The 237,576-nt window shown below is 40.2% G+C and overlaps 1 protein-coding gene across 2 annotated transcripts; it reads left to right on the top strand.

The window, feature by feature from the left end:
- The first annotated feature begins 113,201 nt into the window (after positions 1-113,201).
- unc13c (unc-13 homolog C (C. elegans)) lies at positions 113,202-234,398 on the top strand. 2 transcript variants are annotated; one of them, XM_074665614.1, is made up of 33 exons: positions 113,202-113,908; positions 120,265-124,530; positions 133,112-133,134; positions 133,731-133,777; positions 134,950-135,028; positions 137,869-137,940; positions 142,731-142,950; positions 145,332-145,559; positions 149,155-149,296; positions 151,398-151,567; positions 154,266-154,381; positions 154,700-154,863; positions 159,437-159,593; positions 160,064-160,132; positions 167,400-167,489; positions 168,599-168,727; positions 176,072-176,205; positions 179,355-179,440; positions 202,069-202,195; positions 204,563-204,659; positions 206,756-206,899; positions 207,113-207,190; positions 208,911-208,988; positions 209,699-209,725; positions 214,215-214,303; positions 214,667-214,804; positions 217,149-217,272; positions 217,801-217,860; positions 220,020-220,100; positions 224,807-224,954; positions 228,721-228,813; positions 230,845-231,004; positions 232,781-234,398. In XM_074665614.1, the coding sequence occupies exons 2-33, from the start codon at positions 120,462-120,464 to the stop codon at positions 233,064-233,066; spliced, it is 7,725 nt and encodes a 2,574-aa protein (XP_074521715.1). In that variant the 5' UTR covers positions 113,202-113,908; positions 120,265-120,461; the 3' UTR covers positions 233,067-234,398. The 2 variants fall into 2 exon arrangements, with proteins under 2 accessions (XP_074521715.1, XP_074521716.1); XM_074665615.1 differs by lacking the exon at positions 209,699-209,725 and having other exon boundaries at positions 113,204-113,908; positions 232,781-234,397.
- The last annotated feature ends 3,178 nt before the right edge of the window (positions 234,399-237,576 follow it).

Genomic DNA, 237,576 nt, shown 5'->3' with positions numbered 1-237,576 from the left:
CAATGTTACTTTTGTGGATTTTACTCTTGCTTACTTAGCATGAACACGATATGTGCTCTTGTCGCCTGCAGATGCAGGATGCTACCACCCTCTCTTGCTGACCATCATTGACACTTTGAAGCTTTTGTTAAAAATGGGTTATAATATTTTAGCTATTATGATGAAGATCAAGGTATGTTTTCAGAAATCAAAGGAGTCATTTACTTACTAATTCAATTACTTTTAGGGGAAATTAAAAGTTGCGATAACTAGTTTGTTTTTTTAAAGTAATTTGCCCAACCCTGCTTTTGTTTCACTTTTACTCAACCAAGATAAAAATTCATTGTGATAAAAAAAAAAACAACAACTCTTTTTAAGAGTGTCCTGTAAACTGTGCAGCAGCCAGGCAAGATATGACCATAACACATCAATAACAGGAAATTACAAATTAAAAAGCAAATGTACACTCAACGGCCTCTTTGTTAGGCACACCTGTCCAACTGCTCATTAATGCAAATTTCTTATCAGCCAATCACATGGCAGCAACTTAACGCTTTTAGGCAATGTGGACATGGTCAAGATGATCTGCTGCAGCTCAAACCGAGCATCAGAATGGGGAAGAAAGGTGATTTCAGTGACTTTGAACGTGGTATGGTTGTTGGTGTCAGATGGGCTGGTCTGAGTATTTCAGAAACTGCTGATCTACTGGGATTTTCACGCACAACCATCTCTAGGGTTTACAGAGAATGGTCCCAAAAAGAGGAAATATCGAGTGAGCGGCAGTTCTGTGGGTGAAAATGTCTTGTTGATGCCAGAGGTCAGAGGAGAATGGTCAGACTGTTTGGAGCTGATAGAAAGGCAACAGCAACTCAAATAACCACTGGTTACAACCAAGGTCTGCAGAAGAGCATCTCTGAACACACAACACGTCCAACCTTGAGGCAGATGGGCTACAGCAGCAGAAGACCACACAGGGTGACCCTCCTTTCAGCTAAGAACAGGAAACTGAGGCTACAATTCACACAGGAACACCAAAACTGGACAATAGAAGATTAGAAACACGTTGACTGGTCTGATGAGTCTAGATTTCTCCTGTGACATGATGGTACGGTCAGAATTTGGCATCAACAACATGGAAGCATGGATCCGTCCTGCCCTGGATCAATGGTTCAGGCTGCTGCTGGTGGTGTAATGGTGTGGGGGATATTTTCTTGGCACCCTTTGGATCCCTTGGTACCAACAGAGCATGGTTTTAAGTCCACAGCCTACCTGAGTATTGTTGCTGACCATGTCCATCCCTTTATGGGCACAGTGTACCCATCTTCTGATGGCTACTTCCAGCAGGATAATGCTCCATGTCATAAAGCTGGAATCATCTCAGACTGGTTTCTTCAACATGACAATGAGTTCACTGTACTCAAATGTCCTCCACAGTCCCCAGATCTCAATCCAATAGAGCTCCTTTGGGATGTGGTGGAACGGGAGATTCTCATCATGGATGTTCAGCCGACAAATCTGCAGCAACTGCGTGATGCTATCATGTCAATATGGACCAAACTCTCTGAGGCATGTTTCCAGTAACTTGTTGAATCTATGCCACAGATTAAGGCAGGTCTGAAGGCAAAAGGGAGTCCAACCCGGTACTAGCAAGGTGTACCTAATGAAGTGGCCAGTGAGTGTGTATTTCCATAGATCTCAATCACAAATATTTACGCAGAATAGCAACTGCTATATGTGTCTTTTTTCATGTTGTTAATCATCTTCCATAATGCCACCGCTCTATCGTGTTGTTTAATTTCTCATGTCTTTTTGTTCACGATTCCAATAACAGGTATAAAATTATTTTTGGATAATTTTGGGAATCAAACTTTCCAATATTCGGGGTCCGACAAGATGTCCTGAGAATAGATACATTTCCGTGCAATTGGCCCCATGAACACAAATATGACCAAACATTACAGAAAAACAGTCTCGCAAGACTTAGAAAATGTCTTCATGAGGCTTCATGAGGCCTTTTGTCAGGCACATGTTCACATAAAGATGAGGAGATACTGGTCAAAGGAAGAAGCTCGCCATGAATGAGACTTTCTTTGTTTATCTTTTAGTTCCACCTTTCACAAAGTGCTGCAGAGATTCCCTTTGAGGTATTTATGGAGCCAACCCAGCTCCTGCCTCACAACTCACATGATATGAGTAGAATCAACATCCATGAGATAAATTGCGTTCTGCTGGTCCAATGAATATACACCGCATCTTTTGATGTCCACTGCAGTCCTCTTTTCACTGAAAGCTTTCTGGATCCATACCAGCTCCCTTTCTCTCATGGTGTAAGGAAGGAGGGTGACCTTTATGACTGTTGAATAGTCTAAGGCCACTGAGACCTCTCCACCCGCAGTGCATGGTCTTTGTTGGAGCTGGGCCTCTCTATGTTACAAAGTCCAGAAGTATCTGGTATTATACAGAAAGAATAGAGAGAGAATGTGGAAGAGGTGAGGCAGAGTGAGAGGCAAGCTGCAAGGTGCCGTCAGTGCAGAGAAATGGGAGTGAAAAGGATGAAAACCTATAAATGAAAATCAATACCAGAAGGCAGGAAAGCATAAGAACTGGGGGGAAGGTAATAGAATAGACTAAAGATAAATAATGAGGACAGGAGGAAGGGGAAAGAAATGAGAAGAGAGAGCAGAAACAAGGAGACAAAGAAAAATGATGGCAGAATACAATCTGAGGAATATATTTGTTATTGTGTGGCTGTCCTTCCCATCAATAGAGCCGAGTCAAAAGAAGGACGAATTTACTCTCTGAAGCTTTGATAAGTGAAAAGTGCTCAAGTCTTTTCTTCTGTTTCTGAAGGAGTGTGTGATCAAACATGTTCATGTGTAACATTGAACTCAAAGCAGCAGAAGCTCCTCCTTTCAACACTTACGACTTAACGGGACTAAATGTAGGTTAATTCAGCTGATGACTCTTTCACGTTATTGATTTGGATGAAGTCAGAAGAAACACAATCAGGAATGACATCTAAATCATCACAGAGGGTCAAACTGTTTTACCTAAAAACCAGGGGAGCATAGAAAGTTATTCTTGAACTTGTTGAAGTGTGGACTTTTCTGGTAATCAACTGAGGCTGGGGTTTGAATGATACAGACTAATTCAAATGTAAGTGCTGTCATGAGTGTTGTTGATCCTGCAGTTCACTTTTCAAACTGTCTTAAGAGTATTTCATCGACTGATCGACACGTTGGCACAACACTGACGCACAATTCCTTGACTTAAATGAAACACCTGTGAGCACTCAAAAACCAAGAAATAACCTCACATGAAACTTTTTTTTTAAGCACGTAGTTTTTACTAAATGGAATACAGAATCCTCATAACTTTGTCAAACAGTATGAGCTTATTGATCTAGGGTCTGTCTCTAACAGTGTTGCACAGGCAGTGCCCACAACCTGTGTCCTTCTTGCCTGTGATAACTGTTTATGGATGATATCTGTCTTGTAGCATTTACACTTCTCTGAGGAGTTGCTGAATAGCTATGTCAGTTTAATTTGTGTATTTGTATACATACCTACTTGCTAGGCTTAACCCTGTTGGTAGTGGCATCGCTCTCTTCTTTGACTGTTTCTTGTAATTTTTTCATCTCTTTTTTGTCATCTTTGTATTTGAAGTGGGTCATTACTCTGTATGGCTCATTTGTTGGGCATGGACACCAAACTGGTTTTGTCTTCAGTGATATTTTTACTATTTTTTCTCCTGTGTTTGTCTGGAGATCCTACATGTAACCATGGCTGCATTGTTTACATGTGAACTCAGCTGTTAGCAGCCTGTAGCATGTCAATGCTAACTGGTGCAAGGCCTGATGTCTTCCCACAAGGTGAGGAGAAGGAGGTGAGGACGACGTGCTGGTTCTCAGGTGTGAGCTAAGAAGTGACGACATGGACCTGTCCTTCCATCCATTGTTATTGGGAACGTAAGATCTATCTCCAATAAGATGGATGAGCTAGCTGTGCTATCCCAGCAACAGAGGGAAAACCAGAGGGCAGAGTAGCATCATGCTATTCACAGACATGGCTAACAGAGCTAACATCAGACACCAACGCCATGTTGGAAGAGCCTCACCTGCTGTGGGCAGACAGGATCCAGGAGACAGAGATGGAGCATGACTGAAGAAGCTCAGTCCTGGACCCTGTGGAGGTCCACCTCCACAGGGTCCAGGACTGAGCTTCTTCAGTCTGAACTGGAGAATGATGGACAAGCTGTCATCATCTATTTTCTTATGGACCTTTTTGCACTTTCTATACACTTTCTTACTTTTGTTTTCCTGATTGCTGCTGTGACTCTTGAATTTCCCCTCGGGGATAGATTATTTTCTATTGTATTGTATTCTATACATACATACTTACACACATACATAAATATAATAATCATTATTGTTCAAATTGTTGTTTAAAATGAATAAGCTGCAATAAAAATATTGATCTAGGTCTCTGATTAGTTACATATATCAGGTCATTAATGCAGTTATTTGCTGTCGTGGCCTCCATTGCCTGTCATTGTAAGTTGCATCAACACTCCTTTATACACAAGAAAGGAGCAAATTAATTGTACTATAACACATTACACACCACCAGCCAACAGGTAGTGGAATGTAGTGACATTAAGACACAAAAAGGAGCGAAGTGTCCACCAGATCTAGTCCATTATTTAGTAGCAAGTTGTTGAACCCGAGGAAAGTTGGAGGCTTTAAGTTAAGGAGAGAGAAAGAAAACATGTTTAAGTAGTTGAAAATAATGTCCTATCAGAGGAGATCTTTGCAGGAGAAGCTGAGAAATGAAGAGCTTCAACCTGTTTGAGAGGACATCAAAATGAACCTTCCCACAACAAAGGTAGAAACTAGACTGATTTCAATGAGCACGATCAGATCATATACATTTTGGATTTTCTTACAGCGCCCCCTCTGGATAAATATGCAGCCGCAGCCTATGTTCTGTAATGAGTTGTGCTATGAGCAGTAGGTGTGTGCTCACAGCTCCTTAATAGATCTGCTTCTGCTTATTAACTTCACTTTCAATGCTATGTTACAGACACATTACCCCTGTGTTAGCAGGGACATGTTATGTTTCAGCGTTATTTTCCGTCACACTGAGGTCAAAGGTCATCAAGCCTCTTAAAATATGTCTGTTTATTTACACATTTTACTTCTTAATATTCATGTTTGAGGAGAAGGCTTCCTGCTCTGTTTGTATATGTTACATTAAAGAGTCTGCTCTGTCTCTTTACATATAATACCAGTGCTGACATTTGCGCTGTATATCAATTTTAAAATCTATTCCATTGTGTATGTGTTTGTTTGAATATTCGCCTGTGCACAGTGTATCTGTGTAAAAGAAGCTATTTAATTGCATTTGGAAGCAGAGATGATGGGTGTGTGAGCTTCCAGGCTATTGATATGTTTCCGTGCCTGTGTGAATGCAGCATCCCATAACACCCTGAGATATTTCAACACAACCATCGATCAGCTTCAGCAACACCCAGATCAGATGATACGGCACTCCGTTACAGGAAGCAGGCGTGTGTGAATGTGTGTTCAAGCCAAGGACAAAGACGAAGAAAGCAACACCTTGGTATGTGCGTGAGGGGAAGGAGGATGAATAAACGATGAAGAAATAATAAAAGATGGTGATGGTGGGGATGATGAGGTGTGTGTGTGTGTGTGTGCGTATTGAGGAGGGATGGTGGAGGTGGGGGTCTTTAGCCAACCTTAAACCTCAGCCTCAATCATGAATGAGAGCAGATCCTCCACCATCACACTGTGCAACTCTCTGGACGCTGGCCAAGCAGGAAGGGAGGCTGGCAGCAATTACAGACACACACACACACACACACACACACTCACACACACACACACACACTCACACACACACACACACACACTGATCGCACAGAGCAGTGAGGCCAGTTCCATCTGTGATTCTTCAAAGAGTTTGGCTGATATTGATTTGGTGCCAAGGTTAGCAGCTCATTCAGGCAGAGTGGAGCTTTCAGGAGCAGCTGGAAGGAGCTGAGACCACAGCCGGAGACGGAGGCTGAGACCTTGAGCTGAAACACACGGCAGCAATCCTCTGTTGGGGCTAACAATGTCTCTGAGCGCACCATCACAATCACAGTGCAGACAAAGACAAATAAACACACCAAAACTCTGGCACACACACACAAAACACACACAGTCACACGTGCATACACACACACGCTCCCTCTCTCACAGTCCTGGGTGCAGCATATTGAATGCAGAGTGGGAAAGAGGGCAAAAGAGTGTGAGAGAGGGAAGAGGTGTTGTGTGTGTGTGTTTGTTGTGGAGAGACTGAGGATTAGTTGTGTTTTTGAGAAAGTGATTGAGGCTCTCAAATTCAACTCTCGTCCCCGGCTGGAGGACCTCGGGGCTAATGCTGCGTGCACTGTGTTGTGCAAGATCTGCACACACGCTCCATGGATGTGTTTGTTTGTGTACAACTTTTCTTTGTACTTTCCCTCCCTTGATTTCACAGCGCTAATCCCACATGCTAATCTAGTGCTGCTAATAAGAACTTTGCATTGCTTATTTCCTTCAGTGCACTAGTTGAAGACATGGGAAACTGAAGAGCTACACATAAAATACCAAAAAGGCCTGATATTCTGATGAAATGCCACAAAGTCACACTCGCTTTGTAATGTTATGACTAAAACTTCAGGGGATTCAACTTTAACATTTGGTTTAAAACATGATGATTTTTGGAGATGAAATGGAAACATCTTTCGTTAAAACATTTCTCAAAAGTTTTCCATCAGTTGTTGAAATGGATGCAGAGGTCATTTATTTGTCATATTTTCAATACAACCATCATAAAAACTGCTCACTTCTAGAAGGTTCATTACAGGCTCCAATATTAAAAAAACATAAAAATACATAGATCAATAAATAGATAAATAAATAAATAAATAAATTAATTAATTAATAATGCCACGAGAGTTCCTTTTAAAGGAGTAACTAGGACACACCCAAGCATCTCTGTGGCCTCCTGCCTGTTGGACAAGGTCCCAGCAAACATACACTCCATGATGTCACCCATCTGATTCTGGGAGCATCATGCTGTGGGGATGTTTTGCAGCCTCAGGTACAGGGAGCCTTGTTCAGGTGTATGGCATCATGAAAAATGAAACTTATGTTGATATTTTGAGGGCATGAAGAAATCTGCTCATGGTCTACGCTTAGGTTGTCGCTGGGTCTTCCAAAAAGGCAATGACCCAAAGCCTACATCAAAACTGGTCGAACAGTTCCCAAAGAACATGAAAACCAAGGTCCTGGATTGGCCCGCACAGAGCCCAGGTCTGAATCCTATTAAGAATCCGTGGCATGTGCTTAAAGTGAATCTCCATGTTTGGATATTTTGGACCAGCTGGAACAATCTGCATTGGAAGAATTGACCAAAATCCCTCAGAAGACCTGTGACAACCTGGTAAAGAACAACTCTAAGAGACTGCAGTCAGTTGTGGCTAAAAAAGACACACTATTGACTATTAATGGCCAAGGGGCTAATAGTTTTGGACATCTCATTTTTGCTGTTTTTAGTTTCAACTCAGTGCATCAATAAAAAATCCTTATCAAACTAAGTGGAAATTATGTCTTTGTTATTTTGAAAAGAGATACATAGTAAGCACTTGTTTCTAATGGTCATTTCCATGGAGAAATCAGGAGTTTTGTCTGATTGTATAAGGCACGGCTAATAATTTTGGCCTCAACTGTAAACTCTAATTTGCTGTATATCTTGACATCATTACAATTTTCCAAAGGATTCATTAGATTCCTGAATATCAGCGGTCTTTGTATATTTCTTCTTAAACAGTAACACTTGAGCATGACGTCCGCCATCTTTAAAACGACCAAGCAGTTTCAGTGATCCTGCTGCTAGCGCCTGTAATGGTAGGGGCTTCTACCATTGAATTCAAGGCTCTGTTGGGGTGTTAACCTGGCTCATGATAACCACTCATCACCTTTTTTCATAATTACAACAAAGTCTGTTATCACCAGTAATGGCTGGATATGCCTTGGTAGTTAGTGAACAGAATCTGTGTGAGTGTGTGTGTGTAGTGAGGTGTTTGTCACACACAAGAGAAACAGAACTTTTCATTCTGTGTCATTATATATCATTTTGTGCTGGGTCTCTCAAAGTTTCAGTGTTGGTTGGGCCTAAACTTTTTTTCAGTGGCAAAATTCTCTGTGTTCCAACCACATAGGAAACATTGATTTGTTTTTGTGATTATTTGCATGATAAATGCCTGTAAAGTTTGTTAATGCTGATGTATTTTCAGCAGTCTTCAGTTTTTTGGGTAAGGTCTTCATATTAACCACCACACTTGTCTCATTCGAAGGATCTGTTCGGCACATATGACTGGGGGTCTTTTGTTACTCTTACATTCTTGCAGCAAGGTCCTGTCATCGATCTTTTTTGGATTGTTGGCAGAATAATTCTAACACCTTTAATATTTCAATTACATTTGGAGCAAAGTTAGAAGGCCATGGACAGGGCTAGAAAAAAAAGATTTTTTTTAAAGGACAGTGTACTCAAACAATTCTTCAACGAGGCATTCAGGGATTCAGGGTTTGATGTAGCTCTAGTTTTAAATTGCACATTTCTTTCATAAATTGAATTTAATTGAATACTTTTTTTTTTAATAAGATGTACTTTTTCAAATGATACAAAGAGAGACTGTTCCTATGAGTCATTTAAGTTATGCTTCCTTATTGCACTTTTCTCTTATCTATCTTTCATTAATGCTGCAGTTAGGTCTGCTCTCTCAGGAAATGAAGATGGTTAACTCAAAAGTCTACCAACAAAGTGTCAAGCCATTATTTGAAGGTTTTCCTTTTGAAAAGAAGAACATTTTCTACCATATCCTCATGGAGAAGTCACAAAGTAGGACTGTATTTTGGAAAGAATTAACCAAAGAGTTCATTTCATGGTGAAACAGAACAGTGGAGGAGTAATTTGTCATACTGCAGTCACAGTCTCCTTTAACACCCGTCTCTACAGATATAACTTTGTATGTTAGCCTCTAAAAAGTTCAGTTCTTCTGTTACAGGGTTTTAATACCACCACAGCAACACACTCATGGGCATGTGTGTCCGCGCGCGATCACACACCCACGCACATCACCACCTCCGCCGTCATCATTCAGACTAATCCCCTCACAGACCCCTCGTGTTGCTCTTTGAACACAGTACAAAGCGTGTTCTGGGCTTAAAACAGCAGCACAAAGACACAAATAAAAAACCTGCTGAGACTTTTGACCTTTCAGTCGGGATTACAGTTTTCAAACAGCGTTCAAGGAATTCAGCGTTCGCGTCCACACAGCTTTTCAAACAGGCTCCTTCGCTCCCTCGCTCCCTTCATCTCTGCAAGCTCGGCAACTTAATGGCCTTCAATTCTGTTAAATACCACAAACATGCTGGAGTGAGAGCGATGGGTCCGTGTATTTCACTGGGCTCGGAGCTTCATGGGAACAAGTCACAGCAACATGAGAAGTTTTCAACTTTAATAGAAAACATGAAGTGCAGTGAGGTCTGAAGACCACAATGCAATGGATACGCTATAACCAACAGAGAAATTCTTGTTTTTACACTTTTGTTTGATAGATTTACATTTACATTGCTGAAGAAATATTAGAAAGAAGAAAAATGGAATGCCATATTATTTTCAAGGCATACTTGCAGTAAACCTTTGTACTAATGATGCATATTTATTTTCTTTAATTCAGTTCCTTCTCCCTTTTTTTCTGCTTTTACCATGTCTTATTAAACATAAATTTACCCATTGTACTCTGCCTTTTATGAGTGTGTCTTAACTAGTTAAAACAGATTTCACAAAAAAAGAAAAACAGGAAAGAGATTAAAAGCTTCAACAACAGTAGAAACAAAGTTTATTTCTATGATCTGAAGGGAAGAATCTCCTTGAAGGTTTTTTACAAAATCGCTCTCACATAATTATCAGTGAAGCAGCTCTGGGCTTCTTCCTTTAATGACATCACACACGAGAGATCTGTTTTTTTTTTTTCTGGTTTCCGGCTTTAGGAGACAGTTTTTCATGTGCGCTCATATTGATTAAATTGTCGAGCATACAAGGAATAACATTTGTGGATTCTGTTTCAGGCAGGATCTTTTGCTTTAACCCGTGTTTGCCTACCAGCAGTTTTTGTGCTGAACATCCCCAGGCCCTGAGTTTATCGGTGTATTTAAGAACAAACTAACAAGCATACAAATCATCTTCATCAAAATTTACACACTGTGCTGTCGGAGGCCTCAGAAATCCCCAAGAACTCCAAAGCATTCCTGTAAAGGTACACTGTGCGCCTCTGTGTGTGTGTTTGCATGTGTGTGTGTGCGTGTGTGCGTGTGTGTGTGTGTCATTGTCTGGTCATTCTTCTTCTTCCACCTATATCCCCCGCTCATACACACACACACACACACACACACACACACACACACACACACACACACACACACACACACACACACACACACACACACACACACACACACACACACACACACACACACACACATTTTCTCCTCACTCCTGCTCGGCCGTTGACGCCTCTGCAAATCAATATGTGCAATTCTGGAGAAATACTGCGTCGCCATGGCAACCGGGCCTCCTGTCCTATGGCGAGGAGAGCTGCAAACCGTACAGTCTGGTTTCTGTCCCACCTTTTCCCCTCGTCCTCATCCTTTTATCAACGACAAATACTCTCCTTATGCATCTGTTTGCAAGTTTACCTTGAAAATGAATTAAAGGAAACTTTCCACTTTTTTTCTTTTTTTTTCTTTTTAAGTTTGTCCACCTTATCTGTGGTATCACTCAGACGATCTCCTGTCGCTGCAGATGAGCTACTTCTGTGCTCATGATCCAGACTCACATGTCCCTGATACCAACAGTGTCCATAACTAAGAAAAGTATGGTTGTGTTTTCTGGGTGTAAATATACAACTCTGTGTCACTGTGTGGTGACCAGCAGAGAGCAGGACAGGAGAGAACAGAGGGACACAGTGGAGACTTTTGCAGCAGCATACTGTGGTCCTTTTGGAAGTTAACCACACTGTGGGTAAACATACAGCTACTTTTTCTCCCAACTTTAATCAGATATTAAGCTTTTAAACCCTAAGGTTCCCCAATTAGGAGACTTTAAGATCACTCTGCAACAAAAGGCGTAAAACAAAGCACTTATCACATATGAATATAGTCATAATGCACATCAGATTAAACAGGAGAAACTCAGCTACAAATCCAATGAGGTCATACTTCAACCCAAATTTCTGTTTGTTTGAGTGATACTTGAGTTATTACTCCAAGCCTGTAACATTAATACCAACACTGACACCACTAAAAAAAAACAGGAGTGTTCCCTTTATCATGACAACAAGATGTTTCAAATAGACCCCAAAGATGCACAGTTTACGCTTTTTGAATTTTGTCATTTTTAGCAGTGACCCAAAAAAGAGACTGGGGCTTGAAGGGTTAATCAAGGCCTTGAGACAGAGCTGTCATCCACCCACAGTAAAATACAGAATGAGTGGCACCATGAGACGCAGCCTGTTTTTGAGGGTGTCCCACAGGGCTTAAAAGGTTTCTGCCTGATGGTTTCTATAGCGTTCATTTCTGTGCAACAGTGCAGCTTCTTCTGTTTTCATCAAGCAGAGTTTGCAACCCTTGCTGGTTTCCATTGCAGTTGCTTGTAGTAGTGCGAAAGACCTGTGATGTGTGGTCTTATCTTTAGGGGTCTTTAGTTTTATTTCTTGGATTTTATTAGATTGAACAACAGAAGAGAGTAGAAATGTGGGGAGTAGAGGGTCTGGGCCAGGCGTTGTATCAACGATCACTCTGATGAGGACTATAGCCTTTGTACAAAGACCACATGTTTAAACCACAAGGCCAAACAGAGCCACAGTCGGCTCTATTTCACAGCTATCAGTGAAGTTATATTTTTTTATTATTGAAAGAATTCTGAATGTATCCAGCCAGGAATATTTGCCCCCATCCGATGCCTTTTACTTCTTGTCTTTATTTATAAACATAAGCTGAATCTATGCTCTGATGGGGGATATTTAAAGAAAGCATTGCAACTAGTTTGATGCTTCTCCAAAGGGATATAGAGGTTAACACTTTAAGGTTAGGAGGCTGCACCTTTACTTTACTTTTAGGAAGAACCATGTATTTGTGTATTTGTGTGTGTGTGTGTGTGTGTGTGTGTGTGTGTGTGTGTGTGTGTGTGTGTGTGTGTGTGTGTGTGTGTGTGTGAATGTGCAGTATGTGTGTAAGTGTGTGTGAGGCTAATGATGCAGGCTGACAGGGAGAGAGAGGGGGGATACCTTTCTAGTGTCCAGACTCTCTGTCTCCTCCCAGGAGGCGAGCTGCCTGGCAAAACCCTGCACCCTAAAGACCACAGACAGAAAGACCTGTCAGCACATGATGCTGCTGTCTGTCAGGACACGGGAGGCCATGATGTGTTTATTTTGTCGTTTTAGTTTAGTCTCTGGTCTGCTGTCTGATAAAATTAGCAACAGTTTGTATTATTTTGCTATAAGTTTCCTTTCTGCCATTTTTGCCATATTACCCACCTCAAAGTGTCTATGTAGGCGTGTGTGTGTGTGTGTGTGTGTATGTGTGTGTGTGTGTGTGTGTGTGTGTATGTGTGTGTGTGTGTGTGTGTGTGTGTGTGTGTGTGTGTGTGTGTGTGCACAGCTTGAAGGCTGAGGCCGCCACGCTCCAGAGATCTGATGGACGCCAGCCATCAAAGGCAGAAAGACGTGTGACAGATACGCAGCTAAAAATACACTCGTCCCTTTTTCACTCACCATCTTCCCCTTCTTCCACCTTTCTTTTCTTTTTCTTGATATTCTTTTGACTTTTAAATGACTTTAAATTCCTCTAATTCAAAAAAAGATTTCCAGAAATACTCCTTTTTATTTTATCAATTTAAGGTGAGTAATATCCTTAATTTTTTATATGAACAAAAACACATTATCCAACAGAGTGGTATGCATGTAAAAGCATTCTTATATGTGTCTTCTTTCCTTAACCTTAAAGGAGGAGTCTATATTTCCACTGGGGTTGTTCCATTTTTATGAGGATTATGTGGCTGAAAAAGAAAATTCAAATGCAGTTTTCATTGGAGTGCCCCCTGCTTGAACCAGCTACCTGTAGCTGTTGTTTTCACATAGCCTGAGGAAAAACTGCTTTATGGAAAAGAAAAATCAATGGTGAATTCATGAAGGACATTCAACGACATTCACATTCAACACTCTAAAGGAAGGATTAAAACATTCAACAGTGGCTCTCTGGGCCTTTGGAGACTGCACACATAGAGAGGGAAATGAAAAAGGCAAAACAGCTCGATTAAATATAGACTGAGGATGCGTCGGGACTGTGTGAGCCAAAAGTTTTAAAACATTTATGAAACTTTTTAAATGCTCCTTCAAAAATATATGAGTCTACTACACAGTAAACTCAGAAGCAACAAAATCTACTTTTGAAAAACTTTTCAAGAAATGCTGATATAGTTAGTGATGCCTTTTTATCCTCAGTCAAAATGTACAAACAGGAAGTACTCAATGGCTCTTCAAAGGGAAATCAGTCGGGCTCTGTGGAGGAAATCGATGACAAGATCATCAAGGAGATTCAGAGGCATCATATCCAGCGCTGAGAGAGGAGCCTAAAGAGAAAAATTACCAAATACAGGTGATTATCCTGCACTCTTCAAAGTGACCTGCGGCGTGATGATCAATACTTTCTGTTTGTTGCTGTAATGCACGATGCAGAACATCTTCAAGCTCATGATTCATCTCAGCTCATGTCTCCTCATTAAAGAGCTGGAGACAGGAAACAAGTTTATTTATTACCTGAATGTGGCAAAAACTTGATTGAGATTAGTCAAGCTCCCAACTGTTGTTTATCCCAAACACTGAATGTGTCAGAAGAGAACAACCTGAGATTACATGTCAAATTAAATTAATATGCTGATAAGCTCTGAAGAATCGCTGAAAGGCAAGAGAGGTAATTGTAAAAGTGCTTTACATTTATTCCTCCATCAGGTACCAGGTCCACTTATGAACCACCCTGAGCTCCAACATGATGTTTGTTATGGTCAATCAACTAGCACAGGAGTCCAACAACAAAGCACCACTCTGGTTCAGATCTGGCAGCTGGTTCCTCCCAGTAATACCTCTCTAGGTGTTTCCATCATTGCCCATGTGGGTGCAGAGAAAAACTGGAGCCCCCTGGGGTTCCCTCCCAGAATCCAACCCAAGAACTCCAATACTAAAGCAATCAGGTGGGGGCTTGGGAGTATCCCAGCGCCTGCCTGGTGACTCCCAAAAGAGGAGAGTCCAGTCCTTCTCTAGGAGTTAAGTTTGAGAGCTAAAGCAGCGCATGGAGGTAACCTGAACTATATCTAGTTGGTAATGCTCCATCTCTCACACTTACTCCAACACCCTCCCCCTTGAGCAAGATGACTTTCCATGTCCACACTCCCAGCCTGTGCCTCCAAGGACTAGCATGGGTAAAATACTCTGACTGCCACCTGGCCTCCCATGCATCCAAACCCCCATGCCTATCTTTGCAAGATGTGAACACAAAGGGTGCCAGTTCCAGGTTGATTTTCTGGGCTGTACTGGACCCAAACAGTTTATGCTGAGGTCTTGTCCCTTCACTGTTCAGTATTACCCATAGAATGTAAAAAAAAAAAAAATGGGCGTCATCTTGCTCGGCTTGAAGTGAGGTCTCCACAAAGACTGCTCCCCTGGTGGCTGGCTGCAGTTTAAGTCAAAAAATCAGTCTCCCCAGTCATTCCAGATAAGCTTTGGTCTAACTTTAAGAAAATTAATACACCTCACAGAAATGTTTCTCACGTCTGATAGTTGTGGTGATTTGAAGATATTATTTGGCTGCCTTGTATTCAAGTCATCTTTTTTCTAAGTTTCGTTTTCATTAGTTATAAGAGGTTGAAAACAAGGTTTTATGGGATGTTTAACGATGATTGACAGCTGCCATTCTCATGTATTTTTTACAGGGATTGTAAAATATGTTGGGCGGTAGAGTCAAGAAGTGATTAGACTCTCGAAAGAAAAAAACATAATTATTTTTGTCACCCAGCTCCACTCAGATTCTCCCAGAATCCCTCACTGTCTCTACTGCACAGACTCTGGCTGCACAACTGCTACCAATGGCTGCGTCTGTGACGGGGGTATTTTGGCTTAAAAACCGTACAACAGTAAATAGCGGTCCACAATGTCCACTCTATATACAGTCTGTGATATTACCAAATAATCAACAATATACCTAATTTTCATGCGTATGTGCGCATTTGGTGGGAGCGTGCCTGTTTCCACAGCTCCCACATTTCTACAACTTTTTTTTTTCATAATCTGACTCAATGAAATGAAAACACATCTGTAGTTTCAGCTTCAGATGAAAGCCTGTTTTTTAATTTTTCTTTTCATGATTGTGACAGTTTTTGCTGTTCCTGATTGAAAAAAAAAATTACTCATTCATTCATTTTAAGGTGTTTCAAAAAATCTTGTGGGAGGATAAAATTTATGGGAAATGTAGGAACACAAAACCTAATGTTAGAAATGTCCAAGAAATGTGGGAACATTGAACAGGTGGGAACATAGAAATGACCCCCATTTGGCAAATGCAACAACAAGTAGTTTGTTTCCAAAGCCATTGAAATATGCTTTTTCAATAATATAAAAGCATCACTCCCAATTTGAGGCTACAAGCTACTTCACATAACCCAAAAATTTTAGCGTCTTCCTCACTGATCTCAGTAATCTAGAATTTAACGACAGGAAAAGAAAAGAGAGATTTTTAAAGAATGACTATTTGTGAGGTAAATCTCAACAATGCCTAAAGCATCAAACTTTAGGTTCTGCAGCCCAACAGTACAGTAAGTCTGTTATTTCCAGCACAGACCTGTACAGTTTTACACGTGCCCATCCCTCTGATTGCCTGCTTATGAGATGGAGAGCAAAGCTACTGTAAGTGAATTGGGTGTCTTCAATCTTTCCCAATCACTTAGAGCCTGAGCATCAGCGCATGTCATCCATCATGTGGACCAGAACACGTCCCAGACAAACGATGCGTCAGCTTTCTGCAGGACACTACCACCGCAGTCACTGGTCACTGAGGCCAGAAGTCGAGGTTAGAGTCCCTCTGACCATCGGGGATAAAAGATGACCCTGCAATTACACCCAGACTGATACCAGACACCTGAGCTGGCCTTTGGGAGGGAGCTAAAGTTGAAGGCTTTTGTTTTGCTGAGTGTCAAAAAGGCAACATGGAGCTAAAGCATCAGGCAGCGGGAGGACGAATGAGGTTGCGTCAGGACACACCCGAGAATTCAGGGAAGCGTGGAGAGAGGAAATGTGGAAATATAGAGTTACAGTGGTGCAGAAATGTGTAACCCTCCCTGTCAGTGTGTGTGTGTGTGTGTGTGTGTGTGTGTGTGTGTGTGTAGATATCACCTGTGTGCACACTGTCACAGTATCTGTGCTGTGATGCAGGAACTTGCAGTTGTTGCTTGGACAGGGTCAGTATGGTAACCTTGGTAACGTGTCACCATAGGACAGTTGAGCTTATTACTAAAAGCTTGACCCACACCTCGGCCGGCTCAGAGCGAAGGAGCCATCTTCTGATGGCCTAACCTAATCCAGAGATGGAGGGACTGTTTAATGGATTACTACACCTCTTTCCCCGCGCTCACTTTGTAACTCTCTCTCTCGCTACACACACACACACACACACACGAACACACACACACACACACCAGAAAACCTGGAGATCATCACATAAAAGAAGCTCAGAGAAGTTGATCATGCTAGTATTAATGGGGTTGATCAGTTTTCACATAAAGATAGTTATCTGAATCACAGAGATTAGTTTGCCTCGTGTGAGTAAACCAGATTTTATAACTATAATTTATACGCGCAAAAAAATACAGCATACACTACAAAATTTTATGCAATAACAGACTTTGACAGGGAATGTGTTATTTTTGCTTTATATTGTGTTTGGTAAGAAAATGCCATTGCAGCATGTTTAATTGAACACATTTAAGCCAACATTCAACCCTGGCTTCTGATTGGTCCAGGGCTCGAGCAGGCAGCCCATGTTTTCTCTACTGATTTATTTGAGGCATTCAAGTAGGGGTGCTGCATTAAGACATGTTGATGTTGTGTTTAAAACAAGTAAAAAGTAGGATGGAAAGAAGTAGCTACGGCGAAGTCAAAAGAACGTAGCAAACTAGTTGGAGGAGACGACAGACAAAGACAAGGGACACCACCCAGCCCTCAAAAAAGCTTCCTTGCTTAGGTTTGTTTTAGAAAAATGGACATAAAAGAAGCTGAAGACGTGATCAGTTGACATTTGGCTACAGAGATTTAGAGACTGAGATTGTGTCAATATTATCATTGTTGTTGGATGTTGGGTCTTGTGGATGTTCAATAACTCAATCACTTTTTTTGGAATGAAGATGATGCCATACTAACACCAAAACTGACACCAACACTGAGTTATAAGAACTGCCATCCTGCCCCCAAACTATGCAAACATCCATCTTCTGCTTTCCTTGAGTGACACAACTATGGCATAAGTCAAAGTCTGCACAACCATCAAATACATAGTGAATAAATACACATTTAATGTAATACTTTATCTGAGCCTTTGTGTTTTGCAACATCTGGCTTCTGGCTTCTAGCTTCAGCTCCTTTCCCTGCTCAAAATGAAACAAACAAACAAAAATCTTAAATTTAGTCTCTAAATAAAAGAATTGTAAGATATAAACACAGTGCTCTCCTGAACCATCTCTGTTGTATGTGTGTTTGTGTCCCTCTGAGTGTAGTGCGGTGACGTTTTTGAAAGTGGGTGATGACAGTGTCCCCCCAGAGGAACCTATAGAGCTGTAGCTCCCCCTGTGTACTAACCGTGTGCTGCAAAAATAAAACCTGGCAGACGCAGCCTTTCCTGGGACACCAGCCCAGAAACCTGTGATGCTGTCCCATCAACACATTGTAAGGTGTAATAAAAATGAACATTTAGCAGAAAAGAAAATGTAACAGTCACCTGAATCTGACTCCTATGAGCATGGACCTCCTTTTCTAACCCCACACACCAACCTCTGAATCATTCAAGATATTTAACACAGGCAGTTTAGGGGCCGAGACATCACATATGAGCAGGTCACAAAGGCAAACTGGAGCCCAGTAAGATGGAAACCCCCACACAGTGAGACAGAAGATTCCCCTGAGCAAAGCCATCGACAGGACAAACATCAAGGAGTGCCTCCCTGTCTCTGTCTCTCTCTCCTCAGTATGTCAAAGCACACCCTCCTGACCTCCAGACTCCAGATCGTCTCCTCACACCAGTGGTCACATCAAACATTCAGAGGCTACAGCTGCCCGGACATGAGACTACACACATCCAAACTCATGCACACACTCACACGCACACATATAGGACATGCTGTATTGACAATAATGTGTGCACTGTGCACAAGACTCAACTGACCTAAGAGGGGTCCAGAGGTTGCCTTTAGATTCTGAGCACATAAAGAGTTAACAGCATACTGTGTCAAAGAGTAAAACCTTTACCACTGTCCTTTATAAATATAAAAAAACATATCTTTCATTTGCTTTTTTCCTGCCCTTCATTAATCAGAGTCAATCCTCCACAAACAGCCATATTTCTGCCTCTGTGCCACACTGCGAGACTCACAGCCATAGAGGACTCTGTTGCATTACAGCGCTGTATGACACTGTAATCCTATAGTAGAGAGACAGCACTCCTCCCATCTTCATTAGCAGGAGTTTAAATTCCTCCAGCCTCCCTGAATGTGTACAACCAGGGAGGGGGAACTGTATCCCAAGCCACACTGGGGCAGACGGAGGTGGCGCCTGTGCAATTTCATTTTGTTTAAAAATACTCCCCAAATGTTGTTAGGCCTGCATTAAAGGATCCTGTGTTAAAACAGGCAGGAGGGGAGGATTGAATCAGCTCACCATGGGCCGACACTCCTCACAGCTCCCCTCTGCATTAAAGGCCTGTTGGGTTACACTCTCAGCAGGAGACAGAGCTACAGCGGCCCACGCTAACTGCATTAATTCCTCTGTGTTTTTAGATATACAACAACTGTGGATACAACTCACCTTGACGTCTGTAATTACTGTCTTGAACAACAAAGCAATAAATGCTGGCAGCAGCAACTGAGGAAACCAGGAGATCTCCTCTGAGGACTTTTACATCATTTTCCATTCTCTAAGTTTAGTCAACAGAGTTTTGCTGATTATAATCTTAGGATTAGTCAAAATATGCTCCGACAGGTGTGAAAGAAAAGACCAGGTAGGAGGCCAGTTTTTCCACACAAAAACACACATCTTTATGGTCTTTGTGACAGTCGATGAAATTAAATTCACAGATCCGAAACGTAAGTAATTCATCTGCATCTTCATCTGAAAAGTCACCAAACTTTGTCAGAAAGTGATGTCATGTCTTCAAAGTGTCTAACCAGCTGCCTGAAACACTCACTGCAAATCAAATTTTCCAGAGAATGGAGGCAATTCACTGCCATTTGAAAAGAAAGAACCAGAAAATGTGGCTCATGAAATGACTGCGGCTGTTCAGACCTGCCAAAATCTGACTGATCTGCTGCTAAATTTTCTATGAAGTTACAATAACTTTTAACAGTAAGAATAACAAACAAAGCAATTTAGATTGATTGTGATTTGGTTGTTTTTTTTTTTGTTAGTTGCACCCAAGACTTTTTAAATAGATCAGGCATCTTAATTTGTTGAACTTTGTTTTTCTGCTTTTCAATGGGAGCCCAAGGAATTACACACTGGTGATGTGGCCTGAAAGGGATTTTTTAAAATTCACATAGTATTTGTACGTCTATTTATAAGCTGTGGCTGCATCTTTGTTACTTTGACTGATACATTTTCTGCTTCCAGTAAAAACCGGAGATGGTCCTTAAAAATTTAGCACAGTGTCATAATTGCGACAAACTTCTAATCAGCACCCACAACACATTCCTGGTCGGCACGGAGAGAACTGGTGTGAGCACAGATCTACGCTCAGGGCTGAAACAAACCAGCTCTATTGTCGTTCATCATTCATCATTCAAGGTTTAACAGACCATTCTCTTTCCGAATGTAAAAAATTTAAATCTTTCAGCTGTCCAGCCTTGAAAATTTCATCTGTGTTTGAGGAGGGAAATTATTGATTATCCTGCGGTCTGAATGGTGGAATTGTGCTCAGAAAGCACCGTGGAGTGCAAGTGCGATTTTTGTCTGTCCTGGCTGCTAGCTATTTGTCTCTGGATCCTCTGTGTCCAGATTTACATCTGTCTGCCTGAAAGCAGTCGCTCCTATAGACTGAACTGCATCCAAAACTTTATTATGTATAAATAATGAGTCCTCAAAAAAAATCAGCCCTGTATAGAGTCTTTCTTTTAATTTTAACCTGGCTGAAAAAGTGTTTCTGATGCCAGCCTCAGGCAAAGGCTCCACAAACTGCAGTCGTTAGCTCCCTTGTACAGGCTTCATATTTTTAGAGCAGAGGTTGCTGCATGGTAGCATCATATCGGATGGTATAATGTTTTATTTTGTCAAATGAAATATCAAATTGTTTTGTGTTATCCCATACCATATTGTTCCTTTCACGTCACAGCTTTATGTTGTGCTCTGTACTGTAATGTTTCATGCCCTAATGTAACCCCTCTCTTCATGAGTTATCATTTCTGCTGAGGAATCATACAGTTGTCATATACTTTTGAAATCTGCCTAATTCTTTAATGACTTGAATCACTTTTTTTTTTCACCCCAAAAGCCATGATGGCAAGTCTTCATTTTGAGAGCAGAGACATGTGGACACTGATTTAACTTTGTCTGATTTATCAGTGTCTAAAACATTTTGGTTTTACTCTGAGCTCTATTAACTGATCGTCGAAATGACACTCCAGCCCTTTTTTTCACAAGCTGACAGTAAATAGTAAACTGATAAAGCGCTTCCTCTCGTCTTTTGATCATCAAAAACACTTTTATGTTACACCTTTTCACACCACATTCATAGACTGGTAGCAGCAGCTGCTATCTAAAGCAGCCATGAGTGTTAGCGTCATCACTACACACCCGTGGCACATGGGAAAACACAGCCTCCTCTCTTTGTGTAGATTTCATCAGAAACAAACACCACAAATAAATAGTCTTTCCTTGTCAGAGTCAGAATGAGATACTTTTCTCCTAGTTTCATTCTTGTGTTATACATCAGTCAGTAAATACACACTTTTCTGTCGATCACTACTGCACAATAGGTTGTTGAGTGACCTGTGTACATCTGCCGTGGTCGCCAAAGAAGAATGGAAATACATTAGGGCCATCTTTTAGAAAAGGTTTTCATCAATAAGATGGAGCCCTTACGTCTTAAAGAGACAAGATGCTGGCTATTGAAGGCATTTTTTTCATGTTCCTGCAATCAAGAGGCCCTTCAGGACTCATTACAGAGGCTTAATTGCTTTGAATAACAGCGGATGCTGAGGGACGGGCTGTTGTGTTGCCACAGTGTGTAAGAGCGTGCAGAAAGGACAGAGAGGAAGAAAGTGGGCGATATATGACGATGTGCTGTTAGATCATCGTAGAGGTTCAAAAACACACAGTCCAAGTACGAGGTCAATGGTCTGTCTTACCTCTCAGGCTAACTGATGGACGTTGACCCTCCCCTTATGGACTCCTGAAAACAAGATGGATCTGGTCTTCCTCACATTTGCACTCTGTGAAAATGCCCCGAGCATTCATCAAAGTGACACACAAATGCGCCGTTGCTGTGTGTTTCCAGTGTGGCTGAACCAAACGGCTGAGGGCTCAATTCAACTTCAGGCACTTTACGACTAAGTCAGGCGTTCTGGCTCATTATTACGAGCAAGATTAGGCAGCTCATTGATTTGAGCTTTATTCATGATGATTCAATGATGTGTATTTTGAGAATTAGCAGAGCAATATAGTATTTCGATACACTGACTCTGGTATTCACTCCCCTTCAGGGTAAATTGCTCAGCTTAATCAGATAAAGCCATTCATCACACCGGCGCTTCTTTGAAATCTATTAAGCTTCATCTTTTTATGATTAAGAGCTTTTTAACAGATTTTTCTCCTCTCCTCCGAGCCCCAGGTGGTTCGTGGAAGCTTCAACAAACAGATATGTCTTCTCTGCATGTACTTCAGCATATGTGTGTGTGTGTGTGTGTGCGTGTGTATGAGAGAGAGTGTGTGAGTGTGGCCAGCCTTGTGAGAAATGTTGAGTGCGTGCGGTACAGCTGAGGCGAGCCGAGGAGAACAAAACCCGGCTGGTTCGGAATGAGTCCTTTTTATCAGGCAATTGGTGACCGGTGGGAAACCTTTGGAGCCCAAACTGTGTTTTAAGTGAGACTGCAACTGCTGGGGCCATTATCCTTTCACTCTTAAACCTTTCTCTCTCTGTCTGAATGTGTGTCTGTATATGTGTGCATACATGTGTGTCCATGCCTATGTGTGTGTGTGTGTGTGTGTGTGTGTGTGTGTGTCCTTCCCCTGCCTTGAAAGCCCTCGGAGCCTCAGGGAGCTGTGAAAAATCAATACTCTTCGGCAGCTCTGCCTCTTTATTCATTTAATAACTCACTACCATTGCATTACTGTTCCACTGATCTCCCATCACAGGGCCCAGATTGACACCTTTGTGCTCTTTTACCACACTGGAGTTTGATGTAATCAGTTAAACCTCCACCTCACGCCTGACACATGCATCAAATGGACCTTGAGTATGAACACGGGTGCATCAACAACACTGCAATATGAAAAAGAGGAGTCAAAGTGTAAGTGTGAAGGAGGAATCTGCTTGTGTCTGCCGTCTGCTTGATTGTCTGACTCTGTAATCCTGGAAGTGGGCGTCAAACGGGAGTAACACACACAAATAACACGGCAATGTGTGGAAGCAAGGCTGGGAACGGAGGAACCACCTACTATGCATACTGAAAGAGTCAAACATCAGCTGTGTGTGTGTATGTGTGTCTGAGACAGGGAGAAGGTAGAGAAATCAGAGCTTTATCATGCACAATATGAAAGGTGAAGTGTGGTGACAGTCTGCACCGGGTGACGAGCATGAGTCACGTTTCTAATGTTACAAACTCTGACACAGAAGGGCTGTGTGTGTGTGTGTGTGTGTGCGTTTGCATATGTGTGACTTTGTGTTTACAGTGATTGTGATGCTGGAGGTGGGGGCCGCCTCCCTGTGTGGGACTCGGAGCAGAGAGCAGGTGGGCTCGGGATGGAGCAGAGAATCTGTATTGATTGTTTTTGTGCCTCAGAGCTGTTTAGCCGTTGTCAAAGCTGCCTCCACCAGCTGAGAGGCAAATTGCAGCATTTACACCGGGAGGCGTTTTCTTTTCTTTCTTTTTTTTAATCTATTTTTATATTTATTTATTCCACAATGAGAGATGTATCTACTGTCTTCTGTGTTGGAGGATTTTTCTCTCTGCTTTATTCACAGTATCAGCTAAATGGACAGAATGACAAGAAGGCCTGTGTCTTCTCTCTGCTGGAAATACAAAATCCTCACGGAAACAGACAAAAAGTCAAAATTCACCACTACGACACACATGGGGGAACTTTTTTTTTAAAGTGTGATGTCATGAAGTCAGGATTGCTTCAACCACAGTAGTTACAGATTGTTCCATATGGAATGAATAATAAAAAACCAGACATTAACACTCATCATCGTCTCTTTTGGGTATTTGTTTTAGACTCTGTAGCGCTTTGGCTGAAGGTGTGTGATACAACAGGTATCTTTTTCGATTGATGATGCTCGTGCTTGCATTTTGTACGTTGTACAATAGCCTGTAGAAGACTTTGACCAAATTGTGTACTAAGAACAACCTTAGAAAATAATCCATGGAAGGTTGTATTTATAAAACAGAGAACAGAGCACATGGTCCACTGACAACAAGTCTTTGTACTTACTTTGCATGATTTGATTTAAGTATGTGTTTAGCGTGGTACTGTTGATAGCAGATTGTTGCAAAGAAATCTACAAAACAAAGTAGATGAGAGAACACAAGGGTCTACACTAGAGCCCGACCGATTAATCGGGCGGGCAGATTATAGCCTGTCACCGATTAATCAACATCGGCCAAAATGTAGCCGATTATAAAAATCTTTTGGTCCGCGGAGATTCTGTTGCTCCTGCTCCTGTGTGTTAATTAATATAAGGCTACTACACAGTGTCTCGCTTCATAATGCCACGCAGAATCAACCTGGGCTTCTAAATTCACATTTTTTGTCTTTGTTGAAATAATTTTTGAAAAAGTGTCAATGTAGTTTGTTGTGATTGTATTTATTGCATGTTTTGAAAGCAGCTATGTTGTTACTTAAAATCTACTTTAGTCCCATGCATTAAATGGAAAATGGAACTTTTCAATAGCTAGTAATAATTTGTGTTCATATACAGTATTTATCCTGTGTATATCAATGATTTTATTATATATCTCAGCCAATATATTGGATATCAGTCGATATATCAAATATTGGCCGATATATCGGATATCGGCTTCTTTTTGCCCCCAGTATCGGTATCAGCATCGGCCCCAAAAATACTTTATTGGTCGGGCTCTAGTCTACACTCAGCCAACAATATCAAGCAACAGCCCTGTAAAGCTTAATTGTTGTGCAGTCACTTTTCCTGTTGAATGTTATTACATAAATTTAATATCTGCGCATGCAGGTATTATGAGAATATTATCAGGTACCAAGAATAAGTAAAAGTACAGTCAGGACCAACGTGTACCACCAAAGCCAGCACATCAAACAATCAAATATGGTGATGGATCTTCGGCCTGTACTCAGTCAGTATCTTGCCTTGTGCAGGCTGACCAAAGCAGTTTCAGGCAGTGTAGAAAAACAAGCAGGGAGAAAGATGGAGGGAAGTAAGCAATCAATCAAAAAAGGAAGAAACAAAGAATCTAAGAAAGCAAACAGATGTTTACATCGACCACAGAGCAGCACTGCTCCATTATGCAGCTGTAGGACCCTGTTGGCAGACCAAAGATAAAGACAGAGAAAAACAGACAGAAAAACGATATGTCCAATGTTTTACCACCATAAAGCACAGATTTAGGCCCATAGCACTTTACAATGCCGTGTTTTACCTGATAGGTTGAGTCATAGGAGCAGAGGGCTGGGCGGATGATTTTATGGTGGTGCTTGAGCAGAAGACGTGCACTACAGCGTGTTTGCTGATCCAATAAGGCAGCAGGGAAAGTTAATGACATGAAAGGAGCTGCTGTTTGACAAACACACTGAAACACATGATTGATTGATAATCCAGAAGGCCTCAATGTCGTGTCAGTCAATAATAATATAATAGCATATATGTGGAGTGTAGTAAAGTGATGCATGAATACAGGCTGAGAAACACACAACAGACCATTCAGCGCTAAATGGTGGTTGGAGAAGTGTTGGGGGTGTAATAAGGGGGCTGGTGGGGAAAAATCAAGTGGTGACAATCTATATGCAACTACTCCTGATTTGCTGTTCAGACGGATCACTGTCCTAAAACGGCTTTGAGGGATTCAGTCTCTGATCTATAGCATAAAAGGGCAGATTATAGCAGCAGAATGAAAATATGTAGTTTATTGTTCCTCAACTCATAAATCTATGTTTTTTAATTCATGCACTGAATTGAAATTTAAGAGCATTCTCAAAAGTGACTGATGTGATTAAATGCTTGTAGTATTTTAAATTTTGCAAACAAGGGCATTCTTTTTAAATTGGCATTATTTCAAATTCAAAAAGGAAACAATGTATCACATGAAGATGACCCAGTTGGTTTTTTACTTTTTTTTTTTTTTTTTTTTTTGGAAATTCTTTGTTACAAATTACTCTGTCCTTTGCACCCTTCTACATTTTTTTTTAAATTCAAATGATTTTTTTCTCACTTTTAGGAAAATCCCTGTCAGACAAAGAGCTACAGAGAGGAGATGCTGAGATGAGCCGAGTTAGCGGGTGTGTTGTGTTGCTTCTTGGCTCGGCTCCATGCAGAGAAGCTGACATTAAATCATGCATTGTGCTTGTTTGTGTGTGTATATGTGCGTATAAGTGTGTATGTTTGCATGTGTATGTGTGTGTGTGTGTATTGATTGGCTTACACAGCTTTATAGCGCTGCGTTGTAAATGTCATGTTTTTACAGGCTACTGTTTGATATAAACCTGATTAAAGTATTTGCTTGCTAACACAGATTGCAAGCAGCAAACGGCTACAATCAGACGATTACTCAGCAATTAGGAGCCGACTCAATGACTATATGACCGTCTGATCAAACAAAGTAAACAAAGTGTTTCCGTGCTTCCTTCTCAGTCTTTCTCTGTGTGTTCAAGTAATCACTGCTCTTAACAAGGCTGCCCTCCTGAGCTCATATATGTCTCATTTGACACAAAGCATACATCTGCACTGAGTGTAATTCAACATTACACTAACAGTAGATTATCTCAGGGTGGATCCACAGATTTCCAGAGAGAAAACTGTTTGGATCTCATTGAACCTTGAGGCGTAAGAAGACTGCTTCCTTGTTATCATTATTCTTAATAAACGGGTGTGTGTTAGTGTAATACTCAGGTAGCTTCTTTAAGTATTCACACATTTGTGCTCAGCACGTTTCTTTGATCAAACTGCGAGTTTTACCACAACATGGGATTTATTATAGCACTTCATATTCAATAAAATAAAAGTTAAAAAACAAACATATAGATCAAAGTTGAATTTTTTTGGGTTAAAAATGAAAATGAAACAAATAGAAATTATTTCTCCTGGTTGTTATTTTTCATTGGATCATCTTTATTAAAAATGATCTAAATTCATTTCACACTCTTTGTAACCCTTTTCCCTGTTGATGTTACTGATACATAAGTGATAGTCATCTAGACACAAGATCCTAGTTGTAGAACAGTTTTAACTCATATGAGGTGAGGGTGTGCTGCCTTGACAGTAATCGAAATACACTAAACTGTCAGTACTGGCATTATTCCTACATTTTGGTGGAGTTATTCAGGTAGAGTTTTTTTTTTTTAACTTAAATATCTTTACATCTAAAAATAAGAAAGAGAAAAGGCAATAGAGAAGAAGAAAAAAAAAGAACTTGACTTGATTTATCTCCACTTTCTGCCTCAAATATTGTACTTCCAAGCTCTCTCAGATGCTGCTTTTATTTGCCTTTTCTTCAGATATATTCAGATTATGTTTATGACACCGTGCTGGCATTTCCAACCTTATGTTTCTTATTCCATATTTACATTCCTTGAACACGTGTTGGACACAAACTGTGTCCCCTCAGAAGAGTCTAGTGCGGTCCCTCCCTGAAGACATTTATCTTCGATCTTCTGTGACCGAGCTGCACAGTGACTACGTTACACGCATTGATTCGGTTTCACAGATGTGTGAATGTGTGAATACAATGTATGACCAAAAGCATTGACCAGCCACGTCTCAGATGAAACTGAGGCTTTTCAGCTCTACAGTGTGTGCATTTTAATTCATCGCTGCTCTTAGGCTCGACTGTGTGGACTTAGAGCTACACCCGGTGGCTCAACTACAGAGCTGCAACAACATCAGAGACAGAGAGGGAGATTGGTACTTGCTGGTTTAGGGCCTGTCTGCTGTTAATTACCTCTGCCAAGGAGATAATGTTTTTGGGAGATTTTGTCTGTCTGTTGCTTTGTCTATGAACAACATAACTCAAAAATTAACGAATGGATCTCAATGGAATTTTCAGGAAATGTTCAAGATGGGATAAAGGAGAAGTGATCAAATTTGGAAGTGATCCGAATCACTCGTCTGGATCCTGGATTTTTTTGAGGGATTCATTATTATTGTGAGGTAGGGCCAATTTTCACCATATGTGTATATAACTCCACTATAAATGGTCGGATTGCTTTACAAAACAATACAAGACAAGGTCACCATAATTTCTGACAGATGTTGAAGTATGATCCAGATCCTGGCAATATTCTGGATACTAAGATCAGGAATATGAAATATGTACTGGGTCATCATAGTTTTCAACACCGTCAGGTAATAAATTATTGTACAAACCTACAACTAGCATCAAATTGTAGCAGACAGTCTGCTGAAAGGGAGTATAACATTAAAGTAGGACTAAAGTGTTGGTGACTATCACAATACACTTGGTGGGGGTCTGCGCTCTCTGAACGCTCTTCTATTTTGATGATTAGTTATAAAAATTTTTCACAAAGTGAAAGAGAGGCACTGCTCTGTCCACAGGGGGATCAGCATTAACAAAAAAAAACACGTATTTCTCAAGAGAATTATTTTGAAATATCCCACCAGAGAGGACCATGAATTGTACAATAGATGAACGTTGTTTTCATGATGTTACCTGTTTGTCTCAAGTGCTATTGATGAGGATGATAATGTGACTCATGATGTGGACTCTTGAAGCCTTATGTTGACGGAGACCAAATTGGAAATGCTGAACTGAGCTTTTTTCAAGTCAGAAAGAGACAATAAGGTAGGCCTTTACTGTGTGCCTGACTCTTTGTCTCATGTCCTCACATAGGTATAACTTGTAAGTTTAATAGTTTTGAAAACAACAATTTATTAAAAAATCAACAGTGGGTAGAGTGGGTGCCAACAGAGGAATAAGCTACTATTATTCAGACCCAAGCTGTTATTTTGAGTCTGGATGCTACATGTTTATTTTAACTGGAAAAACCCCAACTTTTCTGAATTGGTGTGTTTGTGATTTCTGGAGTTTCTACAGTTAGCTTCAAACTGATGCTCCATGAAGTGCTTTTTTTGCATTTCTGCAAAAGGGCATCCTATCTTTAGACCAGTAGTTACCTCCATCGAAAGACATACAGCGAAAGAGTGAGACATTTGCAAAATGGAAAGACCAGAGGAGCAGTCTGTAGCTGCCTAATAGAAATAGGAATCTGGAGTGTCTTGTGAAACTATACTTTTATTGAAATTATAAACTAGAAAAGCACTCAGTGAGCGCAGACCTATATTGTGATTGTAACGCAACACTAAAGTTCTACTTTAATATTATACTACCTTTCAGCAGACTGTTTGCAACATTTTGGTGTTAGTTGCAGGTTTGTACGATAATTTGTTACCTGATAGTGTTGAAAATTATGATGACCCAGTACATATTTCATATTTCGGATCTGGGATACAGAATATTGTCAGGATCTGGATCGTACTTTCACATCTGTCAGAAATTATGGTGACCTTGTCTTGTAGTGTTTTGCAAAGCAATCTGACCATTTATGGTGGAGTTATGTACACATATGGTGAAAACAGCCCTATCTTACAATGATAAAGAATCCTTGAAAGAAATCATCTCCAAAATTTAATCACTTTTTCCTTATTCCCTTTTTGAACATTTCCTGAAAAGTTCATGAAGATTTGTTTGTTACTTTTTGAGTTATGTTGTTCACAAACAGACAAACTCTCCCCAAAACATAACCTCCTTGGTGGAGGTAAGAAAAAAAAAAAAAAACCTCAGTCCCTTAGCCTCCATTGTCATAAAAATCATGTTTCTGACAGTTTAAGAGTTTAAGAAACTGAGTCAATCATTGAGACAAGCAGGAAAATAACCTGTGCACACACCTGCACTCCTCATTTTGGAGCAGCACATTGTCCTGTCAGTAGTCTGCAGTTGAAGCATGATTTCATCTTTGGTCTTCAAAAGTCCTTCAAGAAACTATCTGGTGACATTACTGAGACTGCATTCATGTTTGACTTAAACCATGATTATTTGACATCTGAAAACATTTACTGACTTTTAGCCATATGCTGTCTGACGGTAATTTAGAATCACTTTAAAGGCATCCAGGCTCCGCAGACACTAATTAACCACACAGCTGGTTTATAGCAGGCGGAAATCTTTCCCAAGTTTAACATGGACAGTAAAGGCAGTAACTGAAGAAAGACAGTAACCTTTCAAACTTTTTAACACTATAATATCTGTGGGTAAGCAGACCAAGAGTAAAATAAAAAAGTGAGAGCAATAGAGAGGCAGATGATAATATATTATAAACTGACTCGTCTATAGGCTGTATACCCTTTTAAAGGTGACTTTTAGGTTGATGCCAGCACAGAGGGCAGAGCTCTCTGCTTTAATTAAATGCCAGCCTCAGCAGGAGTGTGCTGCTGGAGGCGGCCTCCCTCCAGTCCCACTCAGTCTGTATTTCAACAGAAGTTGTGCTCCTGTTTAACAAAAGGCTGTTGTAAAAGTACATGAGACTCTAAACAAAGAAGGAATATACATAAAACAGCTGAACCCACTCTGAGTGGAAGTATAGGTCTGTGTCAAGCTCATCAACAGTGGTGATTGATACTGCTGGAGAGTTTTCAGGTTAAAAACAGACTGATATTTAGGATCAATATCAGAAACAAAACACTATTGTCTTAGATTGGATTATTTTAAACTGCTGTGAAAACAGCAGCCTAGAATGGACACAACAGAGAGCTACTGAGATTATGGCAACCACACCAGGTTTTAAGGTCTGGCACGACTGAAAGGTGAAACTGAGGGGAAACAGTGTCAGCTGTTCACTTCAGGAACCTTAGTGTTAGAAACTTCTGAATCCTACACTCTGCTCTTCAAACTGAGGTTAAGGTAAAACAGATTTTCTTAAAGAGGAGGTATTAGGTGTCATGTGTTATGCTCTCCCATACTTTAAACATAAATAATATGAGACAAAACTGGATGTTGAAACAAAGCGTGTGAAGATTTTCAAACTGCCACATGCCTTATCTGTTGTAACTTCTCAAAATGGTCATTTCTAAAAATCTCATAAGATCTGTATGAGACCTGATGAGGTCATTGCTTACAGATTTCCAAACTTGTCCATGACATGTTGGAGAGGAGGGCTTCAAACACCGAGATCTTCCCATAGCTCTGCCCAAACAGCCCTCCAGAGGGCTGGCCAATCAGAGGGGAGAGGGTTTGTGGAGCTGGGAGCCTTCAAGAGACAGATGCTAACACTGATTGTCTCATACAGAGCCTGAAAAGGGTTTTCCAAATCACCAGTATGGATTTTTTTTATTTATTCAAAAAAACAACAACAAACACCTGTTTTGGTGCATCAGATATCAAAGTATTATTACTGTACCAAAACTTGGCTAATTGTGCTCAGTTATGGTAAATCAAAGAACAATATCTAAGTTTCACATTATTAATTAATGTTGTCGTATCTTACTCTGTTTAGTAAATGTTAGCAGTAAATTCATTCATTTCACAAAAAAACCTGCTGCAGGTGTGATGAAATACTAAGACTGATAGCACATGTAAAATTCCAGACATTTGTTTTTATTTTTGCATTTTAGTGAGATTTGATTATGTTAATAAGATTTAACAATGTTTCTAATCTACAAGGCTCAAATAAGGGGATAATCAAGAAAAGATCTTCTTTCAGGGAGGATTTTTTTTTCTTTTTTTTCAAATACACTCAATCCATACAACCTTTTCAAGTACAAATGTCAAGCTTTGCCCCTTGATGACAGGCAGGGTGTTCACTTCTCAAAAAAGACTTAGCCAAAGTCTAAACTCATGCAATAACAGCATACACATTATGTCATTGCATCAAAGACATTTCATGCAGCTGTATGTGTAATTATCCTGTGAGTGTGTTTTTTGGTGAGTGTGCGTCTATCTGTATGTTGTGGACTCCCTGCGAACAGATCCCTGGTGGCTTTGTGAATATGCATGGCTGTCTGCATGCATGATTAATTTCTTGAGCAAATGTCAGCGTATGGGATTAGAATGTAAATCTGACTGTAAACCCACAGTGCATATAGCAACCACTCACCTTTGAAATTTTCTCTTGCAGAGTATTGACTCATGTACAATCTTGCTTCTCATCTGAAAGTGAAAGAAAACACAGACATATAAGCATATTTAGTGATTTGTGTGTGCTGTAAAATAAATCGCACAAACATATTGTTTGTATTAGCCTGAACATTGTTTGTTTGCACTAATCAGGCTGTGTGTTTCCACACAGATGATTTTGGATCATTTTCAAATTTCTGTCTTTGCAAGAAAAATGTTTATGTAAATAAAGAGACTCAAGAGCTATTAGTGAAGCCGTGTACTAGTGCCCCCAGGTTACTGTATATGAGGCGATAAGTGATGCTCTGTTCTGTTTTTATTTAGGCAAATTGTATCTAAAAAGCTTTAAATGTAAATTTATTTGAATAAAAGATCAGTCCCAGATATCAAATCTGCTGTTTTGTTTTACAGTGATTATAATTTAGCTCTGTAAAGATACCCGCAGGGCACAGTTTCTTATCATCCCCAACCAGGGAGATCAAAGTGGAGGCTAAGCTGCTCAAGAAACTGAACCCCCTTCTCCCCCAGCCCCCTGCATCTCTAATGCCTTTTTGTCACATAAAGATGGTGTCATTAACTGTTTAGCCACTGCATTGTACTCAGCTGTGCACTGAAGCTTTTAATTAATGCTGGAGCTTAAAGGGAAAACCTGCTCATGCACCTGTACAGCAGAGCTCTTCACTGGATAAAGATGACATCAAGTGAAGTTGGTTCTGGGAAGATTCTCACTGCTTAATTTAAGCTTAATCTATTTTCTTCTTTTCTTTCATTATGAAAAAAATAAACCAGGATGCAACAGTTATTGTGCCAAATGTCAAAATATCTAACAAAGGTGAAGGCTTTAATTAGCACAAAGACTAAAGATTTTTGACTCAGGTAAGGCAAGGCAAGGCAAGGCAAGTTTATTTCTATAGCACATTTCAGCAATGCAATTCAAAGTGCTTTACAAGCAGAACAAATTATAGAAAAAAATTAAAATTCAATTAAAAATGAGATCAATTAAAAAGATACAATAAAACAACAAAAAAAGACAAACAAAAGATTAAAATAGATTTTAAAATAGATTTTAAAAAAGATTTGAAAAACAGATTATAAGATAAAAACAGATTTAAAGATAAAATTTGCAGTGCAAAATTAAAGACTACATATTAAAATGATATTAAAATGATTTGTTAAAATGCTCTAATAAAAGGCAGCTGAAAAAAGGTGGGTCTTCAACCTGGATTTAAAAGAGCTCAGAGTTTCAGCAGACCTGATATTTTCTGGCAGCTTGTTCCAAATATTTGGAGCATAGAAGCTGAATGCTGCCTCTCCATGTTTGGTTCTGACTCTGGGGACTGAAAGCAGACCTGATCCAGAAGACCTAAGTGGTCTTGGTGGTTCATATGGAATCAAAAGATCATTGATGTATTTTGGCCCTAGTCCATTCAGAGCTTTGTAAACCAACAGGAGTGTTTTAAACTCTATCCTCTGAAAAACAGGAAGCCAGTGTAAAGACCTCAGAACTGGACTGATGTGATCCACTTTCTTGGTCTTTGTGAGGACTCCAGCAGCAGCGTTCTGAACCAGCTGCAGCTGTCTGACTGATTTTTTAGGGAGACCTGTAAAGACAGGTGTCAACAGGAAGTATGCGCCAGGCTGCTATTTTGGGTAATCATCACATATTCTGTGAATAAATGTTGCCATGGATTGTGTTTATTTGCTTTAATATGATTGAGCTCTGTGGTATGCTCGTATAGGAAGGTGTTGAAAGAAATAACTGAGCTCTGGGGGTGAGAAAGAGCACTCGCTAATGAACCATGATGGATGAAGAAAACAATTCATTTAGATGAGGAGGAGCTGCACTGCAGCAGCTCTGTAAGTGATTGCAAGATTACACTGTGAGAAGCAGAAACAGAAGGAAAAACACACTTGTGGACTGTCATCACTTTCATTTTGATCTGTGTTTTAACAACAAGTAATATCAAACAAAAACGGCAGAATTTTTTTTTCTTTTTTTCAGTAGAGCCATGGCAACTTGACCACTGGTTGGATTGTTTTCCTTTGTGTTTTTGTATATGCTAAAACGTCAAACAGCAAATATAAAAATACTGAAATGAACTGAACTGTATAAATTAGTTATTGATAAGAGCCAACTCAGCATAAAGAGGCATTGTGTCACATTTACACCACATGAATAATGATTTTATAATGATCTTTCAAATGACTTGCAGTAACAACATTGCTGTTTTCCCTACATGTCTTTACATGCCTTTGCTCACTTTGAAAAGTTTTCTCTCTGTTAAGTGAACTTAATGGTCAGCAAACTACAACTTCAATATTGTGTGATTCACAGTAAGCAAAAACCCCCTGATGTAAATTTCCATTCTGCAGTCTTTCTAGATGAGGCAGAGATGCCACAAATAAAACAATGTCTCCTGAAAAGGGAAAAGTCCAAAGTATTTCTAAGGCTATCTGACCTATGGACTTCAACGGATACAATGCAAAGAGCATCGCTGCTGACCACTTATTTTAGCCTTCAAAGGAGAGGCTGTCCTGGTTGTCCACCAGAGGGCAGTGTTGTCCTTTCTGCTGCCCTCTGCCCAGCACCACTCTGGGCGTTTTCCCAGACTAGGGTGCCTCAACAGAACAGAGCTGATGCTGTTTTTGTATCTTTCTAAACCCTGACACACTAACCCTGACTAATGTGTTTGTGTATGTGTGCTCTTCGAACAAATGTTATTTTCTTCTACATTGTCTAGTTTCATGCACTCATGCAGCTTATATTTACAATAAAATCTTAATACAATAGGAAACAGAGTTGATGTTTTCTCCACCAGCTTACATGATCTCTACCAGAAGTCATGGCTCTGCCTGCTAGTTCCTCCAGACCCAGTCTGATCCTGTCTTGATTTAGGAGATCTAGACTTCAAGGCTGAGAAGATGTCTCTCCAAATAAGCCTGAGAGAGCACAGGCACCTGCTGAGTCCATGCTTCTCTTACAGCGCAGGGGGATTTGGAGGAACAAGTGTCGGATTTATCATACTGTGTGCCTGACAGGAATTTCACTCAATAAATTCTTAATAAAACCTGAAAAATAAGACTTGCTTAGACTATTTAGGAAAATTAGAGTTCAATTCTGGGTCCAAAACTGTAAGGTGTCAAGCTGTCATCCTAAAATTTCAAAGACAGTGGTTTATGGAAATAATATATTTTGACAACTGAAAACAAAGTTATGTAAGTAATGCTTGAAAGAAGATTAGTTAGCCTCTTTCAGCAGATGGTCAATGCCTGTGGAAGAGGTAACTACAGCAATATATGTCAGTCTTATCTTCATATATATATTTATATATACATACACACACACTCACTCACCATCCACTTTGTTACTCACACATGTCCAGCTCGTTAACGCAAAATTCTAATCAGCCAATCACATGGCAGCAACTTAATGCATTTAGGCATGTAGACATGGTCAAGACGATCTGCTGCAGTTCAAACCGAGCATCAGAATGGGGAAGAAAGGAGATTTAAGTGACTTTGAATGTGGCATGGTACTTGGTGCCTGACGGGCTGGTCTGAGTATTTCAGAAACTGTTGATCTACTGGGATTTTTAACCCACAACCATCTCTAGGGTTTACAGAGAATGGTCCCAAAAAGAGAAAATATCCAGTGAGTGACAGTTCTGTGGGTGAAAATGCCTTGTTGCCAGAGGATAGAAAGACAATCAGTTACTCAAGTAACCACTGGTTACAACCGAGGTCTGCAGAAGAGCATCTCTGAACACACAACACGTCCAACCTTGAGGCAGATGGGCTACAGCAGCAGAAGACCACACTGACTGACCCTCCTGTCAGCTGAGAACAGGAAACTGAGGCTACAATTCACACGGGCTCACGAAAACTGGACCATAGAAGATTGGAAAAACATTGCTTGGTCTGGTGAGTCTGGATTTCTGCTGCAACATTCAGATGGTAGGGTCAGAATCTGGCGTCAACAACATGAAAGCATGGATCCATCCTGCCTTGTATCAATGGTTCAGGCTGCTCCTGGTTTACTGGTGTGGGGGATATTTTCTTGGCTCACTTTGGGCCCCTTAGTGCCAACTGAGCATGGTTTAAAGTCCACAGTCTACCTGAGTATTGTTTCTGACCATGTCCATCCCTTCATGACCACAGTGTACCCATCTTCTGATGGCTACTTCCAGCAGGATAACGCTCCATGTCATAAAGCTGGAATCATCTCAGACTGGTTTCTTGACCATGACGATGAGTTCACTGTACTCAAATGGCCTCCACAGTCCCCAGATCTCAGTCCAATAGAGCACCTTTGGGATGTGGTGGAACGGGAGATTCTCATCATGGATGTTCAGCCTACAAATCTGCAGCAGCTGTGTGATGCTATCATGTCAATATGGACCAAACTCTCTGAGGAATGTTTTCAGTACCTTGTTTAGTCTATGCCACCGAGGATTAAGGCAGTTCTGAAGGCAAAAGCGGGTCAGCAAGGTGTGCCTAATAAAGCTAGCTGGTGAGTGTTTTTCTTTTTTCTTTTCAGAGGATAAGTTCCTGTTAAATAAGACAAGAACAGCAAATTTTAAAACCACAGCTGCATTGTACATTGTGGATTGGTTACTGCATTATCAAGTGTGGTGTATTTCTTTTTGATTCAGATTATCTCACTAACAAGCAAACTGTGCTTCAATAGACAACTCACTGTACGCCCCAGAGCAACATGAGGTTTCCTGATTAAAAGACTCACTTCAACATTGACATAAGCCGAGAAGAGGGGCAATGTGTGTCCTTAGGTCATTTGTGTGTTTTCTGTGTGTGCGTCTGCAGCACACACCCACCCACACACACACACACACACACCCACACACACACACGCACACACTTTCCCTCTGTTATCATCCCCATCTTTTATTCCATTGTAGGGAAGAGGGTAACCTTTTCTGTGTTGACAAACAACATATCCTGCTTTTCACATGTATGATTAAGCACTGAATGAGAGTTTGGTGTTACTCAATCTGACGTGAATGTCAAGGATGCTTGTAATCAACATGCTTTCGACGCCCGCTGAAACACACACATGGCCACAGGAACACTCTTACAGATGGAATCTTAATCTTTGTTGCGGTGATACAACGTCCCAGCGGAGATCATTAAGGTCATGGAGATAATTAAGGTTTCAATCTAATCTTATCTGATCTAATCTAACATAATGTAATATGACGTAATGTAATCCCACACACACACAGCACAGCAGTGACACAGACCGGCATTCTAATTTCTTTGCAAATGAAACAGAAAATGCATTTAGAAAGGTCATTACTGGATTTTAACACAGATGTGAAGTTCATGATTTAAAATCTTACTCATGAAGACTGAGTCAAGTTTCTCTTTTCAGTGTGTTTTACTTGTGTTTAAATAAGACTCTGACTTCATGATAGGTGATAGGAAAAGGGGGATTAACAGCTTCTTTTGAAGATTTTTTTTTCTTGTAAATTTTTTTAGTCTCTTTTACGTAATCTTTGTATTTGGAGTGGATAATTCTATTTTATGGCTCATTTGTTGGTCATGGACACCAGGCTTTTTGTGTCTTCAGTGATATTTTTACTACTTTTTCTCTTGTGTTTGTCTTGAGATCCTACATGTAACCATGGCCGCATTGTTTACATGTGAACTCAGCTGTTAGCAGCCTGTAGCATGTCAATGCTAACTGGTGAAAGGCCTGATGTCTTCCCACAAGATGAGTAGAAGGAGGAGGGGATGACGTGCTGGTTCTCAGGTGTGAGCTAAGAAGTGACGACATCGACCTGTCCTTCCGTCTATCACTACTGGGAACGTAGGATCTATCTCCAACAAGATGGACGAGCTATCTGTGCTAACCCAGCAACAGAGGGAATACCAGAGGGCAGAGTAGCATCATGCTATTCACAGACATGGATATCAGACCTAACATCAGACACCAACGCCATGTTGGAAGAGCCTCACCTGCTGTGAGCAGACAGGATCCAGGAGACAGAGACTGAACAGACTGCTGAAGAACTCAGTCCTGGACCCTGTGGAGGTGGAGGCTGGCTGAACTGGAGAATGATGGACAAGCTGTCATCATCTATTTTCTTATGGACCTTTTAGCACTTTCTATACACTTTCTTACTTTTGTTTTCTTGATTGCTGCTGTGACTTAAATTTCGTTGTACTTGTTACAATGACGATAAAGTTCTATTCTATTCTATTGTCTATGGTCTACTTTTTTTTATAGGTTATCAAGAGGCTAAGTCTATTTTCAGCTAAACTGCCGCTCTATGAGTTGTGGGTTTGGAATACGTCATGTTCAACAAACTCCCTCCCTCCTGTAATTTTGTCCTTGTTAAAAAGCCATCTGTAGGTTGGAGGGGAAAACAACACAGCCATCCCCATCCCAAAGCAATACAGATCTGATATGTTTTAGATCAGTTGTGTGGCAGAAATCCATAGACTGTATAAAACATGGACGAAGCATCCGCAACGTCACCCGTCTGTTCCTGAAACTGTGAAATGAAGCCAATCTGTGGACACAGCCACATTCACCACGAAGCCGGCTGTGAGTTTTTCTTCAAGCAGCTAAAGGGCGCTAGGCAGTCACGTGACCTGAGCTGTGCCTCTGATCGGAAAATTAAACGATACTAATAGCTTCTAAACTGCAGTGATAGAAAACAATTCACTAACTGTACAGTGTGTGCCGATAGTGAAATCAGTGTTTTAGACCCAAGCTGTTTTTTAAACCAGGCTGTAAATATGCTTTTTTAATGCCGTAAAAGTCAGTCAGCCTCAAGCGTATTCTCAGCAAACAGCGACTTTTAGCACTTCTGCATAGGCTTCATTTTTATTTACTGCAAAGATCACAGACTGACGCCTACGGTTAAACAAGGCTCAACATGGTCCTTATGCTGAGATTAGTCAATAAGGGAAGTGGAAGTATCACCAGACAATTAAGTGTAGGCTGTAGTATATAGTTCGTTGCTCCCACATTAGCATCTTTTTAGTCAGTCATTTTTGAGAGTAAATCAGACTTTTTTGTTTGTTTTCAACTCATCTGCTTCGAAATCTAGGAACGCAATTTCCTTTCTTGATGTTGTGTTTGCTGTTGTTTACTCAGGCTCTTGATCCTGGTTAGAAACATGTATGCTGTGTTGCCGCACACCAGAAGCCCAAGCTGTGGTGTTTTGATTAGCTGTGGTGTCAACATTTGCACTGGCCCAAGCTTTGGCACCTCAGTTAATCACAGTTCAGGCTCAGGCAACACATGCTGCAGTGGCCAAAAACTCAGAGTTCATTGAATCTGGCAGCCCAGGCTTCATTTTCATTGTTAAGGTGTGGTGAAACCACCATGCTAACTATCATCAGTGGCCCTGGTTCCATTAATGCAGTCATGTGTGGCTCAATCTCCCCTCAAGCATGGTCCAGTTCCTGTTTGTTTGGACAGGTAATTTAAGGGTTTAGTGATCTTCACTTGCACATGGATGTGAAACCAGAGGTTACACAATCTGCATGAGAAATCACACACTGCAAAGAAAATCCCAGGTAAAGGAAAACACATTTGGTTCATTAAAAGAATAAATGCTGAGTGAGCAGAAAGGGATCAAATTGTGTTCAATTATACTTTCCAGGTCGTTAACCACTAAAGATCCATGGGAAAGCATTTGAGATGGATAAACCATGCACTTTAAACAGCCTTTTTGTCAGCATAAGTTTACCGCCTCAAATAAGAGCTCCATGTGATCACAGCTGTGGCGCTTAAGGTCAGCCTTGCTTTTTCATGTGCTGTTCATTGTTATTCAGCTTACCAGACTAAAGTTAAAAGTGTTTTACATTTTCAGTGCCTTACCTTGAGCAGACAACATCAAAAAACACTTTTTTTTAGTTTTTCTCATATACTTTTCTGTCTGGAGAATTCACTCACCCACAAAGTGTGAAAACAGCCTATCCAGATCTTTGTTTGTAATCCAACTTTGTCTGATAACACTCAGTTTGACAGTTTGTTCTGAACCTGTCCACTCACCTGCTTAAGCGTGTTATGGATGAGCTATAATGAGTAGGAACCAACAGGAAATGGAGCTCTCATGTTAACATGCAGCTAGATGTTATCTATAATATTTTTGCCTTCACCTACAGTCTGAATGCATTGACTGTAATTTTCATATAACTTACAAGCTCCACAAACAATCTCTCACTTAGTCCCCATCCCAAACCAATGTTAAAAAAACAGGGATAAAATAACACAAAGACAATTACCAACTATTCAGAAAGATTCAGAAAAGTTTTGTTGCATTCTTTGTCGGTGCTCTTCTCTAATTGCGACTTTGACGTGTAAACAAAATATGTACAGCTGGACTGTGTCCCATACGACACACCAGTGGAAGAAAGGAGCAGAGGAGGGAGGACTTCATTTGGATTTAAAGCTATTGTCTATAATTTGGAAGCTTGGTAATTATTAATAACACCTTTTATGAGGCCGTTATGGTCTGATGGTCAGATCTACACAATATAAAAGCAAAAAGAATGAAAAAAATCCATTTGCAAAACGGCAGAATAATTGACCAATCCAAACCGCCGTACCCCTCATTTCGGGTTTGTGTGTGAGTCCTGTCTCCCCTGCTCCACACTGTCCTGCCCATGGTCCCGCCTCATCCTCCCCCACTACCCCTCTCACGTCAGCTAGCTGCTCAGCTACTGAAGTATCATGAAGCTGGAGAAGACCAAAACCAGGAAGCTGTTACTGTTACCCTCCACATCAACGAGAAGAAAATGCTTCTTGCGCTGTTGGAGGAGGTGTGTTGTTTTTCAAATGTGTCTCATCAGCCAAACTGGGTTTCAGATCATAGACCATAGATTTAAAGAGACTGGAGCTGGTTTAAAACCTCTGGTGCTTGATTTATACAATAATTTGACTGAAACATGGTGAGGAAGAAGTTTCATTCAGCCTGCAGTGGACTATGCCCAATGATAACATTTTTGATAGAGGGTGTGACGAGTCATTTTCAGAGTCTTTGACTAATAACACTTGTTCTATTTTCAAAAAACATTTAAGCAAACTTTTGACTACGCTCCATATTAAAATGGAATCATTTGTCTTACACAATTATAAAGTCCACTGACATGTTTAGACTTTCAAAGACTAATCTAAAATCAAGGAGCTGATGGCTAAATCAGTCATTGTCTAATTCAGTATCCAATTAGTTGAATAACCATTTTAATGATTTATGACTCGTCGTCTCTCCAAGTAGTGGTGAGTTGCTTTATTGGTAAGTCTTTACACAGGCTGTAACATCTCACATCATAGCATGGGGTTTGTATTTATGTCTTAAATTGTTAAAGTATTGATAAAAAGAAAGCCAACATGCACACATGGGGGGGCAAAAGTTACCATAGCAAGGCTGAAAAATTACTTTCTTTCCTGTCTTCAAATAAACATTAGTGAAATTCAGATAACAGAGAAGGATTTTATCCTCTAATTGATTAAAGTTATTCTCTCTCCCTGGCTGTGAAGTATAATTAACAATATGTCGTCTCAGTCACGCTGGAGAGGAAATGAGCCGTAGGATTTCTATTTTTCAAAAACCTGCCTCCAATATAAACTGCTGTGATTAACATGGTTGATCCAAAATCATTCAGGATGCTTAATGAGAAAGAAAGTTTGTTGTCAGACAGTGAATCATGACTAAATCTGCCTCAGTGGCACTGAGTTAGATTTAGTCACACAACTACAAGATCTTCAGTGTTAGTTTATAGAGGGCAATAAATTGCAAAAGTGAAATCTTTCTTGCCTTATTTGTGTTCTATGTATTTAACATATCTTAATATGTCCAGTCGTGCAAAAAGGTTTAGGTTTTTGATCTCAGACTTTGGATTTCTGCTTCTGAGTCAGTTTAACAGAGACAAAGGGAGTGTTCTGTATTGAGCTCAAAGCATTCGCATTTAAAATACAACCAGGACATCTTTTTCACAGGAAGTGTTTCTCTGGTCCCAGATAATCTATAAATCCAGCTGTGGGTGGTTGTCATTGCAACTGTGCACAGCTGAGTTAATGGTCCATGAAGTGTTTGTTCGAGGCGACTGTACAACAAGACAACATCGTAGAGAAATGTACACAAAAACCATATGTCAATCCTTCCCTTGAATATTTTTTTTCTCATATATTGATATATTTTGACTATAAATGTAAAGGTTTTCTTGTGATAAATTACATTCTGTCTGTCTTTTTTTTGGGCCAGCATCTCATGACCTGCTCTATGTTTTATTTTGATCATTACCACATGCTTTTGTTTCTGGTGTTCCTGCCTAACAGCGTCACTGTGACCTTACCTCCGGTACATCATGAATCTTTAAAACCCCATCTCTAAAAGCCTGGAGGAGAAAACTTTACATGAGGCATAAATGTCCACAAGGATTCAAGGATGAACTTCTATGAATATATCTCTCCCACCTCAGAGGGGCTTTAACGGGAGAATTTGTCCATTAATTTTGCCTGAATTTCATAAAAAGTTTAACAATACAACAATAATACAAAAAAATACTTGAATAGCTTGTCTCCATAGTATCAGTCTAACAGGTAAGCTGTATGTTGCTTCCACAACTGAAAGAAAAAAACGAAAACAACCCAAGATGCAAAACAATATATAGAGCAAATAATTTCTTTCTTAAACTCCTGACATGTCCCTGACTAATGAGGAAAATAAAAAAAGAAAAGGTTACCAGAGATCTCTCTGGGTGAATACATGCACTATTGCTCAAACAGAAAAGATCCTAGTGGTATATATTCATGGAGATAGAGTTACACATGGGTTGTGAAATATGAAAATATGAAATATGATAAAAATGAATCTGGAAGGTTATTGAGATAAAACAGGGACTCACTAAATGAATCCCGGCGAGACTCCACTCAACCATCAAAACCGTGAAGGGGAAGATTTCTGTTAACAGATTTCATTTATTTACATTTCACTCTGTGTGCCAGGAGATGGGAACTATCAGCAAAGTTACTGCACTGTGTCTCTCGTCACGGGGAGACCAGCTCATTGATTCTGCTGCTGTGGGATCACTGGTGTTTTAAAAACTCAAGAAACATCAGCAACTCAGCCGCAACTGATCAGAATTTCAACTAACAGAACAGATTCGACCCAGTGGTTCAGTTTGTTAGGAGGCTAGCAGTTAGCATACAGTGCTGTTATCAACAGGCCAAGGAAGCTTCTCACACATTTATCTGGTTGCACAGAGAGAAAGCACATATGAGTGAACACACATGAGCTGGATGGTAAAGACAGACAAGTAGTCAAGCTGCAGGTAACACATGAGGCCTATTTTTTTTTAAATAAAGCACTGTGTGTTGGTCTGTATCTTCATTTATTATTTGTTTTCTGTCTGAACTGACATGGACGTATGAGACAGTCAGGATGCTGCTATGAATGGTTTCTTGATGTATTTGTCAGCAGAGAGGAGCATCACAGGCAAAGCTGTAACAATCCCCTCCATGTGGTATTGGTGTGATTACAGTTATATGGCTGACCTTTCAAGACTCCCTCAATGATGTGAAGGCCTGCAGGGAGCCCTCTCAATATCATATTTATGAGTCTGTGAATTTTCCTGCTCCTTCCCCAACATCTGTATGTGACAGCTGGGATACCTGGTATGTAGGCTCAGAATAATGTGCTCAAAAATAAATCATGAAGTGGGTATTTCCTGATAAGACATTGTCCATATAGGAATGAGGTTCGAATAATCAAACTCAACATCTATGGTTTAGATTTTTTTTTCTTATAAGACCCTCTTTTTTAATATGTTTTGAATGTATATCTGTATCTCATTCACCAAGTATATACTTTTTTTTAAAACTGCAAATATACATTATATTATGATATAAAATGTACAAAAACAAATGGGTTCTGCAGAACTAAAAACAAATGGTGACACCGTAAAGTCTTTTCTCTGTTTAGTCTTTGGGAACTTGGAGAGATGCTTAGATTGGTGGAGTGACACCTTGTAGTGCACACATATATATAAATGCATTTGTGCCATCATGGTTTGGTTGGCTAACATGTAACAGACCCCTATTTGTCTAGCATCACTATGACCTGCCGCCTGTGTTCTTATGTTCTCGGTGTAAAAAGGTGTGTGAAGTTGATCTCTCTCGCCTGCTTATTGACAGAAGTATATCACATTAACCTAAAGAGCCATGAAGCTACAAAGGGTTTTGACCATTTATAATGAGCAAATGGGAAGGTCGCCAAGGTCTGAAGGCCAGAATATGGAGGGTGAATTAGTTCCTGCTCAATATCCTCATGGCAAATGGCACAGGGCTGCACATCAGCTCCATTGTGTTTGTTGACCTTAAAGACTGGAGCCTGATTGATTTTATAATAATGAGATCAATCCAGGTACGTCAGGATAAGTGCGACGTCAGGAAGCCTTCATGTTTGAAGATATGCTGAATCACAGTCTGACATGTACTGAAGCTGTTGAAGGGTAAGGTTCATCTGTGCTCTGTGTGCCATGCACACAGACGAAGCCATTGCTTGCACTCCTGTGTTGATTTCATTGATACACAATCTCTGAAGCCATGAGGATTCAATGCAAACACTGCAGTACCACTGGAAATAATGATGGAAGTGTTGAGGAGTCCAAACCAAAGAAGGATACTTTAAATTATGGTGAAACTTGTGGTTGCAGTTGGTTAAGTAAGGAATAATATGTGGTTAGCAGGCAGTTCTGGGACATAGAACTGACAGGGTGTGACAAGACAAAGGGAGGTCTGGTCAACTCTAATGGGATAACATATCTAGCTTATTACCAAGTTACCAGCTTAAGATACAAAAAGCTTGTCAAAAAACATCCCTTAAAATATTTCAAATTGTCATGTCATGTCATCATCCACCGCTTAGCCGGGTCTTGTTCATAGGGGCAGCAGTGCCATCAGCAAAGACCAGTGGCACCAGTCCCCAGCCACTTCCACCAGCTCCTCTGAGGGGATACCAAGGCAATCCCAGGCCAGTTGAGAGATGTAATCTCTCCACCATATCCTGGGTTTACCCCTGGATCTCCTCCCAGCTGAACATGCCCTCAACACCTCCCCAGGGAGGCGTCCTCACCAGATGCCCAAACCACCTCATCTGGCTCCTCTCGGTGTGGAGGAGCAGTGGCTCACTCCTAGCCTCTCCTGGATGTCCAAGCTCTGAGTCCTACCTCTAAGACTGAGCCCAGACACTCTGAGGAAAACGCTCATTTCAGACACTTATTTCTGGAATCTTGTTTTGGTCAATACTAGGGATGGGTACCGAATTTGGTACTTTTTTAGGTACCAACCAAATTATTTCAAAAGTACCGAGTACCGATTCACATAAAATCAAAAGGTACCATGTTTAGGTACCTAAATGTATCCTTGTTACTGTGTTATGTGAAATTGGAAAAAAAAACATTTCATTGGTTTATTAATTTGTTGGTTTATTTTATGGTTGCTAGGCGCCACCCTGTTGGCTATGGCTGCCTTTTGCAGCAGCTCTCTCTTCTTTGTCAGTTTCTTGTAATTTTTTTTCATCTCTTTTTCATAATCTTTTTATTTGGAGTGGATCATTTCTTTGTATGGCTCACTTGTTAGTCATGGACACCAAACTTTTTGTAGCTTCAGTGATATTTTTACCACTCTTTCTCCTGTGTTTGTCTGGAGATCCTACATGTAACCATGGCTGCATTGTTTATATGTGAACTCAGCTGTTAGCAGCCTGTAGCATGTCAATGCTAACTGGTGTAAGGCCTGATGTCTTCCCACAAGGTGAGGAGGAGGTGGTGAGAATGATTTGCTGGTTCTCAGGTGTGAGCTAAGAAGTGACGACATCGACCTGTCCTTCCATCGATTGTTATTGGGAACATAAGATCTATCTCCAATAAGATGAACGAGCTAGCCGTGCTAACCCAGCAACAGAGGGAATATCAGAGGGCAGAGTAGCAACATGCTATTCACAGACATGGCTAACGGAGCTAACATCAGACACCAACGCCATATTGTAAGAACTTCACCTGCTGTGAGCAGACAGGATCTAGGAGACAGAGATGGAGCATGACTGAAGAAGCTCAGTCCTGGACCCTGTGGAGGTGGAGGCTGGCTGAACTGGAGAATGATGGACAAGCTGTCATCATCTATTTTCTTATGGACCTTTTAGCACTTTCTATACACTTTCTTGGTTTTGTTTTCTTGATTGCTGCTGTGACTTCAATTTCGTTGTACTTGTTACAATGACAATAAAGTTCTATTCTATTCTATTCTATTCTATTCTATTCTATTCTATTCTATTCTATTCTATTCTATTCTATTCTATAATTAAACAAATTGATATTTTTTACAACATAAACACAAAAAAGTACCAAAAATTGGTACCGTTGAGTACTGGTACCGATTGCTAGGAACAGGGCATTGGTATTATATTGTTGGTACCCATCCTTAGTCACTACCCACAGCTTGTGGCCATAGGTGAGGGTCGTAAAATTGGTAAATTGAAAGCCTTGCCTTCTGGCTCAACTCTCTCTTCATCACTATGGACTGGTACAGTGTCCACATCACCGCCGACTCTGCCCCAATCTGTCCGTCAATCTCTTGCTCCATTTTCCCCTCACTCATGAACAACTGTGATTTCAAATTATTTATGAATACATCCCACAGTCAAAAGATCGTCCCAGTAATCACCTCATAACTTCAGGTGTTAACAAACAGAAGCTGAACTCTCTGAACTCTTTTCCACAGATTGATTTAACATGATGTGATTCAGTCAATGCTTCTGACTCTGAATGGGGCCCTCTCATGGTCGTATTAACACCCGCCATCTACATATGTAGTAGTTGTATTGTTTAAAATGTAAGTTTCTGTTTTCAAACTTAAAAGAAGTGTCAATGAGCCTTTATGCAACCTTGCTGTCTTGTAAGTTATTGTCAGTAAGTAAACCTCATCAGAATTCTTCTTTTGTCTGCTCCCTTAATGTAAGTTTTAGTTTAATGAAGTCTGAAATCTCTGTCCTTGACTTTAAATGCACTCACCACGCACTCTTCCTTTCTTTGTTCTGAAATCCTCAGTCAGTAATGCTTTCATTCAATAGCTCTGAGACACATCATGGCCTTTTCCTTGAGAGCACCACATGGGAAAACGCTCAGAAAAGTCTTTAAATGCTTTTCAGGTCTCAATCTTTGAGGCTGCCTTGCTTAGAGCCCCCTCTCCCTCTTTAAATTCAATCGTCTTTTTCAGCGTGTCTTTGTCGACGTTTTTGTGAAGGTGGAGAGCTGACAGGTGAGCGAATACAAGAGAAACAAGGCGAGATAAAGTGAGAAGGAGGTGGTATTACCTGCTACTGTATGTGCTACACGGTGCTGATCCTGAACTGTGATGGGAGGCGACACCTTTCTGAAGCAGTAAAAGTCCCCATGAATCACACTGGGCTCGGCCCTTTCCCTCTTTCTGTATATCTTACTCTCACTCTTTATCTTCCTCTCACTCCCTTTGGGGCTCTGCCTGTTTGCGTGACTCCCACTCTCTCTTTGTTGATTTCACATGTTCCTGTCTCGGGACACTATCAGCGACATGGGATGTGGCAGAGAGAAATGAAGTGCATTTGTCACTGTTTCCCCATTTATACACTCTTCCTGCCACACTCCCTTGTATCTCTTGCTGGGTCTTATTGCTTGTCTCTGTTTTTCCTGTTTGTTTATGCTTCACTGCTGGGTCTCATCACGGCACTTCACATGTTGTAACTTCTTTAGATTACACTAATGAGTTGCACGTCTTTAAGCTCTTCATCTTCCTTGTTTCAAAGAGCAGCACAATTTTGAAACATAAAAAAAAAAAAATCCATGTTCTTATGTTGAGAAGCTTATGATATTCTCTCTGTGACAGGTAACTTTTACAAATGATGCTTCCTTTTCTTTTTATGTCTTAAAAGACAAAAACACACACTGAGAAAACACACATTCAAGCGGCCACAGAAGCTGCACACCCAGCAGACACTTTGAGGTCAAGTGCAGGGACACAGCAGCCTGTTTCTTCCTCTTTTTTGTCTTTACTAACCGGCTTCAGAAGATAACATTGAAATGACAAGTATAAGCAAAGCCTGTTTTTGTGCCTGCTTGCAAAGAGGGAAAGCAGATCTAAAATAGAAGCTCCTGAAGCAAGCAGCAAAACAGTGCTGATAATCCGAGCTGACATGCTACTTCGTGTGTGCAGGGGCAATGGGAAAGCCGCACTTCAGGGTCCTGTTGTGTTGATGTGTACTTTTATGTGTGTTTCTTTTTCTTTTTTTTATGCAAGACTGTTCGGGGGCAGAGGGAAGCCTACTCCAGGGGACGAGGACTTTGATTGATGTGAGGAGATGTGCTCGGTGAGCAGAAATAGGCTCTGACAATCCTAAATTCAACTCTTAGATTTCCCTGGTGGTTTCCTTCCTTGACCCTGGATAAAAGGGTCACCAGTCTCTGATACAGGTGTAGCTGGTGTTGAATAGTTTACATAAATCTGTGCAATACTGCTTTGATGAGTCTTGAGCCTTTTGGGAAAATGTTTTATATTTTGACTTGATATATTTTTCGATTGTGCAATAATATGCAGAAATTTTACACCTTGCATTTCACATTCAGGGTCAGCAGATGACAGCAATCCCGTAAGGAGAAGACCAATAAATCTGCAGCTCGGATTGACCATGCCATTTGCAAGGGACTTTTGCAGAATCAAGTGGAGAAAAAAGGCAGAAAAGAACAAACAGTAGGTGCTTCGAAGATGTGAATGAGATAAAATTAAGTCTGCAGAAAATGATGTCTGCCACCCTGACTGTTCCAGTCACGGCCTGGGAGACGGACACCTTCTCTACGTTTTATGTGACCCATGTGTCAGAGGACCTTATAAAAACTCTGAATAGAATCTAAAAACACTGAAATCCTCTCATATTTAAAGACAAAGTCACAGCAGGTCATGGGAATTTCTGTCACACACTTAGGATTTTGAAAGACTCTGAATCATGTTGGATCACTCCCAGGACAGAGGTAAGAAAGCTAGTTGTATAACTGCTGACGCTTTTTCTGTCCTCTTTTTTTTTTTTTTACTCCTCAACTCTGAATACAAATGAGAGGACATGTCTTGTCTAGTGATGGTAGATTTGATTCTTTTTCAAGTTTAAATGAGTCACTCACCAAGGTGAACTGTTTTTTTCCTGAGTCATTTGAGTCACTGAGTCAGTTACCTAGAGAGTGCATAGAAATCTACATGTGCCAGAAGGTTAACACCTTTCAACACATTCTAGCCCTGCACCATACAGACAAAAGTTAAGTATGGGAACAAAAATGAAAAATTAAATTAAATTAAATTGAATAAAAACATTCAAATATCTCCTTTTTATAACTCAGAGTATTTTTTGTAATGAAAGGGCAGAACTGAACAATGAGTTTCTATTTAGTCCCACTCTTTCATTACATTATTAATTGCAACAGCAGAAAGTTGCGAGTCAGTGATCTTCAGAATAAAAGTAGAACTGACTGAATATACTTTTTCTTTCGTCTGCCTGTTGTCTGTAAAAGACAAACATAATGTGTTGAATTTCACCCTATGGCGTCAGCCGGACTATCAGAGCAGAGCAGCAGACCTTCACCCAGCAGTCAGAGAGCTCCAGTGGCTGCAGCTGGGAGACGGGAGGGTGGAGGTGGTTGAGTGACTTGTACGGGCGTTGAGCCAAGCTACGTACTGTGAGCTAGTGAGTGATTCGAAGCCCACAGAAAAAGGGAGTGAGTCAGTGTGCCGCGAGCTAGTAAATGACTCGTTTGTGCTGCGAGTTGTACTATGAGCTAAAGAGTGATTTGTATGTGCCGTGAGTCCAGCTAGGCTACATACGTACAGTGAGCAGGTGAGATTTTTATTTTATTTTATTCTTTTTTTTCATTAAAATTTGTATTTCTTTAAATATATATCAGACAGTATTACTTTTGATCGCGACATCGAATGGTCTGTGGCAAATATTTACATACAGAACAAACAAATAAGATAATCAATGATTATACTGATATCAACGGACACAATTGGCAATGTTACAAACAAGGAAGCAGTCTCATTAACTCTAAGTTCTCAACATCATCATTGATCTTAGCCAGCATGTCTTCATAGTGAGTGATTCTTTAGTGTTTGGACTGGGATGGGCTATTGTGAGCTTTGTAATGAGTAAGTGAACGAGTCAGTTTGGAAGAGGAATCATGATTCACAAATCAGTAAAGTGTTTCATGAGAATCCAACGATTTGTTTAAAACTCACATAACACTACTCTTGCCATAACTTCTCTTTTTCTGCAATCCATCAGAGCTGCACCTTATTTTGCAGTCTTGTTTGTCCTAGTTAACAGCTGGGCCACACTGGCTATAGACAATGTTAATGCCACTTTTGGATGAGAGGGATTGGGAATGTGTGGCTAAGACTGCCTGTGAACATTTTACTTTGGGTTTTATGACTAGTTCACACCAAACGACCGAGACCACAGCAGCGCTTAAACTTAAACTTTTAGGGTTTCATTATGACTTTGGAAAACACTTGAAGTATCATTATATAAAGCCAGCATAAAAATACTCTTAAATACTCTGCTGCTGTGAGTTTAGACTAGCTTGCTAAGCTCCTGTCGTGGCCTCTCCATCTTTATGCATTTGTTTTATATTACAGCACCTCCCTGACTTCAAACCTTCATGTATCATTGAAGTTACAAACAACATGTCTTTCTGGGAGCTCTTGAGCTTGCTTGTTTTGTGTCTTCATACAGTTTGTGTGACTCCAACTGATGCCTGTTGGTCTCTGTCCATCTCTCTGTTTCTGCATCTCCTTCTGTCTCTGTGTCTGTTCAACATAACCCTAGTTCTGTCTGATGAAGGAGGATTTTTATTGCCACTCTTAGTTTGAAAGCTGTTTCAGTGCTGTGTTTTGCTCACGGTAGATCGGTTTATCAATCAATCTTTATATAGCACCAAATCATAACCAATGTGAAGACTTTCCAAAAAGGTGTCACGTTGGGTCTCTGTACATAAAAAAAGAGTTGAGTTCAGACTTGCTAGTTTAGTGTCTTGTGATAATGTTTGTTATGAACCGGCACAGTAGATTGATTGATTAATTTATGCTAACTTCTTAATTAATCAATATCCACTGTGAATCTGCTGTTTATGGAAATATGAATACTGTGATGACCGATTTTAGGTAGTTTCTAAAAACAGAGACACTCACAACCTTCACAGATTTTAGGGAAAAAAAAGAAATTCAGGAGGCTGGAAAAGTAGCTCTTGCCGCTGCCATATTAATACTGTTGGGCCAGTGTGTGTGTGTGTGTGTGTGTGTGTGTGTGTGTGTGTGTGTGTGTGTGTGTGTGTAAATTAAACAGTAGCTCCCTTTATTACTTTGCAGACTGAAGATCCCTGAGTGGATTTCTGTTTTGATTTAATTAAAATGCTTTCAGAGCATTTGTTCAAGCTAATTATGAATATTCCTTTGGGGTGGTGGATGTGCCAGCGGATCAGGTGACTCCTTTACCTGATCCACCCCTGAGTCACAGCCACTTTTAATTCTCCAGAGCCTGGGCATACCTAATTGATCGCTCTCAGAAATAGCTTGATGAACAAAATCAGATTTAGCTTGTTGCTTTGAGGAAAATCCACTATCTTTAATTTGCTCTTACCCATCTGTTTTTGGAGGGTGAAGACAGAATTTATCTACAGGTTGCTCATCATCATCAGTCAGTCAAAACTGGCAGTATCTACTGTGACCGCCTCCAAGTGCACATCCTCCCGCTACCTTCTGTAGCACCATTTTTTGGAAAGAGCACATTCACCTAGTGCTCTTTTTTAACCATAAATTATTAATCATTAGTATTAATTTTTCCATAAATTACTGTTTTCTTTAAAAATTCAGGTTCCAAGTGACTAAATGTACCAGCATTTCACAGGCGCTTTATTTCCACACTGTAGTTCAAAAGTTTCCCAAGCTCCAAGAGTGGATTTGAGGCAGCAGACTGGTCCAGAATGAGTCATCACAGGGTCACAGCTGAGGCCTCTCTTTAGTAAGGGCCTGCAATCGGAGGCTTTGGGTTACTCATCCAGTTGCTGATGGGGACCATAGTGATTGATCTTCTGAGAGTGTATTGATCAGATGAGACAGAGGGATTGTCTCTCTCAACCCATCCTCCACTCCCCTTAGACTTCACTGATGGGAAGTCTGCTCTGCCTCGTCCAGCTATTGATGAAGCCCTTATTTTTGCTCAGTTGACTCTGAGTATAAAGACCACAGTGTCTGTCTACCTGTGTGTGTGTGTGTGTGTGTGTCTACTCACACTAACTGGAGATAATATGACACTCTGGACTGTGCAGGACTACAAATTCTGCCAGTTAGATGGTTAGATTTCACATTAGTTAGACTTTGTGATATAAAGGTCATTTCATGTTAAGACAGTTTGCAGAACTTTAAAACCAACCGTAAAAGTTTGCAACATAAACAAGGTGTTCTTAATGTTGTTTATTTTAGTTTATCCTATAAAAATGTGTATTTTTATAGCCTTTCACATTGCCTTGTGGTCTTTCTCTGAATGCATTTTATGTCCGACATAAAGCACTTTAAATGGCCTTGTTTAAGGTTTCTACAGCTTACAGTGCATTGCTCTGTCAAATGCTGCTGAACGGTAAAACATCAGTATGAACAATGCATGTGGTGGATGATGATTCAAGATGGACCCAACATCAACTGTTGACAAAACGGGTCAAATAAAAGCGACACAGAAATGTATCAAACAAACATGTATGTAAAAGAAACTAACGACATCCCATCGAGGGAGATGTAACTATAGTAAAAACTTGCAGATTCTGCCAAGTGTTTTTAAATTGTTGATCTATTCATATATAACATGGAGTATGCTCTAATCCTGCTGGAGAAATAACAATTTGATTGTGTCGATGGATTGTTTATTTGTACACCAGAGAATATGGTTGCATTATATTTGTTTATTATCAAGCTAGTTGTTGTACTTTTGATTTATAAGACCATCTGGTTTCCCAGTAATTCCCTTGTTCAAGACTTCAAATAATACTGCTGCATCCACAAAATTATGTGCTGTAATTTTGACTCTAACTTTGTTGAATAATTAGTTGTTAATCATTTTTTGTTTATTTAAAATCCCCATAAGTGTTAGACATTAATGATGATTAAAGAGAACTTGAATGTACAAATACAAAATGTTGTTAAAACAGAAAGCTTTCATAAGAAACATACTTTCTACCTGTGCAGGAGTTTAAAATAACCCCTGATGGAAACTGTTGGATCTTTACTTTGATCACTGAAGCTTAAGTCACCCACTGTGACTGGAGCCAACATGAGAGCTAGTGTGTCAAGGCGGTGAAATACAGGTTACAGTCCATCGGCTAGCTTTGCTTCAGTCTCTGGTCTTGTAATACAGGTAAGATCAAAGTGGGGGATAATACACAGAAGGGAGGTGGTTTTACCAAACAGACTCTCAACAGAGGGAGAAGGACCTTTTTGCCACAGTGTAAACAGGCAGGGGTTGTGCTGGAGGTTTTCTGAAGATTGATTTGATATGATGTTTGGTTAGGTCGTCTCTAGTGTCACTTTTGTTACTGAGTATTGGTAACTGGATTCCGACCAATCAGAACCAAGTACTGAGCACAACCTTGCATTAAAAGTAATGCAGTGCCCTTTAAGGTAGATAGAGTTAGAAATGGTAGAATAACAGACAAATCAAAGGGGATATTGTTTATTGATGCTTGATGGATAAACTTTGTGTTCAGCATTCACTGTAAACTGTCACTGTGAGCATAGCATCGTGTGGTGCATGAAAGTCACCGCATTATGTTTTGCAACTTCCCATAAATACAAATGTTGAACCTTACATATAAAACCAAATGGACTCCAACAAACCACATGAACTTCATCCCATCTGTGTTGGGGGTGTTAAAACTCACTAGCTAGCAAGTTGATTGCTGACAAGCAAATTGTGTCTTAATAAATAACGAAGGAAGATGTGGCGTTGAATAAAGTGTAGTGCTGCACGATTATCGCAATCGCAATGTCAGCACATGCAATTACGTTATCGCAAAAGAGGTGCGATTGTGCAATTATTTAAAAAAAGTGTAAAAAAAATGAGCGTGTTTGTGTGAGTGATGTGTGTGTGTGAGTGGTGTGTGTGTGTGTGTTTGTGACTGAGTAAGAGAGCAAGCGTGAGATGACTAATCAGTCACTGTTTCAACTGGTCATGTGACTACCTGCCCCCCTGGTACGGCAGTTTAATCAGACAAGATGGAGCACAAAGAAGTAAGATAGGCGCTCAAGGCAAAAAGAAACTCTGCTTCTGTTATTTGGTGATATTTTGGTTACCGGTTGAATGACACAGCAAAAAAAGATGTAATTTTCAAAACATGCAAAGCAAAAGTGGCATAAATGTGCTATTTTGAATACAAACAAAACAGTACTGTTGTGCTGTACATTGTTGTTTGTAAACAGTAAGTTTGGATATTTTGAGAATTATTACACAATTAAAATCCTCAGTAATCCATCTCTGCTTTTTTCTTGATTTTTCTCCATGATAACCAAGCAAGTCTGTCGACCCATGACACAACTTTTTTTTATTAAATCGCAAGCACAATCCCAATCGCAATATTGTCCACCTAATCACCAATTGCACCTTTTCCCCAAATCGTGCAGCACTAATAAAGTGTTACTCTCACAGTTCTTATATTAATGTTGTAATCATTCTCATATTAATTTGTGCTCATTGCAGCCATGTGTTAATGTGTGTACTTGCAGAAGGTTGAGAGCTCCTGAGAGGCTACAGATCACTCAGTACAAAGGGAGAATGGACACCATTAACAGGAAAGGTTTTGCTTAAAAGCTAAATGATTAATATTGTTTACCCATCTACTTATCAAATAACTATGAGTACCTCTGTTGAATTTTCAGCAAATAACTGCATAATATAACTGCTGAGTGTGCTGGGTGGGTGTGATGTGAATCGCAGGTAGGCCTTGAATTGGAGACAGATAGAGAACAGAAAGTACCTTGGGAAAAGACAACAATTTTAGTACGGCAGTATAAAAGTGTGTGATGTGTGTGAGTGTGTATTTAACCTTTCATTGTTAGGAAAACATTGGACCATGCTGGGAAATGAGAGGAGACATCACTGGCTCCCCCCAAAGATGACAATATTTCGGATCAGAAACTGAATGTCTAGAATAGGCAGATCTTCAACTATATAAGTGTTCAAGGGCTAGAAATCCAGGTTGGCTTAAAGGAAGAGTCCGAGACTTGTATCAGGGCTGTGAGGGAGAGTTTAAGAAGAGCCCAGAGCTCTGTCTCACATTTTTGACTTGCTGTAATCATTAAATCTGAGTTAACTGAGAACTTGGATGTGTCCTGGTCATCTTCTTCTCCAATCAACAAACACACTGGGAATGGAGAAAAGGTCATTGAAATATTTCGGAGTCACTTTATTAGGACTTTGCATCACAGTTACAGAGTACCCGCTCCTTTTAACAGATATTGCAAATAGGGAAATCAGTAAAATTGTCACTTGGAGATAAATTTCACCACCACTTTCCCTTTCAATGACCTGAACTTATTCCACAGATTACATAGAGTTCAGCCAAGTCTCGCATTGTTTTTGTTGTATTTGCAGTCAAAAAGCCTGAGAAATCATATTGCAAAAATTCTCCTCTATTTTAACATTCATCCACACGACTCTCTGTTCTTTGGGGATTGGCACTCTGTACAGCACTTCTTTTCCACACAACTTAATTTATCTCTCATTTTTCTTGAAGAATGTATTTCCATTTCCCAAAGTCCCGTCTTTTTTGAATCTTCCCATTTACACCTGGAAGATTAGCAGTTTCATTGCGCATTCTTGAAGGGAGTAAAAGCTAATCAAAAAACACTGTCTGGCCCATAATGCATGCACACTCCTGTACACAGAGCAGATTTTAAGATGAAAGAATAAGGCTAATTTAAAAATGTCAAAGAGGAAATAATTTCCTTAACCTCACCAAGCCTTTTTATTTGTCAGGGTTGGACTGAGTGCAAGTCTGTGTGAGATGGCGGTGAGACAGGCAGGGTTGAGCAGCACTGTTGCAGAGAGTCTAGAGAAAGGAGCTGGGTGATAAATACCTCCTTCATTTTATTACATTGGAGCTGAGCCCTGGAACCTGCATGCGTACAGTGGAGGCACAGATTGATTCTTCTTTGATGCTCTGCAACTTGGCAAACTTCCCCTCTGTGATGAGAATATTAATTATGTCCTTCCTTTGCTTGAAATATGAAGCTGGAGATTACTTCTGCGGCATATGTGTGGTTCTCAAGACAGGAGGGTTGCTTTCTTCTGCCAGAGATCCTCTTTGAATAACAAAAACAACACTTAAATGTGCGTCACAGTTTTCCAAAATGTTGGAACTGTCTGCTGGGTCTCGGAGGAAGACAGGGTGTCATGTCATCTACTTTTGATCTGATTAACTCTCCAATCTTTGCTTTTCTTTGCGGGTTATCTGGATGATTAAGATTACAAACACTATCTTTGCTGAAGGCTTACTCAAACCCCTGCCTGCCTGGATTATTCAGAGTGACAGGATAGACTTCCTCAGGTAGCATTATCATATGACTAACATCACTGTGTGCCAGAACTGATCAGCAGGAGGAGCTGTCTATTGAACTATAGTGCCCATCAATCACAAATCAAAAACACAGTCTCTAATCTAAGTTGCTGGATTCCTTAAAATAGCAAGTGAATAAAAGACTAGTGAAGCATGTAGTACATTGTTTACTTGGAGTGGTTTGATAATGACATCAAGTGGCAAACAGAATATACACACTCCAGTGGTTAGTCTCCAAAATGTTTGTGAATCATCCTTTCATGAGCTGAGAAGTGGTTTTAAGAGAAGTGTAGTAGCCAGCACAAGAAAATAAATCAAAACTCTCAAATATAAACAAGTGAAACACCACTTTGATAAAGTTCTCTTCAGTTAAAAGTCTCTTTTCACTGGAATATGTCATAAGACACGAATGCATGATCACAGTCGTGGTTCTCCATAAACAATGAAAAGACATCTGCCAAATCTCCAGGGGGTGAATATTTGACGCTTCAAATTGGATTTTCAGTGAAGCTCCACAAAGAAGATGAGCGTTAGTATGCTGATGCAGATAAACTCAAATTCAAGCACATTGCTCCAAATCACTGCTTTCCACTGGCTTTTTTCTCTATGAGTTTGGATACCTAAAGTTGGTCCTCATTTTCTCAAATACGGCTCATTTTCTCGGCAAATAGCAAAATACAAAATTCAACATTGCGACTATTCTCTCTTTTTAAAACATTGCTTTACAGTTATCTCTTGATGAAAGACTGGCTTTGATGTTGAAAGGGCTTTATGAAATTGATTATATATATATATATATATATATATATATATATATATATATATATATATATATATATATATATATATATATATATATATATAAATATATCCTTCTTAATGTTACCTTTATTGAGACAAAGGAGTATGTTCATGAAGTTAAGGCCCATTTATGCTCAACGTTACATATGGATCAAAATATGGAAGGAGCCTTCAGTCCATGCTCTAGATTCATTTCGTTCATATTTCTGCATGTTTCTATAAAGCTTGTGTATATGGGAAAATTATTATTTAAATGTCTCACCAACCACTGCCTCCTACAAAGCTGCCTTTATTTTTGTCTTTTATGCAAGTGGTACGTCAGCAATACCTCTTCCACAGTCGCCATGCCTGTTTTTGAGTTTGTTGTGGTCATAAACTTTAAACTCTTGGCTGCTCCCCAGTGGATGTATTTGTTAACAGCAATGCCAGCATAAAGGACGCACGCAAGTAGTGTTATTTTTGGCGACCTGTTTTAATTTTAGTTTTAGTCTAGTCTTTGTGTCAAACTATTATTTTAGTTATTAGTTTTAGTCACATTTATACTCCTTTTAGTCAAGTCAAGTTTCAGTTGACTTAAAGTCTGAGCATTTTAGTCTTATTGTAGTCAGAATTATCCATGATTATTTTTGTATAGTTTTAGTCAATGAAAACGGATGACATTTTAGTCTAGTTTTAGTCAATGAAGATTGTACTTTAATCTCATCTCTTTTGAGCAATGCAATTCTACTTAAAGGATACGTTTGGTTTATACAGCTTGTACATTGTTTATAGAATGAAGTAGAACAAAATACTCACCCAGAAGGCTTCCCTGATCCAAGCAGTGCTTCTGGAGATATTTAGATCCAAAATCATGCAGCGGACGTCCGTATAATGGGATCCATTGGGGCACAGACAGCGCCACTCCTAAAACTGCATTAATCGTCCAAAAACTCGTGTTTTTCACCAATATTCCATCATGGTCCACTCCGAGATAGTCCTGCTTGGATCAGGAAAGCCTTCTGGGTGAGCATTGTGTTCTACTTTATTCTATAAACAATGTAAAAAAGCTGTATAAACCAAACTTATCCTTTAACCCACTTAATTTAGTACAAGTACTCAGTATGGATTAGATGTAACCAAAATTTTCTCTAAGTCATCCATTTCACAAGTCAATCATGGATATCTTATAATTATATTAATGTTACCTTATAGACTCAAGAATACATTCAATTCCAGACACGGAAGATGCTCTGATTTGAAACAGCCGCTGAACTGCGACCCAGGAAATGGAAATAATACAAGATAAAAGTGATACTAAATAACGCAATGACATTATGTCCCATCTCGTTTTGGTTAACGAAAATGAAGACGTATATTAGCAGAGTTTTCTTCTTGTTAGTCCTGTTTTTATTCGTCAACAATATTACATTATATATTTAATTATAGTTTTAGTCACATGACCACCATTCATGTCCCGTCTCCTCCCATTTCCGTCACGTGATAAAGGTTCTTTGACGTTGATATTTAGTCATAATTTTCGTTGACTAAAGCAACACTACACGCAAGTATGTGAGCAGTGATGGTAACGTCATTTGAAAAGGACGGATACATTTTTCTACGTAAAGGGAGTATAAATGGGCCTTCAAGGTGTATGAAGTTGAAGAGCGTTAAACACAAGTTGTTTGTGAGGACTTGTTAATCTTATAAGGAAGCGGAGAATTGACGGTCATTTACATCGGAACTGGGAAATGGGGAATGGGAATGGCGTCCTCTCGGATTAATAAGCATTTCAGTTTCCAAGTTGGAAAACTTGCTATAACAGTAATATTACGGTATATTGACATCAAACAATACTATGTGTGTGGCTGGTTAAGTGGGACAAACACAAGTCAGAAATGCTAAAATAAACAGAATATTACAAGAGTTTAATTATTGTTTACACCCGAGGCAGCCATCTTTGATCGCAAACTCGGAGTTAGTGTGGATCCAAGCACTTCCCAGTAGGAAATTTCAACCTCTGTGGTGTTCCAGTTGAAATTTCCTGCTCGGAACTCATAAATCCCGACTTCTGAGTACAAACAAAACGCATCCTGAGTTTGAAATGAAGGTCAGGTTACAGGATTTTTGATTCATTTTGTAGGATATCGTAGGAACCAATCTGACATTTGAAGTTGCCTCGTGATTTGCAAATGTGTCACTGATTTTAAAGTTAGCTAATGTATGTAAAATTCACGTTTCCTTAAAATAAGTGATAGACATAATACTGACCATGCATGTATTTTCTGAAGGATTAGGGCTAAACCAGGATTTAAAAGGGAAGAATAAATAAATAAAGGGCTAAATAAATAAATAAAATAAAAGCAAGCTCAAAGACAAATATCTAGATGTGTGGGTATATGTGTTTTTGTGTGTCCGTCTTTGTGTGTGTAGGTGTGTGTGAATTGCTCTTGGGGAGGCCTCCCAGTGGTGTCCCTCTGAGGCCTGACGCTCTGAGGCATGACCAGGTGTCCCTGCACCCAGAGGCTGTCTGCACGCTGAGCAGAATATTAACAAGCCTGACCACACACATATGCACACACCAATGGGTCTACACACATTTTTCTTTTTGTCACATGCATCGAGACACAGACACACATACACAGCTCCTACACAAAAACATTGCTACACATGTTCAGATATTCCTCACGCTTATCACACATGGCCACAGTACTGATGAGGAACTTTTCATGAAACAAACATGCCTGTGAGTGTCTCTGTGTATTAGACTGTGTACATTGTTGGAACATGGTGTCTCTCTTGACACCACACACACACAGAAACAGAAAAACACACACACACACAAAGTCAAGGATTACGACAAAAACCCTCCAGCTTCCCTTCCCCCCTCTTCCTCCACATTGTGATAACGTAGTCTGAGGAGGAGGTTTTTCTCAGCCCGGGTTTTTTTTCCGTCTCTGATTGATGGAGCGGTGAACAAGGAGAACACTCAGCTGTCCATATCTGCTGCCAGAAGGCTCCTCTGAGACATTTACTCACAGAAACACAGGAGGCTATCGGGCTTAAATAAGCCACACTTACAGGCAAATATGCAAAGACATATGTGAGCACGACATAAACAGGCACTCATACAGAACACATACTTATATATACATACAGAGTGTATATTTAGTATGTATATTCCGTGTTCCCACACAGACAAGATAAGGAAAGTGCATATTCTGTTCTCTATGTGAGTGTATAATCTATTTATTTGGTATGAGAGGTGCACTCGTGTAATGTCTAAGAGTATTTCCATCATTGCGAAGTAGCATAACTTCACTGCTGCCAAAGGCAACTAGCCACAGATTACAGTAAACCCTGTGTGTGTCCGTGTGTACGTGTGTATAAGCCTTGGGCATGCACATGTACACGTGTACACTACAGTAGGCTGTGCTGTATGTGTGTGTGTATGTGTGTTACATGTGTTTGTAGATGTCAGAGTAAATCCTCAGTTTGTAGGTTGGAATTACTCAACATCTCTTCCTCGTGGAGCCATGGTGGGCTTAATGCCCCCCTGGATTATTTCTCCTTTAGATCCTAGAATGAGTGTTTGATATGTAGATGATCATGAGCCTCACATGTAACAAACCGTGTTCTTGTCAGGCATTTGTATCGATTATCATGCTGAGCAAATGTGTCCTATTTTAGAGGCGTATCTCGCTTTGTCTCTGGTCTTCAGGTAGGAGGCAGGAGAAAAAAGGGAATACACTAATAGACCAAGTGTGGGTGTCTATCACCAGAAAATACCTCTACCGCCTGTTCAAACAGGTTAATATTTAAGGTATCAACCCACTGACTTTTCAACACACACAAAGACACATGTTCACACAATAAACAGTGGTGTGGGTAAATATTGCTGAGGCCTACACAAATGGAATCTTTGAGGACACAGATTAAAGGGATATTCAAGCAGTTTAGTGTCACACAGAAACATTAGCAGCTTTGTGCATTACTATGAAAACCAAACGGTTCTAGCTTACGAAACTGGTCCTGAAAAACACTGTCCATCATAGTACAACTGATCCAAATCTCTACAATAAGTTTCTTGGAGTTGAAACAGACATTCAAACTTTATAGCTACAAGAGAAGCTGCAGATTCCCCACTAGGGGCCTTGTCAAAACGCTCAACTTTACAGTTAAACACATGCTTCTGTACACAGTAATCTACAGGTAAGTCATTTCCTGGTCCAGTAAATGAAAGCTTAAAGTCTAACCAACGAGCATGAAGATGAAACAGCACACAGAAAAAAAGCCAAACCTGGGCACAATAATTTAAGACGGCTCGTAGAATCTGTTAACAATGTCAATTGTTATATAATCCTACAATTTCATTTAGCAGATGCTTTTGTCCAAATCAACATACAACACAAGCAAGACTGGAGTGAAAAACCTCAGGAAGTGCGAGAACTTGCTTCAAGTTTGATTGGCTGCAGGTGCTGCCCAAGGTTATAATAGTTTTGGATTTGTCATTATAGTTTAGTTTTAGTTAGTTTTGACATTTTATTTTCCATTACAGTTTAGTTTTAATTAGTTTTAGAGCAGGCAGTTTTATTTAGTTTTGATTTTTGCAATAAGGCTTAGTTTCAGTTAAGTTTTAGTTTTAGTTTAGTTTCAGTTTAGTTTTAGTTTTTTCATACCTTATTAACCAGGTGCAGGATTCAAAAAGATCAGAGTAAATATTTTATTATACTGTTTGTTTTTAGTCCAGCATAGTGCTCACTGCTCAGTCAATGCTGACACCGAAATGTTGGCTGCTGCCTTAAACACAAGAAAATAATATAAACTTAGTATAAAAAATATAAACATAAATTATATAAAATAAGGTTGACAGAAATTACGTAAAAATAATATTAATATAAATTATAAAAAAACAATATAATATGAGCTTCAATAAATAAAAACTTGGACTCAGTAACAATTAAACTATTACAGATGCTCTGATTCATTGCTCCACTATGTTTCGTCGCAGCACAGAGCACAGCCAGTCAGCGCAGTAAACAAGCTCGTCCCAGTACGTCGCTATGATGTTGCTGCACAGCACTGACAACTGCCAGAAACTGTCTAAAATTGGTTGGGAAAATGTGTCAAATTAATTTAAATCCTAAAGGCTATTAATGTTGTCAAAAACTATAACTAAGGGAGTTTTGTCTATCATTTTAGTTTCAGTTAGTTTTGTGAACACAAGATACAGTTTTAGTTTACTTATCGTTTTTGTTTTCTTTTCTAGTTTTTATTAGTTTGAGTTAACTGCAATGTATTTTAAATGTTAGTTTTCGTTTTTAGTTTCATTTTAGTTAACTATTATAACCTTGGTGCTGCCATCTAGTTCCAGAGGAAGTGCAATTTTTTCTTTCTTTTTTTAAACTGTAGCCACAACTAACCACAACTTATCATCATCACCATTCACCAAAAATATCATTCAACATTCAGTATTCAGCATTGTCAGTGCTAGGCATTCACTGAGAGCTGTTTGGGTCTGCAGACATCTCTTATGTCAGATTAGTTTGCAGGGTATGCTAACATTAAGATAGATAGCACCACCAGCCATCTCCCTACAGGTTAACACCCCCATGCCTGTGCTGGTTACACATTGCATTACAAGATGTCATATGTTCTTGTTTACATTTGGGTGAAGCATTATTACATTACTGCTAGCACCATTGACAAGAGCTAAAGCCTTAGCCTGTGCAGTGTGTCTGTGCTATAGCATATGACACATTTGGCTTCTCTAGCACTATATCCAACCATTGATAATTTGTTGAATCAACTTTTCCGGTGACAAACTTCAGTCATAAAGTGGACAAAATTTGATCGTCCAGGATTTGTAGGAGCTGATTTTTTTTTATGACATATCTTTTAAGCTATTACAATAGCTTAAGGTCATATAATCACAAGGTAGGCTGACAGGTGGGTGTAGTGTGATCAATAAAGGGTCAATCCTTCCATTGTTACTTCATTTGAGAGACTGACATGAAAAAAATATAGATGAAGTACATTCAGCAGCTTATTTTAAATCCACTCAAGACATCGTATTAGACACCCCCCCAGGGTTTATACTCTAATCTTTATTTGTATTCAGTAGTTTATGCTATAATTTAGAGTTGTTATAAAATTGTACCTGATTGCAGGGTAGAAACAGGAGACACGGCCCTTTGATTTACACTATTAGCCTCTTATCAATTTCTTTCTCCAGTCCTATCTCTCAGTTAATACATAAATATACACTCTATACGTGCAACAGTGATGTGTCCAGCATAACAAACTTCTCATTTGTACTGCATCCTTGTGTTTTAATAAACATTACAACCATAAATCATTACAGCCTCTTCATATTCTCCATTCACGCAATTACACTGGCCATATCTAAATTTGCATCATTAATTATCCTCCAGTTTCTCATGTCTGTTTTATGCTTTTCACTTTAAATCAGCCTTTTGAAAGTGACGCAAGAATGCATCTCACTTTGTTAAAGACACCGAGAGGATGTTTTAGTACTATAAAGAGCTGTTTTTCTCAAGGCCCATCACTTTTATTTTCAGAGCTCACTTGTTTCAGGCCTGATCACAAGATTTATGTCCGATTGATGGGAGAAACTGTGAAGTGGGAATACAAACTATCATTTTCTTTTCTGTTTCCCCCAAATTGTGTGGTATGTAAGAGGCATGAATATTATAATTTCTTGGAAACGGCTCCGTCTGTAGACGCCCTGTCTCTTTAATAGATTTCCAAATCCCAGGAGCTGTAGATTTAAAGCAGAGTAATCATTTCTGACCATGCCGCCTGTCTTAGGCTTTGAGAGAATCTTTTCTTTGAATGGACCTAAAGCTGTAAATCCTTTACACAGCCGACAACCTCTCTGTGACTTTCGTTGATTTAAAGGACAGATTGATAGCCTTTGTGTCTCTGTTGTTGAGGCATTAGTGATACTTTGCTTGAAATAGTCATTCCCACTTCACATTGATTGAGGGTGGCAGATGATATGCTCCCTTGCTTTTTGCTTAATCGTAAACATGCATGTGCACGTTCAAGGTTTTCTTTACTCTTTTACCCTTTTTGAAAAAACATCCTGATTTATAGACATCTGGAAAGACGTAGATCTGCTTTCCTGTGGAGGGTGGTTTAACACACTCACACTCATACAAGAGTAAACTCCTCAGGCTGCCAACATCAGTGGATTTGCCATTTCATTTCCTGGTTGTGTTAAAAGTTTTAGAAGTTTAATGATTCCAGACATCAGATGTCATAAAAACTAAATATACCACACATCCGACTTAAATTTACCTCTAAAAGGCAGTCAGGGATGTTCTTTTTTTGGTGTGCAGCTTGCTGGAAATTAACATCGGAGAAATCTGTGATGACATGAAGGCAGCGTTTAAATGCTCAAACAGTCCACAGCTGTGTTTGCCCCAGGGTTTTTAGTACAGCTCTAAGGTTAAGAGAATCCAGACTTCTCACTGGAAAAACTCGTTTTTATAGTTGATCTTGAAGCAGCAGAGCTGTAGCTTTAACCCTGATAGAAAAAGAAGGACCAGTTTATTACAGCTGTGTCGATACAATTCCCTCCAAAGTCAGGCTGAAAGTCAGTGAGTGGGCCAAGGGTCAAACATTGATCTCCAGGCTAACTTAACACTGTGCGAGCCCACAGGGGATTGGTGGGCATCAATATTGGTGTTTTGTGTCGTTTAAAATAAATCACTCAGCTATATTTACCTGAGATGTTTTCTAGTTCATCAGTTTAAAGAGAACCGGTGTTTTCAAGGTAAAATCTGAGGGCATACAAATGTAAAGCACTACACTTAGAACACTGTTAGTTATAAAGTACATAATGATTTCATGTGAGCAGACAGTTTGTTCATTGTTCAAGTATGACAAAGGTCAAATGTGTTTTTGTCAAGTCAGCACACAGTATGCTCTATGTAACTCTGACTTTGACCTAAACCGTGACTCCAGAGAAATGAAACCAGATCATGGATGGATACAGTCCACTTCTACAACCATCATGTAAGATGTCCTATTGATAGTGTTGTGGTTAAAAAAGGCCAACCGGGGTCATTGTCTCAGGGACAGATGCTGGGCTTTACATGCATGCTTCATTGGAGACTAAATGTGCAAATGTTTTAGTGTGACATAGGAAAGGAAATAATTTTGGGGCTGTCCAGGGAATTTGGCCATGGTTTGTTGCCATTGAAATGTCCATGAATACCCACACTGATGTCATTGACAGCTATAAAAAGTTGGGAGATAGGTTGGGGAACAGGTCTATCTATTGAGGGCTGTTAAGAGATAGGAGCTTTAAGCTGTATCTTCAATAAACCCATTTGATTCTGAGTCCAGGTGTTCTCTTGGCAGAGGAAATCTACAACAGTAGCTGGTCTAAAGCATCCACTTTGGACAGGTAGTCTGACTTACAAATGAGCGCAAAATGAAAGTAATGGTAGTTTAATAATCAATTAATGATGCCTTTAGTGTCATCTTAGCACAGGGGCTCCACAGGGGAAGGCGCTTTACCCTTTCCTCTTCACCCTGCACACATCCAACTTCAGTTATAGCTCTGATAACTGTGACCTCCAGATGTTCTCAGATGAAATACCAATCATTGAGTTTGCATCCCAGGAGACGAGTGGACTGCACAGTGACTTTGTTGACTGATGCAACAAATCTTAATTCAACTCCAGTGGGATGAAGAAGATGTGGTTGACTCAGCAGGAAAAAACACCCCAGACTGCTCCAGTGAAAATCCAGGGTTCTGACATCAAGATGGTGGAGACTTACAGATTCCTGTGTGTATACCCAAACCATAAACTGGACTGGTCACACGACACAGACGACCCGTACACAAAGGGCCTAAGTCGACTCCACCTGCTGAGAATTCTGTGGTTGTTTGGAGTGTGCTCTGCTCAGGACATTTTATAACTCTGTGCTGGCTTCTGCTCTTTTCTATGCAGTGGTCTGCTGGGAAGCTGGAAGCGAGAGGGACAGGAAGAAACTAAACAGACTAGTCAGGAGAGCCGGTTCTGTCCTGGACCCCTCCTTGGACTCTCTCGGGGAGGAGGGTGAGAGGTGGATGCTGGTCAAGCAGTCACACGCTCACCTCTCTTATCAGTTTGACAGTAGGAATGGGCAATGATTTTCAAATATTAAAAATAGTTGTTAACATAAAAAAAATTGAGTAGTTCATGTGACGATCACTTTGTCCTGTCTGCGGCAGATCACAGTTTTATGGAGGATGCCGGAGCTGTTATGCGTTAGTTTCTCAAAAAGCAGGTCCAGTGGTACAGGAGGTTTTGCACGGAAACCATCTAAAATGCCCAATGACTTTCACAATACAACAAACTGTGGCCAAACCAGATCATATGTAACTTGACCACGACAACAAAATGACATAATAAACAGAGCCAGACCAGAAGTGAACAGGCTGGTGGATTTACAGCCAAAACAAGAACAAGGAGATGTTCAAATATGGATTGGGAAGTGTAGGCGCTCCCTCGAAAAGTCTGGCACATCACAAGTCGTCAACAACTGCACAGCCATGTGAGAGCAAGGCCTGCAGCGGAAAGTGTGGCAGATCAACAGTCACCCAAGAAGTAAGTTTGATGATAGTCGTGCCTCTTTGTCAAACTGTAATGTTGGGGCAAGTCTGTGTGTGTGGGCGGCGGCTTGCAGTAGGCGATCTTTGAATAATCTTCAAATAGTTATGGGCGAATGTCGAATAGCTCTTTTGCTTGAAATGTCCATTCCTATTCAACAGTGAACAATGACAAATCAGGGAGAGAGAAAACTTGGCTGGATGTCAGATGCCAGGAAAGTTGGCACCCTCAGAGGCTTAATTTTTGACATACTCCAGATGATTAATTAAATCATTTCAATTTTAAGATTTGTAATAACAGATTTGTGTCAAATCCCAATCTTCTACCACATCCCACAGTCAACAGTGAACTCTGATATTCAATAGTCATAATTCTTGTCCTAGTCAGCAAACTTCTCTTTAACTGTTTTTTCCCCAACATAGACCAGGGAACAAAATTGCAATTACAGAAAGTTATGTTCAGAATGTCTGATAGGTTCAGTTAGGAGCAGTTCTGACTCAAGCATAATGAAAAGAATTTTTGCAAACTTTGTTACAATGAACCATCATTAAGTTCAGCTTCAATTATTTAAACTGAGGTGAGTTACCAGATGAATCACATTGATTTTAAAACATTGCTGAAGATTAAGTTATTCTCTTGCCCTCAAATAAATCCCAGAAGTCTTTGTCCACAGATATTTCTGGAACTTGATTTTTCTCTGTTTTAAAAGTAAAATGCAATTTGGAAAACTATGTGCACATCATTCTTTCAGAAACATGTCGACTCACCAGTGGGTAGCAAAAAGAAACTTATGAGCAATAAAAACTAGATTAAACTTTTTACATGCAGGTCATTTTACTGTTTCTTCATGAAGAGAGCTGTAGCATGAAAAAGGAGCTCCCTCTGCACCATGTGACTGCCTCAGTTAAATTTAACTTAGAATGCCCATTTTACAGCAAAGTACTGTATTGACTTGAAATAAGACATTTTTTTTTCTGCTGAAAATAATATGAAAAAGTGGAGTTGTCTTATAATCAGGGTCTAACTATTGACACATGCTGATAGTAGTCTGGGTTGGTACATGACCACAACAGCAGAGAACACCAGCCAGTGACCTCACTGTAGCCGTGGTCATCTGCCAATCACAGCAGAGATGCAGTGACCAGAGATGAGATTGTGTTGTGATGACAATTATAAGATAATGGTGTTCAGTGCAGTAGGAACATAAACAACTGTCAGGCAGCCAAAAAATACGGAATTATGGAGTGTAATGTCCAAAGGTCACGGGTCCAAAAAGTATAAAATAGAATATAGAATATTTTTTTATTGATCCACCATGGGGGATTTTTTTTGCCACAGCAGCTCACAGAAAGTGCAATAATGCAATAAAAATAAAAAAAAAATATAGAAAAAAAGAGAAATATTATTTACATCGGGACAAGATAAGTACTAAAGACCGACTGAAAAATGGCAACTGTAAAAGAAAGGTGTATGGTGATCCTCAAAGTGTCTGTTTCCAAAAGGCCGACAGAGGAGTGTTTGAGTTTATTGAGAAACATAACGAAGGCATGCCCATTACCAGAGCTGTCATCAGAATTACATTTGAAACACAGATCTTACTGATTGCTTTTAAAGCCAACACTGAAAGCAGTCTCTACCTATTATTTCAGTGACTTTCTCAGAATTTCGACAAAAAATAGTTCCTTTAAACATAGTAAAGTTTTGGTTATCAGAGTCTTTTTCTGAAGATTGGTCTTGAAAAGAGGGGGTTTGTCATATAACCAGGGCGGACCTATGTTCTGGTCAATACAGTAAAACGTGTTTATAGTGAGACAAAATTGGGATTCCTCTGATTTTGCCGCCAGCATCAAATGTGCACTCAAGGAATGGCAGTTTTTTTTCATTTCCACACTGGTTTTTCTTTCAACACTTAAGGCTGCAGCTTTGTGTGTTTGTGCTGTATGCAGACAATGGAGGATTCACTCTGCAGATTTAAATCATTACTGATGGCAAAAATATCCCATGTGTGTCAACAAAATTACAAATAATAACAAGAATAACAATTGTATAATAACCCCATGGTCGTGAGGTGGAAAGCTTAAAAAATAAGAACTTAAAGTAACTTTCTATTTTTTTTAGTAATTACCAATTTAGCGACCATCTGTTCAATTTATACTCACCATTGAATTTATGCAGGATTGACTGTAGGAACACTCTTAAAAAAGTGGCAATTCTATAACGATAAGCAGCTGTATAATTTACAGAGGCTGGAATGCTAAGCTCAGATACAAACCAGCAAAAATATTACAGTTTAAATCTGTCAGCTGAAGCATATCTTTGCAGGTTTCATGGTAGTCATGTGCTTCCATGAATGTCTGCGAGGTTCTCTTGTTTAACGGAAACACTTTCTTCCACCAAAGTGTAAATGCAAGCATGACTTTTTGAGTGTCTGCATGTGTCATCCCTGTGCTGTGTGCACCTATCCACCCCGCAGCCCTGAAGGAGTGGATGTCACAGAGCTAGCACTGCTATTGAGCAGACTGTCCCTCTTCAGATGATAAGTCATGAAAACGTTGGTAAGCTTGTTTGTTGTCAGAGCAGGGAGTAATAGCACAGTGACATTTGTGGCTGCATTGCACCTTGTCATCATTACTTTGGTCTCTCCTGTGGCAGCAGAAACTCTGTGAGACGTGGCCAATAGAAAATAGATTGCTGCACACATTTGCTGGTCTCAGGCGTGGCAGGTGTGTAGCAGAGGAAACATGTTAAACCAACGGACAGGAGTGACTGGGGTAGAGCTCAAACTCCTGAAAGAGGTTTTTGCTGGTTATGAAATGGACTCAGTTTTGAATTCATGTCTTTTTGTTCACTACACAAGCAAAGTACATAATCAGCAACAAGACGGATTATTTGTGTTGTAATTATCAAAGTCATAAATTGCTGTGGGGGGGTACAGCTTGCCACTGAAAAGGCCTTTTCTATTCATCCAAGGCAGAGATCCTTGATTTTTCATGCAGTGTGACTCTCAAAAGAAAGCAGGACGAGATTCAATTTTGAAAAACAAGATTGGCAAGGTGATGATTTTAGCACTTTGTTCACCGGGATGAAGGAAGATAAAACCAAACTTCTTCACCGGAGATTTAAAAAGGAGATAAATTTGAAAATTTATCCCACTGAAGTATGTCTTAATTTATACCCTTTGGATAATTAAGTGCTCAGTGGATCTTTTACGACATATTTTTAAACACTTGTATTCATGATATCTCGCTCTCATAAATAGATTTCTGTCCATAGCTTACTTCTGAACAAGACATAGAGAGATCAGTCTCATAAGGTTGATTCAAAGAGGAAAATCTATCTTCCCACCACAGGAGCTGTGTTATAATTTCTCCCTGTGACAAAGCAATGAAGGATGTCTAATTGGTTTACAGGTGCAACAGGTGGGCTGGATGACACATGAGACAGAGGGTGTTAAAAACTGTTGTGTAGATGCAACAGATGCAGATCTGGAAAGAAACAGACTGCTTGTCGTATATGTTTTTGAAAGTGAAAGAGAATAATTATATCACTACTTTCATAAACAACCTATGCGTCTAAACATACCGCTGTACTCATTTGTTAAGCCGCACAGCATGAACAGCTTGTTTCCTTCTCTGGTTCATAATCAATGACAACAGTGAATGTATTTACCTGACACTTGCAGTTTGCCTTTTTTTGTTGCAAACTAGAATTAATGACAGATTTAACTCAAATGTAATGAACTACAGTCAGTGACATTGAAGTCTGTGAATGTCACTCAGGCATTAAGGCCCTAAGGCCTGACTGTCACAGGTGCTGATGCATATTCCTGTCACCAAGCTGATACAGCCTTTGAAGTGCTAAATGTGTCATTGTGATGAGAAAACTAGAGAGAGGAAGTGTATGCCAGGCTGAGAAACAGATTAAACATACCAGAAAAATGAAGCATTAAACATTTAAATCTGGCTTTGGTGAGCCATGGTTGTCTTATTTGTGTTTGTACTGACTCAGTTTTACATTTTATGGCTGTATTCGCATAAGCACAAAACTAGTGAAAACTTACAACAGTTATTTGGGGCTGGGCATTTCTAGGAACCTCACAATTCTATTTGATTTCAGTTCTTTAGGTTGTGATTAGATATCGGTTCGATTTGATATTGATTTAAATGCTTCGATTTTTAATGTTTATGCCCATTTGAATATATGTTGTCTGTAACCTCATGTTTTGGAGCAATAAAAAAACCCAAACATCAGACTCTAAAGTTAAAGGAACTGGCTTCATGCTGCTGCTGATGCTTTGGCTGCCATTTTATTGTTGTTACAATGAAGTGAAAAGAATTAAAATAAATACGATAACAATTTAAAAAAGTGCCTCAAGCGGTGAGTGCTAAAATCTGTTGTTTTCGGGTGTTCGCTTGAGGCTGGCTCCGGAAGTACTGGAAGTCACATACACACAAAGCCAAAAAAAGCCATTTTTAAAGCAGAAATTAACCTATTCACAGCCTGGTCCTGTCTGAGTTGCTAATTTTACTACCGGCACCCACTGTACGGGGGTTGATTTTTTTTTTTTTACCTCTACCAATATGGCTGCTAAAGCTGATGTGCTTCATTTTCTGTTTCAGAAACAGACGGGTGACATCGGCGAGACTACGTACATGTTTTATACAGTCTATGTTTAAGACACATTCACGTATGTCTACAATTTAACAAGCAAAAGTGCTAATTGCATTTTGTGCATTAACTCATATATGTGCTCATAACAAAAGTGCACATAGAAGTTCAATAAATGAACTGTTTCAGAGGAGTTTTAGGAGCGCAAGTTTGTCAGCTCCTCAGCAGGCTCTCCTCGTCTACGATGTTTATATCCATGAACCTCTATGCCATAAAATAGTGTTTGAAGGTGAAGGTGCGACTGGAAATTAGCAGTGATGCTGCAATTACATTAAACTTTACTCATCGTTTATACAGTGTAATAGTTGTAATACAGAGGACTGGCTGTGGTGGATCTTAGCATATGCACAGCCATACCGTTTTTGGCTGGACGCAGGAGCTGTGACTCGTGAATTCAGCATAGGGCAGATCAAGCACGAGACAGGAAGTTATGCATGGAATCTATTTTATACAGTCTTTGGAAACTACCTAAAACTCTCAGTGACTTTAAAAATAAAACAAACCGTGCCAAAACCAGATCATATTTAGCTTGACTATACCAACTGACATAATGAGCAGAGCCAGACCAAAAGTCAACAGGTTAGAGGTTTGACAGCCCCACACAAATAAAGAGAGGCTTATCAATGGAGTGGAAGCACAAGAACTCCACAGTCTCTCGACTCCAGCTGTCAGTCAGTCATGCAGCTTGTCGGGCTGATCATGCAGCCTGTGGGACGTCTACAGTCAACACACAATGGAGCGGAGCCGGACCTGATCTGGGACCTGACGTATTTGAACCATCAATGGATCAGCTGAGCAAGACAAATACCCCACACATCAAAATAAGAAGATAAACAATAGAAGGTTATATCATATGGTAGACGTTTTTCTATCGTACTGGGATATATATTGCAATATTGCACAGAACTAGCTGCATGTGTGAATGCAAACTGCCAAAGTCTTAAAAATGTTCCAACCAGCAAACACAAGAGGATAGGGTGAGTAGAAATGATAAAAGAACACACACATTCACCCACACCCACAAACAAAAAAACAAACAAAACAGGTTGACTGTTTTCGAGACGCAAAAGGCAAAGATAGCAACGCACACTTTAACACTTAATGCAAAAAACCATCAACAAAGTGTTGGTCTCTACTGCTTCATCTGCAGTCACTACAAACAATACTCAGTTCTACATCAATGAAGCTGCGTGGGAAGTGAGCAGCTGACTCTCCCAGGGTCAACTCTCCATGCTCAGACATCACCACTGTCCCCTGGGCATGTTCCTGCATGGTGAGAGGTGGCATTTTCTTTCTTCATTATTGCAGCTTCCTCTTCCTCAGAAAGAGATTTAAGGAGATTAGAAGTGATGTAACGTCCAGTGACATCCTGCCCTCGACAGCACCACCCGGGGTGTAGGCCAGAGACTTTAGCTGGAGCGTAATCCCACTCACACAGACAGGGAACCCCAGTGTCACAATGCAGAAGCAGTAAGCATGTGAGCAGTGATGAATAACCACAACATAAAAGGCACACACACAGTAGCACGACTGCAACTAACACAAACATAGCATAAGAAGTGAGGCAATTTCTGTTCAACAGTCTTGTTAAAACAGTTCTTGGCAATTAATCTCATACTGTTGGACAGCCTGCCACATTTGTTAACAATATGCGTTGCAGGATGGACAGCAGAGCAGAGGATTTGGGATGCACCAATGAAATTTCACCAAATACCTTTTCGTTTGCTGGCTCTTTGGATTGTTAGCTTAATTATATCCAAAATAATGAGACTCTGTGGTGAATTAGCTAACAAGCCAGGTATGATGATCCCACACACTGACATCTGCTAATTAATGCTAGCATAAAAAAATCAGAAACTCCACACACGTAGTTTAGCAGTCTGTCAGACTGTTACCATCATTTCCAGCTGTCACTCAAACCAGAAAAGCAATTATCATTTTCAAGTTAAAGTCTTCACAAACTTTGAATGGATGATTTATATAGTTATTTACATCCTGTTTAGGATGGTGAGATGAGTTGATTACGGATATGTGACCATGTGCAGGAACAACACAGGGACATAGGTAGAACGACTGTGAACAGAAGCAATAATGGAAAGAAATATGACCTTTTTACGAGTTGTCTCCACAGGTCAAATCCAAACCAGTAACCAACACAATGATTTTTATTTTCATCAATCCAACATTAGAACCCCATTACAATAGTGTGGTAGTTTTCACTGTTGTACACTCACCGGCCACTTTATTAGGCACACCTGTCCTGCTGCTCGTTAATGCAAATTTCTAATCAGCCAATCACATGGCAGCACCTCAATGCATTTAGGCATGTAGAAATGGTCAAGACGATCTGAAGAAAGGTGATTTCAGTGACCTTGAACATGACATGGTTGTTGGTGCCAGACAGGTTGGTCTGAGTATTTCATTACCTGCTGATCTACTGGGATTTTCACAACCATCTCTAGGGTTTACAGAGAATGGTCTGAAATAGAGAAAATATCTAGTGAGCGGCAGTTCTGTGGGTGAAAATGCCTTGTTGATGCCAGAGATCAGAGGAGAATGGACAGACTGGTTGGAGCTGATAGAAAGGCAACAGGAACTCAAATAACCACTGGTTACAACCGAGGTCTGCAGAAGAGCATCTCTGAGCCCACAACACGTCCAACCTTGAGGCAGATGGGCTACAGCAGCAGAAGACCACACCAGGTGACCCTCCTGTCAGCTAAGAACAGGAAACTGAGGCTACAATTCACACAGGCTCACCAAAACTGGACAACAGAAGATTGGAAAAACGTTGCCTGGTCTGATGAGTCTCGATTTCTGTTGTGACATGCAGATGGTAGGGCCAGAATTTGACGTCAACAACAGCTGGAATCATCTCAGACTGGTTTCTTGAACATGACAATGAGTTCTCTGTACTCAAATGGCCTCCACAGTCCCCAGATCTCAATCCAACAAAGCAGCTTTGGGATGTGGTGGAACGGGAGATTTGCATCATGGACGTGCAGCTGACAAATCTGCAGTGACTGTGTGATGCTATCATGCCAATATGAACCAAACTCTCTGAGGAATGTTTCCAGTACCTTGTTGAATCTATGCCACAAAGGATTAAGGCAGTTCTGAAGGCAAAAGGCAGCCCAGTACTAGCAAGGTGTACCTAATAAAGTGGCCATTGAGTGCATGTAAGCTGTTTGGCACATTTTGCACTGGCAATCTACAAAATCTGGCACTATGCTCTCAAAGTGTGGTGCTAATATTAGTTTTGGGTATGCAGCTCATTTATATATTTGTAAACATGGTACAGAGATGATTTTTTGTAATATCTGCTCAGAGGAGGGTGCATTGTAACGAGATGCATGAAAATGTTACGCCTACCCCAGCTCCAAGTGGTGATCACTATCAGTGGCCTTTAAAACCTCTCCACAGTAAGCTGTGGGTGACGAACATTTCTCAATGATGTGAAGAAATATAAAGTAAATGAAATCAAAAGCACAATGAGATAAGAAAATAATGGAGAGGATCAAAGAGAGGTAAATTCTGACATGGACAACCTAAATGCTGACATTTCAAATTTAAACTCTAAATAATCTGAAAACTGGTCCAAAGAGATAACGTCATCATTGTATCAGTGACCAAGTGGCAGTGATAACAGTGGTGATACAATCCACGATGAAGAAGCTGGTAAGCAGCTGGTTTCTGAGCTGATCCGTGCTGATTGGATACCCAGGCTGACCTAATCTAACCTCTAAACAGGAAATGGATTTTCTGTAATAAAATCCCACTGAACTACACTCAGGCGATGAGATTCATTGACAGGCATGCCTGAGCTCACTCATGGGGAGTCTTTCTCCTGCCCCTCCAGTCTGATCCATCCAGTCATGCTTTGAAAACGACTCTGTGGAGATGCTTCAAATCTCTCGCTGTTTCCTTGGAAACAGGATTACCTGCTTGCTCTGTCTGGCGCGGTTGCCACTGACTTTCATGGACTAACTCTTTAACGCACTGGAAGTCTCTAGGAATATGACCTCTCCACCTCTGGGACTGTAGAAAATTTAACTCTGGCAGAAATGAAAAGCATAGATGTCTATACATCAAGAGTTTCAATTCATTATATCAGTGGCAGAGGATGTATTTTGGTCATTAAGTTAATAGTATGCCTGCTTGACATAGAAGTAACAGAAAGTAACGGAATAGAGTCAGCCCACTCAACACAAATGTCTCTGACTCTGTCCAATGAGGGGAGTCATGTTAAGGGTGCACACACACTAGACAAACCTGCAATAACTGGTGTTCATACAGCTCTACTGGTTCTTCACTGGCCACTTTGCGTACTTCAGCTGTTGCTCTGTTTACCTAACAGCATGTTGACATCTCTTTCAGTCACAAGATTTATACCCTCGTAAGATCCAACTCTCCGTGAGTGTGCAAATACTTTTCACTCCACAAATTCAGCTATTTCACCAGTTACTATGATTTAAAGCTCAATGATTCAATCATTTCACTGCCAGAGATATGAGATGAGACCTCAAAATTGCTGTTAATACATTTGTGGATGTGTGAAAAATCCTGTGACTGAAGCAGATCATTACTCATACCGTTAGGTGAACACATCCAGTGCTGGTTTATAGAAACCTGGGTGGGAGCTAGTACAGAGATAATATCTGCTTCTAATTCTTCGCCTATGTGTTTTACTCCATGATCCATTTTTTCCTTTTTGAAATGAAAACAATGAACGAAAATTTGTCTGTTCTTTCAATATCCTGATTTGTTAATATACACGGTATACACATATAGATTAAAAAAGGGAAGCTGAATCACAGGCCAAAGGCTGATTACCTCCACCAAGGAGGTTATGCTTTTGGAAGAGTTTGTCTGTTTGTTTGAACAGCATAACTCAAAAAGTAACAAATGGACCTTTATTAAATTTTCAGGAAATGTTCAAAATGGGATAAGGAAGAAGTGATTACATTTTGGAGGTGATCTGGATCACCGTCTGGATCCTGGATTTTTTTTTAAGGACTCTTTATCATTGTGAGATAGGGGCCGTTATCACCATATGTAAATGTAGCTCCACAATAAATGCTCGAATTGCTTTGCAAAACGATACAAGACAAGGTCACCATAATTTGTGACAGATGTAAAAGTACGATCCAGATCAGGAAACAAATTATTGTACAAACCTGCAACTAACACCAAATTGTAGCAGACAGTCTGCTGAAAGTGAGTATAACATTAAAGTAGGACTAAAGTGTTGCATGACAATCACATTATGCTTGGCAGTGGTCTGCGCTTTCTGAGTGCTTTTCTAGTTTTGATTTTATTATTTAATTCGTTCAATCATTGTGACCTGGAAGTAGGGCATAGATGAAGCCGGCTTGCTAGTACTTGTAGGCGTGAGGATGGACAGCTACATTTCAGAAGAGATGAGTGACTCTTAAGGATGACAACATGACAACCGAAAAAATTGGCAGGATCTTTCGGGTACGTTAATTTTTTTCTAAAATACACCACATGTTTTGCAAGAAAATCACAGAACATCAATTGAATGAATTATACAAAGGCTATCCACTTCTGCCTTCTCTTCATTTTTTAACCTATGATAGAAGTTTTTTTTTATTTTTATCGGCCTTGTCTTGCTTTCTAGTTCACTTCACTTCACAGCATTGGATAATCACAGATAGATTACAGTTTACTGTGGGAAATTTGAGGACAAGGATCATCTAGTAACATAATCCAGTTAGTAACCTGTTCACACAAAAAAGGCCAGTAGATCATAAATCTCAACCATGCTAAAAGGGATATAACCTCATAATTTGCTACTCTTTCAACAAATGTGGCACCATGGCCACCAAATTAGCTGGGTAGAGGTGGGACTGAGAGAAAACATATCAAATAAGGACAGAACAGTCATTGAGCTTTCCTTTATTGTGAGTGTCTTCCTCAAGTTCACAAGGGAGTCGTTGGGTTATAAACTGTAATGATCTGAGGGGTCATTGTTTGAATGTTAAATTTGAGCTCTGGGTGGTGAAGAGGTGGGGGTCACTACGGCCAGTCTTCACTGAGCAGACTGTGGCCCCAAATGTCATCCCCGCTCCTCATAGAGTCAGTGACATGAAAGTATTTGAAAACTATCTGGTTTTGTACTGGCTTTATAAGTTAGTAAGTTTCTTTGCATTTTGACAGATTCTTCCTGGCAGAATCTTCACTCACAGGACGAGACTCTTTTTCTGTCACTCTGTATAAACATACAAGTATTTTATTAATGACAAAAAATTGGAGGGAGAAAAGGGAAGATGCTGAGATGTGATGTGGCAATGATTCAGAGACAAGCCTTCCGACAGCACAGCAAATGATTCAAGAGAACATTTTCTGAACTTGGATCCATCAAACTTAAGATCTGATTACATTTATGCAACCAGTAAAAACCAACTCAATGAAAGAGGATTGCAAACATGTAGGATCTGTTGACTCAATGATTTATCCACCTGCTATGGGTCATGACACAGCCTGAAGATGTCCTTGTCATGTAATCATGAACAAACTGAAGGTTGTAGGCAGCATTTCAACAAGTTACAGATAATGTAAAGACAGAGCAGTGATAAGACAATACCATTCAAATGAACAAGAGACAATCTCCACTCCTTTGATCAGCTGATCTTGCCTAATGCAGTTCAGCTTCCTTTCATCTCACCCGGCTCATCCATATTCCACTTTCAGGAGCAGCCCAGTTTCAAGCACCAGCAATAATAGACCTTTTTGATTGAGATTTATGGCGATATCCTTACAAAGAGGAAAGGCAATGCATTGTGAAAATGTGCCATTGCCCATTTTTGTGCTAGTAATGCTCATGGTTGTGAGATTGTTTCACAGACATTGATCAAACAGCAGCCTAGCAGCTGCAGAAGTGGTAATATCTGCTTATCACAGCATCTCTCCTATCATTCGGAGGCTGTTAGTGAGCTGCAGACGCAAGGCTTATCTAACCTCCAGGAGACATGACAGACAGCAGCCTGTGCCAAGGCCGGCTGCTGCAAAACTGTCAAGCAGGTAAAAGCTCAAAATTAATTTTCACCTCACCCTCACCTTTCCACTCTTTTCTTCTTTCCTTGTATGGCTGCAAAACTATCAGTATGTGGAGTGTTGTTGCTTGTACATATCCATCTCTCACAAATATGTTGCTCTTAATGCTGAAATCAAAAGAAGATGAAGGGTTCAATCTTGGTTTTTAGACTTGTTTTCAGTGGCTGTCTCAGCCCTTTTCAACCCTGTCTCTCCCTTTGTATCCTCTGTTTATCAAACAGGATCAGGGAGCAGAGTGTTGTTGGTGTTGATGCAGAATTTCACTCAATAGAGGCAAGATTTTTTTTCTGCTGATCAGCTGGATTTCATGATATGATGGAATGTCAGTCACACCAATAAAGGTTTTCCATTTCCATTCATCACATAACAAAGACGGGAGGCCATTTATGTGATGAAAATACATGCATCCATTAACAACGTGAAGCAAAGTGGCTGAACTCTGCAATGATTTCAGAAGAAAAGCTTTTAGTCTGTGGGGAACAAGATTGGGTTGAAGGAAGAGAGAGTGGCTCACTCAACAGGCACAAAAAACATACTCCAATTTATTTTTCATTTCTTTCTCTTTTTGGGTTTCTTAAAAGCAAACTTACATGGCCTTGATGACAGAACTTTATGGCAATTGAGGGATGGCAAGCTCAAATAGTGCAACAATAGTTTCAGAGCAACAATGTGGTCTGCAACAAACAAGGTAAGGAGTTCACCCAGCTCACTGCAACAAATGCCTTTTGCTTTTTAATTGCTTTGCATAATTTACAGTGGCATTCGGCATATCACGAATCTAAGTGTAGACATATTCCCCACTGGTGTTAGATTCAGATTTGTCAATTCAATCTCCACCATGTATCTCAGCAGCCCACTGGCATTATTAAATAATTCAAATGTTATTATCTTTTTTATTTCTTAGGATTACTTATTTGGCCTCTGCTTCTGTTTGATGGGAAAGAAGATAAAGTCAGGGAGACTAGGGAGTGAGGCTTATTCTTTTCTCAAAGGAGCCAAACCCAAGCTGGGCCACCATAGCCTCTGTAACCTCCTCTTTTTTAAGTTTACCTTACCAATGATATGAAGATGATTTGATCAATTATTTAATTTGGTTAACTAAAAAAACAGTCCCTCAGATTAAATGTATGACGGCCATGACACTGGTATTTCATTAGTCTACTTATGAGTTGGAAAACAAGATTAAACTTGTTCATATGGGAAGCATAACACAGCCCACAGGCAACTCTCTTGGAGGCTCCATTCTGAGATCCCCTCCACCCACCAAAGAAAGCAATGTCAGATACGACGTAAAAAACACAAAAGGAACAAAATAAAATCAATAGCATTGCCTTCAAAATTACACTAAGTAGACACTTCTGTTTATTTTGTGATTTGATTACCTTGGTTAGATAGATTACAGGGTGGGCCAGAAAGACTTACCCATCGCATATCTCTATTTCGTTTGCTTAGCTTTTGTCCAAAAAACTTAAAATTTCTGATAGTTTCTCTTAAAAAGCATAGCTCTTGATGTACCTGAGTTCATTTGTTTACTCCTAATAATCGTTCAGTATGGCATCGAAGGGTGAGCACGACCAGATTGTGGCCCTGAAGGAGACTGGACTGACAACAATGCAAATCATGAAAAAGGTGAACGTTGGTCATAAGACTGTCTACAATGTCACAAAACAATACAAGGATACTGGCAATACCACCAGCAAGCCAATCCCTGGAAGAAAACGTTCAGTCTGGACCAAAAGGGTTGTTGAGATGGTGAGGAAGAGAAATCCAAAGGAATCCTCGCAGGAGCATGAGGGCAACAGCAAAGGAAGTGAACATCTCAAGACTTCACTGAGAAGAATCATCAAACAGGATCTCAGACTGAAAGCACTAAAAATGTAACACAGACAACTGATTTCAGCCGCTTCTAAGAAAAAACGGCTTGACAGGGGGAAAGTTATGCTGCAGAAGATCCAGAGTGCCGCAGACAAAGTCCTGGTTTGGTCTGATGAGAAGATCTTCACCGTTCAGGCAGTGGTCAATTCCCAGAATGACAGGGTTTATGCACATAGTGCACAGCACCTACCTGAAGGCTGCAGAACTTATTTTTGTCGTCAGAAGCCAGCTGGAGTCATGGTGTGGGCTGCTGTTGCATCTGATGGCTCATAGTCTCCTTTGGTCTTCATTCAGGAGGGTGTGAAAGTGAACAGCCAGGTGTACCTTCAAATGCTTGAAGAAAAAGTGTTTACTTGGTGTACCACTGCGTTTGGAAACCAGTATGTCTTCACACAAGATAGTGAACCAGCTCACACATCCAATGTCACACAGGCGTGGTGCAAGCAGCACTTTCTTGGCTTCTGGGACAAGAACATGTGGCCTCTGTCAAGTCCGGACATCAATCTGATGGACTTTGCGATCTGGTCCATCCTGGAGAGGAGGTCTCAAGAGTATCTCACGGCAGTGTCACCGCTTTGAAGACAGCTCTGATGAAGTCATGGTCAAAACTTGATGCTGAGACAGTGCAGCGCTCATGCCAGGTAGTGCCAGGTCGTCTCCAGGTTGTGATAAAGGCAAAGGGTGGCCATATTGAGATGTAAATCTGTTCGGTGATAGAGAATAAAGTAGAGAAACTGTGTTCAACGATTGTCTGCAAGCATTTTTGGATAGCGCGGAAAAACAATGGGTAAATCTTTCTGGCTCACCCTGTATCTAGTAAAGACTGATGTAGTCCTAACAACAGACACAGATCATTTAAGCTTGTCACACTGCTCTTCTTGTATTGTTCTGCACCGAACTGTATGTATTATAAATTCCAACTTCCTTTTTAAATGTATATTTTTAAGTATCACTAATTACATTCTAGTCTTTTTTCCTTTGACACCACAGAGTCTATCTGTAGGGTTTCTGGCATTTCTTTTGAAATGAAGTCTTGTTTTATTTCCCTTTGGTATAAACAGCATCCTGAGCTGAAACAGTATCTGTTTTCCTCCTGTGGAAGTAGAGTTGAAGTGGTGTAGCGGGGGAAGGGAAACAGGAAACCAAAGCAATGATGTTGAAACCATTAATTTTTCTTTTTCGATTGGAATATCCTTCCTGAAACAGAGAAGCACTACTGCTGGCCATCGGGGATTTGGAATAAGTAATCAGTCGAGTGAGGAGGTGGTAGAGGGAAGAAGAGAAGAGAGTAGAAGAGACTGTGGAGGATTGTAGTCATCCATAAACAGTCACTATTTGCTGTGAGCCCCCCACTTCATCCTTTTTATTGCTTTTCAATTAAATGCACTTTAAACTGTCAGGAATTCATTTAAACTACTACCTGGTCAGCTTTGACTTAATAATGTTTCCTCTGAGCTGTGATAATCCATTTTTTTTAAAACAACTTGGCCACAGTTTCTACAGTTTTGGTGTGATTCCTTTTCTTTGTCAGACTCTTTTTCTTTACCTCTTATATGTTTTGTTCCCTTTGTTTGTGTGTGTTTGTGTGTGTGTGTGAGGCACCACATGAATGTTGAAGCCATGTAGTAAGAAAAACAAGATGTGGGCAAGTGTCAGCACAGATTACAAACAACCAGTTTCATCACGCTGGCATCCTCACAGCACGTAACTCTGACCCAATGCAAATAGTCAAACAGTCTGAGGGAGGCCTCCAGTCACCATCATCATAGTCGTCATCATTTCAATGATCACAATCTTCCCACCGTGATCCTGGGCCCCATTAGGTCTCCAAAGCAGAGAGTAATAACTAAAATCTAAAAGTAGGTTTTGTTGACGGGTAAGAGGAACACTGAAATTTAATATCATATATGTTATTAAATTTTTCTGTGCTTCCTCCTTAGCAATGGTTGCAAGTTTTATGTGAAACAATACACAATGCAATAATGGCCAAACCCCCAGATGTAATTACACTGCTGAAACCTGTCACAGAAAAAGAAAGGAGTTGAGAAAACTTCAAAGCAAATTGGGATCTTCTGCTTGATTACACAAGATATCAGATCTACGCTTCATTGTTTCAACTCCATAAAACGGCCACGTTTGTGTTTTGAATCCCTGAGTATATTATGGTGCCATGTATCATTATTTGCCAAACATTTGTACATCTCAAATAGACTTTTACTGTTTTCTGTCTTTGTTTTACTGGATACTTGTAGGTTACTGGAAAGTTGGATCAGACATTTGGAGGCAGCACTTGTTTTGTACAACTCTAGATAGCACTGCATCTCACTAAATAATACTTGGTGCAAAATGCACCTTTTTATATGGTGACAATATTGTAGATTATTGTGTTCCATTTTTGTGCAATCAGGATGATTTTTTTGTATCTATTGTTATCAACTCTGCTTTATATTCCCTGTCCCCTTTGTATGAATAGATGGGTAGGTCATCATGATCCAAGTCCAGAACACAATTTAATCTAAACACATTATAGATCCACAAATTACCAAAAAACTACTGTCTTTGATCCATTTGTTGATGTTGTGTCAAAGCAGGGTGAGGGCCTGTCTTCTTTCCTAGGGTAACAGATGAACTTTGGGTAAGCCCAAAGACTTCACTCAGTCTAGCATGTTAATCTTGATGCCTGGTAGACTGAGGCCATGTCCACACATAGCCGGGTATTTGGGAAACCGCATACCACTTAGAACAGTGTTTTCTGAAAACTCCAGCCAAAGTAAAGATTTTGGAAAACTCTGGTTTCGTGGTTTTGTGTAGACACCAGGACACTTAGTTTTTGGTTCTCAAACATCTACGCTGAATGACAGGGGCTCATTCTGATTTGATGGCACGTTTTACATCGGAAAAACACTAACCCTTATGGGCTTGGCATGCTCAAGCTGCACTCACCAGCAGATTTATCCGTCTGCGTGTGGTCGAAAGTATTTTTTAAACAAACAAGGGGGGATTATCAGTTTTTGGAAATACCTTGCTACGTGTGTACAAGGCCTAAGACAGATCCCTGTTGTCTGTACTAGAAACTGAGGACAAATTCCACCAGATCCTTGACCGGCACGTCTCACCTCCATCATAGAACTGAGAGATAGATTTCAGAACTGACAGTGTGGAGCCGTTCAGAGCATATGCAAGATTTCTGATTGTGTCAGGCATCAAGCAACACTGAAGACAAAATGAATGACGAGGGCCCACCATTGGAGCGGAAAATGCAAGAAATCCTTGGTCACATATATTTAGCTGTCCTGCGGTCCACCTCTGAGCTGTGTCCTGACAAGAGAGCTGGTGGGTGTTGACTGACAAGGAGGGACGGAGCCAAATCTCAATGGAGGGAAGACAGATTGGACATGGATCTGGAGGAAGTCTGGTGTATGAAGGTCAAAGAACATTAAAGAGTTGTGTCTGTTTTGTGTGAGGGAGGATTTTTTCCATTACTGGCTGGAAGGGGAGAACGCTTTTACCTCTTTCTTCTGCTTCACTCGGAGGATTAAAGCATTTACTGGTGAAGCTACCCTGACCTCCTCTCCCTGCACCTGCTCCATAAGTGGTAATGATGGATCTTGTTCAGTTGGGAATATCAAACCACAGCAAGTGGACTGTGATCCAAGAATCTATTCACACATTTTAGTTACACAGTGTTGGTATATATATAAAGAAGAATCATTTAAAAAGTCACAGACTTCACAAGTTATTTCCATTATACTATCTTTATAGCTACTGTTTAAAGACACTACATCTGAAACTGTTATGCACAAGCTGCACTCTGTACTCAGTAATCCCTCATGATCACCGGCTCTATATTGCTTCTCCGCTTTCTGCTCTCCCACTGCTGTGCATAAGCTATTTCATTCCTCATATTCCTCCTATTGCATTCCTTTTTGTAATGACTTGTTGTTTTATTCTTATTTAACCAATACATTCACCGAGTTCAAAGTTGCATCTGCTGCAGCTTTGTTTTGTTTGCTCCCGCCATGTTTCTGCCCATTGCAGTTAATCATAACCCAACAGGAAGAATGCCATTGGATCACGTATCAAGCTTGATATTGATCCAACTACCAGTCTGTATAAATCTGTCTGTATCCTTCTTTATTGCAAATACATTTGCCCTCACATTGCTTATACAGAGGTAACAGCTAGCTGCTGTCTGAAAGCAGATACTGGTATTCGATATGCTACCTGCTAGCACTTGAAAGCATTTGTAGTTAGTGTCTAACAAGTGAATTAATGTATGAAAGTTAGGGATGGGTATTGAATAAAGTACTTTTTAAAGGTACTGACCAAATTCTGTCTGTAGTACTGAGTACTGATTCACTTAAAATCAAAAGGTGCCATGTTTAGGTACCTAAATGCATCCTTGTGATTGTGATAGAGCAGAAGAGAAGGCAATTTTCCATGCTAGACATGAACACAGCATTGCAAGGTGACATATTAAAGCATAGGTTTACTGAATTGAAAAATGTTATTATGTTGTTATGAAAATGTTATTAAAATTCTATTATTAAAGAAATTAATATTTTGCCACATTAACACACAAAAGTACCGACAATTGGTGCCGTTGAGTACCAATACCGATTGCCAAGTACTGGGCATCGGTACCGTATCATCTCAAATGTAAAAGGTACTCATACCAAATGCAAGTGTCTTAAAGGTAAAGCCAAGAAATTTTGACTCTGCCAAATACCTTAATTCTGGTAGAAATATCAAAGTAAACAGGGAAATTTGGAGATTGGCACCCTGTGTGTTAAAGATTGACACCATGGCATTTATTCAACCGTTCACATACAAACTATTTGGAAATGCATATACACATAGGTGTGCAGAGGAAAACATACATCGAGAGAATCTAAGCTTAAATTGGGGTAATAGAATAAACATTTAACCACCCACACAAACAAATCTAATTTGTTGACAGGGGTGTGTGAGCATCAGACGATTATTGCTGTGCAGGTGAGATAAATACATTAGTATTGACTGCCCTTCTGAGGAGTCAAAGCCACTTTAACTAGTCCATTTAATTCCAGTCTGTCCCTTTCAGCAGCATGTGCTCTTTACTGTGACCTCTAATAAGTGATGTCATCAGGCATCACAGCATGTTGTGGGGGGTGCTCCTCTGGGACAGCCCTCCTCATCTGTGCAGTTGGAGAGGAACTAGGAATGTCCTCTCCCTGGGCCCCCATTACCCAGCTTCCTTTGCATTTGTAGAACTGGCCAAGCCCATGAGCTAAGTAGCCTCTGTGTCACTCCCTCTCTTACACACATTCACACAAACACAAACAAACACACACACACACACACACACACACACACACACACACACACACACACACACACACACACACACACACACACACACACACACACACACACACACATATCAGCAGACACTGAGAGAGAGGGAGAGATTTATGTGAGCCTCTTTATGAATATCCCTGTAAGCCCGTCGTGAAAAACAGCCCTGCCACATGCATACACATAGTCACACACAAACACCATGATAGAGACATGCACATTTGTGCCTGCTCAGTACACACACACACACACACACACACACACACACACACACACACACACACACACTGAGAGACACAGAGACACACTCACTCTTGAACTCAGATCAGAAACAAATTGACAAATTGTGTGCTTCAGCAGACATCTTTTGTGACTAGAAACAAAGTAAACCCCCTGCTGTCAGCAGCACAAACAAACAAAACACACTCAGTTTGATTTGCTTGGGGTTCAGCAGAAGGGGCAGAAAGCAGACAAATTACAGTTTTTGTTGCTAGAAAGGGTGCTAAATGTTATAATTAAAGCCAAAGGATTGCAAATGACTGTGTTTGGTCTAAGGTGGCTTGGAAGATTGTGAATTTCAGTGAGCTGCAGATCAGCCCTCAGATGTGTTACAGTGTGTGACCTCAGAGAAGGGTTGAAATCCATTCATGCAATCCGTTATTTCTCTAGATTGCGTCTGACTGCACACACGCCCCGAAGGGACAACACAGTAAAAGCACAATGTATCGTATTGTGCATTTAACCAAGGCATCAACAAGTCCGGGGCGGAAAATACACCCCGCTTTATTTCACTTTCATGAGTGAATATATTGTTTTGTTGTGAGAAGCCAAGCATGACAGGAGCTCAGAGCGAACGAGGTTTTGCCAGCAGAATTGTTATGACAAGGAGAATAATTGCGTCATGACTGCCATGACGTGCAGTTCAGTCAAGGAGTAAAAGTATTAAAATTCACAGGGTTTGATGGTCAGTGCTGGTCTTGCAGACAAGATGCTCATCGATGCTGAAGATGCATCATCACACTTGACAGTCATTGCGTGAGGGTCAGCCACTGAACTAAACAGCGTGTATTTCACGCACCGTGTTCACCACAGTGGTGACTCGGGTTGAATAACCCAGTGAATGTCCGACGATAAATGACGAACACCGGACACAGGTTTTTGCCTCATAGCTCTGTTGTATTAATCTTAGTCACTGAAACATGACCATCATGGCCCTCTGTGTGGAGTTTCTGGAAATAAATATCTGAATAAATCAAAAAGTATTTCAGTTCAAACCTTCATGGAAGCTGGGCTATTAACCACCGCTGACAGGGTCGATTCTACTATTTAACCAATAACCAACCAATTTGAGCAGATCTTACCCAAACACAGATGTACACAAGATACAGTATTTCAGCTTTACTTTGCTGTTGGAGAGCCCATTTATTTTTTTCCAACACTGTGAGGTGATACATAATGTATCTCCTCCCCTGCAGTGCACTGGTCAGCAACTGCAAGCTTCAAAGAAACAAAATGCAACTAAATAAGTGAGTATGACAGCAATAAAAACCTGAACCAGAGTTTAAGGCAGAAAAAAAAGACAGTTAATGGACCAAAGGGGGAGGGAAACTTCTATGTGCTCACTGGAGAGCAGGAGAGATCCCGAGGTACCTGGTGGTGCAGGTGTGGAAACTTCAAGCTAATGCCCATTAACTGAGAGAGCAAGTCCAGGTGAGGTTTGGTAACAACAGGGTGTCAGGATCTTTCTGAATCACAGGATTCCCACAGCTCAGATACAGCTACAGTCTGCTTCACTCACAACCCGGAGTCCACCACTTGAACGCTGCTGTTTTTTAATCAGAAAATGTAAGAAACTGAGTGGAACTGTGCTCTCAAATTGCATTTTCATCTCTCACTTTTTTTTTAATTGCATATTGACACAACCCATGGTCTGCGAGACCTGTTTACCATACCAGAACGTGGTGAGTTAGCGAATGAAAGTAAGACTGGACTGAAATTACAAAATCTACCGACATTTTGTCAGCCTGATAATGTTCAGCATTTGATGCCTAATGTCAAAGTGAAATGCAAAGTATCAATATTCTGGGCAAAAATCAGGTTGAGTCATGGATTCTCTGAAAAGTAGTGCAGCATGCTGCCCTTGTTTCACTGGAAAATCGTGCAAAAATAAATGAGCTTTATGACTGAAAATTACAAAACATTGGAAAAGTCCTCAATAGAGTCTACACCTATGAGGACACAAGTGTCTGAGTCAGAGTTTCTTAAAATCAGTCAAATTATGTGGAAGAGCTGGGCTGTCCAGCTTCCAGCCAGGTTATCAGACTTGTTCATAGGCAGATGAGCTGAGCTCACCCGACTCCCATGAGTGTGGTACAGTTACCATTAACAAGTATACCATACAATCCAGTGGCAGCTGCTGGTCAATCAAGGAGGGGAAGCTCATTGTTTTTCCGGCCTACATCATAAATTTATTTATTCATTTAAACGTAAATTCTGCCCTCCATTCTTTTTCAACAATATGATCTGTGGCCCTGTCGCACCAACCAGGTGTTTTTTCCAAGGATTTTACCAGTGATCTCTCAATGGCCAGCAGAGCTAGACTGCTTAAACGGCCTTGGCCCATTGAGTTGCGGGTGTAAGACTTCAGGCCTCTTAAAAGAGAAGCTCCTCTCTCCAGAAGATGCTCCGGTGGAGGGTTATACTTCAAGATCGCTGACTGGCTCATTTCACTGTCAATCAACAAGGGATTTGGCCTCAGACAGATCATCCAATCATCATGCAGAAGACGAGCCTCCAGGCCAGCCCACTGCCTCATAGACCCCCAGAGACGCTGAGCGTCCAATGGGCGGGGCAAAGCCCAGCGTTTATCCAATGACCGTCCAGTTTCCACAGTGGAACAACCCACTCTACGCTTCCCCGCTGAAGTCAGAAGACGCCCAGCATCCAACTGTGTTAAAGCGCTGAGACACTGTGGGAATGAATGAATGAGGTGGAGCCAGTTACCTGTGATAGGTAGCTGATTCTGAACAAGAGATGAAGGGATTGTAGCGCATATTTTGTCAATCAAATGTACACACAGCAGTACATATCACCACTTTTTTGGGGACATTTTAGGGGAAGCTGAGTTTCCCTTGCAGTTTTAGAGCAATCGCCACTGATACAATCCCACTTTAAAGTAACATCAAACTGTTCCTTTAACATGTATATAGGAAGTTAATTTTCAACCAATATTACCTGAAGTCATTAGCCAAAATGATACTCCCACAGTCATTCACACACTAATCTAACAGGCACAAATCGCCTCTCATAAATTGATATAGAAACAGCCCTTTAGAGTAAACTGAGCTCTAATGATCCCGCCAACGTTATATTCCACTTCATTATCAGTTTGTGGAAAATGAGTCTCTACAATAAATGCAACATCAATTATCTTCAGTTGGGTTATCCATACCCAGCAAACTTAATTATGTTGTTTATCATTGTTGAATTCAAAAAAGTTTAAAAACCAACGGTCAAAGTTTTCTAGTCACTAAGATGTGTCTTTAAAAAGCCAAGTGGTGAATTAATTTAAACAAGAGTCATTTCAAAAAGTTGGCAAAAAGAAAATACATATTTCTTCCAGTAATTAAGTTTAGTTTTTCTAATTATTAACATGATTTTTGGCTTTAAAAAGCTCTTTTTCATAATCTCATGCAAACTGGACCACTGTAAGGAAAGGCAGATTGAACGTGGAAAAGCCGTTTCCCTCCCACACTGATGAACCATCTTCCCTTCTCTGCAAATCACAGTGTTATGTACGAATGAAAACAGCTTATACCCATCCTACTCTACACTTTCCTTATCCTGATTATTTTATTGTTTTTTATTATTTAACATGCACCTCTTGCAACAAATAATCACCTCAGTGGCTCAGCATCAATGTCTCAGTGCAAAGCCTGTGTTGTCAGGCACAGGGAGGTATTCTGCAAACAATGAGTATTTTTTTTTATACCCGGAATACCTTTGAAATGATATACAGCACAAGATCACTGCAAATGTAAGTGGCACCTGGAAAACAACCTGCTAATTTGTCTGTGCCATCAAAACAAAATTAAAACTAAATTAAGCCAAAGTAATGATTGCTTCACATTAGATGGGAAGAAATGATTAAACTCAAATACTTAAACAAACATTATCTTGACATATTTTCTAATAGGAACCTTGTGAAATGCTGTTTGAATTTTAATACAAAAATTCAGATAGCTCATTAGTTGTTGTTGAGGGAGAAACATCCCTGGGCTCTTGGTTAGCTGCTTGAGACAGTTCATGCTATAAAAACAGGGTTTAAATTTAGCTGTAATTGCTTTGGTATGAATAATAAAGGTGACGGGAAGCAGAAGGAACTTTCATCTTCACTAATTTAAATGTTCAAAAGAGTTTCCAGTAACTAAATAACAATTAAAACTCTTGCAAGGTCACTGCAGCAACTTTTTAGTCTGCTTTTAATTTATGCTCATTTAATGCAAACAAACAGATGGAAGAACAGCTTCTTTGATGGTCAGGTCTGGAGTGTCCGGGGCTCAGGCGGACCTACATGACACTCAGTCCAAGAGGAGGCTCATTGACATCACTTTAAATGCTTCTGTTCATTAAGACAGGTCGGCTGCTCTTTAACCCTGTCACTCTGCTCCCTATCCTCAATCTACTCACAGGTTGTCCGCTCTAATTGAGAATCAACACACTTCCTTCAGGGAGCATCCTCGTGCTCATGTATTGTCATGTGTGTTCATCAGGATGCAGATCTCAGTTTGTAAATGGGAAGAGCTTGAGGTTGTTTCAAGGCAGAGGGAGGAGTTGTGCTGGTGGATCGATGGTGTTAGAAGTGAAAGGAGGCAAAACCTGAAAGCAGCATTAGAACGAACCACACAGGTAAGCCTGGGCAGACACTGGATGACTGAAGGGCAGATTTAGGTCCTGATTTGTCTTTTCCTGTGATCAGAGGGCAGTGTTGTCACAGTTACTATGAAAAAGTAATCCGATTACTGATTACTGATTACTCCTTCAAAAAGTGACTCAGTTACTTAACTGACTACTTAAATTTAAAGGTAACTAAGTTAGATTACATGTTATATTATGAGTTATTTTCAGCAGCTGCTGACAACACTTCCAGCTGCATATTTTGGCAAAAATTGCACAAGCAATTAAAATGAATATTAATGAGTCAATATGTTTTGTTTTAAAGTAACATGCAGACATTGGTAGTTGTAAAACATGTACTTAACAATTAAAAACAAAAATATTCATTTTATACATTTTGAATTTCAAATAAAACTGAAAGCTTTTACAGTACTATTTTTGGTACACTACAGCACTGTTTCAGTTAAATTTTGGATGTAAATTATTTTCTTTTTAAATCCTTTATTTTTGTCTAGTTTGGTTCACATTAGTTTCATTTATTGTTAAAGCTGTCCTGTACAATAAGCAAATAGAAATGTTGCTGGAATGTGGGCTCACATAATCCTCAGTACCCTGCTCGGGGCACCCCAGTCTAAAAAGTCTGGGCACGCCCCTGCTTGCCACTGGGTGTGCCCAGAGCCTACGTTATGTTGCTCCTCAGCGGATGGATTTGTGCTAAAAAGAGGGTTCAGCTCTTGGCATAGAGGGGGTTAAAGAGAGAGGTACAGTGAAAGACGGGACTCACCCTTCCCCCAGGTAAGAGTCAAACAACTTCTCAAGCGTTTATGTCCGCAGTGCGCTAATCCCTCTCTAAATGATTCCTAAACGTTTCAGTCAAAGATCTTTAGCAAACTGCCAGCACAGAGTGAACACTGAACCGTCATCTTTTCCAGCTAGAAAACGCGCATTTCTCCTCTCCCCCTCTGTTTACCTTTGTCTGCTGGCTGCTAACACTCGTGAGCTGAAAACTTGATGAACACGCAAATCCTGTCACTCCTTGAGACACAAGAAAAAAGCATATAGCTTTTTTTACAAGAATTTTTTTTTTTAAAGTAACGCACAGTGATTTCTGATAAGTAACTTAAATCTGATTTGTTTGGGAATTGTAACGCGTTAGATTACTCGTTACTGAAAAAAAGCAGTAAAATCAGAGTAACGAGTTACTTGGTAGCACGTTAGTGACATCACTGTCAGAGGGGCATGACCTGATTAGGAGCTGGTAGCAGCCGATTACTTTTCCAAAGTGTGAGTTGCATGTATTTTACTGCTCCTCACTGTGTTGAAGCCTCCCTGGTCTGGACTCTTGGTTGGACTGCTTCTCAAGGACTATCTACAATAAACACTGGCACGAGCAGACTGGGAAGTGTCATCAGCTGGATGTTACAGCTCATGGCATGGCAGCAAAGAGAAAAACAAAACTGAACCCAGAGCCAAGTGAAAAATTGAAAAGCCATGACCTATTAGTCATGGCTACAATGAAAAACAAACACAGGGTTACTTCCTTTCCCACAGCTCCATATAAGCATTTGCAGATAAACATGATTCCAGTTTGTTTAAAATCAGCATCTGGTGCAGGAAACAGAAAATTATGTACACAACACAATAACATATCTATTCCACAAAATGCACTTTTTACTGGGTGCAATATCTATCGTACGTTTAACTCAGTAAAGCAGATACAGTTTGTCAAAGTGAACCATTACTCTTTTCTTATCCCTGACTGTATTTATGTCAGTAAAGACATGTCATCCTTGATTTTTTTCACAAAACTTAAATGACAGTTTGAGTTTTGTGTCATTTTTTGAGTATTGTTTTTATTGGTATAAGTTAGACTATCATAAACACACATCCTCAGGGCAGATATAAGGCTGTGTCACTGAATTACTCAGATATAGATGCTGAACTTCTTTGCATGGAGATACAAAGAAAAAATAATGAGATCTCAATGCAGTGAAGGTGCTGTATATAATATATTTCTGAGTGTCACTGACATGCTATTCCCCTGCTGTCAGACCAATTAAAATGAAAAGATGAAGACAGACCTTTAAGCTAAAACAGCCTGCAGGGGAAATCAATCAAATCAGAAGTATGAGACAGTTTTGGCCAGATTTTCTATTTATGGTGCCAGTTAATATGTTGTAGCTTGGCGGGCATTCTGTCCCCTGGACTCTGTGACAGCCAAGTTTGGTTGTTCTGGGACTTGTTGAACTTGGAAAAACCTCAAAGAAAACAGGGGATAACATAACAGTCTGTTACCTGAGTGCAACATTAAGCTTTTGTTGCACCTGGCAATGACTTCGATTTTGTGTTGAATGTATGTAACAATTCTAAAGGTCTTTGAGGAACCAGTATTTCGCCAGTATTTGTCAATTATAGCAGCCTTGTTGACAAAGCCGAACACTTTGGCCTTGTACACATTTAGCCGGGTATATTCAAAAACGAGCATTCCCCCCCTTTCCATTTTAAAAATACTTTCGCCCACACATAACAGGGCAAATCGGTCTAGAGTGCAGCTCGAAGCATGCCAAACCCACACATGGAGATTTTTTTCAGACATATAAAACCTGTGCCAGCCAATCGGAATAAACCAATGTCATTCTGGCTGTGACGTTTGAAAACCAAAATCTGTTTCGTGAAACCGGAGTTTTCCAAAATCTTCACTTGGGCCAGAGTTTACAGAAAACAGCATTTACAGTGACGTAAAACTGCGGTTTCATGTAGATGACGCGCCTAAACGTCTAAAAATATATGCGGTTTCCCAAATACCTGGCTACATGTGGAAATGGTTTAAACTCCACTGAATTCCACCTGCACCTGTGAAAGATGTGTTTCATGCCAGAAGAAATCCCTTTCCTCTTTCTTTAAGTGAATCCAATCACCCATAATGAATCTTTTCTCTGGATATATACACAATGCTGAGGACATGGTGCTGTTTGTCACTTGTTCCGAAACCTGCCCAGCAGTAGTATTTTACAGGCATTAAATTAAAAATCTAAAAATCTAGGAAAAATTCAAACTTTTCCCTGGTGATCTTATTTCCTTTTGAGAGTCATCATCATTCATTACAGCCTGTCTTATGACCAGCTAAAGACCCCTCATGGGAGCTTTAAATTAATATTCAACCAAATGAGGAAAGAAAGTTGATTAACAAAACTGCCTCTGGAGTTGATCAGGGATAAGACTGAGAGAAATACTGTTGCATAATTTAGACTATGCTATTTGTACACAACTGACAGTTTGTGAGGCACTAGTCTCACAAATCTCTATCTAAAAGGCAGTAAAAGATATAGTGGTCTTTAATAAACCAGTGCATCAGAGGCTTCAGCATCAAAATAATGCACTGTTGTTTGTCCAAAGAACTGAATAAAATCAATCACACTGAGAAATTACTGAGCTTAAAAAACATGAGTTTGACTGAGTGCAGACTGAGGGTCACTGAGGGGCCACTGTGATCATGATGAAATTATATTCAGTGATTATGTGCAATCTCTTGTAGAAATAATTTGAAGTTGGATGTTTCCAGCAAGTGGATCCATCAAAAGATCATTTCAAGTTGAAAGTAATAGCAGTGTTTTTCAGGGGAAATGAGAGCGTATTCAACTTTCGATAAATAAAGGCTACTGTACTGCATGAGTAAGCTGCTGAAGTCATTTTGCGTGGGTAGTAAACATGATGGATTTTCCATGTTGTGAGATTGGTTTGCTATTCTTTATGTAATAAAAGAATAGCTGATGGTTATTGTGGAAGTGCAAGGTTACTCAGTGTTGTCTTTAAGTGTAGGCTCAATGAAGACGACTGAGTTGATAATCAAGCTTTAGAACAAAGGACACTCAACATGGACCAGGAAATGGAAAACAAACATGGTTCTGCTTGTATTGTAACCACTTAACTCATGATTAAGACGATGGTTGAGGTTGTGATTGTGATGGTGGTTTTTGTAATTAACCTCTGGCTAAGTCCCACCCCCAAAAGTGATGATCCATTCACAGCGCATATAGCCTTCCAATACATTCAGACATTATCTGCCCATACATCCATTGGAATACATGGCAGATGGTTGGTTTTCTTTTGTTTTTTTTTCTGAGAGTTTGAGTTTAAAAATGGTCAAACTGTGAAAAATAGGTCCATGCAACTCCGACACAAAGTATCCTGTGAGGTTGGATGATGGGATGTACTTTTTTTACCCTTTTGTACAACACATCTCAACAGATAAAAGTGTCTTCTTTGGATAAAGTTGTGCAGTAGACCACAACATGAACTCAATATGAATGTAAGATGTGTTTCAGTGCATGGAGTTAGTCTGTGGAATGGATTAGACAGAGAAATGAAAGAATGTCAAACACATGGTAGGTTCAAAAAGTTGCTTAAACAAAAAATGATTGTAAAGTACAGAACTATGATGTGAGCACAACATGTGCTAAGATTTTGGATACATGTGAATTTCTGATTGTTTCACATCAACCAAAAGGAAGCTGAGTAAATTATGAATTTGAAAAGGGTAGGCAAAATAAGCAAAGGCTTCAGCCTACACCTTTTTCGGTCTTGTTTTGTTACTTTGCTTTATTTTGTTGATTGTATGGGGTTAATGCAGGTAAGCACAGATGTAACACTTGTTTGCTTTGTCACTTCTCACTTTGGTGTTTGTGGGTGAGATTTCATGTTTGATGTGACCGAAATAAACTAAACTAAACTAAACTAAATAAACTAAACTAAACTAATGAACAAGGATGTCTACATCTTTTCTAAGGTAAGCTCACATTGTATTTGAGGCAACACATTTTCACTATGCTGGAAAGAAATATAAAGTTATTTTTAACACTAAAACCACCACAGCAGTCTCAAAGACTGTTTGGGATTTTCTTTCGCATTAGCTAGCCGTAGACCAGACTGAGTAGGACAGAAAGTCATGCATTTTTTATAACTGACTATAATAACAACCAGACATAAGTCAACAGGTTTGAAGTTTCACAGCCCAACATGAATGAGGAGAGGATCATCAATGAAGTGGAAGGCGGCAGTGTCCTCTAAGGTGTCGAACTGACCACACACAGCTGGTATGAGTTAATGTAAGCAGTCAAAACGCAACAGAGCGGAGCCTGACTAGAGACATATCTGGTGTATTTCTGGGGAAATAGTTGTTGTATAATCTACAGCAACATATACTACTCCAGTTAGACAGCGGTATGACTATCAAATTGACCACACTGCTTACATGTATTTCAGTATGTGTATTGGTGCAGGGTGATGCAGACACATCAACGCCGACGTATCCAGCTCTCACAGCTGTGTCACCAGAGTGTTGAGTTATGGAAGTTTAGCCCACGCTTTGGCCTTTGATAGCCAAAATTACCCACTGCCCCTGGAGGATGACCTCACAGGGTAAGAAATGAACCACCTCCTTAAACCCAGAGTTAACCCTGAAGTCACCTCAATAGCAAATGGCACAAATGTTGTTGTCACCTGTGGGGATGATGGTAACACACATGTTGGTCATTGACCTTGTAGCTTTTTGTTGGAAGCTTTGTTTCTATTTCAGGTGGGTATAACATTTCTCAGGGTGAAATCAAGTTTAGTTGTTGCCTCATGCATCAGCAGTTTTAATTAGAATTCAACTGAGTTCTCAAGTGATTAATCATAATTTAGAGTTCCCCTCAGCTTTGTTCCTTTACAAAGTCTCCAACAGGAGTTTGTTTGGAGTGTGAGCACGATCAGGCACCGTTACTGTGATCTCCCAACCTGAACCGTCAACAGCATTTCCACTTTGTCTTTTCTTTTTTCTGCCACACACGGGAGATGACAACGTTTATAATTTGTTTGTGTTAACAAGGCAAGCTTACATGTTCAATGAACAAGTTAATTGCTATAACTCTTATGAGGAATGCCTTGACTCTTACATAATGTGTGTGAGTGAAAAAGCTTTTCAAAGGCAGCGTGATCAGAAAAAAAAAGGATACCAGTCTGGTTTGTTTTAAGTCTCCTTGAGCTGAGATTGAATCATGGAGATAAAGATTAAGGATTGTTGTTAAAGTTTATTCAATTTGTTATTTTCTCCTTTAAACTATCACTGAATTTTAAAGTGTCAGTGGGTCAGGTCCCATGAGCTGGTAGGCTTTCCCTGTTTCTTAAATTCAGACAAACAGGAAGCTGCATTTCCTCCTCATCTGCGACCCTCCCACAGGCATTTCCAACAAGAGTACTGGCTGTGAGAGTGTGTTTAGGGGTGTGTGTGTGTGTGTGTGTGTGTGTGTGTGTGTGTGCGCTCATCACTGTGGATGAAGTCCAGAGAAAGGCCATCTGTTACAACCTCACCTAGCCTCTCACTCTCCCTCCAAACCCCCGTTGTTCTTCCTCCCACGCTCCGCCCTCCTCCTCCTCCTGTTATCCTACAATAACCTCACTAACAAACTCCTTCCTGTAAAACAAAAATTATGAGCTCTCACTGATGATTAAGGATGAAGGGCTGAGGAGGACCAGATGTGGTCAGATGCCTGAATAAGAAACAGACTTTGGCCAAATTTTATTATGTGAAGCAGGTAAACATTTTTACTAATTCCAAAAGAATTGGATTTATTGTCTGAGGTCCTTTTCCCCCCAATTAGGGGTTTCATCATTTCCACAACCCAACCTCAGATTTAATTTCAAAGACTGTGAAGACATAGCAAGTTGCCTTACAGCAGTTTGTAAAAACTGCTTAGTCAGATAAAAACAAATCTCACAACTTTTTGTAAGTTAAGTGAACTTGGTAATATTTCATGCCTCAAACAAAACTATTGCAGATTAAACAAGAGCTTCGAAAATGGGTTGATCCAACATCCCTGAAGTTGGTGTACAAATAGTTAGCATTTTGATAAAACTTAAAAAGGAAAATATTTCAGTGTACAAGATTTAATTTCTACCACTAACTTGTAATAACTGTTATGGCATGAAAGAAATTCATACTTGTTTGAGTTTATGTGCATCTTAAAGGAGTATTTCAGTGTTTTAAAGTGGAGTTCATCGTTCAGCCTAACACCATCAGTGAGAAACTGCTGGAGGAAACAGCACACAAGCTAGGTTACAGTTTTTTTCTGTATAGCTTTTATTGGCATATTTTGATTCCCTAAAGGTCCAGAGGTAAGGTTTTACCAAGTATCATTATGACGGCATGCTGTTGCCCTACCGGGTAACTTAGGATAGTGTTTTCTCTCCACTTCAATCAATCCAATTTATTTTGTAGAGCCCTTTACAACACAGAGGTGTCCAAAGTGCTTTCCATTAAAATTGGAGCGCAACAATTTAAAACCACTACTATAAAACACAATACAATCGATAAAAATGGAAAGAATATCTTATCCCCTTACTGTATTTTAAAAGCCAGTCTGAATAAAAAGGTTTTAAGCCTGGATTTAAAAAGCCCAAAGCTAGTTGTGGTGCGTATTTCAGGGGGCAGCTTATTCCAAAGCTTGGGCCTCGCTCTTGAGACTTTCAGCAAGAGCTGATTTGAGGACCGCAAGGCCCTCCTGGGGTTCCCAACACACAGTAATTCTGTGAGATAGGGAGGAGCAAGACCATTAAGGGCTTTAAAAACAAAAAGTAGCAATTTAAAATCAATTCTAAAAGAAACTCCACTTGACTTAAAACTTTCTACACTTGTTTCTTTGGTGTATTGAGCTGTCTCTTCTTCAGTAAACCTCAGTTCATAAAGGAGTTCACTTGTGTCTGCAAGGAAATGACATATCATCAGAATCTCTTTTTATTAAATATGGTTGTTTTTTTTCCCAGTGAAGCCTTCCTTGGACCTGGACAGCTGATCAGTGCACTGCAGGCAGACTAATGCTGTTTGTTTAAGCAGAACTTGTCCTCTTTAGTGGTTAATTCCTTCACACAGCCTGACAAAGCATCATACTTCAGCATACATCTATTGATTAACTGCATTAATGCTTCAATATTGCCATACATCACTCCTAGCAGTAAAGAGGAACTCTTAAAGCAGATTCCATTTCTACATAGTTTTGTTTTTCTGTTCTTACAGAACATATGATACCACAAGGTGTGACTACTGTTTCACAAATGCTAGCTAACAAAACTCTTGTCTCATTTGTAGCTTTATTGAATAACAACTAGACAAATGTGGGACCTTCTGCTTCTTTGCATCTACTTTGAGGAAAAAATGTAAGGCTGAAATAAAAAAAATTATGCATATGTTATATGGACAGCAACTTTGTTAGCTTAGTGTTTGGTTAAAAGATTATTAAGAGCCTCTGACTTGGTCAAATTACATGAGGCAATGAAGCCGCTCACTTAAAGGTCCCATAATATGCAAAAATTTTTCCCTTTTTTGACCAATCAGGAGCAAGTCTGACCTGATTTGTCCATCAGAGCAGATACCCCCGAACCCCCTCCCTGCCCACTCCTCTTCCCACTAGTTCCATGCACAAGCTTCCCATCTCGGAAGAAGACAAGACTAAGTGGCTAGAGTTCATTTATCAAGGAAATGTGCCAGCTGCACTCAGTAAAACTGTGCCCCTGCCCAATAACAAGCTAGTTCACATTTTAGCTGCAGGGTTTTCACACATCAGCTTATTTGTGCCTGTAATTATAGGCTCCAGTAAAGCCCATTGGCCAGGAATTGTTCTGTAAATAACCCCAGAAAGTGCTGTATTGTCAGAGTGGAGTCAGTGAAAAGATTAATAACACAAAAACATACTGTAGAAATATGTGATAATTGCTCTCAGGAGGGGAAAAAAAACTTGCTGTGTGTGTTTGGGGGAGGAAGAGATTGGACAGACATGCAATGAATGCAGTGAAGGCAGCAGCAAGTAAACCAGAGCCACATTTATCACTGAGGCTGAAACATAATTAGTCTGTAGTAGCAAGGGCAGGGTGATAATGACAGACACATTCACAGACATTTACAGCTTCATCCTGGCTACAAACAACGCAGACTTTATCGTCAAGCAAGACATCCTTAATGTACATTACACTGGGTGAAATGGATCATGTTCAGCCTGGGGTGTTCTCCTTCGCACTTTTGCATACTTGTAGCATTGCGCATGCTGATTGGATACACTTACACTGGAGCCAGGATGCTTTTGCAAAGTCAGCTAAATTGGGCTCAGTCTGAACATGGGAGAAAACCACGACTCCACTTGCTAGTCTCTACGTGTGGTCCAGATGACATCACCAGTTCCTCACTGTAATACATCTGTGCATGTGTGCGCTTGCACTTCCTCTGAAAGCACACAATCTCGAAGGGAGGTAATTTTTTTTAACGTTAGTCTTTTCACAGGTTGGATAGCACAGATTAGGGTACCTCTGCTGAAACTGCAGTTAAACTCGTACTGTATAGGGAAATCAGCGGGGAACTCATCCAGCAGAAAGTGTTACCTTTGAGAAATGGGTTTGACCTTTTAAAACTGAATAGATGTCTCTGCTGTAAACCTGCTCTGCAGTAATGATAGTCTCTATCCTTTGACCAATTTCTTTCTTAATGAGGATATGTTGAAGGAGGGACTGTGCAATTTATATGCTCAACATTTAAGCCCGTACCAGCACAAGTTAACTATTATTACCATAGTAATGATGAAAGGTTTAATTAAATGGTGATTTCAGATCAGGCGTCTTCCACATGGTATATTAAAAGGTCTTCCATATGGTATATAATTGCCACTTGACCTTGAGTGTCAGCTCATATTTATACCAAAGCTTTCATATCATTTTACTGTCATTCGTACATCATGCCAAGCTGGAAACTTAGTGTAAAGTAGATGAGGTTGCATGAAGTTAAATATCCTAAAACCACCATAGAGCTGATACCTGAGCATCCAAGTTTAATATTTGCACAGCCAATGGATGATTGGTCAAACAGGCTACAGATAAAAACACTGCTTTGTGGCTGAACTTTAAAGACTTTCAGTGATCCCTAGACTTTCCCTCACTTTTATCAGCTGAGTCCACTGAGATTTTTCTTTTCAGAGAAATAAGCCACCATCCACCGGATAGATTGGCACACATTACTGTGATGGTGTGTTGTAAAATCACTGATGACCCCAAGACTTTTTCTTTCAAGTTATGCCAAGTTAAATCTCCACTCGACTTTTTGATGAACTGCAGACTGGTGGTCTCTGAGGGATGATTTTTGGGAACTGAAACTCTCGGAACTGAAGCTACATTTTAGATCAGCTTATTCTTTGGTAGTGGGAAAAAATACTTGCACAAGATATGTGCATAAGATTCTAACAGTAAAACTTTGAATCAATCCATCAAGGTTTTCATAGATTTGTTTGGGTAAAGAAGTGAACCCAGAGTGGTTTGGTGATGAAAATTGTGAGCATACATGATCGACACCAGGGATGATGCTGCCATAAGTTCCTAAAAAATGAAAATGGGGGTGTACAGTTTTGTTCCAAAAAATATCAGTCCAACAGCATTGACCAGAGTCACTGTTTTTGGCAGGAATTTTATTACTACATGGCAAATAGTTTACTAGAAGGTGCAGTAGAGTCATAGAAATCCAAAAAACCTAACAAGCATGACGTGCATGTTGCTTAATCTGTGTAATCAAATTAGCAGTGTGGAGTTCAGCTCATGAGGTCATTCATTCTAATTTAAGGACAAAGGCAGCAAATGTTGTATACTCAGGTTAAAGTGCATTTCGCTCTACAAATCTGAGTAGAATTGGTCATTCTAGACATTGTTCAGAAAAATAGCGTACTTTGTTTAAAGAGTTGATTGGAGAAGGGAAAACATATTACGAAATGCATAATGCTGCTGCTAAACCAAAATGATCTAAAAATACTTCAAAGTGGCCTCCAAAACCAGAAAGACATGAAAGATAGTGGAAAAACTACCACTTGAATGGATCGAAGAATGGCAAAGGTGGCAAAGACTCAGGCAATGATCAGTTCCTGGGAGATCAACTGTAACAGTCAGGTGAGAGCTGTGTGAAGTCAAGCTTTAAGCAAGAAGTCCCCTCAAAGTCAGTCTGCTGAAGAGGTTACAATTTGCCAAAGAACACATAGACTAGCTGAAAGAGAAATGGTGCAACACTGTAGACTGATTTTTGGGTTTAGGGGTCACAGACAGTTTTTCAGATGACCCTGAACACTGAATCCAAGCCATAGTGTACTGTGAAAATGGTAAAGCATGGTGGTGCAAACATAATGGTTTCAGGATTGCATCTCATACTGTGGTATCCCGCCTATCTATTGCTTACCAAAGATCATAGATCAGTTTAAAAACATCAAGACACTTGAAGAGGTCATATGCCTTATGCCACAGAGGAAATGCCCTTTAAATGACCATTTTTACAGGACAGCGCCCGACACACCAATAAGCCAGCATGGCTCCTGAGAAACAGAACTAACATTATGAGGTGGTCAGTCCAATGCCTAGACCTCAGTTTAATAGAAAACTTGTTGGGTGAAATAAAAATAAACAGTTCTGAGGTAAAACCCCAGAATGCTGAGGGATTATGGATTGCAGTCAAGCCATTTTTGGCAAAATTTTCAAGGATGTTTTAGTTTTTACAGAAAATTTGTCAGTTAAAAATGCAGACACTGCAATGTGTTTGAACTGGCTAATACTCCCCTTTCTTCACTTTCCTGGAATTAGCAACAAACTGGGTTAAGTTTCTTCATATTGTGAATTTGAATTAAATCTGCACTGTTCCCAATGCATGTGCTTGAATGAAAACAAAAACAATTATAAGGATTTAAACTTTACTCATGTTTTAAGGCACACTGCCATTATTTTGAATGAACTTGACTCATTCTTTAATTCAGTAAAGAGCAAATATGCACAATTCTCATGAGCTTTTACCACAAAAGCTCAAAAGAAGAGAAAACGACATCGCTCCCAGAATAAAGTTAAATTCTCTAACATCTCCACACAAGCTGTTCCTCCTCTATCCTCTCTGAACATCTATATTTTCATAGCTTCCGTGACCCTGTAATAGTGAAAAGGAAATTTGTGTCTCGCTCAGGGCTACAACAAATTTGATTGATACTAAGTGGCAATATGAGCACTAGCTTCCAGTATTTTGGCTGATTTACTCAGGATTCAAATGTGTGGTCTTTTTAAGAATCCATTCCTCTTGCCTCGATCTCTCTGTTATTTTTCTAACCCTTTATCTTTTCCTCAGGCAAGAGCTCTCTATCATCGAAATTTGATCATTTAACCACAAAAATTACATACAATGTATAACAGAGACATATGTGTTAAAATTATATTCTGGTAACAGATGAACACACAAAATGATGTAATATTTCACCGAACCTCTGTGTATCACAGACACTAATCGTCTTCCTCCCTGCTCTCTCCTCTACCCCTCTCTTTCCTCTGTGCAGGGTTGTCTGCAGGAGCACCACTCTCAGCAGTAATACTGACTGATGCCACATCAGGCAAACAGCAGGCGCTACGGGGGCACAAGCACATTTTGTAGCACTTTTATCTCCCAGCATGCTTTGTGCCGTTGTTATCTAGCGTCTGCAGCCTGCTGCGGGACTAAACAGTAAACAGGAAGTGCTGTGCTGACACAGCCGTGCTGGTAATGCTGTATTGTAGAAAGACTTTACAGCTCTCTGAGCTAATTTCAATGATAATCAGCTATGCTCCCTCATTGTTCGAGAGTCAGGCATCAACACCTGAGAAACTCTGAGTTTGTGTGAGAGAGATACTGTGAGCCCGAGTGTAAGAGAGAAAATAAAACGAGAGATAGCAACACCCTGATGTGTGTTTGACTGTGATTACTTGGCTTAACATTATCACCATGATGCCATGTTTTGATTTTTTTTTAAGGGTTTTTACTTGATGTTGACATGTTTGTTTCATTTGTGTTTTCATTAGTTATGCTAATCTTTTTTACAGTGGCCAGGAGAAATTCACTGAAGGGTTTGTGTTTGAGTATGGCAATATTGTTAGTGTGTGTGTGTGTGTGTGTGTGTGTGTGTGTGTGTGATTCATTGCCAATTGAAATGGGAAAAGTTAGGGATAAATTAGTAAATCAACTGGTTTTCATGTCTGAATATATCATAAATGATTGTGTAGAACACAGAGAGAAAAGGAGAGGTAAGAAATCCAAGCTCGTCGCTCTGGTTGATTTAGCCCAAAGTGAAACTTTTAACAGCGTCACTTCCCGGAGGTGAGGCTCAGTCACCCCTGCTGGACACAAGTTCTCATATTTTACGCCCGTGTCCTGAGCCAAAAAATGCCAATTCCCCAAGTCTCAGGTCCTTGCAGAGCCAAATGAAGTGTCACACAGTGATTTGCCATTGAGTTAAATGTATTGATTTATATCCTTGGCTCTGTAATGGTGCGCATTTATCAACACAGCAGTTAGTCATCAGGTTTACTGGACTAAATGTAAGTGCAATGCACTGCAGATCAACCATTGGTGAAGTAATGAAGTGTTTCATTCTGTTCAGAATTTTATTTTAGACAAACTTTGGGGAAATTTCTTTATTTTTGTTATCTTCACATCACCTCTTTTATATCTGTTATATAATACATGTAAGTATTCCCAGTGACATCACCCTTAAGAAGACCAAAAATGATGGCCACCATGTTAAAAACGCTGACTACAGCTCATTTTTGGCAAATAATAGAAAATGTAAAGAGATGGATAAAAGCCATAACCTTACTGTCTGGAAACAAGTATGGGCACTCCAAGCCAAAATACTATTTGATAGTTACTGGCATCGATTTGGCAAATATTCACAGTGGTACAAGAAAACACTCCGGATGACAGCCGTCCTGTTGACGGCCTTTTTAAGAGGCAGCAGTGCTAACCAGTGAAGTGCTGCTAGCAGCGAGCACTTCAGCTTCAACATTAACCTGTTACTGTGCTGCAGCAGCATCGTTTGTTCTGATTTAGAGCCTTGCTCAGGCTTGGATACTTAAAGCCCTACGACTGTATTTCTAGGAACTGTGGGGACTTACACTATTTGATGCAGTTAATATTCTTCTTCTGTTTTTTTTTTCAATCTAGTTAGTAAACAGCTTTTTTCTACCCATTTCTACTGGAAAACAACTGTAATGTGCTCACCTATCAGTCGAATCATCCACTCCTCCTTTCTGCTGAATTGCTTAAAATTCTAAATTAGGGGTTGGTAAAAATATTGATGAATTGATGCATCGAAATATTTCCTGGCCCAATTCAATATCGATTCAGCAAATCTTCTGAATCCATTCATCTCCTGGCAAGTGAGGGGGAGTGTGTCTTTTTTTGGGTTGTATGGGCGTGGGCCAAACAACAAAAAAAAAATGGCAGCCAAAGCAGCACCAGCAGCATAAAGCCAGATCCTTTGGCTTTAAAGTCTGAAAGTTTGGGTTGTTTTATTGCTCCAAAATGTGAGGTGACATCCTACATATATTCACATGGGGCATGAAAATCTATAATCAAAGCATTTAAATCAATATTGAATCGAATCGAATCGATATTGAATCGAATCAATATTGAATCGAATCGCAACCTAAAGAATTGAAATCAATTCAAATTATGAGGTTCTTGGCAATACCCAGCCCTATTCTAAACAATGTTTTTTTATTTTTTTTATTTTTTACTTTTTATCAAAGCTGCAACATATAAAAGACTATTTTTTTCATGAGCATTTTACGCTGTAAAAGAATCAAGAAAGACAGCATTAAAGACAGCTTTTAGTTCACACTTAAGGAAGCTTCAGGTAGCAAGCATGCCTATTAAAAGGAGGAACTGTCAGTGTCATAGAGGTAAATAAGATGCTACCTCTGGTTCCCTGTAATAGTGAATACATGACACATGACTGTTCCACAAATTACAGAATCACTGAACACTCTAATCATGAACAAGACTGACTCTAACGCCCAACCTGGCTCTGGAGGTGACATGTGTCAAATAATCCATCCATCTGCTGTCTTATTTGAACAATCAAGAAAAGAGCCGTGAGGACACATGCAATAACCATCATTCATTCACCATTTTGCATTTCAGTCTGACAAATCACCCCCAACTCCAGACTGACGGCTAATCACAGTTAGTTAAGCTGTAAACAGCAGCAGTAATTGAGACAATTTTGCTGTTCAGCAGCGTGAGTGGAATGAATAATTAAGATGAGGCCTGCTCTGAAATAGTCCGGTCTAATAAATAAATAAAAGAGTGGTTTTAGAGGAGCGGGACAGTTTGTCGTCTGGGGTATGACACAGTGTATTTTGAGGATAAGCTCTCAGCCCATTAAGGTGTTAAGTGTTGAGCCTCACTCACTCTCTGAAAACAGTCTGGTTTACCTGCCACAGCCAACAGCAAAGATGATAATTAGCTTAGTGAAGCAGCACAAAGGAACTGTACCACATCTGAGGAGAGACAAATGACTCTGCCACCTCTAAATTCTTTTGAGACGTACATTACTGAAACTACTGTTTCCTTCATTTGCAGCATGTGGGGTCTGTGTTAACTGGCATTTTGAAAAATCTTGACTTCTACTTCTTTTAATGTTGTTTTTGATTTTATGAACTGCTTATTTTGCAACAAACATGTTAAAGAGAATCAGCATGATCATTTTTTTTTCAAATGTAGATATAATATTCACTATACAACTGCTTCAGAAGTTTGGTGGTTATTTTGACAAACAACCTGATAATTCCACTGTCTTTAATTGTATTGATATCTATTACTGTGACACACAAACTTCAACTACAGACATGTTGCAAAGTTTGAGTTCCACTCAAATGCAGTCTATCTCATCTTTATTCTGCTGCAGTGATTTGTTTTTCATCAAGCTTATATTCTCCTCCAGCTGTGTGCTGTAGTATAAAATGGTCAAAGGTCTTGTTGGAGTTTGCATGAGAACTTGAGGGACTTGCATGAATGCAAGTCCCTCATAAAACCAAAATCTAACATTGACTTGTTTAAAATGTATGCAGCTTTGTAACTTCTTACCAAGCGGAGCATTGGACTTGTTCCACTGGAGAATAAAAACCTCATGTAAACAGTGAATAATACTTGGTGGTTCTCTTGGCCCAATGAAAATGAGCCAAATAGTGACACTTTCAGAATCTTAAACACATGTTGTGTGTTTCTCTGATACAGACTTGTAGGTTTGAGCGAGGATTGTGGCTTGTACTCTGTAGGAGTGGTGAACCTTGGTTTGAACAAAAAGCCTCCATAGACATTTGAGCTTTGCATTAAAATTTGTTTTAACAATGGGATGCATGCATTGAAAAATATAGCAGTGTGGTTAAATACAGGTATTGTTACTGTAGATAAACTATTTAGCTGAAAGCAATACCATGAGGAGAAATCCTCTTTGATATCTGACACTCTCCTGGGAGTATTTCATACCACGTCTCAACTATTTACTTTCTTTCAAGGAGCTGGCCTGGTCTTGTAAAATATTTTCCTGTTTTCCAGCTGAAGCAACAACAACAACAAATTACTCACAGGTCAAAGGAGTCAGTCATACAGGATGATGACTGTGTTTATTTAAGAAGGTGCCTCAGTGATTCAAACCCTTGATGGAACATGAGCTGACTGGTGATCTACTGGTGTGTGCCTTAATGTTGACTTAAGTGTAAATTAAAAAAATATATATTTACCTGAAATTTATTTTTTAAATGTTTGTCAAATTTTACTTTTAACTGTTTTTGATCCTATACAAAACCTTCTATGTGTTGAAGTGTATTCATTCATTCTCCATCTGTTTATTAAAGGAGGGCCTGGGTTGTTGCCTGGGTTCAGCTGCAGACATATTAACCCTGGATTCATTCAAAATCTCAACAATGGTCAGTTCAATTTTAATAAAACTTTGTAGTGCCATACATTGGGGTGAATTTTCCTGATGATGGTGGTCACTGTATACAAACAGATTTACATATTTGTTCATCAGGCTTTCAAGATGAAGTGTCAAAACTTGTGATCCTTTCATTTTTTCACCATCACCATAATCAGATTCTTTTTTTTAATATATATACTTTTTATTGTCGTCATGTTTTACCTTCAATAAATATTTTATTAAACTGAACCCAAGGATGACAATATTTTACATTTTTGTGATTGATATGGTGTCAAAAAATGTGTCCCCCAACTGTGACAATAGATAAGTTGATACATAAATAAGTCAATAATTAAAAAAAGAGAGGCAGCAACAACAGCAACAAAAAGGAGAGAAAGAAGAAGAAGAAAAAAAAAGAGACATTAATAATACAGAATACAAAGATACATGTATTACAGCTATTCAAAATAACTAGAGGTAATATTAAAGTATCATGGCTCTGTGTTGCTAAAGAAAAATAAATATAAAAATGAGGTAAAATAAAATAATAAAAAACTAATTTAAAAAAACATGAAACATTTCTTCATTTTTTTCCTTCACCAAGATCCTCTTTCCTTTTTAATGAGTATTTGATATCTTGTAGAAAAGAGGAGTCAAATGAGGAAGGAGTTTAAAAAAAAAAAAAAATCATCAGATTCTGATTTTAATTAATGCACTTTGGTCCATGTTATGATGCCTACAAACAAATGGGACTCTCATTATCCTCAGCTTTGGTTCCTATTAGAGTGAATTAAATTACATCATATGTAAATGCTGAGCAGAGATACTGGGATAACCTGGTCAACAGTAGCCACACTTAACAATGACATGCAAGCCTTATCATTACATACATGATGGCATGATGATGTTAGCATGTAGCTCAAACAAAGTAGTGCAGAGTTACAATTCCACTGAGATGCAAGCTCCTCAGTGTTTCTCCTCAGATAAATTTAATATCAGAGATGATCAGCATGAGCAGTTTTACAGAGAAGGAATGTGACTGACCTTTGGGGACACTTTGCAGAGGTATGACTTTGAGCGAATAGATGGATGTGAGCAAAAAAATTAAAGCCATCAACTGCTCCTCTTTACAATTCACATCATTTCTCTTTGTTATTCTGTTGAGCCAAAGTAACAATATTAAACTCTCTCTGGTTCACCAGGTGCTAATATGATGAAAATGTTAATCCTCTTCATGGTGCTGAAGGCAGCACGAATTGATGCCAGCTGTGTGTCGACAGCTGTGTGATGTGAATACACTACTGCCTTAATGTTCGCTCCATCTTCTCAACATAAATGAAAAGATATTTTGCTTCAAGCTGATGGTCATGTGCTAGATTTAATGCTACATCAGCCCATAGCTATCCCTTTATGCTTCAATGGAAGGATTTTAACAACTAAAGGGCTGTATAAAGGCCATCTGCCTGTCTCATTACTGCCAACTTCTCTGTGTTTCTGCCTCCAGAGGATCAAGGTCTGCCATGGGAGATGGCTGTATGTGTTTCTCTGATTCTTTTGGGTTAAGAAGAGAGATGCAACTCTTGTAGCCTATGCACATCTCTTAAATGCAAAAATCTTGTATTTGCAAAGGTCATGGCCAAACAGCAGCTCAGCATTTTGTCCCTCCTCTGCAGGTCAGAAATCAGAGCAAGCGCACAAAACACAAAAGTGTTTTATCAACAAAACTTGCCAGATATGTGGCCGTCTGGATCCCCGATGTATGTTAAGTGATATATTAAGCCAATAGACTGAAGGGGGAGCTTTGACAGAAAGGGATAATAAAAAGGCAGAATATTAATAATAATTATAGCCTCTTTCAGTTATAACAAGACATTGTGTGAATATGGAAAGTTTCTTCTTTTTGAATCAGGACAAAAACTGTGAAAGGACTCTTTTAGAATGCAAGGGATGATTAATAAAACTAATAATACAAAAGTCGAGTTTTACATAAAAAATGTTTTTCATTTTAAAGTTATCTTCATTTGTATGAGTTAGATTTTATAACATTGCTGCAGTAAGACCAATGTGATGTAAAAATCAAAACAAAATTGAGCCCAGGAGGAATCTATGAGGCACACCGCCAACAGGTGTTCACACAACAAAATAATCAGGCTGATTTAAGGCAGTGGGGACCACACTGATGTGTTACCCTAGATATTAATTTGCAATCAGATACCCTTTTGTGTAGGGGAAATTTGGAGGAAAGCCAAGCACACTCTGTGGATTGAACAAAATAACTGACAATTGAGAAGCAATATTTCTCACATTTTTAAAATCTTTTGAAAGATCTTAACTGGATGTTGACTATAGAAGTAATCAGAGTTAATCCACCATATGTCATTAACATGTTATTATGAAGCATGGACAGTGTGTCAAAGTTTGCAAAACATAGATGGTAAACAAGACTTGGATTATTTCAGAACAATTAATGTAGACTAGTTTGTTGGATTGTAGACCTATTATACATGGACACAGGCTCCATGATGTCAACCATCTGTTTCTGAAGCAACATCTCACAGACTGTTGTTGCTGGACTCAACCTAACTCCAGTTGATGTAGTATGAGGTAAAGAGGTGGAGTTGAGGCTGACAGCTACAGTGTGCTCACCTACTACTACTGTTCCATTATAAAATTAATCCCCTGTATAGTGTCTAATTGGAGAAATGAGCTTTTCAGACTGCAGTCTTATTTGAGCCAGGCTATAAACGTGTTTATCAGGCTTTCTTGTATCAGTGTGTCTGTGGTTTACGGTCCTTTGGGGTTGGCATGTAGTTGTTGATGAACTGCAGATTTTAGGCGTTTCGGCATTGACTTCATTTCCTGTGGCCAAAGGCTGCTGCCTGGCTGAGATCTAAAAGCAGATCACAGAGCTTTTTTCCAAAGGTTGTGAAGGTGTGCATGGAAAAATGTTGTAGTGAAATCTTTGATGCACATTTACCATGCACAGCAGTGGTTTCCAGTGATTCAGTGTGCTTGTAGTTGTACAGTATTTTATTCTTACTCCAGCACAGGGAGTAATGCATCAGAATGCTAGTCACCAACCAACACATGACAAATTCAGACATTAAGATGGATTCTGATGATAAAGTACCAATGAGCCACTATTTGAGATTATGAGGAAGAGAGATGGAGAAAGCTTAATTGTCTTAATATTGGGAGAAATAAGTATTTTAGACACGTTTAAACTTTTAAGTATTCAGTGAGTCACAAAAAGCACTGCACATGCTGGTAAGAACCATCTGGGTTGTTCAATCTTCGCAAGAACAGATGGCATTAAGTGCAACGGGCGTATTGATAGTGTTTTACATAAAACATCTTAAAGATATTTTAAAATTTGCACAAGAATATGTGAGTTTGAAGCATTATTTACAAAAGAATAATTTCCGTACTGATCATAAATCATGTAAATCAGATATTTCAGGTCGTTCATATGCCCATTAGCTGCCTGGAAAGGAATGTTTTGTTCGTTTGCAGTCAGTCAGAGACAAACAGGTCAAACACCCTTAACCTCATGGATGTGCAGAGCTGGAGGCTGTTTAAGAAAGAATTCATGCAGCTGAATTATTTTTCCCTCTATCAGTTCTTGGCTGGTATTTACATGTGTTTCAAAATAAAAATTTATGGATGATAATTCGTGACTGGAGCAAGCCTCATTTTTAGTGTTTTCTAGAGGCTACGACAGAGTGCCCATTATAACCGTTTAACAGGTCACAAGGGTGTGCAGAGGTTGCTGTAGGTTATTGTTTGCTGAATAATTTAAGGATACCAGTAAATTTACTGTAAAACAAAAAAGCAGCAGCAGCAAACAAATCAAACCTACACTAAATATGAATAGTTTAAACCTGGGAAATTATCATGCAAAGAGTTGCATTTAAATGAGAAAATTGGGAGACAAGTGGGATTCATTTAATTTTGAGAGGAAGAGAACCAAAAGAGAAATGAGAAAGGGTGTTTGTTACACGAGCTCAGAGCAGAGAGCTGGAGAGAGGATGGGAGAGTGGGGGATGGAGGTGGAGAAGACCTCAGGAGTCTTGGCTTGCTGTCTCTTGGCAGCTGAAGGCACAAACATGAGCAGGGATCCCTTTTCCAGCGACGGCAGAGAGTGAGTGAAATACACAACAGAGTGAAAACAGTACAGAGAAGGAGGGGCTGGAGAGGACTTAACCCCATGTTGTATCAAGGATTGCTGTGGTTTTAGTACCACTTGCTTTGTGTAAAAAACGTATTAATCACAACAGACAGCAATAAGTATGTAATAAATATTGCACCATAGCAAAACTGTAATATGTTCCAGAAAGGAGTAATTTGCTGATTTAACCCTGCCTTAGATCACATTAAAGTTCAACTGAACCGTATTAAATGCTTAAATAAATCAGCATTTCCCTGCTATCTTTGGCTGAACACAAGTGCGCTGCAGTAATTGGAGGGGATCATTTGGGTCAGACTGGCTCAGTAACAGCTGAGGTTCCGGGCTGCAGTAACTCCCATCACCAGCAGGGGGCGAGCAGCAGCCACACACATCAGCGTCAGCATTCAATAGCACCCAGCTCTGACAAACCGCTCCACCTGCACGCGCTTGCGCACACAACCACACACATAACCCTACCCTACCTCCCCTCCCATGTGACGGGGAGAGAGAAAGGGAGGGGAATGTGATTTCGCCAAAAGGCCAGACAATTAGTGGCTGTTGGAGGAACGCATGACACACATCTCAGCTGGAAGATGAGAGCAAGACTGACAGAGGGAGGCAGACTCACGCACACAGGGGGAGAGCTGGAAGATAGAGAGGGAGAGAAAGAGAGATGGGTTTTATTTGAATGCTTAATCACCACCAAGGCTGGGGGGACTTCCTGAAAAAAAAACGAGGATCATGTGACACTATACCTGCAATGTTTTCATTAGTGTCCATCTTCGTTTGTCCCTGCCCCCATTAGCGAAATGTCACATGAGGACAAATTAAAGGAAACTGCTCAAAATTATACCTCCACCATTCCTCCCCTGTTTTGCCTTGATGTCAAGAAAAGGTGTATTCTGGATGTATATATTTTTGGCACGGCTGTAAAATGCAGCCACGTGTGTTTTATGACGCTCTCTGATGGTGTTTTAATACACCAGGGTGGCCTACATCGATGACTAATATGCAACACAAATGAGCAATCATGTATGACGACATTTCCAGTGATAGACGTAATTAGATGATGTATGAGAGCAGTCCATGTGACGTTCACAAAGCAGTGTGCTTCTGTAGAGAGAACTCTGCCACATGCGTGTTTGTATGAAATGAAAGCGAGCTCCTCGCGCCTCACAGGCATGCCCAAAATCCCACGCACGCGCTCCTAAAAGCAGTAGCGTACGAGGACGGCACGCGCACGAGCCATGACGAAAAATTAAAGCAAAACCCCCAGTAGCCTAACATGATCTTCAGTGTGTGTTTCATCTGATGTTCAAGGTTTATTGACCTATTACATCACTGGAATGTCTCCATCGGAATGTGTGTTTTTAACCTTACGTCGACGTCCCCAATTTCTTTTTGCATCCTTCCCTCACTCATGGCATCTCGCGCAAGCCTGTGTAAGTGTGTGTGTTTGGGGGACTCGTGTGTGTTTGTGAGAGTGTGTCTCAGCCAAGCTCAGTGAGTAGAGGGGGAGAGAAAGAGAGGGAAGAGAGAGAGTTTTGTACAGGGGAGGGACAGACATTTCTCCAGCCGGGGATCACAGCCTCAGTCTGGGCAGCAGGAGCAGCAGCGCTGTCTGCCCTCCCCTCGGCGCCTCCGCCACCCGTCTGCGCCCCTTATTTTTGGACTAGACACCCCGTGCTGTGACACCGTCTACGAGCAAGAGTGTATTTGTGTTTGTGTGCGTGTGTGTGTCTGTTGGTGTGCATGCCCGTCGTGGAGCGAATAAAAGCAGGGGGCTTGCAGCATAAATAGGCAGTATCATCGGTCCCCCACAACGCGAGCAGAGGGAGCACAGCAGAGGAGCGAGAGAGGGGGGTACCTACTGAAGGTGGCATGGAGGAGAGGTGTGCGTGTATCTGTACGCGGAGGCTGGGCAGTGGGATGTGGCGTCTGACGGACTCGGAGAGATGCTGTGAGCTCTGGTATTAGCAGGCAGCTGCGCACCGAGCCACTCTCTCCCCTCCCTCCCTCCCCAGCTGCTCTCCTCACACCGACCGTTCGCTGAAACCGGGGAATCGGCTCCACACGGCTCGCCTTGCTCACTACTACCGCTGGCGCCCTGCAAGGAGAATTTGACACTACCAGGTATGTTCAGCAGCGGAGCCCGTTTGGGCGCTGGATGTGTATTTGCATGGTGATGGTGGGCAAGGGGGGTGGGGGGTCTTGACTGTTCTGACTTCATCCTTCTTGTTGCTTCCCTCCCCTCCCGCTGTGGCCCTGTCAGTGGATTAATGAAACGATATTATGGAGGGATGCGGTGAGATGGCATCTTCAGTCGATGCAGCTGGGGTGAAGAATAAATAATGCAAGGTGTTAATGCTATTAAATCTTTTTTTTTTTTAATCCTGGCATCAAGATCGGACACAAACACTGTCGAACCACAAATGTCTCATTGCTCTCCTTCTCACCTTTCCCATGTTGTTGTGCATCACGCAAAACATGAACGCATGTGAGCAATGCTGTTGTTTCACACTGAGCAAATGCGATGAGACTGCTTCTCGTCATGTCAGCCAGAGAAATGGTAATATTTTGATTTATGAGGGGAGACAATCTGTTGTGATGTTGGCTACATTCCTACGGCTGCAGGCAGATATTTCACTGCTGGGAAATACACAGGTTGGGAGAAGGGAGGCAAAATGTAGCTGAGGCTGGGCGTGAGGGCAATATGATCCGAGGATGCACACACCCTCACATGCTCATCCCCCCCACTGGTGTGCTTCTCTTTCCTCTGAAAGCAGCAAATGCACGCTCAAAAGCAATCATGCACGGAGGCATGCGTGGTGCACATGTGTGTGTGCATGCACGGCTGCACACACACACACACACATACACATGGAAGAGCAGGCTTGCACACACCCACATGCACTAATCCACACTCACATAATCCATAATCATGTGTAATGGAGACATGACGTAACACATGAGCATCTCTTATCCATACGTTTTTGAAGGTTCACTCTAAAATATTCCTCACCTTAACCAAGAGTGATAACAGCACAGGCAGCACACAGCATGCAGCAGAATTGCTCGCAGCATAATAATCTTAAATTGGCACACTTGGCGTTTTCATCAGGAGAACAGAGCAGATTGTACTATTGTGAGAAATAGGTTAGCATGCCTCTCACTGACACTCATTTTCATTAAAGGAGAGTGGCAGAGATTGTAGGCCTGTGAGAAATTGAGCGTTTCACAGTGCTCTGCTAATCAGATGCATTAAGGGAAAAGGGGGGAAATAGGTCCCTAGGCTTTAATGCATGGCTCTGGGTAGCATAGAGAGTGGGTGTGGTTGAGGTACTCCCCCTTTCTCTGGAGGTTTCTCCAGTCTGACTCATGAGTGGGAGTGGCCCCAACTCAGGACCACAGGGTTTCCCAGTTTTCTTGAGTCACAGTGGCAGCCAAATACTTTCGCCCCCCCTAACTGACTAAGCAAGTTGTTATCTCATCAGTTTACTGTATATCAGGACATTTATGAAACTTGAGACAATCAGGGTGGTTTGAGGTGCAGTTCTTTGCTAAAAGGTGGGACGCCTCTAAAATTTAAGGGCTACATATAACACAATATTGGATATGCAAAAAGTCTCACAAAATTAAGTCAATTTCACATGTTTCGGCACTAAAACATTGCTTGAACATGTCATGATGATATTAAAAAACTATTACGTGCATGATAGTTTTAAGTAAAATAATATACAAAAGCCACCCACACTGTATTTTTCATTTAAGACATGATTCAGTAGTTGTAATTTAATTATTTATAGCTTGTCCAATTTTAGAAACTTGTTGTTTGTATCCACTTAGAAAATACAAACTTAGTTTGATTGCGTCAAATCTGCAAAGGTGAACAGCAGCAGAGATCCTGTGCCCCTGGATAATCCAGCATGTGATCTGATCTAACACACGCTCCGTTACTCAGAAAAAAAAGTAGCTTTATTTCATTTTCTGCTGAGTATGCTCACAGAGCACAGGTTCTTTGGTCAAATTGAAAAGAAACACACAAACAGGATGAGGCGACCTAGTTATCTGTCACCCTTTTTCTTGATTCTTGCATCATTACGCTCTAATGGGACGATACAGGTGAAACCTCAGGGGTATTATCAGGTCATTTGCGTATCAACTCTAGCTGAGGAAGAGGAAGAATGCTTCATTTGTCAAACCTTAACATGCAGATGTCAGAGTGCTGGCTGTGTAAAGGGAGGAAGGCAGCCTTCTAATTGGTAATCAACACTCATTAAACACCAGTTCTCCTTTAGTGTGCATTGTCCAGACACAGGGCAGCCACAGTGCAGCAAGGTGCTTCATATAAGTGATGTTTCAGTCACGACTACAGTACACAGCAATTCTTGTAGCTGTCAGCCATGGTTGTAGCCCTACTTCATTTTGGTACATTATGCTCATGACACTAATTGTGTCACAAAGGCATTAAGATAATTGTTCAAAATAACCGACAGTCATCGTTGGGTCCAGTTGATGTATAGTGTTATAGTGAACTGAAATGGTTGAGTCAATCAGTGATAGGACATAAGAATAAACATTAAGGTGTTTGTTTGATATATTTTTAGTCATGGGTTGTCCAGTTTAAAGCATGGACTTCTAACAAAAACTTTGTCCAATTTTGATGCTTGTCATGTCTGTAATGAGATAGTAGAGGACAGTGGATAAAGCAGGAAATGGGGCAAGAGTAGGGAGTGCTACAAGCTGGATTCAAACCCGGGCCACCTGCTCGAGGGGAAACCTCATCAGGCATGACCAAGACTGCTCGGCCATCTTAGCCCCTAGAATCTCATTTCCTTTCACACATCTTGACATTTCTTTGATATATCCACAAACAGAGTTTAAGTTCAATGAACACTAACTGAACCTGAGCCATGTACACACTTTGGTTATCTGAACTCACTTACTCTGGATGTCTTTATTTGCAGCCATTAATAATTTAATTTGCTGGTTTATCTTTCCTTCCTCTTTCAAACCACATCAAAACCATTACTGGTTTAGCTGAAAGCTAAAGTCACCCAACTTCCTGCTTAAGATGCAGCATTTTGTGTATTTGTTTACATACAGGGCGAGTATTTTAGCATATTGGATCTGTTCAATAGGCAATGCTCTTAAGTGTTCTGTAATCTGAAAATGTGGCATATAATCTGTTTCAGTAAGCTTAGTAAAAAAAACATATCTAACAAGTGTCCAGCACTCTGCCTCGACTTAAACCATGAAGGAAAATAAACCCCTCTTTTATGGTTAGATTATGTTTCATTAATGAACAATGAGGACAAATACCCATTGCTCAGAGAGGTTAATCAACTTCAGATTGTGTGTGACTAAAGTTAGTATGATCATTCAAAGAAGATTTGGTGAAGAAGGTGTTGATAATCCAAAATAATGTTGAGATTTTCTTTTTAGCCATGAAACAAAATAAACTTCAGAGACAAATCACTGTCTTAAAAAACACTAAGAGTTCAGCTTCATGTAAAATTTACTTTGTCATCACAGTTTGATGCTATAGTTTATTTTCATCTATCACTTCTTTGTCTAAGGGAGGTTGGAATAAGTTTTTACAATCATATTAATCAAAATTCCAATCTTATCTTTAATTTTGTGACATTCTTTTCACTGTTATTTTAATGTATTCCATTAAAGCTGGTGTCATTCTCGTAACTTCTGATTTGAACTATAATTTAATGACTGTATTAATAGTTGTGCTAATTGTTCTGCGATACTTGACACTGAAGATTATTAATACATTAGATGTATGCTGCTGTGTATTAAATCACGTAATGAGAAATGATTTTACTTAATTTCTGAGTCACTAATTTTTTTGAATGATTGTTTGATAATATCACTTCAAAATTTTGTTGTAGAAATTGACTTCATCTGCTGAAGTTTGTGACTAAACCCTCAGTCTCTCTCCAAAACAACCACAAATGCCCTTGAGTAAAGCACTTAACCCTTAGCTGCTGACTTATTCAAACAAGTACACTGAGGTTCAAGAGTGGACCCTCATAGTTTGTATGTATATAGCAGTTTGATATTCACAAGAGGGCTTGAAAAATGTCCTTGAAAGACATCGAGGCAGTGTCAGGACATATTTAGACAATATCTGATGAGATTTATTTATGGGAGGGACAGTGTTGGGTCGTGACCCATCATGTGGCAAGTCTACACTTGGCTTTACTCCAATGGACGACAAAGCTGAGTCATGAACCTCCTTATACCAAAATGACAATACTGTAGTCTAAAAACCTACTCTGTCATCATTCTATTTATTAATAAGGTAAGGATGCTTTTTTTTAAATAACCTCTAGACTAAGCAAACGTTAGACTACAGATGGACAGTCACTGGATAGAATTCATCTGTGATATGAAAAAAATAAAGTCAGCTCAGGTTATACCACTTTACTGACTGTAATGAGTAACCCCAACTTATTTATTTACTCCTTAAGGTTAACACTGGCACACAAACTGAGAGTGAAAGAAAAAAATAAAACGTCTTCTCTTGCACAAACATCTTGCCCCTAGCTTGCCCTGGACTCCTGTAAGGTTGATAAAAGGCCACGCTTCTGGAATTGATCCATCAGACTTACATCTGTGCTCGTAACCTATCTTTTAGATCCAATGTCTGCGTCTTCTTCACAGCCCAATGACAAAGAATAACTGTGATGCTGTGTTTCACAGCTCAAATGAAGTTAGTATGTCTCTGTGGTCATTTAGATACATGAAGTTCTTGACACCAGAACTAATTTGTTTCTGAACAAAAGAAAAAAAGATCCCTCTCTAGACCAAGTTGGACTGTTACACACAATGGAGGAAAAAAAACCTTTATGTCATCCAAGCCTTTCAACATGACTCAAGATTCTCTGCCCCCCTTTGGATGACCCTAAGATTGCCATATTGTCCTGTTTGTAATCATATAGTCTGCTGCACATATGCCTTATGATACATGAATGGTTTAGGTGCTGAACCATAAAAATGCATCTAATTGGGACATTAAATGTCAGTATAGGTCATTACCCTAATGTTTGAATAAGTGGTATCATCCATCAATATCATGACAGATATTGAAAAAGTCAACAGTTTGTGTATTTTGTTAAAATAAATCAAAAGATAATTTACTTTACAATGGATCCAATAGATACTTACAATTATCAATCCTGAAATCACTGTTGAGGAATTACACTGGTTTAGTTTAGTACTTCCTGTGTTGCACAGGCTCTCTGACACGAGTCTTGTAGCACTAAGGCAATTAGAATAATTGGCTAGCTCCTACTGGAGGAGCCGGATACATCAATGTTGCTAGTGGGTCTATTGACCTTGACTGACACACACACATACATGACTGCACACACAGTCATATAAACATACAATTGATTACCCTCACCCCCTCTGCACCCCCATGCACACATTCAGACACATGCACCGAAAGCGCATACTTTCATACTCTTTGACTTTCCTTTTTCGCATTTGAATCTTGCTTTTGTTGCATATTGGATTTAAAATTGAAACGTATGATTGTTTGTAGGGCTGTCACTTTAATGCGTTAATGAGATTAATTAATAACACCGCAAATTAATGTGTTATAAAAATAAACATGATCAACTAATTAGCTGCCAGCCATTTTCAGAGCATCTTGAACAATTTTTCAAGACCCAAACAATATTGTTTTCTATGACTATGTAAACACCTAAACTACCTAAGAAGAGTGGACTCTGTTCTTTTATGTCTCCCTTCCTGTTTTTGATCCACAAATCAGACGAAACACATTTTTTTTATCACGGTCATCTTGGGTGCTCCATCCTTTGATCCTCTTGATGATCTCTCTTGTTTTTTCTTACCATTGCGCCGCTCTTTCTCTCTGAGCTACCGCGACACATCCTCAGTTTAAGCGTGAGCTGCCTAAAACTTTTCTGACTTGGAGCGTCTTGTTTTGTCTCTGTCATCTCACATCTTCTCCTCATATCCGTGCTGGTCTCTCATCCAAAGAGCGCACTGCTCTCACCCACAGTAGTTCACGAGCATGATTTTGATTGACAAGCTCTACCAGACCCTGCCTCCCCCAGCTAAAAAAACATGATTTACCTCTATGGACTCAGGGAAAAGTTGCAATCAAATTGGCATCAATAGATGTCAATGGCAGCAAAAAAGGACATTTTATGATCATGTATTCATTTGATAAGTCAGCACTACAATTTTGTAATGTCACAGAATTCAAGTTCTTTGTTTGGGAACCTTAAACAGATATGAGATTAAAATGTGATTTAATAGATTGATTAATTACAAATCCTGTAATTAAATAGATTGTTTTTTTTAATCGCCTGACAGCACTAAATGTTTGTTGTTTGGTGTTTCACTATCCCAGTGAATGCCACTTTGAATTTTCCTGCTTTTCTTCAAATACAATATAAAAACTATGTTGCTGAGTAATTATTCTCTTTTTGTTTGTCTTTCAGAGGGATGGTCCATTTCTTGAGGAAAGCCACTGGATTTAAATAATACTACTGAGTATCTACACAGGCTGTGATTTGGGTGATTGTGAGCTGGGTCCCCACTGTCAAACACAAGCTGATTTTGCTTGGCTTACCACTGCTGTACTCTCAGCCAACTTCTTTCATTAGACTATAAGAAACAGTTCACAGGATTAACATCCATGGTTTCTGCCCTAATAAAGACTATATCATCCTGCATTAAAAAGATTTGCAAAGGAATGTTTACAAAGAAATTGGCAAAACCAATCAAGAAGAAAGAGAGAAGCGAAAATAAAGAGCCCAAATTGACCACTGATTTGCAAGCACACAATCTAACTCTCTCTACCACGCTGAAGACTACAGTTAAAAAGATTTCCAAATGCTCTTCGGCACGTAACATATCGCTTGAAGACGACGACGGAAAGAACGACTGCTCATCTCTGTCACCCACTTTCAGTTATCGAGTGGCTATAGCAAATGGACTCCCAAAAAACTCTCTTTTTTTGAATAATAATGAAAGTATCTTTCCTGAGGTTCTTTCGATTGATAGTAGTTACTCCGACTCCTTGAGTGAGACAAAACCTGTCAGAAGACTGGATGAGCATAAATCACACACTATGCCAGTAAGACGAAATAGGAAGAGCCTCATCAGTTTGGCTCCCTCTGATGGAAGTTCTGAAGGGGAACGGGTGGAACGTTCTAGTCTTCACACACTTCGGCTAGGTGCTCTACGCAAGTTGAGAAAATGGAAAAAGAGTCAGGAATGTGTCTCCTCAGACTCAGAAGTGAGCAACTGGCGGAAAACCCTAGGCATCCGAAGCAAATCCTTGGACCGTGCTGGACGGCAGCAAAAGAGCTCGACCCTGGAGCCTGGCTCCTCTTCCACAGGCTGCATCAGTCAAACCCAGGATGTCATGGAGATGATATTCAAGGAGCTTCAGGGGATCAGTCAGATAGAGACAGAACTGTCTGAGCTGCGTGGCCATGTCAATGCTCTCAAAAGCTCCATTGATGAAATCTCAAGCAGTGTAGAGGTAGTTCAGAGTGAGATCGAGCAGCTTCGCTCAGGATTCGTGCAGTCTAGAAGGGAAACACGGGATATTCATGACTACATAAAACAAATAAGCCACCAGGCAAATAATTCAACCTTGCGATTCCTCAATGTTCCAGAGGAAAGGTCAGAGAAAACAGAGAGTGTAATATATAAAATATTAAAGGACAAAATGGGTTTCATTGATGCCCAAAAGAATATTAAAATCGAGCTTGCTCATAGGTTAGGGCAACAACGAGAATGTTCGAATGCAAAACCCCGTCCTATAATTGTTATTTTTGCGACCACTCAAGAGAGGGATGTAGTCTTGAAAAAATGCTACAAACTTAAAGGGACTGGTATCACGGTCTCCACTGACAGTTTAACTCATGATGGAAAAGAGAGAAAAGACAAAGCAATGTCTTCCTCACAAACTTATGAAAGCATGGATATAAAGGTCTCAGGGAAGGAAAAAGTAGTAGAGAGTGATGACTGGGATTCAATGGACAGCGATAAAGAATTAGATGAATTAAGCAGAAATAAATATGCAATGGTCATTTCCAAGCCTGTTCACAAAAGCAAATCAGAGAAGAGGCGATCCCATGATCATAGCCGGTCAGGAGAGGAAGCAGGCTACTCAGGCACAGTTCACTATGCTGATGACTCTTACTATGACCCAGACAAGCATGCAAAAGCATATTACTCTGACCTGACCCCTGGTTGGCTTTCCCAGAGTGACTATTCCACCCCTAAACTGAGCCGCTCAGAGTCTGACTGCTCAAAACTTTGCCAGTCATACTCAGAGGACTTCTCAGAAAGCCAGTACTTTACACGGGCCAATGGCTGCTCCCTGCTGTCCTCTTCAGATCAGGAACTGTGGCAAAGAAAACAAGAAGACATGGCATCCTCCTGGTATGCTAGCCCCACTCACACACTAAGCCATGAGAATCCCACCTATGAACACAATGAGGTTGAAACAACAGAAACTATTGACAGTGGCGTGAGCAATGGCCTTGTCTGCATGTCCGGAGACAGAAGCCATTATAGCGGCTCCCAGGTGTCCTTGCAAGGTGACCTCTCACCATGGAAAGACTGGCATCATCTGGAGCAGGGAGCTGATTCTGGTTTGGAAGCCTCGATAGAGGTTAGCAGCCCCTTTGACCCATCTACCATCCCTGGTTTTCCAGAAAACATCACTAAATGTCAGGAGGTGGATTTACAATTTGAAGGAGATGAGGAATTCATGATGCTTGACAGGGAATCTTCCTTACCCCCTATTACCACCCACATTATCCCTCCCATCACAGAGAGGGAGCCTGTGATTAAGACATCTACCCGGCAGTCAAAAGAAGGATGCAAGGTGACAACAAAAGAAAGCACCAAAACACCTTCTAAAGATGCCCCTAAAGCTGCCTCTAAAGTGACACAAAAACAAACTAAACTGGCTCAGAAAGAAGAAACCACCAAAATATTGCCAAAGGAAAGCCCGAAGGTATCTGCAAAGGTTTTACCAAAAGTGACTTCTAAAGCTGCTTCTAAAGAGTTACCTAAGGAGATTCAGACAACAGCTAAAGTATCCTCTCAAGCTCCCCCTAAAGACAGCTCGAAGGTTGCACCTAAAGTTGCTCCAAAGCCCACTGCTAAAGAAGTGTCAAAAGTGACATCAAAGGTAACTGCAGCTGAGGCTCCTAAAGTCATCCCCAAGGTGACACCAAAAGAAAGCCCTGTGGTGACTCCTAAAGAAAGTCCTAAAGAGTCCCCTAAAGAGAGTCCTAAGATAACTCCAATAGAGAGCCCGATCTCAACCCCGAAAGAGTCACCTAAAGAGTCCCCTAAAGAATCTCCAAAAGTCATAGCTAAAGAACCACCACAAGTTGCACCTAAAGAAGCTGTGAAAGTCGCAGCAAAGGAGGTCACTAAAGAAACATCGAAACCATCCACTAAAGAAGTCCCAAAAGAGATGCCAAAAGTAGCATCAAAGGAGACTGGTAAAGTCCCTTCTAAAGAAGTTTCTAAGATTTCACCAACAGAAGTTCAAAAAGTTACTCCTAAGGAGAGTCATGCTGTGGCACAAAAAGAAACCCCTAAAGTCACCCCTACAGAGGCACCTAAAGTAGCACCCAAAGTAGCCTCCAAAGAAACCCCAAAAACAGTTCCCAAGGAAAAGTTCCCTGAACTGGATGTCAATCATAGTTTTCACCAAACCCAGAATAAGACCTCTTCTATGTATCGCAGCCAGAGTGAGATAAGAACGGAGAAGGTTGAGGAGGTCCCCAAGTCTTGGAGTAGTAGGCTCAGCATAGATCTTAGTGAGAAGTCTTTTGGATTCGGCTTTGGCTCCACACTTCAGAGAGCGAAGTCAGCTCTGGAGGTTGTTTGGAAGTCTGGTGCACAGGGTGCTCCTGCTCCACCAGAAGAGCCTGCCAACTCATCTTCCTCATTTATGGGACGTTTCCGAACCACATCGACCTCTGGTACAAATAGCACTAGCCCTGCAGTGGACACTGACGTTAGCACAGAGCCCGTCTTCAACAAGGCAGCTGAAGAGAAACCAGCTGCAGCGGCAGAAACTGCAGAACAGCCGGTGGATAATGAAACCCACTATGTGGAGGTGATGGAGCAGGTTCTAGCTAATTTGGAGAGTCGAACCAATGCCAGTGAAACAGAGGAGACAGAAGAGGTAGATGAGCCTGCACAGGAGTGTGAGACTTCTCAGGACTATGATGTATCTGATGACGTTGAAGCCTCACAAGACAATGATGCCTCTCAGGATCTGGAAGCTTCACAAGATTTTGAAGCTACAGAGGACTATGAGGCGCCTAAAGAGGCGTGTGTTCTTGAGTATGATTGCAGTTTGGACGAGCAGTATGACGAGGAATACAGTGAGGACTATGATACCCAGCTTACTGAAGACACTGCTGAATATGACGCAATGGTGGAGTATGTGGACGTAGAGGAACCGGATGAGACTGAGGACAACGATATGACAGAAGAGATGGATGAGGCTGAGGAGCTAGAGGAGGTTGCAGAGATAGTGGAGGAGGCTGTTGAAGCTCTGGAAAAAGAGGAACCACAGCAAGAGGATGAAAACAAAAACGTGGCAGAGGAGAAGCCTCCGGAGGCCCCACCCAAGAAACGTGTTAGACCCACATTCAAGGAGGCAGCACTGAGGGCCTACAGGAAACAGATGGCTGAACTGGAACAGCAGATCCTGGCTGGAGGTATGACTCTTTATTTCTTAATTTTTTTCTCAGTATTTTGATGTTGTACTGTTCTAAAAAAGTTTTAATTGGCAGTATGTAGCCAGAATTAATGTGCTTAATATATGACTGTTCACATAGTTATCATTATACCTTGATAACTGAAATAAAATCAATAAATAGAATATACTAGAAAAATGTTAACTTTTCAATATCACTTAAAATTTTATACCATACAGAACTGAAAATTGACTGAAACTGCTCACAATGGTTTGAATATATACTTTGCATGAGGAGGCTGTATAGTTGTCTGACTCATAATAAACAACTTTTATTCATGTGGCAGACATGCCCAGACCTTGAACTTGATGTATAAAGATTGTTGGGTTTCAGAACGCTTTGACTTTGATGCTCTTCAAAAAGGTCTTGGTGATCCCACATGAATTGGTAATTCATTTTGATAAAAAACTGAAGGGAGGACTCTGTCTGAAGGTTGAAGGTAGTGCTACTTGAGCTTTTACTTCATATTTTAATTCTCATGGCACTCCATTCTTCTGTAGCGGACATTGGCTCAAGGTTTGAGACTTGGAACATGTCTTTTCAAAGTTTATCACAACTTGCTTCATGACCATCATGAATTCTTCAGAGAGAAACATGACTGCAGTCCATAATTGGGTGTCATCCTGGGAGCAGACAGTCAAAGCTAATTTGATTATAAAGTCTGTTCATATTGACTTTCTGTGGCTAATGTTCTGTATGTCACTGATGTTTGCATTTCTGTGTTTTAAATGAGAGACATTTCATTCCACATGCAGCAGAAAGCCATGCTAATGCTCACATTTGTCTCTTTGTCTCACATATTTGCCTCAGTGAGGAAGTTGCCCTGAATCCAAATGCTGAATAGTTGATGGGTCGAGGCTTAATTTGCTTAAAAGAAAAAGGATGTAATTTAAAATCAGCATGGGTTTATGGTTGGGATTGTTTTATTGTAAGAAACATGGAGTTCAACTAGAGTGAAAAAAAGCGACCAGGGATTTTCCGCTCTTACTTAAAATGAAAAAGTGTTTGACCTACATATGTACTGTAGCTGCAAATGTGGCACTCACAGTGAGGTGGGTACTGTAGTTCAGGGAATATAGGCTACACCTGATGACTGGGAGGCTATGTGACAAATGTGTGCACAAACCTTTCAGTGGGCACGTTTCCACAACACCCTGCAGAGTACAAATGCAGTACTGTGACTGTTAATGCCTTAACTGTCTTGCGTTGTTATGTGACCAGCTCAAAAGAAGGGTGCTGGCAGGCAAGACAGAGCTGAAACATTTCACAGTGTTTTCAAAATTATTACCGTTGGAGTAAATACATGACAATATTCCAAAACATTAAGAATACGGGTATAAGGGGGGTAAATCTTTTGGGTGACAGATTCGTAAAGCTCATCATTAATATAAAATGTTAAGATTAGAAAATCTAGAATAGTATCTTGAGCTAAATGTTGCTTTATGGAAGCAATCATGATTTTTAAGATGGGGTATAGAAATACTCAGCAAGACATTTTTAAATTGAAAAGTATCAGTACTCTTTAAATTTCTCAAGTAGTGGCATCATTAATATAAATCCCCTCCAACCCACTAGTTTATTGGTGTGTTTGAATGAGACAGGAATCAATCTTTAATGTTTAAGGACTGTGAATATTATCCCCAATTCTGTTCATTCTTTCATTTTGATGGGGTAATGAGTAGGCAGTGTTAATTTGACAGCCTGACTCACAGACAGATTCACAACATCTAAATCATCTTAACTCTGAGCTGTATGTTAGCGGAGTCCTGCAGTAGACTGTGGACATGTGACTCCTATTGTTAATATGTGGCCAGTTGTCTTAACCATTTCACTGCTTTGAGCTTGTTTGTCTGATTACAAAAGAAAATGGTAGATGCTTTTTTAAGTATTTCAAAGTGTTTATTTAGTGTTAGTTGTTTTTTAAAACTTGTGAAATGCAAGTCTAGATTTGGAATGCATAATGGTACAGTGGTTAGTACCCCTGCTTCACAGCAAAAAAAGTTCCTGATTGTATTTGTCTAGGAAGGTACCATTCGGCGCAGAGTTCACAGCTTCTGCCTGTGCATGCATGGGTTCTCTCCAGGGACCCCAGCTTGCTCCCTCAATCCAAAAACATCCTACTCAGGTTATTTGGTTGCTTTTATTGGACTGAGGGTATGTGGGAATAGTTGTTGGTTGCTGTGCGTGATTTGTCCAGGGAATATACCGCGCCTTGCACTCAGTGTCATTTGGATTAGACCAAGCCCTCCGCGACACCAAGAAGGGAAAAGCAATAACGATAGTTACTGGTGGATGGAAGTCAGGATTCTTGCTTTCTAAGATGGGTAAAGACAGTTTGACTGTTAACTTCCCCTGGTTCACTCATGTTGTCTGAACAGGACCTGATGCACATTTGCCGTGGTGTCAAACCGCTGCAATTTAACAGCAACTACAACTGGTAAGGAGCACTTACTCGATATAAGACTATTTTTGCCTTGAGTATCGGCTGCTGATATCAGCAACCTTCACAAGTACTGATACCTTGAAATAAGGCTGGTATTAGCCCAACACCAATACTCACTTGTCCTTATACAAAATGAACAGCTGTGTTTTTAGATTATTAACTTACAAGGGTTGTTTTAACATTATACAGATTAAATATTAAATTGTCAGTCATGGTAATAAACATTTGAATTGTGAAACGAAAAACTCTTCAGTTGTGAGTTTGTATTCCATAGATTCCACCTGCTTAGATTAAATAAATCCTTGATTAAAGTGTGGCTCACTTGCATGTGAGAATTTGCCTGTGCTCTAACAGAGCTTATAGAAGCAGATTCAGCTTTGTTATACTGCTGATAAGAAGTAGCCATATTTGATATTACAGACAGAGATCCTCTAACACCCCTTATTAGCTTTGCGCCTTCATCTCTTGTGGCTGATGCGTGCACATCATGCCTATGCTCTGAAGCGTGCTGGTTGGTCTGTGTTGATGCTGTGAAGGGAGTCTCAGCAGTACCGCCACTCCTGGCAGGCCCGTCTTCAACTGGCTACAGCAGCGTCTGTATTCAGATGCTAATTCACACTCCCAAGGGCATTTTGTAACCAGGTCAGCCTTGCTTGGAATATTTATAGAGGTCTGCTGCTAGTGAAGTTTGCTGCTGGCTCCTGGGGGACACATGGAGGTAGACCCTCTTTGTGCTTAGTGCGCCATTTCTCCAGAAAGTGTTGATATGAGAGAACAATGGCCCTCTTGTTTAGGGTGATACCATCCAACTGACTGTTGTCACATGTAAACATTTCCTGCTCAGGGCTCTGAAAAGCCATGAATCCAGTTTGCCTCTAAGTTTGTGACACTCCAGCATTATGCTCTCATTGTTGTAACGCCACATTCTCCTCGCTGACATGCTTTTATTTTTCCTACAACCTTTCACATTGTGATAATTCAGATTTACTCAGACGGCAAAAGATTTGCTTCCATTTGATCAATCTAAGTCTCACTTCTAAAACACCAATAGGAGAATCTGCTTTTGGAAAATGGTTGATAACCCATTTTACCCCATTTCACTATTTCTGGTTAAATCCTACAGGGGTTCTATTTCTGTGCTGAAATGAACCAAATAAACTCTCTGACACCAGCCTGCCACAACCTTTAATCATAACTAAAAAAAAGGAAAAAAAGTGAGCCAAGGGGAACTGCAGTTGTTTTCTCTCCTAGCATGGTCTGGTTGGGTGGTATTGTTTGAGTCATCAGAGAGTCGAGCAGTGAACCATTTAGCATCACAGGCACCCATGATGTTAACATCTCACTTTTAGCCACCACGTTACAGTACATCAGAGCCTGAAAGGCTACAGCCTCTCAAAGAGCACGCCCCCAGCTTTGTCCTTCTCTTTAATCACTCATCTGTTATTCTGCAAATCGTTTGTGATCTTATTTATGACCCCCCCCAAAATGAATACATAAACCTTTAAATTCATTCAAAACAGACAAAAAGAAAAAGTAGCATTTCTATTGTTCTTTATGTCCATGTGCGTTCAATTCTGAGGATGAGGTGCATGGGGAGGGTGGGCTTGACGTGGGTTGAGGTTACCCTACTGAAACTTTCCTGAATAACATTGGTTTAAAGCAAGCAGCAACCTCTGGTCTGAGAATATGAGACAATGTGAAAGTGCTAAAATCTGCTGTTTATCGAGTGTGCGCTTGAGGCTGGCTCCGGAAGTACTGGGTGTCACATACACACCAAGCCAAAAAAAGTTGTTTACAAAGCAGAAATTAACCTATTTACAGCCTGGTTCAAAAAACGTCTCCTGTCTGAGTCGCTAATTTTACTATCAGCACACACTGTACAGGGGGTGATTTTTTTTCTAACACCGCCGTTCAGAGGATATTGAGATTGCGTGCTCCCTCAATCAGAGGCACAGCTGAGGGTCATGTGACAGCCGGCGCCCTATGGCTGTAGGCGAAGCCCTTGCCACTACCAATATGGCCGCTTTAGCCGATGTGCTTCATTTTCCGTTTCAGAAACAGACGGGTGACACCGGCGAGACTACGTCCATGTTTCATACAGTCTATGGTTTAAAGTAGCGTAATGTTTATTAGCTGTTGTAGAGAGTTGTCACTGATGACTCTTTTAGGACACTAACTTGTTCACTTACTTTTTTTTATTTCAAGAGAAGAGGTGAAGCACAGGGGTAGCTGATGCTTAAATCATCCTAATGAAAGCATTACCCCTAAGTGTATTACTTAAAATTGAGCAGTTATATTAATCAATTACATCTGTGCTCTTAGTGTTATGTATACCCAACAATCCACTGATTGTTTGAACCAATAACAAGGCCTTTCTAATCCATCTAAAGCTTTCACCAGCCTTTTTGTGTATGTGTGACTCATTTTTGTTGAGGTGAGGGAAATTTGTCCTGAAAAATGTTGGTGGTTAGACCAACCCAGTCTGCTTTTTTCAAAACAGAAGTGAAGTGTTGGGTGGTTAAAACCATTTTTTTTTTCTGTAAATATTTGAATTATTGTGTCCAATATTGAACATTGCGTTTGCTGTGTATAGACTTGTTCCTCCATCCAGAATTGAAACTTTGTGTACAGCTGACACAAACTCTTCTGCTCTGGCAAGATTTGATCTGAGTGTATTGTGACTTGAACATTATGTCATGACAGACAGGCAAAGTTGACATGGCCACACTTGCGGTGGCCAGCGGTTGGCATGCAACTTCTTTTCATCAGGATGTGTACTCTGTTAGGTCTGCAGCCTATGCTCTGTGCTGGGACCTTGCTCGCACAAAGTCAAATCTGCACAAACTGGCAGTCATGTTGGTCTCATACTCCTGTCACAAGTTTTCTCTGCTTCAATAGTCAGAGACTGTAGTTCTGCAGTTTTTGAATCTGGGTTGAAATAAACTTAAAAAGGCTGGCTTCTTGGAGAAGTAGAAGTTTGACAAGGGATGAATGTTGATTCTGTATTAGTACTGCAGGTTTCAAGCCTATACTGACGCAAAAACTGTGAAGACTGTAAGGATAAATAAAGAGTGAAATGTTGCCCTTCTCTTTCCTAATAATGTTCTGAATAACAAGACAAACACTGATAAGGGCAAAATGGCTTAAATATTTAGAGGATAAAGCCTGAGACACTGGAGAAAAGTTGTCAAATATATTCACTTCTCATGGACCTCTATGAATCCACTCAGGCTTTAATGTTTGCACAAAAATGCAGACTATCATGTGGTGCACTTTGAGGATTTCTTGAAACCCTGTGTTCTTTCCAGCATTCACACAAGAATCTTCAAACTAAGGATAAAGATTCTGATTTGCTGTCACAGGCTGTCCTCTTCTTCATTATTGTGATTTCTCTGTTTTTCCTGAGCTCTGTTGAGATATCGTCACACACTCACATCGTTTGGCTGTGGTCATGACCCACTTTGTCATTCTGCATAATGGCTAAAAGATAGTAAAAACTGGGGTCTGGTGGAGTCAGTCAGAACTGATTTGATGTATACATTGCTCTTCCCTTTGACTGTAAATATACACACATACACACAGAGTAGTATCTCTCCCACATCTCTGGGTACATGCACCATACATGCAGCAACACATGTTTCTGTGTGTGTCAGGGCAGGGCTCAGTCCAAGCTGTACTGTAAGCCATGTGTAGGCTTTTCCACTCCAGTAAACTCAGATATATGTGATGTGTGACCACATGTGTTGGCTATGAAATGTAGGATTTACTGTAGCTTGTCATACTTCAACACATAGCCCCCACTACACACTGAAACTATCGCACACGCACAAAGATTTCCTGTGAAGTCAATTACAGTTTTGTTCCTGAGATTAAAGGCTCTGGTGAAATTAAGTTTATGTCACACAGCGGTCCGTGTTGTTGGTCTTCATCTAGCTGCAGACTGCTGGTGGAGGAGATGACTCAATCTTACAAATCTGATCTGAGCTGAGCAGAGCGCTGTCCATGGTACCTGCCTGCAGCTGAACTCCTCTATGAGTGCCGAGTCTGTGTGGGTGCAGCTGATGCTATGACATTAACCAGTGATGTCAATTTATTAATACAAGCTGGGAACAGTAGTCGTATGTAAAAATCAACACCATCAATAATTAACGCAACTTTTTTTTCGCCCTTGAAGCTATGCATCTTAATGCATTACCATGCACCACACATTGTCTGGTGTTAACAGCGGCCTCCTGAGAAATATCAAAATGATAACATTTGCACTTATGGTGAAGACTCATGGTAGGGCTGGGGGATATATCGAATATACTCGATGTATTGCACGGCTTTCGCACGTGAGATGTATAAAACGGCTATATCACAATCGTCGAGTATAAACAGAAAACTAAATGTTTTCAGTTGTTAGAACGTAATTCTCTTCGGTGATTCGCTCGTTTCACTCTCTGCTGCTCAGCCGGTGCTCCTCTCACAGTGAGCACCATACTCCCCCGCCCACCCAGAAAAATTCTCCTGCGCTTGCGTGTTGTGATAGGAGAGGAGAGAAGGAAAGTCGCTTGTCTTATCAGTCTCGGGTTGCAGGTTCCTAGGGCTTGTTTTCTAAAGCGAAGTTGCTTATTTGGGTTTCCTTTGCTGCCTGTATGATCCCTGATTCTCTTCCAGCTCTCCACAACGAGAAACAAACACGATATGTTTTTAACTTTCACTTTTCTACGTGCCCGCCCCCCCCCCTGAAATCAGCTGTGCACTGCTCAAAACATGACAGCAGATGAGTTTGATGCTATTTTACAGCTGAATACCAAAATACTGCTAGCTGGGATAATATCAGAAGACAAACCCAAATCCAATACTATTCAACCAGACCCCAGGCTCAAAGACAGAAGTCACTAGAGTCCTTTCAGCATGACCAACATTATCCAGGTAGCTGATTTATGGAAATAAAAGCAAGATTATCTCCAACTTCAATTCATATTTTGAAAGTATAATATAATGTAATATAATATAATCACCCAGTTGAATAAATCAGAATAAATTATTTTACTGGAACTAAAAACATGTAACTACATAAAGTTTGGTTAAAAAAAAAAGGTTTGCTGATTGAGATTTCCCATTTTTGCATTTAAATTTTAAAAATCCAACTAAAAGGTCTGCTTAAATCATTATACTGATGTCATTTTACCCATCAAAAGGGTTGGATTCAACATTAATATAGTGATTTAGAGGAGAAATCAGAATATCGAGATATATATCGTGTATCAAGATATAGCCTACAAATATCGATATATTGGATTTTGGCCATATCGTGCAGCCCCAACTCATGGTGCATACAGAACTACTGCATCAATAAAAACCTTATTAATGTATTTATTGCGTTCAGTTAATTTAATGGATGATTTTTTTCTCTATTTTTCTATCATTGCTCAAGTAAAGAGTGAAAACAAAGTTGAATAGATAGTTTAAAAATTAGAGTCTAATTTGCTGACGCCTGAAGCTGCATTAGTAATGCAGTAACTGCGTGTCAACAGCACAAAGTCATTTTAATCAGAGCAGCAATTTGATCTTTCTCTTGTAAACAGCTGTTTTTTTGTTTGTAGCACATTAGATCATGATTATACTGCCATTCATCACCCATGGATCAATAGCACAGTAATTACACCTCTGCAGTCTTGCTTATTTAAAGGGCCTGCCCTCTCACAGTTTGTCTCTTAAACGGCGATATGATACCCACTGCTTATGCTTACCTAATGTGCCATGTCTCCATAGCAATGAGTGTGAACTCAGGTAATGTAATCAGTCAAAGTCCTCTTTTTTTTTTTTACTTGTGCTACATTGGTTTAGATCAAGCTATGCAATGATTTCCATTCACATGTCAACCTTCAGCTGAGAGCCTCCTGTTGTGTAACAGCTTTTCTTTTGGTTCAGCTTTATATGGGAACCATTCTCCCCGAGGCGCATGCTGACTCTGTCAACAGATCTGCATACATCCTTTTGTAAAACAGAACTGTGTCACTGGGCAGTTGTAGTGGATAAGTGTCTTTAACAAGTGTGTGTATTTTCTGCTCGTTTCTAACCGTCCGCCTTCCTCTCACTTTCTCCTTTCAGACAGCACTGCTTTGGATACACAGGTTTAAATTCATTGTTTGTCATCAACCGTGTGGACATTTGTGACTCCTTTGCATGTGCATGTCATTGTGTACATGTCAGTGAACAAATCTTGCGTGTTATGGTGTTTACCTGAGTGTATCTGTGAGTGTGTGTGTGTGTGTGTTTGATTTGCAGATAATTGGATTGATATCTATGTGTATTAAGAGAGTACAGCATGTGCCTCTGAGCAATTTTGCTGTCACTTTGTGCTGGTTATCTTTCCATTCCTCTCTTTTAAGAAAAAGATTTGTTTTTCAAACTGGACATTTTGGTTAGTGAGGAGGGAGTGTTACACAATAAGCAAATCTGGCCCGAAGCACCAAAAGCGGCAAACTGAGTCTTGAGCTCACAAATTACATTGATGTGGAATAATTTGGTCTTTTGCCTGTGGTGCTTCCCTCCCTTCTCTTTCTCTCTTATCATTTATTTTATCCTGATATGAACTCTAAATGTGCCATTTTTCTAAGAGTTAATTTCTTAATTCTGTACATTTCTTATGTTTACTTTTTGCTATTTTGTTTTGATTCAGTTGTGTGAATAAACTTTGCATTACATTGTGCGTTTCTTCTTTCTGCAGCCTCGCAGTCTTTTGGATCCCAAAGTGCTCGGCTTGCAGTCTGGAGGGTGAGTGGTGGCTCACTTTCTGGTCTGATCAGTTCAAAACTGCACAAATCAGAGCTGCTCTGTTGTGTTCTACCCCCACGCTGAGGCACACGAAGCAAAAATGTTACAGATATGCAGATTCTTTGGCATGCAGCCCAAATTTAAGGATCGTAATCTCTGTTTTGTGGCAAACTGTAGGATGAAAAAGTGCCTGATTGAAAAAAGAAGTATCTTGCTAGATTCACATGTGGGAGGAACGTTTTAATTCATCAAGTTTTGAGAGCAGGGATGATGAAATGTCTGTGGAAGAGATAGATCAAGCCAACTATTGTTAGTGAATATTGTGATAGTAAGACTTGCTAATCATGATATTTGGCCTCAATAGTTCATGCACAGGCTGTGAATATACAGCCATCTGTGGCATGCACTGTGCATAAACGCAGTGAGAGCCAAGGGGCATGAGGGTGAGGCAAGGGCCAGCACAGCTCGTCACGTTGTGTATCTTTAGGGTCATACCACTGATGTCGCTGAGAGGACTGACAGGAAAGCTTGAGGACCTTTATCTGTGTGGAAGCACTGGAGCCTTGATGTCATGTTGAGGTCATTAGAGAGGCTGTGATTGACAGCTGAGGTGATGCCACTGAGAGCCTCATGGGAAAGGAGCAAGACTGGTGGGAGAGCAGTGAGGGGGCTGGGGAGTTTGCACTAGGGAGTTGGAGGATAGAGAGCAAGGAAAAGTGGAACTGAAGTCTTATAGAGACTGAGTGAAACTCATCTGGAAAAGTTCAGAGCCATGGAGTCAGCTGTTTTTAGCGTTTTTGCTGCAGTGGGCTTTCACTGCTCAATTAATCTCATGTTCTGTATCCTAAGTATGCAATATATATTCACTGATAGCTATAATATGTAACAATAACAGGCTTTGCTGCACTTATACCACGTTTAATGTAGATGGCATGGAAGAGAGGGCATCCATGGAAATAGCAGAGGGTGAGGGGATTACATGCAGCCTCAGCACAGGTGGTTGACTTCATGTGAAGTGGAGAGGGAGGGGTGAGACAGGTTAGGTAGGAGGCATGATCCATGAGGTTTGCTGGCTGTATAAATCAACCCCCCCCCCCTTCACAATAGTAATGTCTCCTCCAGCATGGCATTATTATGATATTAATACACCTTAAATCTGTCTGCTTCTCCAGGGCTGGCAGTATTCTTTATGGTATTGACAGCATGCCAGATTTACGCCGCAAGAGGACAGTGCCTCTTGTCCGAGACCTGGTGAGTCATCTGCTTCAACAAGGTTACGCTTGATTTATGTCAAATATATCTGAGTGACCCCACATTATAACACACTGGTGGAGTCCTGCTCCGTGTGGGGATGACTCTCTGCTGAAGACAATAAGAACTTTACTGGGAACCTGATAAAATGTAACAGCACTTTGGAACAACAGTGTGTTTTTGTATCATTATATAACATCCACAGGCTGATAATAGCCTTAATATTCTTTTAGTGGCAGTCTCTAAAACAATGATGCTTGTTAAAACATAACTTCACCCAGATTGATGGTTTCAATTACAGGTTCATTATGGTACAGAACTTCCTCACATATGTAGACCTACTTGAGAAAATACTTTGCATAAAACTTTTATTGAGATTAAAACAAGCCAGGAAGGAGCTGATTGGTGATAAAAGCAACCATTGCTTTTCAGGAAAGCTGAATGTAGCCTTAGCTATTACTCCAGGGTTTGATTAATTAGCCTAGAGAGAGCGTTTAAGATGTTGCATCACGGCGATGCTCCCCCATTTGTTTTTTATTGCAACATAATGTGTCATAACATATCCCACAGAGAGGCCTGCTTCACTACAGTCCACTTTAGCACTGTGCCACATGGTTAGTTTCAGAGAAGGACAACAGGCTGTGGTGATGCCAGTCGTTTTCATGTCTGTTTATAACTGTTTGTCCATGATGTCCTGCTCAGTCTCTGTATGTCTTGTTTTACGTCTGTCTCTCATCCTCATGTACTTTTAGTTTAAATAACAAAGCAAAAAAATAAAATCTGCTTCTTGCATTAAAGGTTTTTTTTAAAAAAACAACCCGTAAAGTACTGAAAGATTCTACTCTTTAAAATTTCTTGTAAAATAACATGATACTGGCTTGATGTCATGCACAAAGATGGTGATGAATGTTTATATCACAGTGAACAACATGAGTTGATGCTGTATTTGTCCATATCTCTCATGAAATTAATAACCAACAATGTCTTGGTAAGTATGGGTTGTCGTTTTTTTATTTGTAATATTTTTCTTTTTGGATTTTGGGTGTATTTGCCATTCCTACACAGACCCATAACAGCTATGGGTGATATTTTTCAGTGAGTTGTCAGATTTCAGCCTTGCCGGTGCTTGGCCATTTTCTTCCTTTTTTTCTCTTTTATATCTTTTTGTTGTTGTTGCTCGGCAGGCTTGAAAGAAAAAAAAAAAGTATTTAATTGAAATTTTGACAACTCAACCCAAAAATATATCCGAGAGACTTCATTGACTTCTGATTTAATTGTATGAGGCTTTTAAATCATGTAAAAGTGACAAAAAGCAAGCCTTTTACACGTGGGATGAAGTCAGTAGTCAGCAAAACAATTGGTACCCTTTCATGCCTCTCCTTTGTCAATGTCCCCCATGTGCTGTGTGATTGCTTCAGGGCAGCAACAGCGTTTAATTGGAAAGGACAGCAGGGTTCCCCGCCGCATGGTGGGATGCAAAAACATAAACAAACAAACTAAAAAAAAAGAAAGTTAAAAATGTCTTCACAAAGCATTGAACTCTGTATTTGTAGTCGATCAGATAACATCAGGACACAGGGTCGTATTGTATTGCCTGTAGCAACCTCAGCAGTGCCGGTGCATGTTGATAAACTTACATCAACACTCACAGTTCATGTAGAGGTCATGTCCCCTCCTACATCCTCCATGGCTTCCATGGATCTTTACCATGGCTGGGCTGAACAGACAGGAGGGTGGTGGTAAAGACTGATCCAATATTGTCAGCTGTCCATGTCTGCATTCCTCTGTTACTTAACTCCCTCCAGTCTGGGATAAATGTCTATCAATCTCTGGTCACCCAAACTCTATGATATTAATGTAACAGCTATCCGACATAATTGTGTGTATCTGTGTGTATCTGTGTGTATCTGTGTGTATGTGTTATCAGTGTTTGTGAGAGTGTCTTATGTGGGTGTGTTCTGTTTAATGTCCAAGTAAGTTTTTGAAAGTCTGAGCAGATGTGTGTTGTTTTTTTAAGTGTGCGGGTGTGTGAGTGTATGTGTGTGAGTGTTTGTGAGAGAGTTAGTGTTGTGCAGTACAGCTGGCTTCACCCATACGTGAGTGTGTGTGCGTGCGTCTTGTGTTTCTCTGTTTGTGTCAAACTAATGTGCAGAGCAGACAGCAGAAAATATGATCAAAGCTTCAACCAACAGAGAACTGAATAGAAATGCCAAGCATGACTGCAGTTTAGCAACTTCCAGTGCATGAGTGGATAAAGAACCATGCAACGGCTGTTTAATCTCTCTCGATGAATAGTCAAATCTTTCTAGAGCTCTCTGGCCAAACCAGCAGTCCTGCATGGCAGTTGAGACACCTATGCGCTCAGTATGGATAATACATATAATTCCTCTGCTGTTTGTGCTTTCAGCATTCGCCCTCCCACTCCTTGTCTAATTCAATCTCTTTATTTCTTTCATTCTTTATTCATGATCTCCTGGGAATCACAGGCTTTGGTAAGCTTACTTTCTGTCTACGCTTGTGCATGAGTTAAGAGCAACAGATGAATACTCTGCCTGTCGACACATCCATCACAGGAACTTAATAGTCTTGTTTTTGTTTTGATCTACTGCTTTGTTGTTATTTGGCTGCTGCTTCTTTGCAAGTGGGATCATACAGGCGGTCCCTCTTTGTGCTGAGTTTTGTACCCTTTCACAAACTGTTTAGCTCTATGTGGGTGTGTGTTTTACAACCCACTCTGTGTAAATCTACAGAGATGATGCATAAAACTGCACATAAGTAAATGGTTTGGTGGATTTATCTCTTTTCTTGATCTCATATCTGTCTTCCTTTTCTTCTCTTAGACCCTAACTGCTCGAAAGGCAGGCATCTCGTTCGCTCTGGTGAACCGATCCACCCTGAATAATGAGGAGCTGGTGAGTACTAACGTGCCCACAGTGCTTGCATGGAAAATCATTGCCTGTTTATTGTGGAGTCTTAGCGGGTAATGGTGGGTTCTGCAGGGACATGATACGCAGTATCCATGTTCTCATTATTTTTTAGGGTGGTGTTTGGAGAGCAGGGTGCTGGGAGTGACTTTTATAGCTGTGCTTTCTGCTGCAGCCATTGTACTTCAGGGCCCAGGATTCTTTTTTCTTTTTTGCCAGGAACACTGGGTTCCAGAAATGAAAATGAGATGAATAGCATCAGTAGCTGGCCCTCTTTTTCTTAGATGTACAATAAACATGCAACAGCTACCTCCCTGCCTGTGTGATATATAATCAAATGTAGCCAGCTACGAACCATTTCTGTCTGTTTGCTTTGCTCTTCCCATCAGATCATTTGTCAGAGTCCAGAAGTTAAAGAAATAACCCTATCGTTTTATTTAGACAATGCACAGGGATTAGTAAGAGGCTCCTTACATCAAGGAAGACTGAGCTGGAGAAAGGACAGGAAGTCTGAGCTGATGGTGTGAGAGACTTTTGTGTTGACCTCCAAAGCTCTCTCTGCATTAATTGATTGCAATTCTTCCCTCCCAGAGGGGGAGGCAGCGTTACAGGAGGCACACAGCAGAAGAAAGCAGTTTTCCAGCAAGACAAACATGCACACTATTTCATATCTGCTGATGTGAAAAGGGACTGCTTAAACCTTTGAGATTACTGGATTGAGATTTTCTCTGTCGACCGTCTTTAAATATTCAGTTGAAACATGAGACGAGCCGTTAATTTGAGCACACTGATTTGTGTACACGTTAGTGTCATTTATCTTTTGCACTTGCTTGACTAGGTCCTCACGATCCACATGTTTAGTTGCCCTGAAGCGACATGGTCTTGATTGCTGATTTATTGCTATGTGGTTGATTAAAAGGGCTTTAGGGATGAACAGCTCATGCCCTCGATGAAGCAGCAGTGATGTGACATATGCAGTGTGTTAATCGTCATGCAGAGGGGGCGTATCTTGGGCAAATTTGGAGATTGCACAACAGTGGTAAATAAGGCATTTAACTTTAGGAATCATATTGTGTATCAGGGGGATGGGGGAAGACTTGAAAAATTGGTTGTCTAGGGTAGCTAGATCTGGGCAAAGCCGCAGATTGTGCGGCCTTTGTAAGTAGGACGAGCAGATGTCAGAGTTTTATCTGCTGCATTAAGTTCAGGAGAGTGCCTCCCTGTGAGGACTGCGAGAGTATTCAGTAGAAGACCATATGCTGCTAAAGAGCGAGGAGTAGTCAGGGGAAGACAGGAGGAAGGAAGGAAGAGGTAAAGGAAGGGTGAGAAAAGAAGGGATTTTTTTCAGGAGATCAGTGCTTAAAGTGCCTTGGCAGCATAAGCTGGAGCCCTGATGTCACTGATCAGGCAGAATGTTGAGCATCCAACCTCGTGCTCTGCCTCAGAGAGACGTCTCAGCCTATGAGGAGTGCTTCCTCCCTCTTTGCTCTTATTGTCTTAAATCTGGTTCCCATTTTTCCTCTTTCTATATAGATCTACGCCTTTTTAATGTGACTGAAGTTCCTCACTCAGTGGCGTATGGAAGTCTCTTGATGATATCGTCTTTCTGCGTCATGTTCCCCATGCATCTGCTTTTTAGAGCAGAAAGGAACATTATGTGTGGGCCGGCTAACAGCCCGCGTGTCTGCTCAATGTTCGGAGCTGCATGTGATTTAAGCACAAGGGCCTTTTAACTGTGACTGTCAACACAAAACAAGACTCTGCTTACCTGCTCAGATGAAAAAAGGACCAAGGAGGAAGGGCACCACGATCTGGTACGGGTCAGGGAGTACCTGAAAATAAGATGTGATGCAGTGCTTATAGTCAGCTCATATATCGTCAAGAAAGTTAATGGCATGAAATTGTACTTTGATTAAAAAAAAAATCCAACCAGCTCATCCTGGGTTCCTATTTTGCTCATAGCTGACAGAAAACAAACTGGATTGAGTTTTAAATACATGAAAATGTTCATTTTAAGCCAGAATTTAGCAGGTTTGCAGATTCTGCACTCCTTGTCAGGGCTGAGATGGAACGATAACTGAAGCTAAAGATTAGAGGAGAAGCTGGAGCTGGATGAGGAGGATGGCTGTGTCAGTCAGGTATGTTGACAAGCACAATAGGTGGGGAAATTGGAAGGGAGCGGTAAAAAGGGGAAAGGGAAGATTAGATTCTTCTCCATCATGCTGCACTCAGGCGAGGGCTGCGCCTGTCAATCAATGCTTGCAGTGTCTTGCACGAATTATCAGGGTTACCTCCCAGTGTAACACGAGCCTCACACGTACAGCACTCTTCCCACAGCTGCTGCACAGTGTGACATGTAGTGTCAGGGCTGAGAGTGAGGAGACAGAGTGGGAAGGAGGGAAATTTGAAAAGACTGAAACAGACAGTATCAATTAAAAAGATGAATAGCAGAATATTACTCATTCAACGGTCGGGGAATATTACTGCAGAACAAAATTTTTATGCACAGAAGGTGCTCGGAAAAGTTGGCTGCAGTCCAAAGCATAGATTTTAATCATTGAAAACCTCAGAGATTGAGTTGTCTGGTGTTTCCCACGCTCAGAGGAATTTTGGCTCACTCATCTCCTTTAGACGGTTTGGGTTTCTGGACGTCTCAGTATTATTTTTGGTGAGGAGCAGGCCCCACTCCAGCTAGTGTGTACGTTGCAGATAAATCTCTGACATCTGCTTCATCACATTGCTCTTAGATTAAGCGGGAAATCTCCCTGTCTCCCTCTGTGTTTCATTAAAGGTCCTCCAGGGTTCAGCAGCCTCTCTGTTGCATCAGCAGAGTCTCACAATGTTATGGTCCTGTCATCTGGTGTCATTTAATCATCTTTGCTAGCATAAGTGTGTGTGTCTTAGAGGAGGATGTGTCTGTGTGTTGCAGTGAGCAGTGCAGCGGTCTTTCTGGTAAAGAGCAGAGCTACTGTTCAGGTGTTAAAGCACATTGTCAACAGGGGGCTGGGAGCAGAGGGAGGGTGGAGGAGAATGGGCGAGGAGGGGAGCAAAGTAGAAGTGGAGAGCAAGTACCTCTTGAAGATTTATTTAACCGCAATACATCTCCTTCTCTTTCTCTGTCACTTTCTCTCTCACTGGCTTGCTCTCTCTCAATCTGGATAATGCTCACTTTTAAAAACCTTATTTACAGCATCCATTGATTCTGCCTTCAAGAATTGGCAAGTCACGGCCCGTTTTCCGGTCCTTGTGGATGGCAGGGCCGCTGCACTAAACCATTCAATTTGAAGAGGCTTCTGTTACACAGCAATCAGTCTCGACAGGCCACTGGTACACCTTAGCATGAGGTCTGGAAGAGCTTTACCACTGGTTTTGAACACAGTCTGTGGTCTGGTGATGCTGTTAATCTTAATAAGATGTAGGCGTGACCAAGGTTGTAATAGTTAACTAAAACAAAACTAAAGAAACTACAATTTTAAATACATTGCAGTTAACTCAAACTAATAAAAACTAGAAAAGAAAACAAAAACGATAAGTAAACTAAAACTGGATCTTATGTTCACAAAACTAACTGAAACTAACTAAAATGACAGACAAAACTCCCTTAGTTATAGTTTTTGACAATATTAATAGCCTTTAGGATTTAAATTAATCAGACACATTTTTCCAACCAATTTTACGCAGTTGTTAATGCCGTACAGCACTATCATAGCAGCGTAAAGGGACGAGCTTGTTTACTGCGCTGACTGGCTGTGCTCTGTGCTGCGAGGAAACGTAGTGGAGCAATGAATCAGAGCATCTGTAATAGTTTTATTGTTACAAAGTCCAAGTTTTTCTTGTATTTGAGTCTGTCTTTATTGTTACAGAGTCAAAGTTTTTATTTATTGAAGCTCATATTGTATTGTTTTGTATAATAACATTATTTCTATGTAATTTATGTCAACATTATTTTATATAATTTATGCTTATATTTTTATACTAAGTTTATATTATTTTCTTGTGTTTAAGGCAGCAGCCAACATTTCGGTATCAGCATTGACTGAGCAGTGAGCACTTTGTTGGACTTGAAAATAAACAGTATGACAAAATATTTACTCTGACCTTTTTGAATCTTGCACCTGGTTAATAAGGTATGAAAAAACTAAAACTAAACTAACACTTAACTAAAACTAAGCCTGGTTGCAAAAATCAAAACTAAATAAAAACTAGAATGCCTGCTCTAAAACTAATTAAAACTAAACTGTAATGGAAAATAAAATGTCAAAACTAACTAAAACTAAACTATCATGACAAATCCAAAACTACTATAACCTTGGGGGTGAATTACACTCATACAGCTAAAGATCAAGAGACCTTCAACATGTCAACAAAAACAAGGAGCAGTGATAAAAGTAATAAAAAACTGTAATGAAAGAACTGATAATTGTTAGCTGGAGTACAAAAATGTTATTTAATACTGTAATGCAAGTGTACTTTAAATTTAATCTTACCCAGACTGCAGATCAGTTTATATGAAGCCCTCTGAAGCCATTTCTGATAGAGTTTTCAACTTTGACTAAACTTTATGTTATGGTATCAGGCTATTGTGGTCCCGCAGCAGGTGCTGAGTTTTTTATTAACTTTCAAAGTTGTTATTAAATCTTATTTTCACAACCACACAGCGCCATGAGAGTTTAACAACATCTGTGGCCCCTGTTTTTCACAGCCTCATATCTTTTCCATCATTGGCTTCATACTGTATTATTACCTTCACTCTCTCAAAGCCCCCTTTGTCTTTGCAGAAACTGCATGTCTTCAAGAAGACTCTCCAGGCCCTGATCTACCCAATATCCTCAACAACACCTCATAACTTTGAGGTGTGGACTGCAACTGCCCCCACCTACTGCCATGAGTGTGAGGGGCTGCTGTGGGGCATCGCTCGTCAGGGCATGCGCTGCTCAGAGTGTGGCGTCAAATGCCACGAAAAGTGCCAGGACCTGCTCAATGCAGATTGTTTACAAAGTAAGGGAGGATTGTGACACATCCGTACATACGTTTTTGATGTTGTATGGTTGAGTATAAAAATATTAATAAACTACTACTTAACTACTTCTCCTAAATTTAAAATTCATGATTTCTGCAATCATGATTTGCCTCAGAATCAATAAATTGCAATCAGTGGCAGCTTTGAGTGTTTTCCTCATTGTCTTCACCATAAATACCAACACTGTACTTGCAGAGATATTCAGTGTAATTATTATCATCAGTATTGTTATTAGTAATATCTATTTCCATGAGGAGTAAAATGGGATACTTGTTAATAGTCGGTTAAGTGTATTGTCATCAACAACCTTATCTGTTTTTGGACTATTTTTTGACACACCACACACGTATCCCTCCACTTGCAGCGCACTGATCAGCTTGTCACTCAATTAGGAAAAATGTTTGGCTTTTGGTTTCAGTTTTATTGATTCTTAGTATGGTGAAAAGAAAATGACACCGAACACTTACTTTGAAGATGCGTTTCCGTTTGGCTTTTCCGTTTTTCGATTTGACTCCTCAATATTGAAGAAACTCGGTAACACGCTTGTGATAAATCCCGGGATGGACTATGGTTGGTGAGCGTCGCAGTGGACCTCACCCGTTTTACAGGCCCGTACCAACAGGTAACTTGGGAACTTTCGACTTCTCCAGGTAGAGTTTCCTTCAGTCCACTGTCTTTTCACTCTGAGATTCATAAACATCTCTCTTTGTGCCCGAAGTGAACGGCATGTCATCGGCGCAGGTAGACTCGCTTATTATTTAATATGGTTGTATTCACGGTCATTCGAAGCCCGCAGACCCGAATAGCCGATCAATGCGCTGCGGGCGGAAGAGCACGTCCGTATTACGTCCGCAAATAGTGCAAAACAATTTGGCTTTCTGATAGCAAAGCAACGTATTGAGAAAAAAGAGGCATAAGTAGAGCATTAAGTCAGACAAGTGCTTGTGTAAGGGTCTTTTAAATTAGCTAAATGAAGTGGCAGACTCGGTCTCTAAAATATGTAGTCTAGCTTGATTGCTATTCTCCTGACAGAGTCTCATTAAAGGAGTATAGGGTTTACAGGCATCCATAGTAACAGATAGTGACATGTTACTCATACTACTCGACTTAAAAAAGAAAGAAAGAAAAAACGAACTCCATAAACTATATCTTTAACCCCATAATGATACTAAAATAATTGTACAGAAAAAAAAAAATCGAATAATGTTAAGTAAAGCTGAATGAGATCAGTTGTATGGGTATTTCACACACTTTTTCATTTGCTATTAAGTGGTTCCTTAACTCCACTCACTCAGTAAAACACTCATTACAGCCTGTAATCAGTTTTTTCAATCAGTCACATCCCTGTTTCACTCAGAGTAGTGTGATGCAGAAGGAACTGTGTGACCTGCAGGCTTTCGGATGATCCTCGCGGCAATCCTTACACACTCTAAATGGATTAACCACACCATGGTTATTGTAAAAGTCTGTGTTTTATAACGGCTTATACAAGCATAACAATGTTTCATAGTTCAAACTACAATTCATCTTTATCACATTTCAATCTCAACTCGAGAAGAAACTCTGGATACGTGATACATGGATCAGATACAGATAATGAACCATCACCATCTCTTTTTCCTTCTCAGGGAGACAGTCTATAGAAAGTGCAGACACAAATACAATATGATTACCTCCGCCAAGGAGATAATGTTAATGGGAGAGTTTGTCTGTTTGTTTGTCTGTGAACAACACAACTCAAAATGTAACAAATGAATCTTGATGAAATTTTCAGGAAATGTTCAAAATGGGATAAGGAAGAACTGATTAATTTTTGGAGGTGATCTGGATCACCGTCTGGATCCAGTTTTTTTTTTTAAGGGATTCTTTATCATTGTGAGATAGAGCTGTTTTCACCATATGTGTATATAACTCCACGATAAATGGTCAGCTTTGTAAAACAATACAAGACAAGGTCAGGTTAATTTCTGATAGATGTAAAAGTACAATCCACATCCTGGCAATTTTCTGGATACTAAGATCTGGAATATGAAATATGTACTGGGTCATCATCATTTTCATCACTGCCAGGTAACAAATTATCGTACAAACTTGCAACGAACACCAAATTGAAGCAGGCAGTCTGAAAGAGAGTATAACATTAAAGTAGGACTAAAGTGTTGCGTGACAATCACAACATGCTTGGCGGAGGTCTGCGCTCTCTGAGTGATTTTCTAGTTAGTTCATGAATTTGGGACCTGTTATATGTCACATGCCTATTCAGCCAGGCTCAGTGACTGGATACTGTTGAACAATACACACAAACTGTTATTCAGAGTCTGTTTGTATAAATATGGTTAACTTTTATTTTTTGGTTTAGGGGCCGTGGAGAAGAGCTCCAAACATGGGGCAGAGGACAAGACCCAAAATATAATCATGGCAATGAAAGAACGTATGAAGATAAGAGAAAAAAATAGCCCTGAAGTGTTTGAGGTGATCCAGGAGATGTTCCATGTCTCCAAAGAGGAGTTCAACACTCATCTGAAGACCGCAAAACAGGCTGTGCTTGATGGGACTTCAAAGTGGTCTGCAAAAATCAACATCACAGGTTGGTCTGGTTAATAGTTATTCTTCAAAACACACATTTACATCCGTTAAATTCCCTGTGATGAACCCTGACTATTACGGTGTTAAATTTTATTAGCCTTCATACACACATAAATGATCAATCAGCTAAATACTCACAGATGCTTTTTAACTGGCATGTGATACAGCCGCAGGTAACCTCTGACCTTTGGGCAATGACCTATAACCCCATTACTCAGTTCTCCAACACCAAATCAACAAAAGCTGCCATTACAAGTCGAGCTCATCTCAAATGACAAACACTGTTCTTCAAATTAGTATTCTCTTGTTATTAACCTCACGATCTTGGTCATTAACCTCTGACACAGGACTGCAAACTGCAGTGCACTCTTAATTAGAAACTGAAATAGGAATTGATTTGGTTATTTGGTGAGAAATAATTTGTTGACAACCACCACTGAAGAGGTTACTATTAAACCATTGTTGCGTGAAAAATAATTGATGATGATGTTTTGTTAGTTTTGTAGAGAGTTTGAAATGAAGACACAAGTCGGACAGACTTCCCCTGGACTTTTCTTTTATCTCAAGGCAATGAAAGATTTGAAAAATGTGAATATTAAATGAGACCTCAGTCCTTCTCATGACTTGTGTCTCTTATGAAAGCAGTGGACAAGCTGAGCTGTGGGAGAACTTATCACACTGCAACAAAATAATTAAAGGATCTGTGGGGGAGTAATAAAAAGGCCATGATGACTTATTATCATAGTTGAGGAGTACTTGCTTCAGGTGACAGATATCTTTGTCCCTATTTGAGACTCACTGGCAGTCAACTTCATACTGTGTGCTTTGAAAATGAACCTACCTCAGCTGCACATAAAGCCGCCTCAGAGACGTCAGTCAACATGTCATGCCCCTGAGTGCATTATGACAGTGTAGCTCTTCACAGCACATTTAGGACAAACGTTGTGCTTTCACATACAAAGCTTAAGATATATATGTTCTTCTTCTGGCGTGCTGTAACTTCTCTGACTTATGTAATTGTAATATGCACAATAAAACTCAGATATGTCCCTTTCATATCAGAGAGGAAAGAAACCAAAGTACTTCTCATATCCAGGTTTTAATCTTATCAGCCTTACTTTTCACTCCCTGTTTTTATTACATAACTTTTTTGTGTGTTTCACTACTTCTGAAATCTCTAAGTCTACAAAAAATAAAAAATAAAAAAAATAACCAAAAATCTTAGCAAGATTTTTAGGCTTTTCTTTTATTTCACATCTTTGTCTTCGTTGTCATGGCACTTACCATGAGTCAGTCAGTTTTTATTGGTTCCTTGTTGACTGGTTGAGGGGAAGCCAGAGAGTTAGCTTTGTAACCTCTACTTTGGATTCGAATCCATCCCTGTGGTAACTGTGCCAGGCACAGCTCATTTATTGCTCACCTTGCAATTCTCACACTGTCAATACACCAGAGTGAAATGGCAACAGAGGAAAGGAGACAAACAGAGAGGGAGACAGAAAGTATAGGGCTAGCAATAGAGAGGACTGCAAGGGTGGGAGTGGAAAAGAGGGTTTGGAAAAAAGGAATGTGAGAGAAACTGGGAAGACCCCAGGTTGACTCAGACGAGTTCCCGGGGGCTTATTGAACGTTGTATTTTTAAACGTAATCACTGAGATGCTATTAATTCACATTCTATGAAACAAACAGTGACTGATATTGACAGGAGAGCACTCTGACAGTGACCGTGAGATATTCTGGTTCACGTTAATGTTCACACCACAAGGTCTGGCAGTGAGCATGAACCTTTAGCTGGCACACTTCAAACAGCTGTTTAGAAGATCTTTGTTGATCACCACTTTAGGGGAATTGTGCCTCTAAGTGCACTGATCTCTTTATTCAAACATTTAATAGGCAGAGTGGATAACATTACTTTAATGGCATACACCATAACCACTGTGCTCCCACCGGAGTGGTCTAAAAAGCACATTTCTCTTTGCACACAAACTGGAGCAGGGGATGTTTTTTTTCTTATAAGTAACCAGTTTTGTAGAAACAGTATATTGAGGGTACAAATTTTTGCATAATTACACCCATGGCTGACTTGACTGTCAGGCGGCCACACTGCTTAGGATGACAAGAAGTTTCAGGCGATAGGCTTCAGAACTCAGTGTCAGAAACCAGTGAGTGATGTCACATAGACCACGCCCATATTTTATACATGCTGACCAACTGACCAATCACAGAATAGATGCCATAATAGATGCCAATAGAGGCTGTGGAATGATACTTAAGTGTTAGATGTCCTCTTGATGGACACAAGTAGCAGCCATTTGGGTCAGGAAATATGCCTCAGTGATGTTTGAACGTGCCCCAACTTTAGTGTGGCCTGCTCTAAATCAGGTTAGATTGAAACTAGAGGGACCAGATGCATCTGTGCAAACAAATAAAATATGAGCTTGGAGATTTGTCTGGTCCCAGGGCCAGACTTTGGTGCTTCATAAATGGCGAAAAATAAGCTAAGCAAGCAGTTTGGAAATTAATAACTAAGTGTATTTGGGAGCTGACTCTATTTAAGGGGAAAGGGAGTTGCAAAATTATGCCAAATTGAAGTCTGAGTGGAAATGTAGCCTACATAGAGTAAGAAACGAGAGACAGTCATTAGAACAACAGTTTCTTTTAACAGTCCTCCTTAAATGGACTCTTTTAGCCTGTCTGTTGAAACTCATCGTTGTCGATAGTAAGCACCCTAATTCCCTTAATTCTGAGACTAAATGAGCTGACTACGCTGACTGGTATCCTTATCTGTTTTTACATTCATATTGTCCTGCTGTATAAGTCTTTTTTTCTACATAGTGGCATTTGATTTTCAGCAGTCCTGGAGCAAGCAGGCCATGGCTCTTAACCCCCCCATATCCTGCCCACCGACTCCTCTCAGCATTGAGCTGAGGGATATATATGTACCCTGAATTATTTAGACTATCACTTATGCATATTTAATGCCCAAGTGTCCTTTTTCCCTTTTATGGCACTGTGAAATACTACTGCCTTTACCCTGTGTGTGTCTGATTCAGGCACTGAATCAGGGATCCTTCTTTTAACCCAGTTCATGGCTCTGCATTGATAAGTTGAAGCAGTGGGCAGACACACAGGGGTGGAAACTTCCTATAAGAATACATAAAATGTAGATATTTTTGACACATTGAAGTTACAGAAAAGGTAAGTTGTTGCATGACCTCAGAGCTGTTTTGCTGCCTCTGCTTTTGGCAAATCCCCACATTGCTGTAGGCAGTAGAGGAAGTGACAAGACATTTATTCTTAGTTAAAACCTGGGAAACAAAAATATTGAATCCAGGCAACTGGGTGGTAAAGGCTAAAGTATAAACACAGAAATAAGTTCAGAAACTCAGCTGTTTAACCTCAGCAACTGAGCCAAAGCATCACATTCAGCACTACTAGGACTGTATGCCCCTGTGAAATGACTGAACTGCAATTACTCTGTGAGAGACGACTGAACCTGTCATCTATAAAATCAAAATTCAAAGCCTTATCGTTGTGAAACATGTTGCTTTTGGTACTTACGTGAATTTTCAATCTTCTCCTCCCTATCTTGTCTTCAGTCATGAGTGCACAGGGATTACAGGCCAAGGATAAAACCGGCTCCAGCGACCCTTATGTCACTGTCCAGGTGGGCAAGACCAAACGCAGGACAAAGACCATCTTCGGCAATCTTAACCCCATCTGGGATGAGAAGTTCTTCTTGTAAGTGCTCTCTATTAATGCAACCTCTTTCAGACCAGATAATCCCAATTGAGATTAAGAGTCATCTGTTCAGGGAAATCTCAAGCCATGCGTTACAAAATTAAAGAAAGTCTTCAATAGTTTGGGAAGCACCATCAGTTATGACATATTACACACCAGTTGCAGTGTAGAAATTTTATAGTCGCAGACTCCATCATAAACGGCTTTACAATGGCATCCAACAGACTGGACAGCACAGGCCTCAACCTGCTTCAGTGCTTTAGCAGCATATCAGCTCATTTGGTTTATGTCTCTGTTGTGCTGACCAGGCCTCATGTCATTGTTTTTAGCACAAGCTATCCTCGCCATCAGTATATTTGTTCCATAGCTGCAAATATCTTATCAATTTTCCAATACATTGTGTTAGTACCCACACAGATGCAAATAAACACAGTGTTTGTCAGCAGTCAAAGTTGCTGGTATGTTACATCGCAAATCTCAAGAGAGATCAGATGGTGATGACGAGTTTCTCGGAGATTGCTTTGAACAGGATTTAGAAAATGATGAAAATTGAAGCCTTTGAGGACCCTGCAGAAGGCTTGATAAGCTCTTACAAATATATGCTGTAGTTCTTTGTTTAATGCATCGTCTGAACACTGCGATTTAAACACTAGATCTAAAAGGAAAATGTTATTTCCTCATGAGATAGCGGTGGGAGTAAAACACAATCTGGGTGATAAGTTGCATTTATACATATGGTTTATGGCCACTTTTATGCTACTCTTTCAGCACCAGATGGTTAGGCGTCTAGTTCATGGATGGGTCTAGGCGTTAGTGCATGTGTAACTTTGCTCTGGTGGACTGTGACACAAATGTTCATATTCAGATCAGGTATTGCTCTCAATAAGCAACATTTGTTTTAAGGGTAATGTAGCCCTGGGGGGGGCTCTGTTAAAGGATGAGGGAGGGTTATTCTTGTTTATACCAACAAAAAAGGATGCTGGAGGCAATTTTGATCAGTGAAAGCTGCATATTTTCCTTTGTCTCACCTCTGGAGGTTTCTTCCTTTGCTCTAGTTCATATTCATCTTTATAACATAAAAAATATTGCAATGTGTTTCAGCTCTTAATTTCTTTTCTCCATCTCAAAGTTGAGGGACCCTGATTTCTACTTTATTTATTATACTTTTTATTGTGGCAAAAACTTACTGGAACTTGCATATATTGGACTTTATATAAATGTGTGTTCCTTTGTGTTTATGTCTATCCTATGCAAGTTACAAACAAAGCTCCACACCTGTAATGAGACTCCAGTGGTGGCTGTAATAAAACTCTTTCCCATTACTACAGGGATGTAGATTAATAGAGCGATACATTACTGTGTGCTTGGCAGAGAGTAAAATCCCATACTAGTGCAGCAGCAGCAGCAGCAGCAGCCAGTGCTTCCCCCGCATAGGGATTAGTTAAAAAAATACTGTAGATAGTGTTTCTCTGGCTGTCGCACCCAAGATGTCATTAGAACAAAATGTAATCTGTCGGTTTTAATTCCAGTGCTGAACAGTCTGACCCCATCTGAAGCTGAGTGCTTTGGCCACCTCTGTTCTATTTAGCGGAGTCATTATTGTGAAACGTCTGTCAGCTGCACTGATGCAAAAAGGGACCAAGGAGATGGACATTAAGCTTTCACAAATAAATAATCCTTACTTTGAATGCTGCAATGAGCCATTTCCTGATGATTTCAGCGTGCACCAGGAGGGGGAAAAAATGCATACATTTACACATGTATATACAGAGTAAAGGTCATACAATGTCTTAGGGTAATTCTTCCTTACAGGCAGAGAGCCCTTCTCCTTATACACACTTTGCATGCACGCTCACTCAGACACACCCATGTGTGCACACTTACACACATTTCCTCATTGAACTAAGGCAAGAATTGTACTCCATATGTTACATAGTGTGTGTATGTGTGTGTCTGAACCTTTTTTTTTATGCTTGAAATGGGCATTTAGTTTTCCGCTCCACTGAATAACCCAACCTGATGAGCTGTCACTGAATATGCTGTTGTTGTCGTCCACATTGTTGTGGTTGTTCTGACCTGCCACAATTTGTCCAAATTGCAGTGAATGTCACAACGCCACCGACCGCATCAAGGTGCGTGTGTGGGATGAAGATGATGACATCAAGTCACGGGTGAAGCAGCACTTCAAGCGGGAGTCGGATGATTTCCTGGGCCAGACCATCATTGAGGTCCGCACTCTCAGTGGAGAGATGGATGTCTGGTACAATCTAGGTAAGCTGCTTGTTGTATGGTTGTGTCTTCATACTGGAGATAGTGATGAACAGTTATCATGATCCTTAGATGTGTTCACTTTATGTGAGTCAGTGATTTATTTATCTATAATTGTAATCAAAAGCAAATATGATATCTGTGTCCTTGACTATCACAATATCAAGAGTGCCAAACCTATCAGATGTTAAAGATGGTCTGAAAACAAGCTGAGCTGGAAGAGCTGCCTGAGTTAAAAGCTGTTTTATGTTGCCAAACTGTGATTTCCACCAGTATGATAAAAAAGGGAACAAGACCACAAATCACTCTGGTCTCCTGATGCCAGCTATTGGAGCTTGACAGCAGGGCTGTGACTTACATGTTTTTATTATCCCTTGAATATTATTCCCAAAAACGGCTAAAAGAAAAGATATATCAAATACCAATTTTGGCTTGAAGTTGCCTCTTTTTTGGCCGTCAGAAACTACAACCATCACATCCAAGAAGCTGAACCACAAACGTATCTCTGCTAGTACAATGGACTTATTAGTGGTTGATACAAAACAAGCAAAGTATTTTAAAGACTGCCTCTATTACCTCTGTGGCAAGAAGCCGTAGACACTTGTGAATTTGGGTACTGTAGCAATCAGTTCTGACTCTTTAACTGTTGCTTTTTTATACATCACGTTTTCCTCTATGCTGCATGACTGTCACCTTAATGATACCCTCCCAGTTGGTTGTAGTATTATGACCAGTGGGTTCTGTTTTTGTTTCCCTCTTTTGCTGAAAAGAGGCAATTTGTGCCCACCGCTGCTGCTCTGTGCCTTTTTAAATGTTCACAATGAATGTTTAAACAGGCCTTTGCTGGTGTGGGTGTCCAACCCTCTAGCGGCTCTCCTCTCCAAGCCACTTCAGCTCCACTTCAAACAGGCCCTTTGTGTTTACATCACTTTTGCTTTGTCACATTATTATTTTTCACTTGTCTGTCTCTTGACCAACTGGCTGTTGAGAGGAGCATCACTCATTTGACTCAGTGGAGATGAGTTATACACAAGAGCATTTAAAATCTGCAGCAAACCCCATCAGCTGTGGAGTCATTAGATCTCAGGCCTGCCAGGAGTGTGTGCCTGTATCTTTGTCTCTGTGCTTGTGTGGCTGTTTGTGAGCATGCAGGAAACAGTGTAGTCCATATAAAGTGAGAGTACAGAACAAACTCAGCAAATACTTACCAGCTATTTTGATCAGGAATGAGTGTATTTAGTCGACTAAACAAATATGTTGTCATTCTGATTAGTCAGCACCAGAACTTTTAATTTGTTGAATGAAATCTCAATATTATTGTTATTAGCTGGCCTTTATCTCCAACCATATGTTGTGTTTGTGCTGCTACCACCACTGGTCAGGGCTGTAGCTCCAATAAACTGCAACTGTCATGAAACTATAATGCACTCCTGTCTAGTTGTAAACAAGCACTGATGACAGATGTCATCTCATAGCTCGGTGCAATTTGGCAATATTTGGATCAAGATACTTATTTATTGACTTCTTGCAGTTAAATTAACTGGAATGGTTTATAACAAGCACAGGCGTGTATAGGCTAACCAGCTGGTGATGCTAGCTCTGCTAATGTTAGCCACATTTAGCAAAATAATTTGTCAGTATTTACCTGCATACACTGTGAAGCAGTGTCAGATATTGCAGAAAAAAGTTGCTCAGAACACGAGGTCTATGGTATTTTGTATTATACAGTATATTCTGTATACAGGCATTTTTGCATTTATTGTTTGGAAAGTCAGAGAATGGAGGGAGACATTCAGAAAAGTTAAAGGTTGTTATTTACTGGGTTGTGTTGACCTTTTTTAACAATCACTTTTATGTCTTGTGGAATGCTTTTGAATTGGCAGGTAGCCAGAAAGAGCTGTATAAATAAAATTGGTCATGTGGCTTCACTTACCTAACAAATGAGATCCAGCTTAGTCGTCACACAGAGCTATTAACCATCCTGATAAAGCATCCCACGATCTTTACAAACATACTCACAAAAAGATGAATTGAGCATATGCAGAATGTAACCAATCACAGACACACTAAAGTCTGTCATCAGTCAAACTATGATAAAAGTGATATACAGAGTCAAACACACATTTGCAAAATGCAGAAGAAGAAATATTGCAAAATATTGTTTTGCTTATTCAGGCTTATATTTCTTTCCCATAGAGCACAATAGATTAAAGGATTTAGCTTGATGCCCTGTATTTCACTCATGGCACAGATGTTTTCTTGTGGCTTGTCTGATAGTTTTAGATGTTTTTTCAGCTGCAGTTCTGACAGTATCAAATAAAGAGGTGTGGATTTGATCAAAATGAGAATAAAAATAATCTTAAAACACCTCATCTTTTAGCTACAAACACATTTCAGTTCTTTGACCAGCATCTGTTGTAGGACTACATCAGGACAGCTGAATAATTGACTCTCTTTAACAGAAACAACATTTAACAGATCAGCTCACTCACTGACCTCTGTGTTCCAGTTTCTGTGATTGGTCTGAAGTTTCTATGATATGATCCTTTTGCTCAAAAATAACCTGCTCTAGACCAGGTCAGGTATTTAAGTATATGGTAGGGTGGTTAGCTTTCCTGGTTTGAGGTGAATCACTTTGGTAGCACCAGGTGCTGATGTTAGCCCTCAGTCGTGATTAAACACAGTTGTTTCTGTGTTGCAGATAAAAGGACGGATAAGTCTGCCGTATCGGGTGCCATCAGACTCAAGATCAGCGTGGAGATGAAAGGAGAGGAGAATGTGGTTCCTCCTCATGGCCAATACACCTGTTTACATGAGGTAAGCGTTGTAATGAGATTAAACTCTGGCATGATTAGTTCCTACTGAGCTTCACTCTTCACTTTAGTGAAGTTAAGCATAAAGCTTTCAAAGAAAGTTACTGAAGAAAACGTCATCCTTGGTGATTTTATTGGAAAGCAAACAAAGTAATCTTGCGGTTACTGAAGAAGATGTTGAGATTCCTTCAGCTTTGATAAGGGTTTTTGTTTGCTGGTGCATGTCTCAAAAAAAAAAAAAAAACCTGTATTTTATTACTTGTTGTGACACTGTGCTTCATCACTGTAACCACCTCCTTCTTATCTCTCGTGCCACTCACAGAACCTGTTCCACTGCCTGACCGAGGTAAAGAACGGCGGCGTAGTGAAGATCCCGAAGGTGAAAGGGGACGAAGCGTGGAAAGTCTACTTTGACGACGTGTCTCAGGAGATAGTGGACGAGTTCGCCATGAGATACGGAGTGGAGTCCATCTATCAGGCTATGACGTTAGTACCACCCTGATCTATGGCCTTTTACCTCAACAATCTGTCAGTGTCTCATTCGGCAGAGTGGAGGAAGGAAGGATAAGAGAGAAGGAGAGCTGGAGGAGGAGAGGAGTAGTAAAGATGTCTCCTCAGCAGAATCGGACCTTGGAGAACTATTGAGCCCTTCTGGTTTGATTGATTAATTGTTGGTCTCCTAGAAAAAACCCTAACCTGCCTTGGTCACATTGATCATGGACACACTCAAACAGTCTCATTTCCTTCTCTCTGTGTCTCCCCGCACTTCTGTGACCCTGTCCATCTATAATTGTCAGTATCTCTCTCTGGTTAACACACAAACGTAGACACAGGTAAAACTATAACACCTGAAAAGAAAACACTCATCACTGATCCTGGTCAAACAGCGCCGTCTTGATGTTTGTCTTCACTCATCAACACAGAAACAACCATAAATTTAAGTTTAAGACTTTGCTGGACTAAAAATGTTTACCAACTGGTATTCATATATCACGAGTTCTTATAAGACTGGATATGATTCAGTGAGTAATAATGAGCTAATAAGCATTACCATGCGCTGATTTCTGTGTGAGCTATTGTTTAAAGAGCTCAAATTGCATCACTAAAGTGCACCTTTTCAAGCTCTCCATCTGGTGCAGAATTCGCTTGTTGAGCAGTCCCAGTAGCTGGCTATGTAATTAGCTGCTGCCTTAGTAAATCAGAATCTAATTACGCACAGATTGTGTGGGCAAATTGAATGAAAGGCACTGCTAACACTTTTGCATGTACAGTGAAGAAGCAGCGCTACATTTGGCTGTTTTCGCATATGTGATATCGGTTTTAAGAAATGCAGTAAATGCAACAACTTGAAATAATTATGCTTTTAATGCCCATGGCAAACTGGAACCAGTGAGACTTTGGATGACAGAAAGCTCTGCAACACCCTGGTGTCTGAATGCCATATTTCTTACCAGGCTTCAAGCATACTTGATCCCTAACATCTTCTTTTCTATCTGATCCAATGATCCCATCTCAGCCTCCATATCCCACATCAGCTCATCTGTGATTGTGTCTCTTGCTGAGCCCTGTAAAGCCTCATATTGCTGTTTCAAGGCTGCTACTACGTCCACATAACTAAGAAGTGTCTCAGAGCAAACATGTATCCACAGATGTAGTTTCATATTTTATTGCTTGGGTGCTGTGTGATAAACTGTTGTTTAAGTGTGATGGAGTATTACAGCATGTGAAGTTTTGTCAGACGGAGTTAATACTTCAGATCTGAACCTTGTGTGAGCTCAGCGCTTACTATGCTTCATCAGGAATTTATGAAGGACCCTACCTTCTCGTTTTCTTCATCATAGAGCCTTGACTCCCAGTCACTCTGAACATGATGGCTGCATAAATCACAGCAGCTGTGAAGACTCACTCTCCCCTCTGCACATCACCCCCAACACCTCCCTCCCTCGTATTCACTTTTCTTCATCTCACTCTATCACCACTCCCTACCTCCCACCACAGTTTCATTCATCCTTTTTCCTCGTTGCCCCTTGGCTATCTATGATCATAAATTGGCTTGTGAAATTGTGCCTGGTTCAGCTGGTTTACTAGTGTAATCCAAGCCAGGCTTAAACCAGGAGGAGCAATGTCCTACTCTTGAAAATTGGCTCTTGAGATCCAGCTCTAAAAGCACCATGGGAATTCAGCGGATGCCATCATCACTCTCTTTGCATTACCCTCTTTGCTCGCCTAACCCCAAGTGCTCCTTGGTAATTTGGAGGCTGAAAGCAGAGTAATTAAATAGGCTTCCCGATGAGAACATGTTTGTGTTTCTATTTGTGAGTGTGTGCACATTTGCGTGCATGTGTGCAGGAGCTGCACTCAGGAGGGGGAGTAAATCAGTAGTCATTACCCCACACTGCTTCTCTTTTCTCTGGGAATTTTGCTTCATGAACCAACAATTTAGTGTGCTCAATGTTCTTAGTTTTAAATTCCTCCAAATTTAATCTCCATCATGAATGACACTTCTAAATTTATCATTATGAAAATATTAATAGCTAACATTTGATTGCATAGCTTCATTTCTGTTCCAATGTATCATCAAACCTTTGTTTCCTTTAGTATCAAAGGTGTAGATGTGATTGGTTAACATTTGACCACATTGAATAAAATTTGTTATCAAGAAGGGATGGGTACTGAATTAGGTACTTTTACAGGTATCGACTGAATTCTGTCAAAAGTACCGGGTACCGATTCACAAAAAATCAAAAGGTACCATGTTAAAGGGCAACTCCGTTTTTTTAGACACCTGGACCTTATTTATGGGTGTGTGCATGCTCATATACTCTCTCAGACAAACATCGTGCAGCTAGGAGTCCTTCAGAAGTTATTTAGATCCAACCGATATTAGCCGCACTTAGCGGGGGCCACGGCAAGGGAGCTTCAGCGCAGGACATAATCTCTGCAAAATCGCTCATTTCGGCTATATTTTTTCATCCATCGCCACTGTTAACATAAAGTCAGCTTGTCTACCGTCTTCAGGTGGGTCAGCTGACCCAGAGCTGACCAGGTAAACAAAGGTTTGACGGTTGTCCTTACCGGTTTGAGCCTGAGTACGGACGAGGAGCTACATGAAAGAAGGATGCAGAGGGAGAGAGACGAAGAGCTGGCTCGAGAACAACAAACAGGAGCACGTCCACGACTCAATGCAAACTGGTGGTGCGCTTGTGGACAGTGTTCGCCTATGGCAACAGAAGAGGAGTGAGTTTGTGATAACGATTGATAGCGATGGATGAAAAAATATAGCGATAAAAAATGAGCCATTTTGCAGAGATTATGTCCTGCGCTGAAGCTCCCTTGCCGTGGCCCTTGCTAAGTGCGGCTAAAATTGGTTGGATCTAAATAACTTCTGAAGGACTCCGAGCTGCACGATGTTTGTCTGAGTGAGTATATGAGCATGCACACACCTACAAATAATGTCCAGGTGTCAAAAAAACAGAGTTGCCCTTTAAGGTACCTAAATGCATGCTTGTGGAAGAGTAGGCGGTTTTCCATGCTGGACCTGAACACAGCATTATAAGATTAATCATCGAAGTATAAATATGTTAAATTAAAAAAAATCATTAAATTTTATTGTTAAACAAATTGATACTTTTTACCACATCAACACAAAAAATAACCAAAAATTGGTACCATTGAATACTGATACCCATTGCCAGGCACCGTGCATTGGTACCGTATCATTTCATATGTGAAAGGTACACATCCCTGTTATCAAGGTAATAAGAGTTCAGATTAAGTCAGTCAATAAAAACTAAGCAGATTACACTGAAATCTGTTTTTCTACAGATTTCACCTTAAGCCCTGAGCAAATGATGTGTTTTTAAAGCCCCACCTGCTTTTTAAGCTCTCAAGCACCTTTACTGTAAGAGGAATCCACTGCCTCCAGATGTTTAGTTGCCTCTGGTCACACTGGAGGCTGAGAAACAAGCCTGTGTACATAATTGTTTGCTGCATTAAACATACAGATTATTACAGCTATACAGTATCCTTTTTATCATTTGGATGTTTGAGCCTTACATGATCTTTTGTGTCCTTTGTGAATGGGCTTAGATAAGGTAACCAGTGTGATGGCCATAGTGGATTACGCAGTACAGGGGGAATTCCTCATGGCTTGTGAGGCAGCAGTGTGAGGTGCCAACAGGGGCATATGCTCTTCAGTCAGGCAGAGATTCCTGCTCAAACCAGGCCTCTTAGGCTCCAGCACTTAATTACTGCTGGGTAGTGCTGCTGCAGATGTGTGTCTGTGTGAGTGGAGGAGGGAAGGGAGAGAGCAAATTCTTTGCAAAACTGAAGTGCTAATACAAGGAGCATCTTTCATTATGTGGGGTCCAAGGTTAAAAGACGCTGGAGATGCTGGAGAACTGAGTGGGAGATTTGTTTAAACAGAAAACATCAAGGTGGAAACAGTGGAAGTCCCTCAGCTGGGAGATGTGCCATGTGTATATTTAGAGCATATCATAAGATTGAGATCCAGTTTGTTCTGTATGTGGATTCAGAGGGAAGCTCTTACATCAGATAATACACAAACCATGTTTATGTTTTCCCCTGCGGTATCTCACATTTATGTTAAACAGTAAGATTATAATTTCTCTTTTCTGTCCCTGTCGATATGATGGGGATCCCACAGGATTCACTTAAGAACCTACCTCCATCTATTATATCTACTGGTGCAGCCTTGTGCCAGTAGTAGTACAGGTTATACGGCTGTGATTAATGACATCATTTGCAACAGATCGCCAATCATAGGAACGCTAAAATTTAGTTCTCTCTTCAGCAGCCAGAAGTTGAAAATAATGAAAATCTATTGTACCACAGGATATTTGCTCAGATGAATCAGGAAACAGAACATTTTTTTTAGCCATTTGTTTGAGAGACACTCTTCTTTACTACTACAATTGTGTTCTGTTTTTTCTTATGCTCCAATTTTTTTCTATTCCTAAAAATACTAAAGTATTAAACTTCCACTACTCGCTTTTTATGCAGTTTATCCACAACAGATGTGTTTGTTTCCTTGTTGCAGGCACTTTTCCTGTCTGTCCGCCAAATACATGTGTCCCGGTGTGCCAGCAGTGATGAGCAACCTGCTTGCTAATATAAACGCATACTTCGCCCACACCACCACCACCACCACAACCACAGCCTCAGCCTCTGACCGATTTGCTGCCTCTAACTTCGGGGTAAGTGCACCTATTATTGTCTTGTAGCCTGACATCCAGGGAGACGACGGCAGTGACTCTTAGTGAAAATGAGGCTTGTTGAGGTTTTCCAGTCAGGGTAACATGACATCTGATGCTGTCCTCAAGTTTTGTATTAAATTTTGAGGTGACCACTCTCTGCCATCATTCTTGAATAGAGTTATTTGTCTGGAGGTATTTGGGTGTTTGACGCCAACAAAAACCCAGAGGTTGCCAGTCCTTACAATTAAACTTTTAATAAGCTAATGTTGTAAGGCATCAAATAATATTTGCAAGCAGTAAGCTAAGTCTGGCAATCTAGCATTACTATTAAATTCCCTTCCAGGAAGTAAAAATGAATCACTGTGGGCATATTGCAACGCTTCCAACCATGCAGTGTTATAAATTTTTACACACAATACTTGGGGTGTGGTGACGCTCTGACCTGAATTATGGAATTCTCCTCCTGACAGAGGGAGAAATTTGTCAAACTACTGGACCAGCTGCATAACTCACTGAGGATCGACCTCTCCAAATACCGGGTATGTGAGACTCTTTGCATGTTGTGTGTTTCCTCTCCATGTTTGTCGTCAGCCCTAACATTGTAAAGTTTGGTACACTTGACTTTATTTCACAGGAGCAGCGCTCATTTTCGTGAAACAAAGTTTCTGTATATGTTACCTGTTGCCTACTATCTTGAGTATTTGGTTAGAATATTAAGGTTTATTCATATCTGTTGAGAGTGAAATGAATCAGTGGGTGAGGTGAAAACGAATGCCAGGTTCAAAGATTTCCTGATAAATACAGGGCAGTAACGATGAGGTAAATGTCATGATGATGTCTTCAAGGAATGACATTTGAGAATGTCATGTGTTTCAGTCATGTGTCTGTCGTATTAACAATATCAGATGGACACTTCAGATTTATTTAAAGCTTTGAGACTTCTTCCATAAATGTAGCTAGTATAAGCTCAAGACTTGAAAAATGTCACCATGGACAACAGAAATAAACTGATATGTTCACATTAATGCACACATCTTTACTTTATAAGCTGTTGTTCAACACAGGCAGAACCTACTGGACACATTGCTTTTAAAATGAATTGTGTGACTGAAGGGGTGTAGCCAGGCACATAAATATTGATAACCAGGAGATAAGTCAGGGGGTCCATCAGCCTCTTAGAAATATTGGTCCTCATGGTCCAATAAAATAGAGCCTGTAGTGAGTGTCCAGCACTCTGTCTGCCATAGTGGTTCATGGATTTAGGGCATTGGGCAACTTGTAAACATCTGTAAACTTGGCTTTACTCTCAGACATAAGTCAGGCAGAGAAGACAGGGCAGTGGGCAAAGCAGGAAACAGGGCGAGAGTGGGGAGTGACATGGGGAGAAGAGGTCACAGGTTGGACTCAACGCAGGTGCGTGACCTAACTGCTGGGTCACACTGGCGCCCTGCTCTCGAGTATGCGTAAGTGCAAGCTACAGAATCTTCAGGTTAATAATTAGTTAGCTTTTGAAAATATTAATGTGTTTTTAAGAGCCTGTTACAGCCTACATACTGGAGTGCTCCTTACATTTGCCCGATGATCGTCCCCTGCTGTGCATGTTTTATTTAACTCAAAAGACACACCTTACATGTCGGTGATTAATCTGCAGCTGCCAAGGTCAGAAGCTTCATTATTAACTGCTGGCTGCTGCTTAAACATACATACTGCAGCAAGACTCAAGTGGGGCTCAGTGGGGAGTGGGGAGCTAAACCACTGAATATACAAACTATGTGTCTGCTGCAATGAGGCAGAACAGCCTATAGAAACAGCTTGAAGAACACAGCGGTGTGTATTAACTCACTGTTATCAAGTCTTTGGTTCAGGATCTGTTTTTGTCTAAGTATATTGGCAGTGCTCACCTGCTTTGCATTATGGTAAGATTTTTTTTTATTTTATTTTTCTTCACACTTACAAAGAAGGTTTTTATGTTCTTCATAAACAGGTTACATGCTGTTTCACCTCCTTTGCTTTGCTCACACTCTCTGGTCCATTTGTTTGATGCTTTGGGTTCATTCTTCATGGTAGTATGCCAGGTGATTGTCACTGAATGATGCATAGCAGGCGTCATCTGTTATCAGACTTTGTGTGCTGCTGTGCGTGGAGAATTTTCTGGTTTACCTTTTATATCCATACTGTTTGTGTTTGACATAAACTGCTGTCACCCTTTTGAGCCGTCGCAGGGGTACATGCTGTCAGCGTGCACAAAGCTCACTGCTGCCACTGCATGTTGTTTTTTTTAGCGCTTATTGATGCTGGTAGCTCTGTGATTTGTAGCTGCTTTTTTAGTACCACCACAGAATACAAGGACTATTCTTAAGACTAAAAAACAAAAACACACCTGCTTCCTACATACTAAAACCTGGGCTTAAATAAAAAGGATTAAAAAACTGAAATATAAAGAGAAATGAATTTGTTTTGTTGGATGAAGATCAAACCTCTCTCAGCACTGCCCACCTCATCAAATCACCTCACACTGAATCAGGAGTTTCTTTAAAAGATCTGCTGTCCGATCCTTACCTGAAATACATGACACGAGGTGTTATTTAAAATCTAACTGGCAGAGATTCATCTGTAATTGCCCGAGATCTTCAGCTCCCAGGTCTCTGTGTTCTACTCAGGCAGATTGAGATCCTGACATACAGAACATAATCTGCCAGAACAATCCCAGGAGAGTTAATCCTGTTAGGCACCACACACACCGTTACAAACACCGTCACACATCCTGCCTCACCCTGTATGCACATGTACCTTCACATACATGCACTCACTTCTTATTCTCTCTATCTTTCTCTTCCACACATGAACACACACACATATACACATATCTCCACACGCCTGCACAGCTGGTGGCATTTCACAGTCACCTGTAACTAAGAGATGACCCTCTCACCTTTAATGGGACACAGAAGGTAAGGTGTCATTGGGTAGGTGATTGCTTCAGCTTCTCTGTCCTAAGGCTCACTGTGCGAAACCACGTGTGATTACAGACACACCCTGATAACTGCAGATCCTGCTGCCTGCCTACACACAGAGAGGGAGAGAAAAACATGAGGTTGAGAGAAGGACAGCCAGTAGACACCAAGAAAGAAGAGAGGATTTCAGGGAGATAGACAATGAAGTTGCGAATAGTGAGGGAGGGATAAACAGGATTTGGGAAGAGGAGAGTTGGATGAGACAAGCAGGGGAGAGAGGTAGAGGAGGCAGAGGGGATGAGATTTGGAAGGAGGGGGGTGGGCAGATGAAGAATGAAAGGAGCCATGGTGAGCAGGCGACAGCAAAGGAGTGAGAGGGTTAAGTGAAGGAGAGATGGCCTCTGTTATTTTCCGATGGCCCGGCTGTCTGGTGATGACACGTTCACTGAGAGCAGTCACAGAATAGCGCGTCGGCTTCACCTGCCAGCACTGCCCTGCTGCTCTCTTGTCAAGGCTGCCACAGACCAATGGTCTACACACACACACACACACACACACACACACACACACACACACACACACACACACACACACACACACACACACACACAGTTCATAGTCTTCTCAAGCAGTCCCACTGAGCTGCCACTATCGGACAGTAATAAGATTCAGATCTGGCTGCAGCACCCGTTCACCGTATGGATTTCCCCATAATGACATTCTGAGGGAGATTGAGTTTGCTTTTGTAAAACAGAAGGCTTGAATCAGCACAGAACAAACTAGAGTACTGCTGCCATTCTACATTTTGCAACATATGCGTTTCTTCCCTTTAAACTTTGTTCTAACGCCTCTGATGCACAGTGACACCTTGTATAGCCGGTCTGTCTCCTCCGGGATTTACAGGTTTCTCTGGGTTGGACAACAAAAAAAAAAATCAGAGTATTCAGAGCACGCTGTGAGGGGCATTTGTGCTGTTGGCTTAGTTTGGACAGTTTGATACAAAGTGATGTTTGTTCACCAAGCACCCATGGGAGTTGTGTGCTATTCTCTTAAAACGCAGCTCTGGGCTGTGAGAGAAAAGGTTACTTAATGCAAACAACTTCTTGTTGCTTTCTACAGCACAAAAGTTCCTGCTGTCTCCTCCCATAAAAAGAACAACAAGAAGAAATAGTTGTACCATTCTTTACCTGCTGGATTTTGACATATTCAGTATCACTGAGCTGTCATTTGAAGTTTGAAGGCACCACATACACAAAAATATATCACAGAGAGCAACAAAGGTAAACACTCAGCCTCACATGGCTGACAAAGAGAGTTTGCTCGTTCCTTGAGGAGGAAAATGTTCAGAAAACAAAGCTGCATCTGCTGAGTTGCAGGTATTCAGGCTAATCTTGTTTTTGGCAGAGCAAAACTGACATAATCCAGACCTGGCCCTTTGAAATTTATGACAGACAATGTGAAAAGCCAAGCACAAGCGACAAGCTTGAATTGCATTTCACAGAGTGATAGGGAACCTATGTGCCACTCTTCTGTAAATGAAAAGAAAAGACTGAAGTTAATGAAAAGAGCCAGAAGGCAAAGCTGCAAACCTGTGACATTCTGCCTCTAAACAAACGTGAAACAATGTTCGTACAAAAACCTACAACAACGGTTCAAAGATTTTTGGCATAACATGATGCTGCACTACACAGGTGCATCTCAATACTGAAGGGTGCCCCTGGAAAGCTTATTTCAGTAGTTTAACTCCTGTATGAGATGGATTCATCAGACACACACAGTGAAATATTTTCAAGCATTTATTTAGTTTAATTTTCACGATTATAACTTACAGTATAATAAAAAAAGGAAAATAACCCACTTTAATAGCTTTAAAAATGCTTCCTTTCAATAGTAAAATGTAAAACGTAAAAAAAAAATTAATGAATGAAAAATTATAAATGCTTTATAGCAACTTGAATAGACCTGTGTCTGAAACACTCAGGGCATGCCTTTACACAGGTGGCTGTAGCAGATCTGCTGCAGTTTCAGGGCCAGTGCCCGTCAGTGCATGACAGCTTGTGATCTGTTTTTCCACATGATTACCTGAACTCGCTCCACTTGTTGCCCTGTGTTTGTTCAAAACTTTTAGCCATTACGCTGTGGCTGCAGTCTAAAAAAAGAGATCAGTAAAGAGAAACAGTTACCAACCAACCCAGTTTTACAGCTATTAGTTTTATTTGTCCCTGTGTTCACTTTTTGCAACAAAGCTCTGCAGTGTCGATCACACACCCTCACGAGATGTGAGGAACAAAGACGCTCATGACCTTATAGCATCCTTTGGCAGATCAGGCGAGTAATACCAAAAATTTGTCAAGTCAGAGGGAAGTTATCAGAGTTGAGAAAATAAAATGTGCTGATCTTATTTTTTTATTTTGATGATAAGGAGTCTTTGCTTTGAAGTTCTGCACTAACAGCAGGCACTGACCCAACACAATATTAAGGGAAGACTTGAAGGAAGACAAAGAACTAAAAGCTCATCAGCATCACTCACTTCTCGCCCCATCTCATAATGGACTTTCTGTCATTTTCGGAAGGCAGTTATGATGTTGTCTCTACCTCTGGCTCAGAGGCATACGCCCTGCTTCTTTAGTATGCTTGTCTGATTCTGGGTAATAAATCTGTTCCTTTTTCTTTAGCTTTTCTGCTGCTGAAGTCAGAGTTTTTCAGTCCAGGTCTTTGTCTATTGAGACAAAGGGGCATCAGAGACATTCAAAGCTTCTTCTTTACTCAACTGTCACTGCTTTTAGAAAAACTGCACCAAAGGAAGAGTATTTCTACAGAGGAAAAGGTCTCTGCATCAGCGTAAATATCAGCAATGGTTAGTAAGGCCATAGATCAGTCTCTCAGGGCGACCTACAGTCACAGTGATGTTTTGTCGACATGATTGACTGATACACGTGTATGCAGTGTTTTTGGCTCTGTAAGCATCCTGAACCAGCTTCCTCACCCCAGCTGTGATTTTGTTTTGGAAAATCTTTGCTCTGCTGCTCTTTGTTTCCCAAGGATGTAGTCAAAATCAGACTGGTAGCTAACATTATAATATCTTGGCTGGAGACTCTTATATATGCGAGGATCCCACCTACCTCTTCTACACCAAAATGAGTGTCAATGGGCGCTTGACTCTACTTGATTAAAATCACAGTAATTATGAAGCTTGATTAACTTTTCATATCATAGAAATCCACTAATTAACCAATTTAAAATGCTGTATGGAGGAGCATTTATTTTTCTGGAGAAAACACCGAACACAATGCAAGACTTAATTGTATTTCAGATTTGAATGAGTCATTCATTTATTATTGTTGAAGCACAGGAAAGCTCAATGGATGGTACTTCTATCACTAAAAAAGCAGACAGGCAGGAGTGAAAATTGCACCCTTTCTGTGGCATTTCTGCTCTTTCATGCTGATTTTCCTTTCCTAGATAAAGGTGTTAATGCCTTTATTGGAAAAGCAAGAAAGCAGTGATTAGTTTGACATGACTTGAGGAATGCTTGGGCCTTAGTGGAATAGACATCTTTATTTTTCAGAATTACTTTTCAGCAATAATGTCACACTGCAGTCTTGATTGGATTCACCCCTTTAGAGTTGCTTTTCAACTGAAAAGGGAAAAAAGATCAAATACATCCTGAACTGCTATGAAGGTTCCAGCACAGTGATTTCAGGAGGAGTATAAATGGCAGCATTTAAAGTTTCCCAGGAAGCTGTGAGTCCATGTTTCAATGAGGCTGGTTACAGTTGTGTCTGAAGGCTACAGATATGTGAGGTTACTGTAAGAGAAATTTCAGTGCCAGCAGGGAGGGGGAGGTTGATGGCTGATAGCTCTTACAGTATGGATGCCATGCTGTGAATGGGGCTGCTGGTGGAACAGTAACTGCAAGAAATATCTTTTCTTAGATTTTAATTGGGGATTTATATTTATAAGTGTGTTCTGGGTGCCATGTGAGTCAGCTTCTTTAATCACATCTTGTAATTCAAACAAAGTATAATCCAGCAGCAAGAAACAAGTGATGAAATATCAGAGGCTGTGATGCAAACATTTTGTTTCAGGCAGAAAAACAGCTCAATTTTTATTTCTGCCTTTCTCCTCCATCGGCAGCCAAATATAGAACAACTGGTCCACATTTGCTCGTTCAGTATGTGTGTCATGCTTGTGTGCCCGGAGGTTGTTTGGTTGATCTATGTTGGGGATTTTGAGACCAGTTTCCAGGTTGAAACGAAGAGAATACACCTTTGTCTTTATTTATTTTCTCAAGAAAATAGCCATGATTCATTCATGATTCAGCACAAAAAGCCCTCTTATGCTGCATGCATCAAGACAATGTCAGGCGAGTTTTGCTTCAGCTGCTCGCCTTCATCTCAATCAGACTGTGCCGTGGAGGTTTGGCTCCGTTTTATTAATTTCTGTCTTGTATTTATTCCCAAGGTACAAAGGGGGAAGGTAAACAGGCAAATTTTTACAAGAGTGCTGAGCAGGTAGGTGAAGTAGGATAATGTATGGGGCAGTGGCGCTTTTCCTCAGGGCTGTCAGAGCTTTATATGCTCCCCGTCACGGTACTCTGCTCTGCCTGATGACTTCATGGCCCCGAAATAGAGGTTTTCATCAGCAGAGACCTCCCTTGTCCACTAAACGATTAGACAGACAGTCATTTCCTTATGATTGCTAGGCGTTGCTCTATAATCAATTTCAATGTTTTGGCCTGAACGTCATGATGCGGAGGGTTGGGTTGTGTGACATTAAAAGGTTGCTGTCAAAAATACGTCCGCTCTCCTCTTATAAGCTCTATCTCTCTTTTCTTTTTCTTTTTTTCCAGGATAATTTCCCTGCAGGGAACCCAGAGCGGCTCCAAGACCTGAAGTCCACTGTTGATCTTCTGACCAGCATCACCTTCTTCAGGATGAAGGTAGCTTATTTTAGTGAGTGAGTGCGTGAGTGCATGAATGAATGAGTGCGTGTGTGCAGGCTGTGACAGGAGGTTATTTCCAGGGGGATGGGATATGGCGCTCAGTGTTAGAGAAATTGAAGGAAACATAAACAGTGTAATAAATGACGACTGAGCACAGCACTCGCTAACCATTGTGGATGTCTAAAACGAATGTCAGTCATTACCTTTTATCATACCAGCGCCCTTGACTGAGTCACTGAGACGCCTTCAGCACCGGTCATGGCTGTAAAATCTCTCAACATTCAATTACAAACATAACCCCAGATTGATTCTTGGCACGTTCACTTTGAGGTGAAATCAATGCACACACATAATTCTAGAAAACATGTCCTCCTCAACAACGATCTCACCAAAATGATTTATCATTGCCTCATTTCTTGACTGTAGGCTTGTGAGCTGGGGTTGGGTTTACGTAATGCATGTTGACCTGCATGCTGTTAAAAATACTTCCCTCTCTGCCTCGTTTCCTCACCCTCCCTCCCCCTCAACAGTATGCCTTGTCTTGACTTGTCTTCCGCTTTATGAAAAGCTCGGCTCCATTCAGCTCTCTTTTGGCGGGAGAGGGGGTGCAGAGTGGAGCACTGAGGCATAGCTAAGATGGCAGCTGTGAGCAAAGGAAGGAAAACTGTCACTTTGGGTTATCAAAGCTTTCAGTCTGTGCCTGGCCCGTGCTGAGCTTTATGGTACATACTCACCGTTGCTCACACACAGAGGCTCCAGAGTTACTATAGGATTGCTGCACACACTCCTTGATGCCGGGCTGGCCATGTGTCAATTATGGTATACATAATAGATGAAGACGGTTTCCCCATTTCCACAAGGAAGTGATACGTTTGGATTAATATTTCAGACATGTAATGTGATATTATATTATCACTGCACTGATGGATGGAAGGGTACATAGTAATGCATTTAAGCCTAAGTAACTGCCATTGATTTGGTCTGCTAACATTCTTATATGTGTCGTAAACTTCTAATATATCCAGTAAAACACCAAAGCCTGAAAGCATATATCTTAAACATGTCTGTGTTTATCATTTTGTGTGTGTGTGTGGTTGTGTGTGCAGGTACAAGAGCTGCAGAGTCCACCAAGAGCCAGTATGGTTGTGAAGGACTGTGTGAAAGCTTGTCTGGACTCCACCTACAAGTACATTTTTGACAACTGTCATGAGCTTTACAACCAGCTCCTTGACCAGGTGAGTGGATTCTTTTAACCACACAACAGTAGAATCATTAATCAAAATTGAATTGCTTGAAAAGGAGACAAAAGTGACTGTCACACAAGTACACATACAGTATGGGTTCTTTATATCCTTATATGACCAGACAAATAAAAGATATCTGTGTTCCTGAATTAACATACTGTAGATTTATAAACACACACACACACACACTAATCGATGTGTAATTTAAACTTTTAGTGGCTCCTCACCTGGGTTTAGTTTTGTGTCTTGAATCCTCGATGTCTGGCAGTCAAAGATAAGAGTCTGAACAGTCGCTTCTTTCATCAGAGACAATGTGCGCCTCTCAGACTCTGAATCATTGCTTCTCTAGCTGCATCGTCTGTGCGTAAGAGCATGTTGATAATTGGCTTGCCAGTCAAATCTTTTCTCAAATCGCTTACTCCTGTCTCCTTTCTTAACTCACCGGCAGAAAAACAGGCCTTGTTATTTTTTAAAGGATATAGGAGTAAACCAGTATGTAGGTTTCACCTCTTGCATCTCTTCTCCCAAAGAGTGATGAACTTTCTGAGGAGACTCATTTTTTTGTCCAACTTCAGTGGTTGTTTGTTCATAACACTCTGTAATCTAAGGCTAGTGTTGACAGCATCTTACAACTAATGTTAAAAAATGTCCCATTAGAAAAGAATAGGACTGTATTGTCAATGTAACAAGTACAACGAAATTGAAGTCACAGCAGCAACCGAGAAAACAAAAGTAAAAAGTGTATAGAAAGTGCAAAAAGGTCAAAAAATAAATGACAGCTTGTCCACCATTCTCCAGTTCAGCCAGCCTCCACCTCCACAGGGTCCAGGACTGAGCTTCTTCAGTCATGCTCCATCTCTGTCTCCTAGATCCAGTCTGCTCACAGCATGTGAAGCTCTTCCAATGTGGCGTTGGTGTCTGATGTTAGCTCCGTTAGCCATGTCTGTGAATAGCATGATGCTACTCTGCCCTCTGGTATTCCCTCTGTTGCTGGGTTAGCACAGCTAGCTCGTCCATCTTATTGGACTTTCCCGACAACGATGGATGGAAGGACAGGTCCATGTCGTCACTTCTTAGCTCACACCTGAGAACCAGCACATCATCCTCACCTCCTTCTCCTCACCTTGCGGGAAGACATCAGGCCTTGCAACAGTTAGCACTGACATTGCTGCAGGCTGCTAACAGCTGAGTTCACATGTAAACAATACAGTCATGGTTACATGTAGGATCTCCAGACAAACACAGGAGAAAAAGTAGTAAAAATATCACTGAAGCCACAAAAAGTTTGGTGTCCATGACCAACAAATGAGCCAAACAAAGTAATGATCCACTCCAAATACAAAGATTATGAAAAAGAGATGAAAAAAAATTACAAGAAACAGACAAAGAAGAGAGAGCTGCTGCAAAAGGCAGCCATAGCCAACAAGGCGGCGCCTAGCAACAATATACTATATACTATACAATATACAATATTATACTACGGCTACAGAATTGAACCTTGAAAATGTTCCCTTTCCAGCATTGTGTGTGTTCGCTATATGTTTGGCTTTAGTGTTTGAAGTTATAACCAAAACAATGAAAAGCCCATAAAAAAGGAAAAAATTATGAAATAGAGACACAAATTTTAACAATGCAGTGTTCTATGGAGGGAGCACAGGACTGTTGACTAACTCTGTAATTTAGGGCCAGTGCTGCCAACTGCTGGTCACACCAGGACATGATTTGTCTTTAGCGCATGGAAATAATTCATGAATATCACATTAATTAAAACTCCTCAGTGTCATAACTTAATTTTCAATGTGGAGGCAATTTAATGAGCAGAGGACCACACTCAATATCAACACAAACCAGATCATAACTGACCAGAAGCCATGCTTTGGTAGGATCCATAAAATACATCCTATAATATCATTTGTGAGAGAAAGAAGCCCCTTTGTAATGTATTAAATCTCTTTGTGTTTATTTTATTCTATTTTCACAGACTTTTTCATAGTTAGCTTAATTAAATGGTTAAATTGACCCCATCCACTGTGGTTGATCATGTAGCTCCTGTGCTTGTTTCTCATAGAAAGGGAATAAATAGACCCGGTATCTCCTTTGGGTTTTGGACTAACAGCCTGAAAGTACCTCAAATAACCTCTCTGCAGAAAACCCAAACTATCCCTTTAATACACTCACCAAGGCTTACTTTGGTGTTGTCATTACCCACGTTTCTTTGTAAAGGGGGGCATGATGGAAGATGTGCTGCGAGGTTTGACGTCTGGGTTGGCTTTTTCATTATCTTTTATCTTCTTTTTCACCTCAGTGGATAAGGTATCCATCTTTCCGTCACTCAGCTGCCTTAATCTCACAAGTACTGACACACAGTCGCAACCTCTCGTCGGCTCTTCTGCCTGACTGGCCTCCAAACTCTCTCTGTATTTTGCTTTTAAAACAGCCGGCTGTAATACAGATTGGTTAATTTTGCAGCAAAGTTGGTTTGTAGCCATTTGGCAGATACGTTGGTGTTGCCATTTGCCATATTCAAAATTACAACCAGTGGAAGTTTTGATTCACACTCTCTTAAAATGTTTTTTGGTCTGGTGCCCCTGAACCCACGGGTAACATCAAGAGGAATGAAATTAGGTCTGTGTGTTTATTGGATCTGTAGAGGCTGTTTGTTAGTTCACGGTTTCTGAATCTCAATTTGTTAAGAAGCAGGTAATTAGATGGCAGATAGGCAACGCTGGCTTACTATCAGTTGTCTTATTAATGAACCTACTGGCTGCATCATGGCAAAAACAAGGCTGTCTGTGCCTTTTTTCTGCAAATGCCAAAATATTGATGAAAACATCATCTTCAGTCTGTCATGAAGGTATAACAGCACATTCTCTTTGATTTTTGATTTGCATTGTGTTGATGCATGACACTGCTATAAAACCATGAATTTATCATAGCAGAGTGAGAAATTAATTTGCTGTGCATCTTACTTCTCATTTATGTAACTATAGAAATGTGCAAACTTAAACACTTAAACACTCCAGGAAAAGAGGTCCGGGGTGAAAGGCTGTATAAAAGCACTGAAGCATCGTGCAGCACTTACCTGATGCAAACAACCATCTTAAGGCTCTTTTGGATCTTAAGTGTCCACATGGATAATATATGAGCACCAAAAGTAGGAGCATGCACTGCCTCCTTTTTTAAGAGGAGCTGGAGACACAGACTCCTATCAAGTGTGCAAAAACTAATTTCATTACATTTTCATGAAACACAACATCAACCACTCCTTGTTTTGACGACTTCAGTGAACACATGAAGACGTTCATGTGCTGGATTACCTGCTCTGGCCTCACTTGAGGAATAATCAGGTAACAGGCAACTCCACCTGATTATTAAGCACTTAAATTCCCAGGGAGACCGGCCTCCAAACCACAGGGGATAATGTATTCTGAGATAATGGGTGGAATCGGCTCAAAAGTTGAATTATAAGCTTCCTTTGTTTAAACAGCCTGAGGGGTTGTAAGCAATTACCAAACCAGAGAGATAGACACTTTGGCTAATTACATCTTCGTCCACCACACTTTCACGAGTGACAGCCTCTCCATCAATGTTTCCTTCACAGTAGAAGACATCAGCTTCACACCAAAGAAAATCCAACTGTGACTTTAAATTATCATGTCCACATATTCCAGGTAGCCTTTGACTCAGCAGGAAAAACACATTATAGACCCCAATTCTCCAGTTGTTAACGGTGACTGAGCGCAGCAACATGAGAGCTGACATGGTGGCCAGGCAGGCAGGGAAATATCTCTGCCACAGCAAGGCATCTTGCATAACATAACAACAAAGCTCTCTGCTTCTGCCTGGGCGTAAAATGACTTGAAGATGGGGGCAGGGGGATTCTGGCTTAACAGTTTCTTAAACCCTGGCAGAAAAAAAAGGCGGATTTTGAAAAGACGGAGACCAGGGGGAAATAAAAAGAGGGCAAAGGATTCATAGAGAAAGGGCAAAAAAAAAAAAACATAAATACAAAGAAGGGATGATGATGCATGGACCAGAATTGAAAATTTATCAGAAAAATATACATATGCATGCTCGCAGTCTGATGCATAATGCAAATAAAAATGCAAAAGTAGTCGTATGATTAAAAGCAATCTGGATTTAAAGGGGGAGGTTGGTGAGCGTTGACAGGCTTGCAGAGGCAGAGGCCCACTGTGCAGAAGAGCCGCAGAGGAGTGAGACTCCACTTGTTACTGAGCAAGCAATTCAAATTGATTTGATAAGAATCTCCCCCACTGACGCTATCACATATTTGCCAACGATACCCAAATGGTCGGTTTAACCGTGTTTGAAGAAGACACGTGTTTGTTCTCAGGATCTTTGAGTGTTTTTTTTTCTGCCCATGAGCATATGTATGAACACATACAACCTGCTTTCACACATGCATTCCAGCAGCTTTAGATCCACCCACAGCTCTTTATCTTGAGATGTTGATCACATTCTCTGCGAGCATCCTTTAATCAGAGACGCTGTAATTTGTGTCACATTGTGAGAATTGATAAGAAGCCAGTTATGCTAATGCTCATTTCTCCCACACAGGGATTGAAAGAGCTAAACCAAAAACATAAACCACTGCCTCCCCTCTAGAGGAGTGATACCCTCTTATTAATATTACTGCTAGTGCTCTACACACTCCTTGCACTGCAGAGTGGAGACACACTGCACTCTTTGTTCAGTACTGTATTCCCCTCCCAGTCCAACTGAAGGTAAAGCCCATGGGTCGGTTGTTGTCTGTAAAAAGACAGCAGGCTACTTAATCACCTTTAACAATGTGTTTGTACCTGCTGGAGGTGAATACAGATGAGCAGAGGGAGTCTGCTCTGAGTTTTAGCGGGTTGCAAACGGCATCCAATTTGGTAGGGATGACACAACCTTCAGTGTCCTTCATACATGCATACAGCAATGCTCGTGCACACTCACATACACGGAGATACTCTAACAAACCAGTTTTTGCATTGCCAACCCACCTCCTGCAGAGACACTTGTTTCATTATTCATGTCTTGAATTTTGCAGAAATGTACCTTGCTGCACGCAGTAGCACATCTTCCACAGAGCTGTCCTACCAAATCCTCTTTCCCAGTGAAGAATGAGTATGCTGTTGAAGTAACAATGAGTTGGAACTGCTCATACTGTATAGCTTTGCTCAAAACACTTTTTCAATCACCTGTTAAGCTCTCAATATGTTGATTCTCATGATTAATTGACAGAGAAAATCTGTCTTTTGTGCTGATTGCCTTAATTTATGAGCACACTCCTCTCACATTTTTCTTCTTGGACGTTTTTAGCCGGATCTATACGACATTCAATTCATGATGTACATCTTTGCCAAATAGTCAACGTGTATCCATTTTAAATTACATGTCCTCACACGGTCTTTGAGTGTAGATTCGGTTGTAGATAAAACCCACACGTTCATCCAGACTGGTACATTTTCATTTCTTACTGCAGAGCAAACATAAGTGAATATGCAAATAAGATCCACGAGTCTTTGATGAATATGATGCCTGGGATGTAACCTCCCATGGAATGAGTTGTAATCTGTTTTCATGACGATAGCACACGGGATGATGGACTTTTGCAGCTCTAAACCCAAATGATTAAAGTGGTGAATCCTGCATTGACACGATGGACTGTTACAAAATCAGCTGCAGGCTTTATCTGTGCTTCTTGTTCCTATGGGATTAAATTCTGAAGATCCTCTATCTGCAGTGCCGGCAAGACATGCAGCAGAATGACATCCTATGCAGAGGCAGATATTTAAAACAAGAAGTTGATTATTGCAGGAATTGATTGGATTAGAAGGATCACATTGATGATGAATGTACTTGTGTTGTATTTCCATTTCGCGGCTCTCAATACATCATCTCCTCTCTGTGCTGCAGCAAAGCCAGTGTGCTTCCGGATGTTGAATAATTCAGTCTAAATTATTCAATAACTGCTCTGAATATGTTTAACTTTGAACAATTCTTTTATTATTCCAGCATACATTTAATTAAAAAGTTAAATAAACAGAAAAAGGGATGTATATTGCTGATATTGAAAAGTTTTTCTTCCAAACTGTGTTTGTTATACCTTAAAAAGCTGGTTAGTTTTCTGTTTTAGTGCTTTTGTTTTTTTATTGTTTTTTGTTCTTTTTCCCCTACACTTTTTGATGACTACTTGTAACAATAAACCTATCGAGCTCAATTAGACATGTTTTTATGATGAAGCAAAGTGCTTACAATAACTAACGTCACCTTCCTTTTTGATGATGCCATGAGTTTGTGAAATAATTTAACCACTTCTGTCAGTGTGGTTGGTTTTGTTCAAGTATCTTCAAACAGATGTGTTCAGTATGAGCGTTTCTTGCCGTGGAACCTCTAAATGACAATCGGAAAGACTGTGACGCCTAAAATTTTGTTCGGTTGCACTCAGCGCGGAGTGAACAGATGGTGGAGTCAGTGAGAGATTTTAGATTCAACACCTTTCGACCCGGGGACAACCACAGAGAGAGATTTCCAAAACAAATCTGACTCAAAGTCCCATCCACTTATCCACACTGCTGCAATGTCATAATGCTGCTGAACTTTAAAGTTTTAATCCCAAAGATTCCTGGGTGGTTGGTTGACATCTGACATGAAAAAAAGGAAATCACCAAAATGCTGGTTAATGCTTTGAGTCCTGGAGTTCTGAGGGCAGCTGGCACATGTTGAGCAGCAACTTTCAGGAATACAACATTAAAGTAGATAACGCTTCTGGTAGAGGTGCAGCTTCCTGCGAGGGTGGAGGTGTGCAGCCTTCAGCTCCTCACCCAACAGGTTATTTTATTTATTATTAACCAACAGCTAAAGGGAACGTTTAGCTTGCATTAACATTAGCAGAGTGTTAGATTTCATACATGCACAGTTTTCCCCTTGAAACCCTTAATTCTTGTAATTTGAGGTGAAGAATGCCACGCGCAAATAATGGACTCAGCTTGAAACAACAGTGTAGTTGCATAGTTTTTAACACATTGGTGCTGAAAATGCTGACCACATAATTTTCATTACAATCTGAAGGCATTCAATCTTGTTTAGAGCAGATAAGGCCAGCATTAAATTAGGTGATAAAAAGTGAAATGTTTTGTTTTTTCACACATACAATGAGCATCCGTCTTACTTACATCTTGCCAAGTTCTGTTTTTTAGCAGATTTATGGGACACCATCATGGGTTGAAAACAGATTATAAAGCAGCCTTTTAAAGTCTTTGTTTAGACTTTTTGTGAGAATCAAAAGTTCTCGTGACTCTCCCCCTGATGATCATTTCTTCTCTGCAGAGCCGGAAGCAGGATATCCCCCGGGAGGAGCAGGGCCCGTCAATAAAGAACCTGGACTTCTGGCCAAAACTCATCACTCTCATGGTGTCTGTAATCGATGAGGACCGGACTGCTTACACCCCAGTCATTAACCAGTATGTACTCAATTTATTATGTGTTAGACGCTCTGTGCCAAACAGTCTGATCCAAAACATGTTCAAAGTACACTTCATTTGATGCTGGGCCAGCTTCAGCTGCAAGCAGCCAGGTATTCTCACTACACATGTCGACACAGTACATGTGGGTCTGCATTAATTTTTTAATTATCGATGAGCACATTTAAAACGCACTACGTAGCCTGAAACGTAGTTTCCAGTAAAAAAAAAACAGGGTTGCACCGATCACAATTTTCTGTCCGATCACTTATCACTGATCTTTAATAAGCCTGACCTGCCGATACAGATTTGGGCTGATACTGTTTTTTACTTTTTATTTTTTACAACTGACAGCATATGCCTTCAATGTTCCAATCTTAATTTACTGAAAATCATTGAGAAATACCTGTGAAACAATAAAATTTTTATATTTTAACTTAAACAACCAATACAGTGTCCTGAGTTTTAGGTCTTTGAGCAAAAAGCAGCAATGGCTGTCTGTCAGACCCATAGATCGTAAAAAAAATGGACGTCATCTTGCTCGGCTCGAAGTGAGGTCGCCACAAAAACTGCTCCCCCTGGTGACTGGCTGCAGTATAGGTCAAAAATTTCAGCTCTCCAGTCATTCCAGATGGGCTGTGGTCAAGCTTTAAAAAATTAATACACCTCGTTGAAATGTTTTTTATGTCTGATTACTGTGGTGATTTTATGATACCATTTGGCTGTCTTGTATTCAAGTCCTCTTTTTTCTGAAAGTTTCATTTCATTTGTTTTACAAGGTTGAAAACAAGGTTTTACGTCACGTTTAACGATGTTTGACAGCTGACGTTCTTGTGTATTTTTTTCCAGGGTTGTAAAATATGTCGGGAGGTAGAGTCAAGAAGTGATTAGACTCTTGAAAGAAAAAAAAAAAATAAATATATATATATATATATATATATATATATATATATATATATATATATATATATATATATATATATATATATATATATATATATATAAAATATATATTTTATTTTATTTATTTATTTATTATTATATAATTTTGATTTTATATTAAAATATTATTATTTTTGTCACCCAGCTCCACTCAGATTTTCTCAGATCGGTGCATGTTTGATAAAAACTGAAACAATAAGCAACAGAATGTAACTGCTGTATTGCTTATGCAGCCATGTGCAACCATACAGACGTTAGACTTTCTCATAAGTTGTATTTTTGTGCTTTGATTAGGCCAATGCTTATGAAATATTGACCTATTTTTCTTTAATTATGTAAATTTTCACTACATTATTCATTTATGGCATGTAGACATAGCACACGTTGTTTGAACAGATGAGGCTGAAAGATCTTAAACTTATATGTAATGAATGTGTGGGAAAACAAAAATCCTCCTCTGCCGTCGGCTCCCATGAATTTGAAATATGTATTACTGATTGTGATGACGTAGATGTTTGCAGTATTGTGCAAGAAAGCTTCAAGGCATCCAGAGGAGCCATCAGTAAAAGATATTTTGTTTGTATGGGGAACTGTAGTGTGAATGGATAAAAGGAGAAGGCAGTGCTGCTGAATTATATAACAGATTAGAGATTTGTTGGCAGAAAAAACAACGGGAGCTGGTTGTGGTGAGGGTGGTGCAACACATTTGTGTTGGTTTCCTTCTGATGATTTAGTGAATAAAATAAAACACATTTCCCCACCTGAAGAAAATGGAGCAGAGCTTGCCTTGGAAGAAATAAAATGAAGCGTACACTTCTCCTTCTGCTTCGCTCATAAATATCTTCTCACACTCCTGCCTCCCCCTTTTTTCCTTTCTCCATCTTCGTGCTGATTTACGATGCTTATTAACACTCTGTTTATGCCCTGAGCTTTCTCTCCTACACTGTCTAATGATAGATCTGCAATATTCATGCCTATTTCCTTACATTGCCATGGTCAACTCGCACAGTGACAGCCACCCCTGTGCTTTTTCACACTAAACCTGTGTTGACTTGTTGCCTCTGATTAAAGAAAACAGCTGCTAGAGGAGTGAAAAATGTCAGTCTGTTGCTTTGTGCTGAGAGTATTTACATGGCAATCCATCCTGGGAATGTGTGAGCCAATGGAGTGATCACAGAATTTGTTTTATGATTGGAAATAAAAAAAAAGGATGATGCAGTTGTTTTTAAAGTGTAAAGGATAAGAGGCTTTGGGGATTATTTCCAGAAATACTCATCATGTGGATTTTAAGCCACAAAACGTTATTTATTTTCAGCACATTGAAGTAGATTTCAGACCTTCTATAGGCATCCACAGCAGCTGCAGATGTTACTTAAACGACAGTTTTTCATTCGTGGCCCGCCTGCAGTCCACCACAAGGGAGCACGTCGACCCTGAAGAATAATCAAGGCTGTGAGAAGACTCTAGCTGTGATTGAGATGAAAGACAAGGGAAATTGTTTCTGGAAATTTCTGTTGTTTTCTCAGTTGCCAGTGGGAGCAGAAATCCGCCTGCTATTCCCAGTGTTTGTTCCTCTGTGCTCCGAAAGAAAGGACTGAGAGTTAGCGAGGGAAAATGTGTGTGTTTGTGTGTATTCATGTGTGTTTGGCATTTGTATGTGCCAGTGTCCCAGCAGAGCAGATGATCATTGTTTCAATAAGAATTGTTGGACAAATGTTTTAGTTGTTGTTTGAAGCAGAGTGGTCTCCATCCAGAAGTAAAACATTTACAGATAGAGTGACCTTTCATAGGCCGAGGCACCGTCATCTATTAAAGTCCTCCCATCACTGTCTGAAGATACGGATAATTAAACCATTGACACCTCACGTTTCTGCTCTGACTGGAAATCTATAGGCATTCAAAACAGCAGATTACTTGCCACCCCCACCCTCCATCCCTGCCTCTCTTACTGTCTTTTTCCTTTGCTGTGCCATTTCCATTTCCCCTCTCCTTTGAGCCCCGCACATGTGTCTCTCCTCTGCCCTGATCCAGCCAAGTTTGGCACTGACAGGGGATTATTAGATTATGAAATTCCCCAACCATGTCTTCATGCACATCTGTTAAGTCGTTTGTTAGAGATCCAGGCTGGGCCGAGCCATCAGGCCACCCAGTCAAGCGTGTCGTTGTAGGGAAATGAATCTGATTGGAATCCCTTTCAATCTCGCCAGGTTTCCACAGGAGCTGAATGTGGGCAAGATCAGCGCCGAGGTCATGTGGAACCTTTTCGCCCTGGATATAAAGTATGCAATGGAAGGTGAGTAACAGCACTGATCAGACAGTTATCTCTGGCTTGGGGGCATGTGTGTGAATAGAGTCTAAGATAAATGGTTTAAATTGATTGGAAGCTTGTAAAGAGGAAAACACAGCAGCTTGAGTTGTTTCTGCATGAGTAACAACCTGGTGGCTATTAACTGATCAGCACTAATGTGTTGCTCTCTGCATCATGTGCAACTATATATATTGACATGTCTCTGTTATACTTCTGCATTTGGATATATGCTGTTTGTTGGCCGGCCTGCTTGAGCACCATGGGTCCAGAGCCCTCAGTCACTCTGCTCCCGGTCTCTGGAGCTCCCTCCCACCAGACATCAATGACATTGACTCCCTGAATATTTTCGAATCCTGCCTCAAAACCCATCTCTTCCGGCTGGCCTTCTCACTCTGACTGCCATCCATCTTATTACCTCTGCCAAGGAGGTTATGTTTTTGGGAAAGTTTGTCTGTCTGTGAAAAACATAACTCAAAAAGTATTAAACAGATCTTGATAAAATTTTCAGAAAATGTTCAAAATGGGATAAGGATGAAGTAATTAAATATTGGAGGTGATCCCGATCACCATCTAGATCCATAATTTTTTAAAAGGATTCTTTATCATCGTGAGATAGGGCTGTTTTTTACCATTTGTATATATAACTCCATTGGATAAATGCTGGGCTTTGTCCCGCCCTCGGATGCTCAGCGTCTCTGGGGGTCTATGAGGCAGTGGGCTGGCCTGGACACTGGGCTTCTGCATGATAATCCGATGATCTGTCTGAGGCCGAATCCCTTTTTGATTGACAGTGAAATGAGCCAGTCAGGGATCTTGAAGTATAACCCTCTACCAGAGCATCGTCTGAGTTTAACAGTTGTCAGTTGTTTTGGACTGATCTGGAGGTTCTATTGATCTCCAGCGAGTTTACTTTTCTTAAAAACGAGGAGCATTGTGTTTTAAGATTCTCTCTCTTTTCACCAATAAGCAGCTACAGCTGCGAAGCTCCTCCCCCTGTCACTCACACTTACAGCCTGTCTTGGTCTCACATAGCAGCTCCAGCTGCTAACAAGCTGGCATGGAGGGTAGCATTTACGTTTAAATAAATAAACAAATTTATGATTTAGGCCGGAAAAAATGAGCTTCCTCTCCTTGACTGACCAGCAGTCGCCACTGGATCTGGGATATTAAATATTTCCTGGGTCATCATAATTTTCAAAACTGTCAGGTAACAAATTGTCGTACAAACCTGCAACTAAGACCAAATTGTGGCAGACAGTCTGTTGAAAGGGGGTATAACATTAAAGTAGGACCAAGCAGCAACCTCCGGTCTAAGAATATGAGAAAATGCGGAAGTGCTGAAATCTGCTGTTTCTCGAGTGTGCGCTTGAGGCTGGCTCCGGAAGTAGCGTAAGTCATATACACACCAAGCCAAAAAAAGCAGTTTTCAAAGCAGAAATTAACCTATTTACAGCCTGGTTCAAAAAACCTCTCCTGTCTGAGTCGCTAATTTTACTACTGGCACCCACTGTGCAGGGGGTGATTTTTTTTCTAACGCGGCCATTCAGGTGATATTAAGATTGCGAGCTCCCCCAATAAAAGGCACAGCTGAGGGTCACGTGACAGCCGGCGCCCTATGGCTGTAGGTGAAGCCCTTGCCACTACCAATATGGCCGCTATAGCCGATGTGCTTCATTTTCCGTTTCAGAAACAGATGGATGACATCGGCAAGACTACGTCCATGTTTTCAACAGTCTATGAGTAGGACTTAAGTGTTGCGAGACAATCACAATATGCTTGGCGGAGGTCTGTGCTCTCTGAGTGCTTTTCTTGTCTTTTAAATCAATTTCTTTGAAAATTTTCTCTATATATACATTTTTCTTTTCTAACTTTTGATGAAGTGTTTTTAAACTATGTTTTGTATGGTGTCCTTGGGTGCCATGAAAGCAGGGCCTTGAAATGAAATGTAATATTATTAGGTGATGCTGTGCTGTTTGTAGTCAGCTCTCCTGTCTGTCTAGATTACACCTCCCTGATTTCTATCTATTGATCATTATTGAGAAACTGGGACGCCTTTTAATCAAGATAAACAGTTGATCAATGGCTATCAGAAAAGGAAAAGATACTCTGGTTTTTGCGTTAGTATGCAAACATCTGCTTTTTGTGCTTCTCTTTTGTTGTGTAGGTGTTGTCAGTTTTTCAGGTTAGGCTTGCCTTACACAAGACAATTTTATGCCAGATTAAGGGCTTTATTTGTAACTGCCAAAATTCTGAGCGGTGTGACCTTATTTCAGGTTCATCATGACCGATTATTGGTCCAAGAAGTGTCAGTATCAAAAATGTTTCATATTTACCATTCTTGGTCAGACTGCCTCCAAAGAATAGAAAGGAAGTGTCACCAGCCGGATGTTACAGCTCACAACCATGGCAGCCAATGTAAACAAATCTGTACCCAGAGACAAACTGAAAGAAGACAAGTTTGTGGCATCATTTACCCAATACTGTTTTCTTGTTTTTGTTGGAGAACACACTCTATGACAGCTAGCTGGTGTTGATTGCCCTCCTTGTTTGTTTATCCTCTAAATTCACATTTATCCCACAAGCTTCAGTGAGAGATGGGGTCTATGGAGACATTTCTCCTCATTTTTAAGTTTGTGGTGTCGTGAAATTGTTGAGTGCGTGTGGTCTGAGAATTCTAATGTAAAAAATATATCTAAACTGTTCTTATTTGTGTGGTCTTTCACAATTAAAAATGAATTAAGCTTGTTTTGGTTAAGATCTTAAAGTCGTGTTGTGTGGCTGGCCAAGGAGGTCAATCTGCAAAGTAAAACAACTTCTGTGATAAACCTGGCATTTAAGGGTAAAAGTGGTTTCAGATCCAGAACTCAGGTGACTAATGTAGGTGAAAGGGCCGAGATGTGCGTCTCTGGTGTAGTTGAATGATAAGTTGACAGGTTTTATAACAACCACCCTAAGACTGCAGCTGCAGGTGCACAGTTTGTGTGACTGTTTTTCATCATACCCCAGAAACTGACCATACTTGTGGATTCACAGGAGACAGTCTGTGTCCCTCATGTGTTTGTGCTTGTGTGTTGGTGAGGAAGGGTTGACCCTGTTAACAGATAGAGTTGTTTGCATTTAGGGTTTAAGATGGAATTTCTGCAGCGCCCTGTGTAATGCACAGAAGAGAGGGTTTGTGTAGAGTTAAATAAATGATTTACAAGCATCACCCAAAATGATTCATCAGTTTTTTCCGCCATCGCTAATTAACCAGGAGTGCAAATCTGTCAGTCCTGAGCAGTCTTGCTGAGCCAAGTTAAAGCAGTAAATATATTTCAAAATGTTGATCTTATTTTGTATATGTACTCCCTCCAGTGGTTATTATTTATTTTGTTAATGCAAGAAAGTCTCCTCTGGTAGAAAGCAGAGACAGGCAGTGATCAAGCAATGCATCTTAGATCTGCTCTACTGGCAGGAAGACAGATACGCCTCGTTTCAACGTTGGTTTGACTTCAATCCCAACCCCCTCTATCTCCAGCTCACGTCCCCAAAAGGCAGCAAATGCCTCCTGGTGGTTATTGAACCGGCTGTTTTCTAGGTTGGAGGCTTCAGGATCAAATCCCCAAGATAGCAGGATGTACGATGGGAGGGTAGAATGCAGCAGGGAGTTAATGGGACTGGGGTTGTGAATGAATGTTAAAACGATGCTGTGTGTGTATGTGTGTGTGTGTTTGTGAGGTTGTGGGCTTGTGTGCACTTGAGGCTTTAGCAGGAAAGCAACCTGAGTTATGACTTCTTTATTATTTTTTTTTCCTGTGAAGTTTGCTCCGCTAAAGTTTGCCGCTGCACTATGTCTCCTGAAAGCCATATTTTATGACCCAGACATCCTGCAATGGGACATTTAGGGTGCAGCACACATATTGCCCACACTTACCATATAAATCATGCCTTTGTTACCAATTTTATGTTACTATCTCCAGAGAATCATCTGCTGCTGTGCTGATAATGTGTTGATGTGATTTGACTACTGTTGTTTCCTTAATGCTGTATCTACACAGTGGGTCTGGGGCCCAGCAAACAGCTTCAGTGTTGAAGTAAACATGACAGAGAGTGTGATATTTTCTCCCTTAACGATGACAGAAGAGGTGTTGAAGGGAAAGATAAGAGAAGCCGGGTGAGCGAGGTGAAAGTGGGAATGCTCTTTTGATTTTGTGCAAGTGAAAGAGCCACCAGGTGAGCCAATTGGTGATTTATCCTCATCCACAAAACACATGCCTGCTGCTCCCCTGTGTGCAGAGCCATCTTGAGTTTCCATGGTAACCAGGTACTAAGTGAACACACAGGGAGCTTATTGTGCACACACCTGAAGTGTGTAGACGAACAGTATTTCTTGAATATGATGAAGTTTTAAGTGCGTTCTCATGCTCCGGTGTCTGTGCATATGAATGTGACCATCCATCAGGTTTTAATGAGACGTGTTGACTGGAAGGTGTGTGTGAAGAGATGGATGTGTTTTTCTTCTGAGAGGTAATGAGCAACCATAAAGCAGCAGGACATATGATATATGTTTACGCCAGAATTACAGCAAATCAAGAAACCACAACCTTTCCTCATGATTCCCTGTGTGACATTGTAGCTAAGTGACACCTCAGTGCTGAACTCTTAAGTGAAAACAGATCTAGTAGCAGTTAAAAGGATGGTTCATTTTAAGAGGGGTAGAATGAGGTACTTGCCAGCTGTTGTTTTGTTACCCACAGGGGACCCTGGTCAGCACAGCTCCTTTGATAGACTGGACAGAGAACTGGAGACCTCCTGATTCAGGCGGCATCATCTCTGCCATGCAATGTAGCAGTGATCCCTTCAAGACTATCAGCAATCACAAAAGAGCCCCATTATTATGACGCTGAAAATATCTTGAATGTGTATGGAAACAGATACATTTAGTTTACCTACAGGGCTAACCATATTGATCTAAATAAAGAATGTGTTCTCATTGAAACACATGTGATAAATGGGGTCTTACATTATCTTATCCATGGAAATGTTCACCCAAACGCCACTGAAGTGGACCTAAATGCTATCAGGCTGTGAAGTTTCTTCATGAAAAGCAGCAAGAAAACGCTTCTCCGCTGATTTGAGAAAAAAAGAGAAAAGGAAAAAGTTGACCCCATCCTGAGGATGAGGACTTTCAGTCAACTGCGATGGTGTATGTGCCAGTGATTTCATAGCAGCCAAACTTATGGCACATCAGCACTGACGGTCTCCTCTAAACTGATCAGAGAAATGAAGAGTTACTGGAGAAACAGTGCTGGCTTTAAAAAAGAAAGTAAACATTAAAAAAAGTTAGTGATAAACAATCCTCTGTCATTCCACACGTATCCAACTCACATGTTATAAAATATGCAAACAACAAGAAAAATGTACAGCAAAAAAACTTCATAACCCAACATGTCTGGAAACATTTAATATATTCTGTCTTAAGCCATGACAAAGTTTTAGGTAGTGTACCTCCAGACCCTGATGAAAGTGGTATGTAGCCTGGTAAAGAGTTGGCGCCACTCTGGAGTCTGACTTGGGGCTAGTTCTTACAGTGGCCGATGGTGTCAGAAGATTTGCAAAAGCAACATCACAAATGGAAAAGCCAATAATGGCACTACAGCCACTGTGGATGTTAAGAGGACAGTTAACCCAATAGATATAGAAAATTGAAAGTAAGTTAATGACAGATTTATTTTTTAACTTAAGCTATAATAAATATAGCTCTAACACTAATCTAAATAAAGAAATATAAGTACTACGAAGGATATCACAAGGTGACACCCCTACAAAGCTATATTTATCATAGATGAAGTTAATCATTTACTTACTTTTACAACTTTTCTATGTCCGTTTGGATAAGTATCCTCTTTTGACTTCCATTGTGGCGTTTGCATTTGTGTTGTGGCTTTTGCAAACCCTCTGACATCCACAGGCCAGCATCAGTTTTTCAGCAGAAACACAAAGAACCAGTGCCAGACTCTGCACTCACTCCAAACTAGCTCTGGAAATGACTTAGCAAAGAGTAGTGCTGCTAATATTTTTCTACACATCCAGTCACTTCTGTCACAAACAGGATGTTATCTTGTTATCCTATGTGTTTTCTCTGCCCTAAAGACAGAAATTTTTGCCCTATCACTGTGCTTTCATCATCTTTCAAAGCAAAACTCTGATTCAATGTCTGTTAACTGAAAGAGAAATGTCCTCTTTACTGCATGTCTTGTCTTGTAACAAGAAGCAGCAGATTTCCCACAAATCCAACCCACTGACACACTCTTAATGAAGTGAAGAGGATTGGAGTAATCCAGCAATCTGGTTCAAGAAATTAGAGAAGTCCAAAGTGCTCTGATCACCAAGTGAATTAAGGGAACTCCGAGAAATAATGTCTTTGCATTTGCACAATCATTAGCTCTGAGCTATTTAGTATTGCAAACAAAGGTCAGTGCTGAAACATGCACAGAAAGCAGAGCTTTATCGAGAGCATAATTACTGTTCAGTCAACAGAGCATCATCCCAATTAAGTTAAAAACAAGACCTTTGTATTTTACTGCTACTCATGGAGATATTTTTCCTATTAGAGCAGCTAATATTTTCTTAAGTGAGATAAAACTTAGCTAGAAATGAACATAAGAAAGGAAAAGTTGTAACATCTCAGTTAATTCACCACATGCTCACATTACAGAGTATCATCACGGCCAGGTAGCTCACCCATATGATCCAAAGATGAACCATGACAGAGCAAGCTTCAACTGCCCCAAAGTTCGCTGAACCTCACACTTTCACAACAAATTGTAAGACCCTCTGCTTTTACAAGGCGGTACATGCAGAGTTTGGTAGATCAATAGAGAGACTGAGGGAGTACTCGTGGCTCTGTTTGTGTACATGTGCATATCTGAGTCAGTGCAGCTGGGCATGTGACCACCTAGGGTGTTACTGACTGCTGTCACAGCAGGTTTGGGCTGTGTGTGTATTTCAGTCCGTGTGTGTGTTTGTGTTAATGTGCCTCTGATTTGCCGGAGGGAGTTCATGTTACGAAAGAAGACAAGAATCATAGATGCACTCAGTCACATATACATTCTTTTTCAATCTTTGAGCCTGGACCCTTTTTCCCCCTTTCCCCCCACCCCCTGTGTGCCTCATCCTGTCAGTACATCACCGCCCGCCCACAGCGACACAAGCTGCCAGGAGGAGGACATGACTGTCATGTTCCTCAAAGGAGCACTTTGTATGAATTATTGCTCATTTCTTGTTGGTCCTACTTGCTGCTCGAGCCCTCGGTTTGGTGTGGTGGGGACAGGCTGGTGGTCAGATGAGGGGGAGTTTAAAATCTCACTCATACAAAACATCCATGTGTAAACATGATTAACCAGAGAATGTGAAAAATGATAATGATGATGATGATGCTCAGCTTAACAATGCTTGAGGGTAAGATTTATTTGCATTAATATTTGACAGCTAAATGTTACAAATTGAGTCATGATGCCTTGCTCACAAGACAGTTGGATGGTGTGCCAGTGAGTCACATCACACACTCATCATGTGAAATGGCTTTTTATCACAGGATAATATTTGAAAATGCAGCAAACAGGTGCAGGAAACGGCTGAAAGCTTTTCAGGTTGTTTTGCGTTTAGCTGAAGAAAAAAAATGATTAGCTACATATCAGAACATACAAAACAGTCAAGTTTACCAAGTGCTGCACGGTAAAAATCAAATAAGAACATCAATAAAACAAATTAAGTGAAATTAAAAAAAAAAAAACACATAGAAAAAAATAACAGCCATGAAACACAGGGGTTGAGACAATAAAAGACATAAATGGACAGAGATCACTCAACTCTCATGCTGAATTAAAAGAATAAAATCAAGTTTTAAGACACAATTTAAGAGTTTGTAGGGTGGGAGATGTTTTTACTTCGAGTGGCAGTTAGTTCCATGACTTGAGAGCCACCACCGAGAATGCTCCATCATCTCTTGCTTTTTAATGGGATTTTGGGACCATGAGGTGATGGTGATCAGCAGACCTCAGGGACCATGGGGGAGTATAGACATGTAGGAGGTCACAGATATAGTAAGGTGCTGATCCATTGAAATATTTTAAACAACACAATAACATTTTAAAATTCTAAAATGAACAGGGAGACGATTGATAGATGCTAGGATTGGGGGTAACGTGGTTGTGCTTTCGTGTACCTGTTAAAAGGCTAGCAGCTGCAGTCATGCAACATGCAGAAAAATTGTACTAAATTCAGTAAAAACTCATGACTTTAAAACTGTTCAATGCCACACTGGATGACTACAGCCCCTCTACTTAAAGTAAAACACCTAGTGTGTTCTCTGGCAACATCTGATGAACATTTCAAGATATCTGGACTCAGACAACTGTATGATACATGGACATAGTCTTTACAAATTCACTCTTGTTTTCTGAAGTGAAGTTTTGAAGCCTGTCGTTGTCAGGTGCCATACTGAAATGCTGACTCAGCTTAATGTTGGTCAGTCTAATTTGAGGTAAAGAGGTAGGGTTTACTTGCTTTAAGCCTCTCCTCTCAGTGATACTGTGCCCTCTTGTCAGTGGGATGATCAGACCAAACAAATTTTTGAAACAGGCTGTAAAGATGCTTGTTTTTGCTGTTTAGATCTGCTTTTTTTCAGTGGATGTGTTAAGCAGACACCAGTGAATTGCAGTTAAGGATGGATACCTTTCACAATTGGTACTGATGCCTGGTTCGGTATTTGGAAATCGGTACTAATACTCAATGGTACCAGTTTTCCGTACTTTTCTGTGTTTATGTGGCAATAAATATTGATTTGTTCAATAATAACATCTCAATTTTTTACAGTGTTTTTATTAAACACATCATTTCTTCAAAATATAACCTTGCAATGCTGTGTTTATGTCCAGCATGGAAAATCGCCAACTTTTCTACTCTCTCTCAGTCTCAAGGATTTGTCTAGGTACCTAAACATGGTATCTTTTGATTTTAAGTGAATTGGTACTCGGTACTACAGACTACAGACGGTGGTTGGTTCCTGTAAAAGTACCTAATTCGGTACTCATCCCTAATTGCAGTATTTAACTCTTTTACATTTACTTCATATTGTAAACCAGAGTTTGGAGCTTGATCTTGACCAAGATGACTGTTTTACCTCTAGACACACACATATAGTGTTTGGTGTGTGTGTGTGTGTGTGTGTGTGTGTGTGTGTGTGTGTGTGTGTGTGTGTGTGTGTGTGTGTGTGTGTGTGTGTGTGTGTGTGTGTGTGTGTGTGTGTGTGTGTGTGTCTGGTGGCATTAAGAAGAACAAAAGTGTTGCTGCAGATTAGAAAGTGGTTGGTAGCAGGAAACAGACGGGCAGATAAACCCCAGGGGATTTAATTAGTTAGAACATGTCTGATTGTTTCTGCAAAGATCGATGGAAACATTAACCATCCTCTGTGTTTTCACAGCTACAAACTGTGAGCTGAACACCAACAACTGATTGTTTTTTGATCAACTTTAATTCAGTGTTTTTCAATATTTTGAATCTGCTGTGTGAGAAATTACGGTGAACGTTTTCTTTAATTCCCTGGTGTGTTAAAATCTGGCATATCATCAACCTAATCAGGGTCACAGTTTGAGTAGAGTACGTGCCTGTGTTTTTTTTCTCTTATGTGTGCACATGAGTTATGAGATGACCACCAGATAAGCTGTAGAAAAAGGCACATGAAGGTACTTTATGTTTATGCAGGCTCAAACCTTGATGCTGTGCATGTTTCACACATCCTGCTGTCTGTATGTCTTTGTGTGATGAATTTCTTTCACCTGATGCATATCAGTCGTGAGGTGGAAGGAGTAAGTGAACTGAGCCAGTCCAGGCTGCTGCTGTTCTCTTATTCAGACTAATAGAAGTAACTCTGAGTGACCTGACCTGTTTACGTAAGAACACTTACAGAGCTGGCAAGGCGGCTGACGGAGACTGAAGGAGGCGGGCCCGAGTGTCCTCTTTTGTCGGTCTGTGTTTCTCTGCTTGTGCGCTCGTGTGTGCAGGCATGCTTGTGTCTGCATCTTCACAAGCACACACATTTGTGCAGGCTGTGCACATAAGTGAGAATGGATGAATGGGAATAAAAGAAGGATCTGTGGTTGTGTGTCTGTGTGCACACACGTGCATGTGTGTTACTTAATGAAGTCTTTGATGCATCCTCTCCTTCCTGCTCGGAGGCCTTTGGTGCCACTGCTGGTGCAGAAATGGATGCTGCTAATTTTAGCCTCTCTGTGTGAATCTTTCAATGTGTGAGAGGGAGAGAGAAAGAGATTTGAAGAGAGAGGTAGGAGTGAAGAAAACAGAGAAAGGAAGAAGAGATGAAGGAAAGGAGGATGAAGAGGATGTGAAGAGTGAATGACTGGCCGTTACTGAAATGGCTCATCCATTCACATTTTTCCATTTCTTGCAGAAGTAATACTTTGTGACACTTTTCATTCAAAATATGTTTTTTTGGATGATGTCAGAAATTTCACATCAATTTGAAGATCAGTAATCTCCATGCTTGGGTTTAACGACGCTAACTTACCAAACCACCTCCTTATTTTTATCTCTGAATGAAATCCTTTTCGCAGATCGGTTCTTTATAATGTTGGATCTCCAAAGGCTAGTGACCCATCCAAGGTGTTTCTCACCTTGTGCCCAGTGACAGCTGGGAGAGGCTCCAGGTCCCAACAACCAACAGAAGAGATTTGCATTAAAGATAATGTATTGATGGATGGAGGATTTCTGTCCATACTTGACTCTGACAAACTATCTCAACATAAACAGACGTTGGCTTTACCCCATGATTCTTGTTTCCAGCCTCATATCAGGCTTCGTTGTCCTATTAGCACAATGGTAAAGGACAAGCCCACTTAGAAGCAGGGAAGTCTGTTTCATTGTTTAGCTGTCCCTGCAGTTTACACTTTTTTGAATTACTATATTTAGGATAGTTACTTACAAGTGCTCTTTGAAAGTGCAGGAAAATCACAACTTTCTTGTTTTTAAAGATGAACCCAAAGCAGAGGGAAGTTTTTATGTTTTCAGGACAACGATGGTCATAAATTTGCTGTCTGTGCCTGTAACACCAGAGTTTAAACACAAACAGCTACCTTGTGTCTCTTTAGTTTTCCAATAAGAATACTGTTTTGATTCAGGCTGTCTGCTTTGGTCATCTGTGGTTGTGAAAAAGCAATAGTCATTTTCACAAAGTGCAAAGCGTCAGTTTTTAATTACTACAAGGACAGGGGGCCGTGGCCAGATCAACAAAATGATGTATCATCCAAAAGTCCAAAATCACATACAAAATCCATCAAGGTCCAAAGACACTTACTTAAGCAGGAGACAGTAATGGCATGGTTTGACATGATGTGGAGACAAGAAAACACAATGAATTGACCAGGAACTGAAAAAACACAGGGAGACAAAGGGTTAATCAACACAGGTGTATGACAACACACAGGTGAAAATCATAAGGAGAAAAACACAAGGGCCGTTTTCGAATTTGCATACTATACTAGCAGTGCCTACTGATTCGACCAAAATGTAGTATGCAGTATGCAGTATGCGAACAAATATCAGAGTTGTTGTATGAGAAAAACACCCGGATGACGTACTGCATCGGGAAAAATCCACAGTATGCATCGGACCAGTCTGCTTCGCCTACTGTTACCCACAATGCAACGCGCCCCAATGGAAAATGGCAGAGAGCGGAGCAACAACAACCCGAATAGCAGAGGAAAATAATAATGTACATTTTCAATAAAGTTTTTTGGGGAAAAAAAGTCAGCCGTAGCCAACTTCCGTTTTCTTCGAACTGAAGACCAGCGTAGCATACTACAATAATAACCCAACTGAACAGTCATACTACATACTGCTTATGAAAGTAGTATGTAGTAGGCACTGCCTACTACATGTATGTAGTAGTATGTAGTATGTAAGCAGTATGTAGTAGGCGAATTCGAAAACAGCCAAGGTCAGGAGATAAAACTAAACCAGGCACTCAGGGAACTAGAACTACAAAATAAAACAGGAAACACAGAAGATGTAATGAGGACGCAAAAGGAGAACATACAAGACAAGGATCGCTAAGAAATAATCCATAGAAGATAAAGAATGGCACAAAGAAACACAAGATGAATCCAAAAAACAGATAAAGACAAGAGCCACACACAACGAAAAAGCCAGCACATAAACCAGACACATAGGGAAAAAGACCTACAACATGAAACAGGAAACAAGGGAAAACACAAGATAAGAACCACTTAGATTAAGACAGGGGATCCTTAAGACACATAGTAACACAAGGTAAATCTAGAAAGACCAAGAATACGCATCACAAAAAGCCAACACATGACATTGATAAAGAGAAAGAAAAGTTTTGGTGAAGTTTAACTGTCCTCCAATGACCCCTTTGTGAAGAAAGACCCAGTAAGAGCTGTATTAGCATCTCAACTGTTACTGAAACCTGGAGCTGTTCCATCAGTAAACACCCTCCATAAAGGCTCAGATCCACAAGCTGTGAGTTACAACAGCAGGTAATGTAACAATAGCTACCAGCTATAATAGGGATGTTTTCTGTAAAGGCATACTTTCAGGACTGTTTTATGACTCCAGAGCTGTGTGAAAAGTAACACCCACAAGCTGTGTCTGACTTAATATCCCAGCCAAAACGAAGCTTTTCAGGCAGAGGCTGGATAGTGCTGGAACGAGGGCTTTCACAGACGAGGATAAATCAGATATTTTTTGAGCTGTAAACCATTTAGATCTACTCTAAAATGTTTCAGACTGACATAATGGAAGGTGAAAACAAGTAAACAAAGTCTCCTTTAAATAAGAATGACGGCCTCCATTGGGATGGAAAGTTTTGAATGAGCCATTGTGTCGCTGCTTAAGAAAAACTTCTGAAATCATACCATGCCACCGATGTATGTTTGATATTGTGAAGAAAAACTGCTTTGTGGTCCCCAATAAGGTAAAATGTTTTAAACTGATGTGATCAAGGAAACGGTGAAACAATTAATGCAATGTTTATCTTCATAATTTGATACTTTTTATTACTTAAAACTCAAACTCTTTACATTAAACGTTTATATAATTTTAAATTAATTTATTAGTAATCATGACTGTTCTTTTCCTTTTGGTTAGTTGATCAGCAACCCTTCACTTCTCATCATTCCATGGCTAGTATTATCATGTAAAAGAAATCATTTTGAATTCATTCGTATTGGTTGGTTTGGTAGACAAGAGACTCTTTGGATCACTCAGGAACTACATGGACAACGCAAAGGTGTCAAAACTCACTGCCTGTCCATGAAGACACATAAAGTGTGAAACCAGATCATCAGATTTTCAACTAACTACACAGTCTTCAACCCTGCTTTCCACTCTCTTCCACTTGATGCTGAGGTTTTTGTATTTTCACTAGGTTTTTTGATCTTTTGGAAATCAATATATAAACTGAGAGATTTCTGCATTTTTCACATTGGTGCATTGCCTTGGCAGGAAGGAGTTTTTTTTTCCCTTAGTCAAGTAGAACCACGCGTGGACTTCAGAAAACATGTGTGTGATGAAGTTCTAGGGTACATGCCGTTTATCGACTCTACCGCTATTTAATGGCCGTGGTCCCTGGAGCATGTCATTAAAGATCTACTGCTTCAGCAGCCCATTAACTCATCTTCAGCCTGTTGGAACAGCTTCAGTCCATAGAATATATTAATTGAATTTCAATTAATGTACCTCTTGGAGGGGAGTTTTGTTTCTGCAGAGAGATGTTGTTTATGAGGCCGGAACATGGCTAAAGGTTTGTTGTCCTGCAGTGTGATTTTAACAAGCTAGACTGTTCTCAATCTGTTCATCTCAAATGCTTTTTATTGCACTTTTTAGCACAGCCCCACAAAATCAATTCTTATTTCTAACAGCATATGGCTTTTGCATTAACAGAGTTTATAAAGCATTGACTAAGCCTTTCAGGTGGTGAATCTCTTGCATTATAGATGTGTATAAATGCTTAATACATTCTCCCCATCAAGTGTTATTCATTTTGTCAGTCATCGTAAAAAGGATTATCTTCTGCTATAAAAGCTTTTTCGGCCCAGCTTCTTTTTTTCTATTTAACAGCCCTGTAAATTCTTTCCTTCACACTTTTAATCTGAATGTTTTGCGCCGGGTTGATTAAAGTCACTTTTGTTATACACTGATGAAAAAAGGATGTGGTTAAAAAGAAATTCAACTGCATTTGTAATTCACTGCAACTGTAATTCATAATACTGTGAGAGAGTGGCTGGCTTCTGCTTTTTAAGTATTAAGTTTGGCCATTTCACACTACATTATATGTCACATCACCAGGAGTTAGTGTCTCAGTGGGCTCTGGTGTTACAGCAGAGCTGTGTCAGTGGGCTCCTTTGATACAGCTTAGAAAGCCCTTTGACAGATCTGGGTCAGAAGCCAAGATGAAGGAATTATGTCACAGAGAAGACTATACGCGCCTTGGCCGCCATTCTAGACCTCCAGCCTTTTGTCTCAAGCAAATCCATGCAACACAACACTGACCCTCCTATAGATAAATCCACTAAATGATAACAAGAGGATGGGAATACTGTGGTGAGCGCCTGCAGTTCATCATAATATCAACGACTCTTAAATCAATGAGGCAGAGAGTGAGTGGGGCTCTCATGGGTTTGTGCATCCCTGTGGGCTGAGTCAGACAAGATGACATCCTCACCAGGGACCTTGAGCCTACTCCTCCCTCAGGACAGCCCACACTGTTTACCACCAGCAGGACGCAGACACACACACACACACACACACACACACACACACACACACACACACACACACACACACACACACACACACACACACACACACACACACACAAAACAATGTGTGCATGCACAAGCATAATATAACACAGAGAAATGCACACACAGGCACTGTTTCCATGGTCTAATTGTAGTGTTAGATCATGTATGTTCGGGTAATGGGAGGGCATCCAAGCACACATGGTACTTTAGTTTAAATATGAAGTAAAGTGTTGCATACAAATAAGATTACTCATTATCAGCTTTACCAGACACATGACCTGTGCACAAAGCTTTGCCAATCACAATTTCCCTGATGAAAATGTCCCAGTAAATGAAGCGGAAAGATCAGACATTTTTTTTCTTTTTCAAGCACAGTGCTTCTGTCAAGGAAAGGAGGGTGTAACTTGTGAATGAAGCATCACAATCTTACAACATTATGGCTTAATAAGAGAAATAATTACTTTTTTATATTTCAGTTATACATTTCTTATTCATCTGTAGTGACCAGTCTTCTCATTTTTTGAATGGTATGAGACAAACCCAAAGGTAGCAAAGAGAACAACAAAATAACATGTTGTGTCTATGTCTCAAGAGACACAATTAGAAATACACAGACACACTGAAGTATGACTGAATATATGTTTGGACAACAGAGGATTTTTTATGAGGGATTTTGATGTCCACTTTAATTTTTTGAACTTAACTAACTCAAGCTTTGAAGAAAAGATAACTTCCTCATTAAAAGAAAAAAAAAACATAAATTATGTTATACCAGTCATCTTTATTTTCTGTTTTCCATGTCTCTCTGTTCAGTATTTCACATAAGTCAATGGATTCTCTATTTGTAGATCAATGTAGATTCCCAAAAAAGGATGAAAGATCCAAGAATTAGATTTAAATGAAACACATTCTTTTTTTGTTTGTTTTATTATATCAAAACATGTGTACCTGAAGACAGGACCAAAACAAATGATAAAGGTTTGCTTGCTCAAAGCCTCAGCTTCTCCAGTAGTTGAAAAACCTAAGTATAAAATACTAATCTCCCCATGAATCTGGTCAGATTAGAGGTTTGATATGGAAAGAAACCCGCTGGGTAACTATTAAGCACCCTATTGTATGAAGAAAAGGGCTTTCATGATTTATCTTATATAATGGTACCAAATCTTAATTATTTAAATAATATAAGAAAAAAAAATTCAGATGAATGCCTTATAGCCTGAAAAATTCTGACTGAATGTTTTTCCCATTTTGAAAGAAGTTTTATCCGACAGTTGTCCCTGGCCTTGACCCAACAGTGTCAAATATGAGCCATGAATATAAAAGTTTTTCAATGGGACTCAACTTTTTTCAAGACTTCCTTTTCACGATGCAAAATTAAAAGTATTGCTTGTTGGATAAGTTGTTATTTTTTTCTCTTGGCAGAAAATGGGGCCCAGACATTGGCCCTCAAGTCTAATGGCAGACCTGCTCTGTTTAAATGATAGTTTTAGGACATGGAGATAGGACATGGAGTTTGAAATTTGATGTCAGATGTCAAAAGTTTAGAGAAGTATTATAATCCCATAAGAGGAAATTTGCTGTGATTTGCGCTTTGTAACTTTGTCTGACTGCAAACATAACAAGCGGAGCTGTAGAGGAAACCTTGGCAACTTTGTTAACAGTTTCATTCTATGGGAATAATTAAAAATAGCTTAAGGCTTAAGCACTTGTCTGTCATGGTATAAGTTCACCCTTTTTCTTTCTTTTTAATTCAACAAATTTAAAACTTTACATTGAAATTACACCTTGTGCTTAAATGTGTGCTCAGCGCTTAGACAGTCAATGCCTGCAATCAAACAATCAAACACAGCAGCTTGTGCTGCTTTATTTAACTGTCCCTACTGTTTTGATGTGATCTTTGAATCCTTTGGATTTATCACAGTGAGCAGGACAAAAACAGTCTCATACAAATACAAAGAGAAGCAGCTTACTGTGAAATAGGCCCATTATTGTGATTGCCATACTTTTATGTGCTGTGTTTTAATGAATAAAAGAGGTCTAAAATAAGCGTGTATCCACTGATGAATATACATTTAGAAACATTTCTACTCTCCCTGCATCCTCCTTCTTCCTCCTCCCATCTCTTGCTGCCCTGTACTTCCTCACATTCCAGGCTGTAGCCTGGATGCACGTTTTCAGACCATGTGTAATACGGTTTGTTTCTGCAGAGGATGTCCCCTTCCACATCTAATATAGTAGCTTTGTTTGCACAAACACAGTACCTACTCGCAAAATCTGACACCTCTGATTTACAAAGAAGGGCTTTAATTGAAATGAAGCTCTTTAGTTATTGATAAATGAATCACACTGGGGTTCAGCAGCCTGTAAATAAATATTTGAGACGGCCCAGTCTAAATTTGGAAAACACTTAAACTGTCGGTTGCCCTCCAACATTTTAAGCTTGAATTCTTAGATATGAAAAATTAAAAGCATTCTCTCAAAAAAAGACTCATGACTCATTTCCAACTCAGGCACCTTCTGGATATTTCTCAGTGGTATTTTTTCTCTAACACTGCCCCCTGCGGCCTCATTTCCTTCTTATTCTCCCCCTCTATTCACACTAACACATTAGGCCCACTGAATGGAAAATGATTTCCTTCTGCTTTCATTCAGAGTGTGCAAAGAAGTACATTTTGACCATCAGTGCCTCTCTTTGGAAAGAGAGGATATGAGCATTTTTCTTTTCCCAAATCGGAGGATTTTGAAAGAAAAACCCCTTCTAGAGTACGTGATGCTCTTTTAAACACAGTTTTTTTCTTCCTGGCTACAGGTTGAACAAAATAGAGTTCAGAATAATATTATTATTATTTTCAATGTATTTGAGCAGCACAGAACTACAGTAGATTGAAGTTTTTACAGCAGAGCTGTCACTAAAAAGAAGAGACACAGATACATAAAGGTATTTTAAAACACACAGAGCAAAGATGATGTGATTTATAATGGTAAACCTGAGTAGTTTTAAGACTTTGATTTGAATGGAAATGTCAAAGTTATTATTAATTTAACCCAAAGTTGAAAGATAAGAACCCTTGTACTTTAGAAATGTCACCATCTGTCAAATCCAATTGTATTTTCTGTTTTTCTGTCTGCGCTAATAAATCATTCACAAATTTACAAAAAAAAAAAAAAAATCATCTCTGAATCAATACTTCGGGGCAACTCGTTTGTATCTTAAATAGGCAGTTAGTTGCTGGTGGATACGTTTTTCTACTCAATCAGTCTGGATTCTATTTTGCATGGAAAGTCACCAACTATGTATCATCTTTTCAGTTCGAAGACCTTGTGTCACTACATGATGATGATACATCAACATATGTATCTAGGTCTTTTTCAAAAGAAAACACCTTTACGTTCAGCTATAAGTGATGATTGAACACTTGTAAAAACTCTCAGCTGGCTTTGTTATGTTACATAATCAAACATGGTCAAATTATGTTATGCTACGTTATGCTACGTTACGCTACGTTACGCTACGTTACGCTACGTTACGCTACGTTACGCTACGTTACGCTACGTTATGCTACGTTACGCTACATTATGCTACATTGATAAGATACTATAAATGGTACATGACCAGGGACATGGATATTGCCATGATGCAGAAACTCTGATAATTGAAAAATACCAAGGCAATTATATAATTAGAATTAACAACATCTAATTAACTGGAGAATACAAAGTGCTTATAATGTGGTTATTTTTTGCTGTGTGTCACCTCTAACTTGATACCTCGCACATTATCTCATTCCGGCTGTCCTGTCTTAAAAAGGAAAAATATAACTGAAAATTGCTGAAGTGCAGGAATAATGTCATTTGCATCACGATAAGGACTCATGAAGTGAGTCAAATTGGGGAGAGAATCTAATGAGAGCACTGTTTTAAATCTAGTTTAAGGCATCAATATGTGACACCGGCAATACAATTATTATAATTAATGATGACTTTGACACATTTTGTTCCAACCCTTTCCACTTACTTTCCTTATTTCTGTAAAAGAATCCTCATTCACAGATTGTACCTCCCCTATGATATTAGTGGGAAGTATATTGGATCAGTGACTTCCCCTCCCTGATTTAAGATGTTGATGTTGATGTTGATGTGCCGCTGGTTTTCTTTGTGGATTGGAGTTATGTACCAATACCGTCCATTGTTCATTATAGAGTATTTTTAGGATATATCTTGTGAACACAAACACACACACTAACACACATTTTACACTGGACTGCAAGCCAGCAGAGCCTGGCTGGCAGCACTAAACAACACACCTGCTGACCCCTTACTTTTCTGTCTCCCAGCTGACCTCCATCTGCTTTCTTTAGGTGACAGTGAGTGTGTGACAGTGAAGATGTGTGTCTGTAGCCAGAGCTTAGGGCAGAAAGGTTGGCAAACGGTGCATGTGTGTGTATATATCCGGCCTGTGTGTGAAGAGTTTCAGCTAGCTTAAAAGGGCCTCAGTGGATCCCTCCTTTCAGGTACTCTGCTGCCTCAATGGCACAAAACTTCAGGTTCTCTCGAGTATAACAGCCTCAACTCAATATTCTCAATGTTTGAACCACCTGCTCCTCCTGTGGCACAAACTGAGCAGGTGAATCCAGGTGAAACCATAAATCCCTCTGCAAATGTAGCAATCACAACTACTTTGGCCATGAAGGTTAGGTGTAGATGAAAGCATTGATCCCTGTTATTTTCCAGAGTTCTGCTGGAAAAGAAAATAACTGTGTGGTAATGGCATCGCTGTGGCTTTTCATATCATTTATCAGCCAGACACTGCTGATACTTGAAATGGTCCTGCGGTTTGGCCCCTGATGTTTGAGAGAAGACTTCCAAATTCCTATGTGTAACAACTTCTGTGTTTCTGTATGAAAATGTCTAAAACACATCATATTCTGGGCACTAAAAACATATGTTTTGATATAAGACCATACATGTGGGGACAGTGGTTCTGGCAGTGTGGTTTTCTGCTAGTCAAGTCTCTGTTTCTCTCACCCTTTACTACTCTCCCTCTTTTCCTTCTTCACTTAACAGCCAGTGTCCCTGCTCTACTGACATTTTCTTGGGTGGTATGGACCTTGTACAACCTAATGTAAAGAAGGACTTATATTTTCTATCTAGCAATGCAGTTCCTTAGAATTAAAGTTATTTCCAAGCCGTAATGTTTAAGTTTGCTTACGCTTTGTTTTTACGAAGAAGAAAAAAATAATTCCATTCTCAATTTAAGGTTACTAATGCATCCACTCATCCTCACACTCATGCATACCATATCTGGCAGCAGCCCCTGTCTTATTATTATTTAAATGAAGTACTTGTGAAATATTCATTTTAAAAGCAGGTTTGAATGAGCTGCGGGAACTTAATAACAGACTGTCATGACTTGAGCACTCGGTATCGCCTCCGTTCTAAGGAGTCCATATTGCATTGTGCATTTGAATTCATTATCCAAAGGTAAATATGGTAATGACACATATGTAAATATTTTTCTCTGAGCTTAGAGATGAATGTAGGCTGGCAGGCTGCACGGTTCATCAGGGTAAGCACCAAGGTTTTCATCAGGATTAAGGCACAGCAGTCAGGCTGCACTGTATGAGTCTTTGATGCAGCATAAATGTATGGATTTGCAGATTGCTGTGGGAATATGTATCTTAATCTCTCTTTTGAAAAAAATCCTGAAACACTGCAGATTTATTTTTTAGACCCTTTGAGTGACATAATAAACATTCAGTCCAGATAAAGAAAAATAGGTTCAAGTTTATTCACAGCATAATGTACGTTAGTCAGAAAATCAGAAGACTCACAATGATTATAACTATCAGCAAATACATACAAGTCTACAAAAGAAAGTTAAGAGAAAAAAAGAGACTGACAAAAGATGAGTAGATCTCACGAGACAGAGAGAAGCAAACAGGGAAGTGTACAGTGGAATATTAATGGAGGAGCATGCTGACACGTCACAGAAGGGATCATGTTTGGGAGGTTTGTCATGCAATGCTCATGCACATACCAGATTACCATTCATTACAGTCAGGGATGGGTGTGTCCACATAAAGCGTGATGTGTTAAAGATGTACTGAAGCAATGAGACACAAATATTGTAGTGTTTCATCTGTGCGCCCTTTTTCAAACTGTTTTAGACAGTCATTCAGTCAGAACTACTTGTTAGTAAAGAGAGGTGTTTGAACAACCTTCCATGTATGTTCAGTGGATTACACCCCTTTGACCCTTATCAGAATATCTCTTCAAGTTTATAGCTGATTACAAAAAAAAAAAAATTGTTAAAAGAGGAAAAAAATGATCAAGAGGACGTAAACAAGATAAACATCATACCTGCAAATCCTGGTTAACATTGCCATTGTAACAGTGGTGAGTGCTCTAAAACTGCAAGAGAAGCTTAGCTTCCCCTAAAATGACCCCAAAAAAGTGGTGATATGTACTGCTGTGTGTACGTTTCATTGACAAAATATGCGCAAGAATTCCTTCATCTTTTGTTCAGAATCAGCTACCGATCACAGATAACTGGCTCGACCTCCTTCTCACTCATCCCCGCAGCGTCTCAGCGCTTTAACACAGTCGGACACTGTGCGTCTTCTGGCTTCTGCGGGGAAGCGTAGAGTGGGTTGTTCCACTGTGGAAACTGGACAGTCATTGGATAAATGCTGGGCTTTGTCCCGCCCTCGGACGCTCAGCGTCTACATGATGATTGGATGATCTGTTTGAGGCTGAATCCCTTTTTGATTGACAGTGAAACAAGCCAGTCAGCGACCTTGAAGTATGATCCTCCACCGGAGCATCTTCAGAGTTGTTCTGGACTGATGCAGAGGCTTTATCGATCCCCAGCGAGTTTACCTTTCCTAAAAACGACGAGTGTTGAGAAAACACTGGTAAAGTCCCTGGATATAACACCTGGTTGGTACGACAGGGTCACAGATCATTTCCTTGAAAAGGAGCGGAGAGTAGAATTTATGTTTAAACAAATAAACAAATTTATGATGTAGGCGGAAAAAAAAATGAGCTTCCCTTCCTTGATTGACCAGCAGCCGCCACTGCATTGTAAACATGGTGCTTAAAGCCTCCCAGAGCTCCCAGATACCTTCTCTATTGCTCTGTCTCGTTCTCAGAGCCTTTGTTTTATTGTCTACAGCAGTATATCGGGGTGAATTTAATTTACATTTCAGTGCAGTTGCAGAAAACTTCTACTTATTGGTCTTCCTCCCATGGTGTTTTCTCTTGTCTCAGATCTCTCTCACTGTTTCTACTTCACTGGTCTCCCATCTTTTCTCTTATCTCCTCTTTCTTCACTTCCCCGCTTTCTCCATCACCACCCGTTTCCCCTCCGGGGGATCCCAAGGAAATATTTAATTGTTCTGAAATGGCTACAGTGAGCTGGGCTAAATGACTCAGCAGCCATGTCAGCTGACATGAAGTTTAATCCATTTTAGCTTCCATTTGTTTGCAGTCATTCAAGGGCTTTCTCTCTCTCAGAGGGAGCTTGGCATATTTACAGGCTCTGTTTTATTTTTCCCAATCTTTGATAGCTCAAGGCTGTACATGATTGATCCTGATAAGATTTCTAATTAAAAGCAACCCCTGCTATTGTATTCTCTCATATGCCTTAATATTTGTGTTTTTCTTTTTTGTATATAGGGTTTTGTGTACGGTATTTAATTACAAGACAAGGTGTCTCTGTTAAAATAATTGGCTTCCTCAGATGTTCTGTATCTCACTTATCCTCTCATGTTTTATTCTGCATTACAGAGCATGACAAGCACCGCCTATGCAAAAGCACTGAATACATGAATCTTCACTTCAAAGTCAAATGGTTCCATAATGAGTACGTCCGTGACCTGCCAGCCTTCAAGGGTGTGCCGCCAGAATATTCTCTGTGAGTATCCTCTCAGTTTCAAGCATTTGCATGTATAATACGTTTCTATTTATAAAACGTCAAATACGCCAGTTGTTTTTGAATTAATTTTTCGAGCATTTGAGAAAAGGTCAAATGGGGTCTAAGCATTAATTTTACATAATTTATATTCATTACTGGTGCTTCAGTTTATAGTGTCTATATTTACTCGATGAAAAATTGTCTTTGATGAAATGAAAATTACAAGCAGTTATACTTAGATTAAGTGAGGTTACAGTAGTGTTTACTTTGAAAAACACAAGTGGCACTAAGTTTGATCCATGTGGGATGCCTTAAGAAATTGCCTGTTGGAATATTTTACTTAACATCTTTTAACCATCTTCAACATTTTTCAGACCAAGGACCCCCTAACTGATGGAGAGATGAGCAGGGACCCCCTGAAAAAAAATATATATATGTATATATATATCGATATGTATATCAAGAATAAGTTTTATTAAACTGGGCCTAGTACAATGTACAAACATACCTTGCTAGTATGCATTCAGTATTAAGCTGGGGAACCTAAAAGAGCTAGTATGAAACAATTGGGATAGCAGTGATAGAGGCAGGTCTTAGGGAACCTGTGTGCAGTTTGAGAGACCTGCTGTGTTACTGAATGTGTTAATTTCTGACTGAAAGGTAACATATTTGGCCTCTGTTTATCCACTGATGTGTGTCCAAAGACAATAACATGAGTCAAAATTGAAATATTTGGGAATAATTATTTGAAAATATAGAAAATTGCCTTATCAACCATTAATTTGAGACCTCCTGCAGTACCTCCATGGAGCCCCTGGGGGGATGTGAATGGATGTTGAAGACCTCTGATTTAAATCATTCAACATACAAAAATTAGTACCAAATAAATCTCCAATTTTACGGCTAACAAAATGAGTAATGAGATGGTTATGTAGACCAACCTGCTCACTGCACATTATCCCACTTATCACCAAGCTATCGACTCAAGCTGAAAACGAGATGACACCAAATTTTAGTTTGAAGTTGATTTCAGAGATAGGAAATTGTTTTTTTGTCCAGCTTTGAATAATAAGTCCTAATGAGTGTGTAGTCAGTAACGCTTTAGTGGCAACAAAGTCTCATCAGCCCACTTGCGGTACAAATTAACATTAAACTGAACATTTAAATCCTTGGACAAGTTTAAACAATAGCCTTCTTATTTGTTATAAACCACAGTTAACATTCCCTGGAACATTTTCATTGTATTTAAATTTAGACAACGTAGAGAGGGCTTCTACTGGTGTTTTTATATCACGGGGCTCTGCAGATGACACACCTATAAAAATAGACAGAGGTCGCTAATTGCAATTCTGGTGCTATTATTACAACCCTGTGACCAATTGGAATCAAATATTAGACACATCTGGGTGGTAAGTAATAACGCCAGGTGATAACTGGTTAGTTTTTGGTAAGGATAATCTTTTGAATTTTCATGTTAGTGCCAACAGTTTTTTGCCGTAAGCCTTTAAACAAGCTAATCATGAACTGTTTGATTAAGATATGAATAATTAACCTACACATTTTCCCTATCTGTTAACATAAAAGGGTTATCCATCCTGCATGTTAAATCATGGCTGCAACATAAACACGTGTAATGCAAGCAGGGAACGCATTGCCCTCTCCCATGCCAGTCTAACAGCGTAATGAGTCACCTTACCCATCTCCGACACTGTCACTCAAACACCATCTCTAGCTGGATTGATTCCTCTAGAGGCAAAAACATTTTACAAACCCACACGTGCAGTCTGTCTCTGCCTGCCTGTCTCTTTTCTCTCCACTGCCGCCACGCCCACCTCATTTATCGGCTCTCCCTCCTGGAGCAGATGCCCTTAGCCAGAAAACAAAGCAGTTTTGGTGGGACGGCTACTGCTCTAAGGACAAGCTCAGGCACTTCATTAACAAGGAAATGGTGAAGTGAAACAGGCAGAGCAACATTATTATTCCAGACAAATGTACTTCCTTTGCTCAACTCATGCATCCTAGGCTGTCCTCTGCTGTCGTAGCTTTTAACCTCTGTCTTATCTGTTTACAAACTGAAACTTGATATAAATGCCTGGATGAACTGCTGCCCTGGCCAAAACCACACTGTAATCAGATAGCTTTTATTTTCACAGTACTTTTTTTAGTGTAACAGGAAAGACATGGGACCGTTATGCTAACCATCACATTGCTTGTTTTTCATTTAGAATAATTTTATTAACACAAAGTCAGAGGCCTGACAGCTCTCGGATAATAAGAGACAGTCACTGTCTCAAACAATGATGTTCCAGTGTAAATCAAGATTTCTAGCCCCACGTTTCAATAATCAAAGGCTTTTTCCTTTCTAAGGTGGTTCGAGCCTTTCGTCATCCAGTGGCTTGATGAAAACGAGGATGTCGCGATGGATTTCCTCAATGGAGCTCTGGAGAGGGACAAAAAGGATGGAGTGAGTATATCACTGACTGACTCATTTTTAACTTTATAGTTGTAAATTTACTTTATAAAGTCTCCAGAGACAGCCCCCCCCAGATTCACAAGGAGGGCCACCAAAGTCTGAATTTTGCAGAGGAGGATGTAGGATGTAGGGGAAATTTCACAGTCAAGAACACTCCTCGCCTTGAGACATTGCAGGACAGGAATATGAATGAAATTGAATTAAAAATTGATGAAAACAGGAAGCAAAACATTGTTTTCAGGGCAGTGAAAGGCACAAAAATATCGGGCATCAACAAAATGTAATGTGTCAGGCCTCATGTTTGAACAAATAACTGTTGGAGTATATTGATTCGACATCAGTCAGTCAATTTATTTGTGTTTTATGAAGATGTGATTGAAAATTTACTTCATAAGACTTTTGCAGCTTGGACATTGAACATATAAAAGCTTGTATCTCTTTGTTGATATATTTAGATTTAGTTTTATGTATTTATTAATATCTTTACTGTGCAAAACTTGCACTTAGCTGTCTATTAAAGGTCCCATATTATGCTCCTTTTCTGCAGTTTAATATGGATCATTGATGTCTTCATGAAATGGTAGCAACATGTTCTGGTCCTAAAATCCAATAAATCAAGTACAGCAGCATTGTTTCCAGGCTCTCATAGCCCCTCTGTTCAGAACGCTCTGATTTAGTGGGCGTGACCTTCATATGTAAATGAGCCACTGCCGCTTTTCTATGTCACTGAGAGCGGTGCCATGAGCTCCGAGTGCACAATGTTTAGAAACAGCAAAGCTCGTTTACCGTAATATTACAGGCTAAAACAACAGGCTAACCGCAGCTAAAGTTAGCATCCTGAAGCTAACACAGAGACAGGGGGACACTGAGGAAAAGCTCTTACATCTGCTCCACAGCACACAGCATTTAAAATACTCACATTTCCAGGGTCAGAGGTTTGTTGGTGGATGGTTGGTAATGTGCCTGGATTCAGGACCAGTCTATTCGCTAGCCCTCTGTTGTACTGTCCAAAAGCAGTCGGCCGTGAAGTGACTGGCACACACATGCACAGTTTTACTGAGTGTAGCTGGCACATTTCCTTGATAAATAAACTCTAGCCACTTAGTCTTGTCTTCTTCCGAGATGGGAAGCTCGTGCATGGAACTATGTGGCTGTTTACAGCTAAAAACAGAGCAGTGATGGCTCTTCAACTTTGGCATTCTCCTCCCTCCTGCTGGGAGGGGTATCTGCTCCAGTGGACCAATCAGGTCAGACTTGCTCCTGATTGGTCAAAAAAGGGAATCGCTGACGTCAGCAAATCCCCAAAATTCAAACAGCTCGTTTTAGGTCAGGATTTTACATTCACAAGCACTACTAAGTTCAGGTTTTGTCATTAAATATCACATTTTGTGAGCTGGGAGGAAAACCAAAGACCCACAAATTTCAGTAAAAGAATTAAAGTGATTTTTGCATAACATGGGACCTTTAAACTGTAAAAATAGGTGTTATATTGGCCTGCATTGTTCACTGACAGCTTAGGATGCAATAAAATACTCATCTTACATGTCAATTCATAAACTGAGGGCGTAAGTTAGAAAATTGAGATGTTAAGCACAGAATGCGTTTGTATATACCAGTTTGGCAGGGTTCAAAGTGACGCTGTGCATTGTGGCTTGATGTATTAATTACCTCAAATGAATTCCTGCAACATAATCCTGAGTATTCATAGAACAATGGACTATGATTCGTCTTCATTCAATACATGAAACAAAGGATATAACAGGGCTTTTATGTCAATCATGAATACATTAATTTGAGTCTAAAATGGAGTGCTGTGTTATTAGTGCACCACAGCAGCTACTGAACAGTCACACATTAATGATTTAACATCTACCTGCTAATGCAGCTGGCAGTAAATGGTCCTGATTCTCGCTCTGAGCGATGTGGTTAGAGAGTAAATGGTACATTAATCTTCGTCTTCACTGTCATAAATGATACTTCACTGCTGTCAGGTGTTCAGAGGTCTTACGATCAGAGATCCTACATTTCTTTGTCTCCCTTCCTCATGACCCTTGTGTTTCTCTCTTCACCTCTTTGTCCTGTAACAGTTCCAGCAAACCTCGGAGCACGCTCTCTTTTCCTGTTCAGTGGTGGACGTGTTCACTCAACTAAACCAGAGTTTTGAGATTATCAAGAAGCTGGAGTGTCCCAACCCACAGGCTCTTGCTCACTTCATGTGCCGCTTTGCGAAGGTCAGACTGTTTGGAAAACCCACCCAGTGAACCCTGAATACCCTGAGGGGGATTCATAACTCACGGTTAAAGAGTTGCCATTGATCTAAAAAAAGACTGCTGTGTTTATTCTGCTAAGATATCTTATGTGGTTATGACTGATTGTTTTATGTCAGTATGCCGATAATATTCAGCAAACAAGAAATGTTTAAAAAACTCTGTCTCTCCTCACAGACTATCAACAAAGTTCTTCTGCAGTATGCTGCAATCATATCGAAGGACTTCCCTTTGTATTTGAATAAGGAGAATGTGGTAAGTGCAAACCCTCAGTCTGCTGATGTCTCTAAGGTTTCAAAGAACTTCTTTTGGTTGGTCGTAACACAAATCAGTTTTGTCAGATGATGTTTTCACGATTACTGTTTTTCATATCACAGCCAGAAGTCCAGTCATTTCTTTTCATAGCACTGCCCTGTCTTTAGTAACACACTCATCACATTGGCCCTGTGAACTTTAGCAGTTTGTTTAGTTCAGTTATTCATGCTGCTGCCTATAACTGATGCTGAGAAGTCATTGGTATTTTCTGGCCTCTCTGACCATTGTTCGATGTGACGGATGACTAAATGTGGGGTATTGCGAGTGGCCTAATTATCCAGACTGGTCTTTGAAGTTGAAGTGAGGGGTAGCACGCAGCGAACCCATGGAGGAGGCAGATGTTTCTTTACAGTGATGACAGGCGCATTACAATGAACCCAGAAAAGATGTGAAATGTCTCTCATCAAGACAGGCACTGAACAGACAGATGATGATGGAAAGACGATTTCAGAGTTGCACAGAGACAGGAGCGCATCAAACTCGACTGCTAATTTATTATACAGAGTATGAGCTACATCAAAGAATGAATGTACAGTCAGTACGTATTTAAAGCTAACTAAACAAAGTGTGCTTTAAGAGCAGTATTTTTAGTAAGAAGAGAATTTTGACCAGAATAGTGATTGATCTCAGATATTACTGCTGAATCATCCATTTAATGAGTTGATGATGACATTTATTCAAAGCCCATGGGCAGAAATAAACAAAGTTTTAGACACTGGAGACAAATGAGTCCCCATAATTAAGGTATTGTTTAATGAGAGAAATGGTTGATCTAGGAAACCCTCATATCAGCAAATTCACAAGCAAAGAAACATTGTATATGTTGATTTCTGGGTTATTTTGCCATTATCTGATTGTCTGAAGACAGACAAGAAGTGCTAGGAGAAGAGAGTGTTGGGACTAGTTTGTGCTGACATGTCTCTTAATACTTATGACATTTGCAGAGAAAGTTGCTAATTAGGCATAGCTGTACTGATAAATCATTACTAGTCTTAATAAGTACACCTATGCGAAACAGCCATTTTTTTATCCTGTGTATCTGGGGTCTTGACTGGGACCAGAGCAGTCGGATATTTAGCTGATAGATTATAATATGCTCTCTGTTTCTCGCCCTCTCTCTGGCTAGAGTTCTGCTGCTGAGAGAAATCTGCATGCTTTTATTCTGATTTAGAAAATCTAATCACTCCCACAAATATGCTCATAAATCTAGTCGAGAGCCAGCCATTATGTGCTCGCAAAGACTCTATTGGCCGCTCTGTGGTTTGAAAGCAACCAATCATCCTTCTCCTGTGGGGCGCAGAATTATCATCGTAGTACTGTTTGTCAGTTGTTTTTTGGGGGGGCAGATCATGTACATGATATGTGACTGAATGAAGACTCGGAAGAATTACTCAGGGTCCCTATAAAAAGCAGCGTGATTAATGTCTGTCATCTGTTAAACTTGTAGTGGAGCTGAGAATCGATAACGCCTGACATATTCAGTGCAGTCATTTTGCTCCCTGTTGTATTATGTGCTGAAGTTTCTTGCTGACTGTTGACACTGTGCAGAAATCCCTGCATGAATTGAGTTTCATGATATCAAAACTGATGGATTTGACTGCTTTTTTCCTGTTTGATGAGTTGCATCGATCTAAGCTTATATATTGCTGTGCTTTTCCAGCCCTGTATCATCCTCAACAACATTCAGCAGCTTCGTGTCCAACTGGAGAAGATGTTTGAGTCCATGGGTGGCAAACAGGTTAGTGTCTACCTGAGTGTTTCCCTTTTTCTGCATCTGTCTGAGGCAATTCACTTTCACCTAAGATATATTTTGGCATTTAACAAACCACTGATCTGCCTCATACAACTGGCAAGTCAAATCAAACACAGGTTTTGGCAGGATTTAGCGTCTTGCTGGAGGACACTTTAGCAGGGTTGTTATCAGCTAATGCGGACACTTGACCCTCTTTCTCAGACCAGCCCTCTGCTGTGAAATGAAGGCTGTGTCATGCTTATGTGACTGATTGTTTTAGATGACATTTATATAAAGTGAAAGTGAAATGACCCCAACAGTGATGTGCTGTAACGCCTCCCTCAGTTCTGTATTTAACTGTCTAATAGACTAATCTGACATGAAGATCCTTTTTCTAATATCACCTTTTTTGCTATGGTTCCTCAGTAACTTCCTTTTAAACCCCTTCACTGTTTCCCCACCATGTGTGTTGCCCCTCTTGTAGGTATTAAGTTGAAACCCTTTAATCTGTGTTTTTGGTTAAACATGGTTTAATATTTTCTCTCTATCTCTGAGTCTGTCAGTCTGACCTGAGAAGCAGCCATCGCTGCTTCTTGTGGCCTACATGCATGATTCTCTCCAGTTTCTAACACCTGTCTTGCCTTGCATTTTGTCTCCTGTCGTCGTGTCTTCTGTTCCCCCCGTTTCCTTTCTGTGCTCTCTCTCTCTGTCTCCAGGAGGAGGGGGTTGTGTCCTTCTGTAAGGTGTGTGTAATAGGACTCGTCAACACCCCTTCCCGCCATCCACCAAACAATATGATAAAGCACGCCCCCTCCCCTCTGTGCCTACCCGTCACCCCTCACGCTCCTACGCTTCTCACCCCACCCCTAAACCCCCTCCAGCAGCATGTGCCACAGAGCATACGGAATCTGAATTACCCATCACGCCTCTGGACAGGCTGCTCGAGCTCACCATCCCCAGTGCTCTGGGGATAGTGGCTCAACCCACCCGATCTCATCTTTATTTTTAGCTTGCTATTTTCTGTCTGCCACAGCTCTTTTCATGGCTAAATTAGAAGTGCGATATTTATTTTAGCTCGTTGTTCCCCCTTCTTTCCCCAACGCAAAGAGTGGAGTCAAAGGCTCGCCAAGTTGCTGGCTGAGGTTTTGATCATCTCTGTCTTTACCCTGGGCTGCAGCCACAAAATGCTTTAGACTGGATTTTTTCAGTCGCTGTTTAATGAGCTTCTCACACACTTACAGATCTCTCCAGCTATGCCCCAAGAAGAGACCTTGTTACCACCCCATACTTTATAAACCCAGACCTGTATATAACTCACAGATTATTATTATAGAAAGAAAAATGAAACCTGAAGTTTTAAGTATCTTAAAGTAAAAGAAAAATCGATCTTTATTTTAGATAGTTCATTTTCTTATCTTCCGTGTTATTTGTTTTGAAAACTTGTTAAGAAGTTGAAGTGTATTTCAGGTAAAGTTTTCTTTAGTGGAGTATTCATCACAGAATAGTTCTTTGTCAGCAATTAAGTCCCGCTGAGACAATGTAATTACAAAGATCTGTTATCACAGAATTACCAATGACAGAGATTAGAAATAATCTCATACAGCGCCCATATTTATGAAATCATCACACACTGATCTCCCCTGATTGTTATCGGGCTTTACTTTGACTGTCACTCTGTTTACTGATTTGATTTTCTCACTTTAGAGTTGGCAGTTTATTAAACCTTTATTTACTTGGCACCATTTGGGACAAACTATGTTTTGGAATAACAAACTGCCAGTGAGTAGATTTTGTTTTGTTGAAACAGGCAAAGAGAAGCAGGGCTGGGCTGCTGTCGATAGGCTGTCAGCCAGGGGAGAGTTTGTCCACTCTGGAGGACTCGGGATGTCCGTCAGTGTCAAGTGAAGTAGCTGCCATGGAAGGGGCAGAGTCTCCTTAGATTAAAAAACAAGATGTTTCATTTTGCATTAAAATCAATAACTATGACTACAAATACCCTTTTTAAAAATTAGTGAATGCATGATCATATTTACTGAATTATTGGTGCACATAATGGAAACAAGGTTATAATAGTTAACTAAAACGAAACTAAAAACAAAAACTAAAATTGCAGTTAACTCAAACTGATAAAAACTGGAAAAGAAACTAAAAACGATAAGTAAACTAAAACTGTATCTTGTGTTCACAAAACTAACTGAAACGAACCAAAATTATAGTAAAAATGTCCTTAGTTATTGTTTTTGACAATATTAATAGCCTTCAGGATTTAAATTAATCCGACACATTTTCTCAACCAATTTTACGACAGTTTTTGGCAGTTGTCAGTGCCGTACAGCACCATCATAGCGACGTACTTAGACAGGCTTGTGTACTGCACTGACTGGCTGTGCGCTGTGCTGCGACGAAACGTAGTGAAGCAATGAATTAGAGCATCTGTAATAGTTTAATTGCACGTGAGTCTGACTTTAATTGTATTTGAGTCTGCCTTTATTGTTAGAGAGTCCAAGTTTCTAATTATCAAAGCTCAAATTATATTGTTTTATATAAGTAATGTTTATATTATTTTCATGTAATTTATGTCAACATTATTTTTATGTAATTTATTTTTTTATTTTTTATATTAAGTTAACATTATTTTCATGTGTTTAAGGCAGCAGCCAACAGTTCAGTATCAGCATTGACTGAGCAGTGAGCACTATGTTGGACTTGAAAATAAACAGTATGACAAAATATTTACTCTGACCTTTTTGAATCCTGCACCTGGTTTGATACGATATGAAAAAACTAAAACTAAACTGAAACTAAACTAAAACTTAACGAAAACTAAGCCTTGTTGCAAAAATCAAAACTAAATAAAAACTAGAATGCCTGCTCTAAAACTGATTAAAACTAAACTGTAATGGAAAAAAAATGTCAAAACTAACTAAAACTAAACTATAATGACAAATCCAAAACTATTATAACCTTGAATGGAAATGTAGCATGAAAAGCAGCAGAAATGAACATAAAAGTCAAATTTTATTTTCAAAATACATAGGAAGCTTATTCATAACTTTATATAGATTGTATATTGTGTTTGCAGGCTAATCCATTAATTTATTCTTAAGCGTAACAGTCAAGTAAACAAATCTATAAAAATTTCAAACTACGGGACTGATTCACAAGAAATGTTGGTAACACTTTTTAAAAACCCACTATATATAATGCATCTGGAACACATTGATACAATCTCATAGATATGCATTCATAAGGCTTTAGTATAAGTATTTATAAGCACGTATTGCAATATTTATGGAGTGTTATGAATCAGTTGAGCAGCAAGCTACGCTGTGTATTTGATAAAGCATGACTGTTACTTTAATGATAATGTTTTGATTTTACCCTTAATAAGGTCCAAACTCCTATATTGACTTTTTAAATGTGCTTATGATGCATTATAAAAGGTGGGTTAATAGAAATGTATTTAATGCCCTCGTAGTGAATACAGCTAAGATTTGCTCTGTGTGACAGAGTCATAGGGTTACTTATAGTGCTTTTTGACACTTGATGGGAAAAAAAGGATCTGACTTGACGTGAACAGAGGGGTTCCTGACAGAGCAGCAGTCTTCAGGTAGACATTTGACTTAAGCATCAGAAACCGCACAGAGTCAGAGAAGAATTTTCTCCCCTCAGGATGTGACAGGTGCCTCGGTTTATCTTAACAGCCAGGAGAATTTCATGGGTCTACTTAGGGGCTGTAGATTAGAGGCCCCTTCAACTTTCCTCAGGCCAAGGCAAACTGTTGATAGACGATGGCCTGTGGAGTTTTTCTGCTATCACTTAAAATGATTTCACATGTTATTTAAACAGAGAAATTACACCTCCAACCTCTATTTTCTCAGCGACAGAAACATATTTCATGCAGTGACAGCAGTATTAAATTGTGTGCATGGAACACACATACACACAACAGTAAATCTATCTCGTCTGGGCTGCAGATAAAGGCATGTCTGCGGAATAGCAATGTCCATATAAGGTTTAGTTCACACTTACACTTTTCAGCTGAGCCATCCACGGTTAGAGTGTGTGAGACGAGCTGCTCCATGGCTAAAGCTTATCAGGTCCAGTGTGACGATCTGCTCTGCATGTGGTGCGGTGCCTGGCCTCACACATTCACCTTAGGTATTAAGCCTAAGTGACGTGTGCTCTCCACTCCATCCTAAACATTTAAATTTCAACATTCGTACATGGTGAGCGTAATTCATAACCACTGAGACCAACAGATGTATTCATACAGACAGTTACTTTAATACACAGGGACCCAATATTTACGCATTTTATCTGGACTCTGCCAAAATCCACAGATGGACTCAAGCATTTGCAAAACCATCACATGTACATGCATTAATACAGTGCTGCAGCTCTCCAATACATGCCATGCATGGGCACATACATGCTGTGACTCAGTTTTGCACATGTGTTGCTGTGGGTTGATATCAAGTCTTTGCAGGGTCAAGCTTAGTTTGTTGTTACATCATACAGTGAATATTTTCATGATCAGTAATTTTTTGATCTGAGATATTTGTCAGCTGAGACATAGACTAAAGAGGCTTCTGATACCAGGATCAGAAATATTGTCTTTATCCTGGGAGGAAATCTGTTTAACAACTGTGAATACACCAGCATCTCCTGAATATTAAACTGTTTTGAAAAGTTGCACACTCAAAAGAATATTGCAGAACAAACAAAATACAAGTGTTTTCCCTGTATCAACAACTTTTCTCCCTGAACATAAAAAATCATTCAGAGATTTTTAAGTCCTGGAGCCAGAACAGCTGTAAAGACATGGATTTATATTTCAACAACAGTAAGCATTTTTCCCTCGAGATGTTACTGTGTCAAGGCTGCCTGACAGCAAGCCCTCTCTTCTTTTACTTTTGGAGTAATGCACAAAATTGTTCCCTTTCGAGAGACCCCCTAGTCGGCTGCTCCTTTGCTGACATCAACTCTCATGACTCGGCAAGCAGTCATCATTGCAGCGCTCGGAGGTGAGCTGTCCATTTGTATTCAGAGCATTGCTTGGCACAGATGGCAGGCAGAACGAGTGGGAGGCCACAAGCGAGGCAGGTTACCTCTCCTCTGGGGCTGTCTCCCCCCCTTAACACCCCCACCCAAGCTGAGGCAGAGAACAAGTCAGTGTGGGCTGGTGTATGAAGCGTAATGATGTAGTAACTGTCTGTCTCCCCCTGACAGCTGGATGCAGAGGCCAGTGATCTGCTAAAGGAGCTGCAGAATAAACTCAACGCAGTGCTGGATGAGCTCAGCGGAGTGTTTGGCTCCAGGTGAGCATCGTTGTGACTGTTTGTGTGTCTGAATGGGATCATTTTCATTAAGTGTAACTTCTATTCATGTCTTTATCTGCCTGTGAAACTGAAACACCAGACTGCTCCGCTAGGCGCAGACATGTATTATGCTCAGAATGTAATTGACTCAAGCCCTTGCTGTGCCTCATGCTCAGTGAGCACAGCAAGTTGTTCAACATTTAAACTTGAGCAAAAGACACCACAGCTCCCAACATCTTTCAGTAATCCAGCAGCATAAGCATGAGTGAGCCGGCACTTCCTCAAAACATGCTTCACTGCAGCCGCCTGAAATATGCAACCAGAAGCAAAGCGTTTCAAGTTCTCTCGTCTTCACTGTCTCAGTTTCAAAGGTGTGATCGAGGACTGTGTGAAGCAGATGAACCAGGAGCTGGTTCAGATGAAAGGCCCGATCAAGGGGAGCAACCCAGCCATGGATGCTGAGACTGTCCTCAGGCCTCTAATGGACCTGCTTGATAAAAAGTGAGTATGCACTGAACACAAGTCTATTATGTAACACAGTTTCGTACCACTTCACAATGTCAATACGCTTAGCTGTCTGACACCATCAGGTTGAAAGTTTTGACCTTTGAGGTCCAAACTCCTCTGCTAGGGTTGGATTTTGCTTGGTTAGGGGTCGTGTTTGGGAAAAAAAGCAGATGGGACAAGAACAACATTTTTTTAACATCTGTCCACTGTCTGTCCTGACTGCTTTCATGCAGCTTAAAACATAGCAGTTATATCACAAATGGTGGGATTTTTTTTGTTGTTGCTAGAATCAAGGTAATCCAGACCTCTCGTTTAGAATTGCTGTACACGTGAGAGGCATGCTTTGGGATTAGATTAAATGTCTGGTACAGCTTTATCAAACTGCTTCCTGTGAGAAGTGAAACTGTTAGTTTCTGAATAGTTTAATTGGTTGCAACTTATTGACAACTCTCATGGCCATTCCCTTCAAGCCAGAGTTTTAGTTACAGTGACAAGTAGGGATGCACAGAAATGAGAAGTTACATTGGATAATGTTGACAAAGGATGAATCCATAGGGCAGATCTATTAAGCTTAGTTCTATTATCTTTTCTGTGCATGTCATACGTCATCAGCACCAGTAGGTCTGTATATAATTGCTTAAATATTATGAAGGATAATAACTACAGCAGCTCAGCACTTTTGAGGTATTTCTCACTTGTTTCACCAACGACTTTGGCGGCAACTCCCAATATGTGAAGGTTTAATTGTTCACTTAACCAGTGCACAGGTTTAGAGTTTATTTATAATTCCTGTTTGTTTTGCAGATATACTCACCACACATTTAAAAATGTTGGTCCCATAAAATAATAAAATGTTTTATAGTATACACACAATTTTTTGGTTTACAAAGCTGGAGAAGCTTGAAGTTGCCAAATCATACTTTTGGTCTCATTCTCTCATTGAGGAATACAGAATGTTAAACCAATACAGGAATCAGTTTGGATCAGTATCAATATCTGTATCAGCCAAGACCACAGCCCAGGTCTCTGTATTGGTATTAGGACTTAAAAGTTGGATCATTGGATCCCTAAAATAAAAAAAGCTAAGGGTTTAACTCTGTGAAGAGTCCTGTCAAAAAAGTCAGCATGTAAAGCCCACACTTGAATGTCTCTCTGGTGTTGTCAGTGCCATAAGCTCTAAACGCACTCAGCTCTACTGCATGCCAGCTGCTTTTTGGTCATATTGCCAGTTGTAATTTCACAGGAAGTGAAGATTGACGGCCGTAAGTTCCAGTCTTAGTCCTGTTAAAAGAAGGGTTAATGTGCCAAATTCCTACTTTGACGTCCTTGTTGTTTGTGTGGAGGAAACAGGTGCTGGCACAGAAATGGAACGTAAGATAGCAGTCAGAGCACTTGGATACATTTCTGTAGGATTTCCAAGCATGCTGTGCCAGTCATGTATGTTACAATAGAGCTAGTCTCCATTTAATCCCAAGTTTAAATCTGCAACTCACTTTCTGTTAATTGAATACCAAATAAGAATCAGTTTTCTCTACTGTTTCACATTAGAGGTTTGCTCTGAGATTGCCCAGTTCCTTATTTGTCCCTTGAGGTTTGTCTTAGCCCTGTGCAATATCATTAAGAAAACAGCCTAATGAATGGAGAGGCAAGCTGTTTTGAATGGTCATTAAAGTGACACCATCTCTGGTCAAATAAATTTGTGTATTGCTCACTCTGATGAATTAAATATTCTTTGTATACTGGCTGACTTTTAGTGTCAGTTATGATGAGATTTTTTTCTTCCTTTACAACAAAGTTTGTTGCACCCAGCTGGCCTGCTCCTGTCACAAGTCTGTGGTTAGGTTTACAGTCAGGTTTACCTTGTGTCTCAGGCAGTGAGTTGATCACTTGCGTCATACTTTGCCTTTTTTTCTAAAAGAAACAGAGACCGGAAATTTCTGTGACTGTCTATTAATTCACTCCAGGTAGTGCTTTTTTTAACTTCTGTGGCATTCTTGAAAGGACTATAATGACGATATGCTTCAGCTGAGCCCTGGGAATTGCTCTCCACCATTTGTCAAAGAAACATTGAGGCCAATGTGGTATTAAAGGGAATCCTCTTAATGATATGGAAATACCAAATCCTTCCTCCTGTCTCTGAGACCCTGCTTGCACAATGGCAAGAGATTAAAGTATAAAGCCTGTGCATTTATTTCATGAATCACAGGTGTTTTTCTTTATTTAACCACCTTATTTACAAAGGCATCATCACTCAAAGCCTTCAGTCAGCTCAGCTCATCCTCAGACACTTACTTTTTATCGTTGACCTGATATATGCCCTTCTTTTGCTGCTTTGCAGTTTGATGCTTTTTGCCAAGATTTGTGAGAAGACTGTTTTGAAACGAGTCCTCAAAGAGCTTTGGAAAATCGTTCTCAATACCATTGAGAGGACAATTGTTCTGCCTCCACTGAATGACCAGAGCGTGAGTTTGATTAATTATCCATCTCTCCCTCTTTTTTCTGTTATTCTTCTCATCTCTCAGCCAGCTCTTCACCTCCCTCCTCTTCCCCACCTGTTTCTCTCTCATTTCCTCCATCTGTTCGGCCCTCTCTCCGGCTCCCTCAAAACACACAAATTACTGTACAGGAGATGAAACAACAAGGCATCCCTAAATCTTCACACACAACGAGTGACTGTTTTCAAACAGTTAATCTTTCAGCAAAAGCCTGATGGACATTTCTGTCATCAGGAATATCATACTTACATTTTTTTTTGTTGATGCTACTGGAGGTGTAAAAGCGCAGTTAAAGCCATCATATAACAATCTTCAATCACTTTTCTTCCTCTGACATTTGGAGTGTCCAAGAGACAAGTGCAGCTTAAAAACACAATCACAGTTAAGAGTATTTAAGCTTTCATCTCCCATTTTTTGTAATCTTCCCTCAATTTAAAACAGTTTATCTTTTTGTATTTTTTATTTCACAAGAAAAATTATCTGTCTCTCTTACAGCAAGGAGCACAGATGATCTTCAATGCCGCCAAGGACCTAGGACAGCTGTCCAAACTCAAGGTATGTTGAGTGATGGATTTAAGGAAGGCACTGCTTGTCTCAGTATGAAACCTCATATTGTCTCAATCCTGCACTCTCTGAATGAAAGGGGATTTCACTGAGCTCAGCAGGCATGTTGTCATTTCAGTGAAACATACGTGATGCCCACAGATACACATGGACTCTGTACTTAGTGAGTGTGGATTATTGTTTATTGTGGATAGCACACGCATCTTAGAAAACTTCAGACCCTCTGGATCTAAAATTCCACTTTTTTTTTTTTGACCTCTTTAAGAAGCAACACATGCAAATATTCTTCTTAATCTCATCACATACACAATTCATAACACTGTACATATGGAATAGATGCTGCATTCTTTTTGCACAACCAAAGTGTAACATTTCACTTAGTACCTCTATCACAAAGTTTGGACAGATGCATACTTTTATAAGCCACTGTAGGCCTCTTGCATCGCTCATTGTAACTCAGTGCAACACCAGCCAGACTGTTGTCTAATTGCTGATGTGACCAGAGGATGTTTAATCCCTCCAGCTCTGTGAAGGGAGGCACTGGATTGGATCAGTGGTTACACTGTTGTTTCACTAACAACTGTGCTTTGACAGTACCTCCGAGAAGTATTTCAGCTCTCAGTCTTACAGGGGATGATATGTAAATGTATATGTGTGTTTATCCGCGGGGATGTTCTTACTTGGTGCGATGTGGGGGATCATTTTCAGAAACGTCTGGCTCTGGTACGATTGTGAAGAGATGGGTGTGTATGTCTGTTTCCCTCCCAGGGTGCTAAAGTTGTTTATTATTCTCCTGTTATGATGAGTCATAATCTTCAGCTCACTTCACAAAAATATATTTCTCTGTGAGTGTTTTTTAATTCAGTTTAGATTTGTCTGGCTGTGTTATTGTGTCAAAATTATTATCATCCAGTTAAACCATATCATCCAATATTGTGACCCTTTTTACTAACAGTGACATACTAACATAAGTGCCTTTCACATAATGAGTGCTGGTGCCTTTTAAACTGTGAGATGTCTTTGATGTTGTTTGTCAGAAATAAATATTAAAGTTCTCAACTGGGACAGTCGTAGTCTCCGACCAGAATAAATCCTGTGCACACTTTTATCTGCTTCTAAAGAATTTCACAGGAGGATTTGTAATACTTTATCAGCATTCCTTCAAATGTCAAGAGTGGAAGACCAACATATTTTTCAAGCTGTGAAATATATTAATTTTTGTAATTTTAGGTCATGATTTCAAACAAGGTATGGTTTTTATTAAAGTTTTATAAGTAAGCACCTTGTTATCAAATAACCATTACAGCATCCAGCATTGTTATCACAGAGACTCCAGCTTTCAGCCTTCATTTGTTTGAGACTCACCATTATTTCTTTCTTATGGCACCGGGAGATGAACTGGAACTGAGGTCAATACAAATCAAGTGAGCCTGGTGCAGTCATAGCCCCAAAAACAATCACATTTCTCAGCTCAGTTGTGTGTAATTTTTTCATATTTTTGAGCAACACCATCTTTATGTAGTCTTTGTTGAACTTCCCGGTGGTAGATTAAATCTATATCACTCCTGAATCTAAAATATGTAAATGTAATCTTTATCTGAAGCCTCTAATTTGAGGCATTGAATGTATAATTTCATGCTGCAGCACATTCCTCTAACTTTGTGATTATGTTGATTAAATCTGGTAACCAACGTGAAGCTAACGCAGAAGTTCAGGCAGTTTGTTTTTGACACAGAGGGCTCGACAGATGGAAGTGTGTGGTGTAGGATCAACATTGCTGCCCTGGCTTTATCTGTGGTTTAGTTTCTTAAAGCTCCTTTCTTCAAAACATTTAAACTGTTTTGTCAGTGTTTTATGAGGTACACACAGGGGAAATAAGGCAGGGACTAAAGCTATTTGCTGCAATCAATTCAGAAGGTAAACCTCAATTAGCACTGACACAAAGCATTTTTCACGATTGAATTAAATTCTTAAGAGGTAGTCTGGGCCGGTGGGAAACTACAGTTCAAAAGACCATGAGTGATGCTCTTTGATAAACGGCAAATCTTAGCATACTGACACTGATTCAAGGAAAAAATGTCAGCTATCTGGATGCATGTCATGTACATGTTTTGTTGACTCCTGTTTGGTGTGATCTCATGTCTTTTCAGGAGCATGTGATTCGAGAGGAAGCCAGAAGTCTGACTCCACGGCAGTGTGCAGCCATGGACCTTGTGCTTCCCACCATCAAGGTGAGTTTGAAGTAATGTCCATGATGATGTTGATCATACTGCAAGAGACAAATGAATAACAAAATCTTTATAAAACAAAGAAAGACACATTTGTCAAAGCTGAACTGTGTAAATGAAATGCAGTATTCTCCTGCGGAGTACAGCTTAGGTCACCTTCTTCTGACATCATGCACTGAAAAAGAAAAAAAATCAACACTTTTTATGTTAGTTATAGCAGGTGTTCAGGCATATTATGTATGCTTTGTATGGCAGAGATGCAGAATAAAATATTTACATGTGGGAAAAGGAGCATTTACAGTAATGGTTCAGCCTAAATGGAAAAAAAATGTTGTCTTGAGACTCAAATGTAGAGAAATATTCCTTGTCATAAAACTGCTCCTAGAGACACAATACACTTGAAAGAAGATTGCCCTAAGCAACTGAAAAAATTGCACGATAGAAAACGGCGATTATAGTTTTAAAAGCACACAACACAGTGCCAGTTTAGAGCCATCTGAGGATGATTCATATTCAAGAATATGGAAACGTGCCCAAAACCTCTCAGCTCAAAAGAAAGTGTGAAATGCAGCGCTGCTAATTTACTACCATGCGACTGTTTGTTGTAAAGGGATATGAGACAATTTCAAGACCAAGCCTGAGTTCTACAGGGACAAGAGGAGAGTTATGGCGAAGTGCCACTGGGAGAACACTGCATCATAAAGTGCTGAGAAAACTAATTGATTCCACAGTCTCCAAGGAAACTACCTGCAGGTTTCGATCAATCATGTCGCTGGAATTCTTTTCATCAGTATCCCAATGAGAACAGTCAATTAACACACTTCAGTAATTCCTCAGGAGAGTTAGACTGTGGGATAAAGCATTACTTTACAGGCAGGCGCTTTTGTTTCATTCTTACACAGCTGGAAATAAGATGTAATCTAAGAGAAAAAAATCTGAGATGAACACTGAAACATTTCTCTTAGTAACTTTAGTGCCTTTGGTACTACATTCAAACTACAATAGATGTGTGTGATACAGACTAGTATTGGATCAGGACTGTCAGATGTTAGCTCAAAGCTACTGCATTTTAAAGTCCAACACAGTTTGTGAAAGCAGGAAAGCAAAGAGACAAAGTTGCTTGGGGAATGATCATATGTCACCAGAGCAAATAGTCCTTAAAGTTAGAAACTGTAAATGGATATAACATTACGCACCTTATACCGTACACCCACACTGAACTTTTAACCTGTTGGTCTTTTGCATCCGATGTCACAATGTCTGCCGGCCCTAACCTGGATGGTTAAAGTGACATGTCACTGACTGAATGTCAGTGAATGAATCATCCACAATTACCCCAGGCAAGGCCAGTATCATCTTCTAACGAATGCAAAAAGAAATGGGAGGAAGCAAGAAGTGTATCACAGCCAGAAAGCCAAGGGACTGACAGCAGTTTTTATTGTCATATTAGTTATAATGCTAACCAGTTTCTGCAATCCAGCAGTTGTTTTGTTTATCTTTTGATGAGAGTTATCACCTGCTACAGCCACAGGCTTTGTCACACACACTCAGTAGTGTATTAAAAGTGATTTTTAGGTCTCATGATGCCTACGACAGCAAAAAGTAGGTGGCAACGAATGTGTATCAGCCTTTTATTACCACCAATAAAATCAACTAGAAAAATTGTTACTCGGTTTGGCTCCTTATAAAAACTCATGGATAGGATAATAGAAATTTGTATTGAAAACAGTGGTATCTTTTCTAATGATTTTTTTCCTCATAACACACTTTTTAGTTACTTTGTAGGCAAGTATCTATGCATGAAGTGCAACTGTTTCACTCTCGGCAAGTCCAGCTCACTGATTATTAGAATAAAAAACAAACATGTTTTGAGATTGGTGTTTTTGCATCAAAAAATGAAATTATATGAAAACATTAAACCAATTGACCATAAACTAAACCATAGACACTACTGTGGCTTTACACAAGAAACACTGCCTGGCCCAAAAAACAAGTAGCCACCAGAAAAAAAAGGTCATGCACTCTAATATTTCACTGGATCGCCTATTGCTTTGATTACGTCATGCATTTACTGTGGCATTGTTTCAATAAGATTCTGCAATGTCACAAGATTTATTTCCATCCCGCGTTGCATTAATTTTTCATAAAGATCTTGCATTGATGATGGTAGAGTCTGACCACTGCACAAAGCCTTCTCCAGCACATCCCAAAGACTCTCCGTGGGGTTAAGGTCTGGACTCTGTGGTGGCTAATCTATGTGTGAAAATGACGTCTCGTGCTCCCTGAACCAATCTTTCACAATTTGAGCCCAATAAATCCTGGCATTGTCATCTTAGAATATGGCCATGCCATCAGGAAAAAAAAATCCATTGATGGAGTAACTTGGTCATTCAGTATATTCAGGTAATCAGCTGACCTCATTCTTTGAGCACATAGTCTTGCTGAACCTAGACCTGACCAACTGCAGCAACCCCAGACCATAGCACTGCCCCCACAGGCTTAGACAGTAGGCACTAGGCATGATGGGTGATCACTTCATCTGCCTCTCTTCTTACCCTGATGGCCCATCACTCTGGAGCAGGGTAAATCTGGACTCATCAGACCACATGACCTTCTTCCATTGCTTCTGAGTCCAATCTTAATGCTCCCTAGCAAATGAAGCCTTTTTTTGTGGTTAGCCCTTGAGTTCCCTCCATATTGCATGTGTAGAAATGCTCTTATATTCACTATTTAACACAGCCCTGAGTTCTATTGTTGTTTTTCTTCAATTTGATTTCAACAAACGTTTAAGTGATCGTTGATCACTATCATTGAGGATTTTTTTGGCCACATTTCTTCATTGAAGACGATGGGTCCCCACTATCCTTCCCATTTTTAAAAATTCATTGGGCAGTTCTCAACCCAATTGTAATAGTTTCTGCAATCTTAGATATTTTCTCTGCTTGATGGATGCAAATGATTTGACCCTTCTCAAACAGACTAACATCTTTTACCACGACCACGGGATGTGTCTTTCCGCATGGTTGTTAAAGGATTTAGAAGCAACTCATTGCACCAGTTGGGGTTAAATAACTTGTTGGCAGCTGAAAGATAATCACCCATGCAGTAAGTATCCAATAGGAGGCTCTTACCTATTTGCTTAGTTAAATCCAAGTGGCGACTGTTTTTAACCAGGCAGTGTACAAAGCCCTAGTTAGTCTCGAGTGTAGAGAGAAGTGTTCATGTTAACATGATACACACATTGAAAAACAGAGCACAAACAAAGCAAGGGAATTAAGAAGGGAAGAGGAAATAAGAGAAGGAGACATGCTGGATGGCAGTCTGGCAGGTTATTTAGCCAGAAGCAGGGTGATACTGGGTCGGCTTCTCTTTTAGCCAGATGGACTGCAGCATCACACCCCGGTATAACACTATGAGCGTCTTCAACCGTGTGGCAACACCTTCCTAGACCTGTTCCTGAATTAATCCTGACACCATGACGGGTTCATCAGATGGCTACTTCTTATTAAATTAAATATAAGCACAAGCTTGTGAAAAGCTGTCACATGATACTTTAAAATGCAACAACAAAAGTAGACAGAACTATGTGATACACATGTTCACGTATAAAAACCAGGCTCATGAATCTCCTCTGCTTTATTTTTATTTTTTGACTCTGTCGGATTGAAGCTTTTGCTTTCCCATCTTACAGCAACATTTTGTATCTGGGTTACTGATAAATCTTTAAAAAAAGGCCTTCATCAGCATTTATCCTGTGCCCAATCTCGGTCTCAAATATTCATTTTAGCAGAATGCATTTTATTCATCAAATATGTATTGCTTGCTCCAGTCTGAAATCCTAATATGCAGTTTTTAATTTAGCGTATGCGATGTATTTTCTGTCTCTTGATAATCTCCACTCATGACTCAGCTCCTTGTGCCAGATTATGTATAGTTCATGAGAAGCACGTGTTGGACAAATTTTTGACTCATGAGTTGTTAGTGAAGCAGAAAATGGTGCCTCCTACTGACCTGAGTCACACTCACACGAGTACAAAAATACTTCAGCACCATATAGAGGCATCATATGAAAAGGGTTTGGCTCACATCTTTTTAGAATCAGAAACATTTATTTCTCTTTTGTGTCTCGAATGTTCGAGATTAGCTTGTATCACCTTTTTAACTCCAATGATTTAATAACGTTTACGAACTGTGTAAACCCCGAGACGAGTGCCTTCTGTGAGTGATCATGTGTAACTCAGATGAGCTAGCTTGAATCACAAAACAAAGAAAAGTAAAGTGAATCAAGAGTTTAGAATTGACTTTTGTTCTTCCTCCCTTCTGTCTAGCAACACCCCCTTTCTTAAAAGGATCATCCTGTGGTCCCCCTGACACTGTCCCCATGTGGGAGTGTTGACAGCTTCTGAAACAAAAGCAAAAACCTCATCATCCTTATCGGCACAAATGGGCATTAACCATTCAAGCTTGAGTTTCAGCTTTAAATGCACAGTAATTAACTGCAAAAGTGGCTATTAGTGCTGCCCCTTGTCTGATCTCTGTATGTCTTTGCTCCTCCTTGTAAATTGCATACTGTCAATGTAAATCGAGTTGTGTCTTCCAGCCTACTGTTAACCTATCACTGTGTACGCAATCAAGAAGCTGTCACCGTGTGCAGCTATCTGAAGGTTTCTGCCAGTGAATCTAAACTGTTAAATGTTTCTTCTCTACAGCAATACTTCCATGCTGGAGGAAACGGGCTGAAGAAAACCTTCCTAGAGAAGAGCCCTGACATGAAGTCCCTCAAATATGCTCTCAGCCTTTACACTCAACCTACAGATGCCTTGATCAAGAAATATATATGCACCCAAACCTCTCAAGGTAAGATGCAACCCAGGCCAGGCTGAAATCTGATCTACTCCAACATTTCGTTTCTTGAGATATGTTTTGGGCTGAGAGCTGATCTGATATCACTTAACATGAAATTCAACAAAAATAGTGCTATAAAGGCGAGAACTAACCAAGGGATACTGAAAGATGTTCTCATTGTAAATGTGGGTGTAAAGCTGTGAAAAAGCACAGATTGTGGATATTATTGTCCAGCAGCAATGTAGCACTCACACACAGCATTTAATGAACATATTCTACTTAAACTTGATAAACTCTGAAAAATTTCAGAGTATTTATATGCTATGTTCCTGTCATCTCATTACCTACAGCTATGTTTGTATTGAGAATGGATGAACAGTGAGTAATAATTTGTGTTCCCATTGTCAAGACTTGGGGAAGGCACCAAAAAAAGCAATCTGTTCTGCCCTACTTTTTGACACCCTTCTGTTAGGGTACCAGTCTATCCAGCTTTAAAGGTTAGAGATACACACTGTACATTCTTTTAATAGGTCAATGGTATCATCACTTCTCATGCATCAGGAGTGACAACCAGTGGCAGCTGCTGGTCAGTCAAGGAGGGGAAGCTCATTTTTTTCTGGCCTTCATCATAAATTTGTTTATCTATTTAAACGTAAATTCTACCCTCTGTTTCTTTTCAAGAAAATGATCTGTGACCCTGTCGTACCAACCAGGTGTTTTTTCCAGGGATTTTACCAGTGTTCTCTCAACGGCCAGCAGAGCTAGACTGATTAAACAGCCTTGGCCCATTGTGTTGGGGGTGTAGGACTTGAGCCGCTTTACACGGAAGAAGCCTCTCTCTGCAGAGGATGCTCCGGTGGAGGGTTATACTCCAAGATCACTGACTGGCTCATTTCACTGTCAATCAAAAAGGGATTCGGCCTCAGACAGATCATCCAATCATCATGCAGAAGCCCAGCGTCCAGGCCAGCCCACTGCCTCATAGACCCCCAGAGACGCTGAGCGTGCTATGGGCGGGACAAAGTCCAGCGTTTATCCAATGACCGTCCAGTTTCCACAGTGGAACAACCCACTCTATGCTTCCCCGCTGAAGTCAGAAGACACTGAGCGTCCGACTGTGTTAAAGCGCTGAGACGCTGCGGGGATGAATGAATGAGGTCGAGCCAGTTACTTGTGATAGGTAGCTGATTCTGAACAAAAGATGAAGGAATTCTAGCACATATTTTGTTGATGAAATGTACACACAGCAGAACATATCACCACTTTTTTTTGCTTTTTGGGGACATTTTATGAGAAGCTGAGCTTCCCTTGCAGTCTTACAGCAATCACCACTGGTGATAACTAACAAACACAAAACACACCACGTTAAATGATTAAAACCTGGATTTGAAGCAAATCATTTCAAGATTATTCATGTGTTACATAGACACATGCTGAGGAGAGGAAACACAAAATGCTGCATGTCCTCCTTAATTTCTCATTTGTAACAGTGTCGTGTTCATCTTCTGTATTGAATGTATTGGCAGATGAGAGCAAACACTGTGGCCTGTTTCTATTAAATGTCAGGCTTTTAGCTGATGTGGCTTTCCCATGCAGCATACACCCAAGCACACTATGTAAGAGTACAGTAAGGCATAAAAATCTAGAAAAAAAAAACTAAAACTTCCACAGTTATTTTCATTCATAAAAACACAATATATATTTATCTATATTTACCTATCATTAGTAACCCAATTGTGTGTCGTTTCCTCATTCATCTGCCTCTATTTAAGATTATTACCTCCCATCTCTCTCTTCAACTCGTGAAATACCTTCAGGTGTCTGGAGAGATTTGGGAGGGAACTCAGTCCGGTGGGGCAGTACAGCTTTAAGCCTCCTGGTTGCCTCCATGTGTTAAGCTTTGCAGAGCGCAGCATGATCAGGCAGCAGGAAACAGACTGTTGATGGGAGAAAGCTAGTCAGCCAGGCAGCCAACAGTCCCAACTAGCGCTCCGGTTCTCGCTGACTGGCAGATGGGCTTGGACGCGCAGAATTTCACTGTGTGCTATTTTCAGAAAGCTTGTTGCATTTCTCCTCTTTCTCCCTCGTCTAATCCCCTCCCTCTCCCTCTCTGAGTCCACACCACAGTGCTGCTCTCCATCCGGGGTGGTCAAATGTGATGTGTATAAGTGGATGTAGTGAGGTGGTTGATGTGCATTAGGATGGGAACAGTGTGAGGACGTGCTGATGCTTCATGAAGCACAGTGGACACCGTTTCATTAATCACCAGCCCCTGTGCTCTGGCAGCGACACATTGAGACCACGGCATGCACTAGTTTATTTCTGCCAAGTGTCTCCTCCTGTTTGTTAGCGAGGTTGTATAGCTGCATTATGCTTTGACGGAAATACAGTACACACAAGTAAACACTTCCCTCTTGACAGTAATTACATGTGAGTATTTCACAGCTTTCTGTTGATTTGTCACTTTGTTTGGGTTAAGCATAACATCTCGATTTTCAAAAACAGCAGAGTGGAAAATTCAATGAGCTTTACTGCAACTCAGCATCAATTAATTCCTCCCTCATCTGTTATTTCCTTTTGTTGTTTTCTCACTTTAACTGCTGACTCCTCTCACTGTCACCTCTGTTTTATCTGTCCCTGCTCTCCTTTATCTTCCACATGTGCCATTCATCTTACTCACCCTCAGTCCCCCATAGCCATCATGTTGTCCATTACTCTGTCTGCTCTGTGCATGCCTGTTTACTATTTCATGAAGGTGCTGGCTAGCTGCATCTTTCTGAATCAAGGCAGAACACACAATCGTTTTATTTATAACATTATTTCTGCCCATTGCTGAACTGAATGTGCTCTGGCGTTAATTTCCCAAAAGTTCGGAGCTTAATTGTGCAGCAGCAGTGCATTTCTGTGTCCCTCCCCCAGCCTCTCAGGGCGTCATTACAATAAATCAAGGGGCTTGTTTCTTCATTACCACCTATAATGGGCACGGCATGTTTGGCACGTATTGATTATCTATTGGATCAACATGCCCGTTCATCAACCACACCGGTACGCTGCCTTCCAGTGTTCAACATCTGTTAGTACCAGGCTGGGCGAAACACAAGGACGGTGATTAGAGCAGCAGGCATAGTAAGACACATGGTCAGCAATCAATTCAAATTGTTTCCTGGCAACAACATGTCTCTATGTGATTGAAGCTGTAATGCTGACGTAATGGAGCATGGTGTGGTGCCCAAAAGCATATTTCTTTCTTCACACGCAGCTGTAGTTTCCTGTTGACTTCTTTTCTCATGTTTGTTTGAACTCTATTTTTCAAACCTCGCTGTTTGTATTTCTGTCGAGTTGAGCAGTTTGATGATTTCATCGTGAAAAACATTATTTATTTTTTGAATCCCTTTGCACCACCTGCCTCCTCCATGGCCTTCAAACTAGGCAGATTATGTCATGTTGCTTCCTTTCTTTCTTCTTGTTGTTTGTGTTCAGCCTCAAGCAAAAGGAAACTCTGGCTGTGCATGCTTCTGGGGGCAAAATCAAGTTGTTCTTCTTATTTTTCTTGGGTTTTGTATTTCTGCTGTACATGCCCCTCCTAAGATCAATTTTTGGATACCTCCAGCTAAAAAAAAGCAGTACCCACATATTTGGATATAGTCCTTTCATCCTCACCCTCCTTTCCTCTTTCTGATCTTTCTATGTCTCTGCCTCGCTGCCTCTTCTCCCTCCTTTCTGATCTGTCATTATGCTTCTCTCCAAATCTCCTGTTGTTGTTTTGGTGTGTGTCCAGGTCAATCATCCAACGGGTCGGTGGGGGAGGTGTCGATGCAAGTGAATCTCATCTCTCACCCAGGAACTGGAGAGCACAAAGTCAGCGCCAAGGGTGAGACTCTCTTTTGCTCTGACATGCTTTAGTTTAACACATTCAAATGCTTGTAAAAAAATGGGTTAGTGATACAGGGAATAATTCAGCAGAATTATGTTTAAGTGAAGGAAACTTGTATAAAAAAGTTGCGAAAGACCCAATTTAATGCTTTAAGGTACCCATAGAAAACCACAGTAAGATGCGTGGGAAACAAAGCTACAACGGAGCAACAGGATCTTAAAAAAAAGAAAAGAAAGTTCAGATTTCAAAACTAAAGTCATAAGATTAGAAGAATAAAGTCATGATGTTGCAAGATTGAAATTGTAATGATGGGAGAATAAGCATAATGTTAAAAAAGTTAAATTAGGATAATAGAGTTTTTATGTTGGGAGAATAAATTATGTGAGAAGAATAAAACCCTAATGTTAATGGAAAAAAGTCTAAATGTTAAGAGAATGAGGTTAAGATGTTGGGAGAATAAAGCTATAATTTTGCAAGAATAAAATCATAACTTCAGCGGGATAAAGTCTTAATGTTAGGAAAAAGAAGTCTTATCTGCAGGTTATGGTTTATTTAAATGAATGCTGGATTATCATGTGTGAAGACATCAAAACATCAGGAAGATTCCTGCTCTAAAAGGGGGGCCCTTGTTCATCTCACAAAATAAAATTTTACAGCTGATGTTGAACAGTGGTTCCTTGTGGAAGCACCACCTGCATTTAGCTTGCTTGTCCTCACAACGGACTCAGTTTGTCAATGCAGAATCTTGGTACTTATGATTTTGTATTGGTCCTGATAAGTTAAAGGAATTAATAATTTAAAATGAATAATATTATCAATCAACCTTTAACTATAGAGCCCAAAATCACAACAAATCTAATTTAAACACTCTTGACAAAATGAACTATAATGTTATATAGTTAACAAAGACCATAAGAAACATAATGACGATTGTCTCATTCTGACCCAGCATGAGTGTAGCACTTGACAGCATTTAGCAAATGTAGCAAGAGAAAACTTACTTTTAAAAAGCATGCCCAGACTTTTGAAAGGCAGGGGTGGCAATAAAATAAAAAAAGGCACAAAGTATGCATTTTGCCACCCAAGAAAGCAGCTTATCATATTTTAATCAGCCATTACTTTTCAACAATTTCATTTTATTCCAACTTAAATCTTGTAAGAACGAAACTCTACTCTCGTAGAATCGAAACAGGAGAAAAGCATATCGCCCAAGCCCAGCTTCTTTACTCCACTGCCTTCTTTGGAATCAAATTCCAACAAGTGTTGGCTTGCTTTGTACCAAATAATTCAGACCAGTTTAAAAACATCGTACAGTGGTTTATTTTCGTTCACTGTTGTAAGCTAAAGGTTGTGTTCAACATCAACCATACAGCTGCAGTGATTTTTCCTCCTTTCAGAGGCACCATCAGCACAAGATGACAATCAGCTGTAATGAGCCCACAGCGATCATATGACCATGTGATCACCAGTTAGGTTACTATGGCAACCATATGGATATTTCTATGAGGGAAATATCCCGATGAAGCGCCACCATCCTTCATTTTTTCCACTTGTACATTTCTGTTTATGCCTTTTCCATAAATCCCAGGATTAACTTGGCAACTCCCACGAAAAATCAACACTCAGCCTTTTTGACTGCTCTCTTAGATTGCATCGTGGTCAGCCAAAGAGTTTGCCAATCAGTCAGTGCACCCCTCTCTCCTTCATGGCTGAGTTATATGCCTGAACAAAACCCTCTGCAAATAAATTCTCAGTTTTATTTGCTAGCGCTGGCATCCAAAGATTTTTTTTACCAACAATGCTACGGATGAGTGGAAATGTTTCTGCATTAAACTCAGCTTTACTTGCTCTGGCAGTATCTCAGCATAATACGACATTTTTTTTCATTTAGACAGTCATCTGTAGGAACAAAATGCTGCAGAAAGAAGGCAGGCCTTATTTGTCCTGTTTTGATATAGTTTTGATGTTTGATGTCTGAACTATACGTCTAAAGTGTCAGTGATTCTTGTTTTCCTCTGCATTTTTCAGTGGTCGGCGTGAACAACCTCATATGGCAGACGAACGCCATGTTCCGACCGTTTGTCGAGGTCAACGCCGTGGGACCCCACCTGGCTGACAAGAAACGCAAGTTCAGCACCAAGACCAAGAACAACAACTGGTCACCAAAGTACAACGAAACATTCCAATAGTGAGTAATGTCATTTTGCCGCAGTTACAGCGGAATGAAGGTGAAGTTTTTTTAAAAGCACATATTTGATCAGTGCTGTTATTACACAGCATTTCCAGCCTATAACCTTCACAATAATGTAGAACACTCTGCTCTGTATATGCCGCTGTACCTTTAGACTAGTTTGATTATACCATCTGCACACTGTAAAGGACTCTGCAGCACCCTTTATATAGTAGCACAAAATACCCTCTAATGCTGCACTCCCAAAATCCTTCCAACTGTTCTAAACATTAAATAGAAAGCAATTTCTTTACGGCACTTCTGCTCATCACTTTTAAACTTGTGAGGACAGCCGAGAGACTGCTTCAGCAAATCTATAGACTCTTTGACGCTGTCATCCTCTGAGCAGAGCCAGCTGAAGTCACAGAGCTGCAGTGATCTTAAACTGAGTTGTAGCAGCACCGCTGTGATCACAGGGGCCTGTGGGCATATAGATGCTGCTGCTGGTGTTGTCGTTTGATTTTTAAGAGGGCATTAAGCTGCAGAAGTTAATTAGAATACAGCCCCAGAAAGTCTGATTCAGAGCAATGTTTGCTTCTCTTGAAAAACATGATCACATTGTCTCATCGCAGCAAGTGAAAATCATTTTTAATTTGAACTTGGGGGAACATCCTGCAGCCAGTCATACACTGAAAGCCTTTTTTAGCTACATACAAAGTCTAATGTCTGGTTACAAACAGTTCTATGAGTTTATACTCTTATGGAGTTCAACTAACACATACAGGGTTTTTCTAGAGAATACCTTCCAGAAGAGGTTTTGAGTTATTTCTTTGGTTTATTGCTGTCTCTCTGGTCCCCCCTTCAGGCCTCTGCCTGAAACGCTTGGTTTAGCTGCTGTCTCTTTTAGGCTTCCACTCCACAAACTCCCTTCCCTCTGATTGGCCAGCCATCTAAAAGCCTGTATGGACAGACCTTATTCTTTGAGGCCCATCCCTTTTGTATTTTAGAACTGAATCAACAGACATATTTCTACATTTGTCTATGTAGTGGATAGAAAATATGCACGTCTAGTAAAGACATCTAGACATTTAAAATATAGGAAAACATCAAACCCCCTCTTTAAGCATGAACATAAATAACTTAAAGCCAGTCTTGGTTACCTTTAAGGTCACTTGCGCTATCTGAAATGTCATTGTGTGGTAAAATCTGCAGTTATTGTATCATTAGTGGTTAGATACACTGGTCAGCCATTAAAATATGGCCCCTAGCAGATGAAGTTGTTTGTCTGCTCACAGTGGCACCTGACTAGATAGGCTGGACCACAAGTGAATATTCTGTGCTCAATTTGATATGTTAGAAACATGAAAATAAGCAAGTATACAGATGTGAGCGACTTAAAAAAGGACTACATTGGGATGGTTAAATGACTGGGTCAGACCATCTCCAAAACTGCTGCTCTTGTAGAGTTTACTTCAGGGGAGATAGCTGAGAAAGTTGATGTTATTATAGAAAGTTGTCACACAGTTTGCTGCACATGGAGTTGTGCTGATGGACTACAGAGCAATGGGAGAAGTTAGAACAGGACCGTGTTGACTTGGTCTTTAACAAGTCACGTAAAGCATCTGGGGGAAGTGCTGGACAGCCAGGTTTTTCGTGGAATCCCCCCTCTCCTCCGGCTTATCGATGTAGTTTTCCTTTGATGCTGAATTCGAACAGAGGAGTAAGTGATCACTGACTCTGCATGTCTGTGTCAAACTCAGTAGTTTGAACTCTCTGATCTCTTATTTGTTCCAGTGTTCTCAGTAACGAACACGGTCCGGAGTGCTACGAGCTGCACATCTCGGTAAAGGACTACTGCTTTGCCAGGGAGGACCGCATCATCGGTATGACAGTCATCCAGCTCCGAGAGCTGGCAGACTCGGGCAGCTGCTCAGCCTGCTACCCCCTGATGAGGAGCATCTCAATGGACGAAACTGGCCTCACCATCATGAGGATACTCTCTCAAAGGACCCACGATGAGGTGGCCAAAGAGTTTGTGCGTCTCAAGACGGACACACGCTCAGCGGAGGAGGTGTCGTAATGTGGAGCAAACATGCAGTACTAAAACAGTTGTGTTGTCTTAAGTGAGATAAAAAAAAGAGCAGTAGCAACAGTTGTTCTTACTGGATGAAAGCTGGAGAAAGAGATTGTCCAAAGAGAAGTGGAAGAGGCCCACATGTGGCTCAGCAGCAAGGGTGACAGAGAGCGAACGAGAGAGAGTTGTGTTTGTTTGTTTGTTTTTGTGCATGTGCGTAAAACATCTGTTGGAATGTTCATTTTAAAACTACAGTATGTACAAGTGTTTACTTACCGTATGCTTACTATTAAGTACTATATTCTACAGGTTATGTTAAGGAGACATGAAATACCTTTTGTACAACATTTAGTCTTTTTGAACAGAGATTTGTTCCAATAAAGTGCCAAACCAGTGAAAAAAAGAACAAAACCAACGTATATGAATTATGGTGAACTTAGTATGTTTGAAATTTGCTCGATTATTTTGTCCGGTGTAAGTCATTTTCTGACCGTGTGGCGTTTTGATTGTTGCAAAGTCTTTCATTTTGCACCCTCGTTTTTTGGCTTCACGTTCTTCCACACAGCACTGTTGTGCATGTCCTCTTCTCGGTCATGTCTCTCCCATGATTCCACAGTGACCACCGAGCAGGGTCCTGTCCCCTTGCCTTCAAACTGTTTGTATTTTAAGTCAACCTGAAAATAGACCATGTTTTTTTAAATGGCGATGACTGCTATGTAAACCTTCATAGGTGTTTGTAATTTTATAACCATGACAACAATGACGACAGCCTCCAGTGCTAACAGTCTTAGCAGAAAGGATGGAAATGTTTTCTTTCTTTGGCTTTTTGTTGTTTTCTTTTCAGCCATCAGCTTCCAGCCTTTCTGAATGACCACTGTGAACATGAGCTTTGGAAGGCAAGCTTACATGACATTGCTTACAGTTTGATATTGTTTCATATTTTCCGATAACTTTGTTCCTGATAAACTGCCAAAGTTATATAAAATATTTGTACAAAAGCAATCCATTACATGTATGAAGAAATATATGTACATGTGATAAATTACTTTTTCAATGCTAAATATTTGATTATTGATAGGGTGGTACTAAGATTTTATTTTTTTTATTTCCTGTCAAGCTGTTTATCTATATGAGAGTTGCACATGTTTCTTTACACACATCGGTTAGATCAGCTCATTGGAATTATTTTTCTTCATAAAGGAAAGAGTCTAACATTTGGTAAATATGCAACATTCCTATGTATTGCACTGATGGCGAATTGTATGTCATGTAAATATATTTAGTGAGATATTGTACAAAAGTCTACTTTTCTTCAATGTGCATAAAGTATGTGCAAATGTGTTAAAATATCTGGTTCATTTTAAACAGTTTTACAGGAATCTTCTTTTTAACTTTTTCCGGTTTCTGATTCATATGATCAAAGCTTCAGGTCAGAGGGTCACATAACTACCTCTACAGTACAAAAATCCCTAAAATTCTTCTACTTTCAGGAAACATCCTGTTTGCAAAGTACACATGCTGGTCATTATTTTAGGTCTGGAACAGTCTTGGTTTCCAGAGATGTGTTTACACCATCTGAGCATTTTTTATTTAGAATGAGAGCAAATTAGGATGATAATCATAACTGCTCTGAAATGATCCGTCTTCAAAGATGAGGGTTACTGTGATTTATTAGGCTTAAAACTGTTCCTCTGGTACGTTGTTTAAGCTGCTGTCACTTTAAGGCTCCTTGGTCCACAAAACCCCATCGCCCTGATTGGCTGCCCTGTGGAGACCTGTTGGGGGCAAAACTATAGGCAGACCTTGGTGTTTGAAGCCCACGCCTTCATCGTGTTATTAACCAGTTATGTGATGACGTCATCATTTCAGCAAGCCTCTCTCTTTCAGGAGATCTTGAGCTGTTTTTGGAACAGACTGAGCAGTTTACAGAGACATTTGGTATTTTTACAACATGATTATGAAGCGATTTGAAGAGTTACCTACATTTAGTGTAGACATCCAGTATTGTTACTTTATGTCAGTGTTTAACATGGTTACACAGCATGACACCTATGAACTGATCAGTGTCACCCTGAGTTGTGACCCCAGGAGTCCAGCTCTGATGTACTAAAACCAAAGCCACCACCTGGTGTTTAACACTCATCACTTAAAAAGCTTTGTACCTACTTTATCCGCAATCCTGTCTCGATATATCCAGCATTCAGGAGTATTAAGAAAGAAGAGCCTAATGCGGAGAGCCTCAAGGAGCAATGAGAAGCAGGGGACAAAGGTCTGGTAAGCTCAGCTCTTTCCATACATCCGTTCTTTTCTTTATTAGACTCACCAGAAACAAGCATTATGGTCTTTTTTATTTATGCAAATGAATCATCTGGGTCTGGATGATACCTTGAAGCCTTGTGAAGATATAATTTTATACTATATCCAAACATATTATAAATATTGAGTATGTAGAAAAAACAAATTAAAATTTGTGCAGATGAGCATACAATTGCAAGCCCAATAGATTTAACTATACTCCAAATGCACATAGTGGGGCATTTTTAGCTCAAACTCCATCCTAGTTATTGAATCAGTGAATCCTTTGATAACAACAAAAAAAACTGTTTTGTAGAGCTCTATACAAAGCCACATTACAAGGTTTTTCACATAGTCATGGTATGATATTCAAGTAGTTAAATATGGGAATAACCAAAAATGTCATTGTTTTTTTTTTTTTTTACATTTTGTGTTCCAGAAACAGTCCATCTCTTCTTTCCTACAAACTGCTCAGAAACTTGCTGGCTTTGTCTGCTCACGGTATCTGAGATTTGTTCCCTTGATAACAAGTCTTTGAAAAGCACCGACACATTACTTCCACAAGATAAAATAACCCTTTTTACTAAACATGAAGGCTTTACTTTGTAAAAGTTTCTCTTTTTTTATGATTTCATGGTGCCTGAGATGAGTGTTTTCAGATCAGTTATGCTCTACTTACTGTCAGTCATTCAACACCCACGGGGAAAAATGCAAGATTGTGGCAGGAAGTAATCCCTAAAAAGCATGTCACCTGCCAAAACTTTAACACCATGTTTGTATCATTCTATCTGGCTCATTGAGTTGCTTAGAGAACAGCTTTTTTTTTTTGGATGAATGGTATAGTGCAGTCAATGATTCAGTTCTTTCAAAGGTAAAGAACAGCTTAAACTTACATGTCAACAGTTGTTCTTAGGGGAGTTGAGGGGCTTCAGTTTACACTGGCGTAAATGATCTAACCCCAAAATGAAACCTGTGTCCTGAATTTAAAGTATTTATTGTAGTAGTTTTTTTCGGATTTGGATCCAGACAGCGATACAAATGTTGAGTTCTCTGTCAAAGGACAAACTGTTATCTGTAACCACTATGGCCCCTGCCTAATCATATACTTATTGTACTGTCTTCTACAAGCTAAAGCAATATGTGAACACTCAAGAATTGCAGGGTGAGGTAGTTTGATATGGCAAGTCTGCTCTCCACATACACTCGCTGGTAAACTCATCCTGCATCTTACTAAAACAGAAGTAGCCAGCAAATTTTAAAATATGCTTTCTAGCTACTCAGAAGTTAGCAGGTTTTAACCATAGCTGGAACATTATAGCAGCGATCATTGAAAGCCGATTATTCTAGCCACAGGCTGTCCCTTGGTCCCACACAGAGAATCTAATCACCTGGAACCAGGATTAGAGGATCAGGCAAAGTAAGTCCATTTGTCAGTGTCACCCTTTTGTCTTTTCTGTACCGCGGTATTCCCACTGAAGCACGAGGGGACAGATAGTAAAGAGGAGATAGACCAAAAAAGAAGGTGTTTGAGAGTGTAGTTAAGATAAGAAGAAACTACGGAATAGATCCTCTGTGGTTTAAAGAAGATGACAGGATAGAGAGACTGTATACTCAGTCCTGAGATCAGTTATCTGTCATAGGGGCACAATGCCACCTGTGTTTTAGAGGTAATCCACTGGGATTTCACCCTAAATCAGCACAGACAAATTTGTGCTGTTTCCCTGGTTTTTATGTATAATTTGATGTGTTTAATCAACAGAAGGTTTTAGCAGCTCTATATTTAACATTGTTAAGTGATGAGTCACAGTAGAAGACCAAAAGACCATTTTCGGTGCAGACATTTTAACATGCCACAGCAGGAAAAATCCAGGAGCAATGAAATTATCCCAAACAACATGATTTACAGGGACACGTAATTACCTGAAAACATCTAATAATAAATGTGTCCATCACATTGGCGGGACTGCATAGTCAAAAAAAAACCCTCAATCTCATAAAAAAAGCTGGAAACAAAACAAAACAAAATATAAAAGCTCATAGCAATTAAGCAGAGCTAACATGATTATTGTGCACTGTTTTACTCATCAAAAAGGCACACAAACAAATAATTTTTAAGCATCGAGTTAGGTTTTGTGGTGCGGCTTTGTTTTGTGAGCACTTTTTCATGTACATGAAAAGCCAAGGTAGGGAGGGAAGCAGCTACACAGGACAGAGCAGAGCA

This window comes from Halichoeres trimaculatus, unplaced genomic scaffold (genome assembly GCF_033239565.1).
Source record: "Halichoeres trimaculatus isolate MK-OKI-2021-1 unplaced genomic scaffold, fHalTri1.1 fHalTri1_scaffold_3, whole genome shotgun sequence".
NCBI lineage: Eukaryota > Metazoa > Chordata > Actinopteri > Labriformes > Labridae > Halichoeres > Halichoeres trimaculatus.
Note: the sequence above shows the minus strand (reverse complement) of the source record. Positions and strands in the feature narration are given on the sequence as shown.

What these genes read in the sequence shown, in the direction of transcription:
- unc13c (XM_074665614.1), top strand. Translation starts at nt 120,462, where the DNA reads ATGGTTTCTGCCCTAATAAAGACTATATCATCCTGCATTAAAAAGATT. An exon ending in AGAGGGACAAAAAGGATGGA is followed by an intron (nt 204,660 to 206,755) that starts GTGAGTATATCA and finishes GTCCTGTAACAG; the next exon opens with TTCCAGCAAACCTCGGAGCA. An exon ending in GGGTTGTGTCCTTCTGTAAG is followed by an intron (nt 209,726 to 214,214) that starts GTGTGTGTAATA and finishes TCCCCCTGACAG; the next exon opens with CTGGATGCAGAGGCCAGTGA.